The sequence below is a fragment of the Cryptomeria japonica genome, chromosome 4 (genome assembly GCF_030272615.1).
Source record: "Cryptomeria japonica chromosome 4, Sugi_1.0, whole genome shotgun sequence".
Taxonomy (NCBI): Eukaryota; Viridiplantae; Streptophyta; class Pinopsida; order Cupressales; family Cupressaceae; genus Cryptomeria; species Cryptomeria japonica.
Genome location: NC_081408.1, coordinates 12,727,415 through 13,015,772, shown reverse-complemented (window position 1 = coordinate 13,015,772; position 288,358 = coordinate 12,727,415). Strand labels below are relative to the sequence as shown.

The following is a 288,358-nucleotide window of genomic DNA, read 5'->3' as shown; positions in this document are numbered from 1 at the left end:
GGTTTTTCGTTGTATCTTCTTCAAAATCTCGTACGAGTACCTTTATAGAATTGTACGAGTTTCTTTGGCAACTCGTGCAAGTATGTTAGAATACTTGTACTATCAGATGAAGATACTAGTACGATTTTTTGCTTCTGTCATTTCAAAACAGATTGCATTTTAGGGTTTTTGTGCTTGAAATTTGTTATCACTAATACCAACCCTGGTCTATTTGTGATTTTTCTAGCATCCTAACTGGTTTTTACAAGACGATTGTCAAAGATTACGCTTGCCAAAGAATCAATTACTCCAAAACAACATGACTACTAATGTATTTGTTTTGCAGGTTGCCTAAGGGAACTCAACGAAACTTTGTGTCTTTTTAAAGTTTTCTAGGCACACTTAATTTTCTATTGGTAAATGAACAATCTTTTTTTCTATTTTTGAGAAGTTTTCTAAAAGGTAGGATAGTATGCTCTTGTTTGTATGGACAATCAGAAATCTGGTCCCTTGAAGTGCTTTTATGTTTGAGATTTGAATATCTTTAGCGGGCCTATCATAGTGGGAAAAAAGTAATCACCCTGTGAGAATGACCCAAGTGAGTACAGCTAGACCCCTAAGCTTTCCGACTCACTCTAAAAAATAGGCCTCTCGGGATTAAAGTCTCGGAGGATGGGATTATTTGAGTTTTCTCTTTTGATATCTCTCATATTGGACATTTAATAGGGCATCACAGTCTCAATCATGCTTGCATGACTACTTCTTGTTTAGATATCTTGTTCAGCTATAGGCCTCAATTGCTCTTGTGCAACTGTAAGGGGTAATTCCATACAGAAATCCTTACTACGAACCCTAAAATAGAAGCTACTTGATTCACCTCCAAAACGGGAATAATCTCTGTGCAAGAGAGATAGTAACTCTCCCAAGACACTTCCCATATCATGCCCCCATTAACATTTGGAGTCAGATAATACGACATCGAGAATCCATTGCGTGAGACTCAGCAGCCATATTCTAATTAGCTATTGGGTGTGTACCTATGTTTGCAAGCAAAGGTTTTCTCTCTCAGCCAACTTCCTTAGGATTTAGCATGATGTGTTTGAGGTCACTTATCATATTGTGTGTTTGTTGTGTTTTAATCCTTGGCACTGAAATTGAAACATCTAAAACTGGAAAACATAACCAAAGCATCAAACATCATTGGTCAAAAAACTGTCAAATTCAAAAATTTGTCTCTGCTTTGTCCTAAGTCGTACGAGTTTCCTAGTTTGTCATACAAGAAAGCTAGTTCATCATTCTATCCTATCTAAATTGTCGTATGAGTCATATCAGCAAAAATTCTTTGTTATCAGTTATCGTATGATTGTCTCTAAATTGCCCTACAGGATTCCTAGTTTATCGTATCGAACTGTCTAAATTGTCGTCTGGGAGTCCTTAATCTATCATACGAGGTTCTATCTCTGTCAATCTAGATTTGTCATGTTTGCTTGGTCAATTTATAGTGAACATAAACACCTGATATCTGTCATTATGTGCTTAGGTTATCTTCTTGGTTTGCTCGATTAAGTAATCTTCTATCAAAATGGATTCTAGAACTAGACACCCCAAGATTTTCAATTATTCATCTTCAACAAGTTCAAGATCTAAAATCTCAAAGTGCATCATCACCTCTTTGATAAACTGATCACTCAAAACATAGTTTCTCATCAAGATCTATCATCCTCAAACATGAAACTACAACATTTGGTTAGGATAACCTTGTCCCATATCATAGGATATATCGTTCCTATTGGACTTAGTCTTATCACAATCATCATCATTGCACTCCAACTGAAGATCGAAAAACTTACAAATACTTGAATTATATTTTTATGTCATATCACTCTATCATATCTACATTGACAATTGGTCGCTTATCGAAACACCTCTTAGACAATTGAATCCTTGCACAATATTCAACATGTGTATGCTCATTTTAACTAGAGAGCAGAGACGTAAGATCGCAGAAACTAAAATAGAAACATTTGAAATGACTGAAGATTATAGGAACGTGGCATTACCAAAATGAAATACAAGAAGAAGACATAACGGATCAACATATCAGAGAAATCAAACAAGATCTTAAATTTGATAAATTTATGGAAAAAATATTGGAGGGAGAAAAAGAAAAATACTTCCTAATGTTAGCAAAATCTAGTGCTACACTCCCCCAATATTTTGATGTGAGCAATTTAGAACAAAGGAGAATTGACCCTTTCCATGATAACAAATGACATGAGGAGATTTCCAATCACAAAACAGATGACGCATCAATCCCTGATAACACAAGAACTAATGAGGAAACTTCCATTCCCAAAAGGGATGACGTAGAAATTCTTAACAAGGCTAAATCTAATGAGGACACAAGAAAGAGTCGAGATGATATGAGAAGAGATCAAGATCATACTAGAACACAAACTCATGGTTATAGAAGAATAAACCACGTTGATAATCCTCTCACGGCTCTTACACAAAAATACAAATGTTGCAAACATAGATTCAAGATATGTAGAGAGGAACTATTAGAAGATACTCACTTCAAGAAATTTCCCCTTACCCATTCGACAGAAATCTAAACATGATACCATTTCCCAGAGGTTGTGAAACTCCTAGATATGATAAATATAATGGAAGCACTGATCCCCAGGATCATATACAATAATTTTGCATGATGAGTATGGAGTTTGCACATGAAGATACATACCTAATGAGATTATTTCCAAAGAGGTTAAGTGGACTAGCTATGGAATAGTTCTCCATGGTTCTCCAAACTTCCATCTGGAATTAGATCATTTGCAAAATTGGTGGATAAGTTTGTTTCACAATACTCTTACAACATTCAACATGAGGTCACAATGCTAGACTTATGTAATACTAAACAAAAGAGTGGAGAACATTTCATGACGTTTCTACAGAGATGGAGACGGTTAGCTTCACGATATTCTCGTATGGTGCCAAAATACGAGAAAATGGACATATTCATCGACAACCTAAACGGACAAATGAGCTATCATATAAAAATGCAATGCCATCACAATTTTGAAAAGATGATTGATAATGGAATTAGAATGGAGGAAGCCATAGTAAAGAAGGGTGAGTTGAAGCTATACAAAGGAGTTAATCCTCCTAACAACAATGATAAGCCTGAATTTTGGAATAGAAATCGAAATATCGTCAACAATGGGATAGTGGATAACAACAATGTAAAACCGAAGCAACCAGTTTTCAATTTATCCAATCACTCAGCAGTGGCTCAACAACACAACAATCACCAAAAATCAACTTTTAACAATTTCTTTCGAAGGAAATTTACAAACATTGGTGAACCACTTGGGTCAGCATTAAAGACGGTTCTCGCAAACAAGCTGATTACTTTGCTAGAAGGAAGAAACTTCGAACCTCAAGTGAAACCCTCTTGGTGGAACGACAACCATTATTGCAATTTTCAACGAAACAAGGGACACCACATGAATAATTGTAAGCGGTTGAAACATGTCATCCAAGATTTGATTGATAATGGAGTGATAAATGTGGTTGAACATACGACAAACGAATCTCATACAACTTTCAAAACTCTACTTCTAAACTATGAGAAGGGTGAATCATCAGTAACACATAATGGTAAGGGTAAACCAAAGGTGAACTATGCTCATGCATATGACAATGTTGTAAATGTCATTATGGTTAAAGAGAAACAACATCAAGAACCCACTCATGTTATCACAAGAAGCAAAGCCAAAGTTGTTTTGTCGGGTCCTACAACTAACACATCATCCACTTCAAAACAATACAATCTCATGGATCAACTACAGAAAAGTCCTGCACAAATATCCATCTTAGAACATTTAAGGCTTTCACCTGCACACAAATAAATTCTTGAAAGAGCATTAGTACATATGAGAGTATCCAAAGATCTTGATGTAGATCAATTCCAAACCATGGTGGGACACCTCACAACCCCTCACTACTTATCATTCACCGAAGAAGACAACATGTCCTTGTAACATCCCCATAACACTCCCTTGCATATTGAAGTCCTCATTCACAAGATGCACGTTAAATGTGTCCTAATATGTGGGGGAGATGGATTAAACATTTTCTCATTGAATCTTCTTTGTGCTCTAGGTTATTTTGAAGATGTAGTTAATCCCCAAAAAAAGATCACAATCAAAGCATATGATGAAGAAGAGTGCTCCTCTAAAGGAATTGTGGTATTCCCCATCAGAGTGGGACTTTTATAGAAAGACACGGCATGCCAAGTTCTGAACTTGGATTTATCATACAATGTACTCTTAAGAAGACCCTGGATACATGACATACAAGCTATTCCATCAACATATCATCAATGCCTGAAATTTCCCTACAATGGGAAGGAAATCACGATCTCAACAGATTCAAATTCATTTCAGTTTTGTAGTAATCTAAAACCAGCTCAAGAGGTCATTGTTCCTCATAATAGGGAGGCATCATCTTCAAACACAGAATCCAAGGAAAAATCATTTGCCTCAATTTTGTCAAGTATGGAAAAACAAATGCAGCTAAGAGATCAAGGGAACAGAGAATATCCACTATCACAATTACCCCTTTCTCTTAAATCCTATAGAAAACCATCAAACTCTAAAAAACAACCAATTGTGAAACATCTTCCAATATTTGATGGAGCATTTGTTAGTGTTGGGACCTTATCAGAGGAAACAAAAGACAAAGATGTGCTACAATGGCTATATAAGGATGAGGAAGTCCAACAAAAGATCAATAATGTTAGAATACCTACAGAAAAATATAGAAAAGGATTTAGCATTCTTCAGAAAATGGGATACACTGGAATGGGTCCTATAGGAAAAAGAAAAGAAGGTATCTCAGAACCTATACAACCTCATACTTAGCAGACTCTAGACAAATCAGGCTTAGGGTATGGACAACTTACTCTACAAGAGGACATATCTTCTAGCCAACAAGAAGATGAACGTGAAAATAGACAAGAACAACTTGCAATTGAAAGGGAAGAAACATCTGCCAAACAACAAGAACAAACAAACATGAAATGGCAAAAGAAGAAATCTTCTAATCAACAGGAAAAATAAACTAAAGGGATCTCCCAAAAAATGTTAACTCCTAATCAAAATAAACAAGAAGCTGGTACAAATCAAGGAGAGCTGATAGAAAGGTTGACAGAACTCAATATCAGCCCAGAGGAAGCTAAATACTACAAAAGAAAAGATATAACAAGAAAAATAAAAGAAACAACTCAAATGCTATATGAACAAATTTGCAGATTGCAAGTTGCAAGTGAGACAGATTCTAATGAATGAGAATGGGATTCCTATCATTTTGAACAATTAGTGGATGAAACTTGCTTTGAGGAAGATGTAGGTGTCTATGTAGTTCATGCGTATGCAAGAAAATGTTAGGAACTAGCCCACTTGAATTAGAATCACATTCGGTTGAATTGGACTTAATCAAGGACGATCAGGAGCTACTTGCGAGAGGTCATTTTGACAAGAGTATCATTCTAGACATTGAAATACATATCAAAACTATGACATCTCTATCATGATGCTTAATACCTTCGAAGCATCTCAACCTGAGGACCCCTTACCTCTAATCCATCCTGAACTTATTGACCGGGAAAATGAAAGACATGTTGCCATTGATACCTTTCCTAATGACCATGCCACATCCTTATATCTTAATGCAATCGAACCTGTAACAACTTTCACAAAGGATTTCAACAACGTATATTCTAGTCAAGTGGGTGCCAAATCTCTCAGTTGCAAAAGTGAAAATAAAGAAAAAAATATCAGGTCTAATGCTAAAAACCATTTATTGGCAACATTAGACAGAGAAAAGTAAAAAGAAAGGATGCATCTAATGGTGAAAACCTCCTCGAGGCGTCGGAAGATGGGAGATTTGACACATTACCTAAATACTATCAAGAAAGGTCATCCATATTGATCGAACCAACAGAGGTAGTTAACATTGGGACAATAGAGCAACCAAAGATTCTACATCAAGGAACTTCTCTATTACAATAAGAAATGCAACAATATATGGAATTCTTCAAACGACGGTAAATCAATTTTGCTTGGTCATATGCAAACATGCCAGGGTTGGATCCAGATCTTATTATGCATCACTTAAATGTCAGTCCAAGAGCCAAACCACTTAAATAGAAATTAATGAAGATGCATCATCATATCACTCTTCTTGTCAAATCAGAACTAAAGAAATTACTGAATGTAGGATTCATCAGACCTATAGCATATCCTCAATGGGTATCAAACATAGTTCATATTTCTAAACCAGATAAAAGTATCAGAGTATGCACAAACTTCAGAGATCTCAATAATGCATGTCTAAAGGATGAATTTCCTTTGCCTAATATTGACATCATTATGGATTTAACTATTGGACACTCCATGTTTTCTCTAATGGATGGTTTCTCAGGATACAAACAGAATAAAATAGCTCCTGAAAATCAAGAAAAGACAACTTTCACATGTCCACGGGGCACTCTCTATTGGAACGTCATGCCATTTGGACTAAAGAATGCAAGTGCTACATATCAAAGAGTCATGACAATGATATTCCATGACACGATGCATACATTCATGGAAGACTATGTGATTGACATATTTGCAAAATCATACAATAGAGAAGAACATTTGGAAATACTAAAAAAAGATCTTTGATCAGTTAGAATAGTACAAGCTATTGTTGGTCATTTGGTATAATTGATTATGTGTTGCATTGATGTTTTGTCATTGATGCCAACACTAGTTGGTTGGATGCTTTATTGACACCCTTTTGCTCCTGGTAGGTTAAGTGGTTTATGGTTAACTTGGATCTGGCATTCAATTCGATAGGTTTCGGTATAGTTTGGTGATGAAATTGTCTTGTTCATGATACTTATGCTCATATTTGGATAATTGGTTTTGTTCTGATGATTGGATGCTATCATGCTTGCCTAGAAGCTTGGTTTTTGGTTCCAGCGAGGGTTTCACCGACAGAGCTTTTGGTGGAGGTCTTTGATGAATTGCATAAGTGGTGTTGGTGCAGCTTCTGGTGGAGTTTCAGGACGTTGTTGGTGATCATGATCAAGACTTGGTGGATGGAGATCATTGTTGAAGTGTGTGGACCTATACTGGCTCCCGGTTGATCTAGGTTATGGACCGGCATTAACAAAACGTGTGGATAGGACCTATTGATGTATTTCTGGGATGTCTTATGTGTTGATATTATTTATTTGGCCTTAGGCCGACATGGTTTGTAATTATGTCATTGGTTTATTGTCTGGTGGCCGACCTGATTGTTTTTGGTCGAGGGTTTATATATATATATATATATATATATATATATATATATATATATATATATATATATATATATATATATATATATATATATATATATATAGATGTAATATCTCATAATAGATCATGATGATTACTATTAGAGGTCATGGTCAAGGAATGTAATGTGTGAATAATGTAATATCATTTAGGTAGAGGATTTGGTCAATCATTGGAGATCGAATTGGATTTATGTAAGAGGATTTAGTCCTCTGGTATTGAGCTTAACTAAAACTGTACTCAAGCATAGGAGATGTTATCTTTTGAAGTTCAACACTTCTCCGGATTGTATTTTGGATCTCTATGTAGTCAGTAAGACTCCTTTTATGATAATCAGTGTGCTCTAGGTTGTTGGCCTTCCTAAAAGTGCAGGCTCCTCAATTGTAATTCACATACTTACTGTAGAAGTATTATCTGACTGTGAGTAGGCTTCCCATTGTGGTTTTTCCCTTTACAGGGTTTTCCACGTACAAATATTTGTGTCATGTGGATGGTATTTATTATGTCATTATTATTTATACTTAATTGGTTTATCTTCTATTTTGATATTAATGTTTTGGGTTTTGGTATTAAAGTTTAAATTTCTAATGGTTCTGGTAATCTGTGACAACTGATTCACCACCCCCCCTCCCAGTTGTCTTTCGGTTATTTGAACTGTCTAACAATTGGTATTAGAGCAGTGGTCCTCTCTACAAAAAGCCTAATCGCTTGAGGAAGATCCTATGGCGACTAACAGTTCAAGTTCATCTAGTTCTTCTGGAGCTATCTTTCGGAGGGATATTCTGAGGCTTGATGGAACAAATTACACAGTATGGAAGATTTGGATGGAGACTCATCTGAGATGTCTTGGCAAGGAGATTTGGGAGATCACGCAGAATGGTGTTATACCCTATAATCTGCGATCTGGCAATCCTCCTCTGGCAAACTTGGACAAGGAGCTTAAGAATGATTGTAGAGAAAGAGAAGCCCCCTTGTGTGCACTTTCTGATCAACAAATAATGGGATTAACTGACAAATCATCTGGAAAGGTTATATGGGATAAATTAGAGACTCTTAATGAAGGTGACCCTACAGTCAATATTGTTAAACTTGATGGTTATCGGGTGAGATATGAAAACTTGAAGACAAAAGAAGATGAAAGGATTACTGCAATCATGGATAGAGTAAATGAGATTGTTATGGGAATTCAATGTTGTGGTGGAACTCTGAGCGAAGATGAAATTGTTTCTAAAGTCTTGAGAGCCCTACCACCAGCTTAAAAAATGAAGGCTACTACTATAAATGAGTTGAGAAAATTAGCTAATACATTTGTCAACAGAGATACTTTGGTTGGGAAACTATCTGCTTTTGAACTTGAAAAATTTGGACCTTCTAGAGCTGTGAAGACTGAACCTACTTTTCATGTATCTACATTTGCAACCGATAAGCATGAAGGAATTAAGTATGAAGGACTAGTAGGAAGTAAGTATGAAGGAAAAACACCTTTTAAATGTTTTGCATGTAATAAGATTGGTCATTTTGCATCTTGATGTCCTAAAAGAAATTCAATATTTGAAGAAAGAGCTAGAAGATCATTTAAGCCTAACCCTGGATATCAAAACAAGTATAAGTTCAAGAAAAACAGAGACAAATCATGCTACATAGCAGATGAGGAAGGCATTATTGATTTTGATGATAAACAGACAGAAGACTCTGCTAGTGGATCTGACAATGGGAAGGAATGGGTGTTCCTGGATATCAAGGAAGATGATCCAACACTGGAAGAGAAGGCACTTGTTGCTAAAATTGAAGACAAGGACGAATGGGTAATTGACAGTGGTTGTTCACTGAAGATAAAGGGAACTTTATGTCTTTGCAAGAATTTGATGGTGGTCTAGTTATATTTGGAGATGACAAAGCATGTATGATCAAAGGAAAATGAACTATATCTGAAGAGGGGAAAATAGATTTGAAGGTCAAATGATCAAAACATAACAAAATAAACATGCAGAATGCTAAAATATCATTAAAAGATCATTTCACCTTGCTATTTTACCTTCTCCTTCGGATTGAGCTTGATGAAGTGAAGGCACCTCTTGATAATGCTCCACTTGATGTGCTCTTTTGATTGCTGGATGTGGATGGCTCTCCAATGTTGTGCACAAATGGAATGGATTTGAAAAATGATAAGGATGAGATGATCAAGTTGCCAAGATGATTTTCTAGGCTCAAAAGGGCAGCATAAACTTATTGGATTTCAAGATGTGTAGAATGAAGGGATGGAGCCCCATTTTATAGGAAGAGGAGAGGAAAACGGATGGCTAGGATGAATTCGAGATGAAGGGCTAAGATTTACTTGTGAGCTCACACAAACTCCAAGAGAGGGTGTGGAGACCAAGAAATATGCCTTAAAGGCATTTCGTATCTCCACACTCCACAAGATGCATTGGAGGAATTAAAAATTTTCCAAAAAAGGATATCATGGGGCTTGAAGGAATAAAAAGGAATTAAAAATTCCTTGGGAGAGGGGATGCCTAGATGAATGTGTGATTTCGAAAATCTTACATTCACCTAGGAAAAGAGCATTTAAAGCTAGTGGCTGGATGAAAAAGACAAAGAGTTGCTTTGTGGCTAATCATGATGATTAACCATTAACGACTCATTAGGAGAGGGATTAGAGGAAATGTTAGGTGGGATTAATATTTGTAGGAGAATTTGACTAGGAGAGAGAATGAGTGGAGGGAATAAAAAATTAGAAGAATAATGTTAAGTGAGTTTAGGGAGTTTCTAGAAGAATTTATTAGGTTAATGATGAATTAAGAAGATGATTTATAAGAATCATGTAGGTTAACTAATTAATTGAAATTAATTAGCTAAGAGGAAGATTTGTGAAGATTTGATTTTTTAGAAGAATAAAGAAAGGGATTGATTTATTAAATAAATCAATCTTATGCTATAGTGACAATATTAATTATATTTAATTAATATTGAGAGGAATTTGAATTAACATAATTAATTAATTAATTATGCGAAGAATTAAAAATAATTAAAATAATTATTTTTAAGTGTCTACATTTTGCCCCTCTTTGAAGCGAAGTGTAATGACACATTGATTCAAAGAATAATCTTGTTTTGATGTTGATATTGGTTTGATAGGATGCCCTGGCTCTTGATTGATAGATTATGGTGATGCCCCCTTGGGAGATCAATTGAGGTATTTGATCTTTGGAGTTTTTGTGAAATTGATATCCCAATAGATTTGATTTGATTCGATTGATAAGATCTAGATTCAGTCTGGTTTCAAGAAGAATTCATCCTGTATAAGACAAAGATGATCAAAGTGTCTGGTTTCAGGAAGGATTCATCCTGTATAAGACATGATTGATCACAATATCTGGTTTCAAGAAGGATTCATCCTGTATAAGACATGATTGATCACAATATCTGGTTTCAGGAAGGATTCATCCTGTATAAGACATGATCAGAGTGTTTGGTTTCAGGAAGGATACATCTTGTATAAGACATGATCGGAGTGTCTGGTTTCAGGAAGGATAGATCCTGTATAAGACATGACTGATCACAATGTCTGGTTTCAGGAAGGATTCATCTTGTATAAGACATGATCAGATCACAACATCTAGTTTCAGGAAGGATTCATCTTGTATAAGACATGATCAAATCACAACGTCTGGTTTTAGGAAGGATCCATCCTGTATAAGACATGATCAGATCACAACGTCTGGTTTCAGGAAGGATTCATCCTGTATAAGACATGATTGATCACAATGTCTGGTTTCAGGAAGGATTCATCCTGTATAAGACATGATCAGAGTGTCTAGTTTCAGGAAGGATACATCTTGTATAAGACATGAATCAAAATCGAAATTGATTATGTGAGGAAAAAAAATAGAGGAAGAAAAATTAAGGTGGAAGGGATAGATGAGGAACAAATATGAAGCAGTCGTGAGGTATTTGGAAAGAAGAATACGAGATGTGAGACCGCGGAGGAAAATGGAGGCAATTGAGAACTCCATGGGATTATTGAGTTTAGGATTTGATGGAATGATGGTGAGATTCTGTGCACAACAAATGTGGAGAGCCAACCTAGTTTGATGTTTCCCTGAGTGACTTGCACCATTGATTATAGGAATCAAGATGCCATGAGAAATACAAGGCGTGGACTGACTCTGTAGACAAACGGGAATTTCTTGCACACAACAATGCAAGTGTTAAGAAACATTAATACAGAGTTGTGGGTTCCTGCAAGGAAACCCTCAAACACACCGATACCTCTTGTACACGAGAAGGTAAGTGTTGATAAACACTAGTACCAAGTCACTGATTTATACAAGAAGGATCCAAAACATGCCATAATATGAAATATGCCCCAGTATGCACCTATCATAACGTACCTGGATATGGAAGAACCCATGCAGTCGTAAATAGTGGCAGTCGTAGGGCAAAAGATGCAAGCCTATATGAAAAGATCTAACAAAATCTAACAAGTCTCTTCCTTGCGACCACATGATACCTCTTACCAAGAGTAGAACTAAGATGGACTTGGGATTGTTTCTCAAGACTTCTTGAAGCTTACAAACAGAGGCATAAAATCTCAGTTTCAATGGGACATTCCTTGTTCATGACTCAGGCAAAGACTTCATCATCATACACATGTTTTATTGGGAGGTGGAAAAGAAGGAATGTTGCGCGTGGGTGGGCTCTATGGCAGATGATTTGTAGTATCGACATGATAGACAGTGGATCCAGTTATTTACCTTGGCGTCTGCACAGAGGTTTTCACCAAGGTACTTATCCATAGCGCCACCCAGTGGTTTTCACTAATGGATGAATTGTTTTTTCTTTCTTTTTCTAATTTTTTAATTTTTTTGTGTCATAAGGTGCCTATTTGCCAATTTTTCATCAAAGGGACGATTTTTTCAGGATCTTTTTCTCATTTTTTATTTTTTTTTATTTTTCTTAATTTTTTTTTTTGACAATTTAAGACTTTCTGAGGACTAAGCATAAAATCTTTTGAGGTGCATGATATTCATTGGATCATCCAAAGGATCGCCTTTAGGAGTAGCCAACTGATAAGCTCCTGATCCATATTTCGCTGCAATTAAATATGGTCCAAGCCAATTAGGCTCGAACTTGCCTTTCTTTTCTCTTTCTTGTAGATTTTTTTGATTTTCCATGAGGACAAGATCACCAACTTGGAATTCTTGGCTTCTAAATTTTTTATGATAACTCATGCACAGATGGTTTTGATATACCCGGAGATGATTCAAGGCCTTGAGGCGCCTTTCATCTAACAATTCTAGCTCTTGTAAGCGGGCAATTCTGTATTCTTCCTCTGGTACGATGTTTTGCAGTGATACCCTTAGAGAGGGGATCTCGATCTCAAGGGGAAGGATGGCTTCAAAACCAAATACTAGGGAATAAGGAGTGGCACCTGTGGGGGTGCGGATGGAGGTGTGGTAGGCCCACAATGCAAGATGGATTTGGAGGTGCCAATCACGACCTGCTTCATTGATTATCTTTTTGAGGATTTTTATTAAGGTTTTATTAGAAGCCTCGGCTTAGCCATTGCCTTGGGGGTAATATGGAGTGGAGAAGCAGTGTTGGATGTTGAATTTTTGGTAGAGTTCTTTGACATCCTGGTTCTTAAATTGTTTACCATTATCTGTGATGATAACTTTTGGGATGCCATACCGACAGATTAGGTAGTGCAGGATGAATTTGGATATTTTCTTGTCGGTGGTGAGAGTAAGAAGGATAGCCTCTACCCACTTGGTGAAGTATTCAGTGGTGGTGATAATGAATTTATGTCCGTTGGAAGATGAAGGGTGGATTTTCCCAATGAGATTGAGCCCCCACTGCAAGAAGGGCCATGGTGTAATGAATGGCTGCAATTCTTGTGGCAGTGCATGAATCTTGTCGCCATGCTACTGGCAAGGGATGCATTTCTTCACATTGTATGCATCTTCTTCCATTTTAGGCCAATAGTATCGTGTTCTCAAAAACTTTTTAGCCAATGTGAGTCCACTTGAGTGTGCCCCACAGATACCCTCATGTACTTCGCGTAATGCCCATTCTTCTTCTTGTTTATCTAAACACCTTAGGAGGGAACCATCAAAATTCCTTCTGAACAAGGTGTCTGCAAGGATGGTGTAACAGGCACATTGGCGGATGAAGGTTTGCTGTTGGGTTTTGGTGAGGTGTGGGGGAATGGTGTGGTCTTTGAGGAAAGCGAAGGTTTCTTGGTATCAAGGGGACTCGGGACCAATGAGAACACACACCATTTCAGACTCTGGTAGGTCATATGCTGGTATAAACAATTGCTCGACCAAGAACTCACACTTCTGACTATGTGCTGGCATTTGAAGGAGGGAGCCAATGGTGGCCATTGCATCTGCAGCCCTGTTGTTTGTTCGTGGGATTTGGTCAAACTTGATTGCCTTGAAATGTTGCTTAAGATCTTCAACCATGGTACGGTAGGGAAGGAGTTTATCATCTTTTGTCTGGTATTCATCATTGACTTGTTTTATGATGAGTTGGGAATCGCCAGACTTGTAATTCCTTTATTTTCCAATGGATAGCCAAGCGTAAACCTGTGATGAGGGCCTCGTATTCTGCTATGTTATTGGTACATGCAAAGGCTATCTTGTATGATTTGGGGATGCCATCTCCTTGAGGTGTGACCAATAATATTCCTGCCCCCGATCCATTTTGAGTGTAGGAGCCATCAAAATCAATTTCCATGTGGAGGATGTGGTAACAGTCATAATGAACTCATCTGGTAATTCTGTGAGAAGAGGATGGTCACCTGGAAGTGGAGCTTCAACCAACTGATCTGTAATGACTTGTCCCTTGATTTCCTTTTTGTCCATATATTCAATGTCAAACTCGCTTAAGAGCATGACCCATTTGGCGGTTCTGCCAGTGAGAGCAGCTTTGGACAAGAGATATTTAAGTGGATCAATTTTAGCAATTAATTTTGTCTTATTATTTAGCATATAGTGTCGTAGTTTCTGTGTGCTGAACACTAATGCCAAACATGCTCTTTCAATGGGGGTGTAATTGAGTTCATAGCCTACCAACGTCTGACTGATGTAGTAAATGGCGTGTTCCTTCCCTTGATCATCTCTTTGCACCAATAATGCCCCCAATGCCAATACAGTAGCATATATATACAAAATAAGGGGTTTTCCAGGAGTAGGAGGCATCAATACGGGAGGTGATGCTAGATATTCTTTTAATTTCTCAAAGGCCTTTTGACATAGGCAATCCCATTTAAATTTTGTGTCTTTACGCAACAGGTGTGCAAATGGATGGCACTTGTCTGCTAGCTGTGAAATGAAATGCCTGACAGACTGGAGTTTTCCCTGGAGACTGCGTAGTTGTCTGAGAGTTTTTGGCGGAGGCATTTCCATAATAGCTTTTACCTTTGCGGGATCAACCTCGATGCCTCTACGAGAAACAATGAATCCTAGTAGTTTTCTCGATGTGACACCAAACACACACTTTTTGGGATTTAGGCACAGCTTGTATTTTTCCAATCTTTCGAAGATCTATTTTAGAATGGGGATGTGTTCTTGTCTTGTCTTGGATTTTCCTAGTAGATCATCCACGTAGTCCTCCATAATTTTGTGCAAGAGGTCATGAAAAATTGTTGTCATTGCCCGTTGATACGTAGCTCCAGCATTTTTAAGGCCAAAAGGCATGACCCGGTAACAAAAGGTGCCCCATGGTGTTGTGAATGCAGTTTTATGTTGATCCTCATCTGCTATCCTGATTTGGTTGTATCTAGAAAACCCATCCATTAGCGATAACATTTCATGTCTTGTTGTAAGGTCCACAATCATGTCTATATTGGGGAGCGGGAAATCATCTTTAGGACAAGCTATATTTAGATCTCGGAAATCTGTGCAGATGCGGATGCCCCCAGCAAGTTTGCCAACAGGTACAATGTTGGAAACCCATTCAGCATAATCTATTAGTTTGACAAATTCTACATCTAACAACTTTTGGAGTTCCACCTTGACCAGGAGTGCAATATGTGGGTGCATTTTGCGCAATTTTTGTTTTACAGGTTTTGCATCTGGGCAGATGGCGAGATTGTGAACCACCAAAGTAGGGTCCAACCCTGACATATCGGAATAGGACCATGCAAAATTGATTTTTACCTCTGTCAGGAAGTTGATGAAGTCTTGTTTCTTGATTTCTGTGAGGGATTTGGCAATGAGCACATTTTTTGGAATGACCTCAGTGCCCATGTTGATGTTGTCTATTTCTTCTACCAACAAATTTGATTTGTCCTGTGGAAGGTAACTAATGGTAGGGAGGTCAAATCGCTCATCGTCAAGTGCCTTTTCCAGGTTTTCACTTTTAGATACGCCCTTTGTTTTTGTTTCTTGTTCATCCAAAGGCGCCTCAGGGAGGTTTTCACCTAGGGAATCATATCTTTTTCTTTTATTATCTTTTTTGTGGCTAAGGGAATTGACCTGACTACCAAAGTATACCTTTTCGTGTAGTTGAATACCCTCGATTCTGCTACAATCTTCCATATTTTGCGCTGTTAGGAGAGCAATGAGAGCATTAGCATTGGTGCAGATATCTAAAGTGGGTTTGTCTCGTTGGCCTCAATCAATGAGTTCCGGATGGACAAGATGTAGCTCATGTGAAGTGGGAGGGGTTACGAGGGTGATGGTATTGATGTAAGCATCCAAGAAGATATCTTTCTCATATTCATAAGGCATTTCGTGGAATTTCTCTTTGTCAGTGCTTTCGATATCCGAAGAAGGACTAGAAGGGGCACCAGCGATAGTAATCTTAGGCACCAGGGTGTACCCCAAGCCTCTGTTGTATATGTAGGAGATAGGATTTATGGGTGTTTTTCTTCCTTTCTCCTCTGTCCCAAACCGTGTCCTTTGTAACCCATTTTTTCAACTATGGCAGATGCTTTTGGGTACATTTCTTTGGATATTCTTGTTGGATCTTCATCTTCTTCCTGGTATAGCCATGAAGAGATATCTGCTTCGAGGCTCTCATTATCAAATGGGCCCCATTGCTGGAAGGTGGTGTTTTGGCATTGCATTACTAGTTTTGGATCCTTTTTTATCTCTTTTGGTTTTCCAAATGACTTAGGAGAGAGAGGGAGGTTGCCTATTAATAAGACATCCTCCAATTTGTATTCTCCACAGCCATTGTCCAAGATCTTGATTTGATTATCTGGTTGGGATGATGTGGAGGCAACATTTGATGTATCAGATGGAGGCGTTGGTGAGAGTCTATTTAGTGGGCAATGATACAGATCTTCCCCTCTAATAGTTTGCAATATTGAAAAGGTTGGGGATCACCTTTGATAGTGATCTCTCTTCCATTATAGGGGAATTTGATGCATTGGTGATAGGTGGAGGGTATGGCCTGCAAGGAATGAATCCATGGCCTCCCGAGGAGATTGTTGTAGGGGAGCTCAAGATCTAGTACTTGGCAAGGGGTTTCGATTGTAATGGGGCCCACTTGAAGAGGTAAGGTGACCACGCCCTTTGAAATTCTTTCTACAGCATCATATGCCTTTATTGTGATCCTTCCTGATGTGTCTATCAGATCCTCAGAAAGTCTCAATTGTTTAATTAATTTGTATGTACACAAATTAAGCCCGGATCCACCATCTATCAGGATATGTTTGACCTTGTGCTTGTGGATAAGAGCTTCGATGTGTAAAGGTTTGTTATGGTCTTCATCTGCGGGAGCATCTTTGAAGTTAAATACAATGTGTTGCTGGGCAGCAAGGTTTCCAATGAGGGATTGGAATTGAGTGGCGTTGATGTTACCTGGAACGTGTGATTGGAGAAGGGCTTGTTCCAAAATTTCTTTATGGACCGGGGAGGTCTTGAGAAGTTCCAAAATGGAGATCTGCGCGAGTGTCTTCCCAAGTTGATCAAGGAGGTCATATCGGCGGGTGGAAGACATGGGTGGGGGGTTTGGTGGGGGAGGAACTCCTTGGATGGTGACTCTTCCTCAGCGTGTAGTTGCATTGTAGTCATTCTAGAAATGGGAGATGGAAGGCGTGGCGCCTTGAATGACTATCCGAGCAGGATTTGGTCTGCTTTGGGAAGAAGGAGGATTAACTCCTTGGATGGTTATGACATTGACATTATTATCTGCAAGTTCAATGCGACCTACCAAAAAATCAAAACCAGTTACGTGATTAGCGTAGTCATAACCCATTGCGTTAGATGATGAGCCTTTTCCTTTATCATGCTTCGAGAAGGGTTCCTGGTACATTTTGAGTTTTTTATTGTTATTACTAGGTTTTGTATTTGCTATCTCAATCTCACCTCTATCAATTAGATCTTGTATGTAGATCTTCAGTTTCATACACTTTCATGTATCATGTCCCTTGATACGATGGTATTCACAATACTCATTTTCATTATACCATCTTGGTTTAGGTTGATTGGGGTCAAACGGGCGAGTAATTAGAAAAACCACTATACCTGCTTGGACAAATTTTTGAAACACCATTCCAATAGGCTCAGCCAGAGGAGTGAAATCTCTTGGAGTCCTGTTATTCGATTGGGGTGGTCGTCCCTGGATTGAGACATTGTTGTAAGGTTTTTGGGATTGATTTTGGTTGTTGAATTGATGATTGTTGGTGGTGGATTTTGGGGGAGCGGCCACAGTTTGGACCCGCTTTGCATCAATTATACCATCATTGACCATATTTTTGTTTTTGGACCAGAATTTTGGCTTGTCGTTATGATAAGAGGAAGAACTTTGTGTCGACTTCTGGTAATGTTTCAAAGTTCCTTCTTCCAACAAGACATGTTCGAGGGCGAGGCCCTTATCGGTCAATTTTTGGAAGGATTTGATGTATTGGGATATTAAGGGTCTTGAAAGTTCAGGCACCAAATTCTTTTGGAATAGTTCAATTTGATGTTGTTCTGGCATGTCCCACTGGAATTTCTTGATAAGATGTCACCATCTTTGTAGGAAATTGGCGAAGGTTTCTCTAGGCCTTTCTTTTGTATTACATAAGTCCATCATAGAAACATCATTACCCATGTTGTATGCATAGTGGGCCACAAATTTTTCTACCAAGTCTGGAAAAGAGACAATGGAACCTCATGGTAAAGATGAGAACCATGCCAAGGTGTCTCCCATGAGACTCTTGGGAAAGAGTCTGTGAAGATAAAGGTCACTATAGGAGACTTCTTGGCATAAGATATGGAATTCTCAGACATGGTCGCAGGGATCTCCTTTGCCTTCATACTTGGTGAATTTAGGGATCTCAAATCCTGGGAGATATGGTGCAACTAATATAGATGGGTCGTAAGGACAAGGGCAAAACTCTTTGAACGAGTAAGTTTTCCTTTTATTAGTCCTTTGTTTCATGTCCTTGATGATATTCTTCATGTCTTGAATTTCCTTGATGAGGTCTTGTTGTGGACTTTGATATTGATGAATTGTATTTGCCCCAAGAATTGGATGAACCAAAGAAGGTGCACCACCACCAATATATTGTTATGATGAGGAGGTGGGAACATGGGATGTGATGACCGATGTCGCTGGGGTTTGAGGGACAGTTGGTTGTGGTCTACCAACTGTTGTGACGGGATTGAATACGGTCCGGATAAAATTTGCGACATTGTTGGGAGGAAGGGAAGTTTGTGGAATAGAAATTTGTAGTTGAATAGAAAGAGGTGGTATAGAAGTTTGTTGGAGAATGGATGAGATCGGATTTGATAGTGGTATGGATGGTAAGGAGGAAGAAGGTGGGATGGAGACCACGGTGGCAGGTATCGCAGGTGGCATTGATTGAGCCTGGATGATTGATGGGGCTGCAATTGATTGAGTTTGAATAGTAGGTGTAGCCCTTTGTGTGGGAGCGAGGTCTCCTTGTGGTTGTTGGGTGAGAGCAGATCTATTAAATTCAGGTGAAAGTTGAGCTTCATGTTCAAGGAGAGTTTTTAGAAGTGCAGTAGGATTGTGTTTAATAAAATTTTCCATCATCTCTTGGTTATAAGAATCTGCTAGGAAAGTTTGCACTTCCGGACAAAGTTCATCTTGGTTAACCATGTCAAGATTTTGACTTTGATCTTGATCGCTAGGTTGCCCACTTTGTGTATGATCTTGTGTGGGATCTTCATATAGGACACCAATGTCTGACATGCCATATTGTTGTTCAGCCATCTTTTTCTTTTGGGATCGAGTTGCGACCATACACGATATTTGTGATGAAAAGACTTAAGAAATTTGTGATGAAAGGACTTAGGAAATTTGAGGATGATTGATGGAGGAGGTATATTAGTGATGGTTTAGAAGAAATTTGATGACTAGATTGTCTTTGGTATGAACATGAAGGATCGATTCGAATGGCAAGTTGTATGAAGGAATACGACCACCCTGATTTGGATGATAGCTGGTGTTTCAAAGGACAAACTTGAATGTTGATGGAGATGACGGACTCTTAGCTTCTCTCTTAGGCTTATGAAAAATAGGACGGACAGAGTTTTGACGCAATTTTGGACTTTGTGTGGGTAATGACTTGGACAATTGTTTGTGTCTTGACAAGTGCTTTTGCAAAGTGTTTGGGGATAGTGATGTGTTTTTAGTCTACTCTTGGCAAGTATGTATCAAACAAAGCAAACACAGTGATCAAATGCATATTATATCAAAGACACTCATGCTCATATACAACATTCTTAAGGCTGGCAAGGACAATAGTCATTGAATCCCAATTGGTTTCCCATCTACGCTTACCCAGAGCGGACACTTAGATGCTTGACCCCACTGGCTCCCCTCCATGGCACTCACTTCTCGAGGCAGCCAAGCATCAATTCGCATGAAAACTCCTCATGGCGAACTTTGTGTCTCTACTAAGGGTCGTAAGAATATGGGTCACTTCAGAGGTCCGACCTCTTGCACCAATGACTAGAAGGTTTTTGGCCACTATGAACAAGGTGTTTAGTAAGTCTTCCCGTTAGGAGCTACCCTTCAAAGTTGCGCAAGCGCAATTGAGGCCTATAGCCCAATGAAGCACCAAGAACTTAGTAGTCATGCAAGCATGATTGAGATCTCTAGGATCCTACTAAGCACCCAATGTGAGATTGAACTCTCATATAGCCCCAACCATTAACCCTTTCGTAGTCAATGGCCTATTTATTATAGTGAGTTGGGAACCTCAGGTCCGGGTGTACTCACTTGGGTCGTTCCCCTCTTACCTTCTCAAAGAGCAAGTTGGTAGGGTAGGCCCGCTAGAGGTAAACACACAATCAAACAAGAAAAGGTTGGAGGGTCTGGATTTCTGATCATCTAGTAAGACGAGAGCATACTTTCCTACCTTTACGCTTTTCTTAAAGACACATAAAACAATGGTTCATTCCATTTTAATTAATATCTAGGTGCCTAATTTAAATAAATGCACAATATTTGGTTGAATCAGCTAGGCAACCTGAAAAATGGAGTCTTCAAAAAGCGTCCTGCAAAACAACTTGATTAGTAATTTGGAAAAATAGAGTCTTCAACAAGCGTCCTGCAAAAAACAACAAAATGACAAAAAAAAAAAATTTAATTTTTTGGGAATGAATAGAAAAACATGAATAAATTTTTTTTTACTAATGACAAATGTGGATTTGAAGAAAGTTTTGATGGGTAAATGGGGTTTGACTAGGTTTTTGCCACTTTCCAAGGGATAGGCAAGCAAAAAATGGGGATTTTGGAGGAGAGATGAAGGATTGGGAAAATTTGTCCAAGAGGGACAAAGAAGCAAAAGTTGGAGATGGATAATATGAGAAAAATTTGGAGGTGATTGGATAAAAGGGAAAGGAGTTATGATAAACCCTAAAAATAGAGAAATATGAGATTTTGAGCTTCAAAAAGTGGATTTTTGGGATAAGGCCTCCAAGGAAGGAAATGTGGAAAATGGCAATGTGGAGAATCTGGTGAAGTTTGGAGGAAAATGGAGTCAAGATAAAGAAGATATGGTGAAAAAACCCTAAATTTAACAGAGCAGACCCTAGATTTAACAGAGCAGAAATCCTAAATTTAACAGAATAAAAAAATAATAATAATAAAAAATGTCAAAGGTCCGGATTTCTGATTGTCTAGATAGACAAGAGCATAATCTCCTACTTTCACACTTTCCTGCGGTCGGATAGATTATCTTTAAACAGAGCAGATAACAGGAAATGAAAAAAAAGAAAAGAAATGCAGACTACAGTTAGCGCCTAAAAATTTCAGACAGATTAACAGAACAGACAGTAGCACTAAATAGATAGAAAAGTGTCAAAGGTCCGGATTTCTGATTGTCTAGATAGACAAGAGCATACTCTCCTATTTTCACACTTTTCTACGGTCAAAGCATACAGTCGCGCTAAACAGAATAGAAAAGTGAAAGGTCTGGATTTTTTATTGTCTATATAGACAAGAGCATACTCTCCTACTTTCATACAGATTATAATTAAATAGAGCAGATAACAGAGCAAATAACCGATCGGATAACAGGAATTCAAATTCCCACAAAAACGCTCGTGCTAATCACAGAGCTATCGTGCTAAAACTAAAATAGAAACAGAAAAAGAACAGAAACAAAAAATGCAACAGAAACAGAAAAGAAGTCGTTGCACCGAAATACAGAGCCGCTATTCTGGAACCTGCAAAAAAGATTTTTTTTTCTGCAGTCACGCTATTCTGGAACCTGTGTCTCACAACTCACAAAAACCTAAAAAAAAATTAGTTCTTAGGGACGTGGGTCCCACCGGGCGTGCCAAAATGAAGAGGGGAAAACAGATTTGAAGGTCAAATGATCAAAACATAACGAAATAAACATGTAGAATGCTAAAATATCATTAAAAGACCATTTCACCTTGCTATTTTACCTTCTCCTTTCGATTGAGCTTGATGAAGTGAAGGCGCCCTTTGATAATGCTCCACTTGATGTGCTCTTTTGATTGCTGGATGTGGATGGCTCTCCAATGTTATGCACAAATGGAATGGATTTGAAAAATGATAAGGATGTTATGATCAAGTTGCCAAGATGATTTCCTAGGCTCAAAAGGGCAGCATAAACTTACTGGATTTCAAGATGTGTAGAATGAAGGGATGGAGCCCTATTTTATAGGAAGAGGAGAGGAAAACGAATGGCTAGGATGAATTCAAGACGAAGGGCTAAGATTTACTTGTGAGCTCACACAAGCTCCAAGAGAGGGTGTGGAGACCAAGAAATATGCCTTAAAGGCATTTCGTATCTCCACACTCCACAAGATGCATTGGAGGAATTAAAAATTCTCCAAAAAAGGATATCATGGGGATTGGAGGAATAAAAAGGAATTAAAAATTCCTTGGGAGAGGGGATGCCTAGAGGAATGTGTGATTTCGAAAATCTTACATTCACCTAGGAAAAGAGCATTTAAAGCTAGTGGCTGGATGAAAAAGACAAAGAGTTGACTTTGTGGCTAATCATGATGATTAACCATTAACGACTCATTAGGAGAGGGATTAGAGGAAATGTTAGGTGGGATTAATATTTGTAGGAGAATTTGACTAGGAGAGAGAATGAGTGGAGGGAATCAAAAATTAGAAGAATAATGTTAAGTGAGTTTAGGGAGTTTATAGAAAAATTTATTAGGTTAATGATGAATTAAGAAGATGATTTGTAGGAATCATGTAGGTTAACTAATTAATTGAAATTAATTAGCTAAGAGGAAGATTTGTGAGGATTTGATTTTTTAGAAGAATAAAGAAAGGGATTGATTTATTAATAAATCAATCACATGCTATAGTGACAATATTAATTATATTTAATTAATATTGAGAGGAATTTGAATTAACATAATTAATTAATTAATTATGCGAGAAATTAAAAATAATTAAAATAATTATTTTTAAATGTCTACAATATCATTAGATGGTAAGAACAATAGTGACAATGTTTATTATGTTGAAGGTTTGAGGCATAATCTTTTGATTGTAGGACAATTGGTAGATAAGGGATTTCAATTACAGTTCAAGGATGGAAAATGCAAAATCATTAATAGATCTGGTTTGGAGATTACAACCAGTACATAGACAAAAGGTAATATATTTCATTTAAACTTTGATGAGAAGACATGTTTCATTACACAGATCGATGAGAGCTGGCTATGGAATAAAAGGCTATGTCATGTGAATTTTGACTGCATTGTGAAGATCAGTTCAACTAAGGTAGTTAGGGATATACCTAAGATTATGAAGCCCTATAATCTGGTATGTAAAGAATATCAAATGGGTAAATAGGTTAGAACATCTTTTAGGAGTATACAAGATAAATCAAATGATGTTCTTGATCTTATTCATATCGATTTATGTGGCCCTGCTAGAGTTAAAAGTTTTCATGGTGATAGATATTTCATGCTAATAATTGATGATTATTCTAGAAAGATGTGGGTTACTTTTCTTAAGGAAAAATCTGAAGCATTTGAAAAGTTTAAAATCTGTAAGGCTAAAGTGGAAACTGAGACAAGATTGAAGATTAAATGTTTAAGATCAGATCATGGTGGAGAATTCAAATCCGGTGAGTTTAATAACTTTTGTTACAAAAATGGTATAAGAAGACAATTTTTTGCACCCCGGACATCTCAGCAAAATGGAGTTGTGGAAAGGAAGAACAAAACTATTTTGGATGTTGCTAAAACAATTATGATGGAATCTAGTCTACCTCATATCTACTAGAGAGAAGTAGTGAGTACAACGGTTTATACATTCAATAGAGTACATATCAAAGGAGAAACTGGTAAGACACCTTATGAATTATGGTTTGGCAATACACCTACAGTTAAGTATTTCAAAAAAATTGGTAGTAAATGTTATATCAGGAGAGATGATATCATTGGGAAATGTGATCCTAGATGTGATGGAGGTATATTGTTGGTTATTCTAATGAAAGCAAAGCATATAGATGTTATAACAAGAGATTGCAGAGAATTGTTGAGAGTGCTAATGTCAAAGTAGATGAGCTAAACAGAAGTCAAATCAGAGTTTATGAGAAGGAATCGGCAGTGGAAATGATTATATCTAAACTGGTAGCACCTTTACTGGAATAGAGAGTTGAACCAATTACTCCAACAGTATCAGAGAATTCTACAGTAACTAAAGAATAGGGAAGAGGAATAGAAAGTCAGAAGACTCCTAGGTATGTGAGATTGAATAATTCAGAAAATTAAATCATTGGGGATAAGAGCAATGGAGTGATGACAAGAAGAAGACTGGCAACTAATGAGGTATGTTTAATTACACAAGTTGAACCAGTATTAGTAATTGAGGCATGTAAAGATGAATATTGGTTGAAATCTATGGAAGAAGAATTAGGTTAGATTGAGAAAAATAACACATGGACCTTGGTTCCCCGGCCTAAAAATAAAAGTGTTATTGGAACTAAATGGGTTTTCAAAAATAAATTGAATGAGGATGGTCAAGTTATAAAGAATAAGGCTAGATTGGTTTGTAAAGGATATTCTCAGAAGGAAGGAATTGATTATGAAGAGACTTTTGCACCTGTAGCTAAGATTGGAACTATAAGATTATTTCTTGCCTATGCTGCTTATAAAAACTACAAGGTTTATCAGATGGATGTTAAATGTGATAGAATTATAAAGCACTGAGAGGGGGGGTGAATCAATGACACCAAAAACAATACTAGACTCTAAACACTGACTGGTAGAAATACTTAACAACTTTACTAAACATTATGCATACAATAAGTAAAACATCCACCATAACACAAGTGTTTATACGTAGAAAACCCAAATGGGAAAAACCACAGTGAGATGGGACTCACAAGTTAACAATATGCAGTAATAGGTAACTGACTGGTTAAGGTCTACAAAAGTGCTCTGCTAGGAGTGAATCCCGTTAAAGATCCCAGAGCTCTATTAGGAGCTATACCCTGTTAAAGGTAGTACCATGTTAGGAGTAACCTCGGTAGAGGATTTCTGAATCCAAACTAATGGATTACCTTGTTAAAGGATTTGTACAATGAGTCTTGTTAGAGCTTACTCAATTAGGGAATTTGACTATTGTAGTGATTAGAAAATAACAGGTGGTGTGATCTAGAAGTAGCACAACTTGCTTGAATAGATCCTCTTCAGCACACTCAAAACTGCATCACCAACATATTTTGCAATGCCTTCAACAACTTAACACTTCTATCTTCACATACATCATATCTCAAATAGTTCATCATAATGTCATTATATACACATTAGATTTCATGTCGGCTTAGAAATCATATCACAATTTTCTAGGTGCAGTGTACCTAAACAATCTAACATAACTCATCACAAATTACCGCCAAATTTGTCGGTTAGGGGTAACTCATCATGATCGGTGATAACTCATCACACAATCAATGAATACCAGTTGGAACACTGATACAGGTTAGAGTTAACCACTTTCAACATGTAAACCGATTGTCCTCCATTTGCTTCTTTGATGGTCTCCGCCGAATCTCCAAGTTGGTGTCAAGTCATTCCTTCATATACCAGTTGTCTACATGTACCAGTTTGACACTCTCTAAACCATCAAAAACTAAACATCCAATACCGGTTGCAATACAAGTAACTTTTAGAAACAATATCAGTTTGTCTAAGATTACAATGACAATGTGAACATATGTGTGTATGTACATGTTCCATCAATGACAACACATGAAGTCATTCATTACAATCATCATCAAGCCAACAATCTCCCCCTTTGGCATTGATGACAACACTTTGAAAATTTTACAACTTTACAACTAGGTGTGCTTACAAAAATTGTACACATATTTCAACTTCCCCTTAACAATACATAAAAAAATTTCACAACACACACATATTTCTACTCCCCCTTTGACAACAATGCCAAATTGAAAAGTAAAATATATAGCATAATTTGCATCAAAGGTTTATATACACAAAAACTTAAAAGTTTGTGTTAAGGAGTGTTCACTTCAATTTTCAAGAAAATAGTACTGAAAGTGAGCTTCATTTGAGAAAAATCATTTTCCCATGCTTCTAGTAAGGTTTCAGTAATCTTTATGGTTTTCATGACCTGTACAAAAAAAATTTCCATTGCATCAACTGTACTTATCACTGGAGTAGCTAAAACCACTTCTGCATTCTTATAAGCTCATTGCAAGATGTCCACTTTAGGTCTCAATAAGTTCTTTAACTCCTTCAAAGATCGGAGTCTCTTTGCCTATTCAAAATCATACATATCTAACTGATTTTGCAAATCATCAACCAATTTTCCAAAAGCTAAGACCGAATCCTGTAAAGGTATGTAGGCATTACATATCTTTTCTAGTTCCAGTTTTGTCTCTTGTCGCCTCTTAACTAAATCAGTATAGAAAAATAAAACATTAGATGTATAGGCTAGAATTTTGCCTCCTATCTCAATAGCTTTTCTTGAAAGATCTTTGTTCAGGGATAAATCAATCTTCCCTATATCAATATCTTTCATTATATTCTCACCTCTTTTCTTCCTATAGTTTTTCTCAGCCATAGTCTAAGATGCTTCCTCAAGGGACTTCAGTTGATCAGAGGCATCAGCAACCAACTAGCCAAGCTTGCCAATAAGATTTGACAAATTCCCTATAGCAGTCTCTGGTATAAGACTTGACAAAATTTCTACAGCAGTTTGGATGGTTTCTGCTTCCTTCCTTTGTTCCTTAAGTCTCTTCTTTTGAGCCATGGATTGCATCACAGTTCCAATCTCCATAAGTTTCGATGCACTCATAATTTCTACATCTATAGGCCCTTTGATGCCTAATGAGTCATCATCATCATCATTATGCTGCTTAACTAATGCCTTTACTTTTTCAACAGATTTCTTCTCCTTAGTTTTCTCTTGATCTTTCTCCTTTTCCTGTTCAAAGGACTTCTCTTCAACTTTTTCTGCAGGTATCTCCTAAGTAGCCTATGAAACCGGTGGTTGTTGTGTATTCACTTGTTGATCTTTTACCGGTGGGGATGTAATATTCACACTTGGTTGAGTTGTCGGTACATCCACTGTTTTAACCTGTGAAACAGTAATAACCAGTGGTTGCTTATCTCATTCAATAATATTCGTGGATAGATCAATAGTATCCTATATTTCATCAACAAAGATCACTGATTGGGAAGTAGTGTCATCCTTTTTCTTGATAGGATAGACAATATCATCTTGCACTATTTCTTCCTCATCCATCTTCGGTCGTACTTCAGGCTCTGTTTGCTCATCATTATAAGACTTTGAATGCTTATGCATCCATTGAACGTTTTGAGCTATCTAATGAGTTTCAACTTCAACAGATTGAGCTTTCCCATTTAATAACTTCAATATTCTTGCCTTAGAAATAAATTGTCCTTTGTAATTATCAAGTAAGGCAACTAATTCATCTAGATAATTCGGGAAAATATTGAATAAATACATTATCAATAATTTTTTGATCTTTGTCAATAACAATTTGCCACTTATTTGCAAGAATAGAGTACAAAGAATCAGAAATATCATCTTTAAGGTCCTGAGGTAATCGATTGTATTGACATAAATAGTTGATTACCTGTTGAACAATTTGTTCCTTCTGGTCTTCATCAAATGAATCAAAACATTTTTTGACATTATCAAATCTATTCCTCCCTAATGTTTTCAATGTCTTCTCAAAATCAGTCATAGGCTTGTAAGATGAGACATTAATAGGAACACTTGCCTTTGGCACTTATTCTACTGGTATAGTTACTTTACCAGTTGCTTTCATTTGCTTGGGTTCCTCCTTTGTGTCAGTATCATCAGATTCTGCTTGAAGAGTCGGGTGTCTGCCTCTCTTCTTTGTTGCAGTATGCTTGTAGCATTCACTTTGGATACCTATTCCTTTTTGACTTGGACACTTCGTGTCACTCTTGTATTAGCAGGTATAGAAGGTGTTGAAGGTGATTTCCCAACCTTCTTCTTCTTTCCTTTAACATTACTGGGTTGAGCACTACTAGTTTCAGCTAGTGCAGTTTGCTCCTCAAAGTATCTAGTCTTTTCTTCTTCTTGTCCACTGGAGATGCCAATAGGTTATTAGCATTACCGATCAATAAGTCATAATTGACTTCATAGCTCATGTCTTCCATTTCATCCTCTCTTGGTTCGATAGCTTCTATGAGACAAAAATCAATGGTGACTATGAAAATGATGTCCTTAGCAAAGTTTTTCACCACATCTTCAGGTAGCCTAACCCTCATACTCATTTTCTTTTGAAATTCATTAAAGTAATTGTTCATTGCAGCAGAGAAAGTGTTCTTAACAGCCTTAATGTTGTTCTTGATCTGAGCAGTTACCAATAGGTCTTTTGACCATTCAATGTCACCGATTCCTGGTAGGAAGTTCTGAAAGTAAAATAATAAACCAATCAATAACTGACCAAATTTGAACTTCTGACTGATTTCCTTCTTAATTGGTTGTAGATTCAACATTAATTGACTCCTTATGGCCTCACATAGGTCATAATCTGCATTCTCAACAATCATTCTATAGGCTGTATGCACTGCTGCAGATGGTACACTATTCATTCTACTAGAATACAATATCATATAGCCTATAACCATAGTAGCCAATTTAACTATTGGGTCCTTAATATTATTAACAGAACATGCACGCCCATCGGAGGTAGACAAGATTAAAGTGGTTACAGTCTCTTTAGAAATTTGCCTCAGCTTGGGAACTTCATTGGTTGACCAAAAACCAGTCACAACATGGATAGCTTCCTTAGTTATAGTGTGTGACCTTTCCAGATACATATTCTCACCATGAACTCAACTAAGAATGATTCTAACATGTTCCTCTTCAAAATATTCAAGAAAATAAGCTAAATTGTGAAAACCCTTCTCATAAACCCTAATATACTCGGGTTGGATCTTTCCACTCTTATCACAAAGGGATTTCAATTGAGAGTATATTGACAATGATCTTAAATCTTCGATTTTGCAATCAATATAGCTAGACAAATCACCTTTTATGATAACACGGTCAGGAACTTGAGATAAAGCATTACTATTTGTTTAGATTCCATACCCTCCACAGGTTTAGATTTGATCATTAGCCTCTCTACTTGCTTAGATGACGAAGTCATTTAGATAAACTTGATTCAAAAACGGATTTACAAATAAATACCTTAATTCTCACACACTACCTCAGTTACTGGTTGATTACTCAAATGCACACCAGTTCCACCTTCACTAATCTTCGAATCAGCTTCAATCACGCAATTCACAACATAAATTCATCCACAACCAGCTAGCAAATCTCTTTTCGCTCTACAGGTGCTTAAGAATTCTCTTTCAAATGCATTAAGGATAAAAATAACATAGTAAAACTCATCTTTGTACCTACTGCATTAATTGCTCGACCGCTAGAGTTACAAACCCTAATACACCGCTTAACAGTATATCCAATATTAATAGGTGTAAAACCGGTTGACAAACTTTCAAAAAATCAACGAACAAAGATATCAAGATCTCTCACAGAATGACTCAAAAATGCAAACTTTCTTACCACTCATCTTTCAAGGGGTCCGAAAGTAGATTTACCGCTATGCTCCCCTTAGCCCTGTTGAAAGGCTCAATTCACCGGTGCAGGATTCTACACACTAGGTGAAGGATTAGGTTCTTCTGCAAGTATATCATCACTCTTCTTTTTCTAGATTCAGTTCATCTCTTCTCTGGTTTCCTCAATGTTTACCTTCTACTTGCCCTTCTGATCTACAAAATGATTAACTAGTTTGTTCTTTCTGGTTCTACAGAACTTCACCATGTGTCTCGGTTTATGACAATGATAGCAGGCCATTCTAGATGATCTCCAAGGTCCTGCATTGCCTCTTCCAGTTCTCCTTCTGCAGTTCATAGCCACATGACCATAATTGTTACAAATGGTGCAAATGACATTAGTTAACTTTTCCATCTCAAATGGACTAAACTGGTTGACATAGGGTTTTTGCCAGTTCATCTTACCTCGGTTGTCATAGGTTCTCCTCTAGTTACCATTAGGTCTTGGATTCATGTGAGGTACTGGATTATTTGCTCCATATCTGCATTCAACTGATCTATGTTCATACATGTTACATGTAAAACAATGACCTTCAAATCTCTTAGATACATACCTAGTATTTGCGTTGCAGCCTGTATTCTCATTTCTACACATATTTGCAGTATGTCTAGGTTTATGATAGACAAAGAAAATAGGTTTAAAACTCAATTACCAGTAGGCTTGTTAGCCTTAGGAGCACTTTTGTCCTTGTGAATGTTTCTCTTTGTTCCAGAAGACTCTCCTTTCTTAGATATGTTAAAGCCTAGTCTAGATGTATCTCCTTTCATCCTATGTGATTGGATCTGCTCATCCAACATGGTAGAAATCTTATTGAACTTTTCAAACTTTCCATTAGCCTCAGTGAGTTCTCTAGTAGATCTTCATTGTGTTTTGTAAGAGTCTTTGTCAAGGATGATGCCATTTCAAGATCTAGCTGCAGAGCCTCTTTTTCTTATTTTTTTGCATGCCAATGCTCATGTAAGGTTGCATTCTCTTGTTTGATCATAGCAATCTCATGATCTCTTTCTTTGTAAAGGTCTTCAACTGCCCTCCTAGCTTCCATCTCTTGACTCATGCGGATAGTTAGGGCTTCTAACTCTCTTCTCAGATTTAGCTTCTCACCGTTCAGTTTTTCAACTTCTTCAGCTAATGCATCAAAGTTAGCTTCATATGAAGAACTATTATTAGATATTTCCAATAGTTGTTCAACCATCTCTCTCCTTTTGACTTGTGAAGCTTTAAATATGACCCTTAGGGTTTCGAGCTCTTCCTTGGTAGCTTCAAGCACTCTAGCCATCTCAAAGTAGCTCATATCCCCCATGGTGGGTTTAGGGTTTCCTTCCAAGTGATTAAGCCTTAAAGATGTTAGGCTCTGATACCAATTGATAGACTTATAAAGAACTTAGAGGGGGGGGGTGAATCAATGACACCAAAAACAATACTACTGTGTAGGTGAAAAAGTGACACTAAGCAAACATGCCCTAATCTCACTTTCAACCACACACTTGTGGAATACGAAAGAGCCTAGAGGTATCACACAATTGGCTACTTCTTTTTGTGGAAGAGAGAGCCACGGGCTACCTATTAGTATTTCTATTCCTTTGTTGTAATTGAAAGATAAAATGATGCAAGTTCAATCCCTAACCCCAAAGTGCAAGTATGAACTAATAACAAGATTGCAGAATTGAACTTAAACAATGGAAAGTTGTAAACACAAGGATAAGACAAGAATGCAAATGCATACCCAGAGTTAAAATATGAATGAAAATGTTCAGGACGGGGGCGCGAGCGCCACTGTCCTGATTCTGCCCCTGAAACTGCTCCGAAAACTGTTGTTTTTTGCACTTTGGAAAAGCTGTCAAAAATGTTGAAAATGTTGTCTGTCAGGAGGACCAGGGCGCCCAGCGCCCCTGTCCTGGCAGGACCAGGGCACCCCACGCCCTTGTCCTGGTCTTTTGCTCTAAAATTTGGTGTGAAGTTCGGTCTTTGTCTGCTTCTTCCGGATCTGTAACTTGCGGCGTCGTCCGAATTCTGAAACCTGCACTTATATCTGAAAAGGGTATGGTGGGCGGCTATATAGGGTTTTGCCTTAGTCAAACCCCCGCTTCGGTGATTTCCACCTCCACGAATAGCCAAGTTGTATTGTAAAATGTATTGTGTGTGCAGACCTAGTGTGTGTGCAAGGTCCTAAGATGCAAGTAAGCAAACTAGAGCAACCTAGAAAGTAAACCCTAATTGCTCATAAATGATAATGTAAATTCTCTAAATCAAGATGCAAAGTGATCTAAAGCATGAATACAAATGTTATAATGAGGCTTATGAAAAGACATGAAAACAATATGAAATCATACCCAACCCTCAAGGGAGGAGTACAAGCCAATCTTCAGTCGGTAATCTCCTATTGCTCTTCAATGTCTTCCAAGCCCTAAATAGATGAATGAAATTGATGGATGCTTGATGGATGGATGTTGAATGTTGTTGAAGTCTTCAAAGATCTGCTCTTTCGCTGCATAGAAGGTCCTTGAAACCAAAAATCCGGATCTTTTCAAATGAAGAAAGAGAGCTCTTATGTAGGAAACCCTAGGTCGTAATTTCGTCTTTTGGCCGACCTAGAGATTGAATTTCCCGCCAATTTCTTGGGGTTAAGCTTTATTTTATGATTGGATCACGCTCCTAAAATTTCGGGAAAAATGTCCGGGACCATGTGCACTCCGGGCGCCATGGTCTCGACAACTTTTCACCAAATTTTCAGGGCCATCGGATATGATGATTTTAGAGAGAATCCCGAAGTTACAGGTGATTTCAAGATGTTTTGACCCCCGAAATCAAGCCCCCAAGTTCAAAATAGGACCTAATTAGGGTTTTTGATTAAATGATGTATAGGGGGAATAAAAGGAAAAGGGCACACTTTAATGAAAGGGCCCAACTTTATGATGTGGGAGATGATAAAATAAAACCTTAGACCTAATTAATTTGATTAATTAAGTGCTAAAGGGGAAATGCAATGCAAAATACAAAATGCGCCAAGGCGGGTGCTAAACTAGGTGTGAAATTGTACCACCCTAGCAAGTGCGTACAATTTACGACGCTACAACTACTTTAAACACTGACCAGTAGAGATACTTAACAAGTTTACTAAACACTATGCATGCAATCCAAAATTATATTAAACCATCCACAATAAGTAAAACATCCACCATAACACAAGTGTTTATACATGGAAAACCCAAATGGGAAAAACCACGGTGAGATAGGACTCACAAGTTAACTATCTGCAGTAATAGGTAACTGACCGGTTAAGGTCTACAAAAGTGTTTTGCTAGGAGCGAATCCTGTTAAAGATCCCAGAGCTCTGTTAGGAGCTATACCCTGTTAAAGGTAGTACCCTATTAGGAGTAACCTCGGTAGAGGATTTCTGAATCCAAACTAATGGATTACCTTGTTAAAGGATTTGTACAATGAATCTCATTAGAGCTTACCTGGTTAGGGGATTCGACTGTTGTAGTGATTAGAAAACAACAGGTGGTGTGATCTAGAAGTAGCAAAACTTGCTTGAATAGATCCTCTTCAGCGCACTCAAAACTGCATCACCAATATATTTTGCAATGCCTTCAACAACTTAACACTTCTATCTTCACATACATCATATCTCAAATAGTTCATCATAATGTCACTATATAGACATTAGATTTCATGTCGACTTATAAATCATATCACAATTTCCTAGGTGCAGTGTACCTAGACAATCTAACATAACTCATCACAAATTATAGCCAAATTTGTCAGTTAGGGGTAACTCATCACGACCAGTGATAACTCATCACACAATCAATGAATATCAGTTGGAACATCGATACTGGTTAGAGTTAACCACTTTCGACATGTAAACCGGTTGTCCTCCATTTGCTTCTTTGATGGTCTCCGTTGAATCTCCAAGTTGGTATCAAGTCATTCCTGCATATATTGGTTGTCTACATGTACTAATTTAACACTCTCTAAACCATCAAAAACTAAACATCCAATACCAATTGCAATACAAGTAACTTTTAGAAGCAATACCAGTTTGTCTAAGATTAAAATGAAAATGTGAACATATGTGTGTGTACATGTTTCATCAATGACAACACAAGAATTCATTCATTACAATCATCATCAAGCCAGCAAAATGTGCATTTTTGAATGGGGATCTTGATGAAGAAGTTTATATTGAGCAACCTGATGGTTTGCAGGTTAAGGAAAGTTTTATATGGATTGAAACAAGCACCTAGAGCTTGGTATGCTAGGTTGGATAAATATCTTTTGAAGCTTGGTTTTACTAAGGGCAATGCTGATAGTAATTTATATTATAAGATCACTAATGATGATATACTAATTATTAAAGTATTTGTTGATGAAGATAAGTTATGCATAGAATTTTCTAAGAATATGGAGAAAGAATTTGAGATGTCTATGATTGGTGAGATGAAATTTTTCTTAGGTTTGCAGATTACTTAGACTGACAAAGGTATTTTCATCTGTCTTACTAAATATGCTAAGGAATTGTTGAATAAATTTGGTATGGGAGATTTTAAACCGGTAAGTACTCCTATGGCTACAAGTGAGAAATTGACAAGACGCAATGTTTCTGTACCAGTAAACCCTACAAGATATAAATCTATGATTGGACGTCTGCTTTATTTGACTCGGACTAGACCTGACATTATGATGTTGTTTGTATTGTTTCAATATTTCAGAGTGATCCAAGACAAAATCATGAGACCTCGATGAAAAGATTTTTTAGATATTTGCAAGGTACATCAGAATATGGCTTGTGGTACCCTAAGGATGATAACTTTACTTTATATGCATATACAGATGTTGATTGGGCTGGAGATATTGATGACCAGAAAAGTACTTCAGGTGGAGCTTTCTTTCTTGGAAAGAAGTTGGTTTCATGGATCATCAAGAAACAGTCATGTACTTCTTTATCTACTGCTAAAGCGGAGTATGTTGTTGCTACTACTAATTGTACACAAGTTTTATGGATGAAGCAAATGTTGAAGGATATAAAGGTGGATTGTGATGCACTGGTAGTTATTCATTGTGATAACTCTGTTGCTATTGATATATCAAAGAATCTGGTATTTTATTCTAAGACAAAGCACATATCTATCAAGTATAACTTTTTGAAGGAAAAGGTGGAAGCAAATGAAGTTAGACTAATTTATGTCAATATTAAAGAGAAGATTGGGGATATTTTCACTAACCCTTTGCCCAAGGAATCATTTGAGTACTTGAGAGACAGATTGGGAATTTCTGCCCCTTCGATAGAGACTTTATTGATGTAGTTTGGCATCAGTCGGGCATGCATTATCAGAGATACTATTCATTTTAGCACTGATGTGGGATGCTACTACTCAAGGGGAATAGTTAGCTTTGTGATTCAGTAGTTTATGTCTTTGCTTTGATATTTTTGTCAGATTTCTAGCATTGATGTCAAAGGGGGAGTGATATTAATGTGAAAAATAAAAAGTAAGGGGGAGTGATATTGTTGTTGTTGTGAAAAAGGAAGATAAATTCAGAGTTTTATAGCGTTATTATTCATAGGGGGAGATATTGATATTCAGAGTTGTATGTGGGAGATTATTGTTGGTTGTCTTCCATTTGGGAGACTTCTTTGGCATTTCTTGGTACTTAGATGTTTTTCACATCTAGTGTTGTCATCAATGCCAAAGGGGGAGATTGTTGGTCATTTGGTGGAATTGATTATGTGTTGCATTGATGTTTTGTCATTGATGCCAACACTAGCTGTTTGGATGCTTTACCGGCACCATTCGAGTTCCGGTAGGTTGAGTGGTTTTTGGTTAACTTGGATTTGGCATGATCTGGTAGGCTCTGGTATAGTTTGGTGATGGAATTGTCTTGTTCATGATACTCATGCTCATATTTGGACAATTGGTTTTGGTCAGATGATTAGATGTTATCCTACTTGCCTAGAAGCTTGGTTTCTGGTTCCGGCGAGGGTTTTGTCGGCAGAGCTTTTGGTGGAGATCTTTGATGAATTGCATTAGTGGTGTTGGTGCAACTTCTAGTGGAGTTTCAAGATGTTGTTGGTGATCATGTTTGAGACTTGGCAGATGGAGATCATTGCTGAAGCGTGTGGACCTATACTGGGTCCCGATAGATCTAGGTTATGGACCGGCATTAACGAAACGTGTGGATATTACCTATTGATGTATTTCTGAGATGTCTTATGTGTTGATATTAATTGTTTGGCCTTAGGCTGACATGGTTTGTAATTATGTAATTGGTTTATTGTCTGGTGGCCGACCTGATTATTATTTTTCGAGGGTTTGTATATATATATAGATATAAGATCTCATTATAGATCATGATGATGATTATTAGAGGTCATGGTCAAGGAATGTAATGCGCGAATAATGTAATATCATTCAGGCAGGGGATTTGGTCGATCATTGGAGATCAAATTGGGTTTATGTAAGAGGATTTAGTCCTCCGATATTGAGATTAACCAGAACTGTACTCAGGCATTTTGCAGTTCAACACTTCTCTGAATTGTAGTCTGGATCTCTATGTAGTCAGTGAGACTCCTTTTGTGATGAGCAGTGTGCTTTATGTTGTTGCCCTTCTTGCAAGTGTAGGCCCCTCAATTGTAATTCACATACTTACTGCATAAGTATTATCTGACTGTGGGTAGGCTTCCCACCGTTGTTTTTCCCTTTACCAGGTTTTCCACGTACAAATCTTGGTATCATTTGGATGGTATTTATTATGTGATTATTGTTTATACTTAATTGGTTTATCTGCTATTCCAGTATTAATATTTTGGGTTTCGATATTAAATTTTAAATTGCTAATGGTTCCGGTAATCTGTGACAACTGATTCATCCCCCCCTCTTAGTTGTCTTCTGGTTATTTGAACTATCTAACGGCTACGACTCAATCCCAAGAAATGTGCCTTTGGTGTCACTTCAGGCAAGCTATTGGGATACCCTATTTTAACTAGGGGTATCGAAGTAGATCTAGCTAAGGTCATAGCAATCATGGAAATCACATCTCCCAGGAATATCAGTCAACTCAGATCACTCCAAGGTAGACTACAGTCAATCAGAAGATTTGTTGCTCAGCTAGCAGATAAATGTCAACCATTTACTCATCTGTTGCACAAGAATGTTAATTTCAAATGGGATAATCAATGTGAGGACGCATTCAAAAAGATCAAGGCCTATCTCATGCAACCACCTGTCCTAATGTCACCAATTCTAGGAAAGTCATTGTTACTATATGTATCAACCACAAAAGTATCATTAGGAGTTCTACTCGCACAACAGGATAATGAAAGAAAAGAATGATCCATCTACTACATCAACAAAACATTAGTGGGATACGATCTCAACTATTCACCAATAGAAAAGCATGCTTGGCAGTAGTGTTTTCTTCTCAAAAATTAAGATACTATCTAATCTCTCACTCCATCAAGATGATTGCTAAAATTGATCCATTGAAGTATTTTCTCAGCAAGGAAACATTAATAGGAAGATTAGAAAAATGGATCATGATCCTAAGTGAGTTTGATATTGAGTATGTGGATAGAAAATCTATCAAAGGGCAAGTCATTGCAGACCAACTAGCAGAGGCACCGCTTCAAGATGATCGTCCTTTACACATTGAATTTCCCGATGTTGATATTCTAACGATCACCACAAATACATGGCAATTGTACTTTGATGGTTCATATACACAACATGGATCAGGAGCAGGCATTCTATTCATCACACCACAAGGTCATACAATTCCAAAAGTGTACAAATTAAGCTTTCCATGCACCAATAATATAACATAATATGAAGCTTTGGTCACAAGAATCAAAATGGCCATAGAATGGAACATTACACAACTTTAGGTCTTTGGAGACTCTCAGCTTGTCATCAATCAAATCAATAACGATTATCAAAGGATGAAAAGCTAATGTTTTATAAGAAGATGGTTGATGATGTCAAGAAATAATTTGTTGAAATAACTTTTGAGCAGATTCCAAGGAATGACAACAAAGCAGCAGATGTCATGGCAACACTTGCTTCTCTACTTTAGACATACGAAAATCAAGAGCGTTATGAATTCTTGGTGGAAGATTTTTTTTACCCTGCTCATAATTGTCCTGATTCCCAAACTATATGTCACCTTGTCGGGCATGATTCCTCCTGCTATGGCCAAACTTATACATACCTGAAAGATAATATCTTCCCTCCTGACTTGTCAAAGAACCAAAAGAGAAACGTTATTCACCAATCTTCCCATTATACTCTTGTTGTGGATACCTTTTTTAAACGAGGTCTGGACGGTACTCTCTTAAGATGTCTCGAGCAAGAAGAATCTGAGAAGGCCTTAAATAAAGTCCATAACAGCATTTGTGGCACTCATTCAAGTGGTCTTACCCTTTCGAAAAAACTCATACGCTTGAGCTATTATTGGCCAACTATGAAATGAGATTCTTTTTAGATAGCTAAAACATGCAAACAATGTCAAATCCATAGAAATTTGATTCATGCACCAGCACAAGAACTTCATGCTTTGGCAACATCTTGGCCATTCTGCCAATAGGATCTTGATCTAGTAGGAAAGATAAATCCTCCTTCCTCCAATGTTCATAAATTCATCCTTGTAGCTACAAAATATTTTTTTAAATGGATTGACGCAGTACCTCTCATAAATATAACAGGAAAACAAATTTTGCATTTATTTTGAACTACATCATATGTCGCCATGGCATACGCATGACCATTATCACTGATAATGGGCGACCGTTCAAGAACCAAGATGTACAAGAGCTATGTGAAAAATTCAAGATCCAACACAGATTTTCCACACCCTACTATCCACAAAGGAATGGGAAAGTACAAGCATCAAACAAAACTATTCTGAAAATCCTGAAAAAAATAGTGAATGATGTTGGCAGAGATTGGCATATTCAATTGAACCCTTCTTTATGGGCCTACTGTACTATTATCTGCACACCAATAGGTGCCACACCTTTCTCTCTTGTTTGTGGATTTGAAGCAATACTGCCAATAGAAATAGAGATACCTTCTCTATGATTATCCTTAAAACGTCATATCTCAGATGAAGAACAATGAGTATCTAGACTACAAGAGTTAGAATTGATCCATGAATGACGACAAAATGCATTTGATCATTTAAAGGTGTATCAACAAAGAATGTGTCGCAGTTATAATCACAAGGTCAAACCACAAGCCTTTCATGTTGGAGAACTAGTACTAAAGGAAAATCCATGCAACCAAGCAACTCGAGAAAAGAAAGGGAAGTTTGAACCAAACTGGTTGGGTTCGTTTGTGGTCACAATAGTATTTGGGTCAGGAGCATATCAGCTATCAACACAGGACAAGGATCAGCTCGAGGAATCCATCAATAGCATGCATCTGAAGAAGTTTTATGTTTGAAAAAGCAGCAAAATCCAAAAAAAGTGGAAAAAGCATAAAAATGCAAAAAACAAAAAAATCCAAAACCAGTGCAAAAAAAAAAAGTGAAAAAGCAGAAAAATCCAAAAACAGTGAAAAAGCAAAAAAAAAAAATTTAAAAGTACAAAAGCAGAAAAATCCAAAAAAGTGATAAAGCAAAAAATACAAAAACACTGAAACAAAAAAAAAATCAAATATGAGAAAAAGTGCAATAAAAAAAATGGTGAAAACCTGGTAACAGGCGCTATCTGTCAGCTAGCTCTTCCATCTATTAATTTCATGCATCCTTCCGCTTGCATTCATTTCCATTAGGACTATTCATATCCATAATAAATCCTTTGTACATACGCAGGCATCGTCGATGATTTCTCACCATGGTTTGGGTCATTGTATATATCATAATAAAGTTTGTTTCTAGACTAAGGGAAAAATCTTGCACCTAGCTAGGGGCAAAAATTTTGATCATTTTGAGCTTCATCAAAGAGGTAGAACAATAGTTAGGCAACGCTTGTCAAGTGAAACTGTGACACATCCAACGTTGAACACAAGATCACTTTGTCAATCATCACACTATCACATGTCAGTCTAAGCACATCACACACATATCAATGGATGATATCCTTTGGATAATGATTTTAATACTTTGGTTCAACTTTTAATCTTGATTTTCGCTATCATGATTTCTGAGTGACTCCAAGATGTCTTTGACTAGAGGAACAAGGAAGGAACATGATATTTTTCTTGTCTGTTGTCTGTAAATTAATCAATAATATGTGCAAATATGTCTCAGGACATGATCATTGGTGTATCATCGAAGATATTTCCAATTTGCATATAGAAATAGTTAATACTGCCTATTTTATGCAAGCAACACTTAGGTTATCTTGGTTCAATTATACCTCGATGCTTGTGCTAACTTGCCATATTAAAATCCAAGAAAGTAGTGCTTAGGTCATCATGGTCCAATTATACCATCAATGTTTGCACTCACTTCCCACATCTTAAAAGCTCAATGATGACAAAAAGCAATAACCTAGTGATTGGTCTGATCACAACTTTGCATTTCCTTTTCATTTGCGTTTACATTTAGCTTGTATTTCATTCTTGCATAGGATCACAACCTCTTGTCTTATCCAAGGCCAAATCTATCATAGGAACCATCCATGTACCATCATAGGTGTATACACAATCAAATTGATAACTCATCTCTCTCCAGATGTTATCGACCCAAAGAAAATATTATTCTACTCCCTTAAACATGCCAACATCAGCACATCTGAATCTTCCTGCAACATGATATCAACAAAATGTCAATTCTTTATCTAATCAATCTTATCAATTCTATCAATCCATCGCATCTGATCCATTCTATCATGCCTTATATAGGATGTATCTTTCTTGGAACCAGACATTTTGATCAAGTCTTATACAGGATATATCATTCCTGAAACCATGTGCTTTGATCATCTTTGTCTTATAGATGAGGTGTCAATCTTGAAACCAAACTTGATCTTGATCTCATCAATCTAATCAATCTTATCAATTCAATCAAACTCTATCAGTCATCGCATCAAGAACCACATCATCGTGACCGAAGAACTCGCACTTTCATCATTCAACGTTGTAGAATTCAAATCATTTACAATCGGGAAATCAATTTTGTAAGGATTCAAACACTCCAAAGGTCAATTATCTCAATTGATCTCCCGAGGGGCATCATCGTATCGCAATTTATCCATCAATGTCTAGGGCATCCTATTGAACCAATATCACATCAACATCCTCAAAATGAGATTATTCTTTGAATCAATGCGTCATCACACCTCTCTTCAAAGAGGGGCAAAATGTATGCACCTAAAAATGGTCTGAAGATAATTAATTAAATAAGCAATTATTTAATTAATCCCCCTTTCCAATTTAGTTGAATTCATTAGAATTTAATTAAATTCCCCATTCACCTGCTTATTAATAAATCTAAGGATTTATTTGATAAGTTCATTTCAATAGTCCCCTTTGATTAATTAATTTGAGTTAATTGATCCTCCCCTAATTAATTAAAATAAATCAATTTATGAGTTGTTGAAAGTTAATTAGCCTTTTCCTATTATTTGAATTTTTAAATTCAAATTTCCCACGTCTCCTAACTTATAATTACCTAACCTAACCACCCCCTAACCTAACCCATTCCACCTAATCCTAGGTTTAGCTAACCCTATCTTAACCTCCTCATCCTAACCTCCTATGGGTTGGATATTTTCCCCTTGAGACACATGGCACTTATGCCACATGTCTCCTCTCTTAGACACTTGCCCTCTTGTGAGCAAGACTCATTCACTCTTATCACCACAAAGATGACAAGTGTCCCTCCCTCCAACCTCTTCTCCAACCTCCTCCAATTTGACTCTTGATATCTTCATACTCAATCTTGACCATTGATTCCTACCACCTCACCCCTGGCCTTGGAAATCCTATAAATATCCCCCATTTTGGAGCACAAAGGATCCCATCTCATCTCATCTCAAGCATTGTTATTATAGGCATATCCATTCTTGCATATCATTTAAGTATTGTTATCATTTATTACATCTTAGATCTAGCTTAATTTGATCATATTATAGCCTAATCAATCTCTCATCTAGCTTAATTGCATCTATTAGTTAGCATAATCATGCATACCATTAGCATAATTATCTTCTTGGATCAATCTAGTTTAACCATGCATTTATCTAGCTCGCACATCATATCATTTTAAATCCTTTGTCTTGGTGTAGTCAAGTCATTGGGTTTGCTCATCTAGATCTGAGAGAAAATGCACACTCGCATCTCTTAGGAGGTGATAGGCCGCTTTGTCATGGTTTATCTTTCATTTGATTTCAATTTTATAATCGTGCTTGTAATGATCTATTGAGTGTTTGTGTTGCAGTTGTAGGTACCCTACTTCACAACCACAACACATAGATTAGTCCTCATTGATGGTATGATGAAAGAATAAGGATCTAGTTAGCTACTAAGAGGGGGGGTGAATCAGTAGATAGAAAAAATGATAATAACTTCACCAATCTTAGAATCAACCTCTCAAAGTAAAACTCTAAATTGACAAGTTTAAACCGCTTGAACTATAAATGCAATATCTTTGTCAAGATAAATCGGTTGACTATTACAACAGATTAACAGTAAACAACTTGAAACTTCACAAAAATACAAATACTTTTACTAACATAAGTAAAACCTTATTTCAGATTGTTGTCGGTTAACATGACTTATCAAAGTAGATTAAGTAGTTAAGAAAATCAACCATAGAAAACATAACCACAAAAACATTCACCACTTGACACATTATTTTTTGACGTGGAAACCCAAATGGGAAAAATCACGGTGAGATGAGACTCACAAGAATTTTGAACTCTTCTAAAGTTTGCCCTATTAGGAGCCAAGCATGTTAAAGCTTTTAAAAAAAGTCTTGTTAAAAACACATCCTGTTAGGGACCACCTGGTTAAGGGATTGACTATAATGCCCTATTAGAACCAATACCCTGTGAGGAGTAACCTCGGTAGAGGATTTGAAATCCAAGCTAATGGACCACTTGGTTAGAGGATTTAAATAACACTAAGCTTGTTAGAGCTTACCCGGTTAGGGGATTTAACTATTGTAATTGTTAGAAAACAACAGGAGTTTTCTTATTTGTTTGAATAGCACTACACTTGCTTGTTCAAATCATTTTCATACTCCTATCTGCCTTTACACAAACTGCAGATACATCATTCAGTTTGACAACCACACACTTAACTAAAACTTTGCCAACTCTAAAACAAAACAACTCATCGACCTTATAAACAAATCAATAGGTTAGTAACACAACAAAAACCGAATTCTCTCATAGAGATTACAAACAAGTCGGTTCAAGTATGACCATTGGATCACATAACAATCTCTGCACATCATTCAAGATAGCCTCGATCACTCCTTGATCATCGCTTCATCAAAATTTGTAACTCATCACGTGGTTTGCATCACATGCAATATACTTGTTCATTCCCAAGATAAAAACCTTTATCTCAACGCACCAAAAACACTTTGAAACTCTTCTCATACAATATGCATACGTGTCATAATCATTACCGCTCATCATCAGATCATAAACCAATACAACAAACTTAATCGGTTAGGGTTTATCAAATCAATAGGTAGGGTTTACTGGTTCAACTCTCCAATACTTAGCAATACCGGTTCACTCCACAAACTCACCTACTGGTTACAGTTCCCTTCACTAGCTCTTCCTACCGGTTACAAAACAACATTATAACAATATTATTACCGGTTAATTGGCATCAATGACAACATAACAAATCATTAATGCAATCTTCATGCAAATGCCAACACTCATTCCCCAAATAAAAAAAACCACCTTGGAATAAAGGGAACACGTGTCTTTTGAGTCAACATGAAAGAGACCAAAAGAGACCTCAATGCTTTGTATCATCCTCAAGTAGACATCACTAGGGACAAAAAATAGAAGAATGGGGATACACATAGAAGAATGGTCACAAATTTATGCAGGAGCATCCCCTGTCGATGAGCAATCTTGCATCAACCAAAAACATTTCCTTTCTTGTCAGTTCTTTGTGCAGTTTCAATATCCTTACTGGTATGTACCAACAGTTTCTTGTTCTTCATGGTAGATCTTGTTGGCAATTCCCTGGCGGGTTCATGTGGTTGATTCCATATTTCTAGTTCATTTGGGTTCTTCTCTGGTATGTTATCGCTTACAGTTGGTTGTTTTTGGGTTCCTCGGACAATTCTTGTGCTTACTGGTTTGTTTTCCCTCATTACCGGTGTGATTCTTGGTGTGTGGATCCATCTTGGGTCTGGTCTAATGTTCCTTGGCATGTGGTTGACCTTCCTCTTGATTCGCATCACTTGGTTGTTATTTTTCGGAAATATTTCTTGAATCTTAGGGCCGACCTTGTTACAAGTTTCATTTTCCTGCATTGGTGAATGTAATATTTTGAGGTCGGCTCGGATATGTTCCGGTGGGTATAGATATGATGTTATGTATTCATTTGTAAGGGTAGAGGAAGTAGAACTTAGAATAAGGATTGAGATTCACATATTATGATCTTGTTGAGCTTTGGAGTCCCGGTTGGGCTCTTTATGGCTTGAAGCCTACATGTAATTGATTAACTAACAGATGTTCTTTGGTGATAATTTGTTGATCACCGAATGATTTCCGAAAGTTATATGTCTAGTTATGATCTATTTATATGAATTTGTTATGTTTTCTTGTTGCTTTCATTGTGTTACTCTTGCTGCATAAGTCAGTTGACTCTTTTGAGGGTTTTCATTGGTTATGGCTACATCAATTGGTATCAGAGCTAGTTATGGACCAGCTGGTGGAAGAATTGTCTGAGGCATTCCTTGAGGTGGACAGATCGTCGATTGGAGGCAGGATGCGTGGGTGTTCAATAGATCGCTGAGGGGAGGCAATTGAAATTGGTAGTCAGATTGTCGAGTTGAGGCAATTCACTAGAGTGGAAAGAGAGATGTCGCTGAGGAGAATAAACCCCCAGAGGGTAGAGTAGATGATGGAAGGCTTCAAGAATGAAGTGAGGAATGAAATCCAAAATGCTTTGGCTAGTTTGCAAAGAAACTCTTACTATGAGGATGAAAATGAGGAAGTCGGTGAAGAGCTTGAGGAAGCTGAAGGACCATAAGATGAGAGAGAGGAAAGATTCCTAAGAGCGGTGGTGCAAAAAAGTAAAGTGCATAAGTTGAGGTTTCTAACTTTTTCAAAATGTTGAACCTGGAGGATTTGATCGATTGGATCGGAGAGTTAGAGGACTACTTTGAGTTTGAGGATGTCAAGGACCCGCAGAAAGTCCAGTTGGCACAAACCAAGTTGAAAGGGCATGTTGCCATGTGGTGGAAAGAGTTGTAGAAAGACAGAGTGGAGAATGGTGAATTAAAGATTACCCAGTGGAGACAGATTGTTGCAAGGTTGAAGGCCAAGTTCATACCAAGAGACTATGAACTGGAATTGTTTAAGAAGTTGCAAAACTTGAAACAGAGAAACATGACTGTGAAGGAATATACTGAGGAATTCTACAAGGTGGTAATCAGATCTTAACATAGAGATATGGACATAGAAAAGGTGGCGAGGTACATCAATGGGCTTACTTTTAACATTCAAGATGAGATGAGTATGTTGAAGGTTTCAAGAATAAGTTTACCAATATGCTTTGAAGGCTAAGGATAAGGTGAGAAGAAGACAACCGAATAGGGGAAAGGATAAATTCAAGATGAATGATAGTATGAAGAAACCTGTTGAAGAAGAGGAGTCAAAACCTAAGTGGAGTAAAGAACCAGAATAGAAGACACCGAGGAAGGACAACAACAATATCGATAGAGAATTTCTTAAAAAATGTTTCAAGTGTGCAGAAACCGGACATAGATCTTATGAATGTAAGCAAGGAATGGAAAGAAGTTGTGTGGCAAATGAAGAACTGGATCATACCGGATCTAACTGTGCACTAGAGCAAGGAGAATCCCTTATGTTTAGAAGAAAGGATACCAAATCTACTTAGAGGAGGAGTCTTTTCCGGACTATATGAAAATCAGGTGGTAAGTGTTGCAAGGTCATTGTAGATAATGGAAGTATTGATAATTTAGTATCTAAGGAGATGGTTGAGAAGCTTGGGTTGAAGAGGCTTGAGCATCCTTGTCCTTATGAGGTAATTTGGTTATAAGATGAACAAAAGGTATAGATAAAGGAGCAGTATTGGGTGAGTTTCAATATTGGGCCTTTCAGAGATGAAGTTTTATGTGATATTGTGTTAATGAATGTTTGTCATGTCTTGTTGAGAAAACCTTGGTAGTATGATAGGGGAGCTATTCATGATTGTAGAAGAAACCTAGTTACCATTTAAAAAGATGGGCAGAAGTTCACATTGATTTCTTTGAAGGAGAAAGAGAAGGAGGTGAAGAATCTGAGTCTTGAAAAAAGTTGCAAGAAACTGGTGGCAGAGGTCATACCGAAAGGTTTGAAAGAACTGGTGGCAAAGGTTATACCGGAAGGTTTGACAAAACTGGTTGCAGAGGTTATACCAGAGGTTTTGAAGAAATATTTGATAGAACTAGCTGTAGAGATTATACTGGAGGGTGACATGAGCTTGCAGAAGGATCTGATAGATGGGTCTGATGGAAGCGGTCCACAGAGAGATGAGGGTGACAAACTGGATGAAGTCTTGTGGTAGAATAAATCTTGAGTTGCAGAAGAAGGAAGGTAGTACACTAGGAGAATGTGTAGATCTAAAGAAAAGAAAGAAAACCAAAGGGAGTCAAAGGTTAGAGAAGTCGGTTGAGGCACTGGGAGAGATAGAGCAGAGATTGGCAGATAAAGAAGATGTTTCGATAAAAAATGAGCATGGGATCTTCATTCCGAATCCTTTTAGATGTTCATGAGTTGCCTCTCATGGAACATCTTTTTCTACCTTAGTTGTCTGATGCATGAGCATCCCCAGTCGATGAGAAATTTTTCATCAACCAAAAACATTTTCTTTCTTGTTTAGTTCTTTATGCAGTTTCAGTATCCTTACCGGTATGTACCGGTAGTTTCTTGTTCTTCATGGCAGATCTTGTTGGCAATTCCCTAGAAGTTTCATGTGGTTAATTCCATATTTCTAGTTTATTTGGGTGTTAGTCCCAACCGGTGCTAAGAGGGGAGGGGTGAATCAACACTTTATCAATTTTACTCAATTAAAACTTTTAACTCAAGTTTTCACTAACTTAACATTCATCAATATAAATAATTACTGCATAAGAATATGCATGCATGAAAAGATACACAATGACAACAAGATTTATCTCGTGGAAACCCAAATGGGAGAAAACCATAGTGTGAGTAGGAACTCACGAAATTGGTACTCTTCTGGAGTACGACCAGTGAGGAGCCATCCTTGTTAGGAGATTACAAAGATACTATTAGGTACCACCCGATTAAGGGATTTTGATTAAGGTCTATCAGTGCCTTTACCCTGTTAAAGGTAGCCTTGTTAAAGGTCTTAGGATCATTAATTAAGATGACACTCAGTTAAGGGATTTTTATAATGGGACCTGTTAAAGTCCACCCTATTAAGGGATTTTAGTTGCAATGGTTAGAGAGAAATAGAAAGATGATTTGCTGGAGTAGCTACTGATAGCTTGATCAGATCACACTGAAAATCATACTCTATCTACATCGGTTGTGTCTGCTCTACACTATACCGGTTTTCTGAATATACCTTTGGCTCTGCACTCTACCAATTTACTGATCCTTGGCTCTTCACTCTGTTGGTCCTCTGTCCCTCATCTCTACACTATATTCTACTCCCACTGTGTTCACTTTTCCATATATCTTTTCAAATGAACAACCTTCGCATCCTAGTGAATTAATTAAATTTATTAACCTTTTTATTTTGTCGCCAAATTTCCCTCCAAAAACATTCGATTCAAAATTCTATTACCATGCCATAAATCACTCTCTAGAAATCATTCCAAGAATCCTTGTCAAAACAGTCGTTCATGCCAATAAGTTCGTTGATTGACTAGAGAAGACTGTTGGTTTAACTGGATGTTAACTGAACGTTACCAAGTCTATCGATTGCAGACTCTATTGGTGTACCGATCAAAATCTACCTAGTTGATCACCTCCTATATACCGATCTGTATACTGCTTAGCTGGTTGACCTATTATGTGTCGGTCTACTCACTGCTTGTCAGTTGACCTCCTATGTGCCGGTTGTCCTTTTGTGTGTCGGTCTACTCAATGCTTACCTTGTCTACACATTTCTTAGCCGGTTAACCTCAGTATACCAGTCTACTTACTACCGATAGACTATGAAGACTTGGAAATGATGTTGCCAACAATGACAACCATATCATTCACCGGTCATACAAAATGCACCAGAATGCCAACAAACTCCCCCTTTGGCATTGTTGGCAAATACTACAAAAATGTGCAGGTTTTGGCCCTTGTTTCTAACCCATGTAACTCACAATGTACAAGTCTCCAAAACTCCCCCTTTTTCCATAAATAGAAAAGACTATACAAAATAATTTGTCAAAGTAAAGCAAAAAGGTCCTTGAAATTTTCTTGAGCTACTTTCAAAGAGGATTCCCATGAAGATTTTACCTGTTTCATGGTGGTGAAGTGTCCATGCATAACTGCAATAAAAACCTCCATATCATCAACTGTCTTGCAGTCAAGTTCACTTATGAGGCATTCTGCTTCTTTAATATTTATTTGCATGATGTCAATAATTGGTGCCAAATAGCACTGCAGCTCTAACAAACTAAGACCTTGTTTGTCCTCTTCTTTTTTCAACCTTTTGATTTCATGATTAAGTTGTTTGACCTTGCCTGTAAAAGTTGATGTTGAACAGGTAAGAGGATCAAAAGAACTTATCAGATCTTGAATTTCTTTCTGAGTCTGATTTCTTTTGTCTTCTAGATCTCTGATTAAATCGGTAAAACTTGAAGATTTGACCAGTAATTGACCAACTTCCTGAAGTATATTTTTGACTTCTTCTCTTAGGGTGGAGAGGGCAACTTTTCCAACTGATATTTGTTCCTTAAAAATTTTCTCCACTCTTTGATTCATATTGCCTTACTGCAACCTTCTTCGGATTGGTTGCCTTTGAACCAATTGTTGTAACAAGAGTAATCAAATAATCAATGATGGGGGCAGTATCATCAACATCAATGTCAGGAATTAGGTCAAAGAGAATTGTCTTAGCAGAATTGAGAATTATTGCCTTCTTTTTCTTTGCTCTTAATTTAGCCTTTTCAACTTGAATTTTTAGTTTTCCTGAGACTTTCATCAACTGCTTGGGAGTCATTTTCTTTATATCAATGACCGATTCTCCCTCTTCTTCCTCCTCTATTTCATCTTCCTTTTCTGTGGTCTCAACCTCTGAACTAGCTGCAGTGATGATTTTTACCTTCTTCTTTTCACTTTCATTTTCTAATTCTAACTTCCGCTTTGTCGGAGGAGTATCCATCATTGCTTTCTTATCCTCTACTTTCTTCTCTTCCTATTTTCCTTCTTCTAACAAAATAGGATTTGGTGTCAACGAAGTTTTGTAAGGTGTATCCTCATAAGGAATGTCTTCAACTGTCACTTCACCTTGACCGGGAAGCTTAGTTTGATCACCTTCCTTCACCGGTGTAGTGTGAACCGGTTGCTCGACATCTTTTGTCAGATTGGGAATGTCTGACACAACATTTCATATGATCTCATTAACTGAGAAGACGTCAAAACCTTCAATAGAGTCTTTTTCCTTACCTTTTTCTTTGTCAAGGGCAGCTGCACCTTGGTCCTGTTTTGTTTCCTTTGCTATTTCTTCTTCAGCTTCCTTTTGTTGATTCATGATTTTCTTCCACAAGGAAACACCTTCTTCGTGCACTACTTCAACTTCACCTACTACCACTCTCCCAGTTCTATTTCTTATCTTGAAATGTTGAATGCATGCTTCAGCCACTAGTGAAGCTTGATCAAGGCCTAAATCATGTTGCACTTCCATAAGTGCTTTTATTTTGTGTTCTTTCTCAATAGCTAGAGTTGTTTTCCATCTCCCTTCAATTTGATCTTGCAAATCTGATGGGATTAATCCATATAATTCGCTGGGAATCCTACAAAACTTGTGCAAGTTCCAAATCAGGGCTTCTTCAATTTTCCTTTTGTCTTCTTCATTACTGAGGGAATATGTTTTCCCAACACTAGAAAAACCTCCAAATTCTTTGATCCCATGGACCAATTCATCAACTATTGGAGATTTGTTTCTTCCACTTCTTCTAACCTCTTTAATTTCCACATCTGATTTGGTGTCAGTGATATCACCCTCTTTCTCATCCTTTTTGAGCTTTGTATCAACTTTCCTTCACTCTTCTTCTTTCTAGTATAAGTCACTCCTATCGATCTATCTTTACTTGGGGAAGATACAGGAGTACCTAGATCCTTTTCTTTTGTATATGTTGCAAGTTTGGTTGTTGCAGTCCCCTTGGGTTTTGTCTTTGACACTTTCTTATTTTCACCTATTAGTTCTTCATCTTTATTAGGGTTGATCTTGATTGTACACTAGCACCGGTGGAGGTAGTGGCACCAGATGATTCACCTCCATATTTCTTGTCAAGAGTATGAATCATTCTTCTTATTTTTATTTTCATGATTGGCACCTGAAGTTCTTGTTTTGTTTTGGAGCTTGCCTCCTCACAGGTTCCAAATCTCTTTGGCTTTGAGTTTACTAGTTTGCATAGTAACATATTGACATGTATTTTAATAATGTATGTTGTAACCTCATAACCCATAGGTGGAACCCAAAAGGTTCTGGGTTGAACCGCTTGAATGATACAACAATCTGTGTCTACAAGAAAGAAAATGTTGTGTTTGTATTTTTGCACTATACTGGTTGAAATTCTTTCCCTTTTGTGCATCCTAATTTGAAATTCCTTAAAGTATCCCCACAATGTTTCACCAAACCTATCTCCTAGATCCCTAACCATCTCACCTATCTGAACCATGATAGGTTTTTCTTCAGACCATACTATATTACCCTTATCGGGAAAGAAGTTTTGTACATAGAAAAATATACATACCAGTAGTGACCCATATTTGAAAGACTGCTTCTTGTCCTTCTTGATTCTCTCTATGTTTACCAAAAATTGGCTTCTAATCATCTCATAGATATCATATGAAGCATTCTCCTTGATGATTTGGTAGGCAGCATGTATGGCACTGCTCAGTACACTATTTATCCGGTTTGATTGATAAACCCTGTAACCCAGCATTGTAGAAGCAAATCTTACTTTAGCATCCTCAATATGAGCAATTTTCATTTCTCTACTGTCACATTTGGATTCGGTTAACCTAGTGACTTTAGTTGATGAATTTTTTCTTAGGGTTAATGCTTCACCGGTTGTATTAAACCTTGTAACTCTTTGAATCACATCCTTTGTGATCTTGATCGGTGCTTGAGTTTCCAACCACAAGAATTGATCATAAACTCTGCTCAATACATACCTAACCCAGTTGGCATGAAACTCATCGGGAAAATCGACAGCATTAGACAAACCCTTGGTCTTCAGAGGTAGATATTCTTCCTTCAACTGATCATTAACACAAAACCCTTTAAATTCATTTTGAATGAATTTGTCTCTAAGTTCTTTGAGCTTGTAATGGATGAAGGAGTGAATGTCTTCAACCAATAATACACCAGAGGGCATAGATGATAAGGCACCGGTCATGTCGATCTCACCGACTTTCATTGGATGTAGCTTGAATTCGGGTTGGGGTTCTTTGATAGCTTTAACCAACACAGGAGCTGATATAGGTGCTACCATGATGAACTTCAAGCAAACTTTTTCAACTGGGGCTTGAATATCTTCTCCTCAGAAATACCAAACACCACTATCAATCTGCTTGAACTTTTTGCACAAATATTACTAGCAAGATTTCAATCGCCTTTGATCGCACAAGAGCTCGAGAAAGTTCACAAGAAATTAGGGTAAATGAAATGTGTTGACATTTCCTTATTTAGCTGTTGATATTTATCGGCGTTATGATACAACAGTTAGATTAAAAAAAACTTACAACTTAAAGTACACTGATTTGCCTTTTACCAGTTGTTTGTTACCGATACCGATATACAAACAATTAACTCACAAGACATTTCTCAAACAAGAACTTTAGGCTAACTTTTATGCATCTCAACTATGCAGATAGACATAACCTTGTATTCGAAAAGGGGATACAAAAATAATATTACCATATGTACCCCCCCTGAGCATCGGTATGCCTAGTTTGAAGAGGAACTATCATCACTGGTGGATGATGACTTAGTTTCTGGAGGACTTTCTCCTTCTTTTCTTGCTTCTCTCTTAACCCATGTCTTTTTCATTTCATTCTTCACCTCTTCAATTGTCTTCTTTCCTTTCAATTCATTTTGTCCTTTCTTCTTGCCAGACTGGTTATAGAATTGGTTCCTACACTCTCTGGCTAATTGACCGATCTTATGGCAATTGAAACATGCCATACCAGTTGTCCTCCACGGTCCTTCATTATTTCTCTGCCCCAATCTCACTCTGCAATTTGTTGCAACATGACCAAAATTACCACAAGTGGAACAGGTGACATTGAACTGATTATTCCTTTTATTAGGACTAACCAGTTTGAATGGTGATCTTGATAAATTTGACCTGCATTCTTCATATTTATGTCCAAACTTATTGCATGTAAAGCAATGTCCATTGAATCTTCTTCTATTTGGCATACTGCTAGATTGAGATCTACACTCATAAGTAGTGTGGCCATACTTATGACTATTATGGCAATAACCATCAAAGGTGAAAATCTTCTTTTGACTAACCGGTTTGTTTCTACAGACATCAGACTTATGACCCGATTTACCACAATGAATATAAGAAGATTTGGGAAACTTCATACCTTTCACTTCTAAATTATTTCTTCTATCATCTTTTATCCTTTTGGATTTAGATGATTCTCCAGTTTCCATAGGACCTGTACCGGAGTAACCAATACCGGTTGTTTCCTTTCTTCTTCTATGAGCCTTCAACTGTTTATCTATCTTCTCAGAGCTTTCATTGAATTTCCTCAACTTCTCATTTCTCTCATTTTAAGCTTTCAACTCACTCTTGAGTTGTTCAATATCTTTCAACATCTTTTCCTTTTCCTTTGTATTGTCATGCAAATGTTTACGTATGTATTCATTCTCCTGAGTGAGAATTCAGATTTCTTCATCTTTTTCAATCATGATTGCATCATTTTCTCTCAGGGCATCTTCAGTAAGCCTTGTGGCTCTTTTAGCTTTTGACAAAGCTTCTTCTACCTCTCTTTTTCTTTCATCATCACTTCTGCTGGCTTCTAGTATCTCAGTCATCCTTGAGGGTCTGATTTTCATGTTCTTTTTTGAGATGTGTGATTTCTTCAGTCAGCTTCTTGTTCTTTTCCATGAGTTCTGAGACTGCTTCTTCAGCTTCTTCAAATCCACTCTGTTCAGAGAGATGATATATGATGTCCTGACTCTCATTTAGGCATTGAGATAGTTCCTTTCTTTTTGCAAGATATTTTCTCAGTCTCTCTTTCAGCTGAGCAATAATTTCATTTGCTTCATCAATATGCTTCTGATACCGGTATTCTTCCATGATCTTTATCCTCAAGTTGTCAAGCTTCACTTTAGAGGACCAGAGATCTAATACCAATTGTTAGTCCCAACCGGTGTTGAGAGGGGAGGGGTGAATCAACACTTTACCGGTTTTAATCAATTAAAACTTTTAACTCAAGTTTGCACTAACTTAACATTCATCAATATAAATAATTACTGCAAAAGAATATGCATGCATAAAAAGATACACAGTGACAACAAGATTTATCTCGTGGAAACCCAAATGGGAGAAAACCACGGTGTGAGTAGGAACTCACAAAATTTGTACTCTTCTGGAGTATGCCCGGTGAGGAGCCATCCCTGTTAGGAGATTACAAAGACACTATTAGGTGCCACCCAGTTAAGGGATTTTGATTAAGGCCTATCAGTGCCTTTACCCTGTTAAAGGTAGCCTTGTTAAAGGTCTTAGGATCATCAATTAAGATGACACCCGGCTAAGGGATTTTTACAATGGGACCTATTAAAGTCAACCCTATTAAGGGATTTTAGTTGCAATGGTTAGGAGCAATAGAAAGATGATCTATTGGAGTAGCTACTAATAGCTTGACTAGATCACACTAAAAATCATACTCTATCTGCACCAGTTGTGTCTGCTCTACACAACACTAGTTTTCTGAATATACCTTCGACTCTGCACTCTGTCGATTTACTGATCCTCGGCTCTTCACTTTGCTGGTCGTCTATCCCTTGGCTCTACACTCTATTATGCTCCCCTTATGTTCACTTTTCCATATCTCTTTTCACATGAACAACCTTCTCATCCTAGTGAATTAAGTAAATTTATTAACCTTTTATTATGTCGCCAAATTTCCCTCCAAAAACATTTGATTAAAGTTTTTGTTACCGTGCCATAAATCGCTCTCTAGAAATCATTCCAGGAATCTCTATCAAAATAGTCGTTCATGTCGATAAGTCCGCCGGTTGACTGGAGAAGACTGTCGGTTTAACTGGATCTTAATTGAACATTACCAAATATGTCGATTACAGACTTTGTCGATGTACTGATCAAAATCTACCTAGACAATCACCTCCTGATACCGATCTATATACTGCTTAGCCAGTTGACCTCTTCTGTGTTGGTCTACTCACTGCTTACCCTGTCTACACATTGCTTATTCGATTGACCTCGGTATATTGGTCTACTTACTATTGATAGACTGTGAAGACTTGGAAGATGATGTTGCCAACAATGACAACCATTTCATTCACCGGTCATACAAAATGCACCATAATGCCAACAGTCTTGTGGCAGGAAAAATCCTAAGTTGTAGAAGGAAGTCAGTACACAGGGAGAATGTGCAGATCTAAAGAAAAGAAAGAAAACCAAAGGGAGTCAAAGGTTAGAGAAGCCGAGAGAGAAGTCGAGAGATATAGAGTAAAGATTGGCAAATAAAGAAGATATTTGGATCATAAATGAGCATGGGATCTTCATTTTGAATCCTTTTAGATGTTCATGAGTTACCTCACATGGAACATATTTTTCTACCTGAGTTTTCTGATGCAGGAGCATCCCCAGTCGATCAGCAATTTTCCATCAACCAAAAACATTTACTTTCTTGTTTAGTTCTTTGTGTAGTTTCAGTATCCTTACCGGTATGTACCAGTAGTTGCTTGTTCTTCATGGCAGATCTTGTTGGCAATTCCCTGGCGGTTTCGTGTGGTTGATTCTACATTTCTAGTTCATTTGGGTTCTTCTCCGGTATATTATCGCTTCCGGTTGGCTGTTTCTGGGTTCCTGGGATAGTCCTTGTGCTTACTAGTTGGTTTTCCTTCATTACTAAAATGATTCTTGGTGTGTGGATCTATCTTGGGTCTTTTCCAATGATCCTTAGCATGTGGCCGACTTCTTGTTGATCCGCATCACTTGGTTGTTATTTTCCAAAAAGATTTTTTAAATCTTAGGGACGACCTTATTACACATTTCATTTTCTTACATTGGTGAATGTAATATTTTGAGGTCGACCCAGATATGTTCCAGTGGGTATAAATATGGTGTTATGTATTCATTTGTAAGGGCACAGGAAGTAGAACTTAGAATAAGGATTGAGATTCACATATTATGATCTGGTTGATCTTTGGAGTCCCGGTTGGGCTGTTTCTAGCTTGAAGCTTGCATATAATCGGTTAGCTACCGGATATTCTTTGGTGATAATTTGTTGATTACCAGATGATTGCCAAAAGTTCTATGTCTTGGGTATGATTTGTTTATATGAAATTGTTATGTTTTCTTGTTGTTTTCATTGTGTTACTCTTGATGCATAAGTTGGTTGACTCTTTTGAGGGTTTTCACCTGTTATGGTTGCATCACAAAAGAGCAAGAAAGGAGAGAGGAAGGGGATCTATGGCGCTAATGCAACTAGTCTAGCATGACATCCACCTCCTGATATTGCTAATTACTATTTCAGGAAGGCAGGAAACACTCCAGAGGAGCGACATTGAGCACAGTAGATGGAGATATCACAAGATCCAAACAAGGACTAGGCCCATGTGTTAAGTCACTTTGTTCAATTCAAGGAGCTAGGATTAAGGCTTTTGAATATTCTGCAGATAAATGTTTGTCAACATCAATATATTCATATTCACTATCATAAGCATTAGGAGTTTTATTACCATCATGAATAACATTTTCACATATTTCTTTATCAAGATTAATAGAAACAAAAGCCCTAACATGAATAGAAATAAAACCATTACATTGTTTTTGCAACTTATGATTTGGAGATTTAGGTTCAACATTTTGCTTAGGATAAAATGGAATAATGTCAACTATTTGTGTTTTGGGAGATTGAATAGTTTGAGAAACAACTTCATGAGCTCTAGCATGATGTTTTCATCGATGATCTTTCACACAATGATTTTGTCAAGTCTTAACGAAAGGCTGAGAAGAAGGAGGAATGTTTGTTGAATGAGAAATATTTGTTGAAAGAGGAATGTTCTCATCTTTGGTAGTTGGTTGGTTAGGTTGAGGTCTGTTAGGTTGAACAAGAGGAGATGCAGGTCTCTTCTTTCTATTAGAGCAAGGAGGCAGAATTGCACCATATAAAGGAGGAATGTTCAGTGTAGGAAGAAGACTAGGTCCATCATGAGTAGGAGGTAGAGGTATAACCTTAGGAGGGATATTATTGTTCTTCTTAGGAGAAGGAATAGTTTCATCCATAGGAATAGGTTGGTAGTCTTCCTTAGGAGGCAGATTAGTTCTATCCGTTAGAGGAAGAACTTCATCTTCAAGAATAGTGGGAATATCAAGTGTTGGAGTTCTAGGTTGGATTAAGGATAAGATCATGTCTTTCTTCCATTTTTCATAAGATTGAAAGAGAACATCACTTCTTGTTGGAAGAGATTGAAATTGCTGACACAAAAAGTAATCAATAGGAACACCTAGGCTTCTTTCGGTTGGTTGAAATAAGCTATGGTTAGCAGTTATGATTTCTCCATTGTGGGGAAATTTCAAACACTTATGGATTGGAGAGGCAATAGCCTTCATGGAAGATAGCCAAGGGTAGCCTAACTTCACACGGAATTGTTATGATGAAGGAATGATAACAAAGTTGATATCTATAGATTTAGTGTGAACCTTAATAGGGAGTGTGATAGAACCAATAGTAGGACAAGAAAATCCATCAAATAACTTAATGACCACATTAGTATCATCATATATTGGTTGATGCAAATGTAAAGTATAAAGATATTCTTCAGTAATGACATTAACTAGGCAAGAGGGATCAATAAGAACACCTCAACAAGGTTTTCCTTGGATCTTCGCAACTATGTATAAAGAGCCATCAGGAGCTCTAATGGTCTCACTAGGGTCAAATGTGATACATTGATCCTTAGGTGATTCTTGTTTCTCTAGCATATTCACCAAATTTGGAGTCGTGGTAGTGAGATCAGAGGGAGAGAAAGAGGTATGTTCAGTCTCAATCACATTAGAGGAATGAGAGGGTAAAGGATCAGTGAAAATCTTAAGATTTTGATTGGGAGGAGCTACTGATTTGTTTCCCTTATCATTCACACCTGCCACAGATATAGTATTATTATCAATTAGGTCTTGAATCTTACTTTTTAATCCAAAACATTTCTCAATATCATGACCAGGTTGACGATGAAATTGACGAAAAGAATTATTATCAAAGGAAGGTGAGGTTGCCTTAGAAGGGTCAACTGGTTTTATTGGAGGAATTTTGATAACGTTTCTTTGCAACAACTGAGACATGATGCTCTGTAAAGATTCATTCAAAGGAGTAAATTGTCATTCTCTTTTGAAAAAAATTAGAAATAGGAGGCACACCTATTGAAGCATTCATGTTGTTGTTGTTGATGGTGTCATTAAATTTGATGAAATCTTTGTTCTATTTGAACTTCACAAATTGTTGTTGAGCACTCTCACCCTTATCACTAGGAGCCATAGTAGTAGATTGCTCCAGTTGACTCATAGTCAGTTGATAATTGTGAAGTGTTGCGCATAACTAAGGAAAGGAAGTAAACTCATAAAGGAGAAGTTTTTCCCTAATGTCTTTTTGCAAATCAGAAATGAAAATTCTTTGAATATCATTATCAGGCACTGGAAAATAAATTTGAGAACACAAATGCTTATATCTACCAATGAAATCAGACACTTTTTCTTTGACACCTTGTTTACAATGCATTAAATCAGTCAAATTGATTTTAGGACCTATGTTGTTTTAAAATGGTTGAATAAAAGCATTTGCTAATTATTGAAAAGAAGTAATAGAATAAGAAGGCAAAGATCAATACCATTGTAAAGCCTTGTCTCTTAATGTTCTAGTAAACAATTTGGCAAGAAATCTTCGATCATAAGCATAGTCAGTGCACAAATTTTGGAATATTTTGACATGTGTTAAAGGATCACCTTTTTCATTATAAAGTTCCAATTGAGGGACTTCAACATGTTTAGGAGGGACGACTCTAACAATATAAAGAGAAAGTGGGATTGCAACATCAAATGTGGGCACACTAAACTTGGATTGACTCATAGAAGCGATTTGTTGTTGCAATGATGACACAGTTTGAGCAAGGTTATTAATGGTTGCTTTGGTTGAGGAATTTATGTTAGACATGTTTGATTGAGAAGGTGGTGTTATGTTATTGAAAGAAGGCATTGATTGAGAATAATGTGGTGGGACACTATGATAATTAGGCATAGGCGATGATTGAGTAGGAAATGGGACACTAAAAGGAGGATTAAAATTATTGAATGAATTGCCCCCTTGTGTCACATTGACTGGTTGAGAGACAATAGGAATGCTCATTGATGGCATAGATAAAGATGGAGGACTGAATGAAGAAGAGGGATTGCCCCCATGACCAATAGTTGTAGGTATGACATGTTGAGTTGATGTAGCCATGTTGTTTGAAGTGAAAGTAGGAATGCTAGTCATTGAAGTGGTCAAAGGAATAGAATGATTGATTTGTGTAGAAGGTTGTGAATAACCTAAGTTCTCAACACAACTCTTCATAGGCATAAAATTAGAATCAACGATGTGAGAAATACTACACAATATATCAATTCCATTCTTATCACTTTTAATCATGCGTTTTAGACCTTCAATTAATGGAAGAGCTTCAATATTGGGATATTCTTGGTACATCCATTGTTGGAAGTTGTTGAATTGATTGTCCAATTTTGATAGTTGATCTATGGAAAATCTATTCAAAACTTTACTTCCCTCAAAAGAGGAGTGAAATTTTCACAAAGAGTTCCCTTCAACTTCTCATGCACATTACAATTTTAATAATATATTTATATTAAAATTTTAATTAAGTTTTTAAAAAAATGTCAATAAATAAGCAAAATTGGGAACGCAATTTTTCTTGTCCACCTTTCATACCTGTATTGCAATATCCTCTAACTAGTAGCTAATGGGGACAATTTCTCCTACATTTTTCTTGCCATCATACCAATCAGAGGCATCTTCGTTTATGATCTTTTGCAAGTCATCTTTTTGGTGGCATCATCTTCATGTTTCCAAATTTTCACTATGTCATGTATTCTCTTGCATGAGCTATGTTCTACTGACACATATAAAGTGTCACACCTCTTTGTACTTTTTCCTTTTTTTTGGTCGGTAATAAGGAGTATATTTTATTAATATTTTAAAAATATACATCTAGCCAATATGAGTAATGATATTATCACCTTTCAAGATCCGTGCAAACAAAAAACAGAGCCAACATCACCTACCTACCCAAACCACCCCAACATCATTGCATTAAGTATTCCTCATCATCTACCCAACCATGACATCTATGGCATGAAACAACATCGAACACCCAAATCTAGGAACAAAAAACCAAAATTTATCATAGGGTAACCCAAAAAACATCAACCCCAATAAATTGCAGTTGAACAAAATAAAAATACAGAGTGCCAAAACCAAAATTATAAGCCAAAAAACAAGGTTGTATCGTCCATTGATGACAAGACACTATATTACTAAGCCTCGCCACCATCTGTGTCACCCACCACCCTCTACCTTCCTGGTGTTAGATACTTGATCAGTCCCAAAGACACTGAGAGGGGGGGGGTGAATCAGTGCCTAACCGGTAGATGAAAGATTTAAACTTGTTTGCAACTTTATAACCCAAATTAATATACCAGTAAGCAAATAATAATGTAGTAAAGAGAAACAAAAGAATAAGCATCAATGCACACCATGACATAGATATTTTTGGCGAGGAAACCCGATAGGGGAAAAACCTCGATGGGATTTGTGACCCACAATATTTACTCACTGGCCAGTATGAATAAATATTACTTAGTACAATAGTTTCTTGCACATGCAGGAAGGCCAACTACCTAGATCTCACTGCTCAACAACAAAAATGGAGTCTCATTGACTACACAATTGGATGATTAAATCCAATGACAATGTACTGCTCAAAATAGCATCTGTTATGATGAATTCAGTACCATTTTAAGATCTGTCTGATACCTCTGCCATAAACCTTGCTTCGCTCTGCTATGCTCTTATTCACTCTCAAGATAAATACATCAAAGTGCATATACAATTATTCCCGCTTACATACATACCTAATTACATTTCAAAATGACCTACAATATCTCATCCCTATATGAGTCTTTACAATACATCATGTCGGCTATACAAATATATTTACAATACAAAACAATATTATTTCCAAGTCGGCTTGGATTGCCGGTATAATCTGTTGCCGATGTAACTGGGTGCCAGTGTGAATAATCTTTGTTGTGACTGCTGGTGCTGGTAGGTGAAATCTATTGCCGGTATAGCCTATGAACCATGTTACCAGTTGGTTGCCATCAATGACAACATCAACCATTCTCATCTGAGTGTATAATGCCAACACCTGGAGCCCTGCCTTGCCTTTTCCTTTTCCTTCGCATGTCATCGTTGCCAACCTCACCATCCACCACCATCAATTCACCACCCACAACCAATTCCCTTTGCCTAAGAAGATTCTTCAGCGAATCCCATGTAATGAGGGCATCAACCCGTCGTCCATCCCTGTTAAAGCCAACAGGCCACCTCATTAAGGAAACCAATTCATGTAATTTGGCCACCGCAAGGTCTTCAAAACCCTCCCTCATGTCAAAGCCCACACTAGGAACAACCCACTCCAAGACCAAATTTAATCCCACCAACAATTCATGATCTGCAATTGATCACACCAACGACAAAATATTATATGTGGTATCACCCAGCTCTAGTCCCCACACAACCATCATAGTCACAATATCCATATTCATCTGATATCAATGTTTTGTATTCAAAAACACTTCCCCCAGCAGCAATTCTATCAAATGAATGAATTCCTTGTCCCCCAATTTAAAAAGCCTCTGCATTCTCCTCGCCGAAACTAGCCTAAAAAAAAAACTTGGGGCTTGAGAGTGATATGGGGAAAATTTGCCTTCATACTAGTGCCACCCACCCAGAATAACAATAAAGAAAATAAGAAAGGCACAACTAAAACCAAAGCCAACCAATTTATTGCCACTGCAGGGCTACCTTTCTCATCAATCCAATCCCCCGCCCCTTCATTAATATTGTTATCATCATTCCAAATACCAAAGCATTTAATACTCAATTGGAATGTTACAGAAATCTTCAGTTTGTACCTCCCCAATATCCTCAAAATTCAAGGCCCGCTTTGAAAGGGTGTTAGCAGTCTCATTTGTCAAATGCCTCACATGACCAACTTGGAAACTTCGTATTGAGGCCAACTCACTCTGAAGTGTCATGATGTACTTCTCCAAATGCCACACTTAAATCACCCCTGAGATAATAGAATTAATAATGATTAAAGAGTCCCCTTTCGAATGCAATTTAGTGACCCCCATTTTTTTCCTAAATTTTATTGCATTTAAAGCCACCAAGGCTTCTGCTACATTGTTTGTGTCATTTCCAATTCTCTGAGCCCCAAAGGTAATAATTTCCCTTTCCAATCTCTTGCCACAAATCCTATCCCAAATGGTCCAAGATTTCCTTATGATGCTCCATCAAAAATTAATTTTCATCCATACTTCCTCAGGGAAACACCATTAATTCTTGAAAACTTTAGCAAAATTCGGATTCACCCGATGAAGCCCATGCACGGGCCATGTCTTTGTACTTTGTCATTGATGACATATTTAATGTGATCCTCATGTATTCAGTAGATTAGGAACTATATTGAGAGATTTGGTACATGTCTCCAACTGACAATTACATAGTTTGAGTATTCGATTGATGCTCATGCGGGTTGTCTAAATGCCTAATCTTTATCATGTTGCAATGAGTGATTCATCGGTCCTTATTCATCAACAATAATACTTGGTTTTGTCACACTTTGACATTCTTGGTGCAACATTGGATCTATTTATTCCTAATGGGGAGGAACGTTGGTCAATATTATTGGAACATCTTTGTATTCTACATTGAGGGAGGGCTTCATGGTCTCTCTTCTTCTCTCTTATAGGGAGGACTCTTCTGCCATGTGAGATTTTTTTCTTCTCATTCTTTATTGAGAACATTTTATGTTTTCATCTCTCTCTTTGGGGGGGGGGGGTTTCCATCGGGTTTTTCTCTCTTTCTCCATTTGTGAGCGATTGCACTGCATTTGTACATGGATACCTAACATGGTCTAGTACCCAGGACCCATCTTGCATTGTTAGCTTGAGTCTAAATTCCCTTGGGGGGGGTAGGGGTTGGGGGATGTTGGTGTAATTAAATTATTTTATTTATCTCCTAGGATATAATTATACTTTATTTAATCTTACTTAGGGAATTGCATAGGAGTAGGTAGAGCATTTCCACTTTAGGTGGTGTAATGCCCGCCAAAATACCCTAGAGAGAATAAGTTAACTAACAACAAATAAAGATAATTTTTTAAAACATCATCTAATACAACACATATAAACAAATACTCATATGCATTAAACATCCATTAACATGATATATACATATCCATCATGAACACGAACACAAAAGCATAACCATATAGACTCATAACACAAGCGAAAATAAATACAACTCAACATCTAACTATACTCCCTAGGGTATCTCAACGTCATCACTTACAATATATGTTGCCAAGAGACACTGAATAGATGAACCAATGTTGTCATTGATGGAAACTAATGCTAATGCACCCATCCACATAACTCAATTATTCCATATCGGAAGAGTGATTGATTTTGGTTTAAGTCCGACATATTGGAAAATAGAGTATTTGACAAAGAACGGGTTGATCGATCTATACTTCAATACAGGTTTATATCTTGTATTGCAGATCTCAAGGAAGCATTATGGATGTTTTATCTACCATATTCTAGGTTTGTGGCATCTGGTGTTGACTCATGGTTGAGTTAGATGATCCGGTGTGTTGGTTCTCAGTTTGACAGAACAGTTTAGCAGTAATGTAAATAATCATTGTGGGGATTATGTGGATTGATTTTGGTGCTTAGTTATGTGATTGTGGCATGTTGTTAGACAATTTTGATAGTGTGTGGACACTTTTTGGTCTGCATATGCATTGGAGTTTGAATTGAGCTGACTTGGTATACACATCTCATTATTTATAAAGTGTTCTTGAAGCCAACATGTAGAAGACATTTTGGATATCAGTGTGTGTGTGGAAATTTTTTTTCATTGAATGTGCATAGGTTTACATGCGCAAGTGAAATATTTCTACTCCAGAATATTGAAGAACAATGGAACAGAGCAGTGTAGCAGAGTAGTTTAAGATTAAGTATTTTGTGCTTAACCAAAACTATAGCTTGGCATTTGTAGATGCTATTTTTTAGTTCAAACATTCCAATTATCCTATGTAAAAGATTTTGTAAGGCAGTGAGCCTTCTGATGTTGTTTCCCTTCTTTCTTTTTCAGTAATGGGCTCTAGGCAATGTGCCTGAATGCATGTGCATTCCCAATATTATATTTTTATACTTTGATTACATATCTCTAATAAGGCAATTAGAATTAAACCCCTTAAGGTTCATTTTAAAAAACCAAACCAAATGTTCCTAATCCCCATTTACTCATTCATTTTCTAAGCATCATTACTTTTCCATTAAGAACAACCACATTACTATTCCATTCTTAATATGATCTCACATTTATTCTCCTAACACCATATCATACACATAGCACCAAATGTACAACAATATATCCAATCACATAATTTCCATTAATTGATTTAACATCCAAGATACAATAAGAGTATATCAACATGTGCTCATACAAGAGTCATAACCCTATCCTACTAAATCAACTATTATTACATTATCCATTTACATCAAGGAGCATAGCTCTCAACCATGGGTACATCTATCTCATGAAATCTACATATATGCATATGTGAATCATGTCCATCAATCTGCTACAAAATCCATCTATAAGCTAAAGAGAAGAGAATCCACATTCACGCATAAAAGCATTCAATGAAGAACATCCAAATAAAAGAAGGAATCAAACCACCCAACCATGTGGAACCAAAGGATCCACCCCCCATCCTAGGAGATGACACAAGGTCCCACACACACTCTAGACCTAGGTAGACACCTAACAACCAAAGAGAACTCAAGAACCACAACCAATAATAAACCAAAGAAATAAGCCAAATCACATCACATGACTGATCATAAAACATAGAAACTCCCAACATGGCATACGGAATGAGGACACGTGTAGGGAAAGAGTGTCGTCACATGATATCCTCACATAGAAGGGAACAATGCCACACTCTGATAGTCATGTATTTGCATATTATCCTTACATAGAAGGGATAATACAAAACCCTAATAGACATGTAGAGTCATCTCAACCTTTGAGAGAATCAAGGGAGATTGACTTACCATCTCCATGGTCTTCCCAAGCTCATCCCAAGTCTCCACTCAAGGGCCATAAGGTGGGGCATCAAAACCAATTCATTATCTTGTTTAGGTGTGTCCTAATTACCCAACCCAACTAATTAATTATTATGGTTATCACTTATTTAAATAAAGAAAAACCCCCTACATGTTCCTAGTGGTCTAGAATTCAAGCATCCTTAAAAGGAACCTCTTGATAACCTATTCTCTCTTGACCTCGACCATCATGTGGAACTCCACTCTCCCCAATCATGTTCCAAGAACTTAAGGGTAACATATTCACATAACCTGAATGATAGCAAGGAGTCTCAATGGCAATAACATAAAATTATCTACATACATATGCAATAAGCACAATAAACCGATGCCAAGATGCCAACATATAAACAAGAGCCTTAATAAGAAACCACGTCAAGTAAATAAACAAGAGAAAGGTATGAATCCTTCTTGCTCAACTGTGCATAATCGAATCCTCAACAATGATTTCGTTGGAGCCATATAATTCCATCCTCTACAGCAAGGGAAATATACAACTTGTATTGGCATTGAATTGTCATTAATGTCAACCGGTATTGCAGGCTACCGGTAGGGTTTGTCTACCTAGTATGAAGAAGATTGCACCGGCATAAGGAAGACTGACATGAAGGCTTGTCAACCGGTATGGTGGAAGATAACTAGGTATTGGGACTCAATATGAAGTTGTGTGTTGGCATGACCAGTTGTAACCGGTATAAAGGCTGGATGTTTGCTTGTGCTAATGTTTGTGATAAAGAGGCAGAATGACAAAGAGATCACAAACCATCAGAGGTGAAGTTGTGCTACCGGTTAGCAAAAGGAGAAGGTCTCATTGGTAAGGGCTTGTGCTGGTATGAGTTTGTTGTATGTTTGAGTTTAAACTAACTTTTTGTCGGTGAGCTAAGTATATGTCGATGTGATGCCACATGGAGCTGAGGTGGCAAGCATGCAGAAGTCGATGAAGTGTCTGTCAATATGGTTGTTGGAGTGGTTAGTCGACATTAAATGAAACAATCATAAATCATGGGTTGATAACAGACCAATGTGGCTCGAGGAAGAAAGAATGACAGAGAAAGATCAAGGAGTTGTTGGCACCTAGATCGAAGCAAGGAAATTGTATTGCAAGAGGACCTCGAGAAGGAAACATCTGGGTGATAAATGAGTCGACAAATTTCAAGGCCGAAAATCATGGTCGGGTTTTCTATTTTTGGCAAACACACTTTGGACAACATGGAAAATGTGTGATGGCTTATTCCTCCAATGCAAGTGTGCGATCCAAGGTGGATCGGATCAGATTGGGTGCAAATTTGGTCAGTAAAAGGAAACCCTAACCACCCTCAGTTTGAATTGGTTTTTGGTGGGAAAGCTTCAGTTGAAATATGACGACCTAAGACAGATAGTGTGGTGGTTGAAGAGTGAAGTAGAGTGTGAAATTGTTGTTTGAGAGCCGAAGAGATAAACACTTGAAATGTTTATGAGCTAAGTGTATGCCGATGTGATGCCACATGGAGCTGAGGTGGCAAGCATGCAGAAGTCGATGAAGTGTCTGTCAATATGGTTGTTGGAGTGGTTAGTCGATATTTAATGAAACAACCACAAATCACGGGTTGATAATAGATCGATGCAGCTCGAGGAAGAAGGAACGACAGAGAAAGATCAGGGAGTTGTTGGCACCTAGATCAAAGCAAGGAAATCGTATTGCAAGAGGACCTCGAGAAGGAAACATCTGGGTGATAAATGAGTTGACAGATTTCAAGGCCGAAAATCATGGTCAGGTTTTCTATTTTTGGCAAACACACTTTGGACAACATGGAAAATGCATGATGGCTTATTCCTCCAATGCAAGTGTGTGATCCAAGGTGGATCGGATCAGATTGGGTGCAAATTTGGTCAGCAAAAGGAAACCCTAACCACCCTTAGTTTGAATTGGTTTTTGGTGGGAAAGCTTTAGTTGAAAAATGGTGACTTAAGACAGATAGTGCGGCAGTTGAAGAGTGAAGTAGAGTATGAAATTGTTGTTTGAGAGCCGAAGAGATAAACACTTGAAATGTTTATGAGTGAATACTATACAGGTAAGGAGAAGCAGAGTAAACCGATCTAAGGAATAAACCGGCAGAGTGAACATAGAATGCAGAGGTGAAAATTTGAAGGAAGCAATATCTGATAGAGAGTAATCAAGTGTGATTTGATTTCAGCAGAACAAAAGGAGAGGAGACTGAGCAGAGTTAGAATCAGCAGAAAGGTTGAGTTGCAATGTGTATCAAGTATATACAAACCGGTAAGTTAGAAACCAGTAGTGCAAAACTTCGAAGGGTTGCAAAACTTCATTTGCAGCAAGGATCTCATTTGAATAATCGAGTTTTAATATCGTTTTCACTAAGTAGGTTCTTAGTGCAGGGGTTATAACCTATAAATTGTGCAGGGGTTGGTGCTCCTTTGAGTTGGTTCTCATAAATCAGGGGTTGGTTCTCCTTGGATTGGTGCCCTAAATTGTAATCAGAACTTTTACATTGTGAGGTTGGATTGGAGCAAAAGATCTCCAGCAGCTATTCTCACTGAGGTTTTTCCCATATTGGGTTTTCCTTGTATATCTAGTGTTGTGTGATGCATTCTTGTGTATGAGTTATGTTGATGTTATAGCAAATCCTTTCACACACTTAGTCTTCACTGTTTAGGATACCGTTTAGCATTCAATTTGTTTTATCTAGCACAATTATATCTCCATTGAGGAAAAAGTATTTAGATCATTGATTCCCCCCCTCTCAGTGATCCATTGTGTCCAACAACTTGTCGAAGCTATACTTCAAATTCCTCTATAGCAAGGAAACACATCTTGTCGAAGCTAAATAATAATAAAATAACCAATTCTGGAAGTACATAAAAAGACCAACAAATGCCTCTGGTACGAAAATCCAACACAAAAAACTGACCCAAAAGAATCAAAATAAGCTAAGGTAGGAAAACATAATAGATTAGCGCATTCATGGAATAATATAGCGCTTTTGTCAAATAAATTAGCGTTTACAGACAACAGATTAGAACTTTCAAAGGGTTTTGCAATGATTTTAGCAAAAACATTAGCTCATACAATGCATACATTGATTACGGCAACACTTATACAAATACTTTTAGTGCATATAACAAGAGTAATAACACTTGCGTTCTTTCAGCGCATACAACAAGGGATTTAGTGTATTCATCTTTGAACGCAAAAATGTGGTATTACGACAACTTCAAAAACTCATAGAAGTATAAAATCAACATCAAATACATCTCCAAAATAGTCCCAATCACAAGGAATATAAAACGGGGGCTACACAATTGTCAATTAACAAATCAACAACGAGAAATACATCTCTTTCAGCATAGACACGACTTCCGACAATGCATAGGAAATCGACACACACACAATAGTAACATCCCAGAACTCTAAGGTTCTCAAATGTTGAATGCAAAATAAGAAATATGAGTCACTCTCCAACATTCCCAAAAACCAACATAGATTTTATAGAAGGTAAAGCATATACAAAAGAACCGCAAAGCCGTTCACGACAATAATCCATACAATGAATAAATATTTTTATACATATTTTTCCCAAATCTGATATTATAACTATCATGGGCATTATATCATTGCTCACATTCATTTCCAGCAATTACCCAACATACAATCTTTTAACATACATAGAGAAAACAAGCTTTTCCGGAACAAAATTGTAGAGGAAAAAAACTCAACCAACCTAGAATCTAGAAGTGATGGCAAAGTGAAGATGAAGAAGAGCAATCCAAAATACTCAATCCAACAAGCCAAATCCAAGCAAGCTCCCAATTGTCCAAAATCACCAAATTGGAGAAAAATAATTACAAAGCTAACTCGACAAAATGCTCAATGAGCTCAATAAATAAAATTGCATTAAAAAACTATGTAATAAACAGGCCAATCAAAATATTCCAAAACACTATATCCTATACCAACCCCCGTTCCAAATACGAGGTAAGAATATAAAATATTATTATTTACTTACCCCAGTCTTTCAACCAATCATATAAAAGGGTAGATAAGCTTTATTTTATTTATTTTCCTTATTAGTAACAAGAGGAATTATATTACTACAAAACTGATAATAATTAAATAATAAATCAAGGGCCATATAGATAAATACCGCAATTAAATATATATCATATCCAACATTAGAAATAATAATCAAACAATAAATAATCAATAATCAATTAAACAATAAAATATTAAATAAATTAAAATGAATATAAAGGCACCAATAAATCAAGGCTCAATTAAATATTAATTAAATAATATTAATAAACATTAATCCTCAATAATAATGTCCCAATTAATAACTAAATATTCAATCATATAATAAATCAATCTAACATTAATAAACTATATTAGATCAAACATTAATTGAATCGATAATCAAATACTCATAACATCTCAAGGCAACCCGACATTGGGTTGAACATCATAGCACAAGACTCTAACCACCGACTCAAACCACATCACTAACTGACAAGGATGACAACTTAAGCCTATAGTGTGTAGAGGAAACTCATACTATCTCCAACAACTCGCCATTTGGACAGAGACACTCTCAAACCTGTGAGACCGGGTGGAGTTGATGTCCAGTACCTATAATCCTGCAACCACCAATAACCACAATACCATATATATACACTAACATATCATGAATGATCAGGCAAGTGATAGAAAATTGTAACATCATATCATTCTCACAATGAGTGGTATGATATCGTCCCTATCACAAATATAGTAATAAGATAGTTACACACATCATAACATCATCTCACCAATGTAGTCATCAAGTGGGGTTAGCATAACCTAGATGCTAGCATAATCTCATGAATAATATAATCCATCTAGAATAACAAGTGCATATAGACCATCAAATGTAGATCCATCATAATAATAAAATATAAATATCATCATCCATGTAAGCCATCACATATCAATGTCCATATAAATTTCTAGCATCATCATTAAACATCTGGGATATCAATAGAGTCATATATATAAATCAAAGTGTCATCATGGAGTCTAAGTAAGTCTAATAATGCATATATCAAAAGATAGGTCAAGGAGGGACACTACGAGTGGATTTATCATAGTCATTTGTGTTGGGTGGTTGAGTTCTAACTAGCTCCTTCCTACCCTTGCATCTCATTGAGCCACATGTCATTATTATGTACTCTCATTTCCTTTTGTTATGCCTATATAAGTAGGCTCATGTACATTGTTTATTCATTGTATTGTATCTCATGGAATCTAGTTGATCCATTTTGTATTACATCATTAATAGGAATACAATTTATTCTAGTCACATGTTATTTCGCTTGCTCTTGTTCTTTCCATTGCCTCTAGATCTTGGGTGTCTACCATAATAGCCAATTTGTTGTAAGATGTGCGCCCTTGGTCTCCTTGTGTTGTGTAGCACAGCGCTCGGGTTTGTGACATGGCTTAACCGTCTCCTATGGATTCCATAATTCTAGTGGTTGTATCGGGTATTAACAAGTCAATCTTAGGTCGATCTTTTGGTGCAACGACAACCACACTTGTAACAAAGTGGTATCAGAGCTTGGTCATAGGTTCAAACCACTCACTTGCACTGGGGGGGTTGTTACAAGGTGTGCGCCCTTGGTCTCCTTGTCTTGTGCAACACAGCGCTCGAGTTTTTGACATGGCTTAACCGCCTCCTGTGGATTCTATAAGTCTAGTGGTTGTATCGGGTATTAACAGGTTGATCTTTTGGTGCAACGACAACCACACTTGTAACACAATTCTCATAGAGAAGCATATCGAATAGAGCACCTAGAGTAGTCATTGCAAAGAGGATAAAGAGGATCTTTCAAAAAGGACAAGTATTTTGGGAAATAGGAGTCATAATCCATCCAACAAGATCTTTCAATAAACAAGGTAATTTCTATTAAAAAATTCTTTAAAAAGCATAGTTTAGTTTTCAATGATATGACTCCAAGATTACCTTTGCATAGAGGATTTCAGCATGTAATTGAGTTAGAATGGGATGGCAAACCTATCATAAAAACTATGTACCACTATCCAAGGGGTTGCAAGGAAGAAACAGAGAATACCATTGAGGAGCTTCTTGAAATGGGATTCATAAGGCCTAGTTCTAGACCACTTCCTTCTTTAATGGTACTTATGAAGAAGAAATATGGCACAATGTAGATGTTTATAGATTTCAAGGCTTTAAACAAAAAGATCATCAAGAATAAATATCCCATACCAAGAATAGATGAACTCATTGATGAGTTACATGGAGCAGTGTATTTCTTTAAAACCGATTTAAGATTAGGATAGGTATCAAATTTGCATGAGAAAAAATATGTGGAGAAAATTGCTTTTTGATGTCAATATTGGTATTTTGAATTTATTATAGAGCCATTTGGTCTTACCAATTCTTCAACAACATTCCAATTTTGTATGAATAATATATTTAGTAAACAACTTAAGAAAATTGTTTTGGTATTCTTTAGTGATGTTTTTATTATAGTAAAACACAGGGGGAGTACCTAGAACATTTAGATATTATTTTGGGCATCTTGGAGCAGCATAGATCTATGCCAAGTTATCCATACATGAGTTTTATTTGACTAAATTATATTCTTGGGACATATCATAAGTTTCAAGGAGTGCAGGTTGACTAGCAAAAGATTTAAGAAATCTTAGATTGGCCACCACCAACCAATCTTACTCAGTTAAGAGGGTTCTTCAGTTTTTGTAGTTATTACAAAATATTTGTCAATTTTTTTTCTTATCTTGTTGTCACTTTGAATTATTTGTCTAAGAAATCAACCTTTTCTTGGACCAAGGAAACACAAATAACAATTGATAAGTTTAATGAGGTAATGAGCTCATGCCCAATGCTTCCAATTCTTGATTTTTCTCTACCTTTTGTTGTTGAGTGTGATGCAACTAAAGAAGGTACAATATTTGTCCTAACAAAAAAGGGTCATCCAATAGCTTCTAAGAGTAGAAAACTAAGTTAGTTAGATAAGGGATACTCTATTTATGGTAAAGAAATGCTGGCTATCATGAATGCACTTGACAAGTTTAGATAGTATTTGGCATGTGGAAAAATTTTCGTAAAAATTAATCATAATATTCTCAATTTTTTCTCAAACCAAAGGGATTCAAATGATCACCCAAAAAAGTGGGTAAGTAAATTGAAATCATATGCTTTCGAGATTGAATATATGAAAAGAAAGAAAAATGTAGTTGTTAATGCTCTTTCGAGAAAACCCACTTTCTTCTTTATCTTCTATTTTTGTTAATTGGAAGATTTCCATAATTTCAAAATATGTTCAGGATTCATTTGCCTCTAATACAGTAGATGGATTAGTGGAAGATGATAGGTATACTATTGTTGATTGGTTGATCTAGTACAAGAATGGGGTATTCTTGGTACTATGATCCAAACTTAAGGAGAAGTTATTAAGTGTCTTTTGTGATAAACCCATGATTGGTCATCAAGGTATTTCAAAACTTATAGGAAGGTATGAGAGAGATGTTATTGGAAAGGCATGAAAGAGGATGTCCTTGAATACATTGGAGAATGTATGGCTTGTCAATAAAACAAGGGTGGGCAGATTTTTCTAGTAAGGTTAATACAACTGCTTCCATTTTTTGAACATAGTGGGAAAGAATCTCCATGGAATTCATCACATAACTTCCTAAAGTTCAAGGTAAAAATTACATATATGTTGTGGTAGATAGATTGACAATGTATGCACTTTTCTTTCCTGTTATGTTTGATTTCAAAGCATCCTAAGTAGCATAGTTGTTCTTTAGGGAGATTTTTAGATTGCATGGTTTACCCAAGAGTATAACTAGTGATAAAGCTAGTAGGTTCCTTAGTTATTTTTGGAAATAACTCTTTCATTTAATAGGTATAGAGGTCACACCCAACACGGTCTATCATCCTCAAATAGATGGGCAAACATAAATAGTTAATAAATGGTGTAGTGTCATAAAATTATGACCCTAGTAATTTACGACTGCATTAGGGTCCTCACGCATGCAAACTCGAATCATATAGCTTGATCAAAGATCGGAGAGTGCTCGACTTTTGAAAACTGCTTCTTCCTTGGCCTCTGCATCACTCTGTCCACACTCTACCCTGGATATAGGGGTAGGACAGGGGCGTGGTGCCCCTGTCCCCCCTTGGATAGGGGTGTGGTGCCCTTGTCCCTACCTTATTTTGGGGTAGGACCTTTCTAGTGCAAGCATTGTGGGTTGTACAGTGAGCAGGAAATCTCCCCGATGTCGGCCCATGACGAAATTCAAATCCCTCAAATATGTATTTAAGGGGCATTCATCATCTCATTTGCATAAGTTGAATAAGTGAAATAAGTTGAATAAGTTGAATAAGTTGGAGAGATTCAAGTTGCATAAGTGATCAAGGATTCAAGCATTATTTTCCAGCATTGAGCATTCTCAAGTCTCCCTTCAAGGATAGGTATTGCATTCAAGTCAAGGATTCAACCATTGAAGAGGAGATCCCTTTCAACATTCGATTCCACACAAGCATTTCTATCAACACTACTACTACAACCTCCCTTGAGGTGATTTACAATTCAGTTTTTCATTTACATCTACTTGCAAGTACTTTCTTTCATTACTTGGTTAATTCCAAAACTAGGGTTTGACCTAAAGGCAAACCCCCAATCCCAACACATTTCTCTCTCTTTTTTGTGTGTAGGTTGCAGGTGCACAGCTGTACTTTCGGATTCAGGCTTCATTTGTAGAGGTGGAAAAACCCTTTTCGTTTCGCGGATTTTTCGAAGGACCGTGTACATTCCCGCCACAGTCTAGACAACTTTTCATCAAATTTATAGGCCGAGTTTGTCTTGACATTTTACTACCAAATCCAGGTGCACAACTTCATCCCATATTCAGATCTCAAGTTATAATCGATTCTTTGTCACTTTTGCACTACATAATTCAATCAATTTCCATTTCAAATCAAACAAAAGGGAATAAGGGGATCAACATAACATCCTTAACTCATTCAGAATTCAATCTATCATCTTTGTGTCGAGATTAGATTTAGTGAATTACCCCTTATCTTCCTAATGTAATGGTGAAAAGTGCTTGAAGGGTAATCAATAGTGAAACTCTCATCTCTCTCTGAGGGAAAGGGTTAGTTTTCCTCTTGATCTATCTCTCATCATTTTCCACCGTCAAATTTTGGTGAACCTGTTAGGCCCAATATGGAAATCTAATGTACTGAGAGGGGAGGGGTAAAACAGTACTTCAAATCTTTTTATCAACAATAACTTTATTGTTATGCATAAACCACAAACTGTTGTAACATAACATAAAGCCAAAACAAATAAATAACAATCATACATGATTCACTCCATAACACATATATTTTGGTTATGCAAAAACTCTTGGTTAGAGAGAAAAACTACGGTGGGGATGGCACCCACAACTTCACTACTGCAATAATAAAGGTTGCTCGGTTAGAGCTACATGTTCAGATATTTCTGATAGCTTACCCTATTAGGAGTATCAAGATCTGTTAGATCTACCTTGATAAAGGATTTTACAACACTTAAACTAAATGCTGCACCTGGTTAGAGGCTTTACAATTTATAGACTTGGTTAGACTCTTTTGCCCTATTAAAGGTTTCTCTTACAACTTCAAAATATTTCAATAAAATCTTTACAAATATCAGCAACTTTACATCTGGAATGTTATAGCAAATTCTATGTGCTCAAAATAAGATTACCTTGCTTATAGCATACCTCGGTAACCCATAAAGTAACTCAGTAAACCCTTCTGTTTACTCTGTTCTTTGACTATTCTCTGAAATCCTTCTCGGTGACCTATGTGTCTCTGTAACAGTCATAACACTTGGTGCTTTCTTATGTATCACACATGTATTGCTTCATACACCTCTGTATATCTCTGTCTATCACACTTTTATCCTTAATCCATGCTGTATAAATAGATCTCTTATGTCGGTGATCTTATTCATTGCTTCGATCTTACAAACATGATTTATCGAATGAATAACTATATAAAATATTTCATTGGTTAGATGACCTCAAAATCATACACAATCTTTAAGTGCAATTTCTAATGTGATAACGGTTCTATGTTCCTCGATCTTGTAACACGTTTTCCCATGTGTGTCTAGATTCAACGAATCTGGTAACACGTTTCACTCGGTGTATATCAACTCAATGTATCATTATTTCTGCTTGGTAGACATGGAATGATACTCAGTAGGCAGCTCAGTGCATACTGGGCTCTATGACTACTTTCTTCTATAACCGACTGTTCTATGCATACCGACTGAATGTTTCGGTAGTAGTAACCGACTAGAGTATATAGAATGATTTTGGATATAAAACTAATGGAAACTTGATAAGTAGTAACAAAACCTGATGTCTTGCATGCTATCCTTTGAACAACATTGCATATTTTTCATTTACAAGTTTCAACTTTCTGCAAGCTTAGTGGTTAATTCATTAAAAATCCTAATTTTTAAATTTAAAATTAAACTTGTGATTTGTAAAAATTGCTTGTGTTTGTCTTAGATCTGAAAAATTGGTGTGTTTGTCAAATTCAATTTCCTCATTGTCTTGTTCAATTTGCAATTAAAATTTACAAAATTAAGAGGTTACTTGTTAAAACCCTAATTTTCAAAAATCATATTGAACTTGTGCAAAAAATGGATTTCAACTTAATTTTCAGATTTCTGATTATTCTCAGATTCGTCTTCAATCCCATAATTCAAATTTCCAATTTCCCCCTTTTTCCCAAAATTCAAATTTCAAAATTAAGTGGTTAGGTCATCAAACCCTAATTTTTAAAATTAATTGGATTTTGTGTGAATTTCAAATCAATTTCAATTACATTCAGATTTCTAAACATTTTCCAAGGTGTCCCTATCCATTAGGTTTGACCCTTTTCAAAATTACAATCCAATTCCTCTTTTTCTCCAAAACCCTAATAGGGTCCTATTTTCACATTTGCGCCTTCATTTCGCCCATCTAGAGATTGTAAAATTCACCAATTTTGGGGGGTTAACTTTAAAATCATTGTAATATCCATCCTTGAAAATTTCAAAAACAGTTGGTCGGACCATGTGCGTTCCCACCACAGTCCTCGAATTTTTTCCCGAAATTTCAGGAGACTGTTATGACTATATTTATTAGCCTAAATCCGAAAGAGTGGCTGATTTTATCAATTTTTGAACCCTCTAAAATCAGAAATACCTTCAAAATTCAACATTTCAACTTTCAAGAAATTTTTTAAAATTAAGAGGTTAATTTTTGTCTACCCTAGTTTTAAAAATTCTAATTTTAAAATTAAGTGGTATTTCTTTGGCCCTAATTTTAAACATCCAATTTCCTTTCTTTTTGGAAATTGTGTCATCCTCTTGCCCCAACAAAGTTCAATTGTGTAATCATTATTTTCTTAAATTTTGCATTACTCAAATTTTTTTGCAAGCTTTGTCCTACAATTTAAAATTCAAATTTTCCTCTAGTGCATGAGTTTTACCACTATTAGTCCTACCTATCCTATCCCCGTTAGACGAAGCATTAGAATTAAGGCATCCCAAGGTTTGATTACTGAGGAGATGGAACCTAATTTAGGTGACTTCTTTAATGAGGATCATACTAATTCTTCCCATCCTAATCATGTGCCCATTGATGGATCTCATGATGAAGAAGAAGCTTTAAATAGGGTTTCTTTAGATCAACTTTCCACATTGGATAATCAATTTGATAGCTTTCAACAATGGATGTCCTAACAATACCCTAATAGTGAAGCTCCTTCTTTAATTGAAGGTCTTAAGTGCATTCTTCAAAGTGATAAGAATGGAATTGATATATTGTGTGGCATTGCACATATTGTTGATTCTAATGTCATGCCTATCAAGAGTTGTGTCGAAACCCTAGGTTACTCACAACCTTCAACACAAGTCAATTCCTCTATTCCTTTGACCAATCGTATGACTAGTATTCCTACATTCACATCCACCATCATGGCTACTTCAACTCAAAATGTCATTCCTACAACCATAGGTCATGGGGGCAATCCCTCTTCTTCATTTAATCCTCCATCAATACCTATATCTTCCATGAGTATTCCTACTATTTCTCAACCAATCAGTGTGACACAAGGGGGTAATTCTTTCAACAACTTTATTCCTCCTCTAAGTGCCCCTTTTCCTACCCAATCATCACCAATGCCTACTTATCATAGTGTCCCACCACCTTATTCTCAGTCCATGCCTTCTTTCAAAACATCACACCACCTTCTCAATCACCTATTTCTAACATGAATTCTTCCACCGAAATGACAATCAACAGTCTTGCCCAAACTTTGTCTTCCTTACAACAACAAATTGCTTCCATGAGTCAATCCAAGTTTAGTGTGCCCACCTTTGATGTTGTGAGCCCACTTTCTCTTGATATTGTTAAAGTCGTGCCACCTAAACATGTTGAGATCCCTCAATTGGAACTCTATAATGGAAAAGGTGATCCTCTTACGCATGTCAAAACATTTCAGACCTTGTGTACTGATTTTGCTTATGATCAATGATTGCTTGTAAAATTATTTACAAGAACGCTAAGAGATAAGGCCTTACAATACCATATTGCTCTCTACCTTCTTATTCTATCACTTCCTTTCAACAACTAGCAAATGATTTCACCCAACAATTTGAAAACAACATTGGTCCTAAAATCACTTTAACTAATTTAATGCATTGTAAACAAGGCGTTAAAGAGAAAGTGACTGATTTCATTGGTAGATATAAGCATTTGTGTGCTCAAGTTTCTTTTCATGTGCCTGATAGTGATATTCAAATAATTTTCATTTCTAATTTACAAAAATATATCAAGGAAAAGCTTCTTTTGTCCGAGTTTACTTCCTTTCCGCAGTTGTGTGCAACACTCCACAATTATCAACTCGTTGTGAGTCAAATGGATTAATCCACTCCTATGGCTCCGAGTAATAAGGGGGAGAGTGTTCAGCAATTATTTGTGAAGTTCAAACCAACAAAAAGGTTCATCAAGTTCAATGATCCAATCAACAACAACCATGTGAATGCTACAACAGGTGTGCCTCCTATTTCTAAATTTTTCCAAAGAGAAAGACAGTTTACTCCTTTGCATGAATCTTTGCAAAGTATTATGTCTCAATTATTGCATAGAAATTTTATCAAACTTCCTCGTATAAAATAAGTTGATCCCTCCAAACTTGCATCTCCTCATTTTGATAACGATTCATTTTTTTCCAATTTCATCGTCAACCTGGTCATGATACTGAGAAATGTTTTGCATTGAAACATAAGGTTCAAGACTTGATTGATAATAATACTATATTTATGGTAGGTGTAAATGATAAAAGGAATAAATCAGTTGCTCCTAATCAAAATCTTAAGATTTTTACTGATCCCTTGTCATCTCATACCTCTAATGTTATTGAGATTGTGCCTAGTTCTCTCTCTTTTGAAACACTCATCTGTATGGCTCCAAACTTGGTTAACATGGTAGAAACACAAGATTCACCTAAGGAGCCCTGTATTACATTTGACCCTAGTGAGACCATTAGAGCACCCGATGACCCTTTATACATAGCTGCAAAGGTTAAGGATATCCCTTGTCGTGGTGCCCTGATTGATCCCTCTTGCATGGTTAATGTCATAACTGAAGAGTATCTTTTTACTTTATGATTTCATAAACCATTATATGATGCTTATAATTTAGTTGTGAAGTTATTTGATTGCTTCTCTTGTCCTACCATTGGTTCTATCACCCTTCCTTTCGGAGTCCATACTAAATCCATACATGTTGACTTTGTTATCATACCTTCTTCTGAGCGATTTCGTTTGAATTTGGGTTATCCTTGGCTATCTTCCATGAAGGCTATTGCTTCTCCAATCCACAAGTGTCTTCAATTTACTCACAATGGATAAATCATAACTATGAACCATAGCTTATTTTATCCATCCAAAAGAAGCCCTGGTGTTCCTATTGATCTCTTTTGGCCTAAACAATTTCAATCTCTTCCATCAAGGAGTGATGCTCTTTTTCAATATTATCAAAAATGGAAGAACGATATGATCTTATCCTTAAGTCAACCGAGATTGCCAATACTTTACATTCCTATTATTCTTCAAGATGAGGTTCTTCCCCTCTCAAATAGAACTAATCTCCCTCCTAAGGAAAATTGCCCACCTACTCCTATGGATGTGGCATTACCTTCTCTTAAGGAGAACAACAATATTCTTCCTAAGGTTAGACCTATATCTCCTCCTCATAATTGACCTAGTCTCCTTCCTACACCTAATATTCCTCCTTTCTATGGCGCAGTTCCACCTCCTTCCTCTTATCGAGAGAAGAGGCCTGCTTCTCCTATTGTTCAACCAAAAATACCTCAACCTAAACCTTCCACTATTAAGGAGAAAGTCATTCCTCCTTCTACAAATGTTCCTCCTTCTCAGCCTTCCACTAGGACTCGACGGAATCGTTGTGCGAGAGAACACCGATGAAGACGCCGTGTTTGAGCTCGTGAAGCTATCCCTCAAAATACTCAATCTCTTGTGACTCCAACAGTGGACATGATTCCCTTTTCTCCTAAGCAAGATGTTCAACCAACATCTCCAAATCATAAGTTGCATAAAACATGTGATAGTTTTACTCCTATTCGTGTTCTTTCTCCTCTTCCTTTAAACTTTGATGAAGAAATGGGTGAAAATGTTATTCATAATGGCAATACAAATCCTAATGCTTCTGACAGTCAGCATGAATATATTGATGTGGACAAATATTTATCGGATGAGTTTTCACAAAATTTAATCCTAGCTCCTCGAATCGAACAAAGTGACTTACCACATGAGCATAGTCCTTGTTTGAATCTTATGAGAGCTCCATCTGTTGTGCTCAATGTCACTCCTCTAGCATGTTGATTGCCTTCCCAAAATAGTGATCAGCAAGATCAGGAAGCGGATGTCGTGCTAGAATAGCAATATTAGCAATGCATATCTTCTCTCTCTCTCCTTTCTTTCTTTTTTTGTGACCATTCTTCTATGTGTATCCTTGTTCTTCTATTATTCACTTAATGTCTACTTGGGGACGATGCAAAGCATTGAGATCTTCTATTGGTCTCTTTCATGTTGACTCAAAAGACATCCTCTCTTCCCTTTCTTCTAAGGTAGTGTCCTTCTTTTGGGAATGAAGATTATTATATGCATATACATACATGATATACATGAGTTATCACACAACATACTGACCCCGAGGAAAGAGACACTACCTCGTGTGTTGTGTTCATTACCCTTGGGTTTATACCTCGATTGGGGGCTAAATCCTTGTGATAACGTGCTCCCTCTCTTCTCTCCCTCTTTGTTGTATCCTACCTTAAAGAAATCGCTCCCGATAAGGCACGTGCAATCGCTTTAATGTGGGGGCATACACTCTACTCATTCTTTCCTTCTTGTGATTCTTAGAATTACTTGTTGAACTTTGCTTTGCTTTGTAATCTTTTTTGTCCTTGCTTTCATGACTCATAGTGAAGAGAAATTTTCTACTTGCAGTCATGGTTCTCCCCTTCTTGATCTTCCCTTTTACTTTGTCAATCGAAGTTGTAAGATCCTAAGTCCACTGGGGGCTTGGCGCATCTTGCCTCCTTGAGGTGGTGAAAGTATTTCAATCTTTTTTCCTTGTACTTTACCGACAGTATCAACATATGCTTATACTCTCGCTAAAGTGGGGGATAAATTTAGTGTCATAAAATTGTGACCCTAGCAATTTACAACTGCATTAGGGTCCTCATGCATGTGAACTCAATTCCTCTAGCCTAATCGGAGACCGGAGAGTGCTCAGCTTGTGAAAACTATTTCTTCCTTGGCCTCCGCATCACTCTGTCCACACTCTATCCTGGAGACAACAGTAGGACAGGGGTGTGGTTCCCCTATCCCCCCTTGGATAGGGGTGTGGTGCCCCTATCTCCCCTTGGACAGGGGCGTGGTGCTCTTGTCCTCCCAGGACAGGGGCATGGTACCCCTGTCCCTGCCCTATTTTGGGGCAGGACCTTTCTAGTGCAAGCATTGCGGGTTGTGCAGTGAACAAGAAATCCCCCCGATGTTGGCCTGTGGTGAAATTCACATCCTTCAAACATGTATTTAAGGGGAATTTGTCCTCTCATTTGCATAAGTGAAATAAGTTGAATAAGTTGGAAAGATTCAAGTTGCATAAGTGATCAAGCATTCAAGCATTCTTTTCCAGCATTGATCATTCTCAAGTCTCCCTTCAAGGCTAGGTGTTGCATTCAAGTCAAGGATTCAACCATTGAAGAGGAGATCCCTTTCAACATTAAATTACACACAAGCATTTCTATCAACATTGCTACTATAACCTCCCTTGAGGTGATTTACAATTCAGTCTTTCATTTACATCTACTTGCAAGTACTTTCTTTCATTACTTGGTTAATTCCAAAACTGGGGTTTGACCTAAAGGCAAACCCCCAATCCCAATACATTTCCCTCTATTTTTTGTGTGTAGGTTGCAAGTGTGCAACTGTACTTTCGGATTCGGGCTTCATTTGCAGAGGTGGAAAAAACCTTTTCATTTCGCGGATTTTTTGGAGGACCGTGTACATTCCTGCCACGGTTCGGACAACTTTTCGTCAAATTTGTAGGGCAACTTCGTCTCAACATTTTACTGCCAAATCCAGGTGCACAACTTCATCCCATATTCAAATATCAAGTTATAATCAATTCTTTGTCACTTTTGCACTACATAATTCAATCAATTTCCATTTCAAATCAAACAAAATGGAATAAGGGGATCATTATAGCATCCTTAATTCATTCAGAATTCAATCTATCATCTTTGTGTGGAGATTGGATCTAGTGAATTACCCCTTATCTTCCTAATGTAATGGTGAAAACTACTTGAAGGGTAATCAATAGTGAAACTCTCATCACTCTCTGAGTGAAAGGGTTATTTTTCCTCTTGATCTATCTCTCATCATTTTCCCACCATCACAAATGGATAGAAGGATATTTCAGAAACCATGTTTTAAATCATTAGGGTACTGGAGTAAAATGATTGCATCTAAGAGAGTATTATTACAATAACTCTCACCATATGTCCATTGGTATGCCTCCTTTTCGAGACAATTTATTATTTTCCAATAGCAGAGTTCCTGTAACTATTGATTTCATCAAACACAAAGTCAAGAGATTTTGATATTTCTCAAGGATAACTTGCATCATGCTTAAAACTGGCTGCAAATAAGAATTTGACTGAAAGAGTATTTGAGTTAGGGGATTTGGTGTTTGTTAGATTGGAATCATATAAACAAAATTCCCTAAAGAAAAATCAAGCAAAGAGACCCAAACCCAGGTTTTATGGACCTTATAAAGTTGTCAAGAAAGTAGTGGAGATACCTTATGAATTGGAACTTCCGCTCAAATACAAAAGTCACAATGTCTTCCATGTTTCTTGTCTCAAGAAAGTTATTAGGTATTAAATAGTAGCTTCATATAAATTACCACATTTGGATGATTAATGGAAGTTGATTTTAATTGTTGAGGAGGTTTTGGAAACAAGAGAAAAGAAATTAAGAAAAAAAAGCATAACAAAGCACTTGATCATATGGAAAGGTTTACCGATTGAAGATGTAACTTGGGAAGGATTAAGGATTCTTAACCATCCAGATCTTAATTTATTGATGATAATAAATCTTTTGGAGGGAGGACTAGTCATATCCCCACTTTTTTATTAAATATAGAGAGCAAACTTAGTACATCAACAAATTGTTATCACACAGGATTTGACAAATTGCACTACGATGTCGTTGGTGGCTCCGTGGGTTAGGGTTCCTGCGGGGCACGGTGGCTTCCCTTCCGAGTGGAGCGCAGTCAGTTGGGCATATGTGGTAAGGTGTGGAGATGGCAGTGAGTGAAGGCAAGGTAGAGTTGGGTCTCCAAACAAGCAATAGGGGTTTAGGGCAGCCGCTTCAAAGGCCCATGACAGTCGTTCTGGCTTCCGCCCCTAGTCTCAAACCCGTGCAATGCTTGATCAGAGGGCTGGCCCGCTGCCAAATAGGTGGAGGTCTCCCCACAATAGAGATATTTGGGGCCCTTTGATTTTGAATGCGGTTGTCCCTGCCATGCCGACTACTGTATCTTTGTCAGAGGCGGTGGAGAAAGAGGTTGATCATAATGAGCTCATTTTTTTCGCATTAGGGCTTATTGGGCGTTTTAGGTGTTTTTGGCCAAGTCTTGGTGCTTTGCATAAATGGATCTCAGATCATTGGGAGCCCATTGTGGATGACAGTGTGCAGATTTACCCTCATGCTCAAGGGTTTTTTGTTGTGGTGTTTTAGACTGTGGAGGATAGAAATAAAATCCTTGGTGGTAGCCAATGGTGCTGGGAGGACAATAATCCTTTGATGCTTAAACCATGGCATCCGACTTTCAACCCCAAGTCAGAATTTTGATCGCACTCCTATGTGGATTAGACTTCCAAACCTACCTTTGCAATACTGGTTTGACTCATGTTATGAAGCTATAGGGAACTCCCTCGGTAAGTTTTTATTGACTGATGATGGCTCTCTAAATTTACTTCATACTACTTTTGCTCGTGTCTTAATGGAGATGGACACGTCCATGGATCTCCCCTCAGAGATCTCTATTTCTACTTCAAAGGGAAGTTGGCTACAGTCGATGGATTATGAAGGGATTCCTTTCAGATGTAGGAGATGTTTTGAGACTGGACATAATGCTAATTCATGTGGTAAGCGTAGGGTGAAGAGTCTAGCTTCACGGTGGAAGGATGTTACCCCCCAATCTTACACAGTGGAGAAGGTGGCTGGGATTCCGAAATCTCACCAGGATGTCAGGGGTTTGATCAATGATTCTATTGTGAAGGTTCTAGAACTTTCAAAAGATGGGCAAGATCTGGCTGGTGGATTGGTTGGCGAGGGAGTCTTTCTTGAGGGTTGCAGCTCCTTTCAAAATGCTATTGGAGGTATTTAGTTGATGGAGGATGGTCCTAGCTCTCAAAGGGGTCTAAATGTAGGCTTGGATGAGGGGAATCAATTTGTGAATCATTTTTGGGATAGTAAGGGGTTGGTTGGAATGGATTTTCAAAATCTGAAATGTCTGGAGGATGCCAAATCAAATGGATGGATAGAGGTGAAGTGTAAAAAGGGTAAGCAGAGTAAGGATGGGAACAGTTGTAATGACCCCAATCTTGAAGGGCAAGATGGATCTGGTGATGTAGAGGGTCAGGGGTTTTAGGTGATTTCAAGAAAATATGTTTTCAAGTGCTTCACACTCTTTGCATTTACCTAGTGTTTCCAAGGCACCTTAATGGTTTTAGAAGGGCAAATTTCAAACCACTCTCCACAATGACTCCTAAGGTTGTTAAACACCTATGCCAACCCAATCCAACAATATTCAACTAGATTGAAAGGTTCTAGTCTTCACCATGTTCTTAAACCCCACTATGACTGCTACTAGCCCTAGAGCCCCAATTAGGCCACCTAAGGCTGAAATAAATTGTTTTCTCCAACTTTTCCCAAATCACTCCCAAAAAAAAATATTTTTTCAGACACCCTTTTTGACTTACTAAAACATATAAAAGATTGAGGGTAGGTTGCTTTGGACCGTGCCTTTGTTGTCCTAAGACTGAGACAAATTTGCTTGCCAAAAACCCAAGTTTTACAAAGCAAGTGTAAGAAATAATTCTTCCCCAATCTTGAAACTCTCAACAGTGTTTATTTATGCCTCGAAACTAAGTAATATCCAATAAAATTGGTTCTATGTGCTCTTTTAATGTGCAAACCCCAAAACCCTCACCATTAGGCTCCAAAACCAAGGATTTTCTAATTCAGACCTTTCCAATCACTTCCAGGGCTCATTAAAAGTCCCTACACCATCTCCTTGGTCATATTAACCAACTTCAATCATCAAACTACCCTCTCCAAGAGGTAGATCTTCTGCTGCTATAAGCTTGCTATGCTTCCTACTCACTTCTCCCTCATCAAATTCATGGTGTACACCTATTAAAACACACTTCCTGCAAATGTTTTGGTTAGGATCATAATTTACATGTTAGATAGAGCCTCCTCTATGAGAAACGGGACCTTAAATCCATAGAAGGGCTCCAAATTGCATTTTGGGCCTTCAATGCCAATGACACAACCCAGAAAACAAGGTACAGTCAGCACTAAAATGAAAAGTCTGATCAAAACCTTCTATAAAAGCATTCAAATAAACATTTAAAACTGATCTCTAAATTCCTAGTTCATCCACCATGAATATACAACACTCCCAATCAATAAATCATCAAAAAACCAATGGAAATGCAAGAAAAATTGGTTTTTTTTTAATTGCTTTTACTGTTCTGTCCGTACCAATTCCGTACAATGCATCCACACCCACCAAAATGACATCCAAATTCTTTATAATATCTCCTGTAACCAACCCATACAGTTATTTTTCATTACAAATGCTTAAACTAACAAATTTGTCTTTTCCCTCCAAAATGACACTAGCCACTATTTTTGAATTTTGAATTTAAAACTCTTATGAAATGGACTTCTACCCCAACCTATTGACTTATAAAGGATCAAAATGATTTATCAAATAGGTCTAAACACCTTTGAGACCCTTCCCAATTCTATATCCATGAAACCCTATATTTGGTCCTATGGCCTTATTAGGTCCATTAGGACGATTAATCATTACATTAGGATCATTACAATAAAATGCCACTTCAAGACATCATAGTTGAGTCTATTAGACCCATACACCTCCTTTTCATGCTTCCATGGTGTCCTCCAAGTTTTCTTCATGCCTAGTGCTCCTGCACCATCTGGGGAGGTGGTTCCCTAATTGTAGCACCACCTAGTTCGGGTCAGCTCAAAATCTCGAGTAATTAATAAAAATCACTATTACCAATCAAAAAAACAAAAACAAATTGTTATCATTGTATTAGTTACATAGATATCACTATATCACTTTAAAACACCAAGAAATAATAAGATATTTCCTATCATACTTATACAACCCTATGTTGAAAATGGGCTGATACAATGACTTCTACTAATCCTGGTCGTATACATTTGAGTCATACATTGATTGATCATACATTGCTTAATCACACAAAAAAGACCGGTGCATGACTCAATCAACACTGCCAACATTTAGTTGTCAACCCAATTAGTCCACCCCAAGGGGCCTTCCATCTAGATAATTCTCTTGTTCCAATTTATTGCACCCGCTGCAGAAATTTGTTGGGCCTGGTACTCTTTTTCTATTTGCTTGCCTTCATTAATTTCCTGCATAAATGCTTCTAGAGCATTGACAACTGAAGATATTTCCACCTTGAACTTGGACTAGGTGTAAACATGGGAGAGCTCTAAAAGGTAAACTCTAGTTGTGTTATCTTCAATGAATTGCTCAAACTTCTTCATTCAAAGCCACATCACAATTGTGACTTGCAATGCAAGTCATATCCCCTTTCCAAAAATAGAACTTACTATTTTAAGTAAGCTCGAATGTCCAAATATAGTAAATCGGGACCTATGGGTAGATGAAAATTCTTCTTCTTGGTGATTTTGTTAAGTCTTAAATATTATTCAATTATTAAAAGATAGTTTACTTTAATTAATACCCAAATCTTGGCATGGGTTTTGGTCAAGCACGACTTTTAATTTGGCCTTTCATGGCTCTATGACAAGTCAAGCCCTTTTGACAATTTTGTGGTTAAGTGGTTGAGTTTGGAGGACACTTGACAACAATAGTCACATTCCTTAGCATGCAATATTCCCTCTTCTTTAGTGTGATTTTTGGGCACCCAACATTGATTTTGAATTTTTTGTTGATGTTTGAGTGGTTTGGCTCCATTTTGCATCTTTTAATCTATTGTTGCTATCGAGCATTTTGTTGCTCTTTAGAGGTTGATAAACCAATGGAGAAGGAGACCTAGGAATGGGAGTTTGAAGTTTTCTAGGTGGGATTAAGGATGAGATTATAAGGTTCATCGAGGAGATTTTTCCATTGTGTTGAATGCTTTTAGATTTCAAACTTTCTTTCAACAATTTATAGGAGTTTGCTAATTGTTTGAGATGATGGTTATGGGTTTGTGTTTTCAGTTTGTTGTAGCATTTTATAATAGCAAGTAGACTTTATGTTGTTATTATTTCATTATTGAAATTGATATTTTATCACTCAATATAGATTTTGTGATTTAGATGAAGTTTTGTGAAAAAAAATGTTCTTTGGTGGTGCTTGTGGGAACCATATTTAGATTTTAGATTTGAATAGATGTTACAAAATTTTATGCTATGAAAAATCAGTTTATGATATTAGAAATAACATTTTCATTGATACAAATCAAAGCAATCATTTGTACATTATTTTATGTTAATTTATTTACTTCAGGGTGTGATCGTTCAATTAAACTCTTTGGCAGTGTTTGATTCATTTTCAGATTTTTGGTAAGATTTAAATTGAAAAGAGAATTTTTTTTAGACTTGCTTAAAATAATCACCAAGGGATATTACATATATATTCCTCTATATGCCATGATTTTATTTGCATCTTCTTTTAGCATCATGGATTGTAATCGATACAATTCACACCTCATGTGTGTTGAGGAAGTGTGCCTCAAACTTGCTTGTTGAAACCTCTCATAGAAGACTAGTTTCAAAATTTTTGGTGTGAATCTTGTAGTGTCTTGGTGAAGTCGAGGATAGAAGTATTTCAGGGGAACCTTGGAGTTCGGAAAGATTGGTTGATCAACAAGCTAAAGTCTCTTCCTTCTTCAATGAGCTTATGTTTCGGTGTGATGGCAGAATGGTCTTAACGATGAGTTGTGGGTATCGGTGTAAAACCCAGGTTCGATAAGACCCTTTAAGCAGTTCATAGAAGTTATAGTTATGACATGTGTTGGGTCTTGGGGATGTCAGAGATTTCAAGGTGACATTTGATGTCACCGAGACATTTTAAGCTTGTAGTCGTAGTTATGATTCTTGTCGATGAGAAGGTCATGTCAATGAGACCTTGGTGAAGTCTTGGCGCAAATGAAGTTTTTAGTGTAGCTTGGGGTTTCGGTAAGTCATCTGAAGGAGTTCATCAAAGGCTCTTCTCTTTGTCGATGAAGATTATTTTGCTGTAGCAAGTGTTCGGTCTTGGCGAAAATGGTTTTTTCGATGTAACTTAAGGATTTAGTGAGATGTCTTTAACAACTAGTCGAAGCTATATTTATTTGTTGATAAGATCATGTTGTGGAGACATTGTTGAGTCTTGGTGATGCACTATTGTTTTTCGTGTGACTTAAGGTTTCACTAAGACATTCAACAAGGAAGTTTATACCGAAAAGCCAATCCAATGTCGATAAGACAAGAGGGTTGTCTGGTGACAAAGTTGATTTCAATGAGACAATGGAGATCAATAAGAGAATTTTAAGACATTGTCACAATAAGGAACTCTTGTTGATAAGTATTGAGACTTAGTCGAACCACGATATGACTCATTTTGACCTACTGAGCTGGATGTTGATGATTGATCCATGATGGAGCCTTGGGAATTTGTTGAGAATTCTCGATGTCTATTCAAGAGCTACCAGTTATGTTGGTTGAAAAATTTGTAAACTAGGTGAATTTACAAAATTGTAGTTTCAAACATAGCACATGAGATTTAATATCCCCTATTCTTATGAGGGGAGGATCCCCCTTTAACTTTCTATTCTACTCTACTAAAATAAGATACAACCTTTAATTTCTATTCTAAGCCTGGGTGGTGCATCATCCTATCTTCTTTTTTAAGATAGATATTATTCTTTTCCTCTTACTTCATGAAAGAATTTACAATATAAAGCAGTGATGATTCTTATAATTTTGACATTACAAATTAACTCAAAGTGCAAGAATGATTAAAATATAGATAAGGAAAGAAGCAAAGTTTCTATAAAGGCTCAAAGTCCTATGTTGCTTCTACGAGACAGGAAAGAGCACTTAAGCTCAAAGTCTTCAAATTGCTACCCTCCTATCAACCTTTCTTCAAATAACTTCTTCTGTAACCCAAAGTGTTAATTAAGAAAACCAGAATAAAGCATAAAGTCTTTATCTTTATTCCTTATTATAACTCTTGATGATGTTTTTTCTGAAAATAATGAAATGATCTCAAAGTCTCCAAATCACAATTTTCCTTTTCCAAGTTAACCCAATAAAGCACAAAGTCTTCAAAGTATTTCCTCAATATATCTCAACTGATTTTATCCTTAAAATATCAATATGAAGCACAAAGTCTTCAAAATGATATCACATTCACTAATTTCTAATTATATTAATAAAACCTAAAATATGACGCAAAGTTCACAAACCAACAATTGTCTCTACTCTTTAACAATATCTACTCAACCACACCTTTGCTTGAACAAAATAAGAATTTACAACAAGAATGACATATGAACGATCTCACTGTAGACAACAAATGAATCCAACACAAAGTCTGGATGCCAAGTCTTTCTTCTTATTTGATCAAATTTGTAAAATCACAATAGGAACACAAAGTTTCACTTTTGCTCTTCACTTCAATAGAGTTTTGTTCCATATATCAAAGATAATAGATATGAAATACAATAAGCAACCTCATATATATAGGAGAGGTGTACTAAGAAAATATAGAAAAAACTATTACTAATTCAAAGAAGAGTCCTAATTGACTCAAGACTCGTGCATTGCCTAAGAGAAAAAACTAAACACAAAATGACAGTTGAGGTGTCAATGTCTTATTCAAAAATGCATCTACTATGAAAATTACTAAGTGTCACTGGACACTCTATTTGATCCTGCTTCATGAATTCCTCGAACTTTTGCAAAGATGCTTTCATCTATTTCTAATTAGGTCCTTTAGTGTGACTTGTGATGACCTTGACCCGGGTGATAGAATCTTCGAGGCTCGTGCAACATTTCTTGTGCTTCTTCAGAAGCGAGGCTAGATCATCCAAATTTACATGGATATCCACCAACTTATTAGTTGAGAACAATGACAAATCTTGTTTATCAACATTTTCACCAATCAATAGACTAAACTCTTTGATGATGACATCTTCATGAAGAGGCTTCTAGTTCTCATCGAGGAATGTGCAAGGAAGAGTTGATATCTTCTTGATGATGTCTTACCCTTTATCATTACATTGTTTTTCTGATTTCCTCAAATCTTTGATAAGCATCTCTATTATGTTCATTTAATGTTCCATAATCTCTCTTTTCTCAATGTACATATCCCTTGAAGGGATCACTCCATTGTCAACTAGAACATCCAACTAGAAATACTCTAACTTCAACCAAGAGTCAAATTCCTTCTCATGTGTTTCCAATTCATTTGAAAACAAATTTAAAGTTTTATCAATTTCAATTCTTATCTCCTCCAAGTTGTTTACAAGGGTGATTGTTGAACATAGGAGATGAGTCCCCTAGCTCAACAATCTATCCATCCATTCACCCCTTGTTCTCCCATGATAATTTACCTGTCCAGCTTGCTCATCCATGAAAGAATTGATCGGTTCAATTACCTCTTATGAATTGGTAATCTTGATCAAAACCTCTGTGAGTTGATCAACCCATTTCTTTAACTTATCTTTCTTGATCTTCTCTTCATTGAACATTGCCACGAGATGCTGGAAAGAAGTTTGAGCATCTTCAACTGCACCCTTATGTGTTTGTTTGCCCAAATCAATTATTTTAATGACATAATCAGTAAACTGCGCCTTACCCAAGTCTGTGTCCAGAGGAGGAATAGTCATTTCCACATTCTTGTTCTTTGATTGATCTATTCTCAATCTAGACAAAGTCTTGGCTTTCTTTGTGACCTTGGCCTTAACATGCACCAATTGATTAAAATCAAAATCATCCGAAGATATGACTTGCTTTTTCCCCTTGGGAGTGTTAGACACTAACCAAGGTGGCAATGATGAATCTTCATCTACTCTAGTAGTCAAAACTTGTGTAGCCAATTCCTGCGATTGAACACTAGTAGTAGAAATGGGTGAAGTCAAGGTAACAATGGCAGGTGGATTTGAGACAGTAGAAACATGTGGAAGAACTTGGGTTTCTGACATGAAAATGACACAGTGCAACCCAAAGGAATAGCATCAATAATAGAGACTGAAGTAGTACCTGTGATATTACATGATGTAAGAGGAAAACCTTTATGTGTCTCTTGAGATTGGGAAGTACTTGGATTTCAGGTAATCCATCTTGATCAAATTATCCTTCTTCACGTTCCTGCTCATTCTTTAGTTCTTCTTCTTCTTCACTTTCATTTTCTTCTTCTTCTCCTTCAAATTCATCATGGACTTGAGTCTCATGAGTTGAAGACTCACCTTGGGCTCTACCCTTTCCAACAATGAACTTAAATTTAGGACCTTTGGGAGTTGTAATATCCTATCTATTCTTGGTCCTCAATTTAGAAATTCTTCCCTTAGGCCTTGAACCATATCCTTCAAACGATTCAGTTTGGAAAGGCTTCAACTAAACACCATGTAGATCTAACCAAGCAGTGGTATTATCAAGAATCCTTTGGAAGCCCTTATAGAATTATTCTCTTTTTGTGACCATTGAATGAGAGGCAGAGGTGAGCAGGATCTAGGATGTCTCCATCCTCTTCAAGATGTTCAGGAACCTCAACAAGATCAAAATTCTCAATATGTTCTACAATCAAATAGCAATAGTCAAATCTTTGAATGTCTTCTTTTGTTCTACAATCAATCCACACATCCTCAATTCGATGGAAATGAGTGTAACTCTTCTTGATTTTTCTCTTCATGCCTCTATAGTCAAAATATTTCTTGTCTTTGAAGAATCTCATAGTTACTCTCCTCATCTCCTCCTCCATGGCATGAGCCTTGCGGATGGAATTGATGAAATATCTCCATGTGGCAATAGAAAACTTGAAACATGTCTTATGAGCTCCAGATTGACGCTCGTGGATTGATATCTGTGAGAATTTGCCAAGATCTAGAGGCAATGGAAAACATAAATAAGAGAGAACAAAATGTGACAAGAATAAATTGTATTCCTATCAATGATGCAAAATATGATCAACTGGATCATCAAGATTGTTGTAGTTGTTACATACAATGTAGATGAGCCTGCTTATATAGACAAGGCTATATGGATATGTGAGCACACAAACATGACATGTGGCTCAATGAGAAACAAGGGTAGGTAGTAAATAGGTGTGCTAGGTAGGAGAAACAATAAAATATTCCACATGAGGTGGATCACCCATCGAAGGTGGAATTATCATCCCACAATAAGTGGATATGATAAATTAATAACAAGATCACACCATAAAAGCTGGAAATTCTCCTACAACACACTATCCCAATGTGGCACAAACACCCAAGTGTCTCATATGCAAACTACTATGATATGCACGTACCTAAGTAAACTTAAGTAAGGTGTAATAATATCCAACATGAATAAATAATTACACCAACAATATCATTTTGTGAGTCATCTCCATAAGGATGATCTTGTTTGATGGATGCCTTGGGAGTATGAAGGGTTCTCCATCAAAGCATCCAATCCTAATATATGTAAATGTGGGGAATTATAATAAAATACAACCATATTCACTCACCACCTCCCAAGCTTCATCTGACACTCTTTTGTTCTGAAGATCTTTGTATAATAAGCACATGTAATGAGCAACTAAGGCATCATTGACCCTCTTGAAATGGTGTAAACTCTCCATGAGAGTCAACTAAGTGAAGTACTTGTAAACAAGAACCTAGCTCCTGTCACTTGTGGTAGATAAGCCTGGAAAATGCCTCATAGAGGCATCTGCATAAACAAGGTAGGAAGTCATATAGAACTTCAAAGTGGTGGGCACCTTGGTCAACTGCTCACATAAAGCATCTGCAATCTGCTTGCCCCAGTGGATCTTCTTCTTATTATGCCTAATAATGTGAATGTACTGATACATCCACTTGTAGTATGTATTGGAAGTCGGAAGGCCTTTTACTCTGTTGAGAAGAGTAATAAGATCATTGACCTCCTCAATGAAATCAATGCAAGGAAGAGTCTCTTGGCATCTTGAAATTGTAGGCCTAGGTGTTTTTAGCCAATTATCATTTATATTCCTTCTGCACTTATCTGAATTACTATCAAAATAAGCCACTACTCTTTACATGTCAGTATCAACATATTGATCTATAGGTGAATACTTGAAGATTGTATCAAAGAAATCCTCATCGAGCTTGATGAGTGTCTTCTTTACATTTGCATCCTTCATTGATCTGGTGATAGGATCATACCTATTGGCTAGGGCTAGCACAGATTTTGGATTCTCTGCAGACATAGGAAAGGCCGCCACTCAATGAATTTCACTATTGATGGTGGGCTCCATTTTATAAGATACTGGTGGCTCTTTTACTCTTTTAAGGAATTCATTGAGATCCACATGCCCAACCTCCATATCTCTAATATTGTTAATATTGGATTATATAGATGAAGGAGGAAAAACTAGATTCACTTCTTGCTTCTTGAACTTTATTGATTTCTTGCTAGGTGAAGGCTCTATCATTTACAATAAATGCACTGCAACATGGAAAAATCATCATTTGAGACAATTAGCCTCCATAAGAATCTTCATTTGATAGGATAAAACCATTGATCAATTACAAATTGGTCAAAAATCACCAATTTATAAGTGTGTGTATTAGGTGCAAATCAGACATATAAGTCTGATTTGCACTTAATATAAGTGTAAAATCATCAACTGGTGCATACCGGACTTAGAAATTTGATTTGCACTTCATATAAAGCAAAAACCCAAAATGGGTGTATATCAGGTTTATATCCCTGAAGTACACCATGAGAACAACTCATATAGTGATGTAATTCAGAGTTATGCCTCTGATTTACACCTATTTTTATGCAAAATCAAAATATAGGTTAAGTTTATGTCAGAGTTATAACTCTGATTTACACTTGCTAATGGAAGAGCCAAGAATAGGTGTTGGGCGAGGTTATAGCTCTGATCAACACTTATAAACATCACTAATTTGGTGTAGGTTGGGGTTATACCTGCAACCAACACCTTTGAAAAAGCATATGTAATGGTGTTGGTGTCGGGCGGGCTTATACCCTGGACCGTCACTTATGAGAAAAACTACATAACGCATACCACACGATGGTGGGAATCGGGGTTGTCACCCTAATCACCACTATCACTTCAAAGAAGATGGTGAGGATCGACTTTACAAACCCGATTACCACCCTCGATATTTCAAAGGCATGGAAAAAGAGGGTGGGGAGACTGTGTCCCTGCCACATACTGTAGAGCTTGGCTCTGGTGTACAACGGGGCCATAGATAGGCCACACACTATAGAACATGCTACAAACCAATAAAACAAGAAGGGGGTGAGTCAGGATTGTAATTCTACTCACACCCTAGATAAACTATGGTGTGAGTTGGGTTTACACTCCGACCTCACACCTGATACTAGGGTTTGAAAATCAATTAAAAACATCAAAACTTCATCATTAACCATATTCATTGAAGAAAAACTTCAATGCATATGGTTAATGGTAAAGATCAGCTAAGATAAAGTTTGAATCAAACAAGAGATAAAGGGCAAAAATGCAATATACCACAAATTCTTCAAATCTGACTTTGAAAGAAATCGAGCTCCTTCCAAATATCCATGAAAATGATAATGAAGAAAAATAGGGCACACACTAGTAAATAAATGGGTAAAGAAACCTTATTAAAATCAAACTCCAAAATTCAATAAATGCAAACTCGTGTTTCATAATGGTGTAAATCGGACCTATCGGTTCGATTGACACCAAAGTTGATCAAGATGGTGTATAGTCGAATTTAAAACCTAACTTGACACCAAGTAATCAAATATGGTGCAAGATCAAGCTTAAAACCCGACTTAACACCAAAATAGGGGACTTCACTATAAAGTTAAAATTTTAAAATTTTAACAAAATGGGGGGAATTCCAACTTCGAATACCAAGTAATCAAAGATAACTGAGATGACCAAAAAAATGCCTCATTACTCGACTTGAGATAAAAGATGATGAATTTGAAAAAAAATCATAGGGGTTATCCTATTTTCATGCAAAACAAAAACAAGGACAACAAATTGGAAGCCATGGAGAAATTGAATTGAACCATTTCTGAACAGAGATACACATTGTTTGTAGAAATGGTTGCATCGATTGGTGATTTTGTTTGATGCTGAATTGGAAACCAATTGTGAATGTAATCATTTGTATTGTTGCCTAAAGAGAGACTAGATCAAAGCATGAAAACTATATCTTGTATGTAATTTTCAAATTACTTTAATACAAGTGTTTTGCTTTGGTGTGTGGATTTTTCACCCGTAAGGGTTTTCCCACGTGAATTTTGGTGTTCAACTCTGTGATTGTGAATTTTTCATGTTGCTTTGTTTTCTTGCATTATGTATCTTGGTGAATAGTTTGACTTGAAATTAATCCCTTCTTCTCTTCTCTAAGAATTTAACATTTGGAAGGTGATTTACGCACTCTGCTTTCCTTAAAACTAGTATCAGAACCTGGCCAGTTGTGTTATCCTTGTGGGTTGGATGGGCTTTTGGGGTTAATTATGTAGTGGGAGTTTTGTAGAGGACTATTTGAAATTACATATTGAATATGGGGAGCACATTAGGGAGAGTAGACATTGAGAAGTTCGATGGTGGCAACTACGAGTTATGGAAACTCGAGATGGAAGACATGTTGGTGGATAGATATCTTTGGGTTGCAGTGTTTGGTACTAAACCATCAGGAATGAAGCAAGAAGATTGGGATACTGCTGATAGGAAAGCTAAAGGGCTTATTAGACTCTGTCTTGCAGATTCTATTATCTTGAATGTTAATGAGGAGAAGACAAAATTGGTGATATTTATCAGGGAGAGTCTCTGGTAAATAAGTTTTTCCTGAGGAAGAAATTATACTCCTTAAAGTTCAGCAAAGGGACGTTTATGATAGACCATCTGAATGCTTTCAATGTGATCATTGCACAAATAACTTTTGTGGGAGTAAAGATTGAGGATGAGGAGTATGCTTCTGCTATGTTCCTTGCCTGACACTTGGGACCATCTAGTGATGGCTATTGGGAGTACAACAACCACCTTGAAAATGGAAGATGTGGTTGCTTTGTTGCTTTCAAAAGAGGCATAGAGGAAATCTTCTGACATGACCAAGGAGACTCTTGTTGCTTGAGGTAGATCAAAGGAGAAAGGCAAACAAAAGGATAAGAAGTCCAAATCCAAATCGGAGGAGAGATCAAAGTCTCCTGGGAAGAAGTCCAAGGTGAAGTGATGGAATTATGGGCAGACTAGTCGTATCCAGAAGGATTGTAAAGAGGAGAAAAAGAAGAAAAAGAAGAAATCTTCTGATACTGAATCTTCTCACAACGATGTAGATGCCTTCATTGTTGCCTTGGCAACTCAGACAGTTGATAATTTCTAGTTGATTGATTATGATGCATCATTTGACATGACATCTCATAAATAATGTTTCTCAAAGAATGAGAAATATGATGGTGGAAAGGTGCATCTGGCTAGTGATTCATCTCTCAAAATTGTTGGTTGAGGAAGAGCCAAAATTCAATTTCCTGATGGAAGAATTAAGGGAATTGATTGTGTAATGCACATACTAGGTTTGGCTCAGAATTTGCTTTCTATTTTTAAGTTGAATGATGTTGGTGTACAAGTTTCATTCTCGGGTGGTGGTTGTAAAATGACTAGTGGCTCCATAGTGTTGGCTAAGGGTGCACAAATTGGTACTATGTTCAAGCTGGAAGCACAGTTTGTTCAATGTAACAGTGCCTTTGGAAAACCAGACAAGGCTGCTTGGAAGGAGAACGTTGCAAACTCCATGGAGGTCAAACTTCCTGCTGAGAAAATAATGCTATGGCATCATAGACTTGGTCACATAGGAGAGAAGGGCTTAAAAGCTCTGAAAAATAAAAAAATCTTGTTGATGGGCTTAAGGATTGTAATTTTGTGAACACTGTATATATGTAAAGCAACACCATGTTTCTTTTTACCCTAGTCCTCATAAATCTTCTAGCTTGTTGGATTATGTTCACTCTGATGTATTTGGTCCAGTTAATGTTCCTTCATTATCAAATTCTAGATATTATGTTTCTTTTATAGATAATTATTTGAGAAGGGCATTTGTGTATTTAAAAACTAAAATCAGAAATATTAAATAGGCTCAAAGAATTTAAAAACTTGGCTGAGAATCAGACTGGTAGGAAAATTAAATACTTAAAGATTGATAATGGTAGTGAGTTTTGGTCTACAAAATTTGCTTAATTTTGCAAAGACCATGGAATTAAAAGGCATAAGACAACACCTTACACTCCACAACAAAATGGAGTTGTTGAAAGGTTGAATAGAACATTGATGGAAAAGGCAAGAAGCATGTTGAGTGGTGCTGACTTGGAGCATAAGTTCTAAATCCAGATACTGAGAAGGTCTTGTACAATAGAAGTGTGATCTTCTGAGAGTTGAAACCTACCTTAGTTTATCTACAGTCTAGAAAGACAGAGAAAGAGGAAGCTGAAGTTGAAATTCCTCTAAGTTCATAAAAGGAGGAACTTTGAACTCCATGTATACCTGAAAGAGAGGAGAGCTCAAGCAGGTCTGAAAGTTCTGATTAAGAAGAACAACAACAACCTCCACCTCAGCCATTGAGGAGGTCCACAAAGGAGAGAAGACAACATGATAGGTATGGTTATTCAATGTTGGGTTCAAATTGTGCATATGCTTTTATTACTAATGTTAACGAGCCTAGGACTGTGAAAGAGGCAATAAAAATGTCTGATTCAAATCCCTAGTTAGAGGCTATTAATGGAGAAATGACTTCACTAAAGAAGAATGAAACCTGGGATCTAGTGCCCTTGCCTGAAGGTAGAAAACTAGTTGGCTATAAATGGGTATTTAAGAAGAAAATTGGTTTGGATGGCAGTGTGGAAAATTACAAAGCTAGGTTGGTTGCATAAGGTTATTTCCAGGTAGAGGGAATTGATTATGGAGAAATATTTTCTCTTGTAGAAAAGTTGACATCTAATAGATTTCTTTTGTCACTTGCAGCAACATATGACTTTGAGATTGAGCAGATGGATGTGAAGACAATGTTCATTCATGGAGACTTGGAGGAAGAAATCTATATGTCCCAACCTGATCAGTTTGTGGTAAAAGGTAAAGAATCCTTGGTTTTCAAATTAAAGAAATATCTTTATGGTTTAAAACACTCACCTAGAATGTGGTATAAAAAATTTGATACCTTTGTGTTGTCACTGGGATTTGTAAGATAAAAATCTCATCATTGTGTGTATTACAAAACTAAAAATGGTCATGTTAGTATCATTGCTCTGTATGTGGATGACATGTTATTCATTGGGAATGATAAGGGTATGATTTCTGATTTAAAATCTCAGTTGTTGGTACATTTTAAAATAAAAGACTTAGGTGCAACTAAGTATATTTAGGGGATGGAAATCAGTAGAGATAGGAAAATTATAAATATTTGGCTTAGTTAGAGCAATTATATCAGTACTATCCTTGAGAGGTTTAATATGTCATAATGCAAGCAATTAGTTGTTCCAGTATTGCAGGGAACGAAACTTTATGTTGAATATGTCCAAAATATTCCTTTGAGATGGAGGACATGACTGTTATCACAAAAGCTTGCACCCTTTCTAAGATATCAACTCAACAACTTTGTGAAACGTGAAAACAACCCCGAAGTCTAGGACCTTGCACGAGGGGGGTTGAATCTCCGAAGAAGGCCATCTTGCTTCAGAATCTAGGTGCAAGTGTTGAACCAACTCAACACTTCCAAAATGATTTCTAAACCTACCCTAACAGCTTGCAAAGGAAAGGGAAGAGAGAATTGCTTAAAATGAAAAGAGGTGTTGCACCAAGAAGAGATAGTTCCTCTCCCTACCAAAATGACACAAAGAACTAACTAAAACACCCAAGAAATGCACAAACTTTAATTGTATAAGTGATCCCAATACGTGTGTGGAGGTTAGAATTTACTAAGTGTCAAGAGGGGAGAAGGATTCCCACAAGTCACACTCAGAAAATAAACTAACACAACATGCATGTGAAAGAAAATCACAAACATACACTTATAATGGAGGTAAGAACGCATACACGACATGAATAAGTTGAAAGAAGGTAAGAATGGTGGTCTTCAATTAATTCGACGTCAAAAGCCAATTTTATAATTATAGAAATGCAACAAAGATTACAAGACTTAAAGAGAAGAGAAGAGCATAAGAAAGCTCAAGGCAGCAGGGAGAGAACCCTTGACAATGAGGCTAAACAACCTTATATAGAAAAATGGGTTACAATGGTGACCATAACCCCTGCATGTTAGTTTGGAAATGCAGGGAAGTGCATGCACTTGGCTTGTACATGAATCCAGCCATACCACCAAAGGCAATCCTTAGAAGGTAGATTGACTAACATTCCAAACTCAATCATGACATAAGTCACCAAGCATGGCTCCATACCTCTCTTGATGAAAATCCTACCAAAACATTTAATACACCCTTGCAGCTCCACAAAAGAAAGTGCACAAGTCACCAAGTTGTTGGAGTATTAAAAGCCTTAATGTCGATCACGCCATCCGGAAGTGTTGCCAGTCAGAAGGAAGCCCGAAGACTTTGGAAGCTCGGACTCCTGAAGTGAGGAAGACAAGGGAAATAACTTTGGAAACTCGAGGTTTCGGAGTTTCGGGATAGAGAGAAGAAGAGAATGAAAAACCCTTCAGAACCTTGGGGTTCCAAACTTCCAGAGGAACTAGAGAGAGAAGGAAAAAGGCAAAGGAACTTCGAAACCTCGGAACCTTGAGGTTTTGGGGTTCCGAGAAAGACAAGGGAAGGGAACTTCGGAACCTCAGAGTTTCGAGGAACTGCACAAAAAAAAAGGGAAAGGGTTAAAGAGAGAAGGGGAACTTCGGAACCTGGGGGTTCCGGAGTTTCGGGAAAAGGAGATGCTTAAGAGAAGAGGCGAAGGAAAGGAAGGCTAGGAAATTAAGAACCTCAGGGTTTCAAAGTTCCAAACAGGGAAGGAGAAAAGGGACAAGGAACTTTGGAACCTCAGGGTTCTGGAGTTCCAGGTAAATAGAGATAAAGGCTACGAAGAGGAGGGGCTAAGCTAGGGAAAGAACTTTGGAACCTCGAGGTTCTCGATTTCTAAAGAAAATGGAGAAAATCTAAGGGAAGGAAGGGAACTTCGGAACCTCAGGGTTCCAAAGTTCCAGAGAAGGAAGAAAAGTGGCTAAGGCAAAGAACTTCGGAACCTCAAGATTCCAGAGTTCCAGAAAAGGAAGAAGGAAAGAGACAAGGGCAAAGAGAAAAGAACTTCGGAACCTCAGGGTTCCGCAGTTCTGGGGAAGAAGAAATGGCCAAGGGAGGAACTTCTTCTAGACAAGGCAACACTTCACACTTCATGATTCTTCTCTCATTGATCAACTGGGTCCGCGCTAGTCCATGGAAAATATCTTTGATCGGTTCTCACTGACGGACCAAGGGTGTCATAAAAATGACAAATTTTTTGGTGATTTATGTGGGATGCTTGCCTGCTAAGCATGAAGTTTAGAAGCCTTAAGCATCCATTGGGCAATGAGTCGTCGAAAGACAAAAACATGTGTGTGCCATCAATTGGAGGAAAACTAAAAACTAGAGCGCACATTTTTTTAAGGAGAATGCGGCATGTGCATAAGCACTTATGAAAGCAAAACAACCTCTAGTCTAATATTTACATAGTCATCAACACCTCTTCAAAAGCAGGGTTTGAGATGAATCCCATTCACTGGGATTGGAAGAACTTCTTCATCAAGATTGGAGAGATTAAATGCATTGGCCTCCTTGCAACTAGTGATGACATATGGGCCACTCCAGATAGCATCCAACTTGGAGTGTCGCCCAGCTTTGGCCCTGTTTGCATCCCACTTGAGAACTAGATCTCCCTCTTTGAAGACCTTATTAGTCATCTTTTTGTCAAAAACCTTCTTGACCTTCTTTTGATGAGTCTCAAGTGTATGCATAGCCTTACTTCTATTCTCCTCTAGCTCCATCAGCTCTACTAGCCTTAGTATCATGGCATCATTTTCTTTTAATTCCAGCAAATATGCTAGTTCAAGGGAGGGTAACACCAGGGAAGTTGGGAGTCTTGCTTCCTTCCCGTATACTAGCATGAAAGGGGCATTACCAATTTCCCTCTTAGGTGTAATCCTATCAACCCATAAGGTTGTCTTCAACTTAATATGTCATGCCCTCTAATTGTCTTGAATTGTCCTTTTAACTATCCTGATGAGGTTCTTGTTGGAGGATTCAGCTAAGTTGTTACCCAGAGGGTAATAGTTGGATGATGTCTTTAAGTATACACCATGCTTAACTGTCCAAGAATTGATTTGGGTTCCAAAAAATACCCTGGCATTGTCTGATATGATAGTGGAGGGGGCACCGAATATCATAATTCCTTCAAGGAATTCCAACACTGAGGCCTTAGTGGCATCCATCAATACAACTACCTCTGTCCACCTAGTGAAGTAATCTGTTGCAACCGAGATCCACTTAGGACTAGCACTGGAAGGTGGGTTTATCATGCCAACAAAGTCTAAACCCCATTGGGCGAACGGTTGATCTTCTTGGATGGGATGAAGAGGTAAGATAGCTAATCTTTGCTTCCCAGAGAAGAGAGCAATTTCTTGCAATTCTTCACCCATCTATGTAAGTCACTAAATAGGGACGACCAGTAATAACCAGCCCTCATTATCTTGATAATCGTAGTCCTTGTAAAGAAGTGGCCCCCTGAAGAGCCATCATGAAATTCCTCTAACAATCTGTTGGCTTGGTTTTGCTCAATGCATCTTAGTAAGATTCCATTGGAGCCTTTTCGAAAAAGAGTGCCATTCATTAATACATAGGGAATGGAATACAACCTGAAATGCCTCCTTTTGGTCTTGTCTAGACCTTGGGGGAATCTACCTTCCATTTAGAAGGTGGTCATGTCACTTACCCAACTTAATTGAGTTTTGTTGTCAGTTGGTTGATCCTCTTGTAACACAAAGGCGACTTACGAAGCAGTCTCAAAAGATGAGACAAGTTGTTCACATAGGCCCTTGCCTCTTACAAGCTTGGTCATCTTGATGTTGATGTCACACTCCACAACCTTGGTTATCCACCCAACCCTCTTCTCACTGATGTCCTTGTTTAGAAGGAAACCTTTTACACTTTCATGCGGAACTAAGAGTTGGATCCTATTGTTGGACAACATGTGTCTAAACATTTTTAATGCCCTTACAACAATGAGGACTTGCTTCTCTAAATATTTATATCTAAGCTCATAGTCCTTTTGCCCCTCACTGAACAAAGCAATAGGTTGCTCTAGATTATCATCATTCAGTTGTGTTAGGATAGATGAGATACTGGATTCTCCTCTGAAGGTATAGAGGATGAAATCCCTTTCATAATTAGGATTGACAAGGGTGGGGGCCTGAGCAATTGCTTGTTTGATTTCTTCAAAATCGACCCTTCCCTCCTTGGTCCAATTGAAAGCCAAGATTTTCTTCAACATGGAAGTGAGGGGTTTTACCATGGTGGCAAGGTTGGGAATGAACCTCCTCACAAAGTTGATCCTACGAAGGAAACTTTGCAATCCTTTCTTGTGACTGGGGAGTGAAAGAGAAAGAATAGCCTCCTCTCGCTCAGGATAAATGGTCAAACCTTCTTTGGATACGATGTGTCTTAGCAATCTTCCTTGATCAGTAGAAAATACACACTTGCTAGGGTTCAAAGACACACTATACTCCATGCATTTCATGAACACCTACTCAAGATGACCAAGATGGTTAGCTGCATGCTTCGAATAAACAGTTATGTCATCAAAGTACACAAGCACATACTTTGCCAATACACTCTTGAAAACCATGTCCATTGCTCTTTGGAACATGGCACTTGAATTGGTTAGCCAAAAGGGCATTTTACAATAAGCATAGGTACCCCACTTAGTAGTAAATGCAGTCTTGTATTGGTCTGATTCTTGGACCAAAAATTGATTGTATCCCGAATACCCATCCAAGAATGAAAATCTTTCTGAGCCACTAACCTTTTGGAGAATCTGCTCCATAGAGGGAAGGGGATAGTGATCTTTGAGGGAGGCTCTATTGAGATCCCTAAAGTCTACACATAGCCTGATTTCCCCATTCTTCTTCCTTATAGGGACAAGGTTGGCCACTTAGGAGGAGTGCTTGATAGGGAAGATGATATTGGCTTCTATGAGCTTGGTCAACTCCTTCCTCATTAGTGGCTCAATTTTGGGGTTTATTAGCCTTTGCTTTTGTTTGACTGGCTTTGCATCTGGGTCTAGCTCTATGGTATGCTGGGCTAAGCTAGGATCAAAACCCTTCAAGTCTTCATAGGTCCAAGCAACTATGTCATCATATTGTTGGCAAAGCTCAACAATGGCCTCTTGCTCGGTTGAGGAACACACCTTGCCCAAGTTCAAGGACCTACCCTCAACAACAACAACTGGCTTCTAATCACCCCTCTTTGTAGCCAAGTTCATTTTCTTCTTCAATTGATCATCCAAGTTGAAGATTCCTTCCGAGGTAACTAGACCTTTAGGTAGTTTGTTGGAGTTGAGCTGCATGCTTTGATCTCCATACTGATCTTGCAGCCTAGACTGATTTTTAGCAAAAAATTCTGCTTCATTTTGCAAGAAATTGACAATTTGCTAATCGCTTTCAAACACTTTCCAATTCACTTGATTGTCCTCGACAACAGGCCTCACAACAAGCCTGATGTGTTGCTCCTTTTCATTTGCAACATGCGCTAGTATGTCGAACTAAGCACCAACCGCTGCAAGCCTATCATCATGCTTGTTCTGACCCCTAGAAATGCTCTGGATATTGAAGGCCTCAAATCCTTCAATCAAATGCAAAGCCCTATGTTTGCATGATTCGAGTAGGTTGTTCTTTGCTATACTTTGGGATTAGATGTGGTTAACAACCAACTCACTATCTCCAAATACTTGCAAAGATCTGATCTTTCTGCTCTGTGCAAGTTGGAGACCCTTGATCAAGGCTTCATACCCAGCGACATTGTTAGAGCAACCAAATTGAAGCCTAAAGGAGAAGAAATATTTCTCCTGCTCAGGAGAAACAAGCATTACCTCGGCACCTGCACCATTCTTGTTTCTTGAACCATCAAAAAACATCTTCGATAACCCCTCTGATTCTCTTTGTGTCTTGATGAGGTTAGGGATAGGAGTATCCTCTTCATGGATATAATAGGTGCTAAGTCCAGTCTCTTCAGTCTCAATTAATGGATCAAACTGAAAAGCATTGGCCCATTCATCCAGCAAGCAATCATGAACCTCTTGCGAGAGAGTGGCAGGCTCACGGACAATACACTCCTCCCCTCTTCATACAAAGTGCAATTCATGTTTATAGGGTTGTGAGTGTAGGGCTCGATGTGGTTTTGGGCAATGGGTTCTGCCCTTATGGTGACCTTGGTACCATACCTTGTTCGAAATAGCATGTGGGACCAATCAAAAGACAATTACCCACCTATCTTGGTTGTGAAGTCTCTGGACAGGCAGATGGAAAAGAAGGCAGGGAGGTCGATAATTGATATGTCTTGAAAGACAGTGCAACCAAGGCATGCATGCAAGGTTAACTTCAATTTTTTTACCACTCCTATTGTCTTAATAGAAGTGTCATCTAATTGGACCACCCCTTTGGTCACAGGTTCATATTCTATGCCAAGGAGATCAACTACCTTCTTAGGCATGACTGAGCTACTAGCTCCTGAATCTATCATGTAGTTGTGAACCAAATTATCTCCTATGATTAAGGAGAGGTAGAAAGGGGGAGGCTTGTTGATCTTGCTTGAATCTTCTTCCTCCTTGGGTTGCACCAAGTTGGTGGAGATTGCCTTTTCTCTGACTGTTGCCTCATCACCTGACCGATTGACATCCTTTAGTGCCTCCTTAAGCAAATCCCTTTGAGATGGGATTGAAAGGGCCTCCCACATAGTGACGTAGAGGTTGGTCTTCTTCATCTGATCAACTATGTTGAAAGGAACACCTGTTGAATTTAGAGGCCCCTTTGAGGTTACAAGGTCTGCCTTTTCTCTTTGGATGACTTGGGCCTCCTCCTGCCTCTTATTCCCTTGCATGGTACTTTGGCTTGTATCATGGATGACTACATTTAATGTTGGAGCTTGGGCTGATGTTGAAGGTGAGGTAGCCTCCATGGCTCTCTTCTTTGACCTTGCATATTGCAGCATGGACTCACCACCTGTTTGGTTCAAACCACAAAATTCTGCCTCTTGCCAATTAACGAAGGTAGAGTCGTCTTGTAAGTGTGCTCGAGTGCCAACACTAGGCTGATTTGGGTCATATTGTTGTCTAGAGGTGGTCGTCTCATCTTGCACTACTAAAGTTTGGACAAACCCTCCATTTTGGCATACACCTTGGTTGTGTGGCTGATTACATGGCTGACACCAATCTTGCTCTTGGGCGAGGTTATTTTGCATTGGAACTATTGCCTTTGAGTTGCTTGCAATTGTGGGGTTCACACTATGCAAGGGCCTAGAATTGCTCCATTAGTTTTTCCCTTGAAAGGGCGGCCTACTTTGTTGATAATTCTAACCTTGTGCTTGATAAGGTCTTATATACTGAGTTTGTTGCCTCTTCAGTGCCACCAATTCATTGCCAAAGTTTTGTAGTAGAGCCTTGACCTCATGGAGCTCATTGGAGGATGTAGATGGCATGGATGATTGTCTTGCGGAAGCCATGGGGATAGGGGCGAAGGTGGGTTGTTGAGTAGGAGCCTTTGGGAAGAGAGGCATTTGAGGCCCTAGAGCTATCTTCCCAGCCTGAATCAAACAATTTTCTGCTCTTATGGCTATGTCATATGCACCTGGTAGAGAGGCTCCACCCATTGATTGGATCATGATAGCTATATCGCTTTTGAGATCTCTATGATAATATAAGAAGGCATGATTTGGAGATGGCTTCACTAGAGCAGGAATCCTATTCCATGTCTTATGGAATCTGAAGTTGAAGTCTCCCATGAACTCGTGGGGTGCCCTCTTGATTGTAGTTAACTACTCCACAAGTGATAGATGATCACTTTTGTCTTCAAAATGGTTGCACAACTTCTCCCCCAATTCATCCCAATTGTGAATGGAGCTAGACAACAACCCTTTATACCACTGCAAAGTTTTGCCTTTCAAAGAAGTGGCTAAGAGTCTAACAACAACATTATCTTGAGTGATATTATGGATGGAGCAGATGTTTGCAATATCTTGAATGTGCACGATGGGGGTAGTAGTTGTTTCACCAGTGAAGTATAGTATACTCTTCAATGTAGCCACTGGTATGTCATTCCATTGAGTCAAAATAAGGGGACTTCCCCCATTGAAGGTAACAAAGACTTGATTTCTTGCCATGTGAAACAATGGTCTATTGATATGAGTGGTGGGAGCCCTTGATGGTAATGGTCTTACAAATGGAAGAGTAGAATGAGACTCGGGAGATGGAGTGTTCACAACCTTGACACCCCTGACTGGTGATAATGAAGGTCCGCTTCTCCTCCTTCTAGAGCCTGCATATGGAAGCTCTATGAATTGAAAATTGCCCCTAAAAGACACCCTTGTATGAATTTTGGGCATGAAATCTGCAACCAACCTCAAAAGTTTGGAGGTCCAGAGTTGCGGAGTATGACCACTTCGGCACCTTGGGAGTTCAGATATCTAGAGTGCAGAAGTTTGGGAGTTCGGAACTTGGGGGTTCCGGGTGTCTGGGCCTAAGCACCTTGGAACTTGGGGCTTCTGGGATTTTGGGGTAAGATGGCCTCAATGACTTCAAAACCTGGGAGTTTTGGGGTTCCGAAGTGAGGAATAATTGCGTGCAATAGACCAGTCTTGTGAGCAAAGTCACCAAGTGCTTGAAGATGACTGCCTCTAAAGGCTGAGGTGCCAAGAACAACACTGAATCCTTAGCATGTGAATTGAATTAAGTCCCACCTGGAGCACCAAAAACATCGAGCCCTACACCGGCAACCCTATAAACATGAATTGCACTTTGCATGAAGAGGGGGAGGAGTGTATTGTCTGTGAGCTTGCCACTCTCTTGTAAGAGGTTCTTGATTGCTTGATGGATGAATGGGCCAATGCTTTTCAATTTGATCCATTAGCCAATACTGAAGAGACCGGGCTTGGCACCTATTGTATCCATGAAGAGGATACTCCTATCCCTAACCTCATCAAGACACAAAGAGACTCAGAGGGGTTATGGAACATGTTTTTTGATGGTTCAAGAAACAAGAATGGTGCAGGTGTTGGGGTAATGCTTGTTTCTCCTGAGTTGGAGAAATATTTCTTCTCCTTTAGGCTTAAATTTGGTTGCTCTAACAATGTCGTTGAGTATGAAGCCTTGATCCAGGGTCTCCAACTTGCACAAAGCAGAAAGATCAGATCTTTGCAAGTATTTGGAGATACTGAGTTGGTTGTTAACCACATTCGAGCCCAAATTATAGCAAAGAACAACCTACTCAAATCATACAAACATAGGGTTTGGTATTTGATTGAAGGATTTGAGGCCTTCAATATCCAGAGCATTCCTAAGGGTCAGAACACGCATGTTGATAGGCTTGCAGCGGTTGGTACTCAGTTCGACATACCAGCGCATGTTGCAAATGAAAAGGAGCAACACATCAGGCTTGTTGTGAGGCCTGTTGTCCCAGACAATCAAGCAAATTGGAAAGTGTTTGAAAGTGATTAGCAGATCATCAATTTATTACAAAATGAAGCAGAATTTTCTGCTAAAAATCAATCTAAGTTGCAAGACCAGTATGGAGATCAAAGCATGCAACTCAACTCCAACAAACTACCTAAAGGTCTAGTTACCTCGGAAGGAATTTTCAACTTAGATGATCAGTTGAAGAAGAAAATGAACTTGGCTACGAAGAGGGTTAATTAGAAGCCAGTTGTTGTTGCTGAGGGTAGGTCCTTGAACTTGGGCAAGGTGTGTTCCTCAACCGAGCAAGAGGCCTTTGTTGAGCTTTGCCAACAATATGATGACATAGTTGCTTGGACCTATGAAGACTTGAAGGGTTTTGATCCTAGCTTAGCCCAGCATACCATAGAGCTAGACCCAGATGCAAAGCCAGTCAGACAAAAGCAAAGGCCAATAAACCCCAAAATTGAGCCACTAATGAGGAAGGAGTTGACCAAGCTCATATAAGCCAATATCATCTTCCCTATCAAGCACTCCCCCTAAGTGGTCAACCTTGTCCCTATAAGGAAGAAGAATGGGGAAATCAAGCTATGTGTAGAATTTAGGGATCTCAATAGAGCCTCCCTCAAAGATCACTATCCCCTTCCCTCTATGGAGCAGATTCTCCAAAAGGTTAGTGGCTCGGAAAGATTTTCATTCTTGGATGGGTATTCAGGCTAATTCAATTTTTGGTCCAAGAATCAGACCAATACAAGACTGCATTTACTACTAAGTGGGGTACTTATGCTTATTGTAAAATGCCCTTTGGGCTAACCAATTCAAGTGTCATGTTCCAAAGAGCAATGGGCATGGTTTCCAAGGGTGTATTAGCAAAGTATGTGCTTGTATACCTTGATGACACAACTGTTTATTCGAAGCATGCAACTGACCATCTTGGTCATCTTGAGCAAGTGTTCATGAAATGCATGGAGTATGGTGTGTCTTTGAACCCTAGCAAGTGTGTATTTTCTACTAATCAAGGAAGATTGCTAGGACACATCATATCCAAAGAAGGTTTGACCATTTATCCTGAGCGAGAGGAGGCTATTCTTTCTTTTCCACTCCCCAGTCACAAGAAAGGATTGCAAAGTTTCCTTGGTAGGATCAAATTTGTGAGGAGGTTCATTCCCAACCTTGCCACCATGGTAAAACCCCTCACTTCCATGTTGAAGAAAAGTTTGGCTTTCAGTTGGACCAAGGAGGGAAGGCCCGATTTCGAAGAAATCAAACAAGTAATTGCTCAAGCCCCTACCCTTGTCAATCCTAATTATGAAAGTGATTTCATCCTCTATACCTTCGAAGGAGAATCTAGTATCTCAGTTGTCCTAACACAACTGAACTATGACAATTTAGAGCAACCTATTGCTTTCTTCAGTGAGGGGCTAAAGGACTATGAGCTTAGATATAGCTATGTAGAGAAGCATGTCCTCATTGTTGTAAGGGCATTAAAAAAGTTCAGACACATGTTGTCCAACAACAGGATCCAACTCTTAGTTTCACATGCAAGTGTCAAATATTTACTTCTAAACAAGGACATCAATGAGAAGAGGGCTAGGTGGATAACCAAGGTCATGGAGTATGACATCAACATCAAGATAACCAAGCTTGTAAGAGGCAGGGGCCTATGTGAACAACTTGTCCCATCTTCCGAGACTACTTTAGAAGTTGCCCTTGTGTTACAAGAGGATCAACCAACTGACAACAACACTCAATTCAGTTGGGTAAGTGACATGACCACCTTCTTAATGGAAGGTAGATACCCCCAAGGTCTAGACTGGACCAATAGAAGGCATTTCAAGTTGCAGCCCATTCCCTATGTCTTAGTGAATGTCACTCTTTTTTGAAAAGACTCCAATGGAGTCTTACTAAGATGCATCAAGCAAAACCAAGTCAGCAGATTGTTAGAGGAATTTCATGATGGCTCTTCAAGGGGGGTCACTTCTCTGCAAGGACTACGACTCTCAAGATAATGAGGGTTGGTTATTACTGCTCATCCTTATTTAGCGACTCACATAGATGGGTGAATAATTGAAAGAGATGTGCTCTCTTCTCTGGGAAGCAAAGATTAGCTGCCTTACCTCTTCATCCCATCCAAGCAGATCAACTATTCGCCCAATGGGGTTTAGACTTCATTGGCATGATAAACCCACCTTCTAGTGCTGGCCATAAGTGGATCTTGGCCGCAACAGATTACTTTACTAGGTGGACAGAGGGAGTTGCATTGAGGGATGCCACTAAGGCCTCAGTGTTGGAATTCCTTGAAGGAATTATGATAAGATTTGGTGCCCCCTCCACCATCATATTAGACAATGCCAGGGTATTTATTGGAACCCAAATCAGTTCTTGGGCAGTTAAGCATGGTGTATACTTAAAGACATCATCCAACTATTACCCTTAGGGTAACGGCTTAGCTGAATCCTCCAACAAAAACCTCATCGGGATAGTTAAAAGGACAATTGAAGACAATCAGAGGGCATGGCATATTAAGTTGAAGACAACCTTATGGTCTGACAAGATTACACCCAAGAGGGCAATTGGTAACTCCCCTTTCATGGTAGTATACGGGAAGGAAGCAAGACTCCCAACTTCCTTGGTGTTACCCTCCCTTAAACTCACATTGACTGGAATTAACAAAAAATGATGCCATGACAGTAAGGCTAGTAGAGCTAATGGAGATAGAGGAGGTTAGAAGTAAGGCTATGCATACACTTGAGACTCATCAAAAGCAGGTCAAGAAGGTTTTTGACAAAAATATGTCTAATAAGGTCTTCAAAGAGGGAGATCTAGTTCTCAAGTGGGATGCAGACAGGGCCAAAGTTGGGCAACACTCCAAGTTTGATGCTATTTGGAGTGGCCCATATGTCATCACTAGTTGCAAGGAGGCCAATGCATTTCATCTCTTCAATCTTGATGAAGAAGTTCTTCCAATCCCAGTGAATGGGATTCATCTCAAACCCTTCTTCTGAAGAGGGTGTTGATGACTATGTAAATATTAGACTAGAAGTTGTTTTGCTTTCATAAGTGCTTATGCACATACTACATTCTCCTTAAAAAAATGTGCGCTCTAGTTTTCAGTTTTCCTCCAAGTGATGGCACACACATGTTTTTGTCTTTTGACGACTCATTGCCCAATGGATGCTTAAGGCTTTTGGACTTCATGCTTAGCAGGCAAGCATCCCACATAAATCACCAAAAATGTTGTCATTTTTATGACACCCTTGGTCTGTCAGTGAGAATCGAAGAGAGATACATTCCATGGACTAGCACAGACCCAGTTGATCAAGGAGAGAAGAATCATGAAGTGTTGCCTTGTCTAGAAGAAGTTCCTCCCTTGGCCTTTTCTTCTTCCCCGGAACTGCGGAACCCTAAGGTTCCGAAGTTCTTTTCTCTTTGCCCTTGTCTCTTTCCTTCTTCCTTTTCTGGAACTCCAGAACCTCGAGGTTCCAAAGTTCTTTGCCTTAGCCACTTTTCTTCCTTCTTTGGAACTCTAGAACCCTGAGGTTCCGAAGTTCCCTTCCTTCCCTTAGCTTTTCTCCAGTTTCTTCAAAACTCGAGAACCCTGAGGTTCCAAAGTTCTTTCCCTAGCTTAGCCCCTCCTCTCCTTAGCCTTTCTCTCTTTTTCCCCAGAACTCCGGAACCCCGAGGTTCCAAAGTTCCTTGTCCCTTTTCTCCTTCCCTGTTCGGAACTCCGAAACCCCGAGGTTCTTAATTTCCTAGCCTTCCATTCCTTCGCCTCTTCTCTTAAGCATCTCCTTTTCCCAAAACTCTAGAAACCCCAGATTCTGAAGTTCCTCTTCTCTCTTTAACCCTTTCCCTTTTCGGAACTCCGAAACCCCGAGGTTCCGAAGTTCCCTTCCCTAGCCTTTCCCGTAACCCTGGAACCTCGAGGTGTGAGGTTCCGAAGTTCCTTCCCCTTTTGCCTTCTCTCTCTAGTTCCTCTAGAACTCCAGAACCCTGAGGTTCCGAAGGCCTTTTCCTTCTCTTCTTCTCTCTATCTCGAAACTCTAGAACCCCAAGGTTCCATAGTTCTTTCCCTTGTCTTCCTCACTTCGGGAGTCTGAGCTTCCGAAGTCTTCGGGCTTCCTTCCGACTGGTGACACTTACGGATGGTGTGATCGACACTCAAGGCTTTTAATGCTCCAACAACTTGGTGACTTGTGCACTTTCTTTTATGGAGCCGCAAGGGTGTATTAAATTTTTTGGTAGGATTTCCAACAAGGGAGGTACAGGGCCATGCTTGGTGACTTATGTCATGACTGACTTTGGAAGGTTATCTTCTTAGGATTGCCTTTGGTGGTATGGTTGGATTGCTTGCATGTACAAGCCAAGTGCATGCACTTCCCTGCACTTCTAGACTGACATGCAGGGGTCATGATCACCATTGTAACCCATTTTACTATATAAGGTTGTTTAGCCTCATTGTAAAGGGTTCTCTCCCTGCTACCTTGAGCTTTTTTATGCTCTTCTTTTCTCTTGAAGACTTGTAATCTTTTTTGCATTTTTGCGACTGTAAGATTGTCTTTTGACCTCGAATTAATTGAAGATCACAATTCTTGCCTTCTTTCAATTTATTCATGTTGTGTATGTGTTCTTACCTCCATTATAAGTATATGTTTATGACTTTCTTTCACATGTATGTTGTGTTAGCTTGTTTTCTGAGTGTGACCTGTGGTAATCCTTCTCCCCTCTTGACACTTAGTAAATTCTAACCTCCACACATGTATTGGGATCACTTATACAATTTAACTTTGTGCATTTCCTGGTTGTTTCAGTTAGTTCTTTGTGTCATTCTGGTGGGGAGAGGAACTATCTCTTCTTGGTGCATCGCCTCCTTTCATTTTAAGCAATTCTCTCTTCCCTTTCCTCTGCAAGCTGTTAGGATAGGTTTATAAATGAGTTTTGAAGTGTTGAGTTGGTTCAACACTTGCACCTAGATTGAGAAGGAAGTCGACCTTCTCCGGAGATTCAACCCCCCTCGCGCAAGGTCCCACACTTCGGGGTTGTTTCCATGTTTCACGAGGTTGTTGAGTTGATATCTTAGCAAGGGTGCAAGATTTTGTGATAAAAATGACCAAGGTGCCTTATGCAAGTGCAGTTGGCAATCTGATGTATGCAATGGTTTGTACTAGGCTAGATATTGCCCAAGCGGTGGGAATATTGAACCCATTCATGGCAAATCCAAGAAGATTACATTGGGATGTTGTGAAGAGAGTGTCTAGATATTTGCAAGGTACTTCTCAGTATGCTTTGTGTTACCATGGACACTTGGTTGGATCATAGAGAAGTATCAGCATTTAGGGATATGCAGATTCTGATTGGGTAGGGGACATTGACAATAGAAGATCCACCAATGGATATGTATTCACATTGAATGGTGGTGCAATCAGTTGGATGAGAAAGAGGCAAGTTGTAGTCACTTTGTCCACTAGAGAGGCAAAGTACATGGTAGCAACTCGTGCTTTCTAAGAGGCTATTTGGCTTAAGCGATTGTGTTCTGATGTTGGGTTTAATGCAAGCCATATTTCTATTTGTTGTGATAGTCCTAGTGCCATTTGTTTGGAAAAAATTCCCATTTTCCATGCCAGGACGAAACACGTTGATATGCAATATTATTTTGTTTAGGACATGGTGGAAGATGGAAAGGTTAATCTATAAAAGGTGGATACTCATAAGAATGTTGCAGATGCATTGACAAAACCTTGAGCATGACCAAGTTCAAATGGTGTGTTAACTCTATGGGCCTTGGTGCCTATGATTCTCAATAGTCTCTAAGTGTTCTAGAGGTACCAATAAGTTCTTCGTCAAGTGGGAGAATGTTGAGGAAGTGTGCCTCAAACTTACTAGTTGAAACCTCTCATAGAAGACTAGTTTTAGAATTTTTAGTGACTCTTTCAACATCTTGGCGAAGTCGAGCATAGAAGGATTTCGGGGTAACCTTGGAATTTGGCAAGACTCGATGAGCAACTAGCTGAATTCTCTTCCTTCTCCATTGAGCTTATGTTTCGGTGTGATGATGGAATGGTCTTGACGATGAGTTGTGGGTATCAGTGTAACACCTGGGTTCAGTAAGACCCTTTAAGTAGTTTGCAGAAGTTATACTTCATACCAATATCGCTATGACATATGTTGGGTCTTGGCAATGTCATAGATTTCGGGGTGACATTTGATGTCGCTAAGACATTTCAAGCTTGTAGTTGTAGTTATGGTTCTTGCCGATGAGAAGGTCATGTCAATAAGACCTAAATGAATTTTTTCGGCGAAAATAAAATTTTTGGTGTAGCTTGGGGTTTCAGTAAGTCATCCGAAGGAGTTCATCGAAGGCTCTTCCCTTTGTTGATGAAGATTATTTCATTAGAGAAAGTGTTCGGTCTTGGTGAAAATGATTTTTTCGGTATAATGTAAGGATTCGGTAAGATGTCTTTAGCAGCTAGCCACAACTACATGTATTCGCCGATAAGATCATGTCGTGGAGACATTGTTGGCTCTTGGTGATGTACTATTATTTTTAGTGTGACTTAAGGTTTCACTGAGACATTTAAAAAAGGAAGTCCAAGCCATAGTTTATACCAAAAATCCGATATTCAATGTCGATAAGACAAGAGGGTTGTTCGGGCAACAAAGTTGTTTTCGATGAGACAATATCGATAAGAGAAGTTTAAGACATTGTTGCACTAATGAACTCTTACCGATAACTGTTGAGACTTAGTGGGACTACAATATGACTCGTTTTGACCGGCTGAGCTGGATGTCGATGATTGGTCCATGATGGAGCCTTGGGAATTCGTTGATAATTCTCTATGTCTATTCGAGAGCTAGTGGTTGGAAGCCATGGAGAAATTGAATTGAACCATTTCTGAACAGAGATACAAATTGTCTATATAAATTTGTGCATTGGTTGGTTAATGGCCAATGGTGATCGATTGGTGAATCTATTTGATTCTAAATTGGAAACCGATTGTGAATGTAATCATCTGTATTGCTGCCTAAACATAGACTAGATCAGAGCATACAAATTGTATCTTGTATGTAATTTTCAAATTACTATGTTACAAGTGTTTTGCTTTGGTGTGTGGGTTTTTCACCCGTAAGGGTTTTCCCATATGAATTCTGGTGTTTAACTCTATGATTGTGAATTTTTCATATTGCTCTGTTTTCCTGCATTGTGTATCTTGGTGACTATAGTTTAAATTAAAAGTGATCCATGCTTCTCTTCTCAAAGAATTTAACATTTGGAAGGCAATTTTTGCATTTTGCTTTCCTTACAATGTGTGTGCTCCTACCTTAGTGTGTTCTATCTCCATTCCTCCTAGGCCCATTTTGGCCCCTTTTACTTTGAACCTGGTGTCACTTGCATAGATGGCTGAGTGGACCCCATCTCATGGCTATGTCCCCTATTTTTAATCACTTCTTGTCCTACTTTTGGAGGAGAAGGGTGATGTGGCACCCCTGTCAGGACCATGGCACCATGATACCCCGATCCTCCTTAATCAAGACCTATTTTAAATATGGATGGGCTCTCCTCCTCCCTGATGGATTTGGGTCCTCGTGCCTCGATGTGACCATTGGAGGGTGTGTTGGCAATAGTAATGAAGGAAAACTGAGAGGGGGGGGGGGTGAATTAGTTTTCATCGGATTCTCTAACTTAACCTTAAATGCAAATTTGATAAACTGTAGTAACAACAAAGGTAAGCAAATTGATAACACAACACACAACACCGAGATTTTGACGTGAAAAACCCGATTAAGGGAAAACCCACAGTGGGAACCTACCCACAATAAGATGATACTCTGCAATAGTATGTGTAAATATTACAAACGGGAATGCACATGCATTCAGACTCACTGCCTAGATCGCATTTCTCAAGATATAATAACTCGAAAGGCTACAACCCTTAGGGAAGTCTCACTGACTTACAATAAGATTCAAACTACAATCTGGAAAGAATGACTTGCAATAATAGAATCTGCTAATGCTTGATGACAATTCTAGTTAAGCACATTTATCTTCTCTGTAACTCTCCAATCTCTACTCAATACACCACACTGAAGGATGAATTACTTAAGAACCACATATACCAGTCTCTGATAATTTAGAAACTACACCAATAACGAATTTACATGACTTTAACACCTGTTTATACAATTCATCAACCTTGGCAACAAGGTCGGCCAAACCCTCATCTCATAATTACAAAATTACATCACACGATACAAAGATTGACCACTAGACCAATAAAATGATATAAATGATATAACATGGACCTAAATCATACAAAGATCGACCACTAGACCAATATAATGATATAAATGATATAACATGGACCTAAATCAAATCTCGAAACACGCAACACTATCGAAAATTATGCCAAGATGAACCACAACACGCTACACCACCAAGAAAACAACATAACATGAAGAATGTCACCAGATCAATAAAATCAAAAAAAATCTTGCACAAGAATCAATGAGAAACACCAACAAGCACATTAGAACCATCTGCAATAGCTGCACCAACACCACTTATCAAATCTTCATCGATTGACATCTAAAACTCAAGAACACTCAAACAACAACAACTCGAACTAGAAAGATAGATTGCAGAGCACCAAATCACAAACCATCTAAAAATGTAGATACACATGAACATCCCAAACAATATCCCAAAACCATTGCTTAAGATCCGATCACATCGGAATATACCGAAGGAAATACAGAACTCTGCAAAGCACTGATCAGAAAAACCAAACTGCAAACCGGATCATATGATATGATCAATTAAGCTTTCAGATCACTGAAATCGATACAAAAGGATGTAATGATACAAGAAATACTCCATAAACTGAACCATGATCCCAATAAACCAATATGCAACTACCAGAGCAATAAATCACATGAATATGTTGACATCAATGACAACAACATATCCTAGCAACATCAATGTCCAACATGTTGGCCCAATCGATAATTTACTCGGTGAACCTTATATAAAGACATCCTATCAATACATTTTTACATCCACACTCCATCCATAGCATTTACACATCTGTCATCAAGCATTTTCGAGCATTTAAGGTAGCCTTTCATCCTACCATATCATTTAAGCATCATGGAGAAAAGTTACATCAATCTTCATGTAAGCATGTGTATTTGATTAGGTCTTTTATGTTCGTGTGTTTGTCATGTTATTACATTCAACGTTTGTGATCATATCAAAAGAGAATTGCGTCACCAACCATTACAGATTTGTGGTATATCTCCTAGCATTTACTTTAATATCTACATTATTCAGTTTAAGGTTAATTCCTAAACTGGGGTTTGACCTAAGGCAAACCCTTATCCACAACCCCTTCTCATTTCTTTTTGTGTGCAAGGAGTTGACTCATGAGTTGTAATCAAATATTTTGACAGAGTTGACGATAATGAGTAGGTTAATATTTTGATGGAGAGAAAAGCGAAGGAGTAAGGTGACCTAGCATCATGATCCCAAAAATTTTGCTTGAGCTTCAGATAGCGAATCTGGTGTGTCTCTTTGATTTAAAAAAGGACCCACTTGCCTATCTCAAAGTAAAGGACTGAGGCAACGTAGCATCCCGATCCTGAAAATTCAACCCAAACTTTCAGGAATAGGTTATGATCTTATTCTTTTGTTGAGATCCCTTTTTGTGGCTTTGTCTGATACCTGTAGTAGTCTATTATTGTCGTTTATCTCAAACTATCCATTGCTTCATCCTAAATCATATAATTCAAAATCCAATCTCAATCAAAATGGGGAAACAAACATCCAAGTGAGTCTAATAAGTATTTCAACCCTTTTCCTAATTGAATTGTGGGTAGATCTATTGGATTCACCCCTGCCCCCTTTTAATGTAATGGTCCCTTAGGTAAGATTAGTGGTTTTACTATATTAATTGGTGAAACCCTGATTTTACCACCATTACACTTCTTTGTGACTTCTATTAGTGGACCTTTGTGTGCCTTGACTATTTTTAGATTTGAATTACCCATGCAATAGGAACTATTGGATAATTTTTTATAATAGTAGATTAGATTGGATTAAGTATATCGATGGCATGAAATACATTTATTATGATTAGTATACCTTGGTCTAGAGGTATAGTTAGTTGGATGCATTAGCAATTGGTTGTGTTTGTTATCTAGTTATAGTGATTATTTTTTGGCAACTAGTCAAAAATATTTATTATCATTAGATTTGGTGTTTGTGTTTAGATATTAATTTGATACGAGATTCAAATTTCTATGGGACAATGAGTGTGATATCTCTTTGGATTGGATATTATCTTTTGTTCATTAGGATGAGAGAGGGTGTGAGAGTCTTATTCGAGATGGTCGTCACATTGGTTATTGTTGCAAGTATCTTGGTGGAGCACATGAAGCACTCAATATCTTGATGGTACATGTTTTCTATAATGATTGTTTCTTTGATGCTTGGCTTTACTTTTGACCCCTTATTTAAAGTATACACCAAGTGGGAGAATGTTGAGAAAAAGTGTGTTGTTCACCTTGCATAATCTTATAATGTAAAAATCAATATTATTTCTAATGCACTTAAGGGATCTAGGGACGCATGTATTGCATGCATTGGGCATTTTTAGGCGTTATTTATATGTTCTATGCAACACCAGGATAAATATTTTATGTGGGTTTGTACATCAGGAGAATAATTAAATATTGAGAAAACTCAATATAAAAAAGGAAATGCTTAGTATCAAAACATAGGTAAAATGGGCATATTTTATAAGCTCATGTTATTATTCACATGTTTTTTTGTTATATCTCTTGGCCATTGGAAGCTTATTCTTGTAAAAGCAAGGACATGGGTAGATGTCTATGTTGGCTATTTTGCTTAGTCTGGCCAATGATTGATTGATTATTTCTTTTAGGTTGTACACATAAGGACAAGGATCGTGAATTTAGATGTTTGGTCACACAATTATCAATCACTCGTGCACATGAAGTGCATATAGAGAACTTCATGTTTTAGAGGTATTCATGGAGACTTTGTAAGTATAATGTAATCTTTGTTCATGAGATAATGCATTAAGTATGGATGTTATTGAAGGTTATAATTTTTTCGTTTGAGGTTTTTTTATGGTACATCACGTGTCATCTTGACCGTATGTTTGTATATTCCTTTGTATCATGGATTTTGAATCTAGTTATTCGTGTATATTTCTCCCACGAGAATATGGAAAAATAGTTCATCAACTACATATTTTATTTACTTAGAACACAACCAAGTAATTTACTGAACCTCGATACCCATTTTCACATCTATGGACTGCAACTAACTCAGAATGATATTGTAAGCATTTAAGTGCTTTGTAATTGGGTCCTCATCACCCATCCTCAAAGAATACTTATTATTTAGAACAATCTTATTTAATACAGATTCAACTTGGATAGGTTACATAACTTCTTCCAAAGGTTCACTATGGTGGTTTCTCTTGATATATTCAAGATCACTAAACCTACTAAATAAGGCTTGACTAGGGTTCTAACTTTCCAATTCAATACCCCATCATCTCCATAATTTGTAAATGTAGGTTTTCCCTAGAATTTTAATCCTATAAATCTTGATTAATGAGCATTTCATCCTGTAGCATCCTAAAATTGCACCCCTTACAAATTTTGATCACATTTTGTTTTTCGCCTTAGTGTTTGCGCCCCTTAGCCTGATCGAAGACTTGATTATGCTCACACATATCAAAAACACCATTCAGCCCAGAGGTGCATCACATTGCCACCTTGATCTTGCCCCAAAATAGGGCAAGACCAAGGCATGGTGCCATGGTCCTCCCCAAAGGGGACCTAAATTGGACCCCTTGACCCATCTCAATTTTGAGCGGGAAACACCCCTCTATGTCAGCTCATGTCGGAAAATTAATTAATTCATCCCACTGGAAAGTATATAAGAGGGATTTCCCCTCTCATTGGATGAGGAAACGGAGGAAAATTCAAGAGCTCTTCAAGCATTTAAGAGTAATTGAGCATTTTCAGTCTTCCTTAAAGCTTTGGAGCAACAAAAGAGTCAAGGTTTCAAGCATTGAAGAGGAGATCATCATTCTAATTCATGAAGTCATAATTCCATGCGGGGACAAGAAAAACTTCAGAAGGAGGTATAAGCATTTCATTTTCAGTCAATTCAACATCTCCTCAAAGAGAAGGATTTCTACTTTTAGTCATTTCAATTACATCATCTCAACCACTTGGTTATTTCCAAAATCGAGGTTTGCTTAAAAGGAAAACCCCTATTCCTAACACATTTCCCTTTCCTTCTGTGTGTAGGAAGTAGGTGTGTAGCTGTACCTTTGGAATTAAGCTTTATTTGCAGAGACAAAAGAACTCTTTTCGATGTGTGGAAAGTTTGGAGGACCAAGAGGGTGGGCGTCCTGGTCTGGACACATGCTCCTTGCTACTTTTGACAGATTTTGTAAAGCAGCTTTGAATCATCTCAAAATTCTCAGATCTAGGTGCACGATGAAATTCCGAATCTGTAGCTCACTGTTTTCTCATATTTGTCTTCATTTCCAACACTTAGTTTTAATTCAAATAGTAAACTTACAAAAGAGGATCAAACATGTCCCATTTCAATCCATCTATTTAGTATTCAGTCCTAATCTGATTAGTGACTGAATCTAGTGGACTTACCCCCTCTTTTGAATGTAAAGACATCATCTCTCCCAAGCAAAAACAGGTGATTTGGTGATTTCTCCTTCATTGTTACAAATTGCCAAATCACATAATTTTCCCCTTTACACCTCCATTTTAAAAGCCCCCATAGCTCAAAATTCTTTTAATTGGATCCATCCATCTCTAAACATGTTGTGCTCATCATCTTTCACTAATATAACATCTTTCCTAGTCACACTTCCCACTCAACCAAGATTAATGGCATTTTTTTAACTACCTAGGATCTAACACAATTTTAAACAAAAATATCACACATGCAATGTTATGCAACACATCTCACACGATACACACCTTGAGACAAACCTCACAATAACAAAATAACAATATAGGAGCTTCACTATTTAGTAATCATAGCAACTTGGCTACAATACACTATGTAGAGTATATACTCATTTGTACAAGTACCAACTGTGTTTGGAAATTTTTTAGCATCACAACATTTTTGTAAATACAATTGTACACAATCTACATCTCAAGCATCTAATCTATAGAAAATACCTAAAGAACAGACCATTTTTTTTTCAAAAAATCATGAGCCAAACCCATAGGAAGTATGGTACCTAGACATACATCCATGCTCAAATTTTAATGTCCTCTCCGTGATGGATCAATAACCCAAAAATACAATGTTACTTCCATCTACATTCAACCCACCAAACTTGGGCACACGATTTGGTCATATTCCTCCACGAGTAAGATGATTTACGATGTGTTAGGCTCACATGTCATAAATTGGTTAATTTACATAGTCCACGCTATAACTCCCTTTTTACATGTTGTTATGTGCACCATATAATTTCGTATGCATCTTGCAATTTTGAATGAATACTCTTATACATCTTACATGACATGTATTCTATATTACATAGATTATAATACAACTAACACATGGAATGGAGAGACACCTTAAGTGGGATACTTGTCTCCATCATGTCACATAAAAATACAATATAAATACATAATACAAATATTAGGGACAAGCAAAGGTGAATGTCGCCCAATCCCAACAACAATAATTATCATTGAAAACAACCATCATGCAATAGTAAAACTTTGATTGTCTCTCACCACATATTTATTCTTTTTACTTACCAACACATCTAATCTTCACCTTTACTCATCTCATAATATAGGAAATATTTTCCTTTTATCAATTTTCTCCATCTCAAGCAAGTGATGTAGGAGCATCCATGGTGAACATGAAATTCAAAATTGAATTTAGAATATTCTTTCTCAAATTTGGAATATTCCTTTTTTAGGTGTGGTAAATGGGAGTCACAACTTGCCTTGACTCGAAAATACTTTCCTTAATGTTGAAAATTCAAAAATGGATGCCCAAGAATGAGTTATCGAGCAATTTCTATTTCGACATATTCTTGAGTGGAGTTGACAAAGCATCTAGAAGCTTTATAGGAAATTTCTAAGTTGGGAAGATGTCTTTCCCTTGTCTGGGTATGACTTTTGGGAAAGTTTTAAAATTGGAGTTCTGGTAACTATGATGGTTAAAAGCCAAGTTTCAATATTAATTTGAGGATCCCCATTTTTTTAATTTTGGGAAGTTGGAGGGGAAGAAGAATCTTTGAATAAATTGCAAGTTTGAAGATGGAGAAGAAGAAGAATTGCAAGTTTCAGGCTGCATGAGGAGAAGAAATGTTGAAGTTGCAGGTGTGAGGTGGGTATAGACGTCAAGTTTGTTTGTAGGTGAAGCTACTATTAAACTTCATATTTTTCATCTTCAAAAGTGCTGAAATAATTGATGTAATGCAACCCATGTTGTTGCAGATTGTGGTTCTTGAAACCCATTTTGATGTAAGGCTGATTTGAGGCCATTTCTTTGAATTTGAATGGAAGAAATTTCTCGTTTGAAACTTATTAGTTCAAGTTGTTTCTTGATTTGTATCATTTTAGTTCATGATAATTTTTAGTTTGAATGTGGGTGGCTAAGTTGGGATTTCCCTCGCTACATTAGTAGTATCAGAGCGAGATTTCTCGAGTGTCCCAGCAGAGGCTGAATGTGAGGCAATTTGCACCAAGACTAGGGTGGAGTATGAGAGATTTGTTGCATGTGTATATGAAACTTGTAAGAAAGACTATTTAGAGGGTCGAGGAGTTGAGGTTCACGTGGTTGTGAACAAATAGGTGAAGGAGGTAGTTTACAATAAAATATATGAATGTTGCAAGAAAGTTTTGTAAATAGATCATCAAATGTGAGGTAGTTCACATGCGTTGTAAGAGGGTTTTGTAAATAGGTCATCGAATGTGAGGTAGTTTACATGTGTTGTAAGAGGGTTGTAAACATATCATTGACTGTGAGGTAGTTTACATATGTAAAACCTGAGGTTTTTTTTTTAAATTACCTTGGGTGTCCATTGTTGAAGCTATTGCAAGGCGTGTGCCCTTGGTCTCATTGTGTTGTGCAACACAACGCTCGAGTTTGTATCAGGATTCATTAAGTCTTGCGGTTGTATCGGGTATTAACAGGTCGATCTTTTGGTGCAATGGCAACCATGTTTCCAACAAGTGGTATTAGAGCCTAGGTTAGGGGTTCAAACCCCTCGCTTGTCTTTGGGGGGATTGTTGCAAGGTGTGCGCCCTTGGTCTCCTTGTGCTGTGTAGCATAACACTCAGGTTTGTGACAATAGATTAATCGCCTCCCATAGATTCATTTAGTCTCACGGTTGTATCAGGCATTAATAGGTCGATCTTTTGGTGCAACGACAATCATGTTCCAATAAAAGCATCCATGCTGAACATAAGATTCAAGATTGAATTTGGAATATTTTTCCTCAAATTTGACATATTCATTTTTAAGTGTGCAAAATGTGAGTCACAACTTGCCTTGACTCAAAAATACTTTCCTTGATGTTGAAAATTCAAAAATGGGGGCCCAATAATGAGTTATTGGTTAGTTTATATTTCAAGGTCATGTCGAGTGGAGTCGAAAAATCATCTAGAAACTTCATTGGAAATTTTTAAGTTGAGAAAATGTCTTTCCCTTCTTTGTGCATAATTTTTGAGAAAGTCTTCAAATTGGAGTTTTGGTAAATATGATGGTTAAAAGCCAAGTTTCGACATTAGTTTGAGGATCATCATTTTTTGTTTTTTGGGAAGTTCGAGGGGAAGAAAAAATTTATTTGTGAAGAAATTGTAGGTTTGAAGATGGAGAAGAAGAATAAGAAGAAAGAGGAGAATATGGAGAAGTAGAAGGAGGATGAGGAGGAAGAGGAGGAGGATGAGGGTGAGAAAGAGGAGAAAGAGAAGAAGGAGAAGAAGAAGAAGAAGACGAAGAAGGAGAAGAATGGGGAGGAGGGGAAGGAGGAGGAGGAAGGGGAGGGGGAGGGGGAGGAGGGGAAGGAGGAGGAGGAAGGGGAGGGGGAGGGGGAGGAGGGGAAGGAGGAGGAGGAAGGGGAGGGGGAGGGGGAGGAGGAGGAGGAGAAACAAGGATGAGTAAAAGAGGGAGGAGGAGGAAGAAGGAGAAGAAAAATGAGAAGAGGAAGGAGAGGGAGAAGAAGGAGAAGGAGAAGAAAGAGAGGAAGAAGGACAAGGAGGAGGATAAGGAGGAGGAGGAGGAGGAGGAGGAGGAGAAGGAGGAGGAGGAGGAGACCGAGGAGAAGAAGGGAGAGAAGAAGGAGAAGTAGAAGGAGGGGGAGGGGGAGAGGGAGGGGGAGGAGGAGGTGGTTGTTGTTTTAGGTTGTACAAGGTGAAGAAGTGTTGCAGTTGCATCCATGGGGTGTGGGAAGACCTCAAAGTTTATTTGTAGGTGAAGCCGACACCATTAAAATTAATATTTGTCATGTATACAAGTACAAAAACAATTGATGTAATCCAACCCATGCTACTATAGATTGTGATTCTTGAAACCCATTTAGATATAAGGCTAATTTGAGGCCATTTCCTTGAATTTGAATAGAAGAAGTTTCTCATTTGAAACTTATTGTTTTGATTTGTTTATTAATTTGTAGCATTTTAATTCATGATAATTTCTAGTTTGAATGTGGGTGACTAAGCTGGGATCCCCCACCTACATCATTAAGTTATAAAAATCTGTTAGCAACGATCAAGAAGGAAGATTGAGAGGGGGGGGGGGTGGGTGAATCAATCTTCACTGAATACACAACAAATTAAACTTTCAAAACATTAACTGATAAATCACAACAGATAAGCAAAATAATCAGCACAACACACAACACCAAGATTTTGACGTGGAAAACCTGGTCAAGGGAAAACCACAGTGGGAACCTACCCATAATAACATGATACCCTGCAGTAGTATGTGAAAATATTACAATGGGGAATGGACATGCATTCAGACACACTGCCTAGAGCTCACTACTCAAAAGATATATTCTCGGAAGGCTACAACCCTCAGGGAAGTCTCACTAGCTTACAAAATGATTCAGACTACAATCCAGAAGGAATGGACTACAATAATAGCATCTACAAATGCCTGATGACAGTTTCGGTTAAGCACAGTTGTCTACCCTGCAACACCAAACTCACCACAACACTTCGCTGAATGATATGTCCTTGTTCGCACATTTACCTCTCTCTGATAATGCAAACACAATACCGACACCAAAATTACATAAGTATATCACCTATATATACAAATCATCAACAAGGTCGGCTAAACCCTCGAGCTTCAACCCTCAACTCATAATTACAAAAAATACATTACACGATACAAAGATCGATCACCAAGCCAATATTATGATTTACATTACATAACATGGACCTAATTAAAATTCCCAAACAATTACATCCATCGGAAATCCCGCCAAGATCAACCGCAATACGTTACACCACTAGAAATACTGCATAACACACAAATTATCACCGGTTCAAAGAAATCACCAAAAAATTGCTCAACAATCAATGCGGATCGCCAAAATAAACAGGACACGATTAGGAAACACCATCAAGCACGTTAGAATCATTGGAAACAGTTGCACCAACATCTCTTTTCAAATCTTCATCGGTCAATGTCTCAAGGCTCAAGAACACAACCAATCAACAACTGTCACGAAGAAAGATAACTTGCAGAGCACCAAATCGTGAACCATTTGAAAGGAAGATACACAAGATCATCCCAAACAATAATCCAAAATCTCAGCACAAGATTTGATCACACCAGAATATACTGGAAGGAATGACGACAGAAAGGTCGGTAAACAAAGAACTGTAAACCGGATCAAAAAATCTTCCCAAACTCATCGGAATAACTCACAAGAATATGTTGACATCAATGACAACAACATATCCTAGCAACAACAATGAACAACCAAATCAAACATTCTCCCAAATAATCCAATAAAAACTGCCTCAAAGAAACAATAGTCAATTAACTCCCTCTTATAAGATCCATCCCTAGTTACATGGAACAAGCTTAGACAAAATAATATCAACTAACTCTCTCTTATGAGATCCATCCATAGCCACTACATAGACACATGTTAATAAAATTCCTCTACAATTATTGTTGATAAAAATTAAGAGTCTTATTTAAGGAAGTGTTTCCGTATAATTTTTATATTCTTTTATGCTAACAATTTTTATGAGAAGTATGTAAACATTAACTATGATTTTACCAAACTATCAATGCAAACTACATCCCACAAAAATAAAAGTCCCTAAGGTGTTGGAGGAAACTTTTAGTTCCTCCATTCCTAATACCAACTTAAAAACTTACAACTATACATGAAACTTTTATTTTAGTTGGATTTAAAAAAAATCTTATAACTATAATTTATTGATAAAAAATTTCTTCATAATTTTGAAGCTCAAAAGATGTTAGAAAAAACATCATATACTATAAATATTATTTAATTTTAAATTACTCCATTTTATTAAAAAAATATTCTTCTTTATTATGTTGAGAGGCGTCTTCTACATCTGTAGCATGAATTGGAAGAGTCCGTGCACATAAAAAAGAAGTCTTGCTGGTTACGAACACATGCAATGGAAGTGGGCATGAAGTATTTTTTGTGAGCTATCTTCAGTGAACCGTTTTTCTTGAATTGTTTTAAAAAAAATTGAAGGGTTTCTTCAAATAGTCAAACTATCAAACAATTTTTTCCATTACTTTTGAAATGTCGTTGGGAGACCCTAGAGGAGCAAAACAATTGAAAGCTTTGTTTTTATATCGTGAAAGTTCATAAACCTGGTGAACAACCAGATCTAGGGTCGACTATTGGAGATCAATGGTGTGTAGCAAACTCTTAGGCTCCTTATTATTTCCTACTAAGTGCATTGGATTGGATTTGTTCATTAGGTGGGGCAGACTATAGTTTTGTTCAACCCAATTGGTGTGCTATGAGCCACAAATTATATTCCACATTCCCTTAAGAACATTCTACTAGCTACAACAAATTAGCTTCAAAATTACCAAACGAAAATGATAAAATGAATTTATTATAATTTTTATGTTTATTTTTTATTTTTGAACTACATCTACAATTCAACTCATTCTTCTAGTTGCAACAAAAGAATCTTCAGAATAAGAAATGAAAATGAAGAGATCTTAATGAGATCATTTTTTGTAATTTTTGTATGATGTCATTTGATGAAGAAATTTTGTGTTAAAAAAATCCATCAAAACTTCCTAAACAAATGAACATGTGTAAACAAAATGCCTAGGGAACATTTTTTTTTTCAAAAATGTTGTGGTCCAAAATTAAAAACAAAAATGTTGTAGTCCAAAGCATTTTTTTTTTGACCTATTTTATTTCACATATTTTTCCTTGATATTTTATAGCTAACTAGTCATTGTTGTCTGAGTTTTGATTACAATCTTCTTATAACAATTCATCTTATTTTGTTTGAAATATAACGAAAATTGTTCTCTTAGTCCACTGTTTAAAAATGCTATTTTGTGTGTTATAATAGGGCAAGGAGAGCTCCTTTGTAAGGAATAAGGAAAAACAAAATTAAACGAGTGCATTATATTAGTTTGATTGGATTGTTAACATACTCAATGTTTTATATGAGGAGATCTCTTGTGTAGTTTTACGTCTCTTATATTGCAGTTTCTTACTTCATGCAAATTTAATATAATATTTGTATGTTTTGTTAGTAGGAATGTGTTGAGAAGGGGGTGTATATATTGTACGTTATGAGATAATTTTGAATGTTCTAATTGGACAATATATTATAAAATTTTATTTTATATTAACTTGTAGACAATATTATCTTGCAATCATGGCATATCATGAGACCACATTTCTTTAAGGCATTGTGTAAAACAATTCACCATGCTTCTGTATTTTGGTCTTTAATGTCTCAAGCTACAATATATTGAGACAAAATTATGGAGAAATTCCATATACAAGATGTAATAGGAAACTACATATTTTACATGGATTTTTTAAAGTACAAATATGATAGTACAACAAAACGCATACAATTTATGAAGTTCCATATTTTTTAATTAATAGATCTAAATAATGATTCATATTTTTTAATAATAAATCATGAACATCTCCAATAATTTTGATTAGTTAAAACTTTTCCTCATAATTTTCAAGTTCAACAAATATTTAATAAACCAACCTATACCAAACATAATATTATGCATTCTTAAAATTGCTTCATTTCATTAAAAATACTATTCTTCTCTATACACAAAGCTCCTTAAGCACAAGTAATTAAAAGTAAAACATAATTTTAGAAAACAGCGTTAAGCCTTCCCGCCAAAACCGTCGCCTATGTCTTAAACCAGCTTTTTAACCCCAGCTAAATCAAAGTTTTGGAGTTCTGTAAACGGAAAAAAAAGGAACACCGCAAAATGTTTGCACTGTGAATGCTTGAGAGCAGTCATGGAATGAGCAAAAACAGTTAATTTTATTTTCTACATTGTTTGCGTTTTTCTCAGTGCTTTACTTTTTGTTTCGAAATCTGATAAATTTTGTCAAATTTCTTTATTAGTCAAAAATCACGGAGAAATTCGTCTTGCCAAAATCTTACCATCTTTTCTAATTTGTGGCAAGCAATAGTTCAAATTTTAAGAAGCATGGAAGATTTCTGAAATTTGGTCTCAATCGAGGTGAAAACACAATGTTATTGAATTTATAACGTATTTTTTGGCTAAATAGTTTTTCTTTATTCTGAGGAGTTGTACCGTGTGGTAGAAAATGCACTTATGAAACGAATATTTTCGTAGGAAGAAATGTTGCAGTCTTTGCATTAAATTGCTTAAAATCCTTGCTCAAAATACACTGTACTGAAAATTTAGGGTTTCTCATTGTATTTTACGCTTGCAACGATGGCACCTTCTAAGCGTCTTAGTGATGGAGGCACACCTGGTCAACAGCGTTCGATCTCATCTTTTTTCTCTCCCGGTAAACCCTCGACGCCTGCAAATGTAAAATCACAGCGGCCCATTTCGTCATATTTTTCGCTGGGGCCTAATTCCACACCCGAGAGTATTAAGAAACCTGTTTTGTGCATTGGTCCTTCGAAGACTCCATCGAAACCTACAGTAGAAATTCCTTCAGAATTGCCTTCCAAAAGACCTCAACCTGAAAACACACCAGTCGAGGAGCCTTCTTTTGCTAAAGTGAAAAGACGACGTGTTAGTGCCGAGGCTGCTTTTGAGTCTCCGTGCGATGGAACCTCAAAACATAACCCCAAAACCCCAAACCTTGACCATGAAACCTTGAATCTAATTCCTAATAGTTCAGACTCCAGGCCTGATGCTCTAATAGGAAAGAAGCTCAAGGTGTACTGGCCCATGGATGATGCCTGGTACGAAGGGTGTCTAAAGTCTTACGATCAGGCTTCAGGAAGGCATGTTGTTTTATATGACGACGGCGAGGAGGAACATGTTGTGCTTGCTGAGGAGAAAGTCGAATGGTTGGAGAATGATAGTAAAATAACTCCTGCTCCACATCGGTTTCGTCGGTTAAGGAAACTAGGTGAGAAGGATTCCAAGAACGGAAATGCTTCGAGTCCTGTGGATGGTGATGTGGAACTTGTTTCAGAGTTCAAAATGGAAGTGGAGTCCCCAAGTTGTGATAGGATTAAAGGTGCATCTGTCCAGCGGAAAGTTCAGTTTAGTGGTGAAGACGAAGAAAGTGAAGGGGATTATGATTCTGATGAAGATTGGGGCAAAAATGCAAAGAATGTTGACAGTACTGATGACAGTGACAGTGAAGAGAACGGAGAACTTGAAAAGGAGGAGGTGCAACAGAGGCGGAAGGGAGCTAAAAAAAATACAACACAAACAGCTCGTGGCAAAAATAAAAATATAACAAAAGCAAAAGGTGTGTCAAAATTGGATAATATTTGCCCTTCATCGGAATGGAAAGTCAAAATGCCTTCTGTATTGCTCGGTTCCAAGCAGGGAAATAAAAGTGGGATGAAGCCTTTCGGGCAGGATGATGGCGGAGGTCTTCCTCAAAAGCCGGAGGCTTTGCAAGGTATCGTTCATTCTACTGTTCTGCCTTCCTTTCTTTGTAGAATGTTTTTATTATCTCATTTGTTTCAAGTGAATTTGTTGAACATTGCTTGTATTTGTTGATTATTATGCCATATTGTATTCTGACAATGGCTGTGTAATCCCGAGTTTAACTCCTCTTTTATCAGACTTACCAATTTTTTTGGCGAATTCTAGACTATTCAAAGTGCATTAGAAATAGCTTCAATTTTTTGCAGCTTCGTTCTTTGACAATAATGAACTATATTTGTATGGCTGATAACATTACATGATGTTTACCTGTTTTTCTTGTTTGTGGTATATGCTTCATAAGTAATCAGTCTGTTGGATGTCTTCCAGATAAGATATTTGGGGATGAGATTCCGATTACTCTTACTGGAGAAATTGCAGAACGTTTCAATAATCGGACAAAAAAGTTCAAATTCCTTTTTGAGTAAGTCTTTAATGCATTTTCTAAATAGGACAGTTATTCTGTTACCGCTGAAAATATCTCTTTTGTGATTTCTGATATTCTCATATCTTTGTATCGTGCTTTTCAAATTCATGAAAGTTTGTCATTGGAATTTAAGTATTTCAGAGCCTTGGTAAAAAGAGATATTTGGTTTTGTTGATATTGTTACAAAAGAGGCTGGCTGATTGGTTCAAGCCAAGTAAAACCAAGTCATTTAAACTAACTACAGTCTTTTGATCATCATTTATTCTAGATTGAAAAACATAGAAGTAACATGAAGGCAAGATCTATCTGGCAATATAGTACAAGGATCAATATGTGAATTTCTCTTCTTAAAATCCACAAACTTTCAATGATTTTCTAAATTAGTCAAGTTTTGTCAACAAGCCAACCATTATGAACTTACATGGGAATCAAAAGAATAACTCTAAGTTCTGGTCTGGGCATGGGTATTGGAACCCAGTAGGACGATTTTATTTCCTCGAGTACAGTATGATAATATATATACTTATTATTTAATAATATATGTTCAAAACTACAAATTTTAAGAATAGTGATACTCATAATTGTCAATAAATAGAATGTCTAAATACCTCATATTCATAATTTGCAAAATTGAAAATACTCTAGCCTGAAAATGTCATTACAAAATGGAAATTCAAATTACAATCAATATTTATTAGGTCAACTTTCGGTTCAATTTCATTTGAACAACAATCAATTGGAGTGCCACTCCCACTAGCAACACATGCAGAAGCTGCCTCATCTATCGAGATTTCAACAGGCTGTGCAAACATAGCATCTAAATCAGCACAATTAGGGGTTAGATCCCACTTCTTTGTCATGTTCTCTTTTTTTATATGGGTGTCTTATTTGACAAGAGATGAAGGTTGGAGTGTACATAGACAAAATCCTCTACTTTTTTGGCACCCAAATGGTTGCACTTAATTGAGTGAATGGATTATATGTACTCCAAATCTGCTCAGTTGAAGAAGAACTTGCAACTTGTTGAGTTTTCATAGAACATTTTATTTAATTTTGTAAATTCAAAACATAAATTATAAAATTCTCTTAGTCACATTTGTTGACATGAATGTAGTGCTGGTCCAAACGAATTTAATAACAGTATTATATATAACATAATAGGATCGATTGAAAAAGGAAAACAACAAGAAATAAAGAGATACTTGGGAGAGGATTTTAATTGCAAGAGGCTGCAAGTAAATGAAGCCTTGACCATGTAGATATTATCAATCATGAGCATCTTTCATTTATTTTTCTTGAAGAGTGGAAACATCATGATTCTTTGAAGATATGAAGTAGCCAAACTTGCTTAAGACAATAATTTGGATATCTTAATCTGAAAATGTCTTTCTAAATGCAGCCTTGTAGCCAGTAGCAACCTTATCATTCCTAAGTGGTGGCGCCCTCGGTAGTGAAAGCATCTTTTTGTTATAATACTTTGGTGAAAAAGCAAATGCTAAGAGATGTAAGGGGGTGGTCATCTTGTTCTAATGGTCAACTATAATTTTTTTCACAATTTTGAAAAATGTTTCCATTGGGTCATGTTCTTTGGCTTCTATTATTATTCTACTTTAATCCAACATAGAGTCCATGACATTATAAATTTCACCCAAACATGGGCGATCAATATAGCATGCCTAATCATGTTGATGATGGGCTCAGTGAAATTCAAAGCATATTCAACACAAGCCTTGGAGAAGGTCTTGAAGATGCCTTGTGACATGATGATTGGTCACAAACATTTTGATCTCCTCGTTCTCTGTGTAGATTTGTTTGATCCACTCAATTTGTGTGCCAATCTTATGCAATATCAAATTGAGCAAGCGGATTGCACACAATGTCCAAAAAATGTGACTGTATGTACCCTCTGTTGGTTCCCTAATCAACACATCATGAATCCTAGAGGGTTAGCCACTTTCTCATCTGCAGGCTTATGACAAGACTTGGCCAACGAACAAGATTCAGTCTCAGGTCTGAAATCTTCTGCACTTTTGGCTCTGCAAAATCAAGATGGATAAACAATGTCTTGACAAACTATTCTAGTGCACACATGGACATTGTTGCTTAAGCAGATTTCCCAATGAAAATATACCAAGGAAAGCTTCAATACTCTAGACTTTGACTGCAATCTTGGTTTTACACTTTCACTTAGCTATTGGGACTGGTTTTTGAGCTATAACTAATTCTACTTCTACTCCTATGGACAGAAATGAAAAGATACTGGATAATAAATGATTCTGAGGTAATTCAAGAAGGCGAGACTAATGCCTATCTTAAGGTAAACAGAGTCTAATCTACATACAAATCACAACTCACTGCTATATATCATCATTTCATTGCATTCAAACATTCTATGACTTGCATATAATGTTCATCGAAACCATAACAAACTGAAATACGTATAAATGTGTACAGATTGCAGCAGTCTTGAAATAGAATTTAACCCTTTCCTTAAAAGAGACCTATTATCATGACCACACATTCTTACTTGAAGAAGACAGATCAATGTGTCATTAACACAAAAAATCATACAAGTTGCACACACAGAAATGAGACAATCTGCAAATGGTTCTTCTTCATTAGTCTTTCAAAAAATTGATACAACATAACAAAGACTTACAACATCTGTAGAGCGGAAACGTTCATGCTCTATTATCTTCAAACTGGCTCCTAATACATTCTACTTCTCAAAATTTTCAGCCTTCTTACTGGCCCTGATTTCCCTTTTATAAGGCAAGGGAGCAAAACAAGCTTCAGGCTGAGTAAGACAGTTGTCAAAAAATGATTGCTGATTACAAAAGAATATGCCAAAAGGCATCTTTCATAGGTACATTCAAAAAATCCCCCTAGGAAGAGGGGTTGGAAGGTGGCTGCAATAACTGATCCTTGGAAATGGTGCAGCAGGCATGGAAGGAATGAGGCTGGGGTGTCTTCTTGCTGCAGCGTTGGAGGCTACATTGGATTGGACCAAGTACACGCTGATTGTGTGATCTGGGCCTTTTTCCAAAATTGGAACTTGCAAAAAAGAATGAGGGGAACATGAAAAATGCATAGCATTTATTATTCTCCCTCCTTTGGCTACTCCTCTTCAAGCGAGCAATACTTCTTATGCCAGCTGTCAATTTCATTTGTGGGCCAAGCAAATGCTTTCAAATTTTGCAACTTGCTTATAGCTTCTTTTGTTTTATTGGCCGGTACAGCTGTAGCCTCTATAATGAACTTTTGATACACAAAATCAATGTCAAGAACCATTTCATTAATCAAATGGTAGGCATCCTGTTGATTGGGATCCCCAACTATCAAATTCAAATCTGCATCAACTGATTCTTTGAAATCCAACCTCCACCTATCTAGATCTTTGATCTATCCATCCTCAATCAAAATTGTAGGAATATCCCACTTTTGAAGACCTTTAAATGATTCTAATTTTTCCTTCAATAGTTTGTCCTCCTCTTCTACGTGTGGGAGTTCCTTTGTTACGAGGTTGTAATTTCTCCATGTCATCCCCACAATTTGGGGTGCATCAGGCACATTTTTCACCGCCAAAAGAATCTCCTTTAACATAGTGGCCTTAGGAAACCATGCAACCCTCAATGGTTGGTAAAATGAAAGAATGTCACCCTATTGGGTGCGGTGTTGGAATACAAAAGAGTAAGAAGCATGTACATCACCTAACTTGGCCAACATTTTGTTAGTGATTTGCAAAATTGTGGCCTTCCTTATCTCTAAGTATTTATATTCTGCTTCCTCCATCTTTTGCAAATCTTCCTTCATTTTCTGCATCTCTTCTAACTGCTACTTTGCCATCTTGGTGGATTCTCCCGTTGCCAATTCTTTCCTTAGTTTGACATTTAGCTCATTGTGGCTAGCAGTAAGAGCAACATGTCTTTTCTTGAGCTCTTCATGCTTCTTCTCTTCTTCTTCAGCAGCCATCTTGGCAAAATGAGCAACATGGAATGACAATGTGGCTGCTTCTAGGGCTGTGGTGTCAGCTAAGGTTCTGACATTTGCTTCCCCCACCCTTTGTTCTACACCATGTAATACAATAGGCTTGTTAGTGGAGGGGGCCATTTGCCCAAATTGCAAATGGCTTGATGCTTGGGTTAAGTCCTGATCCATGCTTCCCAAATTCTCGAGCATAAATTGGATCTTTCTGCCTTATTACTTGATCTAATACAAATTTTTTCTCCATGTCCCACCCAGAGATTAACATCATGTCGCTGTTTTTTATCATCTCTCTTGCCTCCCGAGGAGTGCACTCAATGTTTTCCTTGTCAAATTTTGCAATTTCCTCATCTAATAAATTCTTTAATTTCTCCTTTAACCAAAAAAGCTTTGAATTCTGGGGTTTTGACAAAATCATCATCAAACAAGAATTGAATTGCAGCAATTATTCTTTCATCTTGGGCTTGCTCCTTTGGGATAAAGCTAGGGACAATTGCCCTATCCTCATCATTAAGGATGCTTTTTGAATCATCATCCCGAAAGGTTTCTCGAGGGGGAGATGGTGGTTGGACATTTGCATCCACTTCTTCATCCACAATCTGCACAAAATCTGATATTTTAGCCTTCCCCTTCTCAATTTTTCTTATTACACTTGCTGTGGGTTGTCCTTCATGGGAGGCTTGCAATGAGAGGGCATCTTGGGAAGATCCTTCTACCAAAATTTCCTTCCCTTTTGCTTTAGACACAACTAGGGGAGTATCCACAGGCCTTTCTTCTTCCTTCTTTGCTGGCTGCTCTACCTCAGCCTGTGCCAATTCATTGGTGACAATGGCTTCAAAATTCCTCATCTTATGGTAGGGCAAAATCATTTTGTATAGCAGGGCAAAATCCCTGAAAGTCAGGGTCCTTGTCTCTCCTCTTCCTTTCTAACTTCTTGAGGTACTCCCACTTTTTTCTTCTTTGGACAGCCTCCTTGGGGCCATAATTTCTAATTAGATCCTCATATTCATCATGTTGATGGGAGTAGCCCTTCACCTTCATCTTCTGTGTTCTCAGCCCATTAATGTATCCTTCTGGATCAAAATCACGAGCTTTTCCTATTGAAGGCGATAGGTATTCACTATGAAGTCTTGCACCTTTTCAAGAGTTTCACATCCCACACTAAAATCTTCCCATACTATGAGCCGGGGAAAGTGTGTTCCTTTCCTTTCCTCGTGCATCAAATTCTTCTCCATCCACATGAGCTGCCACATGAAATCAATGAAGGCCAGCTTTGGAGAGACAATGATTGGCAAAATGTGGGGTGGTTGAGGGCACCCATACACTTTGATTATTGTACAATCTGAATAGCAGAAAAAATCACCAAAATTGTGAGCAAATGCATCCTCTGGAAATTCAACACCCTTGGGTCTAGCACTTTTCACCCTTAGAACCTTTACCATATCAATTGGGAGTCTTGGCAATTGGACTCCACACATCCCTAGGACCTTGATAACAAAATGGTCAAAGACTGCTCTATAATTTGAATATCTGGACCCCTTGTCCCATACTTGAGTCCATCTTTGGACTAGGCACCTGTTTCTTGTCTGTGGCTCAAACTTTGTTACCTTTAGGGCTTCATCTCAATCTGTCCTGTTTTGAAAAAGAATCAGATGACACAATAAAGAATAATGCTTGAAGTCTAATTTGACTCTCATCCTTTGCTTTTATCGATCCCTCATGTATTTTTTCTTGAATGTAAGTGGCAAAGTCATACAATTCATTGGTTTGGGGGTGTTGAATCATTATTGCCATCATCATGTAATCTATTGGCATTTGAGTTCTGTTGATGATGCTTTTATGCACTATCGAACACAAAATAAAGTATTGAATACTCTATCCTCTCTTGAGTAAAGACTCTCAAATGCTGAAGATTCGCATAAGGATCACTTGAGATGACTTCAAGGTTTTTTTATGTCAGGTCTTGACTTGTTGGATAGCTTCAATGTAGTATGATATGATTTTGCTGGTATTACAAGGGGACTTACGTTGAATGCTTGAATGCTCGAATGATCGAGTGAAGCTGGAACATGGGATTTCACTTGATTTCAAAAAAGGAAAAAAGGATAAGGTTTAGAAGGCTATTCTAACTCTAGAAATGTAAGAGCAATGTACGATCTTTGGTGAAACTCAACTAAGTCTTGCTTCGACATGCAACAAACATCTCCACAAGGCTAGTGTGATCTTCTAAGGATAGCTTTATGATTTTCAAATCATTACTACAAGCATAGACACCATCAAGTTGATGTATATCAACAAAGAAGCGATAATTGAAGTTAAGCTTAAGCCGAATGATTCTGGTTGACCACGCAAGACACTTTACCATCAACAAGGTGTTAGTAGTATGGACATACGAATTTCACCATTGATCATACACAGAGTCTTCCATTCATTTGTTGTTCACCAAATCTGGTTAACTCAAGTTCACTTGTAGTCCTTCTATGAAATGGCCAATTTCAATCTATGAAATACATCAGGACTTGGACAACATAACATGGGACCCTAATTGATCCTCCTGCACTTCCGGTTCTGCTAGACCTAGGGGGGCACCCCCTTTGATGCATTACATACAACTAGTTACAGACATATGACTGCATCAACAATAAGCAGATAGATCATTCCAAAAGCTCAACAAGTTAGAAAACACATACAGATTGGCTAGATCTGCACAAACAATAGATGAAACAGAACTTGGAATGAATAGAACACAACCCCTAAACATGAAGGGAAATAGATTTTTTCTTTAAGATCTCTGAGAAACCCCATAATCTGCAAGACCAGTGCCTTATCCAAGGGCATGGAGTCATACATCAAACCATAAATGAGAACCTCTATTGCAAATCCATCTTCATAATGAAATATCCCTGCATTAGTGCCTGACAAAAATGCAATACTCAGCTCACTCACAAAATCATCAAATCTTGAAACTATATCCCATTATCTATGATTGATTATAGAGTTTAAATTCTTCCTTGAAGAATGCTTGCAAACAATCACCACAATCTCCTTGAGATTGACAAACTCCAGCCTCTTAAAGAATTTAATTTGTAACAAAGAAAAATACATTCAGAGACAATTTTGTGTGAATTTATGCATGTCTTACATACATATAAATCTGCAACAGAAAACACCTACAACAAGAAAATAAGACTCCATTACTTGAAAGAAGACATTACACTGCAAACTTGGAAGTACTAAGAATTGAAAACCATGAAAATCTGGAGCATTTCTCCAAATTTTTGGAACCCTTACAAATGAGAAGAAATGGGAATATGAAGGAGGGGGGAAAAACCAGAATGCATCAAAACATGCCAAGTGTCCCTTCTTCCCCAACTGAAAAATATTCCTCCTTCCTTCTCGTGGAAATTGCTCTCATAATATCTCAGATCTGTTGAAACTAACTGCAAAACTGAAATCCCCATTCTGAGAGCTTTCCAACAGTATGTAATACTTGATATTTTGGGTAAAAAATAACCCCAGGTGAATTAATCTCTCAGATGGTTCCATCATTTAAATTTTTCGAATTTCTCTATAGTCGGGACTTTATTATTAACTTTGATTTTTTGCCTGATTTAACTCTCTGTGCCTTGCGATTCGCCCATGCTCCACTAGGATAACACCTCATCGCCACCTCAGTAGTTTTGCCACTTGTCCGCCACTTGTCTGCCACTGGACTGCCACCTCAGCTCCATCTCACTAGGACCTGCTAGCTCACACCGCCATCGGACCTGCCACATCATCAGTCGCTACTTCGCGAAGGGTAATTGGCGAGCACCTTCGCTTCGCGAAACAGTGCCAACCGTCGATCATCTCTGAAGTTGCACGATCTTTAATCCGCCATTTTATGCACGTGCTTTGTCGCCATTTCGCGATGGTTAATCTTTGTCCATCTTCGCCTTGCGACATAGCGATCGCCGTCCGATCGCCTCAAACTTGCTCATCAGTTACCTGCCTACCTCGGGAATCGTGCTTACGTGTGGTCCACCTAATCTCTAGCTGTCTCTTCATCGCCTCAGGGCTCGTGCACGCACACGTGGGGTCCATCGGGCGCCCATCAGCACCTTGCGTCAAAAGCCTCAAGGCTTTGACACTATGGATGTGTTTGTTTTTGTATATAAATGCCAAAATTGTCCCTCTCCCAGTCAATGTGGGATATATTGTTTTGCCTGGGATTGCACTCTCTGAAAGTTTTAATGGCTTCTTCAATGCATTTATTTGCTTTCTTCCTTTCTTTCTTTCTTTCCTGACTGCGACTGTCCAGCATTTTATAAACCTCCTTGAATCCTAAACCATTATTTTCCTCTGCCAATTTCTTACTAACGCTATTTTCAGTTCTCAAATCTTTTCTCTCTCTTTTTATTCTTTCTCTTTGTCATATTTTCACTGTTGTCCTTCGGCTGCGTTTCAAAAACATCTAGAATTTCTTCAATTGGGCAATCGTTATCACTAGCTGAACCATTTCCCCCCATCAAATCTCTAGTTTTCTTCTTCTTCTTTTGAAAATGCTGATTTATTAATGTTTCCATCACACCCTAAGAAAATTAAGTTATCTCGGTGTTGATCAATGACTGCATGAAACTTTCATTTGTTCTTAACAGTTGAATCACCAATTTAAAGTTAAAATGAATATAATTGCAGATCAATTTTTTCACAGCCTCCCAACGCAATCACAGGTGAAATAGATAAAGCTAGGTCTGAGATGATTGTAAGTCGTAAACCCTTCTTTCAAAACCCTTTGAATATATACGTGTCCCCTATATTGAACTCGAATATAGTTGCATCTTTCCAGCATAGGGCATTTTAAATTTGAACCTCATCAAACATAGAGCAGGACATTGGCTTCATGCCAAGGGATTGGCAATACACCTGATAGATGCGTTTGCTTGAAAGTTTCTCTAAACTCTTCAACCACCACGACAGGGTAGGGAGTTGGCATTGGCTGTTGCATTTGGCTTATACTTGCCAATACCATTTGGCTGAATCTTTCATCGCCCACGCCTTTCCATTGCATTTGTTTGGAGTTACTAAAACCTTCCAACTCCACTCCACGCAGAGGCATTTGGTTTCAAACCTGCAGATTTCTTTTTTGTTGGAAAGGTTTTCCTTTTTAAAAAAAAGTTTGTTCAACACCACAAGTGGAGGGCTGGGCATTACACCTGCCAAATTGCATTTGCTAAAAAGCTATTAAGCTTCTTTGCCCTCACAAACATACCACGCCATCTGCCAGGAGAATGCTACCAAAATTTGAAACTTTGATTTTACGCCCTTTTAGCTATCAAATAGCCAGGCATCTGCTTCAATGCACCATTAATGTCCATATTGCTCTTATGATATTGTCTAGCTTTTTCTATATCTCTTAAATCATAAAACATATGACTTAAAATATCAATTAAAACTTTCCCTGAAAAGACACATGAAGTGGCAAGTCAGGTCGCACCCCAAAGTGGGTCTAGCTAAAAAAAAATTTCGTTTTCATGCAACTGGCTGTTGAAAACACCTTAGGAACCTCGAACATGCCTCTGGAATTGATCGGCACTGTTTTCGGATCATCAAACTGAGTTTTGCAACTTTCAGGCGCTTGCGCCACATTTTTGCATTTAATCCCAAAGATGTAATTTTCAAACTGGTCAAGACACCTTTTTGGACTTCACAAATTGATAGGTGTGTACTCTGATATACAAACATGAACTTTGCCAAGCGGTTTCTCAAGACGAATCCCGAGTGAAGAAATATTAATGGTCAAAGATGACCAACTGGCTCTGTCAGCACTGCGAACTTGATAAAGTCAATGCGTAGAGACTCATGATGCCTTTCTTAAAAATATCAAACGATCTCCGTAGACCCTCAAATCTGAGGCATAGGTACCTTGAAGTACAGATCAAAACTTAGAATGCTCAGTCGATCGGGAAGCTGATAGGGTACAAATAGTGCGCTCATGAAAATAGCCACTTTAATTGATGTAGCAATGAAAATACGGAACACTAAATAAGGTGGCTCAAGAAACCCTTTTGAAAACTGATCAAATGGATTCATAAAGACCTGAATCTTTGCACGTGGACTCACATATATGCATAGAATTCCATGCACTTTGAATTTCACCATGACGATCAACAAGGCAAAAGTTATAGGAGCTCAAAGTAGGCTATTTAATAAAATCTGCATTTGCACCTAACATGTCCTTTCAGCTCACCCCTTGAAGTGGGTACCTGATAAATTGATCCAAACTGAATTCTGAAAGTTGCAAAACACTTCATAGGCCAAATGAAAGGTATAGGACACATTTCCCAAGCCTTACCCTTTGAAAATCAATTGGCTCCATTTTACCCTCTCTCTAACTAGGCCACTTGAATGAGAGATTAGGTGCCTTTCTGAAAATGAAAATGCAAAATTTCGAAATGGGCCTCAAAACTTGACCAAATTTAATGAGTCCCAACATCATCTAAACCACATGAAATCAAATTGAGAAGTAGAGACCATGCAAATTGTTGAATCAACATATAGAATTCACCATATCTTCAATGAAGTTTACATGCCTTTTGCAACGATATCTTGCCAACAATCTTTGCCTTCTCCTCCTACTCTAACTATTTGCTATTATCTACTCTTGAACTGCTACTATTCTTGAACTACTGCTATTAACTTTACAAATGAAGAAGTGAGGCCTTATATAGTGCTCTCATTACAATTGAGTGGCTTAGATTGATTCACAATCAATGGCCAAGATCGTAAAATAGAAACCCTAATTAGGGTTTGTTAGACCTATTGCAAAGCATTTAATGCTTGACCAATGATATATTTACATTTGATAGGACATGTCCTTTTAAAATTCAAGCAATAGATGACAAAGGTAGGTACATTGAACTCTGTACCCATAGGTAGTTATCTTATTTTGATGGATGAGTTTAGGTGCATTGAATCTGGACACCTTATCTTGAAATGATGTGATTGGATAAATGATGACTGGGTGACACCTCAGCTTGTTTGATCTTTTTAACTCATCGCAAGTTGTGAATGAATGAGGCATATCTCTTGATAGTCAACATGTACAAGCTCCTGATGTGATGATGACATTTTCTCATGTTGATCTTCTAACTTTTATTAACTCTTCTTGAAACTATCTCTTGTCTTGATCACTTGCACTCTTCTGTTTGTCTGGCTATACTAGCAATGATTCTTGGATTTCTGAAGGAAATTCAAGATTGTGAAAATTTCCTTGAGTACTTGATGTTGATGCTATCCTTTGCCCTGATGTTGCTTTGCATTCGATGTAGGCCTTGACTTGCCTATGCTTAATCCTCATCGTGCCTTGGAATGCATTGATCCTACTTCTCCTTGTGTGTTCTTTGTAAAAACCTTTCCTTCGAGCAGCTTCCTTGTATCATCATGCTGATCACGTTCTTGGTTCTTGTCTTTGCTTAGTTAGGATGGTGTCATTGCCTAGGACGCTTTGAAGTGCACATTGCGCTTGGAGTTTTCTTGTATTCCCTTCGATGTGTATGACTCCTATTCCTACCTTGTTTGAGCTTGCGACATGACGATCCCATCAGCTGCTTTGTAGAGGCTTGAAGTGCGATGTCCTTCCTGATGAGAGCCCGCCTTGCTCCTGCCATCTTCCACCTGTAAGAATTGACTAAATTAGTGTCATGTAATGGCATTTGCTTGCAAATATGTAATTGAATATCTAGGCATGAAAATCCTAATGAAAATCTTATAACCCTAGGAGTCCAAATGGAAACCCTTAACTCGTAAATTTGATTCTTAGCTGAACATGGCCACTCAAGCTTATGAATTATGCCTTTACGAAGATTAGAATGACCTCAGCATATTAAAATTTAAGCCTTCAAAAGGTTGCATAAAGACAATAAATCTGAAGCCAAATCATTGATGCAATAAGATTCAAAAAAACAAATGGAATGATCTTAACTTTAGACTTGCAAATTTGCTGCATATATTAATCTCACCATCGCTTTGCTAATGAAGGCAGGTTGGAAATCGCTGCATACAATCTTCCAAATCGCACAAACCCAAAGTTGCTACGTGATATAATCAAATCAGCAAATGAGGTGAAGTTGCAGCCCGATGAAGATCGACTGGAGTGTTAGATCGCTATCCAAAAGCGAGCACAAAAATCGCAGATTAAAAATGAGTGTTGCCTCTTAAAACTTGCTAAAGCTCTTATCAAAATGGCATAGGCTCATAGTGACCCGCTGTTTGTCTACTGATTACTTTGATGGAGTTGAATTGAACTGCAGGTATAAAGGGCAAATTTGATCAAATGAAATGATCAAATTGGAGTCTATATTTGCTTAAGAAGGCAGATACCTCATCCTTGGCACTTAGCAATTTTCATTAAATGCATTGCACTTGATACAATGAGGGCGATCTGCTCATTATCATTCAATGTGGTATCGTTGAATGGGAATATCAAAAGGGCGACACCTATGTGAATCGCCACCCTAATCAAATGCAATGAAGCATATTCGAGGCATTATCGATTAAATGATTGCAATGGTGACATGTAAAGATTTCGAGCGTTGCAATATAATTTGCTTCATGAGTTTGCCTAAATTAATGAGTTGCCTCGATCAATTGATATTCATTATTGTTATTAATTTTTAAATGTATCTCCTTTATTGGGCGATCCCATATTTTGATACTACCACGATTAGCAAATAATTTCGAACTTTGGACCTTAAATAAGATCGCTAATCCATCTTTTAAATGAGAGTCCTATTGCAAATCAAATGGGCCTCTTTATCCAATACAATCCAATGATGTTGTTATTCAAGGCCTCGAGTTTTGCAATCTAGGCGACTTAGTTGGTTTAAACATACATTGTTGAATGCCATCCTTTATGTTCATCGAATTGCCAAATGTATTGTTGCTAAGTTCACCACCTTTATTGAATATGTCTTAATCGTTCATCATTGAGGTGCATCGTGTAATGCTTAAGCGTAGGAACAACGTCGTTGAATTCCATGCCTTGTATGCTCCATTCCACATTCATTGCATGAGTTGTTTCTAAAGCGTGTCTTCCTCTTTGTATAGAATAGAGTTCTTCTTCTCTTCGTGAGTCAATCGATCTTGATCAAAGCTTAACGCGTGACGTGTGTGCAAGTAAGGCATGATAAATGCAAAGGTAATGCGTAGGTGCGAAGGCTTCACACGAGTGTAAAAATGACTAATAAGTGCGAGAGCTATGCATGACGTATGCGAAAGCTTTGCGCGATAAGTGTAAAATCAAGGATATGTGCAAGAGCTTCGAATGACGAGTGCGAAAGCTACATGTAGAAGTCATGCGTGAAAGCAATGTGTGACAAGTGTGGAAGCAACGCGCGAAAGCAACACACGCAAGCAATGCGTGACGAGCGCGAAAGCAACGCACGACGTGTGCCTCTTCATGCCTTAGTCAAATTTTTTGATTTTCCAATTTTGCACTTCTTCCAAATAAAAAGCTAATAGCTAAATGACTCAAGAACTAATCTAGAAAGCAGAAGAAAGGGGGGGTCCCCATTTGCAATGGGGCGATGTGTGAAAACGTCACAAGAAGTTCTTCTACGATCTTCTCCCAAAATTTGGCAAATAGCATAATAGGTTTTTATAAAATAGTGTTCAAAAGTTGACAAATTGAAAGGTTCCTTTTCTGAACTCAAAATGTAATTCTTGTCCCCTTTAAACATCTTTTTCCTATATTGGGGAATCACCTACTCTCTGTAGAAGTCTCTTTTCAAACCATATTCGGTCCCTAGCCTCTTCAAGTCAATGGATCTGAGAGTACTTCTATCCAAATCAAAACATTGAACTATGGCATCTTTTGCCACATCGACCAGAATATGACCTCTTGCCATTCTTACTGTCATACCCTCAAGGTGGTAATGCTTGCCAAGCTCTTTCATCAATAGTGGCTCCACAAAGACATTAGGGACCACCAATTTACCTAAATTGAGGTTCCAGGGGTTTGATATTGGTACAGCCTTATCCCTATTTCCATAGAAATAATAAAAAATATCCCATTCCCTATCTGTGGTGATGCCATCTCTGCAGTTGGAGCTTTTATCAATGAATGTAGTTTTAAAAGTCTCCTGTATTGTAGACCCTTTGACCAATTCCAACAGATCCTGGTGTAAACCCCTTGTATCCCTCTTCTTCCTTTTTTCCATTTCTTCTAATTTTTCCTCAATCTCCTTGGCTATTTCATCAACATCTTTTGTTGGAATTGATGAGGTTGGGGTTTGTGATGGCTGCTCTTGCTAAGCAGGTGGGGGGTTTTCAGCAGTAGGAGGGTTTTCTTTTGTGATTGGGGCTTGTTCAATTGGGCCAAAATTATCAGTAACAACCTAGACGTTCAGTTGAGAAGGTTAGTCCCTACTAAGTCATTCCACATGAGCTAATATGTTATATTCTCTAGCTAGATGTTTTGAGTATTCGGGACTACCACACAGAGGAGTTGTTGGGACAGGGCCCAGAGAGATAAGAGTATGTGATTCTTATGCCCAATTGCATCATCCACCTAAGAATTACTACAAGCTAGTCAACGATACTTTACAATGCATATCACCAGGACACTACAAGGAGGAATTCACCAACGACTGTCTCCAGAAGCTCAAGAGCTCGTGAAGAAACATGGTGTGTGGTTCATTCAATTTCCTAAATTCACCTACATCAATATTCATGGATTTCCTTCACCTCCTTATATGTTGCCAAGGTATCCTAAGAATTGAGTAGTACTACTTGAAGTGACTAGACAGTTGGTAGCTTGTGCTAAGGCATCAAAACATAAGCATGGGAATGGTATCCCTATACCTATTTCACTTGGAAATTCAATTGAAGTTTGTCCTAATTCTCAGGCAGTTGAAGATGTAGAAAAGGAGCTATCTCCCTACTCATTCACATCTTTTGCTTTGAGAGATAATTTTGATCCTAGTGGTCATATGGAAGAAACAGTTGGGAAGAAGTACAAGCATGTATTTCAAGTAGAAGATTTTTGGATGAATGTTCAGGATGATGTAGAGGTAAAAAGAAAGATGCACTCTCGATTATCCGTCGATCTCATTAGGAAATGTAACATCTATAGAGTAGTAGATCAGGCACAGGACAGTGGCAGATATCTTCAATCTTCCTATGAGAAAGAAGACAAAGAAGTGAAGATCGATTGGGATGAACAAGAGGTCGCAAACTTGAGAGCATTGATGCATCCAGTCTTGAGTTGTACTCGCAAATGGGTGGATGTCCAACATTAAAAGTTGAAGGAACAAAACATAGCTATGACATTCAACATAGAAACAAGAATGGAAGAAGGAGAGGCGAGTGCAAGTGAGAACACTTCTCATTCTAAGGGGTCGAAGAGAAAGGAGGGACCTAAAAAGAGAGAATCGTCCAAGAAGAAACAAAGAGTAAATCCTGATCATCCCTCTGGTGCTTCTTCTAGACATGAAAAAGAGATAAGTCAAGGAGAGGATCAAAGAGAGAAGGTGTATGAGATAGATGAGTCTATGGAGTCCAGAGTACAAAATGATAAACAAGACAAAGGAAAGACACTTCAACAATCATCAAGTCAGTCTCTTCCTCTCCAAGTTTGTGATAATGATCAGCAAGAAGAAAGAAATGATGATGAAGCGACATCTCCTTTTAGAGGCGAGCAACCATTGCTTGAGGAAGTGCAAGTAAAAGAAGGAAAGTCTTCCATTCCAAATTGGCTTAGAGAAAGACTTACAAGGGAAGTTGTAGTTGAAGAAGAGGAGCAAGTATTCGATTTGGAAAGTCTTCTAAGCAAGTCTCAAGAGGGGATTGAAAAGAAGAAAGCTACAAAAATATCTAAGGTGACCAGAGATGATACAGGCTCCAGTAAGATATAGATAGCTACACCGGTGGTGGATAAGTATGATGATGAGATCATGGCAGAAGAATATGATTTGGAGACATTTGATCTTGGTCCACTTACCTCCGAGCAAGCCATGGAAAATGCGACTGATTCAGTGAGGGCAGTCAATGATAAGCTAAAGGAAGAAATATAAAAGAATAAAAGGTTGGAAAAGGAGATTAATGCTTGGAGGAATTATTTTAGCCAATTTAATGAGCCATTAGGGCAACAGGATCCAGTAGTCTCACCCTTGCAGGCACTCCCCCTTGAGTCAATAAATCAGGTAGAAAAGATGAAGAACTCAGCCCAACTCATGGAGACATGGATTGATAGATCCTACATGGTAGCCAGGGAATTTGTCGAAAGAATGATGAAAACTGCCCACAGGGCCATCCAAGTCCTTGAGATCATTCATAATCTAGCGGTAGCTGTCAATGCATTCACTCACACTAGAGATATTACAATCCCAATATTGCAAGTGGTAAGGAAGACATCAAGACAGGTTTTAGCACAAGAAAGGATAGTTGATGGTGGAACCCATAATCTTCTACAATGGTCAACTTTGCTCCAAATGAAGGAGGTTCTATTCAAGGACATCAATAGTAGGTGCACTCGAGTTGAGGACACTATCCATCCTATTCAAGATAAGGTGTTTGATGTACTGTGTGCAATCCTTGATAGAAGGATAGAGATTGAAACAGATGTGGATATCCAAGAATTGGAGGATAGGATCAAGGTCATCTTTTGTAGAGAAGATAGCATAATCACATAAGAGCAACGAGATAAGATGTATACTACTATGTTCCTGATTGAAAAAATAAAAGAGCTGGAGCACGAATGGGAGATGACTCTTCTTGCGGCCTTTGATGAGATCCTTCGCTTGGAGGAATGAATGAAGAACCTGCCTGAGATTCCCATTGCAGAGATTGAAGGGATTACGTCCAGATTCATTGAATATGCTAGAAAAGAACAAGGAAAAGGGAACAAAATTCTAGATGAAAAGTTGTTATGAAATGATGTAGCGATTTAATCCCTATTGGAGGATGCTTCCTCGTTATTCGTGCCAATTTCTATTGGCTATGTTATGATAATGCTTATCTAAATAGGGTTATTTTTGTAACAAACCCTAATTAGGATTTAGGTGTCAAAATCTCAGCCCTTGATCTTCTTTAAATTTGGGCCATTCACTGTATTTAAGAATGCTATACAAGCTCTCACTCAATTCATTTGCAAGGTTAAGAAGAATAAGGTTATTAGCAGTAGAGAAGAAGAGTAGTTATTCATAGAGTACAAATTTGGTGAAGAGAGAAAGTTGAGCAATTGTTGTTATATTTTGCTATGAGATTAATGAAACATTGAAGTTATGGTGTTTTATTGCAATCTTTGTGGCTTCTTACATGGTTGTTTATCTTTTTGAATCACTTTTATTGAAGATAGTATTTAGATGTTAGAATTAGATTGAGTGATAAATGTTGTGCTTGATCTTTTAGTGAAGCTCATAGTCCAAACCACTAGCCTCTTATTGATTGTAAGTGTGCCCTGTGTGGTCAACTGGAGATATTGAAATTGTTTAGGGTTCAATCATTACTTGAGTATTGATATGTATCCTATTGATAGTATCTATGTTCATGAATGATTTGAAAATCTTTGAATTCCCTTAGAAGATCACATAGATTCCAATAGAGTTGTTGTTCTATGACAATATTGAGATTGGTAGAGTTTCACTAAGATTGCCCTCCGTTTAGTCATTCATAGGCTTAGTTTCGCATAGCCCTCTTTAATCCCTTATCTTTTGTCCTTTTTTTGAAACATCGGTTAGTATTAGGAAAATCCAGTTCCTCATTGGCAAAGTAGTTGCAAGAACCAACTTTCATAGAAAGTACATAAGGCCCCTTGATGAAACAGCAAACACTGGTGCTTATCCATACGTAGAGAACCTACATACCAGAACCTTGGAGTTGCCTCGATTGATCCTTAGGAGAAATCTTCAGCATTCGGGGAAACTTTGTTCAAGAGCGGATAAGTTACCTTTGGGTATTTTATTCTGTGTTTGATTGTGTATAAAAGACACATCAACATGTAGGAGAACCGAAAACCTTAAGGTGATTGATTCATGGTTTCCTCCCAAACCATGCTTCCCTTGGGGTCTTCTTCTTGATTGCCTATGTTGGAGACCTGTTAAGAAGGTACATTGTAGTGTAAATTGCCTTATCCCAAAACTTCTTTGGAACATTCCTGTTCTCCAACATACATCGGGCAAATTTTGTAATAGTACTGTCCCTCGTCAACTACACCATTTTGTTGAGGGGTATGGGGTGTTGCAAGTTGTTGTTTAATACTGTGTTTAGAACAAAAGTTAGTGAATTCATTTGAACAAAATTCACCCCTATTATTAGATCTAAGAGTGATGATGGTACATCTTGACTCTTTTTCTACTAAGGATTTAACTTTGAAATTCTTTAAACACTCTTGATTTTGCTTCTAGTTAAACACCCTCATTTTCTTATTGAAATCATCAAAAAACAAGAGAAAATACTTGGAACTAGTGACCGATGCAGTATTCATTGGTCCACAAACATTGCATGAACTAGCTGAAGGACCCTTGATGTTCTCCAAGCTTGTCCTTCCGAAAATGGAGTTCTGTGCTGCTTCCCTACTTGGCAAGCTCTGCAAACACCTTGAATCTGCTGCAGGATTTTAGGTAAGTCTTCTACCATACTCTCTTGAGCCAACTAAGAGAGACGATAGATTAAGATTCCAATAACGTTGATACCAAAGAGTATCGATTGGAGATGAACTTGCAGCCAATGCACGTTCTTGAACCTCTCCAGTATCATCAAGTTGATACAACCCTTGATCTTCAGTGCCAACACCAATGATTTTCTTGGTCTCCTTGTCATTGATATGACACTTATGTGCACTGAAGATGACCTCCAACTTGGGACAGTGGCACATAATCTGACTCACTGAAAGCAAATTAAGCTCCACGATTGGAACATAGTATACATTGAGAAAAATGAGATGTCTCCCTCCAGAATTTATCTGAACATTGCATGTGCCGACAACTATATACTCTTCATCACCATCAAAAATTACTAAATCTGAGCAAGCTGTATACTCAATGAACCAAATTTTCTTGTTTGTAAAGTGACGAGATGCTCCAGAATCAATATGCCATGCAAAAGAGTGTGCATGATCTACTGGTCATTTGGCCGTGAATGCATAGAAGGCTGACTCCTGCTGTAAATACTTCGCAATATGGGCCTCTTGTTGAGACCCTCCCAGGTTGGATTTTTGATCAACCAACCGCTTTTGGCAGTGCTTCATATGACCAAGTTTACCACAATAATGACATGTGATGGTCATCAAATTCTTTTAAGTGTCATCAAGTTTTCCTTGTTGTTTTTGATGAGTGGACTTGCCTTTTCCATTGACTTTGGCTGTAAAGGCTTGTTCTACACTTGCTGAATCACTGCTTCTTTCATCTGTCCTATTGCAAGAGTTTGTTGCACAAATCATCAAACTTTAGGTCAACATTGGTAGAGATGATGTTGAGTGTTTCCATGAAATGCTCATATGACCATTGTAAGCTTTTCATTGTTTTCAACAACCATATCTTCTTCTTCCATCTTGCGTCCAATGGCCTCCAATTGATCGCGAATGTGTTTCATTTTCATCAAATGATCCTGCAAAGACATTTTCTCATCCATCATTATTGAGAACATGTTTTTGAGGAAGAAGATCCTGCCTTTATTTGATGTTTCGTGTAGAGATTTCAGGTGAGTCCAAATATTTGCAGAGGTTTTGCTTGAGGGAATCTCTGGAAGCATTTCATCTATGATAGATTACTTGATGAGCATAACAGCTTCTGAATTATGCTCATCGAATTTGTCTTGATCTTTAGCCTTGATGGACGAGTGTATGTACCAATAACAGTCTGGTCAAGACACTTGTACTCAAAGACTATGACCATCTGGTGTTTCTAGGTGTTATTATTTTTACCTCTGAATCTTTGGTTGCCTTCCAACATGATGTTGGGCAATGAAGCCATCCCTCTCGCTGTCTGAAGTCATGGAAAACTAAGAAAAATTGCAGCTTTTATTGAAAATTTTGGAAAATATTTTGAAAACCCAAACACCTTCGATTTTTATTGATATCTAAGCCATCAAAAAATATAGAGGCTGAAAACCACAATTTTATCCAAAAATTGTTAAAAGATTCTGCAAAATTCTAGGTTTGAAACCTTCGGCATGTAGGAGAGACAGAAAAAATCATCAAAAACACTCAGAATTCGGGCAGCCATAAATCCTTGTCACATGGGCAAACAGAAGAAAAATCTGTCATGAGCAGAAACTAATAAAAAAACCCATGATTTTTTAAAAAAAAATTGTTCAAAAACCAAAGAAGGAAGTTGTGCAGCCCTGCATGTGAGAAAATGTCTTGTTGCGAGCAGAAAATGATCAGAAAACCACGATTTTTGATTAGAAAATCGTGCAAAACAATAGAGAACCCTAGTGTGTGTTTTTGATGACAAAAAGCACAATTTTCAGAGCAAAAGAAATGCCGCAATTTTGCAGAAGAATCCAACAATTTTCCTTGGAGAGAAAACTCTGAGGCTTTCACAAAAAAATCTGCACAATTTTACTTGTCAAAGAACCTACAATTTTCATCAATTAAAAAGCTCATGGTTTTTATTTAAAAAAAAAAACTGCCCAAAAATCTTCAGACAATTTCATATGGAAATCTTATGATGAATTTTTTGTTGCATCGTACAATTTGTCACTGCCACAATTCGAGGAATTTACATGCTCACCGATCTTGAGATTTTGCAAACCCGAACTCTAATACAATAAAATGATCAACATAGATAATGATTAAAATATTTGATGATAAACTAAGGAGTGAAAGTCTCCTTAAATAAGAGATTACAAAGATCTTTCCATAATGGATAAGATCGACAACTAAGAAAAGCAAATTGGACCTCGTGACCTTGTGCCTACCACAGGAAGCTCTTGCCAATCTAGCTAGGCTCCCAACCCTCACTGTTTCCCATTTTATTCTTGTTTACAATGTGAAATATGTGATGGCATACTGCCGGATATGATGCGAGGAAAATATGGTCCTTGGTTGTTGGGATTTGAAACAAGTATATGTACAATATTCTTGTGTATTATCATTATGTTAGTTTTACACCCTCTTGCTTTATTCACCTTTGACTTTTACTTGTGATTTTACTTTCTGAGCCCCATTAACCTATTTTGATTATTCATGGATGATAACATAATTTCTACAATCTTTATTTCTATCAATTCTGGTTTGAGTGATCTAAATTTATTCTTTTTGGCCAATTTCTTGTTTCATGTCTTGAGGGTTTGTAGTAATGGAATTTACATTTGCTTAGTGGGATGCTATGCAAAGGAAGAGTTTGCTAGAATGTTTTTTCTGTATTGTAAATAAGCTGGTCCTCAAAAATCTGTAATTAGTCAGATTAGTCTTGATCTCTAGATTTATGATTTACCTGATTCAAATGTGGTATTCAGATTGGAGGTTTTTGTTTGGGAAAGTAGTTTTACTAATGGCTTCAATGGTGTCAATCATAGGGGTCGCAGGGATGCAAATGGAAAAAAACCTGAGGATCCAGAGTATGATCCAAGAACGCTGTACTTACCCAAAGACTTTTTGAAGGGTCTAACAGGTGGGCAGGTAATTATGCATTTGCCTCAGATGTTGCATTATACACTTAATTTGTAATGTGTGAGGATTCCACATGATTTTTTTTTAAAACAATGGGCATTTTAATTTCATATGCAGCGACAATGGTGGGAGTTCAAGTCCCAGCATATGGACAAGGTTCTGTTCTTCAAGGTCAGAGATAGATAAATGCTTGTCAATGAAATCCTGGTTAATGAGAAGTTATTGGAATCTTTCCTAACAGGTCTTTGATTATTTTAATAGATGGGCAAATTTTATGAGCTATTTGAGATGGATGCACATATCGGAGCTTTGGAACTTGATTTGCAATATATGAAGGTATGTACAAAATGGGATTATTTCAGATATGTTCAAAGAAAAGAAATAACATGGACACAGAAAATATTGAAAAATATGTATTGCTAGAATAGGATATGAAATGACTAAGTAGCAGCTTTACATTAATAACTCTAGCCATAATCTTGTAGTTTGGTTCTTTTTTTTTCTAGACCTGCAATAATAATGAAACTTCTTGAAGCTACTCATGTATTTTGCTTTTATTATTTGCAGAGTTAAGTTTAGGAATCGCCCTTCTGGTATGATCGATAACTTAATGTATTCTTTTCTTGATATTCTGCCAAATTGGTAGACATAGATCATATACTAGGCATCACAATGACATGGAACCTCAGGTAGTAAACCAGGGTTAATCTAGGTGTATGAATTAGAATATTTGTCAAATTATAGGCCACGATTTGTCATTGAAGAGCATTTCTGAAGCTGTATGACTTTAAGTCTCAATATAGACTCATATTTATAAGCTTTACTCAATGGTGTTTCTGGTTTGGGGATGGCAGGAAATGGGGGGACCCATTTTCAAGATGGCTGGCAACAAGGGGATGCGTTTCTGGGATGATAGGACATGAGGGGATTCATTTTTGGGACAGCAGGGGATGGGACCTAAGGGATAGTAAGAGATGACAATTAAAAAAAAAGGGAAAAATTAAAAATATAAGAAATTATTTAACTTTAAAATAGAAATTAAATTTTAAATAGGCACAAGACATTCATACATTAAACAAAATAGTCAGGAATATTTTCCTAAGTCATGGTCTTCAACATTAAAAGGCACTATAAAGTAAAACAGGTGTTATTTGCGAAATTGTTTCTAGATTCAATTGTGTCAGATTTTTTTGTTTCTGGATTCCATTGAATCCAGAAACAATTTCACAAATATCATCATGGATTGTGGAAATTTGATATCATTAAAACAGGTGATGTTTTTAAAATATACTCCAAGATTTGTTGTAAAAAGACATGCCATGATGCAAAGGGACAAGTGCTGGGCGCATGTAAAGTGAACTCAAGGACAAGGTAAGGTGGTAGTTGATGGTGCACAAGGACTTCAAGTTGGGGGCTTTTTCATGTGCATAGGGACTACATGCAAGGGTGGGATTTGACGATGTTGAAGGACTAACATAGGGCGAAAATTTGAGATGTACGAGGACTAGCATAGGGTGCAACTTCCATGTGAGCAAGGACAACTTGAGGGTGATTAAGGGCGCATTTGAGATGAAAATAAGGACTAATGAAGGGTGCGAATCAAGTAGTGTTAGGGACAAATGTAAGGGGTGGTTTTGAAGGGATGTGTGAGCAAGGACTATGATGAGTGGGATTTCATATTACAAAAAGACTAGTCCTTGAATGGAATTTTCAAGTGTAAAGTGACAAAATGAAGGTGCTATTTCCTAATGTGCAAGGACTAGATGAAGGGCACATTTCCTTGGTAAATGAGGACTATGCAAAGGCGCAAGTGAAGGGTTAAGATAGGCCATTAAAGCGCTAAGTCCACCTTGACAAGAACAAGTTAAGGCGGCCTTCTAGGTGATGCAAGGATTTGTTGAATGCAAAATAAAGGTTTTGACTAGGATCATCAATAATTCGCTAAGGAAAATTCAACTTTGAAAGAGACAATCTAGACCTAAACCTTGAATTTCTTATTTCCAATTTGAAATTCCTCACTACAACCCAACAAGGACTTGAATCTTGGATCAAACTTGAACTCAATGTTTCACCTTTAGTTTTAATCTTTGAATTCCACACTTCGAATAAGGATTTTGCACAAAATTGCAACTCTATCTAAGAATTTTACGAATTTTTCTTGATTTTCCCTTCCTGTCAACCTGTCAAGGTTGGAAAATCTGACCTTGACAAGGAATTTTCCTTGTCTTGGCATTGAATTCTCATTATTTTCCCACACTTGGCATCATTTTCCAAATTTCAGACTTTTCTTGACAACATTGACAACTTGTCCTTGACGCTTTGACAACATTAACAACTTGTCCTTGACGCTTTGACAACATTAACAACTTGTCCTTGACGCTTTGACAACATTTTGCAATATTTTACAACTTTTGACAACCTTTTACGACTTTGAGCAATTTTGGCATTTCTCACATTTTCGCCATCAATCCTCAGCCTTGACACTTGATTATGGGTTTCAAACTCAAAACATGGATTCCTAACTTGATCACACCCTAAGGGTGAACTTTGCACTCTAAGTCACTTCAAGGACAGATCAACACACTTAACCTAGACTGATAGGACAAAAACCCTTCCGACAAGCAAAGGCTAAAGACCAAAGCTATTGCCAAACTAAGACAAAACACTAATCTAGGAAGCGAAAAGTGGGGGTCTTCATTTGCAATGGGGGGATGTGTGAGAACGTCACAACATGTAGGCTTGCAACGAGATATACGAAACCTATGAAGAAAAAAGTAGAAATCCATTCAAAGGATTGAATAACTAGATAGCCAAGAAAGAAATGCAAAAGTAAAAAATTGATCGTATCAAATTGCTTCACCAATTCTCTCTAAACACCTCGAATCACAAATGTGGATCTATTGTGAGAATCAAGTCATCCACATACAAAACAAGTATTGAAAGATCCTCTCTATGTCCTAGAGTGTAAATTGTCAAATTGGAATGGTAGCCTAGAAACTAGAAGGAAGCAAGAAGTCATCCATTATCTCATGCCAAGCTCGAAGGGCCTGTTTGAGACCATAGAGCGAACAACAAAACCTGTAGACAAGTGAAGAATTTTGCACAAAACTTGGAGGTTACTCCATAAAGCTTCTCATGAAGGTTATCGTGCAAAAAGACATTCTTCACACCCATTTGATAAATTGACCATCCTTGTTATGCAACAAAAAAGAGTATAAGATGAATAGAAACCACATTGGCAACAAGAGCAAAGGTATTATAATAATCAATGCCCCCAACTTGTGAAAAACCCTTAGCTACAATATGTATGTTCTTGTTAATGTAACCATTTGTTGCATGTTTGATTTTGTAGACCCACTTACAACAAACCAACTTTATTCTCTTAAGAAGAGGTGCAAGATCCTCATATGTGATTCTTTGTCAAAGAAGAACTTAGAATACTTCTCAACCATAGCACCGTCTCACTCTGGATTTAAAAACCTTTGAGGATCATCTAAAAAAGCACAATTCAAATCTATTTGTGAATGTGTAGTAAGAATATACAAGATCATTAACCAAATGTCCAATCTCATGAGTAATGTAGGCCTAATGGGACAAAGACTACGTATTGAGAGGTGGTGGATTAGGACCATCATTATCATCCACTAAAAGCTAAGATTCCACAAGAAATGGAGTAGGAAGGGAGGGAGAAGCAGTTGATGGTGTATCCATTTGTGTTAAGACTAGTGTTCCATAGGGATGCGCACTCGCCCCCCCTTCCTTTTTGGCCGCGTCTCGGAGATGGGGACATCTCCGGGATGGGGGGACGGGGACGCGACGTCCCCCGCCACCGTCGTCGGAGACGAGGACGTCTCCATAGGGAGATGCCCAGATGTCTCCCATCACTCCCACGTATATGCAATGTTTAAAATTAAATTTAAAAAAAAAAGCGAGTTTTGTCATTTTGTCTTTGACTCTAGTCTCTTTTGTAATGCTATTGCTATTAGTATTTGTATTTGGCTACTCATTGTAATGATGAATCATGTAATCATCTTTATTATTATAGACTTTGCAATGGCATCAGATATTCGTATTTTCTTTTTCGATATAATAGAAATCTCCAATTTGACAATTTCATTTGTCAAATTTTATTTAGCAATTAGCAATTAGCATTGAAGAAATCTTGGTATTTAGATTTAGTATTTCAAATTTCCTATAGTTTCATTTGAAATGTAATTCTTATACTGTTATACTGTCATACATCTTTTCAAACTAGTTTTTCAAGTACTATATGTATATGTATAACTATATCAGCACCACCACCCCACCACCGCCCCGCCACCATCCCCCCGTCGTCCCCAAACTTAGGCCCTTGGTCCCCCCGTCATGGAAACCCGTCCCCCTGTCCCCAACGCCGGTGGAACACTGTGTTAAGTTGCTCATCCAAACTGTTTGACGAAATGTCTGCATAGTAAAGCTGTGGGAAATTGCAAAATTTTGGTCCAGCATATTACAACATAAGCATTTTCAAAGTGGATAGAGACAATAAATAGTTTCTGATCATGGCACCATGGTATTCAAAACTTATCAAGAGTAGCTGAAGAATTCCATAATCTCTCATTGATAATCAAGCTGATTATGTACCATTGGAATTTATAAAGACATTGATTGAGGATATGGCTAAGGGAGTCGGAAGTGCTTCAACATTTATTTCACTTAGTTGAACTACTAAATTTGCATGACGTTCTAATGGCAAATCTTGCACCAAAGTGAAGTCTTGCACCAAAGTGAAGATAGGTGCCAAACACTATGTTGAACTAATATAGACAATCAAGATTTGTACTTAGGAGCTGTAGTCCTAAACTATTGTTGGAGAAGGCAAGATTATAGTGCCAAATAGCTTTCTCCAAATAAAGTGTCAGCAAATACCTAGGGACATATTGTGCTAAAACTTGTTCCAAGAAAGAATAAAGAAAGAAAAAGAAGGAAACATATTAATGCCCACAAATGACCAAAAATAGATCAACAGGATTGGAACCTACAATAGAGACAATGGCAAAGGATCTGGGAGAAAAGAAGTGGCCTTTAATTAAGAGAAGAAAATACATTAATGTCCACAAATGCGAAAAATCAGATCAACATGAGTGAAACATACAATAGGCACAATATGCACAATAGCAAAGGCGTATGGAATAAAAAAGAGGCCCTAGACAAAAAAACTAATACAATAGGGGCTAATACAATAGGGGCTAGCCCAAAATGAAGGCAAACCCCTAAGCAGGTTCAATAATGAGGGGAAAGTGGAAACACCCTATAAGGTAAGTGGATCATCTAGATGGGTAACTAAACTTATTAACTGTTTGGGTAAGTCTGAGGGTGGTTGTTGGGGAGAGTCCAAAGCTTAAGGGGCTAGGCTAGATAGACAATCCTAGTAGTAGCCCATGTGTCATGTCCCCACCCAAAAACTGATATAAATCACCAATAAGAAAATTGTCTTATTCATAAGACATCACAATTTATTAAAAAATTAGCCGACTCCCTTATGTTTGATGCTGGCCGACCCTTATGGGAACAGAAAAACAAATAATTAAAATAATAGAGGGCTGACTTATTCTAAGAGGCAGCACTAAGGAAAATAAATTGAAATAAATTAATATTCTTAAAACCGACCTTCATCTTGCTGGCCGACTATATTGAAAATAGCAATGAAACTTACATAAATGCTAAAAGTAGGAAGCACTGGATAATATATTGTGTGATGCACAGTGATGATATTTTAATACAAAAAGGCTGCAGCAATTAGAAACATTCCAAATAATACAAGCTATGTTTTATTCTCATCATAGCAGAAAGATTCCATTAAGGAAACCACTCACTAAGGATAACTATTGATTTAAAGAATTACATTAAATAAAGACTAAGTTGAATAGTCAATGGGTGTTATAAAGAGACATATCTATTCAAGGGAACAAGATATGAGAAGGAGATCATTCATTAAGAAGGGGGAGCATATAGGACGTTCATTTGAAGAATATCAATGAATACTCCAGCATTGATGAAAGCACATAATACTTGACAAGGCATTGAATATACGGCAGATCGATAGATTAATGGTGTTTGGTATGAGTTCCTTTGTATATAAAAGAATGAATGCTGCACTAATGAATATACTTCTGCACCCTACTGATCAAGTAATACATTGCTGTTATGATTGTATCACAGTAGCCATTAAACTGCATCTGATTTGTGAAATCTGTAACTTATTTATTATATGTTAATCTTTCCTATTTTCTGAGTACTTCCAGCCATGGTAGAAGGAATGTAGGCCTGCAAGAGGGGTACAGTGATGGGGCACTCCTCTAGGTAAGCCACCTTTATGAGGGGACTAGATGGTTCCATGAGGCCAAGGGGGTACAGAGGGTACTGCCATTGGGCCTAGGAAAGATGGCTTCCGGGGCACCCTGTTGTAATCTCTTTCCCCTATCATGGTGCATCGATACAAGGAGACCATTCATAGAGAGAAGGAAAAAGATGGCAAGATGTGGGGGAATGGAAAGTGGATACTTTACTGGGTAGACCACCTCATATGGATGGCATGTGCCACATGAGGCCTATTAGAATATTAAAATAATGTTAATTTTAGTATTAATGCTCAATAGTGTATATTCTATTTTAGTAAGATCTTCTACGATCTTCTCAGCAGTTTCTTATTAGAAACTTGCTATTCTTGTAAATACTCTTGTATTATTTATGAGCGTCTTGCTCATTCTGTAAATTAATCAATTCTTTGAAATCCATTGCGTGTCTTGCACTGTTTTATGGTATCAGAGCTTGGTTCCTTAAAAATTTGAAATTTTTTCAAAGCAAAAAATTCAGTGTGAATTTTTTTTGTTGTATTGTTTTGAAAAACAAAATCGAAGGATTTTTTTCTGTTCGAATTTTTTTGGGGAATTTTCTTCCACAAAATCGTGGATTTGTTTTAGCCTGTTCGGATTTTTTTGAAACCACGGATTTTCAGTTTGCGCGTTTTCCAGGCGCCTGCATTTGTTGTGTAAAAAAAATCGTGATTTTCATCTTTGGCCGCGTGACTTCGTTTCCTGTGCCTGTGCATGTGGGTTTATTTGTGATCGCGTTTTTTCCCGCCTGCAGATTTTTTTCTGCCATTTTTGGACGGAAATCTGCATTTTCGGCTAGGGTTTTGACCCTCCAGATTCAGTCGAATTTTTTTTCTGATTGCAAATTCTTGATGGGTTTTTCGAGATCTCATCTGGGTCGTCATCAGAATTTTCTGGGTGCCTCGATTTTTGTGCCAGCAAATCCAAATTTCGATAGCAGATTCCTTCTGGGTTTTTCGCAAGGATTTTTGGGTTGTCTTCGGATTTTTCTGGGTCAGTCGGAATTTTTTTCTTGAAATTTGTGCCAGCTGTACTTCATTTTTTGAAGTCTGTACCTGCATTTGCCTTTGTTTCTGTAGTGGGATTCAAATTTTTTGAATTATGTGCCAACGCCTCTTAATTTTTTTTCGTTTTCAGTGCATTGGGAAATGTGCAAATGGCCTCTCTAACCAACCTGATGTTAGAAGGCAGTCAACGCTTTAATGGCAACAATTACAACATCTGGAAACAGTGTATGTTGACCATTTTTGAATATAGGCGTCTTGACCAACTTGTTTTGGGAAAAGAGCTCAGTCCTGGTACACCTGGTGCAGATCAAGATAAGTTTGATGAACGCAATCGGGAGGCAGTTATGCTTCTCAAACTCTCTGTGATTGATGATCAGTTACCACAGATTCCTTCCGGCAAGACAACTTTTGACATCTGGTAGCATCTGAAGGAATTGCATGAGACATCTGACAATAGCCGAGCATTCTTTTTGAAGAATCAATTGTTCTCCATTATGATGGACAAACGCATGTCCTTACAGGAACACCTCATGAGGATTAAGGACATTCGAGATCAGCTCGAAGCTATTGGTCGGACTATGGAGGAAGAAGACATGGTAGTAATCACTTTGAAAAGTCTTCCGAAATCGTATGAACACTTCATTGAGACCCTCAATATTACTTCAACTAATGTTGACCTGAAGTTTTCAGAATTGTGCACCAAACTTCTACAGCAGGATCGCTGGAAGCAACAGTTTGGTAGTGGTACTACGTCAGCCTGCTCGGAAAATGCCTTTACAGCCCAATCCTTTCACAAGGATAAAGGCAAATTTCAGTCCTCTCAGTCTTTTCAGCAGAAAGGCTCTTCTCAGACACAGGATGGTGCTAAGAAGAAGAATGTGCAGTGCAATTACTGTCACAAGTACGGCCATATGAAAAAAGATTGCCGTTAGAGGCTCGCTTCTGAACAAAAGAAGCAGGGAGGGTCACACCAGAAGGCGCATGTTGCTGAACATTCCGAGCAGAAGGAGTCTGCCTTTTATGCCTTTATGGCTAAGAGGTCTTCAGATCATTCCAGGTCTTCTGCTTGGTACATCGACTTTGGTGCGTCACGTCACTTTTCTCATCAGCGTGACTGGTTTACAGACTTCTCATCTTTCAGTGATTCCGTTGTATTTGGCGGAGGTGAGGAGTATACGGTTGTTGGCAGAGGCACTGTTCAGATATAGTTTGGTGGTAGGAATCTCATCTTCCTGAATGTGTACTATGTTCCTGGTATGGAACTTAATCTTCTCTCTGTCAGTCAGATTATGAGGAATTCTCCTCAGCTAGATGTGGTGTTCAGTGCTCACAAGTGTTCCATCATTGATCGGGAGACTCGTCTTACTGTTGCTGTTGGTCTAGAGGATCATGGCCTATACAGGCTTCTTGACGCTGGGGATTCTCCTGAAGTGGCTCTAGCAGCTCGTGTTTCCCCTCTAAGCACTTTGTGGCATCAGAGATATGGACATCTCAACATTCAGTATCTCTCTCAGCTATCTCGGGAGGGACTTGTTTCAGGGTTACCTGATATTCAGACTCAGCATCTTGGAGTATGTGGCGCTTGTCAAGCTGGCAAACAGCATCGGACTTCATTCACACATGGAAGGTCTTGGCGCGCATCTAAGGTACTTCAATTACTTCATGCTGATATTTGTGGTCCTATGATACATCTTCTGTTACTGGTTGCAAATACTTTTTGCTTATTGTAGATGATTTTCGTAGAAAGATGTGGGTGTACTTTCTTAAACACAAATCAGATGTATTTAGTATCCTTCAGAAGTTTAAGTCCTTAGTTGAAAAAGAGTCTGGATGTAGCATCATTACTCTTAGGACAGATAATGGGGGGGAATTTTGTTCTTTTGCATTCTCCAACTTCTGTGATACCCATGGCATCAAATGCCAGTTGACTACACCCTACACTCCTCAGCAAAACAATGTTGTTGAGTGTCGCAATCGTACGGTTGTTGAGATGGCTCGTTCAATGTTACAACACAGGAGTGTTCCGAATAAGTATTGGGCTGAAGCAGTGTTTACTGCTGTCTACCTCCTTAACCGTTCACCTACTCAGGCTGTTAAGGGGAAGACTCCAGAAGAGGTTTGGTCTGGTCGGAAGCCTAAGATCAGCCACCTGAAGGTTTTTGGCTTTGTTGCCTATGTTTGGATTCCAGATGCTAAGCGCTCCAAGTTGGATTCCAAAAGTCAGAAGCTCATGATGACAGGATACAGTGATCACCATAAGGCCTACAGACTGATAGATATAGACACTGAATGTCTTTTCTTCAGTCGTGATGTTGTATTTGATGAAGACAGAGGATTCTTTCAGTCCCGTTCTTCTGAGCAGTGTTCTGAGGATCAGCCTCACAGTGTTCTTCTTCCATTAGGCTCGCCTGATGGGCGGGATGATGCAGAATCCATTTTCGATGATGCACTACCTGAGTTCCCTCCGGAGAATAATCCTCCTGCTGCTGCTCCTGTTCTTGATCTTGAGCCTCTTCCAACTCCTCCAGATGTTAGCACTTCTACTCTCCGGCCTAAATGGTGGGCCAAGACCATTGGTGATCTCAGGGATACTGAGCTCATTGAGGGTAGAACCTCCCGTAATAAGAGCAAACAACAGCATACAGTCAATTTTGCTCTCATGGCTAACATACACAGTGTTTTTGAGCCTCAGACATATTTAGAGGCTAAAGGTATACCTGAGTGGGAATAGGCTATGGAAGCCGAATTCCAGAGTCTTCAGAAGAATCACACTTGGGCCCTTTCTGATCTTCCTTTAGGGAAGAAGCCCATTAGCTGCAAATGGGTGTACAAAGTAAAATACAAAGCTGATGGAACCCTAGACAGGTATAAGGCTCGTCTTGTTGCTTGTGGGTTCTCATAGAAAGAAGGCATTGACTACGAGGAGACTTTTGCTCCTACAACCAAAATGAGTTCCATACGGCTCGTTCTTGCCTTGGCAGCCCAGTTCAGTTGGAAAGTCCATCAGATGGACGTCAAGAGTGCCTTTTTGAATGGTGACTTACAGGAAGAAGTCTACATGACTCAACCCCCAGGATTCAAGGTTGTTGGTCAAGAACAGAAGGTCTGTAGACTAGTCAAAGCACTCTATGGTTTGAAACAAGCTCCTCGGGCTTGGTACATGAAAATTGACAAGTACTTGACAGATCATGGTTTTCAGCGGAGTCCATCTGATGCAAACCTATATATCAAGCATACTAGTAATGATGTTCTGTTTGTGGTTGTCTATGTGGATGACCTAATCATTACTGGCAGTTCAACACATTTGATCACTGGGATCAAACAGGATTTGTGCCGCACCTTTGATATGACAGATTTGGGACTTCTACATTACTGCTTAGGAGTTGAAGTCTGGTAGACTGAGAACAGTATCTTTCTCTCTCAGTCCAAGTATGCTAGAAGTCTTGTGGACAGGTTCAGAATGCAGGATTGCAAACCTGCCTCTACTCCTATGGAACCCGAGCTCAAACTTTCAGCTCAGTCATCTTCACCAGTTGTGGATGAATCTTTGTTCAGGCAACTAGTGGGCAACCTCATCTATCTTATTGCCACTAGACCTGACATTAGTTTTGCAGTGAGCTACATTTCACGCTTCATGACAGCTCCCAAGGCTGATCATTGGATAGCAGCGAAGCGTGTGCTATGTTATGTGAGTGGCACTCCTGATTATGGACTTCTGTACACTCGGAGTTCTGATCCTACACTCAGTGGTTACACAGATTTTGACTGGGCAGGTTCGGTTGATGACCGTAAATCTACAACAGGGTATGTGTTTAGTTTGGGATCTGGTGCTGTCACATGGACTAGTAAGAAGCAGCAAGCAATGGCTCTCTCCTCGACAGAAGCAGAGTATCGGGGAGCAGTTAAGGCATCTTGTGAGGCGGTTTGGCTTCGACGAATGCTTGCGAATATGCATGTCTCCCAGGCAGGTCCAACTCCCTTGTTCTGTGATAATCAGGGATAATCAGGGAATTCTCAAACTCACCAAGAATCCAGTCTTCCATGAAAGAACCAAGCATGTGGAAACTCATTGTCACTATATTGGACAGCTGGTTGAAGACGGATCTATCTAGTTGCTGAATGTTCCTACCTCGGAGCAGCCAGCAGACATCTTCACCAAGCCCCTTGGTCCTGATAAATTTGTAAAATTCAAGGGGTCTATAGGTGTAGTTAATAGATTGAGCATTAAGGGAGGGTATTAGAATATTAAAATAATGTTAATTTTAGTATTAATGCTCAATAGTGTATATTCTATTTTAGTAAGATCTTCTACGATCTTCTCAACAGTTTCTTATTAGAAACTTGCTATTCTTGTAAATACTCTTGTATTATTTATGAGCGTCTTGCTCATTTTGTAAATTAATCAATTCTTTGAAATCCATTGCGTGTCTCGCACTGTTTTAAGGCCAAGAGGGATGATATATCGACTCTTGGGCCTAGGGTAGAGGATCCGAGACACCCCATTGAAGTCACTCACCCCATGCTCTCTTATGGTTGAGCCTTTCAAACATGTTTAATGCTTAATGATTGAATTGATAACTCTGCCGTGGATTTACTAATGTTCAATTATAATAATCAGCTTATTGGAATTATTGTTGTTGTAAATGATTTCTAATCTGTTTGAAGGGTTTCAATCAAGTGAAGGCACACTCTAAACTCACTTACTTGGAAATTTAGAATTAGGTCAAATTTAGGGCATTTTGAATTAGGGGACATTACACTTTAACATTCAAGGTTGAAGAATTGCTGGTGGGAAAGAAGCTGGTAATGTGAGCTTGCAATTGAGATCTACATTAGTGAGCAGGTGAGTGGGGCTCCCCAATGTCAAGATGATATAGAGTCACAACCGCTAGAATGAGAGGCGAATTCCCAAGGGTTCTGTTTTACCAGATCAAGATTGTCATACATGATTGGGTTGTGTCAAAACTATTGCAACATTTGGTAGTTATATATCAAAGAAATTCCAAGATTCTTTTTGGTCATTTTGAACACTTGTGTATTTTATTTGTTTCTTCTTTTAATCAATCCATGAGGAGTTACATATGTGTAACCAACCTTCTCTGTGAAATATACAACGCATAATCTAGTTAGAAAGAAAGAAAGATGAAAAGAAATCATACTATTTGTCTATGGATGACTAAAAGTCGGTCAATGGGACTCAAAGAGAATGATAGTTTACAATAAAAAGTTAGAGAAAGAGAAACCTAAAAGCTCCCCACAAAGGGCTAGAACAAAAGCAAAGAAATACAAAACAAGGGACCACCAATACAAGTGATCAAGAAACTAGTACTAATAGCCAAAAAGGGGGAACCAGAACCTCAAATAGCCTAAATATCAAGTGTGTGTGTGTGTGTTTGTCTGTGTATACTAGAAATGGTGCTATCATCAATCACTATGAAGGGGCTGGTGCAAGATCTAATAATGTTCATTGGGAAGTGTTGAGGGCTGACAGGGTTGTGCAAGGCATTCTCCTTAGGTTCACACCTAACATTCAAGGCCGAAGTAACCCATATACAAGAGGAAAAGCTCCTCACAATATGTATCTGCACTTGTGGTTGGAGGGATAGTCAGAGAGGTGTTGATCTATGCTGACAAGAAGCTGAACTGCACTGTTGGATAGAAACATGATAATTAAGGAGTAAAACATTAGTGCAGACAAGACTTAAAAATGGTATGTTTGATCAGTAAACTTTACTTTGAAATTTAGAACTCAATCAGAACATTTTAATCCTCCTTGCTTTGCAAATGGAAATTTCAGATTGTTAAGAATAGGACTTACTGTGCTAAAAAAATAAACAAATGTGAAACAATTTACAAAATGCTCATTTTATCTTAAAAAGTCTTTAATGTAGAAGAGAAATTAGTTTTGATTATGGCAGTGAGCAATCTACAGTTGTGAAACAATTTACATTCCTTTATTATTTCGCAAAGAGATTTTACTGCGAGTGAGCAATTTTGCCTTCTACCCTTGCTCATTTTTTCTACAAGAACAAAACATACAATAGTTCCCAATTTCAACAATTATTTGTGAGTTGAATATTCACATCCAAACCTTATATATAGAGTTTCCAATGCACAATTGAGCTTTCTTGGGTGTCGAGTGAAGATCAATATTCATAGAACATCGAACTGATGCCTGCAATGTTCAGATTTGAAGTTTTAAAGCTGGTACAACCATGGATGTTAGCGCACCTGCGTTGTCGTCTAGATGAATGTGCACCTGTTGTACAGCTATACAGCATTGGTAGACACCTGTCTTTGTATGTGAAACTAGTTTTCCTGTTACAAATACCTTCTAGATCCTGTTGGATCAGTGTTTATTTTGATCAACTGGATCAGAACAAAAATTGGTGCTGTCATTCATGTTTGTCTTTTAGTCCTAGTGCTGTTGTAATCGCTTGTGAGTTTGAATGTCTCAGTTCTTGAATAAGGTTATAATGGTAGGTGCATGATAATCTTGAATTTATATTATTGTTTATTGTGATAGGTGTAATGGATTACCCTGATTTTTTTTTGTGAAGATGCTTGGCAATTTGAGTGATTGCAAGAAATGGATAGAAACTTATAATTTAACAGTGCATAATTCACAAGAAGATAACATCTAGTCTTCAGTGTTCTCCAGTGTTCCACGACCGTTGGGGACGGGTTTCGGGGATGGGGGGACGCGGGGATGGGCTTCAGGGACGGGGGGACAAAGGGAAAAAAATTTGGGGACGGGTTTCGGGGACGGGGGGACTTTGGCCTGGAGGGGGGAAACGCGTTTCCGTGGAACACTGGTGTTCTCACCAAATAGAATAAAAAACAAGCAATTTAAAATGTGAATAGATGTCATAAATAATGCAATGACTGTCCTAATGGTATTGAAATCACAGTGAGCAAAAAATGCAGCTGTGAATCCTCAAGTGCTACCTGTTAATGCATGATAGCTTCGGTAAGATAAATGATTGAATGAGAGATAAATGAAGTCTCTCATTCAATCATTTATCCTATCGATAAACTATTAGGAAAAACTTCAAGCTATTGTTATTTCATTTGATGATCATTCTTCATTTGCATATGTTCAATCTACTTAGTTTGATAAATGTTCAAACTATTGATAATCATATCATAGCATAGTATACCGATTAATATCGGTTTGCATTATAACTGTGAATACCGATTATTATCGGGCTAACCAAGTATCCCGATTTATATCGGTTTATGTATTGACAGTAAACTAATAATGATTATCGGGATTAACTGATTGGTTATCGGGTGACAAAGCATACACCGCTTGGTATCACTTAAGCGATCATCTATTAGTATCGGTTAATCAAGTTTCGTAGACACCGATTGGTGTTAAAGAATAAGTTACGTAGACACCGATTGGTGTTAAAGAATAAGTTACGTAGACCCCGATTTGTATCAGGCTGTTGATTAATGTGTGCACTGATTGGTAGCTATAAGGCAAAGGGTGCGAACAAGTAATGTCTTGATCGATCATGTCTAAAAGACATGACCGGTCAAGGCATTGCTTGATCCTCCCCTCTTGCATATATATATATATATATATATATATATATATATATATATATATATATATATATATATATATATATATATATATATATATCAATCGATATTTGTGAGAAGAATATAGAAATCAATAAATGCTCCTCTCACCTGCCATACAAAAGAAGATAATCAGATTTATTATATAAATAGACAATACATAGATCAAGAAATATAACTAGAATACATCTTGCGTATTGAATTGAGAATTGAACATCATTTACACTACCTTCAGCTACATCTATTTGTATCAGCAAACAACTACCTGAGAGTCTTCAATCTGATCCTTGTGTTTCACCAACAAATGGCAATTCTTCAACCCTTGCAAAGGTGTTCATACAAGGTCTGCTGCAAACAGGCAATGGTCTGAATTTGAAATATTGACAGCAGTATTTTCATTGCTTTCAAATGACTGTCATACCACATAGGGCTCTGAAAACTCCATTAAATCTCTCCCAAAAGTCACCAAACTGCCCCTTAAAGAACTGCAACTATGAAATATCCAATATAGACCTGCAATAGAGGAGCTAAGAGCCCCCCACATCCCTTTAACCCACACGTGGCTAGCTTAAGATGGGCACCACCTCCAAAAGGGGCGACCTCACCTAGTAAATTAAATGCTCACCAAAACCCGCATATAATGCATGGATTCTCTTCACCCAGCTGTAATGAAAAACTTTGGAACAATACCCAGAAGCCAAACTAAATCTCTCCAAGAGTTATGAGCAAAGTGAGGGTTCCTTTGCATCTAAAAATGTACAACCTGAACTGGAAATTTTGCCAAAACACTCTAAATATGAACTGCTCTTCAAAACTAATCAAAACACACAAAAAACCCTGAAGGTAACTCGGAAAACTTCACAAATCTGAAAGATCCCAAATGGATCCTTTTGCTGTTGCTGCTGTAAATTCTTAATTAAACATACTATATTTTTGTAATTTTCCGGTGATCTTATAGAATAGACAGAAGTTGCAGAAAGGGATTGTTTCTTTTTGGATTTTGATGTTATAAGTAAAGTAATTGATAAATAGCAACAACTGTGAAATAAACAGTAAACAATGTTCATATGTAAGAACACTTAAGCAATCTGAAAATACTGCAAATCATACCAGGCAAATAACCTAGTTTTGTATTCAGCAAGAATCCATACATTTATTTGGAGCTGTTCTCAATCTGGATTGATGCTAGATGGAGGAATATTACTGGCAACGAACAAGGAAGACCAAATAAGCTGAATACAACCCTTCAAGCCAACATATAAACAAGGCGTGGTTGTGTTGTGACCATTTCACACATCGCCCCAGTAGAATGGGGACCCCCTCTTTTTGCTTTAGGTTTTTCTTTCTCTTTGCTTGTTTTTCTCTCTTCTTTTTGGGGTTTTGAGTGAGTGAGTGGTCTGCCTGGGCTGGCTAGATTAGGGCTAAGCCTTGGAAGCTCGTTTTAGGGTTTCTTTCAAGCTGAGTCTAGTCTTGTTTTGGGAGGTTGTTAGTCGTCTGCCTGAAGCCTCAAGATTGCTAGAATGAAGCATGCCTTTCAGGAGAGTCAAGTTGGTTAGATCAGGGGGCAGGGAGAATAGGTCTCATGTCAGGTTAGGTCTAGATTGAAAGAGGGTTTTTCTTGTCAGGGTCCTGTTTGTTTCCCTGTCTAAGTCAGTTGAGCAGAGCCAGTGGAGAAAAGGAGTTGGTTTGATCAGGTTTGATGAATGATGAAGCGAATCAAGGTAACATCTAGTTTGAAAGGGAAATTTCGCCCCTAACCCTTCCAGAGGTTCCAGGGCGAAAATCATTGTAAAACTCTTTTTCTCCTCATTTTTGACCAAGTGATACTTCGTAGGGCATGTTTGGAGGTGAATTGATATGTTCTTGCCTGGAGAGGGATTTGATTGATTTTTGAAGAGCAAGATGATGCCTGAAAGAGGAATTTCGCTCCTGACCTTTCTAGAGGGTCCAACGAATTTCATCCTAAATACTATTTCTTGCCTTGGATAGATGTGCAATCTTGTTCCTAGCTTAGAAAATGACTTAACTTTGCCTGATGAGGTGGTTTGAAACATGAAAGCTGAACAATTTAGCCTGGAATGGAGATTTCGCTCCTAACCCTTCCAGAGGGTCCAGAGCGAAAATCTTATTTGAGCTTATTTCTCACTAACTTTGGCTAAATTGTGATGTGCAGGGTATCTGGGGAGGAAGATTGGACATCCTAGTTGATTTGGAAACATAAGTAAATGAAGAATTTTGGACAAATGGAGAATTTCGCTCTTGACCCTTCCAAAGGGTCCAGAGCAAAATTCCCAAATGCTCTCATTTTGCAATGAAAAAGGTCAGGATTTTGGCATGAAGGAAACAAGAATATCTTGCTTTTACATATTGAGGTTGTTTTGACTTGGAAAAATGAAGGATTTTGCCTAAAAACTAATTTTCGCTCCTGACCCTTCCAAAGGGTCCAAGGCGAAAATTTCTCTAACCACCTATTTTTCTTGCAAAATAAAGTCAAGTTTTGGTTTTTATGGCTTGGATGAGAGAAGAGTATTGTCTTTTTCCTTGAGAGGTGAAATCAACTTGAAATGATGATGAATTGAGCCTGAATTAAGAAAATCGCTCCTGACCCTTCCAAAGGGTTTAGAGCGAAAATTTCTATAGAAGGCATTTCTTGTCTTGTTTGGTCAAATTGAGGTGTCAAAGGCATGAAAAAGGGAAGAAATAGCATGTTGAAACCCTTGAAGATGTTTAGAAGTGATGAAAATGAAGGATTCTGGCTAGGAAAGGCAATTTCGCTCCTGACCCTTCCAAAGGTCCAGAGCGAAATTCCTTATAAACACATTTTTTAGCCTTTCTTGGATACTAAACCTTAATCCTAGCATGATGAAACATGAAATCCCACTTAGCAAAGCAGTTTCAAGGTGAAAAAATGGAGATTTTTGGTCAAAATTGTAATTTTTGCTCTTGACCCTTCCAGAGGGTCTAGAGCGAATTTTCTCAAAATCACCTTTTGCTATCAAATTTTGCTAAGCCAAGTATGGGATAAGGTGAAACATAGAAGGAATTGCCCCTGGGAGTGACTTGAGGTTGCAAGAAATCATCAAAAAGTGAAGGAATTGAGCCAAATGGTGAATTTCGCTCCCGACCCTTCCAAAGGGTTCAGAGCGAAATTCCTAAAAACACCTATTTTCTTGCAAGGTCAAGACAACTTTTTAGTTTTTATGGCTTGAATGGGTGTGAGGAAGTGTGTTTTGCCTTTTGAAGATGATTGAGATTGTCAAGAGGAAGCAATTAAGCCTAGAACATGATTTTCGCTCCTGACCCTTCCAGAGGGTCCAGAGCGAAAATCCTCAAAACTATCCTTTCTTCCAAAGTTTGGGCAAAGCTAAGCTTAGACATGGGCGTGAGAAGGCATTTGAATTGCCTTGAAGTGGAATTGGATTGCTAAGAATGCAAATTTTGAAGCCAAGAGGGAAATTCGCTCCTGACCCTTCCAGAGGGTCTAGGGCGAAATTTCCAAATCCTCCTATTTTCCTTGCAGTTCAAGATAAGATTTTGGTTTTCAGGAGTCAAAGAGGAGTAAGGCATGATGTTCTATGCCTTGGAAATGATTTGAAGTTGAAAGGGATGAAGGAATTGCCCTAAAACCTAAAAATCGCTCCTGACCCTTCTAGAGGGTCCAGGGCGAAAATCTCAAAATCCCCTATTTTTGCCTTGCAAGAACAAACCAAGCTTGGGTGGAGTGAATGAAGAAGACCATTGCCTAGCTTTGAGTGAAGGATTCAAGACAAAATGATGAAGGAGTAAGCCTAAGCAAGAAAAATCACTCGTGACCCTTCCAGAGGGTCCAGGGCGAAAAACACTAAAGTCACCTTTTCCTCCAAAATTCAAGTAAAACTAAGCCTGGACTTCAATGAAAGAACCCATTTGGAATACATTGGAGAGGTTTTTGACCTTCAAAAATAAGAATTTTGAGCTCAGGAGAGAATTTCGCTCCTGAACCTTCCAGAGGGTCCAGAGCGAAATTCCCAAAAATACAATATTTCCTTCAAAGTTTTGATGAACTAACCCAGTGATGGAGATAAATGAACCCTGGAGATTGCCTTGGAGGAGTTTAATGATCAAACTAAGGTGAATTTTGGCCTAAAATGTAAAAATCGCTCCTGACCCTTCCAGAGGGTCCAGGGCGAAATTCACATTTTCATCTAACTTCCTCATGTGAAAGACTAAAAATTGAAATGCAAGACTTTGAGCTGGGCAAAACAAACATGAACTCGCCTTCCGGGAGATTTTGGAATGAAGGGAATAAGGTATTCAAGACCTAATTTGAAAAATCGCTCTTGACCCTTCCAAAGGGTCCAGGGCGAAATCATCAAAAAACCTATCATTCAACCTTGATTGATTAAGTTTAGGGCAAATTGCAAGATTGTAAAGACAAAGACATGGAAATTTGCAAATGTAGGTTGAGAAATTTCAATTTCATCAAGAGAACAAGCATGGATAAGGGGTCCAAACAAGTCTTGAAGTGAATCTAGACCTTCATCACTTTGAATATTTCAAAGCCCAAGGAGAAAGGAAATTTCATTAAGCCTCAATCAAACCTCCATATTCCTAAATTTTCACCAAATTTGCCAAATTCAAGACATTTGGGGAAGCTAGATCAAATTCGCATGAATTAAGGCCTTTACCATTTAATTAATTAATTTTTAAAGCCTTCAAGCAAATATAAAATCCACCTTGGAGGCCTTGAAATTAATTTTAAAATTTAAAAAAATAAAAGGAGAGTGCTTAAAATACATTTATTTGCTTTTACAAGCAAGTCGGCCTCCTTTTAAGTGGGATTTTATCTTATTTTATTGCTAAATACCTAAGTTGGCCTCATGAGGATTAAGGTAAGCGCCCTATTTAAGGGAGATGCTTTGTGGTGAATTCAAATCATTCATTCATTGTTCTAAATGCGATTTTGAGGAGCAGATTGGAGGAGCGAAATCTAGCAGATTGGAAGCGAATTTCTTACTAGGTTGGAGGCTAAATTCCAGAATTTGCTAAGTGGTTGGAGGTTAGTGGAAGGCGAACTTCTTTTGAAGGTTAATCAAGACATAATTCATCCAAAGGGAGACCAAAATCCAATCCTTATCCAGCAAGATCTGATCTTCTTTCTTCTATTTTCTAAGGTTCATAGTTAAGCTTTCAAAGAAGAAGGTACGAGGAATCAAATTTTTGAAGTTCTTATTCAAGACTTGTTTTGATTTCCATAGCAATCTTTTAAAGTCTAAGTCTTGAAAAATCTAATTTCCATTCATAATTAATTTAAAAGTTTATAATTCTTGGATTTGTCATTCTCAAATTAATGTTTTGAATTATTCCCTTGGAAGGTCTTGAATTCTATCCTTTAAGGTATGATGCTTAAAGACTAATTTTAAATTTTTGTGTAGGCATCAAATGACAACCCCCAAAGCCGGAGGATCTACTAGTCGGCAGGCTCTCATCAAGGAAGATCAGAGGAGCGATGAATTGGAGACCAGGATCGTGTCCAAGTGGAATAATATCGGAGACACCAACTTAGGAAACTTCAATGTGAAGAAGTTTCGAGAGGTCCCCTACATTGGCAAGCCATCACCTGTTGCAAGGAGGATAATTGGGAGTGGCATCATCAAGGCTGTAGGTTTCCCTCCCGCAGTCAAGTGTCATGAGTTGATGATCGAGTGTGCTCGCCATTATGACTCACAATCAAGGACGATCGTAACCAAGGACGGGAACATCTTAGCCTACCTTTCAGAGGAAGCTATAGGCGAAGCTCTTCATCTTCCGGACCATAAAGACATGATCTACAAGAGCTTGGAAGGAGCAAGGTCGATTTATGAAGATGATCCTGAGTCTTGTTTGAACTTCATCAATAAGAATTGGTTGCTCAAAAGTCGGCCTCGCCTGAACAAGATTCCCAATACACCACATAGGACTGACTTCCAGGAGGAATACAGGGACTTGATAACTTTGCTCAATCGAGTTATAGGTGCTTCTCAAGCCTCCTTCTTCGACAAGTGGATGTTCTTCTTCATACAAGTGATAGTCCAAGGAAAAGGAATGCTTCATTGGGCCAGAATCATTAGCAATTGTCTGGACGTACAGTTGAAAAGGCTAAGACCCACCAAATCATTCCACATGAGCTCATATGTTATATATGCCTTGGTCAGGAGTTTCGAGTATGCAGGGCTACCTCACAGAGGAGTGATTGGAAGAGGACCCGGAGAAATAAGAGTTTGTGATTCTTATGTTCATCTGCATCATCCGCCTAGAAGTGACTACAAGTTAGTCAATGACACCTTCACGATGAACATTACTAGGATATTGCAAGGTGGGATTCACAATCGACTGTCTCTAGATGCACAAGAGCTTGTGAAGAAGTATGGTGCATGGTTCATTCAGTTTCAAAAATTCACATACATCAGAGTTCATGGGTGTCCTTCACCTCCCTACATGTTGCCAAGATATCCAACAGACAGGATAGTACTACTTGAGGTGACTAGACAGTTGGCAGCTTATATGAAGGCATCCAGACACAAGCATGGAAATGGAATTCTCGTGCCCATCATACTAGGGAATTCAGTTGAAGTGTGTCCTAACACTCAAGCCGCGGAAGATGCAGAAAAGGAATTATCTTTATACTCATTCACATCCTTTGCCTCGCGAGAGAATTTTGACCCTCATGGTTATATGGAGGAGACAGTCGGCAAGAAGTACAAGCACAAATTTCAGGTGGAGGACTTTTGGATGAATCTCCTAGGTGATTTAGAGGTCAAAAGAAAGATGCATTCCAGGCTACCCTTAGATCTCATCAGGAAATGCAAAGTTTATAGAGTAGCCGATCAAGCCCAGGATAATGGTAGATACCTCCAGTCATCCTATGAGAAAGAAGACAAAGAAGTGAAGATAGATTGGAATGAGCTCGAGGTTTTAGATTTGAGAGCTTTGATGGCTCCCGTTTTATCCTTCACTCGCAGATGGGTGGATGTACAACATCAAAAGTTGAAGGAGCAGAATGTATCAATGACATTCACTTTGGAGGCAAGACCAGAAGAAGGAGAAGCAAGTGTGAGTGAGAATACTTCTCATTCCAAAGGCTCGAAGAGGAAAGGAGGACCTAAGAAGAGAGAACCGTCCAAGAAGAAGCAGAAAACGAATCCTGATCGCCCACCAAGCACATCTTTTAGGCATGAAAAGGAAGCAAGTCAAGGGGAAGATTAGAGGCAGATAGTATATGAAATTGATGAGCCTATGGAATCCATGGTACAGAATGATAAACAGGAGAAAGGACAGACACCTTAGCATTCATCAAGTCAATCTCCCCAAGTTGGTGCTAATGAGCAACATGAAGAAAAAAATGATGATGAAGCAACATCTCCTTTTCGGGAAGATAGACCACTACCTAAAGAAATACAAGTGAGGGAAACAAGATTTGCCATTCCTGATTGGCTGAAAGAGAGACTAACAAGGGTAGTTGTGATTGAAGAAGAAGAAGATGTGTTTGACTTGGAAAGCCTTATAGGAAATTCTCATGAGGTAATGGAAAAGAAGGCGGCCACAAAGATGTCTAAGGTAATTAGAGATGAGACAGGATCCAGGAAAGTGCAGGTAGCTACGCTAGTGGTAGACAAATATGAGGATGAGATTCTTGCAGAAGAGTATGACTTAGAAACATTTGAGCTTGGTCCACTTACCTCCGAGCAAGCGATGGAAGAAGCAATTGATTCATTTGAAGCACTTAAAGACAAACTTAAAGAAGAAATGGAAAAGAATAAGAAGCTTGAGAGGGAGGTTTGTGCTTGGAGGAACTATTTTAGTCATCTTAATCAGCCCTTGAGACGTCAGGATCCAGCAGTATCTCCTTTACAAGCACTCCCTCTTGAATCAGTAGGTGAGGCACAAAGGGTGAAGAGCTTGGTTCAACTTATGAGTTCTTGGATTGATAAATCTCACAAGGTAGTCGTTGAATTTGCAACAAGAATGATGAAGACAGTTCATCGAGCTATCCAGGTCCTTGAGATTATCCATAATCTAATCATAACTGTAGCTGCATTCACTCACACTATAGATGTTATCATCCCAGTCTTACAAGTGATAAGAGAAACACCAAGACGGATTCTGGCACAAGAAAAGATAATGGATGGAGGAACCCATAACCTCCTACAGTGGTCAGCTCTGCTTCAGATGAAGGAGGTCCTTTTTGAAGACGTCAACACCAGATGCAGCCGAGTTGAAGGCATCATTCATCCAATTCAAGATAAGTTGTTTGAGGTGTTGTGTACCATTCTTGACAGGCGGATCGAGATCGAGACAGATGTGGACATCCAAGAGTTGGAGGATAGAATCAAGGTCATCTTTTGCAAAGAGGAGAACATCATCACAGATAAGCAACGAGATCAAATGTACACTACTATCTTCTTGATTGAGAAGACCAAAGAACTTGAACCTGAATGGGAGACAACTCTTCTCACTGCTTTTGATCGAGTCCTTCACCTGGAAGAACGAATGAAGAATCTTCCTGAGATTCCCATTGCTGAGAATGAGAGAATTGTGTTCAGATTCATTGAATATGCTAAGAAAGAGCATAGGAAAGGGAACAAAATTCTAGATGAAAAGTTGTTATAGGATGATGTGGCAACTTAATTCCTATTGGTCTATGTCTCCTCGGTATTTGTGCCAATTTTTTATTGGCTATGGATTAGTGATGTTTATCTAAATGGGGACTTTTTTGTAACAAACCCTAATTAGGGTTTAGGTGTCAAAATCTCAGCCGTTGATCTTCTTTTGATCCGGGCCATTCATTGTATTTGAGGATGCTATATATACCCTCACTCATTTCATTTTAAAGAGTTAGAGAAGTTAAAAAAAAGAGAGAGAGCTTAGAGAAAAGAAAGTTAGAAAGTTATTGTTGTAGCAAGATTGAGTAGTGAAGAAAGAATTTTGAACAATTGTTGTCCATTTGGCTATGAGATCAATAAAATATTGAAGTTATGGTGTTTTATTGCAATACTTGTGGCTATCTTCATGATTGTTTATCTTCTTGAATCACTCTTAGTTGAAATAGCATTTAAATTTTAAGTTTGAAGGACGAAGTGTTGTGCTTGATCTTTGATAAGATTCACATTCCAAACCACTAGCTTCTTACTGATTGTAAGAACGCCTTGTGTGGTTAACTGGAAGCATTGAGATTGATTAAGAATTCAATCATTCTTGGAAGTATTGATATGTATCTATATCCTTGATGATTTGAAAGTTATTGAATCCCCTTAGAAGATCGCATCAATTCCAGTAGAGTTGTAATTTCTTGGCGATACTGAAATTGGTAGAATCTTATCAAGTCTAGTCTTCATTGAGTCATTCTTAGGATTAGTTCAAGTATCCCTTCTTTAAAACCCTTATCTTTTGACATTTTTTGAAAATCCGTTAGTGTTAGGAAAATCCTGTTCCTGCATTTGGAAAGAAAGTAACGTGGACAAGCTTTCTCTGAAAGTACGTAAGGCCCCTTGAAGAAACAACATACACAACGACCACTGGTGCTTATCCACACGTAGAGATCCTACAACAAAGAACCTTGAAGTCATCCCGATTGATCCTTTTCGCGACATCTTTAGCATTCGGAGACTTTATTCAAGAGAGGATAAGATACCTCTGGGTATTTTATTCTGTGTTTGGTCGTGTACAAAATACACATCAACAAGTTGCAAAGGAGGCGTGGAAGCTGCTGCAAATCACGTGCCAACTTAAATAGACCAGCCACCTTGTTGAAACCCCCAATATGCACGCTGAATCTTCAGGCCAAGAAGATGCGTCTTCTACCTCTGACAATCTCTGTGCAATCTTGGATAAATCCACTGTCAACTCCTGCTGAGGGCTACGTCCCAGACCAAAATCACTCTTCCAGAGCAATTCCCAAATTCGCAAGTTTCAAAATGATCAAAGATGCTATCAATTAGGTTTTCATCTCCTTATAACTCCTTTCCCTTTGCAAGTCGAACCCTAAAGAATAATAAAGCTTGCGCTTTATAATTAAAGTGACACTTTTCCAATTATGGCGTCAAACTATAAAAAAATATCACTTTATTGCGAATAAATAGCTTCAAGTATCCAAAAAGACTCCAGGAGGTGAGAATCATGTAGCAAAGTTCAAGACCTTTCCAATGAGCTATAACACAGGCATATCAAACCAGATGAAGCCAAAAACCCCTTATTACTCTGAAATGACTATATACATAGCCTTATTTTAATTTATTTAAACTCTAACTTAGGAAATATTTAAATATATTAAAATATTTCCATAGATCCAATAATAGCCCAAAATAACCAACCAAACATGAATCTGACTTTGTCACCTGTCTGTGACTGATGCCGGACAAGATGGGCCAACTGGCAGTCCCATCCCTAAAATCTAGGGATGCTCCTAGAAACTAGGAAACACACCCAATCTTCTTGAAACTGAAACCATGGTATGGTCCCGTGGAACCTCAAATATGGAAACTGCTACAACATCCTAAAAAGTAGGGAATCTCCCTAAAAAGTAGGAACCTCTCTCCAAACACCTATAACTGCTCAAAAGGATCCTGCTCTGCTCCTTGGTCCCCCAGGTGGTCATTCAGTCAACTGCCAGTTCTCCCTAAAAAATAGGATACCTCGTCTGAAGGTTCGAAATGGCCCACAGAGCCCCTACAAAGCTCCATGACCCTCAGAATGAGTCCCCTAACCATGTCGTTGACCTACGGGAACTCGAATGGTAGGTCAACCCCTGCTCATCTCATGTCACCTAGAAAAGGGGACATTACAACTTCACAAATCTTCATTTTTCCCAAAACTCAATGTATTCTTTGGCGGAAAACCAATAACCAGCTAGGGTGGATCTTTCACCACCGAAACCATACCAATTGCAGAGGGTTTACATTTTCAACAATCCCAAAAACTCTTAAAATTCAGTTCGACAACATTTTGATAAGTGTGTAAATTTAGAATGAGAGCCCAAACCCCAATATATAGACTTGAAGGGAGAAATTAGGGCAAATTCAAATATTTATGTATAATATTTCCTCGAATAAGGCCCCAATCTAACTTTTAAAAACAACTTATGTCTCCCAAGTCTAGGTGTCCCATTTGGAGAGACACTTTTCAAATTATTAATCACTTAAGTTAAATATTGAAAAGTCACTTTTAAAACATTGTGAAGTTATCAAAATAATTTCCATCACCTTATGAAAACTTGCAAAGGCATTGAAAGAAGAGAATCAAACATGTTGGAACCAACTGAAGTTGACAGATGATAACTGATGCCAACACGAGCACATACTATAAATAAGAGTTTTCTCTGAGAACCAAAGAGAATAAACTGAAAAAAACCCCAAAAAGATCGGTGCCATGCAACCACTTATTATAAATAGCAATGCTCTTCGAGGACCAAAGAGAACAAACTGAGAAAAACTCAGAAAAATTGGTGCCATGCGAGCACTTATTATAAATGGTAGTGTTCTACGAGGATCAAAGAGAACAAACCCAAAAAAGCCTAGAAAAGTTGGTGCCATGTAAGCACTTATTATAAATAGCATTTGCTGTCCAAACCCACTGAAACTGAGAATTGAGCTCACCAAGAACATTGGAGCCCTCTAAGTGCATCAGGAAACCAACGGAAAACCTTGGAAACTGGCCAACGCTTGCAGAACAGGAGGGCGTAAAGGTGTGTATGTCTGTTGTTACAAGATTTTATGTGCATACGATTTCTAGGATATGCTGTCTAAAAAGATATAATTTCGTACTTGTATGTATCTAAACTAAGGTGTCAAATTAGAATTTGGGTATGAGTACCAATAAGTGGGGTATGGTCTGTTGGTATGCCAAGTTATAAATGAGAATACCACATATTAAGCATAGGCTAATCAAAATTACAATTACAGTATACTTATTCAATTTCAATTGTCAAAACTTGAATATCATGAAGGATATTCATTGTTTACAATTAAAAGAAGATAATCACTTATCAGAATCGTATGGGTTTTCATCAAGACCAGCATGAATCAGAGATGTGGTCTCCATGACTACAGTTTGCAGGCTATGTACATAAATTGTTTATGTTGAATTCTACTTGAGAAATATATGCTTATTAGCAAGGCAGCCGGTGCAACTTTAACGAATACAAAATTGCTATTTTAATTTATCGCCTAACAACTTGATAACATCACAATTTATTTGAAAATGGCAGAACATATCACAAAATGGCTGAAAATGGGCATCAGCATGGAAGCAGCAATCTTGAATTCACGAATGGATGGAAAAGTTTGAGAAGCTAAAACTACATTTTTATTCGTGTTTGTATTAGTTATGAATGTTGGTTGAGGCTTTAGAGCAATTTCCTGAAGGTTGAAAGTAAAAGAAACAGTAAAATTGAATTGAAAACGATGTCTGCCACCTAGAAATGCCCTAGATTTGCCCTTGCCCAATTCACCTAGAAGCACCTGGGTATGATTCCAAATGATTCTGGCCCTGCTTGAATCTGAGATAAACTGGTTAAAATTCTGATTCTGGTATGTTGTGTATCTGGAATTGTGGGGGTTTCAGGCTGATTTGGTGACCTTGTATCTAAACATGTGAATTCTGATCTCATAGACAAAGAATCTAATGTTTGTTAATTTAGCTAATAGTCCTTCTTTATATTTTTCTCTGTAATTAGATTTTTGCAAAAAACAGGCATAAAATGTTTCATTCAGTGCTCTCTATATGTGCAGGGAGGGCAGCCTCACTGCGGATTTCCTGAAAAGAACTTCACTGACAATGTGGAGAAACTAGCTCAGAAGGTGTGCTGTTGTTTTGATTCTCCAGTTTGACAAATATATAGGAAGTCTCTTGCTTATTATTTTAGCTTTGGAAAAACTTCTATTTCCCTGGTTATTCTGTTTTGAAGTCAATGAGCTAAAATCTGTTCTACACAGTTCTTTCAGATAGTATCAAATTAATTAAATCTTTATTGCGTTTCAGGGCTATCGTGTGCTTGTTGTGGAACAAACTGAAACACCAGATCAACTTGAGCAAAGAAGGAAAGAAACAGGAAGCAAGGAAAAGGTCGTTATGCACAATTACAGAAATTATTGTCATTAATTAATGAACTTACAGACATCATCTTGGTAAAAAAATTTAAATTTCCATACAGGTTATTAGATAGATGCTGAAAAAGTGCCTTTTAGGCCCAAGAATTGAAGATGCCTTATGTGTAATCATTCCATGATTTGTGTGCAGTGCATATGTAACCTTTTGGTTGACCCTTGGAAGTTGTGATTTTGACTACTTTAAATTGATCATCGTTTCATGGTTGAATTCAGGTTGTAAAACGAGAGATATGTGCAGTAATTACAAAAGGAACAATGACTGAGGGTGGGATGCTAGCAACATGTCCTGATGCTAATTACATGATGTCAATAACTGAAAGAATTCAACTTTCTGGAATTGAGAATCATGCTGCTTCTGTTATAGGTGTGTGTGTTGCAGATGCTTCAACCAGTAGATTTATACTGGGTCAGGTATGTGGCATGGAGCATGTTTCTATTGACTTTTTAAGGAAGCAGTATTGTTTGAGCGGGACTTTTTCTGCAGTGTGTGTGTATGAAAATAATGCTTTTTATCTTTTTTGATTTGGCATCAGTTTACAGATGATTCAACAAGGAGTCGGTTATGTTCATTACTCTCTGAGATAAGACCAGTGGAACTTATCAAGCCTCGTGGCATGCTTTTTGATGAAACAGAAAGGGTCTTGAGGGACTGCACAAGGAAACCTCTGATCAATAATTTAGCTCCTGGTAGAGAGTTTTGGGATGCTCAAACGTCTCTTTTTGAGATTAAAAAACTCTATAAATTGTTTTGTGATAGGTCAAAATCAAGTAGTGTAACCACTGACAAAGCTAAATACAATTCTAGTTCTAGTACTGAACATAACACCGAAATAGAGAATCTACCTGATGTGATTTGCCAAGTAGTAAGGGCAGGGGAAAATGGGGAGCTTGCTCTTTCTGCATTTGGAGGTTGTCTCTTTTATTTGAGACAGGTTTTGTTGGATCAGAGTTTGCTCAGTTTTGGCAAACTTGAGACTATGCCTTGTTCAGATTTTGCAACTACTCAGCTTACAACTGGTGAAAGCAAACAAGATTGTCATCTCCGAGGTACTTCTCTTGTTGAACCATACATGGTTCTTGATGCAGCTGCCTTGGAGAATCTTGAGATCCTGGAGAACAACAAAGATGGTAGCAGCTTGGGGTAAGTGAATGTATTTTCTAAGTTTGATTGCCATAAAATATAACAAAAGCATCAACATTTTCTTTGTATCGTATTTCTAAATTTAAAGCAACTATGTCGATTTCAATAATACTGCACAATAGATGAACTTTATGGGAACAAAGTATTTGTGGAATAGATGTAAATTTGTAATAAATGTCTCGAGTCTATCACCATATAATAATTTATTGTGAGATGTCACCATGTATTACTTAGAGTCTAGAGACTAGAAGAATGCACTTAAGGTTTCCTAAAGATGTACTCACAACTATTATATTGAGTTCTGTTCATTGTTAAATCTTTAGCTTTGTGGAAATTGCCAGTCTTGGATAACCTTTGACCAATGTTAAACGAAGTGCTGATTTCTAACCTGTTAAATAATATTTCATTCATTCAGGACACTTTTTACACAAGTAGATCACTGTATAACAGCATTTGGTAAAAGGTTACTAAGGAGATGGCTAGTGAGACCTTTGAAAAGTGTGGAGTCAATTTTGGAACGCCAAAATGCTATAGCAGAAATAAAGGTATGATGCTTTCTGAGATTTGTAATGAATAAACATTGAAAACAAAGCTTATTTCACACCCAATTTGTATCAGATGTGTTTCTTTTTACCAGTGCAACCAATAGGCTTGTAATTGACACTGGGAATGGTGACAAGTAAAGAATTTGGGTATGGTTAAAGACTTAAAGTGCAGGGAGAAGCAAGAACAGGTGTATTCCTGAAATATATTGTATATTTCATAGCTTAAAACCTTGGGCTTGGCAATTACTCGGCTGGCCCAGCAAAGTAGGCAAAGGAAATAATCTGGTTATTGAAGAACTACCATAAAGCAGAGAGAAAAAATGCAAAACATTCAGTTCATATCGTTAAAAGAGTGAAAAGTTGAAACAACAGAGGATACAATTGACACAAAATTTAGAAAGGAACTAAATAATTATATATAAAACAAATCATGAAACCTGAAAAATAAACCATGTACAAGAAGAGAAGAAAATAAATATAAATTCCAGAGGTTTTAGAAACCTGAAAAATGCCAGACTCCTAAATTGCAACTCTTACAAAGAAGAAAAGACAGGAAAAGAAAACAAACTAACTCCCTAAAACAGAAATGATAACAGAACCATAGGTTGTAACCCGTATTAATTTGTATTGCAAAAAGTCATGGGCAAAATATCCAATGAACAATGTTTTTCTGATTCACATAAATGCATGGCTTAAAACATATTCAGAATCATATGGATTTATATCGTCTTGTCTATCGTGGCCTGAGCCCTGTCGAAGACAAAGGCGAAGGCAGAAAATAGCTCCCAGTCAAATCGTTTGCATCCTTAGGCTTATAGTCTGCTTCCTGAGGTGTATGGGCCCACGGGATCTTTGTTTTATCCTTACTACCGGCTAGAATACCAAAAACGGTTCAATTCTGCATCTTCCAATGTATCTTTGATTCAGCTACAAGTGCGATTCTTGGGCAGTGATGCGACCCAACACTTCCAGCTCAAACTTGGGCTCTTCCACGGCTTATACACAGTGGAACTTTACTACGAATCCTCTCTGCAAGCAATAGCAATCAAGTTACTAACAGTATTGTATTCTAGCGCTTGGTAATAAGATTTGCAAGAGCAGGGTTTGCATCCCACCTTTGATCAGGCTCTGAGATGATCGTCCCAGCTGCCACTTGTGCACACAGGCATTTCAATCCATTATCCAAGCATCCCCAAAGTGTCAAACAACCTCCCTTAAATAAGCTGGCTGTTGGCTGTGCCGGTTTATTGAGAAGCCGACCATAGGTCGGTTTGGAAAAACACAAAAATAAAATAAAACTTAAGCTAGGAAGAGTCGGCCCAAGGAAAGCCGATATTGTGAAATTTATAATAATTTCATTTATTAAAATTTCACTTATTTTGCTAATAAAAATTGGATAAAGCAAAATTAAGGGGTTAGCCAACACCGCAGGTTGGGCCAGCTGGCCTCACTTCACTGGGTTCATCACAAACCTGTAACTATTTAATATAAATACTACCTATAACTATTAAATATAAATACTACCATTGAAGATGGATATGAAGGTCTCTAGAAGGAAATAAACGAGTTTTGCTAGGGGGCTAGTAGTGGTATTGGTACAGGAGATAGGTAGTAATATGCCAATTTTGAGAAAAATAGATGTCAAATATATATATTAAAAAATATAAAATATATTAAATAATAAATATTATTTGGTGTTGTTGATGTGGTGTTGTTGATGTGCTTTTACGCACATGCAAACACAAAATAAAATACCATAAGTATCTTATCCTCTCTTGAACAAAATCCTTTGGATGCTGAAGATTTGCTTAAGGTTCACCCAAAAAAAGATTTTAAGGTTCATGAATGTAGGGTCACTACGTGTGGGTAAGCTCATTGGTTGATGTGATTATGCTGGAATCACAAGAGGACTTACATTCGAATGCTTGAATGCTTGATTTGTTGGAACTTAGGTCCTATCTACTCAATTGGAAGATAAAATAGAGCAAAAGAGGTAAGGTTTGAGAGAGTCTATTCTAATCTTAAGAATGTAAGAAGATGAATGAATGACTAGATGGAATCCTACTAAGCAAGGTCTCACCATCAAACTGAACAATTTGACACAAGCTTAGTGCAATCTTCTAAGGACGTTTCAAGGATGTTCGAATCAATACCATCAAACATCGATTACCATTCAAGTTAATTCATAAGCAATGAATATAGAACGATTCGAAGTTAAGCTCATATCATTCCAGTTGACCACACAAGGCATAGTTACAAGCAACAAGAGGCTAGTGGTATGGATTGGGCGGATTCCACATGAATACATTCAACAACTTCTTCCATTCAATCTAATTATTTACCATCTAACATGAAGATCCAACAAGAAACCATGCACATTGTAAAGAAACAACACACTTCACCATAACTTAAATGAAAATGGAGTTCATTTACAACTTAGGCAACAATTTCTGCCTTCTCTTCCTACTCTACTTTAACTTCTATTCTATTCTCTTAAGACTATCTATTGACTATTAACTCACTATCAGCTATTAACCTTTACAAATGAAGAGCTTGAGCCTTTTATAGAGAGCTCTTTTACAACGAATGGCCAGGATTGATTCTCCATCAATGGCTAGGATTTTACAACAAAAACCCTAATTAGGGTTTGTTACAACAAACTTCTCCATAGCCAATGAGAAAATTACATTCCATGATGTGGACCAATAGATATCAGGGGTAGGTGCCTCGGAGTTTGTGCCATCACTGGTGAGCTTGATTCATTGAACTTGGATGCATTGATGTGGACTTCATTGACTGGAGGAATGATGACTGGAACGCCATCTGAGATGCCACTTCACTCTTGCACATTGTAGACTTGAGTTGATTCACCATGAAGGAATATCTCTTGATACTCAACATTATCTGGCTCTCTCAAAGTAGTTGTGATGAGAGTTATTGATGTAGTTGAATCTTTGCTTTCTTGCTTTTGAGTGATTGTATAACTTCTCTTTCGCACTCCTTTGATCTCTTCATGTATCCATGGTGTGGTGAAGGTTGAATTCCTCTTGGTCGTGAAGTTTCTCCTCTTGCATGGTGGTGTAGGTCTTACAACTTTCCTCCTTTTTGCTTTGCAATCACCATCCTCTCCCATCTACAAAACAAAACAAACATGATATCAAATACATAATATATAACTTTGATAGTTTTTCTTAGCTTGATATATCTCTTGATTTTATGTGTTTTGCAGGTTTGATAAGAAGATCTAGAGAAATTCGCCTTTATGAAGGAGCACTTGAAGTTGCTTTTTGCTCGTGAAGAGAGGAGCTCGTTAAGTGTATTCCATCCTTGGTGTTCATTAAGTTTCTCCTCGCCTTAATCTTCTTCATTTTCTTGAACTTCGCTCATACCCTTCAAATTGTGAAGTTTGCTCATGTCTTAATTCTTGAAGTTCATTTGTATCCCTTGGTTTGTAAAATTGTAATTTTCCATTGAAACCCCCTTATATGAAGCTCTCTTGTCTCAAACATGAAGTTAAAATTCCTCATGAAACTTGATTCATGAAGTTGACATTCGCTCTTATTTCTCAATGTATGAAGTATAACTTCGCTTCACTTCTTCAATTCATGAAGTAACATTTCGCTCAAAAACCTTCTAGTATGAAGTTCGCTCCTTCACTTTTATTCATGAAGTTGTAAGATTGCTCCAAATCGGTAGTTCATGAAGTAACATGTTCGCTCCAAATCGGTGATCCATGAAGTGAAAAACTTCGCTCTAAATTAGTGAAACATGAAGTTGCTTCTCTTAATTATTTCTCTTATTTATATCCAACTTCATTCTTAAAAATCCCTCCACTTAGCAAGATCATGAACTTCGCGCCTTATCCCAAACACATGAAGTAGTAAACTTCGCTCAGAAACCTCAACTCATGAAGTTCGCTTCAAAACCTCAACTCATGAAGTTCGCTTTTCGCTCCTCCTTAGCAATTTGTGAAGTGGAGGATTTTGCTTGAAGCTTGCAGCTGCTAAAGTTATCAACTTCGCTCATCTCTTTTGATACATGAAGTATGAATTTTGCTCTTAGTTGCTTGAACCCAAAGTTCACTCCTATCTCCTTGAAGTTGAAGTTCATTTAAATCACTCTACTTCGCTCCTCTTGGTGAGATCATGAAGTTCATTTGGCATTGAGTCCTTTTTCTTATTCAATTTTACTCATGCTTATGAAATTCGCTCTCCTTGGTGAAAACATGAAATTCGCACTCTTTCCCCAATGCATGAAGTTGGGGATTTCGCTCACTTTCTTCAATGCACGAAGTAAAAAAAAAACTTCTCTCATCTCCTTTAACTACCGAAGTTGATTTATTTGACCTATTTATATCCACCTTCACTCTCAAGATCGCTTCATTTTGCTATATCATGAAATCCACTCTAAAGTGCTCAAGCATGAAGTTGTCAATTTTACTTCAAAATGCAAACTCGTGAAGAAGAAACTTAGCTCTAAAGTGGTGAAACATGAAGTTTGCTCCTATCTTCTTCAACATGAAGTTCACTCACCTCTTCTCCAACATGAAGTTCGCTCACCTCTTCTCCAACATGAAATTCGCTCATCTCTCCTTCAACATGAAGTTCGCTTACCTCTCCTTCAACATGAAGTTCGCTCACCTCTCCTCCAACATGAAGTTCGCTCACCTCTTCTCTAACATGAAGTTCGTCACCTCTCCTTCGACATGAAGTTCGCTCACCTCTCCTCCAACATGAAGTTCACTCACCTCTCCTCTAGCATGAAGTTCATTTGACAAGTTAGTCTCTCTGTCAGGATTCATATATGGAATATAACATTTAAGCATTCACTTATACTTTAAGTGTAAATGATATTCAAATTTATGTTCAAGTCTGAAGTTATATAATATTGTTATTCTTTTACTGATATTTTCTGTTGTTTCTTATGTCACAGGTTGCTGAAGATAACATTAATTATTTTCTATGTCACTACAACTTTTCATTGATATGTACATATAGGCAACGCCCACCGATCAAGGCATGCCTTGACCGGTCATGTCTTTTGACATGCCCGATCAAGACATGTCTTGATCAGTGCATATGCACCGTTTCACTTAAGCAATATACCGATAACTATCGGTCACATCATTTTAACATATTAAACCGATTACTATCGAGTCACGTTAAATAGTATAATCAATCGATTAGTAATCGGGTCACGTCAGGATTATAATCATCCAATAAACAATATAATCATCGATCGGTATAATGTGAGATTAAGATGATAACTATTATAGTTATCATATGATATCATCAATCGATGCTATCATATGATATCTATGATAGTTATCATAAGTCTGGTCTGATCTTATTACAATCACAACATGAGTAATATGATTATGGTATGATCAATTATGCATATAAGATGATTATAACAAGTTCATTTATTTAATCATGAGGTCTACATTTAGATTGTAGTTATATCGATAAGGTATATGATTGAATGAGAGATAGATGAAGTCTCTCATTCAATCATTTATCTTACCGAAGCTACTAAGTTTCAACACTCCCTCTTAGCTAGGGAAGATAACTGGAGACCTATGAAAAATAAGCCTCATATTTCTCATAATAAAATGTATTACATGACTTCGTAATACAAGGGATCATATCACATATGCTCGTGACATGATGCATCTCGTAATGAGTGACATAGGAATATATCACATCATCTCGTGATATAGATATCAAATAACATGTGATATCAGTATCACATAACACGCGATACCTTGGATATAAAATACTTGAGAATGTTGAATTCCCTTATATCTAGGTTATGGTATGTGCGCTGACATTACGTCACATAATGTCTACCATAACATATCATGGCACATCCATGAGTCAGAGTGATATCAAGTCAGCATGATATCAACATTACAAGATCGTCACCTCATAATGTTTAATACAAGTGTTCATAGTCTAAAAGATCGTCACCTTTTAGAAATGTACACAGGGGTTGGAGCCCATAAAGTCATAACATGATAAAAGAAGTTTACACATTGAACATCTCATATATTAGTACAGATTACAAAAACTGGTTATAACTCAATCATACCAAGACCTTTTTTGAATTGTTCAACTCTCACTCTGGCTAGAGGTTTGGTCAGTATGTCTGTTGTTTGGTCTCCTGTACTGATATATTGCAACTGAATCACATTCCTATCCACCATATCTCTCACATAGTGATGAGGGATCTCAATGTGTTTGGATCTATCATGAAATACAGGGTTCACAGAGAGTTTTATACAACTTTGATTGTCACAATAAATTATAGTAGGCTTCATTGGTTCTCCTAATAATCCCACAAGTAGCTTCTATAGCCATACAACTTCTCGTGTAGCCATGGAAGCTATGATATAGTTGGCCATTGTAGAGCTCTGAGCTATTGAAGACTGTTTCTTGCTAATCCAAGATATCATGGCTGAACCCAAGTTGAAGCAACAACCTGAGGTGCTTTTCCTGTCAGTCACACTTCCAGCCCAATGTGAATCAGTGAACCCGTGAAGATTCAAATCAATATTCTCATACTTGAGTCCATAGTTGAGAGTGCCTTGAGGGTATCTCATTATATGTTTTACTGCCATAAGATGAATCTCCTTAGGTTCACACATGAATTGATTCAAGGCATTTACTGGATAACAAATATCAGGTCTAGCATTGACCAGGTACATTAATGATCCAATCATCTGTCTATAGAGTGTAGGATCTACCAATGGGGAATTTGCTGCTGCCTCCTTCAGTTTGTGAAGATTAGTTTCCATGGGAGAAGTCATGGGTCTGCAGTTCATCATACCAAATCTCTTCAATATGTCTAAGGTGTATTTTCCTTGATTAAGTATAATGCTGTTAGAGTTTTGCCAAACCTCTAATCCAAGGAAGTAATGTAGAAGGCCTAAATCCTTCATATCAAACTCCTTTTCAAGGTCTTTCTTACATTGACCAATAAAGTGATTTTCTCCTGTAATCAGAAGATCATCAACATATAAGATCAATATCAGCATGTCATTTTTTGACTTTCTTGAAGTAAAATTTGGATCTGCAACATTCTTTGAGAATCCCAATCCCAACAGATAGCCATCAATTCTTTCATACCAGGCCCTGGGAGCCTGTTCTAGACCATATAGAGCTTTCTTTAATCTGCACACGTGTCTCTGTATTGTGGATCTCAAACCCTTCTGGTTGTTCTAGGTAGACTTCCTCCTCAATTTCACCATTCAAGAAAGCAGTTTTCACATCCATTTGATGGACTGTCCAACCTTTGGTTGTTGCAATGGCCAGTATTGTTCTGATAGAGGTGTATCTAGCAACTGGAGCAAATGTCTCATCATAGTCTATTCCTTCTTTCTGAGAGAACCCCCGAGCAACAAATCTGGCTTTATGTTTCTCTATGCTACCATTTGCAACATGTTTGATTTTGAATAGCCACCTGGACGAGACAACGGATTTCCCTTTTGGCCTAGGAACAATTTCCCATACATCATTGTTGAGGATGGATTTATATTCTTCTGACATGTTTAAGAGCTTCTGGTACACTAGAAGGTTTTGATTTAGAGAGATCATTCATTAGGGCTACATAGCTAGTGAATCTTCGGGGCCTCTTACTTTCTCTAAAAGTCCCTGAAGGAGCTGAAAATCCCTTGCATCTTCCATTGTTTTGTGAACCCACAAAGGTAATTTCTTAGCGATTTCTTGGGGAGGAATTTGTTCTTCATTTTCTTTTGAGCACTCCCTCTGAATCTCAGGAGTGGAATCCTCTTCTATGTCTGAAGATGGAACATAGATTTTTGACTTAATAGAGTATTTGGCTCTTTTGATGGCTATGTCTTCTTCAAATATTACATCTCTACTAAGCTCAATATTGCTATGTCCAGGCACAAATATTTTGTAGGCTTTAGAGGTTTCACTGTATCCAACAAAGATTCCTTTTCTTCTAGAGGGTTCTAGTTTTGTTCTTTTCTCTTTAGGTTTATGAAAGTAGACAGGGCATCCAAATATCCTAAAGTGAGTGATGTTAGGTTTTATACTTGTGAAAACTTCTTTAGGAGTTTTATCTTCAATGTGGGAGTGAGGGCATCTATTTTGTATGTATACAGCAGTGTTGGAGGCTTCTGCCCAAAGATGAGTTTCTAAGTTTTGATCAAGAAGCATGGCTTTGGCTGCCTCTACAATGGTTCTATTTTTCCTCTCAGCAACCCCATTTTGTTGGGGCTTGTAAGGGAAAGTGAACTCCCTCTTAATCCCAGCATCTTTACAAAATTCCCTAAAAATGTCTGAGGTGTATTCCCTCCCATTATCAGTCCTTAAGGTTTTTATTTTCCTTTCGGAAGAGTTTTTAGAGAGAGATTTGAATTCCTTAAATCTCTTGAGAATCTCTTCAAATTCTTTACGTTTAAGAAAATAGATTCAGGTCTTCCTGGAGAAGTTATCAATGAATATTACATAGTAAAGGAACCCCCCTAATGATGGTACAAACATTGGCCCACATAGGTCAGAATAAACTAATTCTAAAACATTGCTTGTTTTCCTAGAACTATTCTGAAAGGAACTCTTAGTATTTTTGCCTAAGGCACACCCCTTACATGTACCAGAATGGTATTGTTTTAACTTAGGCAAGCCAATTACTAATTTTTCCATTGAGCATAAACACGAAAGTTTAAATGATCTAATCTTCTATGCCAAATTTCATTTGAATCTATAATCTCATGAAGTAGGGCTAGGTTAGATTCAGTACATACCTCGTATAAATAGCCTTTTCTATGTCCTAGGATTGTAGCCTTCTTGATGGAAGAGTTTTGTGGCCATACTAGAACTTTACCATTCATGAATGTTATTCTGTACCCATCATCTTCAAGTGTAGATATGGAGAGTAAGTTCCTCTTGATGCCAGGAACACATAGAACTCCGGTGAGTTGAAGAGACATGTCTGTCTTGAGCTTAATGGTGCAGGTACCGACGCCTTTCACTGGATGTGTAGAGTCATCACCAATGTTACTTCCTCTTCAGTTTCTTCTAACATGGAATCCAATAATTCTCTATACCCAGTGATGTGTCTTGAAGACCCACTGTCAATGATCCAGGTGTTAGATTTATTGGATCTTGACTGGAGAGGGCAGAGTAGAATACATGCTTCTTGGAGTCATATTCTTCCTTTTTAACTTTTGCAAATGTAGCTTGTTGTTTGATTCTATCCAGACATCTTGCTGTGTAGTGTCCATATTGATCACACCTAAAGCATTGAATGTGAGAGTTGTCTCTTTTAGATGACCTTTTCTCATGTCGGTTCTTTCTCTTCTTGAAATGTTTCTTCTTGTTTTTCTTGTTGGAGTTGGTATTTAGAACATGGAGATCTTCATCTATGTTCTTTTGTTTGATCCCCTTCTTATTTAACCTTGACTCCTCTTGAAGACAATTTGCTTTTAGCCTATCAAATTTCGGATATTTAGCTCTTGCACTAATGCCTTGGACGAATGTTTCCCATGTACTAGGCAACCCATCTAGAGCAATGAGCGTTAGCTCTTTGCTCTGGATCTCATATCCAAGCGTTGCCAGTTCATCCCTTAGGGCTGATATCCGCATAAATCATATACTTATATGATTTATTTCCCTTTTTAGAGCCAGGGTTCTACTGGCATTGTTTATCTCAAATGCATTTTCGAGTGCTTTGAACATATGGTAGGCAGTCTCATGCTTTGTTATTATTGGCATGATGTGATTTCTCACTCCATCGATTATGATCTTCATGGCTTTTCATTTCCCTCAATCCATGTCGATTTGTCAGGTTTATTCTTTGGTTCTTTAGATTCAACTCTTACGAATGATTCAACTTTATTTTCTTTTAGAATCATTTTTATTCTGAACTTCCATGCTGAGAAATTGTCGCCTCCTTCAAGTCTGTCTTCAAATCAGATAGCATTAGCCATGGGAAATATGATGTTTATATCTTCGGTTTGCACTTCTCAAATTTGAATGCCTCAGGTTCGATCAGCGTGGCTTTGGTGCCATGTAAATGGTATTCAAATTTATGTTCAAGTCTGAAGTTATATAATATTGTTATTCTTTTACTGATATTTTCTGTTGTTTCTTATGTCACATGTTGCTGAAGATAACATTAATTATTTTCTCTGTCACTGCAGCTTTTCATTGACATGTACATATAGGCAATGCCCATCGATCAAGGCATGCCTTGACTGGTCATGTCTTTTGACATGCTCGATCAAGACATGTCTTGATCGGTGCATATGCACCGCTTCACTTAAGTGATATACCGATAACTATCGGTCACATCATTTTAACATATTAAACCGATTACTATCTGGTCACGTTAAATAGTATAATCGATCGATTAGTAATCGGGTCACATCAGGTATATAATCATCCGATAAACAATATAATCATCAATCGGTATAATGTGAGATTAAGATGATAACTGTTATAGTTATCATATGATAATCGATGCTATCATATGATATCTATGATAGTTATCATAAGTCTGGTCTGATCTTATTACAATCACAACATGAGTAATATGATTATAGTATGATTGATTATGCATATAAGATGATTATAACAAGTTCATTTATTTAATCATGAGGTCTACATTTAGATTGTAGTTATATCGATAAGGTATATGATTGAATGAGAGTTAAATGAAGTCTCTCATTCAATCATTTATCTTACTGAAGCTACTAAGTTTCAACATTAAGTCATATTCCATATTGTCAGGATGTTTGAGAGCGGTTTCGGACCTCTAGGAGTTATAATGCAAAACCAAGTTTTTGGAGGATCCTACAAATTTCCAGACAGTCAAATTTTAGGACATTTCAAGATCAGGATGACATTCCAGACTTCTAAGGCGAGTTTGCTCTGACCTTGATGTAAGGGACAGACTTAGGAGGACACTATGCATTCAACCAAAGTTTGATTTAGCAACTTGAAGCATGACCGAATAGTATACAAAACCCCTAGGAATGATCTAAATAACCCCTAATCACTCAATTGACCTGACCTCCTTCACTCCACCTTGAGGAGATCCACCTGGCTTGATGACCTTTGAGAAACTCAATCCCTTCAATGCAAAGGCTAAGACACTAAAACAACTAACAACAAAACTAAAATAGCTAACCCTAGAAAGCAAAAAGTGGGGGTCCCCATTTGCAATGGGGCGATGTGTGAATACCTCACAATAGGTGTCAAGTTCAATGAAATGAAAAGATAGATTATATACATATTTCTTTGACAATCAACATATAAAAATATAATTTCATAAAAATAGTAATTGTAATGTCCCCTTTTGGGATGATCCCGATTCTTGCCCTAGAATCACAAGTCCAATAAAATAATAAAAAACATAGTTAGAATTATATTTTTACCAATAAAATGTCTTCAACAAGATAAAACTTGGTTTAGGTCCTGAAATCATGTTAGACAAGTATCAAAAGTATAATTCATAGAGCAATCATTTCAACTAGGGTTAGATAGCATATATTCATAACTATTTCGACTCTAGATAAACTATACAATAGCTATAGTGCATATTTGGAGTTCAACCATAATAGGGTTTAGAAGAGAAACATGATAGGGTGCCCGAAGCTGTTCCCATGCTAAGCCCAAGAGCAGATATATCATCCCTCTTAGCCCCATGTGGCAGTCTGCCATCCACATGAGGTGGTGTGCTTAGTGGGTAAGCTTGTATCTGTCTCCCCTATCCATGCTGCCTTATCCACCCTTCTATCATTGAGACCTCTTTAATCCCATTCCAACAATAAACCATGTTAGAGGTTGGTGGGGAAACCACAATTGGGTGTTTGGTGGATCCTTTCCATCTAAGCCCAAGGATGGGATACACATTTGCCCCCCTTGGCCCACATGTGGCAGGCACGTTAGTCATCCACCATGGGGTGATGTACTTCAAATGATAGAGGTATCGGAAGACAGATCATAGTGTTCTATGAAGAGTATCCTATGTAGCACGATGTTCTAAAAAAAGCCATGGATATGATAGTCATCAAGTTATTATCTATGAAATGTCATTCATAGTCTATTGAGACTACAGTCTATAGAGTTCATAATAAAAAATAATTGTCATGACAAGTAAACCAAAGTCAAATGACCTATAGGAAGATAGTCATCTAATATGGATGATGATGATAGCTTTGATGCCCCATATGATATTTGATCAATGATCAATGATGGCTGATTGTTGACACTTGAGATTATTATTTTTTAAATTTAATATTTGACTATTAATATGGTGGTGTATTTTGAACTTAATTACTGCTGCAAATATGTATATATTTCTGATTTTTATATGTTTTTGTATGGACGAACCTAAAACAAACCCAACCCCCAGTTTTTTTTTTGCCTTAACCCACAAATCAAACCCTCAAACCGGAACCTGAATTGGCAACCTTGCTCATATGACATGAGATAATATGTACTGTTTTCTGTTGCAACTAAAAAAGTTGTGATGGCTGTAGGCCAAAAGAAATAGCTATTTTCATGGCAAACAAACTCACCTATTTTGAGTTTGCTGTTTGTTGAAATGCCCTTATGAAATGTGGTATATGAAATAATCAAAAAAATTGTGAGAGAATATTGTGCAGAAAATAGTGGAGATGTAATAGCACAGAGAATAGTGAAGGAAATGATAGTGTTGAAATAAAAATAATAGGCTAAGGGTCTTCCGAGGACCTACACTTGGAATGGGGACATGATAGATGGGAACTTGGTGTGGAATTTAAAATAGGGGATATCTGGAAGCCATGGTGAGAGGCAACACACTTGATTGCAGAAGAACATACAGAAAAAGATTAGGGAAGTTTAACATGAAAGAAAGGTCAAGGGGGGGGGGGGGGGGCGAGGTGGCAACATCCCATCCCCTTCCCAAAAATGCTTTGAATGCATGCCTTGGTTTGAGGGACATGTCTGCATTAGATTAGTGGTTGTGGCAACATCCCATCCACTTCCCAAAAATGCTTTGAGTGCATGCCTTGGTTCGAGGGACATGTCCCATTAGAATAGTGGTTTACATGCCTTCATATTAACAATATGAAATTTCCACTGTCCATGATATCAATATAGTGAGATTTCTGGATTTGATTGTGTAACAGTTTTTAGATCAATGTGGATTTTAAAATAGGGGATATCTGGAAGCTATGGTGAGAGGCAACACACCTGATTGCAAAAGAACATACACAAAAAGGGTAGGGAAGTTTAACATGAAAGAAAGGTCAATGAGGTGGGGTGGTAACGTCCCATTCCCTTCCCAAAAATGCTCTGAGTGCATGCCTTGGTTTGAGGGATATGTCCCATTAGATTAGTGGTTTACATGCCTGCATATTAACAATATGAAATTTCCACAGTCCATGATATCAATATAGTGAGATTTCTGGATTTTGATTGTGCAACAGTTTTTAGATCAATGTTTCCAATCATTCTCCATGATCAATCATTAGGTAAAGATAAAGCTAGAGAACGAAATGGATGATTAAGTAGATGTGGGGGATTGGGGGGGGGTGCAGTGGCACCAATCCAAAAAGTTAGAAGGATAAGGAAAGATGCTAAATCAACTAATTAGTCTTAAGCCCAGGGAGAGGAGAGGGATGGCATTGGAAGGTTGAAATGGCGAATCAGGGAAGACCCAAATATAATACATAACCGAAAGAGAGACATGAGGGCAAACTAAAGTACATATAAATGAACTTTGTTTATATATTTAAATATAGGCCTAAAATAATATATCTTCCAATAGTTTTAACCTATATATATACTTAAAATATAACAATATAGGGTTTGTTCAAGTAAATGTTTAACAAGGGTTTAAAAATTTGTAAGAAATTGTACAAAGGAGAATGCTAAAATGCATGAGCATATGAAGTTAATTAGACAAAAGAATATATGAAAGACAATATGTATATGACATGGTATATGATTGCACATATGTGAATGGATATACCTCTAGGTAAATATCTATATGATGAGTAAATAAAGGGGTGTGAGAGTGTTTTTTATGAGAGAATATATTTATGCATAAACGATTGAATGCATGTAAGTGCAAGTGCATAAATTTATTGAATGAATGCATAAGGATAAACCTATATTCATATGAGGATAAAGTGTTGCCCATGCATTTGCATGAGAGTATGCAAATAACAAAAAAAAAAAGAACATACTCTGAAATCTATAAATTTAAGAGAAAGATGGGTGAATAAAAAATATAATTATAGTCTTATATTTGAATATATATTTTTATATGTTTAATAGGATTTTTTTTTTGTAAATAAGAATATGATTATATTCTCATCTATTTATATTTTTTAGGTTTATGTATAGATTCGTAAGTACTATATACTTGAACGAAAGTCTTTCTAAAGAAACTAAATCATAAGAGATCGCCCCACTAGGAGCTGACCGCCTTATGCCCTAAAATTGCAGGTTCAGGATAAAATAAAATAGGCTGTCTTCAGCTTCCAATTTGTTATGAAAATGATTTCCATGATCCCACGAAGCTAATGCACCAATGCCCACAAAATTCCGATCAACCAGCAGAGAGTAATGAGTGAAAATGTGGGCATTAATGGGTCTGATCGCCTCCCTTACAGACCTGATAATGTCTTCATAAATTACCTTAAAACACCCTGGAAATGTTCTCACAAAGATCGTCTATCTCCTCAATGAAGTGCAGGTTTCAAAAACATCAAATACACATTAATCTGAAGCATTCTTCCCATCCGTACTTCCATGAATGCTGAAGCCAAAAACTCAGTAAGCTCAAATGTGAAAGACTGAAGTATCCTTCACTCTCTATTGCAACCCTTCGGAGGATCTTGCACCACCTCAGTTATGCCGATCAATGAGAGTTATCGTTCTCAATGACTGAAATGATCTGCAGAAACCCTAGGCTCCACAAGTTCAAATCACAAAAGATGTCAAATATTTGATGCCAAACAATGAGACTCATCCCCCTATTTATTCTTTTTCTCACATGGGTTGGCCTCCTGCTAGAAGATTCCCTTTATAAAATAACATTTAATTGCATCTTAAATTAATATTTAATTGCATCTTAAATTAATATTTAATTGCACTTTAGATAATATTAAAATATCATTATAATTTAAAGTGCAATTAACAACACACGTGACATCATACATGAGAATACATTATCTCACCAAAATTCATATAAAAATAAAATGTGAAGCGACAAGCAACTGCCCAAGCGACCCTCTAAACAAACTGTATTAGCCTATGAGAACCAGGAATAGGCTAAACCCTCTACGAACTGATCCTCATGAAAATGGGGACATTGCATTATATTTGGGTCTTCTTTGACTGGTCATTTCACCCTTCCAATTTCTTTACTCTCCTCTCCATGGTCTTAGGACTAATTACTTGATTTAGTCTCTTTTCTTACCCTTGTAACTTTTTGGATTGGTGCCTCCTCCCACCTCCTCCCCATCCCCACATCTATTTAACTATCTTGGTCTGATGCTATTCTTTCATTCTCTTTTCTGTCTCTATCTCATACTGATGATAGGTCATGGAGTATGAGTCAAAACATTGATGAAAAAATTGTTACACAATCAAAATCCAGAAATCTCACTATATTGGTTACTGCATATTTTAGATATGATAAAGAAAACCAGAAAGATTTTCACTGTAAATGTTTACTTCATTGATCATTTCATCACATAATAATCCATAATTCGCCATAAAATTTGTGTTCTTTATTCTCACTCTTTGGTTCTACTTATTACTTTCTATTTCACATGGTTTTATTGGTGATCCACTTGATATCTGTTTTTCTCAAACTATTCTGCGTTTCTATTAGAAGATGTTGTTCTTACAATTTAGGCTGGATATGGATACATTTTCCTCATATGCCCCTGTGGTTGCATCCATATAGGTCTTTTCTCTCTTGAATCACATTACTTTCATATCACTTGGTCTGAGCTATAGACAATTATTTTTATGATGGTCAACTGGTCGCCACATGAGTCAGCTGCATTGAATTGCACAGTTGCATATGAAATGGCCTTTCATTACACTTTATTGATTGAATCGTTATCCAACTGCCCAGGCTATAATTTATATGATCTCCTCTGTCTTGTTGATTGGGCACACCCTATTTTAATGCTAGCATACTGTCGCATTGGAGCTGTTTTTTTGTTAGCGCATTGTGCCTTTTAGGTTTTGTTTTTAAATGAAAAGGGAACTGAAAAAAATAAACTGTGCTTGTTGTTGCCATTAGGAAATATAACTGTTTGAGATTGCAAAAAAGAACATTGATTCCTAGCAGCAAAGTGTAATACTTCAGACATTTTCATCATTTTTAGAGGAAGAATTAGCTAGTATTAAATTTTCAGAGAGCTGCATCAATGCTATTATAAATATGCCTGTCAATCACTAGTTTATCTGATTATTACAAGTGTAAAATAAGATTTGCTCAAATTTTTTCACTTCTGTTTTTATTGGAAATATCTGATTGTGGTATTCAGAAGAAGGAACAGAAGTCTGAGAACTAGCATTTCTTTGTTATCAAGATCTTTGCCTCTTATGCTCTGAGGAGCAGCATGGTACAAATCATAAAAATGATGTTAAGTTGAAAGTGATTCTTACTTTCCATTGCCGACTGATCACTTAATAGTTTGCATATTTCTAACTGACGTGCTTAGTTTGTGTCCCTTCTAATTGCACAGCGTTATTAATAATTAATAATTATCTTTGACTGATGTTTAATTGCTGATAATGGAGGGTTGTTGGTAGCAGATCTGAATGGTATCTGTCTGAGGTATTGCCTCTTGATATTTGCTTTCTGATTACACAGGGTGCTGCCACAGATTCTGCAGTTAATTTTCGAAAAGAATTGGCTAGGCTGCCTGATATGGAGCGATTGCTTGCACGCCTCTATGCAAGCAGGTTAAGTGTTTCTTGAAACAAACAGAACTTCCATTTACATTCCTTGTTACTATTTAGGTTCTAATTACTGCTTTAAAATAGTGCTTCCTGCTAAGAGTCTTATTTTAATTCAGCTGGTATTGACTACTTTTAGGGCTGCATGTCAATGAAAATCATAGATTTTTATGAATTATGGGATATCCTAATTATCATGAACATCTAATCAATTTGGAGGTTAATTCCTTGTCTGTGGTTTGGGTTTTTTTGGCTTCTGTAGATAGAATCTAGATGCATAATAAAAGCTTGCAGAAGCTTAAAGCTTCTGAAATATCATAGTGTTTTCCAAATAATTATTATTTTGCCAAAAAGTGTAACTACAATGAAAGCAAAGGATGGTTGTAATGAAGCGGGTGGATAACAAAAACACATTAACATAAATTTGACAGCCATTTACTTGTCAAATTCAATATTCTTAATAAATTTGCAGTCTTAAATACATGTACCTTAAAGATTGCTGAAAGACATCATTCTAGAGACAATCTATGTCCAATTAAATATGAGCACATTGAAATTGCTCTCCTTCAGCATATTTTAAATGGATGTATTTAAGATATCTATGCTAGTGTATTAACATAGCTGATATGCGTAGAGGGGGAAAAATGAAGGAAAAGGCATGGAAACAAAAGCAAAATTCAATTCAACTTTAAATTTTGCAACTACCTCCAAGTGAGCAAAAAAGGAAAGGAAATTTAAATTGGAGACTAAAGATCAATGCAAACCCCAAGTGAGTGAATGTGTTTAATGTTGGGTTGCTCTTGGAAGTCTTTAATGTGGCAGCATGTGCTTGCTTCATTGGATTCCTCTTCATAATTTGGTTTAGGATGGGAGTCGATTTATGGAGTTGGGATGAGAGGAATGGAGGGTTGAGGTTCATTTGAAATGGATGGCAAAGATTGAATGAGAGGGTTTCTGAATTTGCATTTGGGAGGCAGGTGGAAATAATTGCTGGTAATTGTTGGAGAGTTAAGATTGATTTGATTAAGTGAATGGATAAGGTTCAAAGTTTGTTTGAATTTGGATAGATGGTAGTTAGGGATGAATGATTAAGGTTTGGTTGATTAGATTCTTGGCTAGGATTGAAGATTAGATTGATGGCTTGGAGTGAAGATTAGATTGAATTAGGATTGATGATGGGGATTTTATTTTAATTTTTAATTATGAGTGGGACATGATTTGTCTTATTAGAGGATATTAGATTAGGATTTGGGACATTGGACAAAGTAATTAAATAATTAGATTATTTGATTAATTGGTGGAGAGGGATTTAGGAAATTAATTTCATTAATTAAATATGATTTATTTGATTATTTTGATGATGGAGAGAATGTTAAAACGGTAATCCTAATTGATTAAATAAATATAATTTATCTAATTAATTAGTGTTGAGATGATGCAAGTGTGGTTAGAATAGGTTTGGAATGGTGGCAAAAGTGGTGATGGTAGACTTGTCTTAGAATGTGGTCAATTCTAGGCATTGACAATATGAATGTTTGGTCTAATGTGCTAGATCTCCCCTTAAGTTTATTATCTATATTATCTCAACAAGGTTTGCAGTATATTGATTTGCAAAAATCTTGTAACCAAAAAAATTATTATACATATTGGAGAGACCCATGGAATTTCAGCTTGGGGTAGTGCCACAATTTTGAAGATGCTGGGTATGAACTGCAATCTTGCTCATTATTCCCAGTGCATTGACTCCTTGTTCTATTATCTGCAAATGTCTATTTGAATGTATGATATCTTAAACTTAATTCCCAGGACAACCATTTAGGCTTTACAGGTATGACATATTTGAAGCACAATTATAAGCATTATAATTTTTTTTCTGTAATAGCTGTTTCTAAGTTTTTACCCATGAAGACACCCCTAAAAGTGGTGCTTATGTAAACATGCTATGGTTAATGATTCAAATCTTATATTGAATTCATTAATCATTAAACTGTAATATTGTTTGGAAGTTTCCGCTTAACTATCATTAACCTTACTTTTAGTTTCTTCATCCGATTCTTTGGACATTTCGTTCTTTTTAAAGAAAATATTGAATTCATTAATCATGTGTTTGTTATGGGTTCACCTGTTTAGAAATAGCTGCACATAAGAAAAAATAAGAAGACAGCACCCTTGTTTACAATACCGCTTCTACAAAATCCATACAATCTAGCAACTAAAAATTCTGTTTCTGGTATGGATGAAGGCTATTCCAACTTCCTTGCTGAAAGTTGCCCTTAGTTTGGATAAACCATGCAATAAAATGATCTAGTGGCAGTTTGGGATATTTTTAAACAAATCAGCAACGAGCTACGCATGAAGTATAAGCAATAAATGCCTGTGCATGAATATAGTTCAACATTAAAAAATGTGGGTATTCTTTAGACCACAGTCAAAACGGTCGCTTTAGCATACATTTTGGCTGGAAAAGTTTGACCCTAAAAATTGCTCCAAGGTATGTTCAAAAATCATGAAAACAAAATGCAGGACATACAAAAATTTTGGAAAAAAGGTATCTTTTGATTTGGGAAATTTCAAGTCATGAGAAATCATCTCAACTTCTTGGGGAAGCTCTTGTCACACGGCTTTTTGGATTCAAAGTTGAATCATTTCATCTTCTAGTTTAAGAATGTTGTAGCATCATTTGTTTTGACAGAGATTGCTACATTTTGTGATGTGTAGGGATTAGCTGCGAGCAACGAGTGTTAGTTTCACCTCTCTTCTCAGAGATTGCTACTGTCCTTTTCAATAACTCAGGAGAAATAGCTTAAATCTCTTTTTATACATAGCCATACACATCTCTCACATTAGTCGAGCAGTAAATTCTTGTTTTCAGAAATTTTCTGTGTAAATTTATATTAATTATTTTCATCAATTCATGTTTAATTCAGCTAGAATACTGTAGTTATGTTATAGTTGTATTATATATCAAAATCCTACAATTTGGTGCATTGCACCCTGGATTCTTAATGCCATTCATATCATAATAACAACTATTACTCATGATAAATTGCCTCATCATTTGCCCACAAAATGACTTAGATTATCATGGTATCATTTCAATGCAGAACATATAGATGTCAACCGCAGAGGGACAACTTACAGGCATAAATCAATGAAACATCTGAGTCTAAAGTTCTGCACTTGTTGACGCTAGTTTCTGGGGATTAGTAATTCATGTAGTAATTGCAAAGTTAACTAGAAGAGAATAATACCTAGCTTATATGAAAAATTCAAAAATTTAGTTTTGAATGATGCCAGGAATGGAGAGTAACAAGGTTACTTTGTAATCACTGAAAGGGTCATTCTGATGAGCAAGAGTCAACTGAATATCAGATTCATGATTAGATCTATATGAATGCCCGTAACACTGTTGTTTGGTTTTCCAATTTGTTGTTTTCGGTTTGGATGTGTCTGTTATCCTTTAATCAGTGTTTTGCAAATGTAACATTGATTTTCTTATATTTTATTCGATGTGTTTGCAAACCTGTAATCCAAGTCTTGTTTCAACGCAAATACTCTAAATTCTGTTATTCAATCTGCTCATTTTGACCTTTGACGTTTGATCTGGGTCTGGTCTGTACGAAGTCCAGATTCTTTGATATTAATTCTGATGTGGGTTTGTCCTGGACAAACCTTGGTGAACTCATAACAAATTTTGATAGGATTTCCTGCTGCTGCAATGAATCCAACATGTTTTAAATATTTTTCTGCTTTTTAATTCTTTTCTGCCATTCAAGCCATGCCTTGCAACAAATTTTTTTGTGGCAAGGGACAGTAAAAATTAATAATCTTCCAACTATAGCTGCTTAGTTTCTTTGGTATCTTTTTTCTCTTTGGCTACGAATCTTCCGTATTCACTGGGTTGTACGCTTAATCAAATTCAATAACAAACAAAATCATAATTCTTCTTGATATCAGCCCAAAGTGAAGCATGTCAGCTAGTATTTATTTATTTGGTTCAGTTTGGTAATTTCATCACAATATATTATTATATTTATATTACTGATATTTAAATATTTTATTATTTGAATATCATATTATAATAGTAAAATTTATTTATTTTTTTAGGCGAAATGCTACCAAGGGGGTAGCTCCCTTTCCATTAAAGCATAAAGAGAAATACATACATCAATAGAGAGTGAAGAGCAAGACTTGAATGGCCTCAATGACCTGTTGACGTGTTTTTTATGACAGCGTCGAACACAGAATAAAGTTGCCTAACGGTCACTTCACTCTCTCTTGATCAAAGTACGATTGCATGCTAAGATTGCAAGAAGTTCAAACAATCGACTCCAAGGTTCCTTCGATGCGTGGACGTGACTCAGTTGGCTGATGTGATTGCTGGTAATCCAAGGGGCCTTACGTGTGCATCGTTCTTTCACTTCTTTGTTGTGGTTGGAACTCCATCATCGGATATGGCAATTCTGCGATGCTGCTGCTTCGAATGAAATAAAATGAACTGAAAGTAAAAGGGAAAGGGTTCAGAAGGATCTAAATCTATTCCTAAGGGCAGTGATAACAATGAATAGTGCTTTGGTGGACAAATTCCAAATAAACCAAGCTCTGCTTCGCCAAGATAAACTACAACTCCGCAGGAACCGGTGCAATCTTCTGAGGATGTTGGAGGATTTTCATATCGAGAAAGTACATTTGAATACCCAACACGGCGCAATCCAAATGACTATCCACAATCGAACTTAGCACGAATTTAGGGGGCTCAGACTAACTTTACACTGCAACTTACAATCAGCAAGATGCAAAAAGTATGAACCATGGAAATTCATCAAACACCATTACATTCTCCATTGAAATCAAAGCACTTTACTATTTCTAATCTAAGCGAGGAAGGTGAAACCATGCAAGCTTTGAAAAAATAATTTAAGTGGACACCATCAGAGAACAATGTTTCACTATTATTTTCTCAAAAACTTATCGCAACAATTTCATACAAAGCTCCCTCCCTTTACAAATGAGGGGGTCACCCCTTTATATAGGCCTCGGGCCATGATTACATGCAAACCCTAATTAGGGTTTTACCTAAAAGATTCTCCACACATGATGCAACAAGGTGGGAATCTCCAATTAATAACCCATCATGCCCATATACAATAAATTCAAAAGTACCCAAAATAGCATCCACTGCGCATTAAATGCACCACCTCCTTCAAATTCACCCAACATGCGTTGAATATTCATCCATGCAAAAATCACCCCATTATGTCATAAATGCTCCATCATTTCCACATGCGGCGGCTGCATGCAAAAGGAATCTGCCATAAATTCAACATGCAATGACCAGGTTGCCATTTGGTCAAATATTCCGGCAATGAATGTGCCACCATATTGCCATGCGTTCAATAGATCCTCGCCATGCAAATGGACTCTGCTGTCGTATATCCGCTCCTGCACATTTGGAATTGTTGGAGGGAAAATTCGATTCAGGAAGAATTTTCTTGAAGTCTCCTCAACTTTCCTTGCTTGAAGAAGGTTTTTTTATCAATTCTGCACATTTCCTATTTTTTAGGAAAATTTCCAAATTAGGGTTCCACGGTCCAGGAGAGAGAAAATTCTCCTACGAATCCAAATCTGTAAAACTTTTGAAATTTGGATGCGATTTGATGCCCGAGAATGGATTTTTCAATTTTTTCCCTGGAGGGGAAATTTCTTGTTCAATTCATCCCTGATTCCTTCCTTGCCTTAGAAATTTTATGTTCAATTCATCCTTGGGTGTATTTCTTCCTTGCTTGGAACTCTGTCATGAAGGAAGGAATTTCCAATACTTAGCCAAATTTTCATCTTTCTTGGAATTCTGCCCTGAAGGAAGGAATTTCCATCACTTAGCCAAATTTTCACGTCTCTTTTTCAACGTCCCTATTTTTGGGGATCCTCCTAAAATTTTGGAGCCAGGTTCATTGGATGAAGAATTTCACCCCGATTCTGAATCTATAAAAATTTCCATATTTGGTCGGGATTTGATGTCTAAAAATAGCATAACTGAAAATTCGCTCGAGGGGAATTCTTCTTTTTATTCCTCCTTGACTCCTTGGATTTCGTGCCTTAGGCAGAATTTTGAATTCTTTGCTTGGACGAAATTTTTTTTTACCACGCCAAGGATTCATGAATTTTCTCTCTGTGAATGACTTATTGGATTCAGCGCTCCAGCCCAGACCTGGGCGCATTTTGGAGATGTCCATGGAGAGGCGGAAAATTGCACTTGTGAATTACTTCTTGGTTTTAGCGCCCCAGCCCATACTTGGGCGCATTTTGGAGATGTCCATGGAGAGGCGGAAAATTGCACTTGTGAATTACTTCTTGGTTTTAGCGCCCTAGCCCATACCTGGGCTCATTTTGGAGATGTCCATGGAGAGGCGGAAAATTGCACTTGTGAATTACTTCTTGGTTTTAGCGCCCCAGCCCATACCTGGGCGCATTTTGGAGATGTCCATGGAGAGGCGGAAAATTCCACCATTTTAGGCTCTTCATCAGGATATATATATGAAATATAACATTTAAGTATAAGAAAGGAAAAAGACATATTAAAGATGCCACAAGTATATTTCATATATACTTTCAGGATGTTTGAGAGTGGTTTCAGGTCCATAGGAATTATAATGCAAATTCTGGATTTTGGAAGATCTTCCAAATTTCCAGACTTAGTCAAATTTCAGGCCATTTTCAGATCTGGATGACATTGGTGGATTGATGTGAATTTCTGGACTTGGATGATCATGCTTGCTTTCCTCTTCTGGAATAGGAGATCCAAACTTAGCCAAATTTTGACCACTGTCTGTGCTGAGATGCCACTTTGGGATTTTGAAGGTGGATTTTCCAGACTCAGAACAATTTTGTGCCTTCCACTTCAGGGATGATTCTCATACTTAGCCATTTAAGACCCCTGCCTGTCTGCTTTCAACTTTCCAGAGTTAGAAGTGATTGTGCATGTTGATTCTTCGCTGTCTGCTAGCTTGATCCTGCCACAAATAGACTTTCCCGAAATAGAAACTTTCCAAAATGTCAGAGTTGGAGCCTAAAACAGGACGCAGGAATGACTCACTATAAATAGAAACTTACTAAAAATAGAAATTACTAAAAATAGTAAGTTTGATTTTTGGCAAAATGGCGACATTCCAGGACTCGGAAAAATCCCTAAAAAATAGGGACTTTCTAAAAATAGAAAGTTGCTCCGTTTGGGCTCAAATTTTACTGGGAGGTCCCTTGAAGGGTCCTGATTCCAGTCGTATGCTTAGTTTTCCCGAAACCCTAACAGGAACCCCTAAAATCTAGGATAGAAGGCAAAAACCCTAAAATTCACAAAACGAGTCCTAGACTTAGCCGAATTCGCTCAAACAAAAAGCAGATTTAATCAATATGACCCCCAAACACTTGCAAAGCAGATAGACTGATGAAACTGCTGCGAAAAGACCACAAAACGCAAGCCAAAAAAAACGGGAGGGCCTAAAAAGAAGGGGGTCCCCATTTGCAATGGGGCGATGTGTGAAAACGTCACAACATGACCTTTTGAGCCCTCTCCAACCGTTCAGGAGGAAACAAATCCTCATTTTGACCTTACATATACTCATAGGATACCAAGTTTTTTTTCAGACAGCCCCTCATCACTGCTACCGTGTCCCCTTTATCCTTGTTTTTGATCACCTCTTTGATGCGAAAAGAGTCTGCTACCAGGTTGGAGAATGATTTCTTCTTAAGCTTTTTCAGAGCCAGACAACCAGCTCGTTCATACTCAGGACCACCATTTGTTTGATAGCTGTTAGACACAATGCACCACTGAGAGGGGGGTGAATCAGTGGTTCTCAAACTTTTCCCTTTAACTATTCTAGGTGAGCATATCGGTTCTCAGATTCTAACTCAATGCAGACTTACCAGTTAGAGAAGAGACCACCACAAATGCAAACACACACAAAGGGACATCACATAACACCAGTATGTACGAGGAAAACCCAAGATGGGAAAAACCTCGGTGAGCAATGCTACTGGAGTCTACTGCTCCAATCCATCCTCACAATGAAATCTGGTACAAAGTTTAGGGCACCAACCCAAGGAGCACCAACGCCTGATTGTTTAGGGCACCAACCCAAGGAGCACCAACCCCTAACTGATTTATGGGCTACAACCCAAAGGAGCTACAACCTGTTGACGTGTATTTTGTACACAATCATACACAGAATAAAATACCGACAGGCATCTTATCCTCTCTTGAGAAAATAGTCTCTAACTGCTGAAGATCTGCAAAAAGGATCAGTTAGGTGGACTCCAAGGTTCTTTTAGTGGGGTCTCCACGTGTGGACAAGCTTTTTTAGTGGTATGATGTGATTTGCTGTTTCCTTCAAGGCGTCTTACGGATTCAATAGCTCGAAGATTTCACTAATCTAAAAAGAACTTTCAAAAAATGGAAAAAGATAGGGCTTAAGAGGTCTAATCTAGCCTAACCCTATGAACGACTTAGCATGAATGAGATTTGGCAAGACTCAACCAATTTCAATTTTGCCATGAGACAACAACTCAACTGAAATTAGTGCGATCTTCTAAGGTAATAATGATGTTCAATGCATCAAAGATCAAGGACACTACTACGAAGGTACATATCCTAGATACGAAAATGCTTGAAGGTTAAGGACTCAAGGTGCTTTCCAGTCGACCACGCAAGGCGTTCTTACAATCAGCAAGAAGCTAGTGGTTTGGATTGCGAATCCTACCAAATATCAAATCTCACACTTAGTCTTTCTAATTAACAAACTACTTTGATTGAGCGAGATTCAAGTACATCCAACAACCATGAAGATAACTCAAGAAACTTGCAACAAAACACCATAACTTCAATATTTTATTGATTTCCAAGTCATCATATACAACAATTGCTTGAACTTCTCTCTTCAAGACTCAATCTTGCTACAAAATAAAAATTGCTTACAATTCTAATCTCTCTATTTCACTCTTAACTCTCTTCTCTATTAACTGACTATTATAAATGAAATGAAAATGGGGGTATAAATAGCATCCCCAATTACAATGAAAGGTCCAGATCGAAAGCAAATCAACGGACAAGATCATGACACCTAAACCCTAATTAGGGTTTATTACAAATGACCTCCTTTTTACTGAACAATATTAAATACATAGCCAAATATTAAATTCGGCACAAAAATCTAGGAGGTATCAACCAATGAGAAATAAGATGTCATGTCATCTGTAACAACCTTTCATCTAGAATCTTATTCCCTTTCCAATTCTCTTTCTTAGCATATGCAATGAATTTTGTCACAATTCCTTCGATTTCTGTGATTGGAATCTCGGGAAGATTCTTGATACTCTCTTCTAAGTGGATAACTTGATCAAATGCATCTAGAAGAGCTGTGTCCCAAGTAGGTTCAAGTTCCTTTGTTCTATCAATCAGGAGCATGGTGGCATACATCTGATCATACTGCTCATCTGTAACATCTGCGTCCTTGCGAAAGATGATAGTGATTCTATCCTCAAACTCTTGTAAATCCACATCTGTCTCGACCTCGATCCTCCTGCCAAGAATGGTACGAAGTACCTCAAATACTCTGTCCTGGATCGGATTGATCACCTCCTCAACTTGACCACATCTAACGCTGATGTCCTCAAAGAGAACACTCTTTATATGGAGTAAGGTTGACCACTGAAACAAACTGTGAGAATCACCTTCTAAGATCCTCTCTTGTGCTAAAATTTTTCTAGGTGTATGTCTTATAACTCTCAAGACAGGGATGACAACGTCCTTGGTATGGGCAAATGCAGCTACTGTTGCCATCAATCTGTGGATTATCTCAAGAACTTGGATAGCCTGATGGGTGATCTTCGACATCCTTGTAATAAACTCAATGGCCACCGTGTGAGATCTATCCATCCAATTACATGTACGCTGAACCATATTCCTGAATCTTTCTGCTTCATTGATTGATTGAAGGGGCAATGCCTGCAATGGTGATCTAACTGGATCCTGACGTCCCAAAGGTTCATTGATGTGACTGAAATATGTTCTCCATGCACCGACCTCTCTCTCAAGCTTTCTATTCTTTTCTACTTCTTCTCTAAACTTATCCTTCAATGCCTCAAATGTGTCGGTGGCATCATCTAAAGTCTGCTCTGCTGTGGATGGTCCTAACTCAATAGTCTGTATATGATAGTCCTCTGCTAGGATCTCACCCTCATATTTGTCTGCCGCCGGTGTAGCTATCTGCAGTTTTCTAGATCCAGTCTCATCTCGAATCATCTTGGACATCTTTGTAGCCTTCTTCTTCTCTGTTGTCATATGTGAGCGTCCAACAAGGCTCTCTAGATCGATTGCACTGTCCTCGTCCTCAATTACGATCACCTTAGTCAATCTTTCCTTCAACCAATTTGGGATATTTGATCTTGTCTCTTGAACTTGAATTTCTTTGTGTACTATTTCTTCTTGTCTGGGAGGAGATGTTACTTCATTATCATTATCTAAATCATAGTCTTGGAGAGATCCATCGGATGAAACATGCTGTGCCTGTTCTTCCTCCTGTCTGTCATTCTGTACCATCGATTCCATGGATTCTTCCACTCGAACTGTTCTATCTTCTGGCCTGGAAGAAGTACCTGGTGTTTGGTCTTTGTTAGCACCTTGCTTTTTCTTGGAAGGCTCTTTCTTTTCTGATCTTTCCTTTCTCTTTGCACCTCTTGGATGGAGATTGCCCTCACTGGCACATCGAAGGTTACCTTCACCTGAATTCCTAGGATTAGGATTGCCTTCACTAACACTGGCTCCACCTTCGGCTGGCTTTTCTTCCAAAGTAAAAGACATGGCTATGCCTTGTTCTCTCAACTTCTGATGTTGAATGTCTACCCATCTGCGAGTACAAGACAAGACTGGTGCCATCAAATCATCTAAATCCACGGCCTCGGGCTCATTCCAATTCAAACTAATTGTTTTACTTTCTCTATCATATGAAGATTGGATGTGCCTGCCGTTGTCCTGAGCTTGGTCGGCTACTCTGTAAATCTTACATTTCCTGATGAAATCCAAAGGCAATCTAGAATGTATCTTGCGTTTCACTTCAAGATCATCTAGGAGATTCATCATAAAGTCTTCAATTTGGTATTCATGTCTAAATCTTCTACCGACTGTCTCTTCTAAATGTCCATGAGGATCAAAACTATTCCTCCAAGCAAAAGATGAAAAAGGATACAAGGCTAACTCCCTCTCTGCGTCATCCATGGCTGAGACATTGGGACATACCTCAACTGAATTACCCAAAATAATAGGTACCTGAACTCCATTCTGATGTCTGTGTCTGAATGCCTTCACATATGCTGCCAACTGCCTTGTTACTTCAAGTAACACAATTCTATCTGTCGGGTACCTCGGCAACATATATGGAGGTAAAGGACATCCGTACACTCTAATGTAAGTGAACTTGGGAAACTGAATGAACCAAGCACCGTACCTCTTGATTAACTCCTGGGCATCCTGAGATAATCTGTTGTGAATCCCTCCTTGCAACGTCCTTGTGATGTTCATCGTGAAAGTATCATTGATTAACTTGTAGTTCTTCCCTGGTGGATGATGCAAGTAGGTATAGGATTCACAAACTCTGACCTCGCCGGGTCCTCTTCCAATCACTCCTCTGTGAGGTAGTCCTGCGTACTCGACGCTCCTTATTAAGGCATAGATGACATACGAACTCATGTGGAAGGACTTAGTAGCCCTGAGTCTTCTCAACTGTACGTCTAAGCAATGGCTAATTATCCTAGCCCAATGTATTGTACCCTTTCCTTGAACAATCACCTGGATGAAATAAAACATCCATTTCTCAAAATAGAAGGCATGAGGTGCTCCTGTAACTCTGTTGAGCATGGTAATCAAATCTCTGTACTCCTCTTGGAAATCGATCCGGTGTGGTGTGTTCGGTACTTTGCTCAGACGGGGACGACTCTTGAGTAGCCAGTTCTTGTTGATTATGCTTAAGCAAGCATCTGGATCATCATCGTACACTGATCTGGCTCCTTCAATGCTCTTGTATATCATGTCCCTGTGCTCTGGAAGATGGAAGGCTTCACTTATGGCCTCCTCTGAAAGGTACGCCAAAGTGTTTCCCTCATTGGACACAATTGTCCTGGACTGTGGATTGTAATGACGGGCACACTCTATCATCAACTCGTGACACTGAATGGCTGGAGGAAAACCGGCCGCCTTAATGATGCCACTTTCTATTATTCTCCGGGCGACAGGTGATGGCTTGCCGATGTAAGGGACCTCTCGGAACTTCTTCGTGCTAAAGTTCCCCAAGTTTGTATCTCCAATGTTGCTCCACTTGGACACGATCTTGGTCTCCACTTCTTCAGTCTTCTGATCTTCTTTCATGAGAGCCGAGCGACTGGTGGATGCTCCCGCCTTTGGGGTCGCCATACCTACACAACATTTCATTATAAGAAATAGATTTTGCAATAAATAACGTAGATAAGAGAGATAGATTTTAGGAAACCTCATGATAAGTCCCTAGAGTTATCATTTCCTAAAATACAACGATTGAGCTAAGAGATTTTCAAGGATCAAAATTTGAAATATGACGATGAATGAATAAAACAATAACAATAAAATCGCCATACCTCGACAGAGAGAGCTAACTCTAGAATGCAAAAACAAAATTCGCCTGGGCAAAATTTGAGGTATAAGATAATCTTCAATATGATTCCCTCAAAATATACTTCGCCACCTCTGGAGAGAACGTGATCTTCAAGTAATGCCTTAGACGTGGTCTTAAATGATCTCCAAATTCGCCTTTGGTGTGGTCTTAGATGGATCTCCAAGTTCGCACAAATAAATCTCCAAGTCTTTAGCAAATTCGCCTTAGGCGTGATCTTCAAATTCGCACCACCTTTGGTTTGGAATCGCACCACCTTTGATAGCTAAGCGCGCCACCCTTGGATGAATGAAACTCGCACCACCTTGGATAATATTCGCACTATCTTTAAACACACTTAACACTTTCCTTTGTCTTCCTTGATTCGCATGTAGAGAGGTAAAAATGATTATGTGAAAATGAACGTTTCACTCCCCTTATAAATAGCGCTCATACCCTTTCACCCCTTAGGCCGACTTGACAAATAAAACCATTTTTTAAATGATTTGCAATAAAATAACAAGGCCGACTTGCCTAATTGGGCGCTTCAAATCGATTTTTATATTAATTAAATAATTAATTATTAATGCCTTGCGTTTTTTTAAATGAGAATTTCGATTTTTAATAAAGGCAAAAAATAATTAATAAAAGATAACGCCATATTAAATGCTAAATAAAAATGGATTTTCAATTTTTTAATCGATTTAGCATTTAAGGAAATTTAAATTTGTTTATTTGGCGCCAAAATTGGAAAACAAAGGGACGTACCTCATCGCTCTGGTCCCTTGGAGAGGGACAGGAGCGATTCACCATTTTGTCTTGACTTTTGCATTTCTTACGTCCAACTCCTTCATCTCCACGTTAAAAAAAATCGATCACCTTGATGGTCCTTCGAATTTGATCGCCTTGTGTGCGCATATGGGTGTCCTTTAAGTGCACATCGCCCTGGTCTTTGTCCAAAGGACAGGAGCGATCTTCTTGTTTTCATGTCCATCTTGCATCTTTTAACTTCGATTTTTTTATTGTGGGCGAATAGCATCCTTTGTTTGTGTCTTTTGCGCTTATTCCATTTGCTCGCATGAAGTTTTGAGTGTATTAAAGGGATCATCGCCCTTGTCCCTTGGAGAGGGACAGGAGCGATCCATGTCCTTTCCTTGACCTTGTCAACTTTGCACTTCGATCTTCATTGTAATGCCCTTCAAACGTCGTCCTTCACCTTACCTAACCTTGCTTCGCTTTGATCTTTGAAGGAACGTGCGTGCTTTTGATGATATCGCCCTGGTCCTTGTCCAAAGGACAGGAGCGATGTGAGGCTTTTACATTATTTGGCAATGTTTGGACGTTCAACACTTTTGCAAATTATCTTCAAACGATGCCTTGGACCATATGCTATCTTAAGACGTCTTGACTTAGCTTGATCTTGAAGCAAAACAAGGAATCCAAAGCAAATCGCCCTGGTCCCTTGGAGAGGGACAGGAGCGATATAGTCTCCATGCTCAAAATAATGATCATTTCACGTTCAAAACTCTTGTTTATCATCCTTTTACCATACCATGGATCCTCTAAAACATTGCAATGTCTTGTCCTTACGTAAATTTTGCATGAAATGGCCAATGCATCTAACATCGCCTTGGTCCCTTCCTAAGGGACAGGAGCGATCTATGTTATAGGGTGTCAATTTCTTCATTTTAACGTCCTTTGAGTGTTTGCGCATGATGAAGACGCCTTGAAATGTCCCTCGCCACCTTGTCTTGACTTGTGTCGACCTTGAACTTCGGAGGAACGACCTTGAACTTGAGAGGGACGTATCTTCACCATTGTATCGCCCTGGTCCCTTGGAGAGGGACAGGAGCGATCCTTCCTTTGTGGCCTTCATCTTACTTTGCCAGGTTCCAAGTTTATATTCAACGGAGTCGTCCTTCTTCACTCTATCCGCCCATGCCTTGACATTGTTTGTAATTTTGCAACAAAGGCAATTATATCAAAAATCGCTCTGGTCCCTTGGAGAGGGACAGGAGCGAACTAGGCATTTAATGCTGGTATGGACGTCCAAAAAATCTTCAATTTATATTCAATGCATTCATCTCATGTTCTCCTTCGTTTTTGAACGTAAACTTGCCTTGACCCTTGTCTGGATTTTGCAAAATGGAGGAAATCGCTCTGGTCCCTGGGAGAGGGACGAGAGCTACAAGGTACCTCGCCCTGGTCCCTTGGAGAGGGACAGGAGCGATTTAGTCAATATAGGTCATTTTCCTTCATTTTTTGCATCTCAAATTATATTCATTTGGCAAAGTATCTTCCTTCGGACGTCCTCCAATTGCTGAGTTATCAAAATCTTGCATGGACATGGCGAAATTTGAATCGTAGCTCTGGTCCTTGACTGAGGGACAGGAGCGATTTTCCTCCTGGAGGCCTTTCCGCGCTCATGAAAATCTTCAATTTATATTCAAATGAAAGATCTTGTCGTTCTCTATCACTTCAAACGTAAAATTTGTCTGGACTCTGCAAGGACAATGAGATATTTGAAAATGAGCTCCCGTCCTTCACTGAGGGACAGGAGCGATTTTGCTCCTACAGGCCAAAATAACAAGATTTTTCACATTTTAACACTTCACGAGGCGAAAACAAATCAATTCCAATGCCTAGGATCAAACTTCAAAAAAGTCAAAATTTGGTCAAAATATTCAATCAGACAAAATTCACATTGACGATCATCATTTAAACAAGTTTAAGTTCTGCATGAACATTCCAATTGAAAATTAGACCATTTTGGCGAAATCATTGCATTCAAAATTTGCATTCTAGAAAAGAAAGCTCAAAAGCTCTCAAAAATGACTGGATTTTGGCTCGAAAAGGCAAGATTTAAAACCCTAAGGCTTAGCCCTAAATCCAGACAACTAACGGACTAACAAAACCCTAAAAACGAAAGCGAAAACAAGCGAAAAAGAGGGGGTCCCCATTTGCGATGGGGCGATGTGTGAAATGGTCACAACACAACCCTTGCTAGTTTATGGGCACCAAGCTACAACTCAGTGATCACAATGATAGCTTCAAATACAAAATGGTCATACTGTTACAAGTGAATCTTGTAACCATTTCCTATACTTCACTTTGCCAGTGAGACACCTTCTCTGCTGCACTGGTTCACCTCTCTCTCTGTTGTTGCTTTACCGGTTTACACTCTACTGGTTACTTTGCTCTGCATCTGCATCTGCTTCGCCGGATCTCTCCTTCACTGTGTTGCACTTCAACACTCTCTATTGTCTTCCTGCCGGTACAAGCACCTACCGGTTATCTTCCCTGATGCAATCTAGTTGCTATACCGGTTGCTCAAACCATACCGGTTAAACCCTTTGTTAAACCTTATCACCGGTTTAATCTTCACTCACTCACTCATTGTTATCTTTTACTATTTTCCCTTTGACTGATCTAACTCTCTCATGCAGCACTCAATCACTTCATAGCAGCTCTATCTTCTCCCATCCAGCAACACTTAACAATATCTTTGGCTTGCATATTTATAGCCCAGTCTTCTCGCCAAAAGCCAATTCAAATCGTAGGTGGTTAGGGTTTCCTCATCAACCTCCAGGCAAACCAAATCCAATCAGATCTTATCCGATTTGATCGCCCAGAAAGCTAACTCCACATCACCGCCATTTTCATGCCTTCTAGAACACGCTTTCTATGTTTGGCATTCTACATTCAATCTGTCGGTTCATCCCTTGGTCAAACGCCATAAATGGCTTAGTTGTTTCCTTCGCCAATCCGATCTGCACAATCAATCTGTCCTGGATCTCGAGCCGCAAACCTCTACAATGCCTTTGCAACACATCCCATGATTTACGGGGTCTACCATTAATATTGACCAACTCTGCAACAACCTCGTCGGTGCACACCCCATCTACTACTGCATGCAAGTCCGCCACCTTGACTTCGCGTGGCACCTTTGTCGACCAACAGCCAACTTGGAGCTTTGTGTCAATTCAGACATGATCATCGACCAAACACTAAACCGGTTCTTCTTTTCTACCGGTTCATTAACCCTGCTAGTATCTCACACTTTACCGATTAACCTTCATGTCTTCTCTTTGTTGAATTGTCGGTGGAACACCTTAACCGGTCGCTAGACATGTCTATCCATAGCATGCTCATTCTCATTAGGTAGAAGCACATCTCTTAGCCTTTTTGTTTCCTTACCGGTTCTCATGCTTACTGGTAGCCATCTTGATGACACCATGTCATCAACCTTCAGCGGTTTCCATCTAAAGCATCTACTTGCCGGTTTCATTCTCTTCAGCTATTCCACTTTGCCTTCTTCATCATCAGACTGAATGTCATCTCAGCCGGTTTGTCAAGTTGACAAACCCATCACTCTTCATTTGTTCCGGCATCTCAACATACCTTCTTTGTTGGTCTAGTGCATATCCTTGATTTCATGCACTTGAGGCATTCCTTTGATTCACCGGTAGATCCTTCAAACACCTGCCTTTACCTCTATTTGCCACATACGGTAAACGATTAAATGCAGAAAGTAAATGAACAGAACATAATGGAAATATATTAAATAACCAGTCTCCATATTAATTCAATAGTCCATGTACATCAAGTGCTTATAACATTACACCCAAATACCACTATCATGATGATACTAAGAAGGAACGCTATGCAATATATAATACCTGAAGGGGTGCGACCAACCGTCGCGTCCAATTGCCCTTCTGGCCGACTAACTAACTGACTGTCGTAACTCATCATTACCGACGACAACATAAACATAATATGACAACATTACATAATGATTATTCCCGACAACAACCTCTTCTTCCTTATCTCATAGAACTATGATGCACACTATGCATAATAGGAGATAAGTTCCACTTACCGGTGGTAGTGATTTCTTCTCATTTGCATCCTGCAATGCACTCATGTGGCTTCCCTGTTTGTGCAACATATCTTCAAACAAGCACATGTGATCCAGTGTGGGCACATTCATTGTCAGACATCTCTTCACATGGTGACTGCATCTCTTATCCAGTGGGACTCCTGTTGTTTTGCAACCACACAACATATCGGTGACCTATACATCCTTCTCCTCTTGTGTTGATGTGATTTAGGTAACATTCTGCCTCTTCATCACAAACAACAGCTCAAGCATCTTGCTCATTGTCAACACATCACTTGCTAGTTGACATACTCTCCTTACCGGTGATACGCTGTACCGATTACCTCATTTCATCTACACAAGTCAAACACTAACTTGTGTACCAGTGACTCCAGTGGTCATTCTTTTAAATGATATACTGTCCCTTACCTTATCGATATTCTGCAACACAAGGTGATATCAAAGATATCTCATCTTGTACTCCTCCATGACATTGTTGCACAAACATCTCTTATATCGGTAGTCATCCTATACCGGTTGACATCAATGACAACACAATGCCAACAATAGCCTTCTCTGCCAATGAGTGATCACCCATGTTTCTCGTATAATAGTAAAATTAATATTATTAATATTTAAATATATTATTTTTTTGGTTGGTGAATTGCAACCATGTGGTTGCTCCCAAGGGTTTTTTTTAGCCTAGCTCAAACCAGGTGAGGCCACAAATGGGGGACCTCATCCGTAGCATGAACACACAACATCAATACAAATAGTCCAGCTCTGTAATAACAGTAGCCCAAAAAGGGTTTGGAGCACAATCTGAAGCAATTAGTCACTTGGCATGAATGCCAGTAGCATCAATATGAAGGTTCAATCCCGTGAGCACATTGTATCAACGAGGGTGCAAAGCCCATGATACAATAGTCTAGTGGGAGTTTAATGCCACACTTGAACGCCATGGACGACATTTAAATATTATATTATTTTTAAAATAAAAATAAAATAAAAAATAATATAATAATATATAACTATCTTATTATTGATATACAAATATATCATATTGATATATAAAATTATATATTATTATATTTCGTAACATTTATAATTTTATATTAATAATAAGATATTTATATATTATTATACAAATATTTAATTTAGTATCATATTATTAATTAATTTTATTAATATGTTATAAGGTTTATAAATGTTTCTGTATATGAAAAATACTAAGAATATGTGTTTTGTTCTTAGTATTCCTACTTTTAGGCTGCAAATATATGTATTTATGATTTCTACATGTTTTTTGTACAAATGAAATCAGAATGAACCCAACTCTAATTTTATTTGCTGGGTCTATGAACCCAGCTCCCAATTTTTTTTCTTCCAAATCCATGAACCCAAACCAGAACCAGCACCATGGCTCTAAATAAAATTTAAATGTGAGTGAAAGGGAGTGACAATAAAAATAGAGATGGCAGCTAAATTAATGAATTTCCACAAATCAGGTGGCTTTATCTTGCAAGCAGCAACTACTGAATGGGAAGATCACGTAAAAGATTTAAACAATGGTTATATTTGCTGGGATAATTCTGCCTTGTGTTAGGTTGTGAGACTTGATGTTTTTTTAGATGGACAATTCTCTTTAGTAAAACTAAATGGTAGAAGTAGACCTTATATAGTAGTATGTACACATATTCCGGCTCCCTCAGAGGGAATTAAAAAAGGCAAAATAATATATTACAGTCCATGGATGTTAAGGAACTGAAATATGCAGAAGATACAATAGCAAAAGACTAGGAGAAAAAAGGGACCTTGGACACAAAGCAAAAATGAAAAAAAATAGAAAAGCCAAAAAAAGAGTAACCCCCAATTCATAACAATTCTAAATAGAGAAAGAGGGAAAACCCCATGAAGCAGCAGAAACAGATAAAGATCACCCAGGTGGGTGTAACCAAATCTTCAAGTGTCACTGCAAAAGAACATGTTGGTGGAGCCACTGGTACTATAACACTGTAGGAGTACCAATGTGGAGTGTGAGATGCTCATCAGGGAAAGCTTAAGGCTAAGGGGGTCGGGCTGGGGAATCCTAGGAGGTAATTGATTCCTCATAAAATCTGAAGATTGGGTTAGACAAGCTGATGTAAAGCTTGGGCTGGATTAATCCTTTCAGTCTAAATCATTTGATTTTCCAACAGTACTCTAACTAGTGCTAGTTAGCCCACTCTGGTGTAAAGAATGCAAGTGTGACTGTATAAGGCATTAAAATTTTTGGTAATTGATTGAATTATAGCAGCTGAAATTGGTATTGTGAAAGCAGAGAAAGAGTTGTAGAAATTTGGAAATATGCAAAAATGTTGTTAATGTTAAACTTCTTTTGTTTGATAAAATAAAGTGCGGCCAATGAAATGACAACTACAAGTATAAGGCTAATGAATGAAATGACAAGTAAAAACTTTTGTTGTCCATTTAACAAGTTCGCAAAAATTTTGGATTCGATAAAGCATGTTGACATTGTTTTTCACATGCTGATTATTTTCATCAAATGGATTCTTTGCAGTGAGGCTGCTGGGAGAAATGCCAACAAAGTAGTTCTTTATGAAGATGCAGCAAAAAAGAAACTTCAAGAATTTATTGCTGCTCTTCGTGGATGCCAATCAATGGTACAAGCTTGTGTATCTTTCAAGGCAACTATGAAGGAGATGAAATCCACTTTGTTGCAGCATAACTTGACTCCAGGTTGGTTTGGCCAATGTGGATTAATTGGTCTTCTTTAGTTTTCTTTGTATTTAAATTTAAAATATTATTATATCATTGTACCCCTCTTTCTTTATTATTTTATTATTGCTATATTTATTGTACCCCTCTTTCTTTATGTTATGCATGGTTTAAATGTACAGGAAGAGGTCTACCTGATGTGAAGCCAATTATGAAGCAATTTGTAACTGCTTTTGATTGGTCAGAAGCAGAGAAAACTGGCCGAATTCTGCCCTGTGAGGGTGTGGATAAGGATTATGATATGGCTAATCAAAGAGTGAGAGAAATTGAAACAGGTTTTGCAAAACATTTGGAAATGCAACAGATGCTGTTTGGAAGTGATGCCATGGTAATTGATTGTTTTAAATATACAGTCAATTGGTTGTTAATTTTATTCAGAATTTTCCAAATTTATCCAGATCTCTGTAGTTTCTAAAATGTCTATGCATCGGTTAGTTTCTTGTAAGGCTATTTAATATCAAATCATTTGTGTATATGCTAGCAGATTACTTATGTTACTGTGGGGAAAGAACAATACCAAATAGAGATACCTGAAAGTATGCTGGCAAAAGTGCCTCAAGAGTATGAGGCTCGGTCATCAAGAAAGGTTTGCAGTTACCTGCTTGTAATTTGTCCCTTCCTATTGGAAATTATAATTGCATGCAATTTTAAATACATTTTCTTTTACACCGAGATGCATTTTATGGTGGGATACAATGGGAAGGTGAGGGTTGTAATGGTGTCATGTGGTTAGGTGGATATATATTATTGTAAATGTAGGAGTCAACAATGATTTAAAACTATTTTGATTGGAAGCAAATTTTAAGAAAAAATATCATTTTTACTATATTTACACATTCAAGAAAAATAACGACAAACTACTATTAGGAAATTGCTGATAATCTTTAGAGAACAATTGTGCTTAGTAGATTACAAAATTCAAAACTATTGCAACAAAATAACAAATCAAAGCATATACACAGAAAAACCAGATTCACCTTGGGAAATCCTTTTGAAAAAACCCTAGCAACCACAGCACCACTCTAATATTATTTTAAGAATAAGATTAGAATATACAGGAGATTAATTTCTGCTAAGATCTTCACCCTCTGTTAAATTCAATGGAATGTACCTTTAGGGTATTTGTCCTTAATGCAGTATGCACTCTTAGAGTGTCATGTCCCTAATTTTGGACTAAAGATATATTTTATTATAAGTTATAACTTATCTGAAAAGTAACTTTTATAAATAAAAGACAACTTGTATATTATTATTAAATTATAAAGCTCCTAAAAGTGATCTTATTAAGTGTTATCAAAAGTTGTTGCTAAGACAAGGGGAGCAAATGAAATATTAACTTTTCAAAAGAAAAATAATTTTTAGAGACTTAGAAGCTAAAAATTGCAAACATGTGATTCTAAAAGGTGTAGGGCTTGAAGAAAATCGTCAATTGTTTGTTGCCAAAATTCCCTTTCTTGAATTTTGAGCATTTGTGTTCATCTTTCAACTGAAGGACAAAAACCCTCTTGGTAATGAAATTAGAGGATGAAAACTCCTTTGGTTTCTGGATTGGACTTGTGGATGAAAACTTTCTTATCCAATAGAGGTGATTCCTTCTAGGGATTGCATTTTCATGAAAAGTTTGTTTCAGGAGCTTATTGAAGATATTAAGAGTTGCCAAAGATTGAAGGATTTCAGGTTTAAGTTGGTCTGTGGTTTTCTAGTATTCTATTTGATACAGAAGATCATTATTTCTGTTGGTTATTCCAGATTGATATTTTAGTTGTGAATGACATCAGAATATTATTTTGTATTGATGGTTAATATATTAATTGGCTGTATTATATTTGTTACAGAGTTAATGATATTTGAAGAGCTGATTAAATTGTGCAGTCCATATATAGTACGGAGATGATACGAATTGTGCCATAGTGCAGCTGTATCTTATTGTTTAAACTATTTTTTCTTACAATAGGAGAACTGAATTTAATAATGAAATCGCTCTTTATTAAGTTGGCTTGTAGCCTGTTTGTGGAGCCTGCCATTACTTTTTCTATTCGTTGAATTTTTTAATGAATTGCAGCTGTTCAAATATTCAATCCATCCCACTTGAAGGAGGAATAATATAAGTCATTTGAAGTTTGGGTGGCCCCCGTTTTCTTTAAAGGAGGGCAAAGGGAATCAAAATATTAATCATTTATGCTGATTACTATGGAGCTACCTGTTGTGACCATTTCACACATCGCCCCATCAGAATGGGGACCCCCTTTTTTTCTTTGGGTCTTGCTTTCCCTTAGTTGGGTTTTCTCTCTGCTTGCCAGGATTTGAGTGAGTGAGTGGTCGCCTGGGATGGCTAGATTAGGGTTTATCTCTGAAAGCTCGTATTAGGGTTTCTTTCAAGCTGAGTCTAGCCTAGTTTTGGGAGGTAGTTAGTTGTGAATCAAGATGGTTAGATCGAGAAAGAGGGTGAATAGGTCTCAGGTCAGGGTAGGTCTGGATTGATGGTTTTCTTGTCAGAGTCTTGTTTTCCTCCAGGTCCGAGTCGATTGAGCGGAGTTGGTGGTCAGAGAGAGATGAAAGTGGTGATTTTAGAAACTGATGAACAAATGCACTTGATGATGACTGAAGGAGTTTTGGAAAGATATTACCAAGGTTGTTGACTTTTGAGGCGTAATTGAGAAAGTTGATACATTTTTGCCTTGAAGGAGAGTTTTTAGACTTTGAAATGATGAAAGCCAGTCTAGGATGAAATTTTCGCTCCTGACCCTTGCAAAGGGTCTAGAGCGAAATCTCCCTTTCTTGCCTTCCTTTGGCCCTGAAAACCCAGTTGGACCTTATCTCCCCAAGTTGGATGAGGAATTGTCTTGATTGTGAAACAAGGAAGTTGATTTGATCAAATTTGGAGGGAAATGAGATAAACCAAGGTGAGAAACTAGCCAAGAATAGGGTTTTCGCTCCTGACCCTTCCAAAGGGTCTAGAGCGAAAATCCCCTTAAGCATCAAATTCTCACTTGTCGAGGCCAGGATTATAGCTTCCTTAGGCATAGTAAGGGCAATTTGATACGTTCTAGCCCTAGGGAGTGATTGATGATGGATGAGATGAAGGATTTTAGTCAAGAGGATGAATTTCGCTCCTGACCCTTCCAAAGGGTCCAGAGTGAAATTCTTGAAAGCTCTCATTTTTCCTTGGCTAAAGTCAAGATCTTGATGGGAATGTGTGAAGAAGGGTCTATGTTTGCCTCTCAAAGAGAATTGGAGTTCAAAAGGTCAAGAATCAAAGCTCAAATCTTGATTTTCGCTCCTGACCCTTCCAAAGGGTCCAGAGCGAAAATCTTTGTAGCTCACATTTTCTTCTCAATTTTGGCTAAGTGTTGGTTTCTAGGGCATGTTTGAAGATGAATTGGTTTGATCTTGCCTTGAGAAAGAGTTGGTGGATTTTTTGAAGAACAAGATTTTGGCCTAAATGAAATTTTCGCTCCTGACCCTTCCAAAGGGTCTAGAGCGAAATTCATCATAAACCTCATTTGTTGCCTTGAATGGACTTGAAACCTTGTTCCTAAGGTGGAAAATGATCTAATTTTGCTTCTTGAGGTGGTTTGAAGTTTGAAAAGTGAATAATCTAGCCTAGAATGAAATTTTCGCTCCTGACCCTTACAAAGGGTCCAGAGCGAAAATCCTCTTGAAGCTCATTTCCTCCTAAGTTTGACTAAATTTTGATTTGCAGGGTATCTTGAAAGGAAGGATGGACATCTTGTGGCCTTTGGAATGTTTGGAAGCATTGAAGTGTGAAGGATTTTGGACCAAAAGGGTGAATTTCGCTCCTAAGCCGTCCAAAGGGTCCAGAGCGAAATTCCTAAAAACACCTATTTTCCATAGAAAGGAGGTCAAGTCCTTGGTCTTTTATGGCGTGGATGGAAGTGAGATAGCTTGTCTTTGCCTCTTGAAGTTGTTTTGAATTGGAGAAATGAAGAATTTAGCCTAAATCAAGATTTTCGCTCCTGACCCTTCCAAAGGGTCCAGAGCAAAAATCTTCCTAAGATGCATTTCTTTCCTTGTTTGGCTAAAATTTGATGTCCAAGGCATGATGAGGAGGAGAATGAACATGATCTAGCCTTTGGGAGTGTTTGGTAGTTATGAAAATGAAGGATTTTAGCCAGGAAAGGAAATTTCGCTCCCGACCCTTCCAAAGGGTCCAGAGCGAAATCCCTTACAAGCCTACTTTTTGACCTTTCCTGGGCTTAAAACCTTGTTCCTAGGGCGATAAAAGATGAGATTCTACCTTGCAATGAAGTTTCAAGTTGAAAGAATGATGATTTTTGGTCAAGAATGAGATTTTCGTTCCTGACCCTTCCAAAGGTTCCAGAGCGAATTTTCTCAAAACCTCTCTTCGCTAACAATTTTGTGCTAGATCAAGTGTGGGCTAAGGTAAAATCAAGGAGGAGTTGCCCCTGAGAGTGACTTTAAGTTGCTAAAAACCATTTAAGATGAAGGAATTGAGCCTAGAATGAGATTTTCGCTTCTGACCCTTCCAAAGGGTCTAGAGCGAAAATCCTAAAAACCATCTTTTCTTGCAAAATTTGAGCAAAGTCAAACTTGGACAAGGGTGAGAGAAGTCATTTGGATTGCCTCAGAGTGGATTTTGGTCACCAAGAATGCAAATTTTGAAGCCAAAATGAGAATTTCGCTCCTGACCCTTCCGAAGGGTCCAGAGCGAAATTCCTAAGATCACCCTTTTTTCCTTGCAAATCAAGTCAAGATTTTGATTTTTATGACCTAGAGAGGAGTGAGGCAAGGTGTTCTAAGTCTTGGAGGTGATTTGAAGTTGAAAGGATGGAGAAATAGCCCTAAAACAAGATTTTCGCTTCTGACCCTTCCAAAGGGTCCAGAGCGAAAATCCCAAAATCTCCCTATTCCTTTCAAATTTATGCTAAACTATGCCTAGGCCAAGGTGAAGATGCCCTTGAGATTGCCCTTGAGTTGATTGTTGTCTCCAAAAGTCATGATTTTAGGCCAGAGGAGGAAATTCGCTCCTGACCCTTCCAAAGGGTCCAGGGCGAAAATCCTTCAATCACCTATTTTTCCTTGCAAAATCAAGTTAAACTTGGGTTGGATGAGAGAAGAGAAGTGTTTCCTTGCCTTGTGAGGTGGATTGAAATTGAAATTGAAATGATGAAGAAGTGAACTACAAGCAAGAAATTCGCTCCTGACCCTTCCAAAGGGTCCAGAGCGTAAAACCCTAAAACCACCTTTTTCTTCAAGACTTGAGTGAAGTCAGGCCTAAACAAAGATGAAAGAGGCTATTTGGAATTCCTTGGAAAGATTTTTGACCATCAAAGATGCATATTTTGAGCTCAAATTGGAATTTCGCTCCTGACCCTTCCAAAGGGTCCAGAGTGAAATTCTGGATAGGTCTTGTCCCTGGCTAGGTTTTTGAGCAAATTTGACCTTTTTGGCCTTGTGAGAATCAAACCAATACTGCCAAGTTGAGAAGTGGATTCAAACTGAAGGAGTTTAGATGAATTGAGGTGAAGGAGATTGGAAATTAGGCCTAAAGAGTGAATTTCGCTCCTGACCCTTCCAAAGGGTCCAGAGCGAAATTCCCAAAATGCAGTTTTTCCTTCAAAATATTGTTAAGCCAAGTCAGTGGTCAAGGTGAATGGACCCTGGAGATTGCCTTAGAGAAGGTTGATGATCAAGCAAAGGTGAGTTTTGACCTAAAAAGGGAATTTCGCTCCTGACCCTTCCAAAGGGTCCAGAGCGAAATTCCCATTCTCACCTAATTTACCCATGTGAAAGGCTAAAAAGTTGAAATCCTAGGTTTTGTTAGGTCAAAACAAGCGTATGCTCACCTTCCAGAGGATTTTGAAGTAAAAGAAATGGGGTATTTAAGGCCTAATCAAGAAAATCGCTCCTGACCCTTCCAAAGGGTCTAGGGCGAAATCCTTGGAGACACCTATTATTCACCTTTGTTAGAAGCAAGTTGCAAAATTATGATGACAAGAACATGAAAGATGGCAAATCTAGGTTGTAAGGATGTTGATTAATGAAGTAAACAAACCTAGACAAAAAGTTCAAACAAGCCTCCTCAGAGAGACCTAAACTATGAACATTCTAGTGCCTAAGGAGAATGAAGATTCATCAAACTTTGATCAATCTTTAGCATTTGCTAAGAGACCTAAACTATGAACATTCTAGTGCCTAAGGAGAATGAAGATTCATCAAACTTTGATCAATCTTTAGCATTTGCTAAGCTAGCCTAAATCTTTCCATTAAATTTGCCAATCAAACACATTTGGGAGACTAAGACAAATTCGCATGGATTAAGGCACTTATTAATTGATTAATTAATTTCCTAAGCCTTAAAATAAATAAAAAGATCAACCTTAGGCTTTGAAATTAATTTAAAAAATAAAAAAAATCACATTTTGGTGCCCAAGATATATTATTTTTACTTATTTATCAAGTCGGCCAAGCTTGTGGAGGAGTTTTATTTTATTTTATTTAAACCTTTACCAAGTCGGCCTAATGGCAAAACAAGGTGAGCGCCCTATAAAGGGAAGATGTTCTTTTGAAATTTTAAATCATTCATTCATTTTCCCTTGTGCGAACTTGAAGAGCAGATTTGGAGGTGCGAAATTGAGCAGGTTGGAGGATAATTTCCAGATTTTGGAAGATATTTGAAGGCTGGTTGAGGGCGAACTTCTTCTTGAAGGCTGATTGAAGATTGAATCCATCAAAGAGAGGACCAGAAATTCAAATCAAACATCCTTGTCCAGCAAATCCTCATTTTCCTTTATTCATTTTTCAAAAGTTGATAGCTAAAAAATCAAGGAAGAGGTATGTATAATCAGATTTTTGAAAGTTTATTCAAGATTTAGTTTGATTTTCCATAGAAATCCTTTGAAAATGTAAGGCTTGTACAATCTGATTTCAATTCTCAATTAATATTAATTTGAAAATTCATAATTCTAGGATTTATCACATTATTTTCAAATTAATATTTAGTTATTTCCTTGAAAGGACTTAAATCCCACACCTTAAGTTATTATGCTCAAACCCTAACTTTAGGCTTTTGTGTAGGTACCAAATGACGACCCCCAGTATCGGTGGATCCACTACCCGACAGGCCCTCATTAAGGAGGATCAAAAGAAAGAGGAATTGGAAGACAAGATCAGGATCATCTTTTGCAAGGAAGAGAACATCGTCACAGAAAGGCAGCGAGATCAAATGTATGCTACTATGTTCCTGATTGAGAAGACTAGAGAGCTTGAGCCTGGGTGGGAGACGACTCTTCTTATTGCTTTTGATCAAGTCCTTCACTTGGAAGAACGAATGAAGAATCTTTCTGAGATTCCCATTGTTGAGATTGAGGGAATTGCGTCCAGATTCATTGAATATGCTAGAAAAGAGCATAGGAAAGGGAACAAAGTTCTAGATGAAAAGTTGTTATAAGATGATGTGGCAGCTTAATTCCTATTGGTCTATGTCTCCTCGTTATTTGTGCCAATTTTTATTGGCTATGGATTAATAATGTTTATCTAAATGGGGACTTTTTTGTAACAAACCCTAATTAGGGTTTAGGTGTCAAAATCTCAGCCATCGATCTTCTTTTGATCCGGGCCGTTCATTGTATTTGAGGATGCTATTTAAGCCCTCACTCATTCCATTTTGAAGGGTTAGAAAGGTTAGAAAAGTTAGAAAGTTGGAGAGAAGCAAGTTTAATTTTGTTAGTAGCAAAGAATCGAGTAGTGAAGAGAGAAAGTTGAACAATTGTTGTTTATTTGGCTATGATATCAATGAAATATTGAAGTTATGGAGTTTTGTTGCAATCCTTGTGGCTACTTTCATGGTTGTTTATCTTCTTGAATCACTCTTAGTAGAGATAGCATTTAAATTTTAAGTTTGAAGGACGAATGTTGTGCCTGATCTTCGATAAGACTCACATTCCAAACCACTAGCTTCTTATTGATTGTAAGAACACCTTGTGTGGTCAACTGGAAACATTAAGATTGATTAAGAGTTCAATCATCATTAGAAGTATTGATATGTATCTCCCTGATAGTATCTATCTCCTTGGTGATTTGAAAATCGTTGAATCCCCTTAGAAGATTGCACCAATTCCAGTGGAGTTGTAATCCTTTGGCGATACTGAAATTGTTAAAATCTTATTAAGACCAGTCCTCATTAAGTCACTCTTAGGATTAGTTTAAGTATCTCTTCCTCGAAACCTTTATCTTTTGATCTTTTTTGAAAATCTGTTAGTATTAGGAGAATCCTGTTTCCTCATTTGGAAGGTAGTTGCACGAACAAGCTTTCTTTGAAAGTACGTAAGGCCCCTTGAAAAAACAGTAAACACAACGACCACTGGTGCTTATCCGTGAGTAGAGATCCTACAAAGCAGAACCTTGAAGTCCTTCCGATTGATCCTTTTTGCGATATCTTCAGCATTCGGAGACTTTACTCAAGAGAGGATAAGATACCTCTAGGTATTTTATTCTATGTTCGGTCGTGTACAAAATACACATCAACACTACCATACTGCTATCTCTGAAGTTTATATATTTGTTGAAGCGCCACAAGCAGGGGAGGTGATTAATAGATTTGAAGACATTTTTATATTAGTTGTTGCTTCGTACTATCTGCAATTAATAAGACCTGTTGGGAGGCTGTACTGCTGAATCGCTGTTGTCTTGGTTATTTTTAACCTGCAATCTCATTTCCAATACTATCTGCATCATATGAGAGTGATAAATTGCATTTTTGAATGCTGTTGCAAATTTCTGGTTTATTTCAAAAGTCAAACTACAGCCATACAACTGCAATAAACAGGGGCATTTAGAAGTTTGTTGCTTCAGTGATCAGAATTAACAAGGATATCAAGGTTTCAGTCTATATAGTAGCTGTTATCAGTTCATATGATATAATTTGATGGTATTACCATTATATCAGATTTTGGCATTATATCTTTACTATTTGGTGATTGATTTGGGAGTTGTCTGCAGTAGTTATACAGTGGTATTTGTTGTAGATTGCAGCCTTAGTTCAATCTTCATCATAATCTCAAACCAAAGTTGCATGGACATGCATACCTCTATTTTCAAGACCCCTAATCTGAATACAGTTGGATACATGTGTCCTCATTGATCCAATGTGCTTGCGGGTTTGAACATTAGGGTTGATGCTGTTTGCACTTTGCATTCATGCCAAGTAACTTAGTGCTCTAGATTGTGCTTCAGATCCCTGTTGGGCTAGTGTGTTTGCGGGCTCACACCCTCTCCGCCTTGTTGGGTTGCTGTGCTCACGGATCTGGATCATTCATGTTGATACTGTGTGTTCATATCCAGGGATGCGGTCCCTTCTCACCAAGCGATATATAAACACACACACATACACATATATATCTCTATATATAAATTATAATATACATTTAACTCTTAACTATTATTTATTATTAATACTTAATTTTTAATATATTTTTTAATTATATTTAGATTTATATGTTAAAATAAATAACAATTATTTATTACTGAAGTTAAATTATATTTAATTTAATTTAATTTATTTTTAAATTTAAATCTAACTTTTAAAGTACTAACTATTTTAAAATTTTGAAATTTAAATATTTAAATCAACTCATTACATTACATATTAATAAAATTATAAATATTCACTAAAAACTAAATGCAAAACTTTATAATCATGTTGTGGAGGAATGGGCAAGCTGCAATACAATAGCTGTGAGAATATAGAGCAATCTTCTACTATAGTTCGTGAATGGTGTGATTGGTTGGGATAGCTTCTATGGTTGGATTGGAGCCTACACACTACCAAATGAAATGATTCATCACTTATGTGGATTGGGATTGGCGGATGTAGTTGGGATAGATCTTGTAGGGTTCCTTTGTCCCCATTGTTCTCATCAGCAAGTTCATTTCCGTTTCAATTGCCATATGTGATTGAAATCAAACGGCTAAAAGCTGAGGATGGAAGGAACTTGTATGGTGAAGAATTTTACATGCTTTTATGTAGAAATATCACAAATTTTTAGAATGTCAAATTTTGTGTATGGGTGGGCATGGTTTCTAGGCTATATGTGGCTTGTGTTATATGCATATTTGTGTTAGATGTGTTGGTACACTGTAATGACCCCTTGTCAGCAGTAATCAGTTCAGTTGACCGTTAGCCTATTCGGGAGACCTGTAGGCTAGTTAGGAGCAGAAATTAGGGTTTCCTAATTTCTAGGAGGATGTCTTGGCAATTTTGGTGGCTTACATGTTGGAGTTTTACATGCATAGCAAGTAGTGGAGTATGGTAAACTTACTATTTTTGCAAGTGGGGGCGAGGATAACTCATTTCTCTAGGTTTTTAAAGAGCTTCGCGATGGTGTGACATGTAATTGGATTTGAAGACTTTTCCGGTCTTAGTATTTTTAGTAAGTTGCGATGGCTGCTCAAAATGTGGTTAAAATCACTTTGGAAACACTTACTATTTTTAGTAGTATGCTATTTATTGTAAGTACTATTTTTGGCAGGTTTCAGTGGCCCAATTCAAAGGCTATTTCTGGCAGGGCGGTATTCAGTACTTTTGGCCCTCAACTCACTTTGGCGGTTGCTCAGTTCATGGGAAAAAGTATTTTAATATTTTATTTATTGTCCCCCTTTTGCCTAGGCGTGTGACTTATGTAATTCAGGTTATGACTTGAGGGGTCAACTTGGTGATTTTAGTATTATTTTATGAGTTAAGGTTGGGCGCCCACTTTGGAAATATTCCATTAAAGATTTTATAATCTTTGCAATGTGAAAACGATTGTTAAGTTGACATCCCTTCTGAAGGAATTATATGACTTTAGCTAAAGTCAAATATTATTTTGCTTGGGTGTCCAAGATGGCATTGGATTTCATTTCATTTGGAGGGAGTTGAATTTGAATTTGAGGGGAATTTGGGGAGATTATACTCCCCATTTGGGATCCATGAATATTTGCAACGAAGTGCCGCCAAAATGTAGATTGATTGCTTCGAGGAATGCATACCTCCTAGCTGGTTCTTTGTTGAAAAAATATGTAGCAACAGTTGGATGATTCTAACTGTTCTGATATCTAATTGGCCTAATAGCCTTAGACATCTGTATGATAAATTCTTTTATTCCTATCCTTGATCGTACTTCACTGTATATGCTCCATAATCATCTATATGACAATCGGATTATACATATCGTCAATTATATGTATAATCGGTAATAGTTTATATTACCGATTATACATAGCATTGATTATATTTGTATATCGATTATCAAGAGCGATGATTAAATGTTTATTAAGTCATAGTATCGGTCACACTAATTATATCGATTACTAATTTTTTGATTAAACATTGTGTATATCGACAATTATCAATGGTCATTGTTCCACATAGGAGTCACGACTCTTTGTGGAACCATATTGATTCCACATAGAGCCGTGACTCTATGTTGACCATCGAGAGTATATATCTCGACTCTATTCCATTCGATGGGAGATATACGAAGTTGTTATTATAAAAAGAGCAGTTGATGTCATTGTGCATACAGAAGTGATCTTCAATACAATAAGTTGTGATATTATACAGAATATTGTGTGACATAAATAATATAATCTGAACTGTGTAATCAGCTTTAAAGGAAATTCTGATTCATACATACTACTGTGCATAATTCTGTACTACATTATAATTTAAGAATTTGCTATATATAAATCTGATCCACTTTAACATTCTTGGCTTCTTTCTTGAGAGTTCATTGTTGTAGTGACATTTGATGTTTTCTGATGTGTTTTGGGGCGTTTGTGAGTTTTCAGGTTGTTGGTTGATTATAGAGCTGAAGTGGTTTTTCCATCATCAGTCTAAGAGGGAATTTTTGTTGCTTCTAGGTATTCTCTCTTTATTTTCCCAAGGCCTAGGCGATCCTTTTTGCTAGTTTTCAGAGGTTAATTCGTAGTTTTGAATTTTATATTGTAAATTGCCCTCCTTCCCAGGCCGTGCCTTGTTTGTGGCTGTCTTGGAAGGCATGCATTAATGGTTTGATCAGATTTGCAGCTGGTTGTTGGTCTTGGCTTGGATGCCTCCTCTCTAGAGTTCATTTGCACTTAGGTTTAAGTCTTCCCGTGGAGTTTTGGAGGAGTTATGAACATTTTAGTGTGCTTTTATGTTGCTGGTCTGTATTTTCAGTCTGCTGGTTAGGTATATCAGACTTAGAGTTTGGGGTTTGGGGGTTGTTTTTTTGGTAGAGAGTCTCTTGAGACTTGAGAAATACATTGAACATCATTTTGCAGTTGTTGGGCAGCAATACCTCTTGATTTACAATTCATGTTATGTATTGTAATGGTGATTAGTAGTACTAACAACAAACTACATTCTGAATTGTTCTCAACATCCACTGAATAAGTGGAAGTGGCTGGCTTCACCGCTTATCTCTATTTCATTTTGTACTCCTGTCCTCCTGATGAATAAGTGGTTTAGTAGATAGTTTATTATTTCCAGTCCTCCTGCTGAATAAGTGGTTGAGTGATTGTCTTGTGTAGCTTTAGTGTTCTTGGATTTGTAATTGGCTGGTTATCTCGCCAAGTAGCTGTTAATTTCCAGTATTTCTTTATCCCGCTGAAAAGTGGAAGTGGCTGGTCTAACCGCCAATATGTATTGCTCTCAATATTTGATCATGCTAATGCTAATGGGTGAAATTATTGTGTGTAAAAATTGAAAAAATTGTGGGGGACATTTCATACACGTACAAAGGGAGGGGGGTCATGTATATTTCAACCTTGTCTCAAGCGTATCATCTCTTATTCTTTTATATGGATTTTTTTTTGATTGTTTGACTAAATGCCTACATTCAAATTATTGGACAATTGTTTGTCATAATTCATGATTGGATTATTGAAACTATTTATAGCTTGTCATTCAAAAGTGTAATCATTTGTGTGGTTCTCTGTTAGTTTAGCTTGAATTTGTAAGTATGGATGGCAATGTGTAATGTCCCCATTTTAGCAGACATGGTTTTTTGGGTGATTCGCCTATCATTCTGACCCTCATAGGCTAATGAGTATGGATAGAGAGTCTTCTGAGGCTTGTATCGTCTCCAAAGTTCAGTGTGTTTCGATCTGGCTTTCATTTGGTATCATTTGGACTTCATTTGCTATACTTACTATTTATAGTAAGTTTGAGATGTTAGAGATGGACCCCTTCTATTTTTAGTAAAGGGGTATGATCATATGCAACTTCATCATGTCAGCTCCTAGTTCAGACGACGTTCAAAAATGTTGAGTATTAATGGATATATTAATGTTTATTTAGTTTAAATAAACATTAATGTTTTGAGCTTATATTATTAAGTTATAATATAATTTTATATTATAACTTAAGTAAGGGTCCAAGTATCATTAAAGGGGACCATTTAATTAATTAATTGTGGCTCTTTTACGAAGGTGAAATATTAAATGACAAAGTGAAAATATTATATCATTAAATGTCATTTAATATCATTAATTGATTTAATGCCTTATTGGAGAAAATCAAACCTTCATGGGAAATATATATAAGGCTTTTGAAAAGAAGAGAAGGGAGATTGGTCATTGTTATTTTTTATGAGAAGACTTGTCTCTTGGCTTTGGAGAAGAAGCTAGGGTTTCTGCAGCTTGTCCAGAGTATCGGCATTGGAGAACGTGAAGACTTCATTGCATCAGCAATCTGAGGGTGTGAGATATTCATCTGAAGTTGCTCCTAGGGTTGGCTTCATCCAGAAGTTGACATTGTGCTGATTGGAGATTTATTTTCAAATTTTTTGGCGTAGCTAAGGGCATATGTATATGGCAGACTGAGAACATCATACAAAGGGTTTATTTGCTGCTACAGTGTCGTGCTACAGTAAATGCTACAGTACCTTGTCAATTTTGTGGTCTTTGTGGAGACCAAATTGGAGATGTTTGTTTAGATTTATGATGAAGATTGAATAAGGAGTCTTTGGTTGCTTCTTCTACATTCTGCAAACCCCTGTAGCTGCCTTCATCACCTACAGATTGGGCTCGATTGATATTCCAGGTGACATTCAACATTGATCAGCCACTTAGCTTTCATGCCAATTGTTTGCTTAAATGCCTAATGGCTGTAGGTGTACTTTGGGATGCATGACAAGTGTTTGTCTTAATGTCTACTAGCTGTACTAGTTAATTTCAGTCATTTCATGTGTGTGTAAGCTCTAAAACAGCTAGCATATCATTTCTATAACAACTTTGCATTGTTAGAAGCTTTCCATAACTTCATTTGCAGCCTACAAACCCAAAGAAGACAAATAAAGAATTCACTACAGCGGCTTCAAACATTGTATGCCAAGTGTTTGACAATATTCCTTGGGGTTCAATAAGCGAAATAGGGTCAGATTAGCCAAGACAATGACACAAAGAGAGTTGAAAGTTTAAATTTTTTGTACCACATACATTGTAGAACTATAAGGCTTGTTGTTAGTAAGTTAGTGTCCCAATCACCATATGCTTTCACATCACTTAGAGAATCTCTTCTCAATGCATTATATGAGTTGCTTTCCTTGTTATCAATCCAAAGACATTTGAAAACCTATTATAACACCATGTACCATACATCTATTGCTATACCTTATCCACATCTTGTCACAACAATATGCAACTTGCGACCTTGTGTGTTTTTACAATGCCACAAACTTGTATTTATGGACACAAAGCTCATATGAAACCACCTAGTGGTTTGAAAAAACAATGGGTGCAAAACCATGGGCGATGAGCCTTCATATTCCACACATGTTTCTTCGTGTGTTACAAATGAGTCCTCTCATCTCACATATGACTTCATATTTCACTAGTGAATACAAATGTCCAAATATTACTCTTGAGATCCCCCAATAGCCTCCTCACACTCCAAGCCATCCGATGTGGTTATCCCTTTGAATGCCTTGTCTGCTTGCTTGTCCTTTTGTGCACTCCAATTATGTTTGGAAAATCAATGTCTTGTGCAAAATTACACTAGGACAAATCAAACTAACCAAGTGTGGCATTCCATTCCATAAGAACCACAACTTATAACATTTGATGTTATATACATTTCTTATATACATTTCTAACAACAATGATACTATAATTTCATTATGCAAGGTGCACAACACACTTATTCCAATAATAACTTGGAATCATTACCATAAATGAACAAGGAGCCTATATCAAATATAGTTTTTCTTCTTACCAAAAATGTATAAATTACATTAACATGTCATACAATAATATTTAGTAATTAAATAACTAATTAAGGCGATCAAAAGAAAAGAAGAATAGTTGATTTCATAGTCCTCAGGCTTGAAAAAATTGACTTTTTTGGTAGCGCAATTTTGTTGGAAATCCTTAATTTAAGAAAAAAAGGGCTAAAGTTTCTATAGGAATTGGAAAATCTAGACCAAATTGTGCAAATCTGGCAGGTCCAACAAATCTGGATTTGAATCAAATCCATCCAGATTGGGTAACTATGTTTGATTTTCAAATCTTTGTTTGAACCATCTTTATATAAGATAGGTGGCACAAGGTTGATACTCATTGGCATTTAACATATACCTATTTTTAAGATACCTAAGCTAGTTAAACATCTCAATTATACCATCCAAACAATTTCTTGCTCAATTAATGTTTCCTTTCCTTCTTCAAGGATCTACAATAGCTTAATTTTTTGAATGTCATGGAAGTTTATTATGTTCTACACTCGACAAACTTGATATGAAGGCTTCCTACCTATGTTTATTTTGGTCTATCAAGTATGCACAACTGATAACAGTAATATGAAAAATTTCAAGGTGAGTTCTACATTGAATATAAATTGCATGTTTACATAATAGGAAATATATCATTTATTTTGGAAAAGTACTATGAGAGGAAGATTTATTTGGATTCTCAGAACACGCTGCAACAGAAGACAAGAGCCTGCCACTAACTCTGCCACTTGAGATGAGTCTGCCACCGACCCTCCCAGAAACTGCAGAACTTCTGGAGATACCCAAAACAACACCAACCGTCCAACTTGATGTTGGAGAACTGTCCCTCCCTGTAACCAGAGACACACCAAGAACAGTTGTCACGATTTTGAGGAAAAAATCGACAAACCCTCCAAACTATTGCAGATGAGCAAGATGCTCGAAAATAGACTGCAAGTAAGAGACTAGTGCAGATGTTCGCACAACTCCAGGTGCGACGAAAAACAAACTGCAGCAAAGTACAATTTTTGAGGAAAAAATCGTAAACCCTATAATTTTTTTTACAAAGACAAAAAATATTTAAAAACCCACAGATAATTTTTTAGGACAAAATTATTAAAACCCACAGATTTTTTCAAGGGAAAAAATATTAAAACCCATCAGAATTTTTTTTAGGTCAAAAAATATTAAAAACCAAAACAAACATCGATGCCCATAAGCCATCTTCATGCTTTTCGAGGCATGAAAAACGAGGTACTGAGAAGATGCTAAGTGCACAAAACCTGACTGCCTTCCAACATCAAGTTGGTCAATGACGCCATCTTGCACGTTTCCCAATGCACAGAAAACGAAAAAATTGAGAAGAGGCGCTGGCACGGAATTCAAAATATTCGAATCCCAATGCAAAAACAGAGGTAGATTCAAGTACAAACTTTAAAAAAAATGAAGTACGAATTGCATGAATTTCAAGAAAAAAACTGGCTGACCCAGAAAAATCTGAAGACAACCCATAAATCCTTGCGAAAAACCCAAAACGAATCTGCTGTCGGAATTTGGATCCGCTGGCTTGAAAATCGAGGCACGAAAATCGAAGCACCCAGAAAATCCTGACGACGTCCCAGTTGTGATCTCGAAAAACCCACCAAGAATCTGCAATCGGAAAAAAAATTGACTTGATCTGAAGAGAAAAAACCCTAATCGAGAATGCAGATTTCTGTCCAAAAATGGCAGAAAAAAAATTGCAGGTGGGAAAAAAATTGCATTGCGTGGTTGTGTGAAATGCAAGAGAGAAGGGTTGCGGGAGAGGGCAGAAAATAGCCAGAAAACCCTAGTAGCTGCAGCCAAAACGAACTGCCAAAGTAGCAATTTCGAATAAACAAAGAAAATTTTCAAAAAAACTGTTAAAAATTCATGACGAATTTTTAATTGAAAAATTATTTTGAAAATAACCAAGGCTCTGATACCATAATACAGATGCAAAAGCATATGGATTTCAAAGAATCGATGTTGTTCAATTAATCAAAGAGACAAAGCTCCTTTAAATAGAGTTACAAAGACGATGTTTCTAAATGAAACAATTGTTAACTAGAAGCGAAATTAGAAACAACTTAAATGACCATTAATAACACAGAGAGAAAGATATTATTCTAATATACATAATGGGAAATATATCATTTATTTTGGAAAAGTACTATGAGAGGAAGATTTATTTGGAACCATGAATCGATTGATCACTTTCCTAAAATGTTCTATTGTGATTTTTGTATTCCAAAAACATATTCTAAACACAACAAAAATAAAGATGGATGTGATGCAGCTAAATTTTTTTTTTGACTTTTGTGTCCCTAGAAGCTATATCATAGATATGTTGTTTTTGACTGGTGCAATTGTGGTTTTCTTAATAGTTGTTCAGTTTTTCTATCAAAAGATAGAATATATTCGTTACTTAAAGGTTACACTCAGTCTACATTTACTCTGTAATAGACCAGAATTTTTGGTGTATGCTGAAATTATTGCTAAGGTCTTTGTCCAATTTTCCAATTCAATGTTTTTGTTACTTTTGATGTAAGGATAGAGTGCCCTGCCTAAATAGTACAACCTTTTTGTGCAGTTAAGACATGATTATTGCTTCCTTGTAGGGTAAAGGAATTCTTAACTTGTTTTCTTTTGCAGGAATATTCTAAACATTGTTGATTTGTTTCTTTACAAAGCTATGAATGTAGATTTGGCATCCTCTGCCTTTGGTAATATCCGTTTTCTTGATCACGTCATATTGCCCTTGCCATCTTAAGCTCTGTTTCGTCACCAAAGCCAGGTGATTGACAATCATTTCAAGCTGTCCTCCAGATAGCACCAATTGGCTCATTTTCTACAGCTCTTCTTCCCTCACTAGTAATAGAGAAAGCCCTTTAACCTGGAACACTGCAAAATCGAGTGTTTGCAAGGAAACAATTTACCCAAGTCAGGGGTCTTGAGAATAAAGAAACACCAAAGCTGCAGAAAACACGAAACACCATTCCAGGTTCTTGCAAGAAGATTACCTAGCATGTATCTACATGCAACCATCATACATGCACATTCATTGATACACAGGCATCAAGTTCTCTTCACAACAAGCGTACACTGAACATCCTCTTAGTAAAACATGATGCTCATTAGGTCAATATTGAACTAGGTCATCACCAAAAGTAGATTGAAGCAAAATCTCAAGCAAATATGTCAGTCTGGTGTACATGCATCAGTATGGAAGCATCAATGCTCTTGAGAAGTAGGCAAAAGCTCGTGTAGGTCTCACAATCTGGTGTGTATGCAAGCATCAGGTTTCCATGTTAGAGAATTCTTCTTCTTCTTCAACAATCCATCTACAAGTTTAAAATCCACACTCTCACCAACCTCACCAATCATTCAAAATATAGACAATCATGTAAAGTATGTGGCTATCGAAAAGTGCCCAGTTGCTTATGCTACATATTGTGAATTTAGATATTTTGAATACAATTTAATTAAATTGCATCTGTTAAATATGCTTTTAAAGTACAATTGCATCATGGCATTTGATTTCTTATATGTTGTAGCATGAGCTGATTGAACCATTTTATTTCTTTAATGGTCTATTTAGGGATACCGTAGGTTCTGGACGCCAAAGATAAAAGAGCTATTGCAAGAACTTTCTGATGCACAAATTCAAAGAGAGGCATCCTTGAGGGGCATATTACAAGGTTTAGTTAGACAATTTTGTGAACATCATCACGTTTGGCGATGCATTGTTAATTTGGTTGCAGGTTTGTCTCCATTGTCCTCATTTCTTTTTTTTTTAAATTCCATTTACTCTCATTATATGAGAAAATTTTTAATGCTTGAGAAATTATTTACTTGTCTAATTAGAAATAAGTATAGGCAATTCACTCACAGGACAAATCAGCTTAAGTATTGTTCTTGAGAACATCCTTTCCATGTTCATACTTCCAATTTAGACATATTTTCAATGGATGTTAACAGTTTGGAAAGTTTGGTCTTGTGGAGACTCAGTTTTTTTAATTTTTATCTTGTTGGCTAGGTTGTATCACATAAAATGTACAGATGAGCAAGTTGATGTTGTATTATATACCTTGCTGCAACTAATTTTGAGTTTTGATTTCTTATAAAAAATGTTCTATTCTATCTAATCAAATAAACATGATACGGAGGGAATTTTTCCTTGAGAAACCTTAGGTGTGGCTATGGGCCATGTTTTTTATATGGCATTGGATAAGCTTAAAGCTCTTTTGTAAGATTTGTAAACATTGGTCATATATTTGAATGCCTCTAATAACCTAAAACCTTGTGTGTTCTCTAGAATGAGGGGTTGGTTTATTGTCATGAGGAGGAGTTTAACTTGGTTAATGCCTTTATTAGTGCTCCTCATTACTATTACACTACAATTACCTTGGACTTGGTGTTAGAGAAAACATTATGGCAGCACATTTAAAAAGCATAGGAATGGGCTTAGGTTTGGAACACATTTACATTTACGAGTTGTAGGACATACTCAACTCCATCAAAATCCTTGGAGATATACACACCTTGATTGTCATACCTCGAAACTATAATCTTTCTACTTGTTTAATTTTCCACAAGTGCTTTGAACTCTTGAAATTTACCTAAGGCCTCATCTTTGGTTATTATGAAGTAATCCAAGTCTTCCTTGAAGAATCATCAAGAAATGAAACAAAGTAAATGTGCCTTGCCAATGAAGTTGCTAATTTAGGTGCACATACATTTGAAAGAATCTGACCAAAAATCCCTTTTGATCTGTTTTCACTACTAGGAAAGACAATTTTGGCGTGCTGGTTGAGTGTGCAACCCTTGGACACCCTAGTCTTCTCTATATTGATCTTTGGTGATCCTTACACCACTATGTCACAAGGTTCATGTTCTTGTTTGTTTTCAGCAAAGATAAAATTTCAATTAAGTTTAGCAAAACAAATTTATCAAAAAAATTATGGTTAAATTTGACCAAATTTAATTTGAATATTTTAAATACTTTAGAATTTTTAAAATTTTAAACTTAGAAAATATATAAAATACTATAAAATTAACAATACCTTCATCAATATATTAAAAATTTCAATATATATTGTAATATATAAATGCAATATGTAACAATATGTTTGATTCTTGCCAAGAAGATTGCAATATGGTAGTTGATTTAAAGTATTGTTGTTAGAATAATTAATTTGCCAATACTACTAAAATAATGTTTTTTTTAAATCACCTGACATAATAGAGATGAAATTTGTTGTACTTTCAAAGTTTTGCTTCTAAAGGCTTCTTGTTTGGTTGGAGTAGTAATCAACTTGTAAAGACCATCACCTCACATACCTTTGGCCAGTACTTGACTATGATCGTAGTTGTGACTTTTGAGCATTATTTGATCATCAAACTCAGCCATATATAAGATTCATCATACTGGAATTTGGAATTAGGTTCTTTCTTAATCCAAGGACATAGGACATGTCATAAAGTTCAAGAATATCACCTTGAAACATGTGGAAAGAAACAATTCGATGAAAAGAACCCCTATTGATTTCTTATTGTCAGTTTTTCTTATATCAGAGTGTAGGTATGATTCTATGAGTAGCAATAAATGTCTTCCTTTCTTCCTAGCCACCTCAGAGCTCATGGGATAGTGAGGTCGATATAGAGAATGCAATTCCGCTTCAGCGTAGGATGGCACTTCAGCGAATAGAGGAATCAAATGCTAACCCCTAAAGTCCTGAACTTGCTACCACTGTTTGCACTTGTGATTTACACCAGGAAGTCCCTTGATAGGGCTTTATAGATTCTGCACTAACTTTGGACAGAATGGAAGGGTCGCACCATAGATAAAATGGTTCTCCAAAAGTTCAAGCCTCACCAATACCTTGCACTGCACAATATATCCGCCCAAGAGTCACTGAAAGAATCATGTCTAGATTACATTGAATCACCAGCGCCACATGAGGTGTAATGATTCTTCTACTCAATAATATTTGAAATTCTTCTCAAATCACAACTTGCTTATAAATAACTACGTCTCTAATAAAATTATCGGGCCTTAAATGAAATGGTTTCCTTATTTCTTTTGAAGGTTCTCACGGCAATATCAAGTGCTTCAACTTCAGATAAATTGCTCCAAATAATGAATCAAGTCCCACTATTGATATAAATTGGCTTTAACAATGACATCTCCAAAGTGATCAAAACCGCAATAAAAGAATAGTTTTGCTTGTTTAAGCACTTGGATACTTTCTCACGAATTTATAGATTAAGATGCCTAAGGAAACAACAATAATAATTTTGCTCATTTAAGCACTTGGATACTTTCTCACGAATTTATAGATTAAGATGCCTAAGGAAACAACAATAATAATTCTTAGAAATAGGGCCTTCCACTTTTCGGATATTATTTCTTGGCAATCCTTATTTATAAACTAAACTTTGGAAATATATTTATCCATAGAACTTATCTGCAAATTTGTCTCTAGCAGAGATTTCACTAATTTGGCTTAGATGTAGACTCTGTCATGAATCCACTCCCCAGAAGAGTCAAGTTTTTGTCCAACTCTCGAAGGTTTTCGTCGCCGAAAATCATAAACCATTTATGACATCATAAGCATGCCTTTGCCACAGCCCTAGGACCTCCTTATAAAGCCCTCTAGGAAACATCAAGAAGATTAGGCCGACTAGAGAACTTTATTTAATAAAGCGATCTTATAAAATATTATATTATATTATTATTATTTAATTAAATTAATTAATACTAAGTCATCATTTGAATATTTTATTTACTTTTTGATAACTTAATAAAAATCAATTTAATTAATTGTCACTTTAAAAATTGGGGTCTTACATTTGACTTCTTGTAATAGGATATAGAGGTATATTTGCCTCTTGCTTTTGAAGTTTGCTGAATTTTTTTTTGTTGAAGGTCATGTGTCTTGATGCTCCATTGTCCACATATGACCCTACATCAAAAATGGTGTTAGTGGATAAGTAAATGAAAGCTCATCCATCGCTAAGGCTTTTGCACTCCCTGCAAATCACTTTTGCTATTGTTGCCTACCTTTATCTTTTTCCTTCTAAGGACTTTGAGAATCATGGTGGCCATTCTTGTGGCATTTGAAACAATTGATATGGCTCAAGTTGTTCTTCCCCCACTAATAAGAATCTGAGTTCTCCTTTTATTTTTGTCCCTTCCCAAGTTCTTTATTGTCATCTTTCCTCATTTTCTCGATGGTGGCTAGGTTCTTACTAACTTCCATTCTGACCAAAGCATATTCGAGTTTGGTTTCTTCTTAATGAAATCATTTTGAAGCTTCTCATGAGCACAAACACCTTGAACCAATGGATCCTAGGTTGAAGAGAATCCATTCTAAGGCTATGGAAACTAACCTTTCATTCTCCACCTTTACTCTGGTTGCAACGAGTTGATAATGAAGTTTTGTGATTTCATTAAGTAGGTGGTTGTTGTGTTTGTGTTACTCATACATGTGGCATTGAGTTTATTCTGTAGCAACATCTTATGGGGATGTGAAAATATCTTATGAGAGATGTTCACATTCTGATATAGAGTGATCAAGGCATCATACATCTTTTTATTATGTTTAGCCTGTTTAATAGGATTAGATAGCAGTACAACCTTAGTGTCTACATAAACCCAAAGATCAACTTATTCCAACAGCATTTGCAATTTGTGCTTCCAAGGTGTAAATTTGGAAGCACCCTCTAGGTGATCACACTCTTTGAGATCAAGATAAGTCATGTTTGAAGCTGCTGGAAGACACTGAAATTAAACAGTTATAGATCAATGCTCCATATTACTACAATCCCTAGAGTAAGGGCACTGAAATGTTCTAACAACTCCCTTTCACAAGTAGCAGCACATTCCATTCAGAAGCTAAGAAAATTTCAGTTGCAACGCTCCAATGCCATTTTAAAATTTAGACCATAGAATGCAAATTCTGTGCTCAAAGAATTAACCTAAATTGCTTAACTGAACTCCAATCAAAACTACAATCCTGAGTATTATAGCCTGCAAACACACTTTGTTGAAAATACAAACATTTGAAACCTGCTTTTAGTTATTATTTTACACTCAAATTAGAATTGTACTCGAGCATTGTTCTTTTGTAGCCTATGTTTTTTTTGCTGCTAAGTTATGCACCCAAGATCTCTTTTATAGATTAAGATAATCTTTTGGTCTATATAGAGAAAGACAGAAAATAAAATAGAAGACAAAAGCCTTTATTCTAGAAACAAAAAACATCTTATCTTCATGAATTTATAATCCCTCTAATTATACAAAAAGCTAGAAAAGCCCAATGTTCAACTAAAAATAAAAATAAAAACAAAACAAAACTAAAGCTTAAACCTTCCATCACCATGCAGTTGTAGGGAAAAAACACTAAAAATTAAAAAAGAAAGCTGTTTGCTTGCATTGCCCAGTTGTAGAACAGCAGCCGAGCAGCACATTCGAAAAGCTAACACAATAGCGAATGAGTCCTCTGGAGTCCTCACCCATCATTTACTTGCATTGGTTGTGAAAATGTATCTTTGGATAAGGGTAGTTAGGAACCACCACCTATTGAAAGTGGTGATTGTGCATTAGTGTCTATTTTGTTGAGATTGCGATTGTTTAGCTTAGCAAACCACACAATTGAAATGGAACATTACAAGCTGCCTCTTTACTAATGGGGATTTAGAAGTAATCTCTGTATGTTATAACAGGTATAACATTGTGGTTCATTGTGTTTATTTTAGTGAAGAGTTGAGGTGAAGATGAAAGATTTGTAAATGGTAATGGCACTAAAGCAAAGCAACACAAATTTTATTTGCTGCTCTACATTATCTTTGTTTAAATTCACAACTATAATAGTAGTACCGCACCAATATGACTACAAAAAAGTGGTCACTATTGCAGCTAGTGGTCACTATTGAACTAGGAAAATGACTGCTAATTAAAAGGCATGATCATATTCTATATCAATTGAATTGATATAGAATATGATCATGCCTTTTAATTAGCAGTCATTTTCCTAGTTCAATAGAATTGATATAGAATATGATCATGCCTTTTAATTAGCAGTCATTTTCCTTTACTACCATGTTTTCATGATGCCAGAGAGATGTGCAGATGTTTGTTTGCAAATACCACTTTTTATAGGCACTATCCCAAACCTTCTCCAAGGAGGAATTTTTAGAACTTGTAGATGTTGGAAGTGAAATCACTCTGAGAGAGGGGGGGGGTGGGGAATCAGAGTGAATGAATTTTGACTCAACAAACACTTTAAAACATTTTTTAATCTTTGACAACCTTGTTTAATAATTTGAGACTGAAGAGTGACAGTGAATTTGCAAGCCAAGAATTTGAACCAATGTGACTTAACCACTTAACAACCAAACTGTTATTAAAGCATGCAAATATGATCATTCAATTATCAAGAAGAATAGTCTTTTTGATGCTTTCAAATAGGAATGACTTTGTCTTTTCAACAAGTTTAAATTGTGTATTGCAAAGATAACAACTTGTAAACAAAATAAGAACTCAAGGACAGCAGTGTATAACATGAAATAACAAATGAACTGAAATATCAGAGCATCAACTAATGGAACACATTAAGAGACAAAATAGACACATAACACCATGAATTTCATGAGTGGAAAATCCTCTTGGGGTAGAAAAACCACTCGGTAAAAGTTTCTTTCTATTATCTCAAAGAGCACCAACTCTGTAGATAATAATTTTGAAGCACCAACTTCAAGGATCACCAACCCGTATTCCTCATGCAAAGTATATGTCTCTGATTACAAACACTCATAACCTTATAACTGCACTATGTATGTGCAATTACAAAATTATCAGTGACTGTATAAGTTTTGCATAATGATGTTCAATGATTCCAATTACAAGGTACTATTAATACAGTACATGAATATCTCTCATAAATCTTTGTAACAATATCAGAGAACCACAAACAAAATCTCATAAAAACTCTGTTATGAAAACCAGAGTAACCAATGAATCTCAAGTATCAACAAAATAATGCTCTGAAGAATTCTTTGAAAATATCCAACCTCCAACATTCTCAATGATGTGTCTTTTTATATCAAATGAAATGTCTCTGTGTCTCCAAAGTATACCCTCAAGTTAGGGTATCTTAACCCTAGTAGGGTTTCTAACAATAACTGAATATAGTTGCAGAAAATAGAAACATGTATTTTCAAATAATAATATCATTCTGCAACTTTACAAAAAATGAACCCTTGTTCTCTTCTTTTTGTTTTAGAAACTGAATCTTCAACAGTTATTTCAAGTGGAAACAAAAAAAATTCATTTCGAAAATGAAACCCCAAATAATCTCTGAAACCTCAAAATAAATTTACTTTTCTGTCAATGTATTTTACCTTTCAAACAATGAAAAAACCAAAATGATGATACCTGAAAGGAACCTACGAAATCCCTGAATATCTGTAGCAAATCCCACTAAAATCGCCCAAATAAACGACCAATCGAATCCTTGGAGCTTGTAGAGTAACATACTGGAAACCCACAATGAAATTCCGTCACAAAAACGCCTTGTAACTGTCACAAGCTATGTCATGGTGGCGGATTGAGCTAGGGTTTCAAAATGAAACAAATGAAATATCCTTTGCCCTTTGTTCATATTACATCGAGTCCAAATAACAATGAAGTGTAATTTGAAGTCCATGACAATGCAAACATATGACTGTCGAGTCATCATAAAAATCATGTGCCAAGTCATCATTATCTGCCCAGTCAACATAAAAGCTCGAACCATATCATTACGGTGGTAAAGATGCCAAGTATGTGTCAAGTCGACACAGTGAAGTGTATAGTATAATTGCTGTCAAGCTCAAGTGTTTTAAAGCACTTATAAAAAAACATAATCATTAACCATGAGTCGGTATTTGAAAGACCGACAGCACATTATAAATGTGCTATAAAATAACCAATATATCCATGCCGACAAGCACTAAGCTGTGCTTGATAAAATTTACATACTGATGGCATATTAAGTGCTTATTTAAATGACAACCAAGGTTATAAATGCCAATAAACACATTTGAATGTTTTTAACACAATGAGCACAATCAAGGCATTAGGATATGCCAATAGCAAAGAAATGCTATATAATATGTAAGTGACCATGCACTAAGTGTGCAATATTCAAACCAATGTGTGTCATGCAATGATCTATCTAGGTGCTATATCACCTAAACAAATGTGATCAAAGCCAATATCATATAGCCATGTTTATGTGAGCAGAATCACTATTCAAGTATACCAATCAAATTATGTACTGCCATAAATGAGTCAATACCAAAGTATGTAACACTGCCAAAACATCATTGTGTCTCCCGAAATAATGTATGCAATGTCTAAGGAGAAACCACTTTGCAGGGTACACAATATCAACTGTAATAACATGTCATATACCTGGGTCACATAAACCTGTGAAGATGTAGACCTGTGCCAGTGATCAGATGATCAAGTCACCTCTGCACATAACCCAGTTCATCAGTAAAAAATGAAATTGAATCAAATCACCATGATAAATTATCACAATACCAATGTCACTGCCTGAACAAAGAAGTCCTTTTTGTCATCAAGGACAAACACAAAGGGCAACAGTGGAGACCAAATATGGATTGTAATTCATTCTTCCTAGAGAGGATGCTTGAGTTGTAAGAGGCATTGGAGCTAATGGTCATGGCATGAGTGGGATTGGTGGCCCAAGTCCAAGTTAGAGCAGTGGAATAAGCTAAAGGAAGTGGTGAAGGTTGATAGTCTTTAGATCGTTGCCAAATACATTCTCTCAGTCATATCTCTAGTTTTCATAGTAACTAGACATGCGGACATTAATGCAGCAACTTTGGAGAGGTGTATGTGTGCATTGACTACATGCTTGGCCAAATGAAGACTGTTGTACAAGTGAAAGACTCCACCTTGTAGTTCAATAATGAACACATTAGGCCTATCACTAGTTAGGAGAAGCTCAGCACCCCATTCATGTGGCTGCCTATGCATTGAATGCGAAATGGTATCTGCAAAGGCTTGACAGCGTTTCCCATAAGGGAAATGTTGGGTTGAATTTGGAATTTGGTGTATATTATGTACTCTCAGCTCTTGATAAGGTTTGTGCTTGTGCCCAAAAACTATTTCAGCCTTATACGTCTAATGTCTGAATTATTTTAAGTGTGACACATAAATGGGCATGAAATAAAAAAATCCTTTGCTTTATGCTAAAGGCTGCTGTTAATTCCCATGTCATTGAAAAGGATTGAAAACTGATGAATTTCTTTTTACCTCTTTTGAGAACTGAGATATGCTCATCGGATTGGACTCATAATGTCATGTCCCCTCCTTGATCATTATATATAACCTAAATGAAGTAATTATTATTAATTAATATAATAACTATCAACAAATGATTACTTGGAATAATTAAATATTATTAAAAAATTTAATATTTATCAATTAATATTCTTGAATTATTTAATTAAAATGAATCAATATTATATTTGAAAATATTATAAATAAATATTACATATTAATAAATAACAGTATGTAACTGGAATTGATCAATAATGAATTATTAAGTAAACATTCATTATCATTTCTAACAAATATAATAATGAATAAATTCAGAGAACAAATAAAAACAATATGTAATACTGAATCCTGATCAATAAATAGGATTAATTATTAAATCATATGCTAAGTAGACTGCTGGTGTCAGAGATTGTCCCCTCAACAATGGACAGTGATAAGTCTAAGCAGCAATTAATATAAGAAGTTACAATTAAAAGATAGCATCTTGCCATTACCCATAATGCCAAGGCTGCGATTTGTATTGATGAACTGAATGATTAATAACCCCTCAACAATGGACAGTGATAAGTCTAAGCAGCGATTAATATAAGAAGTTACAATTAAAAGATAGCATCTTGCCATTACCCATAATGCCAAGGCTGCGATTTGTATTGATGAAGTGAATGATTAATAAGTTGTTATGAAGAATGACGAATTTGAAGGGACATTACACAATAAAGACTATTGTAACTCAGTGGCACTGAATGGAGTATCCAATTAATAAAGAAGATTAATTAGTCATAAGCAAACACTAATTAGAGAACAGTGCGATTAAATTAAAGAGGCATGATAAGTAAACAGCGATCATTTTCGAAAGGTGCGATTAGCATATGAGAAGAAGAATAAATGAATAGTTGTATCTTTTGTAAACGCCACCTGTCGTATTCACAATCAAGATATAAAAAAGGCAATTCAACCATTCAAGGTGGAGGGAATAACAAGCAGGGAAGGGAAAACTACATCAGGGAAGATAGGAATAAATTAAGGAAAGACAAAGAGGGAGATGGCAGTTACATCGCCTGGAAATTACTTATGGGTGTAATACTGTCAATAAAATAATAATACTGCTAATTATTTATAATAATAATACTGAAAATAATGTCATAATAACATACTGGTATGATACTGCTAATAATATATTGTATGATGCTGCTAGTAATATGTCGGATGGTGCTAATACAGTTGAGTACTGTTAGTATAGGAGGATATATCTGAATCCCATCATCCCATTTGGATCTCTCTCAAGAGCATTTGCTGTAGGCACATAATTGATTGCATAAGGAATGTAGAATACATAATCTAATATAATATAATCTATAAGGAATATATAGATATATATATATATATATATATATATATATATATAATCTGCAACCATCGATCAGATCAGACCAGAACCTTTATTAAGCTACAGGTATTAACATCCTTGTTCTTGATGGTAAGCATGGGAAGGTGTTTAATATGCATGCTTAATTTAAGAAGCATGATAATGTTATTATACAGAACTTAATAATAAAAATATTATAGAAAGTAATATAATGATTATAAATATTATAAGAACTGCTCTGCAGTAAAATAAATATTATAATACTATCTGAAAATAAATATAAATATATATATATACAGAAACAGTAATTTGAATGAACATTTTACTAATTGAATTATGAAATATTGCAGAACTGATTCAGGTTAAGATAGATTTGTCTCCTATTCAGTTTAGTTTAAGTCATAAGTTTATTGAAATAGATTAGTCATGGGTAAAGCAGCTTAAGCATAGTAGGGGACATTACACATAAATTTAATATTATGAAACCCATGATTTAAAATGTTTGCTAAAAGTTTGTATTGATAGAAGCATTCTGGTGAAACAATGCAAAGCACTCATTAAATTGACCTCATGATAATTATTGTATGGGGAAGCTGTATTTAGAGAATAACTTATAGAATTTAATATTTATAATGATTGTGTTTCATTATATAACTATTCTTTTTGTTTTGGCCTTTTGCAGAGATGGATGTATTGATAAGTTTAGCATTTGCAAGTGATTATTTTGATGGACCTACATGTAGACCAACTGTCAGATATGCTAACAAGTTCTCATCTGATGAAGTTGAAGCCCCTTTTATCTATGCTAAAGGATTGCGACATCCAATTTTAGCCGGTTTAGCTGCCAGTGGATCCTTTGTCCCAAATGATGTCAATATTGGTGGCCTTAAAAATTCTAGTTTTATGCTTCTAACAGGACCAAATATGGGTGGAAAATCAACTCTTCTTCGGCAAGTGTGCTTGGCAATTATTTTGGCCCAGGTTGGATGATATTCTTGCAAATTGTTAAAGCTAGTTTATTGATATACTTATATTACTTTGGCTGAGAATTCGTTTCCTTCTGGTCTATAGCTTGGGGCAGATGTCCCTGCTGAAGAATTTCAACTTTCGCCAGTTGATCGTGTATTTGTTCGTATGGGAGCAAGGGATCACATCATGGCTGCTCAAAGTACTTTCCTTGTTGAACTCTCAGAGACTGCGAGTATGCTGGTAAGTTGCCAAATCTTTTTATGTGTGTTGTATAGCATGCCTTACTTTTGTTTAAGGTTATGGATCTGCTTATCATCCTAGAGTGGCTTTCCATCTGATTGCAATTAAGTTTTAAAAGGTTATGGATCTGCTTATCATCCTAGAGTGGCCTTCCATCTGATTGCAATTAAGTTTTAACCATAGCCTATTCCAAAACAACCAACAAGCTAATGCCTTATCAAGCCCATGGGCCAAGTAGTCATCAAAATTTAACTTCAAATAAGACATCAGTAAGGGCATGACTACCGGGTTTTGAATCTGGGTTATATTTATTACAAGTGCCCCCATTATACCACTAGACCACAGCTCGACAAACTGATTATTTTTCCCTTCCTGTTTGTGCTTTTTGATTCCAATTTTCTCTGTAAAAATAATTTCTTCTATAACTCGTGAGCTTTGCTTAAACTGGCAGTCATCTGCAACGAGAGATTCATTTGTGGCATTGGATGAACTTGGACGCGGAACTGCAACTTCTGATGGTCAGGCTATTGCGTGAGTATACACTGTTAAATCCTACAATTTTGGCAGTGTAAGAGTAATATTAATCATGATTCAATCGATTTTCGCAGTGGCTCATGTGTTTGTTTTCAATAAGGTTCTTTTCATTTGTAATTATTTTCTTGTAACATGTTCTCTATTGAGAAGTTGCAATATGCTTACAGACATGCAGTGCTGGAGCATTTGTCACATAGGATTGGATGCCGTGGCATGTTTTCTACTCACTATCATCACCTAGCCACGGATTATCAAAATGATCCAACTGTAATATTTTATTCTTTTGTCTCCTATATCTGCTTATATAACCTGAACTATTCTGTAATAGTTACTATACTACATATTGTATCAACATTTATTTTTCCATTATAGGTTGGTCTGTACCACATGGGTTGTAAAGTTGGAACGCGAGTTGGGGGTGCAGAAGAGGTGACATTTTTGTACAAAATCACTCCGGGTGCATGTCCAAAGAGTTATGGGGTGAATGTAGCCCGACTTGCAGGTATCCCAAAATTTATCCTGGTCATTAACCTTGAAAATATTTGAATCATTTCCTGTTTTTGCTTTGTATTAATTGCCCATGTTTATTTGGGTTTGATGTTTTTTACCTTTCAGTATTTTGATTGCAATTTGCCACGAGTGTTAAAAAAGGCACTAAATGTTTGGTCTTACTAGATTCCAAATGTCAGTTTCTTAAAGTCATAAATATCATCTTCATTATGAGACCATCCAAGATTCTGTAAAACTGTTAGGAAGTTGGTTGACTGTGGATGCCAATACTCATCCAATCATTATTTAAATGTTGACTGCTCAGCTTCTTGGGATGTATGGCTCTGTATGATTGAAATATTGGCTGATACATTAAATAGTATAATCCATATTTTGGGATATGTGGTTCTGTATGATTGAAATTATGACTGATACATAAAATAGTATAATCCAAATTTTGGGATGTATGGCTCTGTATATCATGCCTGATACATAAAATAATATGATCCAATTTTTTTAATTGATCAAAACAAGATTTCCGTGACTGATTTCAGGTCATGGAACTTAAGAATGATCATAATTAGGATTAAATTAGTTTTGTCATTTGTTTCTTCTTCTTTAATACAGTGAATTGCATGAATCATGTAATTGCAGATTATGGATATAAGTGCATCTTTTGGCAAATCAAACATGTCCATTTGGTCTAATGGTCTTATGGCCTTTACCAGTCTTATGGGCATCGCCATGCTAATTTTTAGCTAACATTTCAAAACGGTTTTATAACTTTGTGCACCTTTATATCTTTGAGGCAAACATCTTGATAGCATATGAAAGGGGGGTTACTTATGGAACCTTTGACTTGAGCCAAATATTTTTTATGATTTTATGTTAACACTGGCACACAGAAAGGTACAATTGTTATATGGCATTTAAATCTGCATCTTGGTGTTGAAAATACACAAACGTGTTGTGATAATGTGAAACTGGGGGTAATTAAGCTTTGTCAATGACTGCAGGAATGCCAGACACGATACTTGAAAGAGCTGTGAAACAATCTGCAGATTTTGAGAGGCAGTATGGGCAGAGGACAATTGGACGTGATGCTAGGCCTTTGACCTCTATTATTTGCAAGGAGGGAATGCTGTTGGAAGAGGTTATAAATGTTATAAATAATATCCATAGTTCACAAATTGCAACAGCTACCAAGATGAATAATCTGGTTGGAGTGTGGCAAAAATTAGTGCCATTTGCTGCAAAAGATTATGTTCACACCAAGTCATCGTCAGGAGCATCTCTGTTTGATGATCATTCTCTTTGTAGCACAATTCCAATAGAAATGTAATTATAATGTTTAATAATCCATGTAGTTGTCATGAAAAGGATGGTTGCTAGGTTTTTTGCGCACACTAGTTATCATGGAACCAGGACCGTCGGTATATATTTTTCTCCATAGAATTTGTTGGTGCGAAAATTGTCTACAACTGTTTGGCATGCTAGCTCATTTTTGAAGAATGTTCTGCAGTGTGGTGGGATGCCAATTTCAATGGAAAGTTTTATATGGTGCAGCATGATGCAGCTTGTCACAGTGGAATGATTTTTCTTTCTAGGACCTATGTAAATCATGCAATGCAATGTAAATTCTCTGGTGCAATTTTTCATCTAGTATTACTTGTGTTAAGCTCTTGCTGTGTTATCATTAGCTCGCCATCCTCATTGACAGGCCTTCAGTCATCTTGATAAATGATTATTTTTGCAAAGTACAATAAGATCGTGCATATGTTATGTACCTTTAGTGACTTATATGTACACTTCTTTCTGTAATTAACTTATCCCTAAGGGCATGTTTGGGTTTCAAGTATAAATACCTATCATGAAATGAACTTTAGCCACAGGTAGGCCATTATGGCTTACTGGTATTGCTTATATAATACAGTTGTTTATAAAGTGTTGCGGCAGCCGCCCAGGTGTGATGTGTTTTGCACTTTGCATAAAGGATAACTGGTATGCAGCTATGGATGTGTAGTTAATTATTGATATTAATACTGATGGCCAATTGTGCTATTCCTCGGCAATATGATTCAGAGCCCTGAGATCACAGGATTTCCAAGGCTATCAATTTTTTTGGAATCTACGATTACAAATTCAATAACACGTATATGTATTTTTTAGCTGAAGTTGAATCCATAAAACCCTTATGTTTGATTAGGACCAATACTTATATGAGGATTTTCATACCACAATGAAAAGGTGAATAGTTTTACTTGTGGATTTATTACAAAACTTTATGAAGCAGATGGTAGTCGTAATGTAGCCAATTGAGAAACTCGTGTGAAGTCTTCAACAAGACATTGGCCATGACTTGATATATGCAGTATAATGAACCATGTCTTTTCTCTACTGCTGTCCAAGAAGATTGTTGCAATAATGGTAGATTCTGATGGATGATGGTAACAGTGGTCACAGGTTTTGCTAGTCTTCAGTTGTGCAGCTAGAAAGCTTTTTGATAAAATCATTTTGTATGTATATGCTTAAACTATATACGGCTTCCCATTCATTGCATATGAGGTGAAGCTGAGTTTCATATTTAAGAAAATAAAATCAAACTATTGTTTCTGGGGTTTGTCTGGGCACTTTGGATAGCCCCATTGAGCTTGATTTGGCATATACGTAATCCTTTTAAGTATAAGTTTGATAAGATGAATTCATATGTACTGAATTTCTAGACAGAGATCAAGACAAAATGTTAACTAGAGAATATATATGTGAAAATCATCGAGAAGATCCCCGAGGCTATAAGAAATACATACATACATTGTTAGCTTTACATGGAAAGATCATGAATCTTTTTGTATTCTAATGAGTATGGTAACTTAATTACTCTGTATTTATGAGGAATTAGGCATGTTTTTTATAAAGCCAAGAAACCATGCTTTTGGAAATGGCAGCATGTTTGTGAAGAAGCATGAGATGAGACAAGTACAAGGTGGTCATTTGTTTTGATATATTCAAATAGAAGATGAATTAAAACCATGTAGAATAAACTTAATATACTGCTTATAAGTTTGGAAGTATGGGCAAATGAAACTTCCAGGCAAAATTTAAGGTGAAACAAAAAATGTGGTTTTATTTGTAATCATAATATTTTTAATTGAAAAAAGTATATAAAACTTACAAGGAACAGAAGTTACGTTCATAAAGTAAAATTAAGGAATCCCTCCTCATATAGACAAAAGATAGAAAACACCTGAACCTGCTCCCCAATTGGCCGGGTTAACATATTTTCAAAACCACTCGGACTTGTGGCTTATACAATCAAAACCAAGTCAACACTCAACTTCCCGATACCGAGAGGGCAAGTATCCTTGCCTTTAAGTAATCACATGTGATAGAAGCACTCAGTAATCACGTGTGCTCAATCTAGTTTTCACTCAATTGTTGAAGAAAAGTACCAAGTAGTGACAGTAATCAACAGATTTGATTGTACATAGTCTCATTTACTGAACTTACTAATATTTATTGCTTTGCTTTTGGATTTTACTATGTGATTTTGTTTGCATCAATGTTTTGGATCACACTCTATGATCCATCATCAGAGTGAGAGCTGTAAGATGATTACTAGTATTTTCTTTGTAGAGATACTATTACACTCTACAGTGCAAAATGATATAGATTTTTCAAGTAGTGACAGTAATCAACAGAATTGATTGTACATGGTCTCATTTACTGAACTATTATTTCTATAAGTACTATTACACTCTACAGTGCAAAATGATATGGGTTTTCTAACCTTTTCTGTATTGGATTTTCATGGACAACCTTTTTACATATCAACATCTAGAATCACCAGAATTACATGTGCTGCATGCCAAAAGAAAAAGTAAAGATGCCTTCTGAGTAGTGGTAAAAATATTGAGAAAAAGGGTGCCCATTTTAGCCCTTACATGTTAGGTTTGTTTTAATTAAGTTTTTGGTGGTTACATTAGCAGGAAAATTAAGTGCAGTTGCGATGCCATCATAGTTCATGCAATTGCAACTAACATTACTAGTTTTTATCAAAGGAGCCCCTGAAACAAATCAAGGGACCATCATAACCCTATTGAGCAGGATTACTAATATCCACCTTTATTAATTCTAACCCCATTGAGAAAGATTACTAATATACTCCTTTATTAATCATAACCCCATTGAGAAGGATTACTAATATCCTCCTTTATAACTCTGGTGCTACAAAAAATATTTTTGGTATCATATAATTTTATTATTTCATCCAAATCATTCATAAGATAAATGCATGATAAAAAATTGCTACCATTAAGTTCTAGACCAAAATTATTATAGATAAAGCTTTACTGAGCTGGGATATTATTCAAGTTTAAAAGAGGTTATTATAATAATCACTTGTGAAAAGGTTACAGGGGTACCTAAGTTTCATGGGGGTGAAATGAAGCAGGGGGCAGCTGTAGCAGTTATTAAAGATTTTCAATCACTAGGGCACCATGCATAATTTTATAAATACCAATCAGTAGTATGGCAGCAGATCAGAACATTGCCCGTCCCAAAGATTTGCAAAACTTAAATCAGCTTAAATTGATATTCGCTGGTTGGGTAGTTTTGTTGGTATGGCAAACATTTACGTTTCTGAATATGAGAGTTTCACAAAAAGCCATGGCAGCCAAAACTCATAATGTTGGGTGATTTCCTGTATCTGATTTGGATATGACCTGAATTTAGATCACCATGTAATTAACAATAAACAACTGGACAAGGACAGAACCATTTACTCTCAGAATAACATCTAATCAAGAGCATCAAGGCCAGCAGAAAACAGGAAAATCATTATTGTGTAAAGCAAGGTTGCCGGTTTGGGTTCGGGGATTGTATTCTGCAGTTGTGCTAATTTTTTTTTTGGAGTTTGGGTTCGTAAGTGCAAAAATATGTAAAACTCGTAAAGATATATAATATTTATGCAGCCTAGAAGCATGAAAATTAAAAATTGAGTAACACATAATTTAAAATTAATATAATATTTTACTTATTAAAAATAAAATAATATTATTAAATTTGAATACTTTATAATAAATTTAAAAAATATTACAATGTAGGTATATTCAAAAAATTTAATTTAAATAAAACAATATTACTAAATTTGTATACTTTATAAGAACATTCAAAATTTTAGTTGGCTATCTAGGTCTTAGCTCTAGGCAATATTTTTTTTTTGATCGGTAAAGGCAGAGCCGAGATTTATATTAATTTGAATTAATTACAGTATCTTCAAGCTAAGAGAACATAAAAACCATTCTCGGCAATCCAGCAAAAAAATGGTTTCCAAAATAGGCAGGAAACCATTATCATTATGATTTATTTTCTTTTTTAAAAAACCAAACGGAAATTATGCAGTCTTGAGATAATAGAACTAAAAAGTTTATATGGCAGATTCCCAACTGCCTAGACAACAAAGAGTTTAAACATAATAAGAAACCAAACTAAGCTATATATGATTTTGAATTAAGTTTTGAGGAAAAAAAATTTCACAACATTGAAAAGAAAGCCTAGCTTGCACTAGGAGGATCAAGTTGGGGCAGATCAATTCTCACTCTTCCTTGATCTCTGCCTGCTGGATGACCATAGCCACGACCAGAGACCCGACGACCTCTCCTTGAACCACCCCTGCAATTTTGGTCGGCTTGGGGTTCTACATCTGCAACGGGCAAGATTCCATTGAGTATTGTAAATTGGAAGAGATCTTCCTCTTTTCCCCGAGGCTCCGGGTTTTCTCTTAGGAATCGCCATTTGAGGTAGCTCAAACCAACTCCAGCGAAGACTCTGTGTTTGTCCAAATCTTTCCCCTTCAAATCCAACAAGAAAGGATAATATTTGATGAGCTCTCCATGAGCATTGAAGAGAATCCGGTCGCTTGGCCGAGGTGCCCCAGAGTCGTGGAAGGCCTTATTCATAATTTCTTGGAATTCTTGAAGAATTTCTTTAGGAAAGAGCTCCTTAGTGAGGCTCCATACATGCTTAGGTAGTTTTTGGTCCAACAGAGAAGCCACAAATCTAGATAAGATGATGGTGTTGTCTCGTGGGTACTCTTCCCTATTCAGATGAGCGCTACCCAGAATCATCTTTACTGCTAGGAGAACTGGAGGGTCAGCCTGAATGAGGAGACACTTCAGTCTCAAATCCGTGATCTTTCTGAAAGAGACTTGGTGTGTGGAGGCTGAGAGGGAAATGAGAGTGTCTGCACCAAAGCATGAGGAGGGCCTTGGGTAGACACTCATAATGAATCCAAACGGTGTCAGTTGACACGGTTGATCAAAGAAAAACTGACAGGAGAAAAGAAAACCAGTATGAATTAAGAGAAGATTACTGCAAGATAGAAATGAAAGCAGCGTGCAGAAAACGCTTCAACAAGATAATCGGGCGCACATCTCAAAACCTAATAATGAGGAACGAGTTTGCATTAAAAACTCCAACGAAGGTGGCAGAGAATAATTGTCTTGGGCAAGCCAAGTTTCCCAGGCGCAGATAAAAAGAGAAACTTGCGGACAACACATACCTAGGGTACAAAATGACGGTAGAAGCGTAGATAGGAGAGAGCTTAGTTAGGTTAAGCAAAAGGTTGGTAGAAGCTGAACTGGACCCACCACAAAACCCAAGGCTAAGTGGAGATTTGAGTTCAAAATAAATATAGCTGTTAACCCAAACCCGCCAAAGGAGTGCAGGTAAAAATTAATACAAAAACTAAAATTTGCTCGCCTCAATCAAGATGATGAAAAGCATTTTTCCAAGACTCTAAATGGGCGAAACCTACTGAATGGTCTGATTTGCTTTACCACTAAGTCGATCACCTTGCTCCCACCAGTGAATGAATGTTCCTTGAGCTGCTATTTTTGATAAGGCATTTGCCACTGCATTAGCTTCCCTGTAGATATGTTTAGCTTCATAATGCTCAATTCTGGTCAAATTTTTTAATATTTTCTCTAAAATTGCTTGAAATCTCCAATTTGGAGTTTTTTTCTTTCTAATTGCATTTATTGCTATCTCCAAGTCTCCTTCCACTGAGACATTTCTTAAGCCATGGTTGATAAGTCCATCAAACCAAGTTGCAGAGCTGTGAATTCTGCTATATTATTAGTGTTTGGTGGGATTGGCTTTGCCATTTTCCCTATGATTGCTCCTGATTGATCTCTGATTACGTAACCTATTCCAGAGGGGCCTAGGTTACCTCTGGAGGCCCCATCAAAGTTTAATTTTACCCAATCAGGCTTTGGGGGGACCTGGTTGCATCTTTTCTAGCATTGATTTTTTGACCAGAGGATGGAGGAATTGTGATCCCTTGCCACTTTAGCCTGATACTTTCATCCCATGAAGAGAAGACTTTGGACTGATCCAAAGAAAAAGCTATTTTGCAGTTGACTGATTCCACTATTGTTGATTCAATTGAGTTTAGAATTGATTCTTGCCTCCTAGCTTTGCCTTCAAATAGGCCTATGATTCCTTTCTTTCCAGATTTCCCAGACTAAGCATGACGAGGACACTTCCATAATTTGACTCAGGGAGCTCTCCTTAAGAGGAAGGGGCCAACTTTGGAATAAAGACTTAATGTCATTCGGCAGGGCAATAAACAAACCCATCTTAGCACATAGCCATCTCCAACATTTAGAAGCAAAGGGGCAATTCAATAGGAGGTGATCCACTGACTCTGAGTAGGCTTTACACAAAATGCATCTTGATGGTCCTTCGTAACCCATTCTTGTAAACTTATTTGCAGTTAAAATGTTTTTTTGAAAGGCTAGCCATGCAAAGATGCTTGCTTTTGGGATGATTTTGGGCTCCAAAAAAGCTTCAGAGGGATGTCTTGCTTGTCCTGATCTGCAAGACTGGCTAGAATTCTGTATCCATCTTTTGAATTATACTGCCCTATTTTGGATGACACCCAGATCAAAGAGTCTACCCCTCTTCTGGGGCTAATATTTCTTGCTTCTAGTTATTCTAGGAGTTGATCTAGATCTTCCCTTGGAATTGGCAGGCCCTCCATTGATTTCCATCTCCAACTTTGGGAATTCGACATGTCATCCATTTCCAAGTAGTCTCTAACTCAGAAATCCCAATGATGTTTAAACCAGTGTTCTGTAGCAGGAATGTTAGTTGAGTTTTCTAAAGGTGGATAGCCACCCCAAGAGTCCTCTCAAAATAGGCTAGATGAACCATCATGAATATCCCAAGAGATCGATTTTGAAACCAGATTTCTGCAGGAAATGATGAAATTCCAGGTTCTAGACCCCTTGGGAAAATTGTCTGTTCAGAGGATGTTGAGATGGTCTTGGTCTGGTAGATACTTTGTTGCCAGCATTCTAACCCATGTTGCATTGGGGTTTTTTATGAACTTCCAGACTAATTTAGCTCCTAGGGCTATGTTTTGCAATTTAAGGTCTTTGATGCCTAGGCCACCCATTGTTCTGGGCTTGATAATTATGTCCCAAGCTATTAAGGCAATTTTATGCTTCTCCTCAGTATTTTGCCAAAAGAATTAGCACTAGATGTTAAGGATAATATGAAAGAATTAGCACTAGATGTTAAGGATAATATGGATAAGAGATAAATAGGAAGGGCCGAAATCACTGCTTGGATAATCACTAGCCTTCCTGCCCAAGAGAGCCACTTGCCTTTCCAAGAATTTGCATTTTGTTCCACTTTTAATTTTAGAGGATCCCAAAATTTAGAATTCTTTCGACCTCGATCTATTGGAATGCCCAAGTGAATACAAGGGAGAGATCCTTCTCTGTAGTTTAGAATTATGAGAATATTGGTTTGTAATAAGATTGGAGTAGTGAAAAAATAAACTTTAGTTTTATCCTTGTTTCTAAATTGGCCTGAAACCCTTCCATAAATTTCTAGTATCTGATTAAGATGGGAAGCTTCCTTAACTTTTGATACCCCCAAGAGAAGGTTATCATCTGCAAACTGTTGGTGTGTGACTACAAGATCTTTTGTTACTTTGATTCCCTCTAAAAGATTATTAGTATAACTAGCTTTGATTGCCCTTCCTAAGGCCTCCCCCATTATTATGTAGAGGAAAGGAGATAAATGATCTCCTTGTCTGATACCCCTTGAAGAGGAAATGAAGCCCGCTGACTTTTCATTTATCAAAATTGAAAATTTAGGAGTTGATATGCATTCAAATACCCAGTTGATCCATTGATTATCAAAGCCAAATGCTTGCATGATTTTGCAGAGAAAGCGCCAATCTACACTATCATAAGCTTTTGTTATGTCTAGTTTTATTATCATACCTGACCTGTTTATGCTTTGAAGAGTGTGGATTGCTTCTTGCGCTATAATCACCCCATCCAGGATTGAGCGACCAGGGACAAATCCAATTTGTTCTTCTGAAATGATGTTGTCCATGAGAGGCTTTAGTTTGTTAGTCATCACTTTTGAGAGAATTTTATAAACTGTGTTGCATAGGGAAATGGGCCTATAATCTCCAAGATTTTTTGCCTTCTCCTTTGGAATGAGCGCTATGAAAGTGTTGTTTACTTCTTTGAGAATATTCCCTGATCTTCTTGAGCACTCTAGAGTTTCTGAGAGGTCCTGTCCTAAGATATGCCAACATTTCTTGAAGAAGTCTGCAGGAAAGCCATCCGAGCCAAAAGCCTTACCAGAGGGGAGTTGGTTTAGAGCTTGGAATACTTCTTCCAACTTAATTCTCTCATTTAGCATCTGATTTTGCTCGTCTAATATGATCTTGGGGTTCCCTGCCAGAAGCTTTTTTTGTTCCAGCAATTGAGATCCTTCATTGTTGTTTAAAAGATTAGAATAAAAGGAGATGATCTCTTTCTTTATTTCCTCCGGATCCTCTGAGATTTGGTTATGCTTAATTTGCAGTTTTGATATCCAATTTTTGCTTCTTCTGAGTTTTGTTACGTTATGGAAGAACTTGGTGTTTTTGTCCCCCATTTTGAGCTAGTTCTCTCTAGACTTTTGCTTCCAGAATATTTCTTCTTTAGAAAGAATGTCTTCATACTCCAAGAGGAGGGTACTTTCCTGTTGAAAAGATTCTTGATCCATTCCCACCGAGATGATCCTGTCATTAAGAACTGCTAATCTCTCTTCTAGTGATCTTTTTGTTGAGAATATGTTTTTGAAGTGCCGAGAATTCCATTGGAGCAATTTATGCTTAACTAATTTTAGCTTTGCAATGAAGTAGAAGAGTTTTGATCCCTTGAATGATCCTTCCTTCTACCAATTTTCTATTAGTGTAAGAAAATTTTGGTCTTTCATCCACATATTTTCGAACTTGAATGGAGTCCTGGACATTCCTTGAGTGCCTTGCAAAGAGAGCAAAATGGGGTAATGATCTGAGCCTGAACAAGGAAGGACATTACAGGAAGGAGTGAAGGGAAAGAGCCTCAAGTCCCCTTGCTAGAAGAATCTGTCTATTTTTTCTGCTATATTACTGAATCATTTTCTTCTGTTTGCCCATGTCAAGGTGTCTCCTGAATCTATTTTCAAAAGACCATTCCTAAGCGAGTGATTCCTCCCCTTTTGTCTGATGCACTCCTGATAGCATTGAAATCTCCCCCAATGAAGACTTGTTCCTCAGCTAAAGTAGACAAGACTCCATCTAAAGAAGACCATGTGAGTCGCTTTTTGTGTAGGGACACTGGGCCATAGGTATTAATAATAAAGAAATAAGTGTTTGATTGAAGATGAGTGATTTTGGCAAGAAGTCAATTCCTGCTAGATGCAATACCTTCAGCTTTGATTTGAGAAGGCTTTCAGATTATCATTAATCCTCCAGAAGCTCCTTCTGAGGCTACTGTCAATTGAAGAGAAGCTTGGAACAAAGAGCTAATTCCACTTCCAAAGGAAACTGCTTGCTTGTCCTCTAGTTTAGTTTCTTGCAATAGGATTAAGTCTGCACTGACCAAAATAATCCTTCTTTTGATCACCCTCTGTTTGTTAGGGGCATTGAGGCCCTTAACATTCCATGATAGGATTTTCATTGTTATTCAGGAAGGGGGTTCCCCTTCCCTACATTCCATAGATCTGATAGTTTAGATTGATTCTCCGCCGCTCCATCCTAGGATCTAGCTTCTATGAATGATTTGTGGCCCTTCTTGGGAGGGGAAGAACCAAGTCTGGCTTCTCTAGACCCTCATGAATCTGGTGAAGCCCTAGTTTCCTTTTTTCCTTAATCTCAGAGTAAAGAACTGCAAGGGGAGTGTCTAATATTGAGTCTGGTCTTCCTTTCCTATCATGAGATTTTGCAGAAGATTCTGAGCATTCTGTTCACTAGTCAAATTCAGACTATTAGGCCCTAAAGGCGGGGAGAAAAGAAAAGGGAAGGGGATTTCCGCCGAGAGGTTAAAATGTTGTTTGGAAGGGGGAAGATCTGAAGAAGGAGAAATCTCTCCCTCTGATAAGTGTGATTCAATATTGTCCTCCAGATCAGCTTTAAGATCTTCAATAACTTCCTCTTCCTATAAGATTTTTGATAGATGAACATTTTTGCTTTTACTGGGTTTTGTTGGCTGGAGGAATCCCCTAAGTTTCTTGCGCTTAAAGCTTCTCTTTCTTTTGGGAGCCTTAGCTAAAGGTTGGGAAAATATATTGAAAGCCCCTCTGTTCAAGGAAGGAGTTTTTGTTTGGCCAAACAAACTGATGAATACTAAGAGGGGGGGCGGTGAATTAGTATGCCAAAAAATTCTACACTAAAACACTTACACAGTCTAAAGATAAACCAGTAAAGCAGTCTAACAGTCAAACTGGTTACCACACATGCAAACCAAAATGCAAATAAAGCATTCACCCACAAAAGTAATACAACCATAACACAAGATATTCGATGTGGAAACCCAACCGGAAAAAACCACGGTGAGATGGAACTCACAAGTCACTATCTGCAGAATAGAAACCAGACCGGTTAAGGTCTTACAATGTTCTTCACCAGAATATATCCTGTTAGGAATCTCAATCTTTGTTAGGAGATAAGTCCGATTAAAGACTACCTTGTTAGAGGATTTTAGATTCACATGTGTGAACCACCTTGTTAGAGGATTTTACAAAGGCTTTGAGGCCTACCCGGTTAAGGGCTACAAACTTGTCAAAGATGTGAGTAATCAACAAGTGTTTGATCTATCTAATAGCACAAACTGCTTGGTTAGATCCAGTATTGCCCACAGCTAATGCATTCCAGCATTACTTCAGTCTTCTCTCTCTCTCTCTCACAGTTACAACTTGATCTTCTCAGATAAGATCGTTCTGGATTCCCACCTTAAACCCTAGCTCAACATTAACCCTTTCAGCAACAACTTAAAACCCTAGACATGATGTCCTTTTAAAGGAATCTGATTTCATGTCGGTCCAATAGGAGTACATTACAATTTTCTACGTTCAATGAATCTAGACATACTCAGTAACACGACACAAAAAGCACCGTCAATGTGTCGGCACCGTCAAACAATCGGTGGATTGGTAACTCATCACAAAATGTCAGTTGGTAACTCATCACAGAGTATTACTGATTCATACAAAATACCGGTTGTCGGTTTGACAAAAATGAAGACTGGTAAGAATGTGTTGTGCCGCTTTGCTCCCTCGTACCGCTTGTGATCTACGAACCGCTTGGGGTCGACATGCCGCTTCAGACCGGAAAACACATTCTACAAAATCACCACTAGTCTAAAGACTAGTATACAACATACCGGTTGGAACATATACCAGTTGAGCACAAGCTCATACATATAAAGGGGATCTCAATACAAGTGTGTGTCCATCAATGACAATCACAACATAAACATAAAAAATGCCAACAATCTCCCCCTTTGACATTGATGGCAACACTTAGGAAAATAAAATTTTGACATCTAAGTGTTTTACAACAAAAACTTGCCATTAACAAAATTGCTCCCCCTAAGCATATACACTATCCCTTAATTAACACAGTGTATAACAATTTTGCATACAAAGCATAATCATCAGAGCATATAACATATATCACAACATATATCAAAATTTCAAAACAGATACTTCTCCCCCTGATATACTTCTCCCCCATATGACAGAAGATCAAAATTTTAAAACAAAAAACCAGATATACTTCTCCCCCTTTGCCAACAATGACAAAGTACCGCTGAAAAACTTGTTTCCATATATATATAAAAGAGTTTATGACAATAATGAATAATACTTGTCAAAAACCAATTTATAGTCCTGCAAAAATTGTTTCATGGAGAGGGACTAGGACTCAAGTAGGGAGGTTGCCACTTCCTTCTCTGTTTGCATTTGGGATACCTGTTCCTCCATGGCATCTATTGTGCTCAGTTCCTGTGTGACTGTCAGGGCATCCAGGTTCAGATAACACTTCTGAAGAATTTGCAGTCGTGGAAGTAATACCAGTTGAAGCTCTTGCAAATCCCTAGATCGTGTACTGATCTCTTGCTCCATCTTGGCTGACTGGACCTGGAACCGGTGAACGGTTTGCCCATATGCTGCAAAGGAATCATAAGGAGTTTTTAATGTGCCCAAGTAGGATTGTAAGTCCATTTGAAGCTGTTGCTTCTTGGCTAGCACATCATCATAGAACAGATGAGGTTGATAGATTTTGCTGAGTAGCAAGTTTCCCTCATCCAAGGCATTCCTTATGTCCTTTTGATCTTTTAGCAGTTCAGTCCTAAGCTCATTCAACTTCTTTACTAGAGCGGCATTAAGAGCCTTTTGGTGCTCTTTCTTTACATTGGCTTCTGTTGCTTCTTCTAGACTCTGCACCTGATCATCCACTACAGTACATAGAAGTTTGAGTTGTGCTAGTGATAATTTAGTGTTAGGAAGATTAGTACCGAGGATTAAACCGGTAAGTGTGTCTACAGCCGCCTGAATAATATCTTGTTCTCTTTTTCCTGTGAATGCCTTCAAGGCGCTCTTGGGCAACCTTGATGCTCTGCATAAGCTCAGACTCACTTGCAGATTGGAGATCAATGGGGCTCGAGATAGCAGCCGGTTTGGCTTGGTTACCGGTTGCCTTAGGAGTCTCCATCAGTGTGCTCTTCATCGCTTCGATTGTCTTGTCTGCTTCTTCCTTCTTTTTCCTCTCCTTCTCTTCCTTCTCTTTCTCTTCTCTCTTTTTCTTCTCTTCCTCTTCCATCTTCTTCTTGTCTTCTTCTTCTTTCTGCTTCTTCTCTGCTTCTACCTTCTTCTTTGCTTCTTCTTCTTTCTTCTTCCTTCTTCTTCTGTACTTCCTCTTCCTTCTTCTTTTGTTCTTCCTCTTCCTTCTTCTTCTTCTTTTCCGCTTCCTTCTTCTATTCTTCCTCTTCCTTCTTCTTCTTCTCTTCCGCTTCCTTCTTCTTCTTCTCTTCCTATTCCTTCTTTCTCTTTTCTTCCTTATCCTCTTCTTCTTTCTTTTTCCTGTCATCTTCTTGCTTCTTCTTTTCTTCATTTTTCCGTTTCTCCTCTTCCTCTTTCTTCTGTTTCACATCTTCATCCTTCTTCTTTTTCTCTTCTTGTTCCTTTGCCGCTTGCTGTGTGTCCTCAGCTTGTTCACCACCTTGATCGGCTTGTTGCCCCTGTTCAGTTCCTTCAGAAGGTATGTCCTGAGTGACATCATCTACATCCAGGGCATCGACATCGATGGTGTCGATTGGTTCTTCAACCAGGTTTCCTTCCTCATCAAAGATCTCATCCGGTTTGGAAATAACCTATTCCTTTTCCGGTTGGAGGTTGGCCATTCGTGCTTTGTGAGAGCTGATAGCATGAGCCATATGCTGATGTGTATCTTTTTCAACATCATCAACTCTCCCCTCCAACAACCAGAGTCTTTTTCTCCTTGTGAAGAAGAGACCTTTATTTTGATCCAGGGCATCAAATAATTCTGAATTAGAGAGTTCGAGGAAGTACTGTGCAAAGACTTTCTCCCTAATCTCCTCTTCCTTTTCAATGGCAATGCGCCATTTATTATCTAATGCTTTAAATAATGAATCCGGTGTCTGAGATTTAATCTTTGATGGTGACCGGTCATTTTTACATAAATAAAGAATGATTTCCTGTAGTACTTCATCTTTTTCCTCCCTATTGAATTCATCATAATAATCTTTTAAATCATGAAGTAACTTTCTCCTAATATTTTTTACTGTTCTTTGACAATGTGTCAAAGGTTTGTATGAGGAGATGTCTATATTTACCGGTGCGGATGTTGCTGGTTCATTCTTCTTCATCTTCTTTGTCTGTCTTGCCTTCTTTGGCTGTTCATCAGACTTGGTTTCTTCGGAGTCCGGTTCATTTGCCTTAGTCTTCCTCTTTCTTTCGAAGACTTTTGCCGGTGTTACCTCCGGTTTCTTCTTTGCTAGTGACCTCTTGGTCACTCTTGGAGTTGCAGTGGTAGCCGGTGCCGATGCTGCAGGCACTACCTTAGCTTTCTTAGCTGTTGGTTCTTTTCCCTTTTTCACTGATGGTTCTTCAACCCGTGCAATCCTCTCCAAGTAGGTTCTGGTCCTCTTAGCCTTTGGATCAAGAGGCGAGGCAATAAGGGTTGAGGCATACCCTTCCAGCATGTCAAACATAACTTCATAGCCCATTGGCTCTACCTCCTCCATTCTAGGCTCAATAGCCTCCATTAGGCATTTGTCCACCTGAATAGTGAAATAGATGTCATCTTCATATTTCTTCACTATGTCACCTGAGATTCTTACCCTCTGACTCATCTTTCTTCTGAACTCATCAAAATATTTGTTTAGTACCTCAAGGTAGCCAGTTCCAATGGCTTGCACGCTTTCCTTTATCTGCTTGGTTACTGGTTGGTCAGGGGACCACTAGACATCTCCTACACCAGGAAAGTAGCCTTGGAAATAGAAAAACAACCCTACCAGCAGTTGTCCAAACTTAAACCTTAGTGAGTTGTCCTGCTTGATTGCCTTAAGATTTAGCAGGAGTTGCCTCTACATGCCGGTGCATAAGTCAAAAGATGCATCCTCTTTTATCATTCGGTAAGCGGCATTTGTCGCTGCAGCAGATACAAAATTAATCCTACTAGCTGAAAACGTTCTGTATCCTATCACCATGCAGGCGTATTTCACCAGATCATCCTTGATAGGATTGACTGTCATACCCCGTGAATCACTTGTTGAACCGGTGAGCTTGGTCATTTCCGTTTTGCTCACTTTTCTTAGGGCTGGCACTTCCCCTATGTTGCAGAAACCGGTGATTGCATGAATTGCTTGAGGCGTGATATCATGCGTCCTTTCCAGGTACATCTTGTCACTATTGACTCTGCTCAAAATAATCCTGATGTGATCCTCTGTGAAGTCTTCCAAAAAATATAATGCATTGTGGAATTTCTTCTTCTCTATGACACTAAATTCCGGTTTGATCTTTTTGTCCTTGCCACAAAATAGACCTAACTGAGTATGAATAGCTAAAGACCCTAGGTCTTCTATTTTGCAATCAATATAATTAGAAATTCCTTCTTCGACTATGACTCCAACTGGAACTTGTAATAAAGCATTATACTTGGACTTCCTCTAAATGAAACTTTCTGACTCAATGGATGTACTTGAACTGGTATGAGATGCAGAAGCCATTGAAGAGTATTTCAAGAACACGAAAAATACCTTTCAAACGTGAATTTAGGGCTTCCTGATTCCGCTTCACTTCACTCTCCGTCGGATGCCAAATCACCGCTTTGTGTTCTCCACTACCGCTTGCAAACTGGATTTGAATCTCTTTCAAGGTTGTTCACTTTCTTGAAATCAAAGCTCAAATCGCCTTTTCTTCGCTCTGCACTTGAAAACTTTTCTTTGCTAAAAAACAGATAGTGAGAAATGATTTGAAAAATGCATTTATACATGTTTCTCACCTACCGTCATTAATGCTCCTCTATTAGGGCGTAAACCCTAATTTGCCTTTTTACCGTTTCTGGTCTTCTGCCAAGCGACAGGTATCGCATACCGGTTAAGGTCTTTTACAGGTGTCAACCGGGGGTTCGAAAGCATTTCGCCGTTTGCTCCCCCTAAGCCTTTAAGGCTTAGTTTGCCGGTTCCGATATTTCCACACTAGGTGCAGAAACCAGTTCCTCTTCCGACATTATTGATTTCTTCCTCCATGTTTTCTTCATGTCCCCTTGAACTTTTTCAACATTTATTTCTCCTTCCTGAGTGACCGGTATATCATCAGATATACTTTTTCTGCTTCTGCAGAATCTTGCAATGTGACCCGGTTTGTTGCAGTGATAGCAAACAAGTCTAGGTGCTCTCCAAGGTCCATTGTACATGTTTCCATTCTTCCTTCTGCATGTTGCAGTAGTGTGACCATGATCATGATAGATCATACAACTTTCTCTCCATCCGGTTGCTGCTTGATGGCCACCGCTTCTTGACTGATGATTGAAGACATTAAACTGGCTATGGTTCCGGTTCATAAAAGGTTTAGGACCAGTTCCTTGGGTCCTCTGAGGATATCTTCCAGTGTTATTCATTACAGACCTGCATTCAAATGCTCTATGCCCAAACTTGTTGCATGCATAACAATGACCATTGAACTTATTTGATTTAGGTACATTGTTGATAAAATAAGGAAAATTATTGTAGGCCTTGCTCCTACATGCATTGGCAGTGTGTCCTCCTTTAAGACAGTTAAAGCAAACAGGTCTGAATTTTTGCTTACCTTTTCCTTTGAGTGCTGGTTGCTTCTTTGATGCTTCAGCATTTGTTCCTGAGGATTCTCATTCCTCATGTCCAGAAAAACCAAAACCATTGGTATTATTTGCCGGTCTAGATGACTCAAGCTTTTGCTCTAGCTTGACAGTACTTTTGCCAAACTTAGCAAGTATTTCCTTTGACTCAAATAGTTCTTTGGAAATAGCAGTATTTGTTTCCATTAGACTTGCATTTTCAGAGATGGCAATGTTTAGTTCTCCTTGCATGTCTTCTTTTTCCATTCTGCTCTCATGAAGGCGAGCAGTCAGTGCACTAATCTCTTGTTTCAACTTGGAGATCTCATGATCTCCGTCCTTTACCAGATCTTCGACTTTTCTCCGGTTCTCAAGCTCTTGACTAAACCGAATAGTCAGTCCTTCCAACTCCTTTCTCAGATTGGAGTTTGAGTCATTCAGCTTATTCACTTCAGCAATCATGGCTTCCATGTTAGCTTCATCTTCAGAACTATTTTCAAATAGTTCCATCAGCCTCTCTGTATGTTCTCTTCTTTTTGCTTGAGATGCCTTGTGTTTGACCATAACATCATCATAGGCTTGCTCAGACTTAGTGAGTCGTTGAGTAAGTTCCCTCAAGGTGTATTCCCCCATATCTCTTTCCAAGTGGTTAAACTTATAGAAAGGTAGGCTCTGATACCAATTGATGAAATACTAAGAGGGGGGGGGGTGAATTAGTATGCCAAAAACTTTTACACTAAAACACTTACACAGTCTAAAGATAAACCGGTAAAGCAATCTAACAGTCAAACCGGTTACCACACATGCAAACCGAAATGCGAATAAAGCATTCACCCACAAAAGCAATACAACCATAACACAAGATATTTGACGTGGAAACCCAACCGGGAAAAACCACGGTGAGATGGAACTCACAAGTCACTATCTGCAGAATAGAAACCAGACCGGTTAAGGTTAGACCGGTTAAGGTCTTACAATGTTCTTCACCAGAACAGATCCTGTTAGGAATCTCAATCTCTGTTAGGAGATAAGTCCGATTAAAGACTACTTTGTTAGAGGATTTTAGATTCACATGTGTGAGCCACCTTGTTAGAGGATTTTACAAAGGCTTTAAGGCCTATACGGTTAAGGGCTACAGACTTGTCAAAGATGTGAGTAATCAACAAGTGTTTGATCTATCTAATAGCACAAACTGCTTGGTTAGATCCAGTATTGCTCACAGCTAATGCATTCCAGCATTACTTCAGTTTTCTCTCTCTCTCACAGTTACAACTTGATCTTCTCAGATAAGATCGTTCTGGATTCCCACCTTAAACCCTAGCTCAACATTAACCCTTTCAGCAACAACTTAAAACCCTAGACATGATGTCCTTTTAAAGGAATCTGATTTCATGTCGGTCCAATAGGATTACATTATAATTTCCTAGGTTCAATGAATCTAGACATACTCAGTAACACGACACAAAAAGCACCGTCAATGTGTCGGCACCGTCAAACAATTGGTGGATTGGTAACTCATCACAGAGTATTACCGGTTCATACAAAATACCGGTTGCTAGTTTGACAAAAATGAAGACTGGTAAGAATGTGTTGTGCCGCTTTGCTCCCTCATACCGCTTGTGATCTACGAACCGCTTGGGGTCGACATGCCACTTCAGACTGGGAAACACATTCTGCAAAATCACCACTAGTCTAAAGACTAGTATACAACATACCGGTTGGAACAAATACCGGTTGAGCACAAACTCATACATATAAAGGGGATCTCAATACAAGTGTGTGTCCATCAATGACAATCACAACATAAACATCAAAAATGCCAACACAAACTCCTGACGACTTTTTGGGATTGAGGCTTGGCAATCGTTGATAAAATGAGAGGGGGTCGACTCAAAGGAGAGGGCAGGGATCTCTGAGAAACCTGAGCTGGAGTCGATTGGTTCAGGCCTACTGATTTATCTCTTAGACACAAACTTGAACTAGGAGAGTGAAGGAGTTGTAAGTCTGGATAAATAGTTGAGGTGGGAGGAGAAATTGAGGCTCTGACTTGGGACTGTCGAAGAACCATCTTAACTGCCTTTGTGCTGCGACCAAAATAGTTGGGTCTGATGGGTCCGGAACAATTTCTCGATCCAAGGCCCTCTTCTGAATGTCTGGGCTGGCAATGATTGGCACTGAATGTTGTTGAGGAAGGTTGAGGGCTCCCATGGAAGCTACCAAAGAGTTGTTATTAACTATTTGGTTCCTAAGCAAACATTTACCAGGAACTCTGTTACCCAATCTTATCACTTTCTGATTCCATCTACCCAATTCTGAAATGATTTCTAGTTCATTGTAGAAACCTTTCATGAGATCAATCTCAACATAAAGGTTTTCTATGTCCCCTTTAAGGCCTTCCAGGAAGTCCGCTTCAATCCCCACCAAGTAGCCAAGAGCATCGCCAATCTTCAAGAGTGACTCCGGACACCAAAACTCAGATGGAAGGCCTACTAAAGACAGCCAAATAGGAGTTTTCTCAAATTTGTGATGCGCTAGATCAAAGCCTAGTTTCCATTCAAGGAAGTGAAAGGTGGAGCCTTGGAAGAACAGAGGACTGCCTTTTGTAATTGTTTTCTTCAAAGACGCGTCCACACATTCTAAGAAAAAGAAATCGTTTTGCATGTCTTACTGAAATGAGGTCAAGGAAGGAAGATTTCCACCAGTCAAGAATATCTTTGCTTGACCCTCCAAAACCACACCATCTCGCAAAGAAAGCATTTTCCTTGAGTCGAGCAACCGTGGGATTCAAAGAGTTGGAAGGAAGCACAAACAGTTTGCTTCCCATAGACTTTTTGTTCTATTTCTGGTCCTTACGCTCAAAATTATGAGTGGGCCACGGGGGAAAAAAATTTCTGAAACTTGTGGCACATAGACCCCTGTAGAGCAGCCCAGATGCAGATAGAGGGCAGCCTTGCAAACTTTGACGATGGGGCTGCTTCTTGAAGGAAAGAGTTTGCTTGGGAGGAGCAGAGCTCTGAATCCTAGTTGCAATAGGGATGTTGTTTGAGCCAGTCGCTACTTTCTTTGCCCAAGAGTAAGTTTTGATGCTTCGTTGGGACATTTGGCCAAGATTTCTGATATTTTGTTTGTTGAGCAAAGCTCTGAAATGGGGTCTTCCTCGATGGTTAGGATTCTTCTGATAGCTTGGAAAACTCTTGAGAGCATGACGGCTAGCCTGATTTTGAGTCCGCAACGGTTTTTGAATCCTCTAGTTGCTCTGAAAATTAGATCTCGGGTCTTGGTGTAAAGGGAGAAAACCGCGAGCAGTCCAGCGCTGGTTTCTCATGGCGCTTACGTTTCGCATTCCATTATATTGTTTTGTAACAGAGGAAACTTTTATTTGAAGAGATTCCAAAAAGAAAAATGCAAATACTACAAGGAAGCCAAAATAGAGACAAGGAAATTATTTTCAACTTCTTCCCGAGGAAATCACCATTGAAATCTTGTCCAAGCTGCCTCTTCCTAATGTTTTTCAAGCTCGGAGTGTTTGTAATTCATGGCGAAACATTGTTTGCTCTTGTCCCCACTGCTTTCACTTTAAAAATGGGTTCTCCCACAAACTCTGTTTAATCTTCAGTTATACATAGCTTGGGTAATTTCGGTTTGCAGACTCTCACAATATACTTTTGGAATGTTTGTAATATAGTTACCATCAGAACATTACTTGCTTATCATTCTTGATTCAGTTGTGGAGTTTTGTTTGTTTTCACTAACCCTGGTAGGACATGAAAGGAGTGATTTATCACAAGGTGGGATGGTTTAGGTTCAAATTGATCCTCTCTGATATTTTCGGTCTTCTTTAAGGTAGTTGATGCATCAGGTTGGGTTTTATGTTTTAATCCCTAAAATCTCAGATTGGCTTTTCGATATAGTATTCATGGGTCTGTTCTCTTTTAAAATTCACAAAGAAACTGCACTTGGATGTTTGGATAATCTCCTAGCTGCATTTGATTTAGTTCGATTGGTGAAGTTAGATTTGAAGTGCAAGGTTAGGGACTCAAGGGACTTGCCTTTACGGGACACATTTTACACAGAATATATTAAGCAGGGTCTATAACCCTAGCAATCACACCCAGGTAGACTCTGTTTTAGCTCTAATTTTATCTTATGCACAGTTCTTGGCATGCATGGTTTTGTTATGGTGGTTTGCAGTTTCAAGATTACTTTAAGTATGGCAATCTTCTTTGAAGGTTATTTTCGTATCGGATTACTGTATAAGCATCTGTATAAGCAAGGGGTAAGACATAACTTGATATGTTAAACCTTTACTAATACCCTTAGTGTCATTCCAGAAATATAGAACTTAAGAGACATTGATCTCATTTTGTAGATTTCTAAGATTTCTTGGAGATAAATAGGTGTTGCAGTCTGATTCCGGATCATGATTCTTGCTAGCTTTTTCAGATTGTGTTACGTGGCCCATTTTAGATTGCATTCTCTATCAATACTTACTACCGATGGTTCGCTTGTTTTTATATCCTAACAAACTAACAATTCATTTAGTTGGGAGTGGTTTTAAGCTTGCAGGACAAGCTCACAATGAGACACACAGCAGATTTAAGGGAGCGACTTCTTGTTGGTGCTTACAAAGTGAATTAGAACAGCCAGAGAAAGACGGAGGAAGAACTTGCAAAGGTGGTTTTGTATGGGACTATGGTATAACTACATCAGGAAGATATTTGTCTTGTATAGGATATCAGGAAGTTATTGGCGCTAAGCCATTCATGTGAGGATGTATACTCCTTGGGCAAAACTGGAGGTTTTTTTCATCCGGTTCTTTCCTACCAGTGCCCACACTGAACTGGATTTGTTAAAAAAAAAAATTTACCAATTAATAAAATATTGGCTAAGGCCTATTACCCAGCAAAAAACAAAAGAACATTCAAAATTTTAATTTTGATTTATTAATATATATATAATATGTTAGCTTTTATAATATAAAGGCAATGGACTTCATTGCCCGGGCTTCTCTCCTCCTTGAATGCGCGCTTGTTCTCTCAAAAATGATGAACTTTTATAACTGTGAGCTGAAAGGGAAAAGAAGCAAACGCAAGTACCAAACCGGTACTCAGTACTCGAATCCAGTTTAAACCAGACCTGGATCCGGCCAAGTAACTGGCAAACCCGGTTACTAAGAGGTAGCATTAAGAGAGACTTGTAGCTATTTCAAATTCAGTTTGAACCAGACCTGGATCCGGCCAAGTAACTGGTAAACCCGGTTAATCAGAGGTAGCATGAAGAGAGACTTGTAGCTACAGTCATTCTTTAGCATGATTCATAGGGAAAAATGGATAATTGCCTTTCGCTTTCTTATCAGTTTTCATTGAATTTCTAGCAACATGCAATTAAAATGGTGTGAATAGCCTACCCAAACAGTAAGCATTAGGCAATTGAATAATGCCAACATACTGAAATTAACCTCAGGTTATTCCTTTGATATGCATGAAGCTGGATCAGTTTTGGTTTTGGCAGTATAGGATATGAAATTCAAATGTGCGAATTTATTGAAGAAACTAACATAGAAGTTGTCTATAGGTAAAAATTTATCCCTATTAGAAGGGACATCTTGTGTTTAGAAACAACATAACAAAAAATAAATTTAAATCAACAGACAACACAATGGGGGCTTGCACATCCAATATAAACATAAAACAGGTGATCCTCTTGCTTTTATTTTATCAGAACTACAAAAATTGTCTGAAGTTCGTCTAGTTCTCCACAAAAACCTTACAATCATGCTCACAACAAAAGAAACTAGATATGCTGATAGGAACACATATTAAGGCAGTGGAGCTTATTCAAAAGAAAGTACTCTAAACTTCACGACACCGCTCTGCAGTCATTCATAACCTTGAAATGAGGCAGTCCATTGAATTGTATACAAGTCTTGTGAACCTTCCACTCAAGATGCTTACCGAGGAAATTTTATTTGTAATGTAAATTTTCAGTTTTTTCACTGTATCAACCTATAGCCATCCATTGAAGACAACCCAAAATTTGTAATCCTGTGGTGTAAGATACTGTTTGCAATGCACAGTAGCCAACAACTAAATAATAACTTCGTTTCATATACCAAAGACTACAAATGTGTAAAATCTTGCACAAAGAAAAAATCCAGCAAGGAAAAATTCAAAAAATCCAGCAGACGTGGCAGTAAATTACAATGGAAAATTCCTGTACAAATCTGCTTCTGCTGCTGCTGCTGCTGCTGCTGCTGAACTAAGCAATGAAACATGCACTAAACAAATGCAAAGGTACAAAGTTTTTAGCCACCTAACTCTGTTATAAGGGAAAATTGTGATGCAATAACAGCCATGTTTTACAACCATTTTTTTGCTAGGTAATTAGATATACAAGATTGAGGAAATTAATATACATCCTGGTACCCATTTATGGACCAATAATCCCAAGTCTACAATTGCTCCATTTTCAACTCCCCAAACCATGATTGACAGTGTCCTCCAGAGCCTTCATCAAAACCAATGCCTTACGCTTTGTCCGTGGTGTCCCATCCTCAAGAAACTGGCTACAATGCTCCATCACACCAGCCTGCCGAGCCTCGATAGCTCTCTGCTTGCTATTGCAACAAAGGGATGATAAAATTGCAACAGCATGCTCTCTGCTCCTGAAAGTGCCTTCCCTGAGCACCTTGACCATGCTCCCCATGATCCCCTTCTGGAGAACAAGTGCAGCCCGCCCCTCTGATACAGTAGCCAACATGTTAAGGAGACCAAGAGGCCTCTCAACCGATTCATTCAACACACCCACACAGTTGACAACAGCCTCCAATAGCAGGCTCACTGCCCCTGCCATGACAGCTCTTCTCTTGTTATCATTATAGAAACAAAGACTATACAGTGCAGTAGTTGCCTCCTTTCGGGCACGAGCATCCCCCTCTACAAGGAGATTTACAAGGGCACCGATAGCATCGGAGTGGCTTCCAATTGTTGCCTTGTTCACATCCACTATAGCCAAGCTTGTTAGGGTCACAGCAGCAGTAGCCCTAGTATCCATAGAACCATGCTTTAGTGCATTAACAATCAAATCTACAGCACCCTCAGCAACCAGACCAACTTTGTTATCATCCTCCAAGCTCAAGTAAAACAATGCCACCATAGCATGTTCTTCAGTCTGTGAATCCCTACACGAAAGAAGAGGTATAATTCTAGCCACAGCCCCAGCTTCCACAATTTGGAGCCGAGTCTCACGGCTCTGCTTGGCAAGGGTTCGAATCTGTCTTATAGCGTCCCTCCTGGATTGAACTAGAACATTATTGTTACTGGTGTTATTGGCTAGGGTTTTTACAAGGATTTCTAGGCTTTTTTTAGTTTCATGGGGAGCTGAGGACGGGTGCCTCTGTGCACCATCTGAAATGGCTGGACGCTTCAAGTCCACACCATGGGTTTGTGCCCACTGTGATATGAGGCTACGAAGAGCATAATTTGGTATCAATTTAGTATCATGAAGAGGCATTGTGGTATTAGGGCATGTGCGCTTACCGGATTCAAGCCACCTTTGTATGGACGTTCTGTCATATGTCTGGCCTGTGCACAGGATGACTGGGTCGCTCATCAGTTCCAAGCTTATAGGGCACCTGAAATCATCTGGCGGCCTACAATCCATTTGTTCAAAGCCCCAGCGTTCTCCTCAAACTTCTAAACCCTCGGTTTTCTCACAATCTTCAAAACCCTGGTTTTCTTCAAAATTTTCTAAGCATTGAAATTCTTCAAGCCCTAGTTTTTTTAATAATTTCTCATAATTGTCAAAACCCCAGATTTCTTCAGATCTTGAAACCAGTGGACCTGTTGTAAACCTCAATAATTCTACAAATCCTTTAATGCACTGGAAAATCTCCTAAAACCTCGTTTTTCTCACAATCTTCAAAATTTTAATTTTTATCAATTCTTCAAAGCTCCAGATACCCTATAAACCTTATTTCCCCGCAAGCTTGAAAGCTATGGATGCTTTGTAATAATGAATGCCCCCACTTTATTCTAATTTCTCAGAGAACTGGATGCACGGATAATCTTCAAAACCCTTGTCCCCTCAATTTGTCAAAGCTCATAATGCCTTTAAGAAGACGAATACCTTTATCTTCTTCCAATTAATCTAAGCACATGACGCAATAAAAATCTCCGTAAGCCTCAGTTTTCTTGTAAATTCTCAAAAACCTTCGATGCCTTGAAAATCCTCAAAGACCTTCGTTTTCTTCTATTTCTTTAAATCCCTGTACACCTTGCAAATTTTCAGAGCTTTCAGTTTCTCAAACCACTGGATGCATTCAAAATCTTCAAACCCCTCACTTTTTCTGTGAAGCTCACGATTTTCTTAAAACCTCTATTTGTTTTCCTTTGTATAATCGTATTCTCTTCAAGTCCCTCCTTATCTTCTAAATCTTCGAAGCTTAATTTTTACAAAATCTTTTAAGCCCTCGTGTTCTTCTCTAATCTTCAAAACCCGAGACTTTTCTCTAACTCTTCAAACCCTTTATTTTCATAAAAAATCTTGACTCCTTGTTTTATCTCAGCTCATATCTATTTTCTGCAATTCTGAGCTTCCCGCGCTTCTCAGGCCGAGCTCTTTGCACCCCCGTACACCAAATCTCAATCAAACCAATGGGTTTAAAGCTCGAATCGCTGCCATTATTAATCCTTTACTGTCTTCTTCTGTAAATCCCGAGGGTTCTTTAACACAGAAAAATAATTGAAAGTAAAATCTGGAGGGTAAACACTTTGGAAAAAAATCATAGGTCATATTACAGAGTAAAAGGTTAAATGTCGCAGAAAGTCAGACAGTAATAATTGAAGACTCACATGTCAACACGCTTTTAGAAAAGAAAAAAAACTGTGTATTTGCCGGGTTTTTGTTCTGCTATATAACAGAAGTAGAAAGCCGTGAATTGACAATGGCAGATTTAACATATGACGAAAGTTTGTATTGAGCTAATATGACGGAATTTACTACCACATCAATGTACAGTACTAGGGTTAACATATGACGGAAATTGTTATCAGAGTAATATGACGGAATTAACAGTGAGTACAATATATAAGGAATTTTTTTGTTCTGGTTATCCTTTGCCGTCAATGAACATGACAGGGATACTAATGCGACAGAATTATATTTTTGCATATGACGGAACTTCTACGGCGTCAATTGATAGCGACAAATTTTTTTGTTCAGTTTACAACGGAGTGACTAGCGGGAAAATGACAATGAAGGGTTAGTAATCATTTTCTGGTTTGTCAATTAACGATGACAGAATTTAACCTGGTGAGCCTATTTGACAGAACTTTAAATTTTTATATTATATTTAACGAAATTACTTCGCCAGCAATTAACTGCACGAGAATTTCCTATATTCCGGCATTATATTCTGGTCTATAGCGAAATTATTATACTGTAAATTGACAGCGAGAGGATTAGCATCCCTTATTATGCGACGGAAATTAAATCTGATAAATAACGGAATTATTACAGCGTGAACTACAGAGACGGGATTAATTACAGTTAACCTAATAAATTACAATTCCGTCATGTAACAGTAACAGATCTATTATGCCGTCTCATCAACAGCTACATAATTAGCATATAATATGTGACAGAAACTGATATTCTCGTAAAGAACAGAATTGCAATGCCGTCCATTGCCAATGACAAGATACTCTATGACACAATTTCAGTCTGATAACGGAATTACTACGCCGTCAATCGGCAGCATTAGGGTTTGTAAATTTGACGGATTTCTTTTCTGGTATACAGCGGCATTACCGTAAAATTTTTACTGAAAGAAAGAAACGAATTTAATTTAATTTAATTTGATTGGATTAACATGGCGTATCTGTGATTAGAAGGCCGTGAATTGACAGGTTTAGCATGCCGTCCATTGACATTGACAGCCTGCAATTCGTCGACTCCGCGTTTAGCCATTAATTCCTTCAACAAGAAATTTGTCATTATCTTACGAGCTGTTTAGTCGACGGCCGAAAAAGCAACCGCGTTGATTTGACTATACCATATTTTTATTTTAGATTTGTCACGTTATAGGATTCCAAATCAAAAGAGTACGTTAAATAAAATAACAGGAAGAAGACTTGTACACAAAGTTATCTTCTCCATTAGAAAAGGGCAAAAATAAAAGAGTAGTTGGATTTTTTTTAGGATTCTTTTTTAGGTTACAAGTGGTGATTATGATTTGGATTAGGTAGTTATCATTTGTTTGTACCTACCCTGTATGAGGAAAGCAGGTGATCGTACGAAGGAAGCCACATGACCTGACCACCTCCTTTTGTTAAGATCATGTGGTATGATCATATGAAGGAAGCAACATGACCTAGTCACTTCTTTTTCTTAAGATCATTTCATATTATTAATGGCGTCGATTTGTATTTAGAGAGTTTTTTCGTCAATGTTTTGGATCAATTTATCTAGGGGAAGAGCACCAGTAGTTGAGCACCCTAACTTCACGCTTCTCAAAATCTTACGTGGAAATTTCAAATCACTTCCAATTTTTTGCAGTAGCTTATTTGACAAGTCCCCTGCGTATAACTAAGCTTTCTGCACCACATCATCATGTATGGTGCCACATCAACATGCTTTTTGCCAAGGTGTTCAAAACAGCGCCCCAAAAGAGTGAGACCAATAGACGTGCAAAAGAGGCCCCAATAGTTGTGCAGCTGATATGGCATCACCTAATTGGTTATTTTTTACAATATTAGTACATTTCCTAACAACCATTGGTACATTTCCTAACAAAAATTGGCATTTTATGTTTCAAACAATAGGTTTTATTTGTTCAATTTTTGGAACAAAAGGTATCAACAACCCTCGCAACAATTGGTACATGCTCAACTACTGGTGCTCTTCCCCTATTGTTTTTAGAGAGTTTATTCATCAATGTTTCAGATCAATTTATCTCTTTGAGCTCTCTTTCTCATGAGTGTGATCCTTGATAAAAAACTTTCTAACATAATTGAACCTAGAGTTGCATTAATATTCTATGGATTGTGGAAACTTGATATTATTAATAATCATGTGGTGTGGTTGTGGAATCAATTAGGATTTGTTTGTTGTTTTATTAAGGTTTATAAAATATTTTGTAATTGAGGATTGCATTAAAATATATTAAGAGGATTGTGAAGTTTTTTATAATTATAGAATTGATTTTAAGATATATATATTTTAGGTGTGTTTGATTTAAGTGGAGATGTGTTTTTTAAAGTTTGTATTATAAAAATGTTTAAAAAAAATTGAGTCAAAAGAATGATGGAAGGAGGGAAGACCAAACAAATAAATTATTTGATTACAATTGATCAACTATTATAATACTATTAGTAAGATTACTTTTGAATTCATTCTTCTTCTTTTTTCAAAAAATATGCATAATTAATTTAGAAGTAATATTAATCATATTACATGAATTATGGAAAACTTGGATCTACCATTATAATATTATAAATAAAATACTTTATAATATACATATAGTGAATCTAGAAGCAATCTTAATAATAATAGTGTATGAATTGTAGGAAACATGTGCCAATCATCATGATACTACATATAAAATCATTGATAATAGTACTTAGAACGAATATAACATTCTATTATACATATATTATACATACGTCAATTAAAAAATGCTAACACATAAAGAAAGAAAGAAAAAGAAAGGTAGTAATTTTTTATAAAGAATTTTTTAGACCACACTTAAAAACTTTATCCATAAGATAAAAAATAATAAATTTAACATGCAAAGTATCTTATTGTATCACATACTTCAAAGACTTACCCATAAAGATAATACTAGCAATGATAAAAAAAAAAATACTAGATTTTTCACTACGATCTATAAAACTTAAGAGAGTATGTGAAAAAAAACACTAAAAAATGTACAAAATATTATATCATCATTATAACTATTTATTTAACTATCTTAAAACTAGTAGTTGCATGGTTTGCATGCAACGGTTAGTCGATAGACAGGGAAGGGTAGGGAACAAAATTGTGGGGAAGGTGTGTGGTGGTTAGATGCTTTTTTTTATGAACAATGTTGTGATCATAAAAGGTACAATCAGAGCAAGGCATTTAACATTAGAGGTTTAGAAAGGAGTATAAATTCATTGTAAAAGTTGGTAGAGTTGTCAATAGTTTTTTTTGTTTTATTATCTTTTTTTTTTAAGGATGAATATTCATTTGTTGGTATAGAATGTTCATTGAATATAAAATTGAAGGTGAACCAGTATAAATAGAAAGCGAGGGAAAGGTTTTGTAGAGGGGAAGGGAGTGAAGAAGGATATTCAAGTAGAGAGGGAGAACATTTAGGCTATAGGAGAATGACATCGATTTGAAGGATGGGAAATTGTAGAAACACTTTTATTGTAAATGTACTTTGATTGTGGATATAATATGTCTTTATTGTTGTAGGCAACATACGTTTTTCTTTTGAATTTTTTTATATAAAATGATGATTTATTATTTGTAGGACCATTTGTTTGTAATTATATGAAACGAAAATGAATATAATTTCTAGTATAAGGCAATGATAAAGAGGAGAATTGTTGGTGGATCCTTTTTGTTTGTGTATATGATGTTTATTCAATATAAATTTTGAGCTTTTTGAAGTTTTTATATCTACGAGCAGAGTACTAATAGTTCGGTATGAGTATGCACATTGTATTGTTTGTTTGTAAACTTTGAAATAATCAATTAATATTAAAAATGTAGTTGCCATTAAATTTGGGGAAGGGACCATAACTTAAGGAAAATGTATATTTGTATAGGAGAATTTGAAGGTCATGAAACTTTTCAAAACAGTGTTATTGTAAATGTCCTTTAAGTGTGAACACAATACGTTGTTATTCATATCAGTAAGATATGCCTATTTTTTAAGAAATTGGACTATATAATATGATGAATCAATGTGTGCATAAGCATTTGTGGGTAAGTGCACAAAGATGGTGGTCAAAAAGGGGGGTATAAGTGGACACTTTTTTTTTTCTTCTGAAATCAGGTGAACTTGAACTTGGAGGAAAAATTTGAAAGTCATCCACTCAAGATATGAAGATAATAAAAGATCAAATATTGTAGTACTCTGAATCTAGTTTCCAAACTACTAAACTTTTTCAAAATTGGATAAGATTAAGGGGGTCAAATCCTCCGCGCACGAAAAACTGACCCTGATTTTTTCTGAAAAACATAACATAGTGTCTGACGTGCGCATCAAAAAAGTCATAGTTAGATTTGGTATTTTGACAAATCCTTTGGCAGAAAGATAGTTAAGAGTGAGCACTAGAAGATGTGTATTTTTTTGTAATTTTTTGTTGAGTTTTTTTTTAATGATTTTTCCAATCGAGAACATCTTGAAAATTAGGTACATGTTCGTGTGTGAAGCATAAGTTGCACTAAAAAAATCGAAAATACAAATTTTTAAATTTTTTTTTGTAAAGAATCAAGTGCACTACAATAATGTATAAAGTTTTTTAAATTTGGATAAATATATCAAAAGTTGTTCAAAAAATGGTGCACCTATGTCTGTGAGAACTATGGAGACACCAAAAGTTGTTCAAAAAATGGTGCACCTATGTCTGTGAGAACTATGGAGACACTGGTAAAAGAAATTCAATAATAATATGTTATTGTTGTTCAAATTGAAAAAAAATTATATGGTTAGAAAGCTCAGAAGATGGGTGAAAATATGGTGGCAATTTTAGAAATACCCACTTGATGAAGTGTAAACTTGATGATGACAAAGTTGATAAACCAAGTTGATAAAATAAAACACGTCAAAAATGAGAGAAATGGAGGGAAATCAAACTTCCAAACCGTAGCTTTGTCATCCAGGCCTATTTCCAAGCCTAAACAATCAAAAGCGCGTACGGGGTACTACAAGTTTAAAAAGCACGTACAGGGTACTTATGGTGTAAGCAACGCGTACGCGCTCGTTTTCCTATAAACACTGCATACACGCTCTTTTTACTATAAACAGCACGTACACGCTATTGTATAATATGATATTCTATATATAATATGTGTATATACATATAATATACAATATATTAAACATATATATACACATGTAAGTGTATTGTCTCCCCCTCTCAAACGCATACAAGGTGCCTCTCTCTCTCTCTCTCTCTCTCTCTCTCTCCCTCGCTCTCTCCCCTTCTCCCTTCCTCCATACCCCATCCCTCTTTCTCTTCTTCTCTCCCTCCCTCCCTCCATACCCCACTACAACTGTGTTTGCACTTCTATAGAAGTAAGTGAATTTATTTCTTGTCTGCAACTTCCTCTTTGATTTTTATCATGTATGCTCTCCTAAGAAAATCGACTGATGGATTTGTGTGTGTATATTGAATAGGAGGAATAGGGTTTGAAATTGAACCATAGGTGTATTACTGTGACAAACAAGGAAACTTGCAGCAATATTCTTCTCGAATGTGTTTTTAATGAGCAGAGCAGATGTGGAAAATAGTGTCAACAAAGCAACATGATGAGTCAGAGTACCTGCAATATGTTTTTCAGAAGGAGACAACAGGTAGGAAGAGAAAGAGGGAGAGTAACACAGATGATGTCCTGTACAATGATAGTGGTGGGTATGCGAGAGTTCCCATGTTGTTACACAATGCATGTCACCTAAAGAAATTAAAGTTTGTTGTATGCATGGCAGTGGTAGTATTTGATGATCATCACATGTCAAATAGCTTGGAATGGTACATAGCCATGAAAGAAATCAAGTGTGTAATTCCTATAGTCACAATCGAGATCAGTCTTATAACCTTGAAAATTTAATAACATCATATGTTTTAGAACTTAGGCAGTAGTCTTAGGGTTAGGTCAAGCTCTTACACTTGCTTTTTAGCGAAGCCTCGTTGTTTGTTCACTTGGAGTCTCGTTGTATGATGTTTTATTCATAACTTTAAATTTAATATATAATTTTATTATCCCACCATATGACCCCTTAGGTGTCATTAGAGGTCGTATTGTTTCCTAAGAGGTCATATGGTGTCCTATGACCCCTTAAGACCCCTGGGGACACCAATGACCCATAACAACACCATATGGTGTTCTAAAGGGTCCTATGGTGTTCTATGACCCCTTAGGACATCATTTGGTGTCGTTATAGGTCCTATGGTGTGCTAAGGGATAATATAGTGTTATATGACCCCTTAGGACACCCTATGACCCCTTAGATGTTGTTAGGGGTCATATTGTGTTCTAAGGGTCATATTGTGTCCTGGATTCAATATCTCTCTCTCCCTCCGTCCCCCCTCCTTCTTCTCTCCCTATCTCCCTCTCCCTCTCCCTCTCCCTCTCTATCTCTCTCTCCCCTTCTCCCTTCCTCCATACCCCATCCCCCCCCTCTCTCTCTCTCTCTCTCTCTCTCTCTCTCCCTTCATCCATACCCCATCCCTCTTTCTCTTCTTCTCTCCCTCACTCTTTCTCTTCTTTTGTAATTCCTATAGTCACAATCGAGATCAGTCATATGGTGTCCTCTCTCTCTCTCTCTCTCTCTCTCTCTCTCTCTCTCTCTCCATACCCCATCCCTCTTTCTCTTCTTCTCTCCCTCACTCTTTCTCTTCTTTTGTAATTCCTATAGTCACAATCGAGATCAGTCATATGGTGTCCTCTCTCTCTCTCTCTCTCTCTCTCTTCCTCCATACCCCTTCTTCTCTCCCACCCTCACCCTCTTCTCTCCCTCTCTCCCTCCCTCTAACTCTCTCCCTCTCTCTACCTTACCTCCCCCCATCCCTCTCTCCCTCTCTCTCTCTCTCTCTCTCTCTCTCTCTCTCTCTCTCTCTCTCTCTCCCACCCTCCCCCCTCTCTCCCACCCTCCCCCCTCTTCTCTCCCACCTCCCCCCCTCTTCTCTCCCTATCTCCCTCCCTCTACCTCTCCACCTTCCCTCTCTCCCTCGCCCCTCTCTCTCCCTCTCTCCCCCTCTCCCTCCTTCCCTCTCCCTCTCCCTCCCTCTCCGTCCTTCTCTCTCTCTCTCTCTCTCTCTCTCTCTCTCTCTCTCTCTCTCTCTCTCTCTCTCTCTCTCTCTCCCTCCCTTCCTCCATACCCCTTCTTCTCTGCCACCCTCCCCCTCTTCTCTCCCTCTCCTCTCTCTCTCTCTCTCTCTCTCTCTCTCTCTCTCTCTCTCTCTCTCTCTCTCTCTCTCTCTCCCCCCTCCCTTCCTCCATAACCCTTCTTCTCTCCCACCCTCCCCCCTCTTCTCTCCCTCTCTCCCTCCCTCTACCTCTCTCCCTCTCTCTAACTTCCCTCTCTCTCTCTCTCTCTCTCTCTCTCTCTCTCTCTCTCTCTCTCTCTCTCTCTCTCTCTCTCTCTCTCTCTCTCTCTCTCCACCCTTTTCATTCACATCTTTTCTACTACCAGTAGGACATAAGTGGTACTGAAACTATTAGTTCACTACCCTGCCATAACTTTTTTAAGGCAAAGGAGCACGTACGCGGTACTTATTACTTGTACTGGGTCCATTATTCATTACCATGCGATAACATTTTTTAGGCTTAGGAGCGCGTACGCGCTACTTATTAGTCCAGAATGGGAAAAAAGAATATCGTTGGGCTTGTCAACATTTTATGGACTAACAACGCATACACGGTTATTAATGTAGTGCGTACATGATTTATAGACATAGTTTTAGTTGCCCAAGAGCCTCAACGGCCTCAAAAGAAGTTTTTGAGGTCGTTGAAGGCCCCACTGGAACTGTGTCTGCACTTCTATCACTGTTTTATACATAGAAGTAAGTGATTTTTTTTTTTGTTGCATGATTTTAAATGATTGAATTGTTGTTCTTATTAGTTTTTGTCAACAGTATTGTGATTGTTTAATAGTTTGATTCCAAAAAATAGTGGTAAGATGCATATTTATGGTTATTTGTTTGTTTATGAACTTTTGTTTACATATATATGTAATATGATTCTATTTAGGACAACCAATATCAACCATGGGAAAGAACAAGCGAGGAATGATGGAACAACGAGAGGCTCAAAAAGAAAGACAAAGGCAGCGTATGAAGAAATTGTGTGACATAAGAACAATGGGAGAAGAAGGTGTGTCATCCTCAACATCTCAATTCGATTTACCAAACGAATATAATGCACCTAATGCAATTGAAGAAGAGACATTTGATTTACCGTTTGAACCTAATGCAATTGAAGAAGATAGCGCATTGAATAATCAATTAAATGATGAACATATTACACCTTCTCTACTTGATGAATTGAATGTACATAATGCACCCATGTTAACACCTCCTAGAATCATTCGTAGGAAACCAAAGTATCTAATTGACATTGATGAGAATATATTGAAGTCAATTCCCAATAAAATGAATGAACGAACTTGTAGGAGAATGGTTAAAAGAATATGGCAAATTTATTTTAATAACTTAAATCAAACCGTAAGATGTCAATTAATTGTTCAAATGATTAAAAATTTGAATTTTAGAGAGACAATGAAAATTCTAGGCCTAAGATCATTTGAAAGCAACAGTGAAAGAACTATTGTGAGAAATCTATCTGATGCATATCAAGCTATTGGTTCAAAATCACGTACTAAAGATTCTAATGCTACTCGACGTGTGATTACATCAACCATAATGAGCAAGAAAATAAAAAAAGATTGTTTGATAAGCAAAACAAGTAAGTCATTAAATGTTAGTAGAACAACATTAAGTAAAGCATTAAAGAGGTGGAAAAAAATAGAGGAACCTAACAATAATTCTCTTTGGGCATTCTCGGGTAGACTACCATGCAAAGACAAGGTTGTTGTTGATGCACTAAAAACATTAATTGAAAATTTTTGGCATGACAACACAAGAGTTTCGCCCAACCAAAGAGATGTTGTTAGAATCCGAATTGGGTCTACAAATCATGAGCCACATGCCAAACACTATTTGGATATGACTCAAACTAAATTTTATGAAAGATTCCTTCAAAAGTTTCCTCAAATAAGAATTTCTCAAAGATTTTTTGAAATGGCAAAGCCTTTTTATATTAAGTTTAATCATGTATGCACCACGTGTTGTTGTAGGATGCATATTGAATTTTCCATGCATTATGATATTTTTTGTCATATTTGTTCTACTTTGCACACTAACGATGTTTTGCAGGAATGTAATATACAAGCACCTCCTAAGTCGGTAAGAGAATTTATTTCAAGTGTGCTATGTAATAGATATGATGGTTGCATTTATTATAAGATGCCTTGTTTGGAAGGTTCTTGTGCTATATGCGGTGGTTTGCAACGTTTACCAAGATGCGTACATTTGGAGAGCACACATGAAATTGGTACGAAACTAGTTTCTTTCGGAAAATACAAGACAGTCACATATGGAGTTAAAGATGGAAAAGATTTGAAGAGATGTGAGCTAGTGAAAAATTAAATGTTTCAAGAGAAACTAGTTTATGAGTACATAATGCATACACATAGAGCTCGATGGTTAGATGAGCAATTCAAGTTATGTAAGGACACATTTCCTCTTGGCACCATTGTCTCTATCATTGATTTTGCTGAAAATTATACACTACAACCTCAAAATAAAGTGCAATCCATGTATTATCACTCTACACAAGTTTCTATTTTTGTACACATAGCATTCATGCATGCAGATGATATCATAAAGGAGGATATAAAGGTTGTAAGAGAGTATCACTTCTACATAAGTGATGATCGTACTCATTCATCAGAGTTTGTACAAGGATGCTTTAAAGTTTTCTATGATAGTTTAAGGGAAAGAAACATATGATACAACTGACACTTAATATGGTCAGATAATTGCACCGCACAATTCAAGAATGCAAGGATGCTTTATTGGTTGACAAGGATGCATATGACAAGTGGTGTACAACATTTTTGGAATTTCACTAAGGCTGGACATGATAAGGGAGAGCATGATGGTGCAGGAGCATGTGTGAAAAGAGCCCTAGCTAGGGAAGAATTGAAGTATGAAGGTGGTGTTGAGTTAATAGATGCAGAAACAATTGTGCGATGGTGTAAGTCTACGATGGGTCCAAGTAATCCAGGTATGTCATTGGTTCATAGATATTTTTGGTTGATCACTGAATCTAACATTAAAAACTATCTAGATTATTGTACAGTTGCAGGATCGAGTGACATACACTCATTTATGAGTTCAAATTCAAGTTCACTAGTAATTTATACAAGACATATGGTATATTTTTGCTCTTCATGCATGTATTGTTTGTGGGAAGAATGTGAATCACAAGAGTGGGTTGACAAATGATCTTGTAGACCGTTGGTTCCCATTGATTCATATCAAATTCCCAAAGCCCTACAATTGAGCCATATGGAGACATCAGTGGATTTTGACCATGTATCTGACCTAGTGGATTTAGGTGATTTTTTGAGTTAATTTTTTTGCAAGTATTCTTTTTGGTTCATTTTTTTGTACATCATACTTTAGTTTTGGTATTAATTAACACTTTATAAAATGCAGGTCATGTGTATGCAGTTGTTGGAGAAGAGAACAATGAAGAAGGAACAAATTACTATTTGTGTCGTTGTGTTGAGCCTAAAAGAAAATTGACAACCACAATCATTGATGAAGAGGGTATTGAGTACCCAATAGGGTCTGTTGTCGTGATAGGAACATGGCTTCAGAGATACCCTATCAATAATTCTGATGTTTGGTTGTTCGAGGACTTTGAAATACATAGACATATTCTTCATTTCTCTAACCTTGTTGTTGCAATAAATATTCATTTGATGAAGTATCGTGGTAGACCTCATAACAAGATTTTATGGAAAGTTCATGAATCTGACCACGAGGCAATACTTGACACAATATGGGTTAGAGACGATCGTGAAGGCTCACTTGATTGATTCTACGGTTCAGAGTAGAATGATTTTGAGAATTTTGTATAAATCGTCGACGAATTGTTCTATATTCGTTTTTTGTATATATAAATGCCCATGAGTTGATTTTTACATGAGGGGCATAATTTTGTATATTTAATTTACAATGAGCTAATTTGTACATATGTACATGCCAAATTTTGTATATTAAAATGGTGATGAGCTGAATCGCAAAATGCCAAATTTTGTATAAAAGCCCATGAGATGATTTGTATATTAAAATGGCGATGAGTTGAATCGCACATATTGTAATGCCAAATTTTGTATAAAAGCCCATGAGATGATTTGTAAGATATTTTTTTGTATAATCAAATAGCCAAGAGCTGATTTGACCATATTTAGAGGCAAATTTTTGAATAATATGTGACAATGTTTTGTGACTATTTTGTGTGTCAATGTTTTGTGACTATGTTTTGAGTATATTTGATGTGTCCTTGGTCAATCATGAGCATTATTGATTCTTGTATAATCATGGAGAATTATTTGAGTCATTATTGGGTCATAGGGGTCAT

General features: G+C 37.4%; 2 protein-coding genes across 5 annotated transcripts; one reads left to right on the top strand and one right to left on the bottom strand.

Annotated features, from left to right (window-relative positions):
• The first annotated feature begins 128,314 nt into the window (after positions 1–128,314).
• Positions 128,315–252,056, top strand: LOC131065315 (DNA mismatch repair protein MSH6). Of its 4 annotated transcripts, none has more exons than XM_057999783.2 (22): positions 128,315–128,617; positions 128,807–129,992; positions 130,349–130,442; positions 151,929–152,031; positions 152,140–152,193; positions 152,284–152,358; positions 179,737–179,805; positions 179,987–180,070; positions 180,328–180,525; positions 180,648–181,255; positions 181,671–181,800; positions 198,658–198,749; positions 218,857–219,035; positions 219,197–219,402; positions 219,556–219,660; positions 237,906–238,068; positions 248,711–249,009; positions 249,100–249,237; positions 249,689–249,768; positions 249,939–250,038; positions 250,144–250,273; positions 251,277–252,056. In XM_057999783.2, the coding sequence occupies exons 2-22, from the start codon at positions 128,837–128,839 to the stop codon at positions 251,600–251,602; spliced, it is 4,389 nt and encodes a 1,462-aa protein (XP_057855766.1). In that variant the 5' UTR covers positions 128,315–128,617; positions 128,807–128,836; the 3' UTR covers positions 251,603–252,056. The 4 variants fall into 4 exon arrangements, with proteins under 4 accessions (XP_057855766.1, XP_057855767.1, XP_059075505.1 ...); XM_057999782.2 differs by having other exon boundaries at positions 128,329–128,408; positions 128,562–129,992; XM_057999784.2 differs by having other exon boundaries at positions 128,315–129,992; positions 219,559–219,660.
• Positions 252,057–274,004: 21,948 nt separating this feature from the next.
• On the bottom strand, positions 274,005–276,969 carry LOC131065314 (U-box domain-containing protein 8). The gene has a single exon (XM_057999780.2). It carries the CDS (start codon positions 275,588–275,590, stop codon positions 274,397–274,399), a length of 1,194 nt encoding a protein of 397 aa, XP_057855763.2. The 5' UTR covers positions 275,591–276,969; the 3' UTR covers positions 274,005–274,396.
• Positions 276,970–288,358: the final 11,389 nt, after the last annotated feature.

Excerpts from the sequence above, each read along its gene's own strand:
- LOC131065315 (XM_057999783.2), top strand. The coding sequence starts at position 128,837 with ATGGCACCTTCTAAGCGTCTTAGTGATGGAGGCACACCTGGTCAACAG. Across the intron at positions 152,359-179,736 it reads TTGATTTGCAATATATGAAG|GGAGGGCAGCCTCACTGCGG; the intron begins GTATGTACAAAA and ends CTATATGTGCAG. Across the intron at positions 180,526-180,647 it reads GTAGATTTATACTGGGTCAG|TTTACAGATGATTCAACAAG; the intron begins GTATGTGGCATG and ends ATTTGGCATCAG.
- LOC131065314 (XM_057999780.2), bottom strand. The coding sequence starts at position 275,590 with ATGGATTGTAGGCCGCCAGATGATTTCAGGTGCCCTATAAGCTTGGAA.